Raw genomic sequence first — 288358 nt, forward strand, 5'->3', positions numbered from 1 at the left:
TGGAGAGAGGCAGATAGAGAATGGGTGTCCCAGGGCTTCCAGGCAGTGCAAACACACTCCAGATGCGTAGGCTACTTTGTACATCTGGCTCACATGGGCCCTGTGGAATCTACCCTGGGTCTTTGGCTTTGCAGGCAAGCACCTTAATGGCTAAGCCATCTCTCCAGCCCCCAAATCTCCCTTTTTTGTTTGCTTTTCTCTTTTTTTTTTTTTTTGTTTTTTCGAGGTAGGGTTTCACTCTAGCCCAGACTGACCTGGAATTCACTATGTAGTTTCAGAGTGGCCTCAAGGTCATTGAGAGCCTCCTACCTCTACCTCCCAAATGCAAGAATTAAAGGTGTACACTACCATGCCTGGCCCAAATCTTCATTTTCCTTTCTTTCTTTCTCTCTTTCTTTCCCTCTTTCTTTCTCCCTTTCTTTCTTTCTTTCTTTCTTTCTTTCTTTCTTTCTTTCTTTCTTTCTTTCTTTCTCTCTCTCTCTCTCTCTCTTTCTTTCTTTCTTTCTTTCTTTCTTTTTGTCTTTTTGAGATAGGGTCTCACTCTAGCCCAGGCTGGCCTGGAATTCACTATGGAGTCTCAGGGTGGCCTCGAACTCACAGCAATCCTCCTATCTCTGCCTCCTGAGTGTTGGGATTAAAGGCGTGTGCCACCACTCCTGGCCAAATCTTCATTTTTATCTCTGCCATGAACATGCAGATGGTCACTTTTGGAAAAAGGAAACAGAGGCTCAGAATAAAGGGATTTATTAGCATTTGTTAATAATAGTTTTGTTTTTTTTTTTTAAATCTGTGTATCCGTGGAATGAAAATGCTTATGTGGCTCAGGGGAGTGGCCACAGCAAATGTCCTCTTGCCTTTTGCTCACAGCTCACAAGCTGCTCCTAAGCCACAGGTTTTCACACCCTTCCGCATAGCCCATCAGTAAACTCATCCACTGCTCTTATAGGATTTAAGCCTTAGCCTGGTTCCCTAGGGGGTCGTTGGCAGAAATAAAAAGTGACTCATTAGACAGAATTAGGATACTGGGATTTTTTTTTTTTTGCTTCTATTTTTAATGATATCAGATCCAGAGAATTCAAGTTATTAATGACAAACTTCTGGTTTAATTAACAGTAAGAATGATACACTACAAAAATTCCCTGGAGTATCAGTTGTCCAAAAACTTGGCCAGGTCAGGAGTAAAGTGCGCACAAATGATGAGTAAGTATTGACCTAGCTGTTGCCTCCACATGAGTGACTGGTGTGGGGTGTGACAAATGTCAAGCCAATTCCATTCAAGAGGTTTTGAAGGGACATGCAATCACCACCTGTCTTTGCAGTCAAAGGACCCTTCTATCAGATAGATGAAATGGTGTCTAAAACATTGGAAGTTAAAATGTAGTGACAGCAGAATTCCTATGGATTTTTTTTGGTTGTTGTTTTGTTGTGTAAATAAAATAAAATAAAAAATAAAGGAGGGGGAATGTATTTTCTTTTTAAAAAATATTTTATATTTTTATTTATTAACAAGCGACAGAGAGAGAATGGGTGCACCAGGGCCTCTGGACACCATGAACGAACTCCACACACATGTACCACCCTGTGCAAATGGCTTACATGTGTTCTGGGGAATGGAACCTGGGTCCTTAGGCTTTGCAGGCAAGTACCTTAACCACTAAGCCATCTCTCCAGTCCGAAGGGCTAATGTATTTTCTTGAGTAAATGGGCAGTCCATTGTGGGTCAGGTGGAACAGATGGAGGAAATATGCATCAGGCTCGAGTCTCCATCTGCGGATCTCCTCACCTTTGCCGGCTCTTCAACCTTAGCTTTCTCCAGGCTCCATTATGTGTAAGGTTGCAGATGCTAACCAGAGCAGGCACCCCTCTTCCTCAAAACTGAATGATATTCAACATCCTGGCTGAAACCCTTGCCCATCCTTGATCACTCTGGAAACTAGTAAAAGGCTGTTGGCTGACAAGGCTTCCACATTCACTATTTGTAACCAAATACAATGAGTTTATATCTTGGGGAATGCCAAGCCACAATAAGCATGACCAGGAATTGAAAATGAAGAAAGGGGAACACAGAAGTTATTCCCGAAGCAATAGTCTCCCCCAAAGAAAGAAGGGGGAGGAGTACTCAGGAAACCCACACATTCTTATGGAAAAAGACTTCAAGGGTGGACACATTCCTGAGCATGCTCAGTTAAAGAATGCATTCCTGAGCATGCTCAATTTCAGGTCAAAGTTCAAATAGAAAGATAGCAAACATATTTTTGGACTTGCTTAGCTCAAGGTCACAGAGTATGTGTTTGAAAGGTTAAAATGACAGACCGAAATGGCTCTGGGCATGGTCAGCATTGATTATAAAGTTTTAGCTGAAAAAAAGAAAAATAGAAGAGTATCTGCTGGGAGGTATGTTAATATAAGGATTTGCTCCTGCTTCCTTTAATAGCTAACATTGAATGTGATTGACCCGAGAGTAAGAAACGCTGTGGCCCTGTAGAAGAAAAAAGTGCAGTATGAGTTTCAATAAATAAATAAAAAAAAATTTTTAAATTTTTTATTTATTTATTTGAGAGCGACAGACACAGAGAGAAAGACAGATAGAGGGAGAGAGAGAGAATGGGCGCGCCAGAGCTTCCAGCCTCTGCAAACGAACTCCAGATGCGTGCGCCCCCTTGTGCATCTGGCTAACGTGGGACCTGGGGAACTGAGCCTCGAACCGGGGTCCTTAGGCTTCACAGGCAAGCGCTTAACCGCTAAGCCATCTCTCCAGCCCTAAATAAAAACTTTAAAAAAATGTGATCTGGGGCTGGGGAGATGGCTGAGCGGGTAAAGGTGCTTGCTTGTAAAGCCTGCTGGCCTGGCGTCAGTTTCTCAGTACCCACATAAAGCCAGACACACACGTGACGCATGTTTCTAGAGGCCCTGGCATGCCCATTCTCTTCTCTTTCTGTCTCAAATAAATAAATAAAATTTTAAAAACTTAACTGGCGATGCTTCTTCATAGGCAAATTACTTTCCTTTTGAGGTAAGCCCAACAAACTGGCCTTTTTTTCCCTTTTAAAAAAAAAATATTTTATTATTTTTATTTTATTTATTTAACAGAAATAGAGAGAGAGAGAGAGAGAGAGAGAATGGGGCACTGGGGCCTCTAGCCACTGCAAACAAACTCCAGACACAAGTGCCACCTTATGCATCTGGCTAACATGGGTCCTGGGGAATCAAACCTGGGTCCTTTGGCTTTTCAGGCAAATGCCTTAACTGCTAAGTCATCCCTCCAGCCCTGGCCTTTTTTTTTTTTTTTTTCTCAATGTGAGAGAGTGAGAGAGAGTGAAAGAGAGAGTGTATGTACACACGAGAGAGAATTGGCATGCCAGGGCCTCCAGCCACTGCAATCAAACTTCAGATGTGCCTGTAATCACCCCGTGTGCACATGTGTGACCTTGCGCACTTGCATCACTTTGTGCGTCTGGCTTACGTGGGACCTGGAGAGTTGAACATGGGTCCTTAGGCTTCACAGGCAAGCACCTTAACCTCAAAGCCATCTCTCCAGCCCCAATTATTTATAAATGCCTGTATTGACAGTCAAAATATTATTATTAACTTTTTGGATTTTTGAGGCAGGGGCTTGCTCTAGCCTAGGCTGATCTGGAACTCACTATGTAGTCTCAGAGTGGCCTTCAACTCACAGTGATCCTCCTGCCTCTGCCTCCAAAGTGCTAGGATTAAAGGGGTGCTGCCACTATGCCCACTATATTACTATTTTTTGGGGGGGTAGGGTCTCGCTGGAGCTCAGCAGGCTGATCTGGAACTCACTATGTAGTCTCAGGCTAGCCTTGAACTCACAGTGATTCTCTTGCCTCTGTCTCCTGAGTGCTGGGATTAAAGGCATGAACCACCACGCCCAGCTTTATATTACGTTTTTATATTTTAAAATTGTACCATATGACACAGGACTTTTAAGTTTGTTGCTAAAATTCCTAGCATCATTCAAAACTTTCTGCTTATAAGGTACTTTTAATTAAATGTCAAGAAGCTTGTTGCTGTGACCAACCTAAGAGATTTGAACTCCATTAGTGTTAAATAAGCAGATAGCTCATCCGTTGTTTTCACCGCTGACTGTGAGAGTAGCCAGGAAAATGAACAGGAGGTGGGGGAGGAATTGGAGGCTCTGGAGGCAAGGAACAGTCAGTATTTCACGTTAGGCCTTTAATAAAAGGCAAAGCAAAACAAAACAAAAGGGATTCATGGAATCTGGCAGAGTTTCAGACTATAAACAAAATGCCTTCCCCAGCAGATTGTATAAAAGGCATTTCACAGATTAAACAATCCCTTAGTCGTCACGGTTGTGAAAGAGAGTAAAGACTAAAAAAGGGAACAGTCTTCCTTCTTTCCTTTCTTTCTGTACCGGTTAATACAGCAGTTCCCAGCATTGGAGCTGGAGAGATGGCTTAGTGGCTAAGGAATTTGCCTGCAAAGCCAAAAGACCCAGGTTTAATTCTCCAGGACCCACGTAAACCAGATGCACAAGGGGCACATACATCTGGAGTTTGTTTGCAGTGGCTAGAGGTCCTGGTATGACCATTCTCTCTCTGTCTGCCTCTCTTCTCTCTCTCTCTCTCTCTCTCTCTCTCTCTGTCTCTCTGCTTGCAAATAAATAAATAAAATTTTAAAAGAAAGAAAGAAGGAAATTCCCAGCATCTTGGAGAGTAAACTCTCTCTCCAGAGTACATTCTCCTGCATCCTCTCTTCCTGCCATCCCCATGCTTCTGATGCAGCATCTATTCTGATTAATTTAAAAGGAAACTTTCAAAATTTTTAAATTTATTTTAAAGAGAGAGAACATATAGGTGCACTAGGGCTTCCTGACACAGAAAATGAACTCCAGATACATGTGCCACTTTGTGCACTGCCTTTACATGGGTACTTGGGAATTGAATCCATGCCAGCAGGCTTTACAAGCAAGTGCCTTTAACCACTGAGCCATTTCTCCAGCCCAGGAACTTTATTTTGAATTCAGCTGAATGTTCTCTTTTGACTTAATTGGACTACACTGAACTCTGTTCTCATTGAAAGTGACTTCCTGTGGTTCAGTTCCTTGGGTTTGACAACTGTTAGAGAGGAACTGACTCCTGCAAGGTGGGCTTCTCCACTGCCCCTCTCTGCTGTGAAGAACTAATTTTGTTGAAGTATTATTTTCTTCTACAGACTGAAGCAGGGTGCAGTGGCCCACAGCTTTAATCCCAGCACTCAGGGGGCTGAGACAGGAGGATCATCATGAGTTTGAGGCCACCCTGAGGCTACATAGTAAATTCCAGGTCAGCTTGGGCTAGAGTGAGACCCTACCTTGAAAACCAAAACCAAACAGAAAAGCAGAGAGAGAAATACAGATTGTGTTATTTCCTCTGAATTGTATTCTACATATATAGGCCTTGATGATTACATTTTGGTTCTTGATTCTGAACAAAATATAGGTATTTAGCTATAAATGAAGCATAATCTCCTTCTACTCATAGTGACAATCATTAGAAATTTGGGTCAAAATGGAGAAAGGTGTGCCTGGTAACTGAGTGTCTGTACATGCTGGTTTGCTGAGGTCATTATTGTGTCTTTTCACCTGTAATCCAGTCCTGGCATGGATAATACAATAATTCATCCTCTTGCCTTGTTCTGCTGATTAGATTTTGCATTTAGCATGCCTTTCTATTCCTCTAGATTTGTCATGGACAGCAGTTCTTACCAACCAGAGGAGCAGAAAGAATATTGACCCCTGGGAAGGAACTCAAGTTGCAGGTGGTTCCCTTGAATACTGAGCAGCGTGGATGGACAGGGAAGAGAGAACGTGAGAAGCTACCTCTGTGGGCTCTGTTGCCAGTTTTGCCACATCGGCCAGTGGTGGGAGGCACAGTTAAAGCATTTGTGTCGTCTCCGTGAAACAGGAGCATAGAAGCCACTCATGTCAACGTAACACCAATGATCCAGTACAGTCTCCTGCCACTGCTGCCCTCCTCAGACTAGGTGGGCAACTGGAGTGCAAGGAGGAAGGTAAAACTCCTGGGGAATAGGAGACGCCTTATTTTTGGAGTCAATGAAATAAGAAAAACCCTCCTGGATACTATGGTTTAAATGTATGTAACCTTCCAAAATTCACCTTGGATCTTTTTTTAAAATTTTTTTTAACAATTTTTTTGTTCATTTTTATTTATTTATTTGAGTGTGACAGACAGAGGGGTGGGGAGAAAGAGGCAGATAGAGAGAATGGGGGAGCCAGGGCCTCCAGCCACTGCAAACGAACTCCAGACACGTGCGTCCCCTTGTGCATCGGGCTAACGTGGGTCCTGGGGAATAGAGCCTCGAACTGGGATCCTTAGGCTTCACAGGCAAGCGCTTAACTGCTAAGCCATCTCTCCAGGCCCTAATTTATATTTTTACTTAATTTTTTCTTTATTTATTTGAGAATGACAGACAGAGAGAGAAAGAGGCAGAGGGAGAGACAGAGAGAGAATGGGCGCGCCAGGGCCTCCAGCACCTGCAAACAAACTCCAGATGCATGCGCCCCCTTGTACATCTGGCTAATGTGGGTTCTGGGGAATCGAGCCTTGAACTGGGGTTCTTAGGTTTCATAGGCAAGTGCTTAACCGCTAAGCCATCTCTCCAGCCCTCACCTTGGATCTTAAACCTGAAAGTGATGCTGTTAAGAAATGGGGTCTTTGGGAGGTGATGAGAACCACCAAGCTTCACACTCAGGAATTATTTAACATGCTTATCAAAGGGGCTGAAGGATGCAGGCTACTACTTTTTTTTCTAAATTTTTATTTTTATTTATTTATTTGAGAGCGACAGACAGACAGAGAAAGAGGGAGGGAGAGAGAGAGAGAGACAATGGGATTGCAAGGGCCTCCAGCCACTGCAAACAAACTCCAGATGCATGTGCTACCTTGTGCATCTGGCTGATGTGGGTACTTTGGAGTAGAACCTGGGTCTTTAGGCTTTGCAGGCAAGTACCTTAACCACTAAGCTGTCTGTCTAGCCCTTGCTTAGCTTTTACATGGTGATGGGGATGATCTGAACGCCAATCTTCATGCTTGCATGGCATGCGCTCTACTGACTGAGCCATTTCCCTGGCCTGAAAAATGAATGTCTATTGTATATAGTTTATCAAGTCTGTGGTATTTTGCTCCAGCTACAAGTAGACTGTAACAGTAGTATTAAACATTATTAAAGCAGACCCACAAAATGTCTCCCTGACATGTCATCTCCTTTGGCCATTCAGATTCCACTAACTACTGTTATCAGTCAGGATTCTAAAGGGAGATACAGTATGTGTGTGTGTGTGTGTGTGTATGTGTAACTACAGAGACACACATATGCAGATTCATTATAGGAAATTATCTGCCAGGATTGTGGAGAAATTGGAAACCCAGGACAGAGCTCATATTTCAGTGTGAGTCTTAAGGCTGCTGGCAGACTTTCCTCTGTAGTGATCGGTCTTTTCCTAGTACAGCCTTTGACTCATTCAGTGAGGCCCACCTACATGATCTGCTTTACTCAAAAATCAACTCATTTAACTGTTACTCTCATCTTTAAAATTAAAATAAAAGCTTTCACAGAAACATCTAGAATGACATTTGAGCAAAAATCTGAGTAGTGTGGCTCAGCTAAATTGACACACAAAATTAATTGTCATAGTCACTGTGCTCAGTGTAATGTAACTGTGAGGTATTTTTTTTTGTACCCTCAAAACCCAACTGACTTGAGGACACAGAAAGTATTTGAAGTTACAAGAATCTGTTTTATAATGTATATCCAAAGAAAATGACCAAATGCAATGCTATTTGGAATTAGTACAGCACAGCAGTGCCAAAACTAGTACAAAAAAAATAAAGAAATTGGGCTGGGGAGATGGCTTAGTGGTTAAGGCACTTGTCTGCAATGCTAAAGGACCCAAGTTTGATTCTCCAGGACCCATGTAAGCCAGATGGCATATGTATCTGGAGTTCGTTTGCAGTGGCTGGAGGCCCTGGCACATCCATTTCTCTCTCTCTCTCAAATAAATAATTTTTTAAAAATAAAGAAATTAATTCCCTCGAATTAACTTACTCAAGTATGTTGTGGAAATTACTACTTTATGCCCACCCCTTGCAAGTAGCTCTTAGAATGATGAGATATAAAATAGGTAAACAATATAACAAAAATTTCACAAGCTAATTCAAACTTGCTATTTCTGAACCTACATAGGAGAATGTGCGGTTGACTTATCTCATAAAATAGTCCCTGGAATTTGGGAATGTAAAGCATTCTTTTCTTAAACTTTCCTTGAGTGGATGTGAAAATAGGTCCCGCCTCTTGCATGAACTTTCTATTTTAGTGCAAGAGTAGTTGTTTAGCGGTTAGTGGTGTTACTGTATGCCACCCAGAGGGCAGCCCGAGAGTGTGACGGCCCGCGGACAGCAACTGTCCGAGGAGGGAGCTGCAGGGGCTGGCATATCTGAACCCCAAATAGAAACTCCTGCTCTGGCATACAGCCTGCAAGGACACAGAATATTTTAAGTAGCAACTTAAAACCTACCGCCCCAGGAAACCTTCCCAGCTTCTGTTTTTCTTCCAGAGACATTTCCAGGTAGAGCAAGGTATTGAGGACATGAATGATTCTCGTGTCCATTTTACCTCCCTTTAATTGCAGGACCACATGTTCATTACAATAAATAAATAAATAAAATAAGTAAACAAATCTGGTTTTTGGAAATAAGAACAAAGTGCCATTGCGAAGAATCATTTCTATTTACACTTTATTCCTGGGGGAAAATAATTATTTCCATATTTTTTTATCTCAAGATTTCAGACTCATGAAAACTATAAAGTAGTTATTTAATGATTACTTCATCTTGCTATGTTGAAAATGTCCTCAATAAAGATTACTGTCATTCTTTTATTCCTGCAATCTATTTTGAAAACTATGTACAAGTCTGGAGAAAATGCTGGAGAGAGGGGAAGGCACAACTTCTTGAATTGTTTTGTTTTCCTTGTTGACTTGTTTTGATTTTCTAAAGTAGGGTCTCGCTCTTTAGCCTAGGCTGACCTAGAATTCACTATGTTGTCTCAGGGTGGCCTCGAACTCATGGCGATCCTCCTACCTCTGCCTCCCGAGTGCTGGGATTAAAGGCGTGCGCCACCATGTCCGGCGGAAGGCACGACTTTAACAAGTTAAGGCATTCCTGGACTGGTAGGGGAAGCAGGTAGTGCATGTATTAAATTTGTTGTCTTCTTTTAAATTTATGTGGAAGCAATATCACTGCAACAGTTTTTTAAAATATTTATTTATTTGAGACGGGGGGGGGGGGAAGGGGAGGGAGAACGGGTATGCCAGGACCTCCACCTACTGAAAATGAACCTAAATTCAGAGCTGGGCATGGTGGCACATGCCTTTAATCCTAACACTTGGGAGGCAGAGGTAGGAGGATCGCCATGAGTTCGAGGCTGCCCTGAGACTACATAGTGAATTCCAGGTCAGCCTGGGCTATGAAACCCTTGAAAAACCAAAATAAAAAAAGATATGGCGGTATTCCTTCCAGACACAGCAACAAGCCACCATCTTGAAAATGGAGAGCAGTCCTCAACAGAAACCAGTCTTTTTTTTTTTTTCTTTATGTATTTGAGAGAGAGAAATAGGTAGGGAGAGAAAGACAGAGAGAGACAAAGAATGGGCGTGTCAGGGCCACCAGCCACTGCAAACGAACTCCAGACACATGCATCCCCTTGTGCAACCTGCTTATCAGGGTCCTGGGGAATCGAACCAGGGTCCTTTGGCTTTGGAGGCAAACAAATTTCTCCAGCCCCAGAAACCAGTCTTATTGGTGCTTTTATCTTGAATGTTCCAGTCTTTGGAACTGTGAGTGAATAAATTTCTCTTTCTTGTAAGCTACTCAGTCTGTGATATTTTCTTATAACACATAACACTTGCACTGAGGTAGATGGATGAACAAGATATTTAGGTATCTGGAAAATAGGAATGAAACAGTAGAAAGATGGATTCTAAAGAGCTGCAGGTAAATGGCTACAGCTCTTTGCAAAGGCCTTTCCACAGGAAGCCACATAGCAAGTCTCTCTTATTTTAAGTTGAGTACCCCTCATCTGATTTAAGTGTTTAGATTCATGATTTTTTTCGAGTTTTAGAATATCTGCAAACATGTAATAACACGATATCCCACGTTTAAACATAGCATTCATTTCTACAGACTGAAGGTAATTGTTGTTTGTTTTTGGAGATAGGATCTTGCTGTGCAGCCCTGGAACTCACCATGTAGATCAGGCTGGCCTTAAACTTGTGACAGTCCTCCTGGCTCTGCCTCCTAAGTGCTATGATCATAGGTGTGTACTCGCAGCCTGGCCTGAGGGTAATCCTCTTGATGTGCGTACATTTTAACTGTGACCTGTTATATGAGGCAAGAGGCAGAATTGTCCACGTATGACATTATGTTGCACTTCACATGCTATTGTTTTTTCCAGTGCCTAGGAGGGAACTGGGAGAGAGGAGAACTTGATCAAGCTGTAAAGTGAGGACAAACCACACAGGGCTGTCTGACCTAAAATCAGGTCTCTTTCCACTCTGCAAACCTAGGCATGTGGCTTTGTGTTTATCTGGTAGGGAGATAAGGTGAAACAATACGGAAAATGCTAGTTTCCAAGTCCCTACATCTCCAGTAAGCACTGCCTGGGTCCAGCTTTGACACAAATTGGACAGCTAACCATCTGTACTTGAGGTTCCTGAAAAATGCCTGAAATACTGATAATATGGAAAATAAAATTCAAGTGTCTCATGTGTGAGTTAAGAGACAAAGCTGATTTTCTTTAAATACATATTAGAGTCAGATATAGACTTTCCAAAAGGAAAAGTGAATTCTGTCTTTGAACAAAGAAGGAAGCCAGATGATGCAGGCTCCACACAAGAAAGTGTCTCTCCGCAGGGCTCTTTCCCGAAAGTGACAGAACCCAATCTGGACTAACATAGAAAAAGGAAATGGACTTATTTCACAATACCTGAATAAGGGTGTACACATCTCAAGAACTGATATAGCCAGAAACCTGATATCCAACCTCTTTCTCACTTTTTCTGTCCCTCACTTGTCTCTTTGCTCTCTGCCAGCTTTTCCTCACACTGAGCCAGGCTCTCTCCTGTGGTGGAAATATGATCTCTGACAGTTCCAAAGCTTCACATCTCAATTCCATCATAGTACAAGACTATTTTACACTCTGTGGTGGTTGGATTCAGGTGTCCCCTATACACTTAGGTGTTCTGAATGCTAGGTCTAGGTCTCCAGATGATGACAAATTGAGAATTAATGCCTCCTGGAAGCAGTGTATTTTTGGGAGCGGGCTTTTGGGTGTTATAACCAGCTTCCTCTGGCCAGTGTTTGGCACACTCTTCTGTTGCTGTTGTCCATCTGATGTTGGCCAGGAGGTGATGTCCACCCTCTGTTCATGCCGTCATTTTCCCCTATCATCACAGAGCTTCCCCTTGAGTCTGTAAGCCAAAATAAACTCTTTTTTTTTTTTTTCTTACTACAAGCAGCTCTTGGTCAGGTGTTTTCTGCCAGCAATGCCAGCCTGACTGCAACAGTAAAATTGGTACTAAGTGTGGTCATTACTGCTAGAAACCTGACCATGTGGCTTTTTGTAGGAATGTGGAAGGATTTGAAACCTTGGCCTAAAAGATGCCTTACAGTGCTGTAAGAACAGCTTAATGGACTTTTCTGGTCAGAGTTGAAAGATCTGAATGCAATAAGAATTATGGACTGTGAGGTTTGGCTTGTGAGGGTGAGAAAGACCACTAGGCTAGAAGCAGTTAGTGTGAGAGGCTTGCTGCATTCTGGAAACTTGTGCAGGGTTGCATTGCAAAGAAATGGACTGGTGTGAGAAGGAGGATATGGCACAGAAAGAAATGAAATCTTTGGGCCAAAACTTCTGCCCATTCAGCTGCAACTGTGTGAGAGATTACAGCCTTTGGGATTGGGCCAGCTGGCCTGCATTGGGACAACGGGAAGAACGCAGACTCTTTTAAAGGGGCTGAAATGCTGAAGGGATGTCCTGTTCTTCAAAGTCTGCTTTATTTCTTCCTGGATTAACAGATTGGTAGTTTACCTGGTATTATGGAGTATGCAAATGCAGGAAAGAGGGTCATTGAATTTGCAACATGGTTTTGTATATTGGAAATGGCCATGGGCAGTGTAAAGCAGGTTTGTTGGATTACCTGCGTGGAGCCCAGTGGAGCCATGAGGATGAACTGTGGATTGCAAGTGGAGACCCAGTGAAGATGCCAGGACTACGAGATGGCTGCTAAGGAGAGTAGCCAACATGATGAAGTTTTCCAGGATTGTAGCCTAGGTGCAGGGGTGGAATTGGAACTCCGGAGATTTGTTGCTGGTTAGAATTATTGGGCCCAGAGACTTGTTACTGACTAGAGTTGTTGGACTTGGAGCTATAGTTTGATGTTTTCCTTGGACTTTTTTGAATCTTGTATTGATTGAGGATTTCTTTGCTATGCCCAGTGCTATCTTTTGCAATGTTAAGGTTCATTCTGTCCATTATGTTTTTTTTTGGGGGGGGTTCTTTTGGTATTGTGGCTCAGTTAAAAGACCTTAGACTATGGGCATGTTTGAATATCATTGGGATTGATAAAAACTAAGGGGACTTTTAAAGTTGGATGAATGCATTGTGTTTTTACCTCATATATGGTTATCAGTTTATGGGGGCCAGGGACAGAATGTGGTAGTTTGACTCAGGTGACCCCATAAACTTATGTGTTTTGAATGCCCTGTGCCCAGCTGATGGTGACTTAGAAACTGAAGCTTCCTACAGGCGGTATATTGTTGGGGGCAGGCTTTGGGGTGCTATAGCCAGCTTGCTCTTACCAGTGTTTGGCCCACTCTCCTGTTTTTGTCCATCTGATGTTGGCCAGGAGGTGATGTCCACCCTCTGCTCATGCCATCATTTTCCTTTGCCATCATGTCTGTAACTTAAAATAAACCCCTTTTCCCATTAGCTGCTCTTGGCCAGATGTTTTCTGCCAGAAATGTGAACCTGACTGCAACACACCCTAAGCCCTTCTCCAAGCAATAAACAAAAGGCCACAGTAATGCCTGTGGGGGCAATGGTCAGAACAACTTGGTGGGGTTACTCATCCCTACAGCACCCCACATTCCTCATAAGGACAACATGGTGGGGTTCCCCATCCTTAGAGTACTCTGCACTTCTCATAGAGCAGATTATGAATGGATGGATCAGTTTACAGAAAAATGAGTTGCTTTCTCCAGAATAAGGCTGCAAGTTGGTAGAAAAACAATAAGTATATTCCACCATACCATGTTGGCACAGCGGCTTTAAAAAGCAGACATTTGGCCTGAGAGAGGCTTAGCGGTTAAGGTGCTTGCCTGGGAAGCCTGAGCCCAGGTTTGATTCCCCAGTACCCAAATAAGCCAGATGCACATGGTGCCACATGTGTCTGGAGTTCGTTTGCAGTGACTAGTAGCCCTGGTGTGCCCATTATCTGTCTGTAATAACTAAATTAAAATAAAAATTTTTTTTTAATTATTTATTTATTTATTTGAGAGCGACAGACACAGAGAGAAAGACAGATAGAGGGAGAGAGAGAGAATGGGCGCGCCAGGGCTTCCAGCCTCTGCAAACGAACTCCAGACGCGTGCGCCCCCTTGTGCATCTGGCTAACGTGGGACCTGGGGAACCGAGCCTCGAACCAGGGTCCTTAGGCTTCACAGGCAAGCGCTTAACCGCTAAGCCATCTCTCCAGCCCAAAATAAAAATTTTTAAATTTAAAAAGGTAGATATTACCAACAATTACATTTTTCATACAATGGATTTAATATTTTATAAATTGGCAGTTGATATACTTATTTTTTAATATTTAAAAAATTTTATTTTTCATTTTTATTTATTTATTTGAGAGCAACAGACAGAGAGAGAAAGAGGCAGATAGAGAGAGAGAGAGAAGGGGTGCACCAGGTCCCCAGCCACTGCAAACGAACTCCAGATGCATACGCCTCCTTGTGCACATGGCTAACATGGGTCCTGGGCAAGCCTCTAACCAGGGTCCTTGGGCTTCACAGGCTAGTGCTTAACTGCTAAGCCATCTCTCTAGCCCTGAAATATCTATTTATTAATGTGTAATAAAAAAGACATTTAAGATTATTAAAGAAATTCCTAAGACACACTCAATAAGCTATCAATGGAAATATGATTGTTAACATAACTTATAGTATCCATAAGAATAGAAATAAATCAAATTCTAAACATAAATAAATCTATTCCTTAAAAACAAGCATCATCTGGAGTTTGTTTGCAGTGGCTGGAGGCCCTAGCATGCCCATTCTCTCTCTCTCTCTCTCTCTCTCTCTCTCTCTCTCTCTCCCTCTCTCTCTGTCAAATAAATAAAAAAGAAGAAGGCAAAATCAAGCTGGGCATGGTGGTATATGCCTTTTAATCCCAGAATTTGGGAGGCAGAGGTAGGAGAATTGCCATGAGTTCAAGGCCACTCTGAGATTATACAGTGAATTCCAGGTCAGCCTGGGCTAGAGTGAGACCCTAGCTAAAATAAGTAAGTAAGTAAGTAAGTAAGTAAGTAAGTAAATAAATAAATAAATAAATAAATAAACATGAAGGTGAAATCCAGTGAGTTCTGCAGGATGGTGCTGGATCGCATGGAGAGATCATCAGGACCAGCCTAGGGCATCACATCAAACATGATTCACATACTCTGGAAGTACTTGCTAGCTTTTATAATGTGTTCCCCATTAGCCAGTTTTGTAAGCTGCTTAGTTGGTTAGACATGGTGGGAACAAAATATGAAGGGAAGGATGAAAAATGTCTTTTTAAAATCATCCATGAACATTGTTTCCTTAGTTGAGCTTTTAATAGATACTTAGATGACCAAAAAGTCAAGAATGTACTGGCTGGCAAGTAACGAGCAATTTGTCTGTTTCCAACTAAGGAAACAATCATATGATTCTTGCAGAGAAGCTAGAACTACAAAGAATACTTTGTAAAAAAAAAAAAAAAAAGTATGGAATTAAGCCATTCTACTTCCTCTTAGAGATGAGTGACTTTCCATAGGCATAATAAGATCATCCTTAAAATACAAAGATCAAAATTCTCCAGTGTTTTCAGATAGAGAATTGGCAATAATTTCAGTTGACAAAATTATAAGGCAGTGTGTATTAATGCAAGTATCAACATAAAAATATTCCCAAAAATAGGGGCTGGAGAGATGGTTTAGTAGTTAAGGTGCTTGCCTGCAAATCCTAAGGGCTCATGTTTGACTCTCCAGATCCCACGGAATCCAAACACATGAAGCAAGGCAGGCGCAAGGTCACACATGCCCACTAGGTTGCACAAGCATGTGGAGCTCAATTTCAGTGGCTGAGGCCCTGACATGCCAATTCTGTCTCTGTCTCTGTCTCTTGCTCTCTATAAAATAAAAATAAATAAAAGTTACCAAAAAATATATGAGAACACCCAGACTTTAACTTTACCAAAAGGAGACATTTGTCAGGTGTGTATCAAGATATAAAGGTCAGTGAGTAAGGTAACATCATACACCACTTTTTTTTGTTTGTTTGTTTTTGAGGCAGGGTTTCAAACTAGCCCAGGCTGACCTGGATGGAGCTCACTCTGTAGTCCCAGACTAGCCTGCAACTCACAGTGATAATCCTACTTCTGCCTCCCAAGTGCTAGGATTAAAGGCATTGACCACCATGCCTAGCTTATTATTAATAGTAGTGTAAAGGTTGGTCATTTTGAAATAGGTAACCATGTTTTGGATAGGAAGCAATGAAAATCTGACTACTTACAAACCTCTGGAAATTAAATATCATAAAACATGAGAAAAAAAATAACATGAAAGTCTGTGAGGAGGTGGAGGCCCAGGCTGAAGAGTGTCTGAAGAATGCTTCATAAAATGTTACAAGACAGAGGCCTGAGAATACTTTCACGGGAGGGCATGTGGTTAACTATAAGCTCTATAAAGACAGGAACAATATCATTCTTACTAACTGACTTGTAGTTTTAACAGAGCTTACAACAAAATAGTTATTCAATGAGGATTTTCAAATGATTCCATCAACGCATACAATTCCCAAGGAAGCACTGTTTCCTGATGTAAAGAACATGGGACCCAGAGTCATATGAGTCCTTCTCCCCTGGTTGCATGTGAGTCCAGATAAGTCATTTTCTATCTCACAACTGCAGAAACCTCATGTGAAAAATAGAGATAAGGACAGTCTGTGAAATAAGTTGTTTGGAAGGTCAAATGTTATAATGAGTTTTTTTTTTAACTTTAAGGTGTTGTGATATTATTTTGGTCAATACCAAAAATAATGACAGATAAATATTATAGACTCTGTTACTTAATTAAAATATTAATAGTCATAATCTTCAATGACTGCAAATATCCTCCCAGATCTGATTATCAGACATTTTGGCCTCTGGCTAAAGTATACCAGTGAAGTATTTCTGCTAAAAACTGACCTTAATCTTTACCAAGCTCTAGAGCCAACTACCCATTTTCAGCACATATGGGTATGATTTAGGATGGGTAACCAGAAATCTTTAGGGTAAGGGAGACCCTGTTAAGCAAATAATCTTGTTTTTTTGTTGAATAAATTTTAAAGGATTAAAAAGGAGAAAGAAAGAAATGGGAGGCTTACAGAAGCTTTAAAGATACATCAGTCAATTGCACTATGTTTTATGTGATCTGATTTCTTCAATACACATATTTTTTTAGGAATTAAATGACAAAGCCTAGAGGCTAAAGTAAATATCATCAAAACTAAAAAAAAAACCCAAAAAACTTTTGTCCCTCAATTCATTAAGATAATGAGAAGTCTAACTATAGACTGGAAGTAAACATTTCAAAACACATCTAATAAGTGACTAACCAAAATATATGAAGAATTATCAAAACCTTATCCCAAGATAACAAACTGACTCATTAAAACTGGCAAGTCAATGGATATTTCACCAAAAAGAAAATGAACAGCATATAGGCACATGCTACAATACTTTACTATTACTCATTACCGAAGTTCAACTAGAACCAAAATGAGACAGTATTGTATAATCTACCATTTAAAGTCTTAAAAGAAAAAAGCTTGACAAGATCTAGTCCTGATGAGATAGAAGAGCTGTGGTAGGAACACAAAATGGGTATATTGTAAGCTGCTATTTTACTGTATAACCTAACCATCATATGCTTAGGCACTTCCTTAACTTCATTTAAAACATAGGTGCATCAGTAATTATTCATAAGGATTGGGGAGATGACTCAAACAAAGTGCTTACTCACAAGCATGAGGATCTGAGTTTGGGTCCACAGAACTCACATTAAAAATCCAGACACTGTGGTGGGCATCTGTAATCCCAGTGTGCTGATGGTGAGCTGAAAGGCTGAGAGACAGGTGTAGACATAGTTATAAAGTTTGAAATATTTCTTTTATTTTTTTTTAATATTATTTGAAACAAATAAAAACAAGATTACTTGAGCCGGGTGTGGCAGCACATGCCTTTAATCTCAGCACTCAGGAGGCAGATGTAGGATGTGCCATGAGTTTGAGGCCACCCTGAGACTACATAGTGAATTAGTGAATTCCACATCAACCTGGACTAGAGTGAGACCCTACCTTGAACCCCCTCCCAAATTTTATATATATATATGTATACATATGGGGTTTTTTTTGAGTGAGAGAGGGGAGAGAGAGTGTGTGTTGGTACTCTGGAACAAAGAGAGTGAGTATGGACACTTCAACATCTCTTGCCATAGCAAACAAACTCCAGATGCACAGGCTATGTTGTGCATATTGCTTTACATATGTAATGGGGAATTGAACCGAGTTCATCAGGCTTTGCAAGCGAGCCCCAAGCTATCTCTCCAGCCCTGAAATAATTTTAAATATATTGTACAAATAGAACAGCTCCTGGACAAGGGGTTTATTTCAGTGGTATAGCATTTGGCTAGCAGGTACAAAGCCTTGGGTTTGATTATTAGCATGTCAAAAAAAAATTCTAAAAATTCCAAGGGCTCTTAACTAAAAATTAGCTGTGTCTAATGACTGTGCTTATTACAAATTTCGTGACTTCTTTGAGGAAGAACTTGTTTGCCCTTGAAAGCAGCAAAGATAATAATGTCCTAGTAGGACTTTCAAGGGCAGAGGTGAGATCAGAAGGCAGAAAGTAAGGAAAGATTTCCTGGCCTATTGTGTAGTTCCCCTGCAGCCACCCTAGCACAGAGTGCCTGCAATTCCAGAAACAGTTGCCTGAGGCTGGAAGGCACAGTGAAAAGCCAGCCTTGCTCATGCCTCAGGCAATTCAGAGGACTTTCTGGACTAGATCTTCCTTCAATTGGTTCCTTGGACAACCCACCCCTCACCTTGGAATAGACACACCTTTCTAGACATCTTAGGACAACTCCAGAATCACTACATGTTGCTGTTCATATTATGCCACAGAAGGGTCTTTAAGCCACTGGCTTCCACAACAATTAGATGAGATATAATAAATCGTTATAAAGACAGCCTGAAATAATTAGATGTACTTTCAGGCTAGCTCTACCATGTACTATCTGCCGTCTGTTCCTTTTGGACGCCTTCTCTCATCTATTTCACAAATGCTTATGTTCTTTTACAAACATTATAAGCATTTAACCAAAAGTGGGAGGAAGCTGATGTTTTCCCAGTGTGGAGGCTTCAGCTCATTTGATTTCTTCAAGGAACAAAATTGTGTGACCTCACTGAGAAAGGGAAGAAACAGAGACATATGTTGTTTATAATATTTCTCTGCATAGTATACACTGAGAAGTGGGTGGGCAGCATCAGGATGTGGCCAGCTTACCCAACTCTGAGGGCCTGAGAGATGTAGGGAAATATTGTCTAAAGATCACAGGGCATTTAGATGATATAGCTGTTCCTGAGTGACTCAGGTGGGCTTGTTGTGGATCTTTCCATTTTGGGTAGAAATGAAATTATGTATTTGATAAGTGTATTGCAAACCAAATTAGAGTTAATCTAGTTTTGCTTGCAGTGTGGTTGTTTTCAATATCTTGTTAGGTAAATCACATTATGTGGGAGTCATAGGTCCTACAGTCTGTGGGTCTGGCTCAGAAATGGATTTTACAGCCCATCTTATTTGCAATATGTGTGACATGAGGAGTCGTAAAGCTTCAGGGAGCATGAAATGCCTGTGAAGCTACAACCAGGACTTCTGTGAGAGGACAGTAGGACAAGTACTTCAGTTCTTTCTTTGTGCCCAGAAACTCAATGGAACTACATGGAGAAAAATCATGTCCTGAGATGTCAAGGATATTGAGGATGATTTGCAAATGTAGACTTGCCTATGTAGGATTCATTACACCACATCTTAATGTGGGATTCACATGGGGGAAAAGCAGACATAGACTTAGAATTTGCTGGGTAGAAACTTAGTGTCTCAGCAAAGTCCATATTAGCAACAGTCAGAAGTAAACATGCAGTTAGACTTTGGAGGCCTCCACCTTTTCTTTTCGTTTTCACCGTGCTAAGGTCCTGGCATCTTCTGTGCCCCAGATTTTCTTCTGCCACCGTGGGCCACAGTTCATCTAAATGCAGCACTGCCATTTCTAACAGGAACTGTCTTTTAACAACTGATTCCAGAAGGTCTCATTAACACCAAAGGAGCAAACAGAACTCTGTGTCCCACTTAGACTGGGAAACTCAGATTTCCCACCCCTGAGGAAGAGCCAGGAAAACACATATTCACCCCAAGGCTTTGTTTTTCTGCAGGGAAAGTCAGTTCAGACAGGAATCAGGGAGCCATTTGCCAGGCACTGGCTTTAGCTTTTCAGCTGACCAGAATGGATTTTCCTGAAGAGGAAAATCAGAAAAGTGTGCACTGCCTTTCTAGGCCTTACCATTTCAACCACCAGGAGACACTGAGCTCTTCTTGTGATGTGGATATTCCCTGGAGTCCACATGCTGATTTTGAAGACTTATATGAGTCCTGCTGACATGAATGACTTGGTCTGCCTTGAATGATGACTGATATCAACCCCAAATTATTGACTTGCTTATACATCTTTCTTTTCTCCAACACTATCTTCCATATTCTGAATCAATTATATAAAGAGCAATGGATACAATCTTCTATTTTAGAACGATTCACCTGTTTATTTGTTTATTTATTTAGGTAAGGTCTCACTCTAGCCTAGGATGATTGGGAATTCACTGTTTAGTCTCAAGCTGGCCTCGAACTCACGGTGATCCTACTACCTCTGCCTCCTGAGTGCTGGGATTAAAGGTGTTTGCGACCATGCCTGCCTCGAATGACTCACCTTTGACATTCCAGTGTAGTGGAAAAGTCATCTATTGACGTGGCCCTACTCTTAGAAATGTGGCAAAGAAACTAGATGTGGGAAAGCGAGCTCCTAGACCCATGTCACTGTGTGTATAGCCTCTTTCCTGTCAAAGTGTGAGGTCAGGCAGGAGAAAGCTCTATGAAAAGTGTCCCATGAAGGAAAAATGTATGATTTTTACAACACAAACGTCACTTAGGCAACATTTAACATGAACTACGTCATATTAGGTCTTGGGGTCAGAGGGATAAATCAGATAGACAAGACACAGTGCCGGGTCCCAGGTGTGTACCGTAAGCATCCACAGCTTCAGCATTGTAATGGGAGTCTTCGTTACCTCTCAGTGGTGTACTGCACGTGCTGGTTCATCTGCTTCTGGATTTTCCCAGAGAGTTTGTTCAAAGGTGTTTAAGAGGGGCTGGAGAGATAGTTCAACAGTTAAGGTACTTCCCTGCAAAGCCTAATGACCCAGGTTCAATTCCCCAGTGCCTGTGTACAGCCAGATGAACAAAGTGACACATGCATCTGGAGTTCTTTGCAGTGGCTGGAGGTTCTGGCATGTCCATTCTCTTTCTTCTGTCTCTCTACTCTGTGTGCAAATAAATGAAAGATAAAGGAAGTGTCTAAGAACAACTCTATTGTTGACCCTTTCTCTAGCTAGTGCCTCATCTTGCAGTGTGTGGACAGGCTGCTCCTCAGCTCTGTGAGGATGGACTCCTCTGGCTTGCAATGGTGATCCTGCAGCTTTGTGGGCTCTGTGCCAAGGCTGCTACAAGGTAGTATATTAATGGGAAGTACTGCCTTCTTCCCAAGTGTCGTAACTTGTCATTCAGGCCTGAACCAATATTGCAATATGCTTCTTAGCTTTGGTCTAACACCTAAGACATCTGATGTCACCTCTAAAGTGTGAGGTAGAGCACCCAACAACTGAGCATTCACATGCGCCAAACATTGTTCTATGTACTTTACAGGAACTAACTCATTCGACCCTCAAAATAGTACAAGTTGGGAGGCAAGAGAGTACTCTTCTTTCTCATCTAGAGATTTTAAGAAAGAAAAAGCATGACAGGATGCATTACTTATTGCTCTATGTTGAATGACCACAAGCTTCACGATTTAAAACTACCAACACTGCCACATACTGTGGACCAGGGCATGTGTGAGTAGAGGGTTTAAGGGCTCTCATGAGGCTATAATTTAAGGTGTTGGCAGGGGATAGGGTCTAAACTGAAGCTCAACCAGGAAAAGATTGACATTGGATTTTGAGAAATTGAATTGAGGGAATTAATTCCTCACTGACTGCAGTCTGCTTGATGACTTCAATTTCATGCCATATGGCTCTCCTAGTGTGACAAATTGTCAGCAAGGGAGAACGCTTTCTGGCAATAGAAAGTCAGGATCTTTTGTAATCACAGGAGTGATAGCTCAAAATCTTTGACATATTCTATTGGTCAGAACATGTTATAGGCACTGTGCACATTCAAGGAGAGAAGGTTACACAAATATATGACTAGGAGATATCAGTCACTGTGGTCACCCAAGTTTGGCTGCAGAGAGAGGGGAATTTCCCTAGGAATTGACAGCTAATTAACCATTAAGTCAGGAAACCCATCGTAGAGGAAAGTGAGACTCCAATCATCTGAGAACTAGGCTATCTTTAGAAATGAGAACAAACTTTTATTTTATCATTTTTGGATGAGTCACCAAAGAGATGTTGGCTTTTTGTGGTGACTGATTCCCCCAATGGGTTTTGAAAATTTAAAAATATCATTCAGCTTCATGTAATAATCTAGATATTCAGATGTTTTTAAGATAAACTAATAGGAAGGTGCAGCACTATTTCTTCTATTCCCACGTGGAATACTGTTGAATAGAACAATCTAGTAAAGGGTGCTTGTCTGCTGCCCACAAGTCCCTTTGAGTCCACTGCTGTTCACATGACATTTGTCTTTGCAACATTTCCAACAGTGGATTCAGTAGGACTGAGACCTGAAGTGAGTCCATTTATGGTTAAAACTGGTTTTCAATTGTTTATCAAATTTCTCTGTATGAGAATTATACTTAGAAATTAAATGTTACCTCCACCAAATGCTGTTAGCTTAACAGTTACATAGGTAGTTTGTAGACAGTTGGTAAAAGCAGACGACAGCCTTCTCACCTCCATCTGGGTCTGCCTGCTTATCTGCTCACCCCCACATTGGCACTACCTCATGCTAAGCACTGAAGTGCAAAGGCAACACCTTTGTGAGATCAGCCTTTTGCAGGATCAATTATTCATTAGTTCATTTGTTGAGTCAACATAGATTCTAAGTGTAATTTCAATAACTCAAACTGTGAAGCAGAGTGTGTCCTAACAATACACTTGAGTAAGCCTGTGGTGGACAAAAACAAAACTTGGGTTTTCTATTTTCCAACATTCCAGGCTGCCTGGGTTCAGATTTCTTTGATTGTTTATATAAAACTACAAGGTTGACTTGGGGCTATAAAATTTATTCTTGGGAAGACTTTCTAAATGATGATATGATTGTGTGTGGTCAGTCTTCATACTTGAAATTATTTTGTATAGGAAATACAATTACAGCTATCAGATGCTAGATCCTGGGTACTGGGTGAATCAGTCTGGCTCCTTCTCGCTTCAGTCCTTAGGAGCATAACATAAAACACGAATGGCATTTCCCACCACAGTCCCAAAGGGTGATTCTGATGTTTCGCGATCTCACAGCTGCCAATCAGTCCCCACCCACTCCCACTTGTCTCTGACTAGGGATGCTTTCCTTAATTAGTACATGACTTAAATGTTAGTCTTCACTTTTCTGTGGCTTTGGCCATAGGCTACCCAAACACAGGCTAGTCTAACTGGGCAAGAAACCCTTCCTTCATTTCTCTGACAACTTCTCTTATGAGCTAGACTTCTGCCTGGGCTTTGTGACTGTGGTGTGATTTTAATTGTACTAGTTCTTACCCAACCCCACAGGAGCACAACTCAGCAGGATCTCCACCTCGTGTAAACCCTGTGAAGCTATCTGCAGGGTGTGATCTGAGAAGTAGGAAAGGTTCTCCTTTGTAAGGTCAGACTTGGAAGTGTCTCTGCTCCCCATTTTTGTCTTAAATTGCCAAAGCACCTGTCACTTCTAAGGTGTCCAAGCCACAGAAAAAGCTTTGCTCCACAAGCTCATGCCAAAATTCATGTACAATAGAAAACATTTGAAGAAAAGTGTGATTCCTGACCATTTTCTTTGGTTTCCACTTAAGTTTCAAACGGGAGGGCAAAGATCATGGTTTCCAGACTCCATACCTCATCATAAGGTGGGAGAGGGTCACCCCAGTGTCAGCTAGGTGACTTAGAAAAGGGGAAAGCCCCAAATTTAAGCTTTCACTATTGTGGAATCATGGGGTTTTAAAAGCTGGAGAGGGCCTTTAAATCATCTACTTCAATTCCTTTATTTATTTATTTCCCTATAAAAGCCCTTTAATATACAAACCACCACCACAACAGTACTTCCATATCAGCAAGAAACCAGGGTGTTTGAATGGGACAGATAAAGGCCTCTTTTGCCCCAGAGCACTGTGGACTGTGAGAGCATGTGGCCCAGGCGGTGCTGATGGCTCACAGAGCCAGACTCCACACAGCACACTCTCCCCTGGCTGTCTCCTCCACGGGGCAGTCTTACACAAGCCAGACTCAGCCAAGAGACAATGGGAAGGTGGCTAAGACTGATAGGCACCTGTTGTTCCTCAGTGTCCTGTGGTTCTCATCTTTGGGGAGAATTTTTCTAGCAGTGGCTGGTCTGAAAGGACCTTTATTTTATTTATTTTATTTTATAGAATATGTGAAGCAAAAAGCCTGTGACTTGATCACAACACTGAGCAGAGCAGGGGAACAGTGTCAAACACAATCTTCTTCCACTATGCCACCTGCCTTCTCTGCTGGCTCTCACTCTGGACACGAGTATATCTATGGTCAAATAAGACAGAAAATTAACAACACAAAATACCCCCTTTCAAAATTCTAATCTCCATTTAAAGAACTAATCTTTAAAAAATATTTATTTATTTGAGAGAGATAAAGAGGCAGGAGGGAGAGAGAGAGAAAGAGAGAGAGAGAGAGAGAGACCTAGAGAATGGGCACACCAAGGCCACTAGCTGCTCCAAATGAATGCGTCACCTTGTGCCTTTGCTTTACTTGGGTCCTGGGGAACTGAACGTCGGTCCTTTGGCTTTGCAAGCAAGCACCTTAAATGCTAAGCCATCTCTCCAGCCCTCATCCTTACACCATAATTAATCTAAGTTCTTAACTTAGCTTTCTTTTCGCATGTGTATACTTGCATGTGTTTGACCGCGTGTGAGTGTAGGTGGGTGTGGTAGCCAGAGGTGGATGACGAATGTCCTCAACTGCTCTCCATCTTACTGAGACAGGACCTCCGAATGAAAATGGAGCTCATCCATTCAGCTACATTAGTTAGCGCAAGCCCTAAAGATCTATCTCCTCCTTACCAGCCCTGGGATTATATGGCGCTGACTGTCACACCCAGCTCTGACATGGGTGCTGGGGATCCAAACTGCAGGTCTTCATATTGGCACAACAAGCACTTTACTCAGGGAGCCATCTCCCCAGCCCCCCTTTATTTTTATTTAAAAATAAAGTCCCCTTTATTTTTATTATTATAATTATCATTATTTATTACTGGTCTTTGAAGTGCCAAAGTCTGAGAGTTATTCTCTTCTGGATGGAGAATCCCTGAGCTATCTCCCCATCCTGTGTTACCATTATTATTCCTGTTCTTTACAATGCCGAAGTCTGAGTTAGCCCCTTCAGGATGGGGACTCAAGTGTGAGCTGGCTTTGCCACAGAACAGCCGCTGGAGCTAAAAATGTACCCAGGAGAAGGATCACAGGACAGTGTTTTCCCATCGGTGCCCTCAAGTCTCCTTGCCAGGTCACAGTCTTCTTCGAGATCGTTTTCTTGGCGTGGGAACGGGCGGGAGGCCACCGCATGGGGTGGACGCCAGGCTGGAAGACTCTCACCCCAGCACCCTGAGTCAGTGTCCCTTGACCTCAGATCACCGGCTCGGCTCGGCTGCAGTGGTGCGGGACCCCTTCTTTGACAGATCGACAGGCCTTGGCATCTGCCGAGCATCTACCTCTTCAAAGCGCCTCCGGGGCCCATTGAGGACCGAGCGTGGCGGGCTGAGCAAGAGTCTGCCAACGGACACGGGTCCCCGGCGACCCCGCCGCCACCAAGTCCCAGGACGTGGACACCCACGAGGTGACCAGCGAATACGGCCGCGTGCCCGGCATCCCTCGGGCTCCTGGGGCCCGGGTCCTCCCGTGGACGGCCAGGCCTGCTAAGGATTCCTTCCAAGAAAGGCAGGTTCTAGAACGGCGCGGGGCTGGCGAGCGCCGGACGCGGCCAAGGGCTTCCGCGGATTCGCTGCACGCGTTCACTCTTCGCTCCCGCGGCCCGAGGGGTGGGGAGGGTCCGAGCCCGACGTGCGCGCCCCCGCCCGGCTCTGCGTGCGTACGCGCGCGCGCCCGTCACCGGGAAGCCACGGCCGGGCCGGGCCGGGCCGGTGGGCGGGGCGTCGCGAGGCGGGGCGGGGCGTCGCCAGGAGGCGGGCGGCCGGCTGCCGACGAGGCCGTGGAGCAGAGAAAAGGCGGCGGCCGGCCGGGCTGAGGGCAGCGCACCGGCTCCGGGAGGCGAGGCGGAGAGCCGGCCGGCAACCGGACAGTGCGGAGTGTCCGAGGCCAGACCGTAGGCCTCACGGTTCCGGTGAGTGAGGCGCGGCCCCCCACCGGGGTGGGGAGGGAGGATGAGGCCGGGAGCCGGTTCCCCCTGCGCGGCGGCGGCGGCGGCGGCGGCGGTGTGGTGAGACCCCGAGACGGTGGCCGGGCCGGGCCCAGCGCGGTGGGGTCAGCGGCCGTGAAGGGTCGTCGGGCCCCTGGCGTGGAGTTGAATAAACCCCGGGCCTGTGCTGGCCTACGGGTCGGCCGCGGGGACACCCTGCCTGTGTCCGCCTGCGTGGCCGGCTGTCGAGATGGTCAAGCAAATGGCGACCCGAACCCCGAGGGCTCCGTGCGGCCCCCCGCTGTCCCCGCAGGCCGCGTGTGTGCGTGTCGGGGAGGCTTGCGCTTGGGAAGCCCCGAGACCGCCCTCCCCACCTCCGGTGTCTGGTCTCCACGTTCGTTCCGGTTGGCTTGTAGGAACTGGGGTTCTTTGGGGACACACGGGTTAAAGTGACTGTGCGAGGCATCACAGCTCTGCGCGCGGGGATGAGCGAAGTGGGGAGCAACTTTTCCATTCATGGAAGTGGAGAGGAGCTGAGGCTTCGCCTCGATCCCTACTCAAGGGAAAGTTCTTGATTTTTTCTTCTTCTTCTTCTTCTTTCCCCCAGCTTGGAGAGGTGCTTGCTTACTTGGGTCCTCCTTGGAAAGAGGGACACACGGGACGCATGGTAGGGTTCAAAGTCATCTGTGGATATGTTTGTTTTGTTTTACTTTACCATGACAGAGCAGTCTGTGTTTACCCTCATCCCTTCGCCCTTCCTTTTCTTTTTCTTCCTGAGCCCTGCCGTGTGAGTCCAGCATAAAAGATGCTTGGGAAGGAACTGACCTTTTCTCCCATCATTGCTTTGTTGACTGTGATCCAAGATGCTAGTTATTTATGGGCACTCTGGTATCAGTAGAGGTTAAGTTCAAACATTCAATACAGAAACCGAACTTTCTTCCTTTTGTGTGTGTGTGTGTGTGTCTTTGCTCAGATTTGTATTGCTAGCTATGTAGAGACATAATAACTTGAGTTAACGTTTCTGCTTTTGCTCCTATTAAAGTTTTGCAAAGCAAGCCAGTTGTTTTGGCAAATGGAAGAGTTAGAGTGACGTATGCCTGCAGGATTCCACCTCCCCCTCCAAGGTATAGATTTGGAGGAGCAGTTTTCGTTCACTCAGTCTTTATGCTTAGTCACTGTTTCTCACTGTAGTTTAGTTGGGGACAACATGGTGTTTGGCTAACTCTTAAATTGTCAGTTTGTTTGTACCCAGTCCTTTAGCAGCATGACATAAGCTTTTATTTTTTTTTTTTGATTCTAGAAATAGTGGGCGGAGTTTTATGAGGATTGAAGTTGACCTGTGTATCTGAAGTGACTTAAATATTTAATTTCAACTCTGCATTTCTGTGTCTAGCATTGGGATATTGAGTGTTTTGCTATTTTTTTTACATACAGAATATTTTAATATACCACAAACATCGGTACTACATAAAATATTTGTTAATATTTCATATATAGTTGAGGAGGTACTTTAGGGTCATCAAAATAGGCTTTGGTTAATGTATTTACTACTTGACATAACATGTTTCTAAAACGTGACTGTGGGGATAATGTTTTAAATGTCTTTCTAAGAGTTACTGTTTCAACAAAAGGAATTTGTAGTTCCTATGGGTTGTATGGATGGTGTCATTTCTACAATACTTTGTTAAAGTCTTGCATCAAAAAAGGCCACATAAATATTTAATTCCACATTCATTTTGATGAAACAGGGAAGATTCACATTCAACTAGTGGCCTGCACATTGTAGATAGGATTAAGGTGATAGGTGTTAAATACAAATATAACTCAGTAGGGTTGCAGAGATGGCTCAAGAGTTAAAGACGCTTGCTTGCAAAGCCTTACAGCCTGGGTTCGATTCCCCAGTACCCATGTAAAGACAGAAACACAAAGGGGCACATGTATTTGGAGTTCATTTGTAGTGGCATTAGGCCCTGACACACCCATTCTCCTTTTCTCACTGTTTCAAATAAATATTTTTAAAAAGACAAATATTAGCTCAAAAGCCAGTCTCTTATCCCCCAAGTCTTTTTCTTCTATAAAATGTAAGCACTAGGTGCATTAGTTTTTATGTAACTGCATTCAATAAGCTTTATAAATTTAAAAACATTTCAAAACAATTGTACATAAAGCTTTGTATGTAAATGTGGCTTTTGTGTAGAGCAAAGTATATCCATTTTCTGAGAGCTATGTTTATATCCTATTGGACACACAACAGATCTTTGCAGAGCTCTATGTTGTTTTCAGAGCAGAATAAGCATCTATTTAAGGTAAAAGCAGAGACTCCTTGGGAGCCCACTCCCTCTTGGCATCTTAACAGACTGGTGTTCTGCCATTTGCATGGACTGCTTTTTTTTTTTGTTGTTGTTCATATGTTTGTTTTTGAGGTAAACCCAGCAGACTGGCCACTTTTTTTTTCATGCAAGAGTGAAAGTGAGAGAGAGAGAGAGAGAGAGAATATTGATACACTAGGGCCTCCAGCTGCTGCAATCAAACTCCAGATGTGTGTGTCCCCTTGCACGCATGTGTGACCTTGCATGTTTATGTCACTGTGTGACTGGCTTATATGGGACCTGAAGAGTTGAACATAAGTCCTTAGGCTTCGCAGGCAAGTGCCTTAATCATTAAGCTATCTCTCTTCAGCCCTGGACTGTTTTTTAAGTAAATAGATTCTGGTTTGAATTTTAAATACTTACTAATATTTCAGTTTCTGCTTTGAGTCTATGATGAGTCCATTTGTTTATTTAGTGGAGAACATTGCAAGTAGCTAGAACTTACACTTTGAAATAAACTCCTTATGACCATAACCACATTTAGAAATGGAATATGTATGCTTTGATGATATATCTGGAAAGAAAAAACTTGAAAAATTCAATATTATTAGTTCATTTTTCTTATAAATAAAGTTAGAATCAAAGTTTCATAAAATAATTATGCAGTGTAACTCATTTAGCCAGTGGACAGGGCACATATGCTATGAATTGAGTTGAGAATTTAGTGGTTGTCTATTTTTATCTTGTCTACCCATCTCCACCACCACTATTTTTAAATTTTTATTTTATTTTATTTTCTAATACTGAGGATTAAATCCAAGCCCTTGCACATGATAGGGAAGTACTCAACTACTGAGCTACTATATCCACAGCCGTCACCCACCTACTCCCTTTTAAAAACTGAGGTAAAATGTCCAGCTGAGATATAAGTTTATTATCTTTAAAACTACATGAACCCGTCTGATTATCATGTTAACAACTTTTGTATTTAGTATTAGTAACTCTGATTGGACAAAAGATGAGAATTATCCTGATTGCTAAATTTGAAATGTTATTCATGGACTTTTTGGGAATAATGGTTAATTAATTGAACAGTCTTGTTTAATTCCATATCAGCATTACATTAGAACATGCTACTTTTTTTTAAGTAGAACTCTTATTTCCTCCAATACCATGATAATTGAAATACTAAGCAACAGGCTATGCTGAGTTCAGTTCCTCTTTTGAGCTGCTTTTCCTTACCTTGAACCCTGCAGAGACCAACCCTTATCTTTCTTTTTTAAATATTTGAATTATTTACTAGAGAGAGAGAAAGAGGCAGATAGAAAGAATGGGCACATCAGGATCCCTGCCCACTGCAAACAAACTCCAGATGCTGTGCCACTTTATACATCTAGCTTAAGAGCTGAATGTGTGTCCTTACGCTTGGCAGGCAAGTGCCTTAACCAGTAAGCAATCTCTCCCGCCCCTCATCTTTCTTTTTGTTTTTTAAAAAATATTTTTATTTATTTATTTGAGGCAGAGGGAGGGAGGGAGGGGGGGGAGAGAGAGAGAGGGAGGGAGGGGGAAGGGAGGGGGAGGGAGGGGGAAGGGAGGGGGGAGGGAGGGGGGAGGGAGGGGGGAGAGAGAGAGAGAAAGAAAGAAAAAAGGAAGGAAGGAAGGAAGGAAGGAAGGAAGGAAGGAAGGAAGGAAGGAAGGAAGGAAGGAAGGAATAGGAGTACCAGGGCCTCCAGCCACTGAAAACGAACTCCAAACACGTGAACGAACCATCTTGTGCATCTGGCTTACATGGATCCTGGGAAATCGAACCTTGACCTTTTGGATTTGCAGGCCTCTTCCAGTTTTTTTTTTTTTTTTTTAAGTCTAGCCTGCAGGGTTGGTAAGGGAATTAAAATAGTAGAGTATCATAAAGGTAAATACTTCCTCCTTTGCCTAATTTATTTTTTAAATATTTAAAACAATAAATGATTAGAATTCACTTTTGATTTGCTTTCATTGATTAATGTTTTAAATAAATTTGTCTTCATATATGATGTCTGACACTTATGTGTTTAGGTATTCAGTAACTGAACAATATTGACTTAATGGCTAGTACAATAAGGTAATTTTGATTCACATTGATTAGATTTATAAGTTTGAACTTTTCTTTAAAAATTTTATTTTACTATTTGATTATTTTTGGCATTTTAAACATTCATAATGTATTTTGATCTTATTCACCCTCATATCTTCTCTTGTCTCACTCCTGCTTGACCCCTTCTTCTTCCCTAATCCCACTTCATAGGTTTATTTATTTTTATGTTTTTGAAGTAGGGTACCTGGAATTCACCATTAGTCTCAGGCTGGCTTTGAATTCACAAGGATCCTCCTACCTCTGATTAAAGGCATGTGCCGCCACATCTGGCCCCATGTCTTATTTTTAGGAACTTTTCTTTCTTCTTTTCTTTTCTTTCTTTTTTGTGTTGATTGATTCTCTTGAGTTTAAATGAGGATACTTGCTTGAAAATGGGAGAATGGGTATGGTACTATTTATTAGAGTCTGTATCTTTTCATGGTGCATTTTTCATCCAGTCATGAATATCTGTTTGTGAATACATTTAATTTTGTATCATGCTTCTCTCATTCATGTACTTATTTCAGTGACTCTGTAATTGAGGCAGAGTTCTGAATGCAGGTAGTTCAGGAATGAATGAGACATGGATAGTTTCGATGTTCCTGAAGCTTACAGTTTTTCTGTGTGTCTGGTTATGAAGAAAATGTTCTACTTTGAGTTGTCACCAGTATCACCAAGAGAAATGCAGCATGCAGTGAGGTGCCCACATCTTGTCTTGGGGTCATGGAAAGTAACACTTAAGCAGAAACTAGATTTGGCATGTGGGGAGGAATGGTACGTGTGTCTGTCTTAGAAACAGGCAGACAATAAGAACAGTCCTGAGGCAGTGACCTATTTTGAGTACATAGGCTGTTTATCTTAGCATATTTTAAAATCATGTGAGCTTTTGATTCTTATGTCCTTATACATTTGGTGAATTTATGAAAGTATTTGAGGGTACTCTCTGTGTCTTAAATGCCAAGATCTCATTACATTGTATGGGAAAATGCCATGTCTTAAAACTATTTTTAAGGATTGCTTGTCAGCCACAGAGTATGAGTTGGCAAGTAACTTGTTATAGAAAATTGAAACTATTGTAAAGTATTTCATTATTTACCAAAAGTCATTACTCTAATGAAACTTGTTCCAATAAATAATATTTAGTGTAAGTTGACACAAATATGATTTGGCATGTTTAAAAAAATTCCGAGCTTAAGCTCATCTTAAACTTGATGCCACAGTTTAGCAGCTTGTTTTCTGCTAGGCCTGCTGTGTCACTGCTCAGCTGATAAATCAGGGACCGGCACTTTAAAACCTGTTTCACAGGGTTTATGAGCAATTGTGAGGGACTTATGAAAGCATCTTAAATTTTATAATAATGATCCTGATTAGAAAGAGAAGGGATGTAGGAGAGGCTTAAATTTTGAATTTAAAACTCGGCCTGTCTCTCCACAGACACTTGTATTTTATTTCCCAGTGTATTTACCTGTAAGATGGCATTGAACTAGATTCTTTCTTTGAACTAGATTCTTTCTTTGCATAGTTATGTTGAAGTTTAAGGTCGTGTTCTATATGTTCATATTTCATACACTTGTGTTCCAAAGTGTTGTGCTTTACTAATTGTAAAAAAAAAAAACCAACAACAACAGGCTTTCTTGACAACTATGATTAAGTTTTGGAATAAACTACAAAGTTGTATAATCTCTATTCCCCAAATAACATCTTCGAATTGGCTCACCATTTACTAAAGAGTTGCCTTAATTTCTTAAACATTTACTACTAAACATGTCTGTTTATACTTTGATTAAATACACATGTAAGTCCAACCTATGCCACTTAAACTATATAGATGACTTTGGGTAAACCCATTTCCTATGTGTTGTTGTGAAAATTGACATGATACATGTTAAGAAAGACAAAATAGGTATATAATTAGTGTTCCCTATTTTCTAAGCTTACTGCAGTAAAAAGTATTAAGGACTTGTTGCTATGGAAGCTTTTTTTAAAACATTCTCTTCCTCAGAAGGAGATAGTATGGAAGAGGCTACTTATTTTGAAGTTGTGGTTTTTTGGTTAACTAGTTAATTGCGGTTAATTGTAGTGGTTGCTATCTTAAATAGTTTTTAATTAAGTGGTATTTTTTAAATGGTTCTGCCTGGTGTGGTCATGTGATGGTGTATACAGTAACATAAAGTGTCATTATAAGTCCTCAAAGCAGTGGTCACTTCTGCTGAAACTGCTTGTATTTTTAGGTTTCTATCTTGGCAACAGTCAAGCTTATATCCTTTGGCACGTGAGATGAACTCAATGTGGTTATTGCAAAATAAAACTACAGCTGTTTTCACAGTGTCATAGCTCAGTAAAGGTTTGTCTTAGTTCTAACAATTTTTCTTTTGCTTCAATTACAAATACATGTCATCATTAGTATGCCATTTCTTCTATTATGGTTCTTAGAATAACTTATTTAAACTTAGAGTTCAGTACTTGCCTATGTAATTTATTTTTAAAAATTAAAAGTAACTAATTTTGTTATTTTTTTAGCACAATTTAAAAAGTTCATACAAGGGCTGGAGAGATGGCTTAGCAGTTAAACGCTTGCCTATGAAGCCTAAGGACCCCAGTTCAAGGCTCGATTCCCCAGGACCCACATTAGCCAGATGCACAAGGGGGCGCGTGCGTCTGGAGTTCGTTTGCAGTGGCTGGAAACCCTGGCTTGCCCATTCTCACTCTGTCTCTGTATCTGCGTGCCCCTCCCTCCCTCCCCCCTCTCTCTCCCTCCCCCTCTGTTGCTCTCAAATAAATAAATAAAAATGAACAAAAAAAAAATTTTAAAGTTTATACAGTTTTGATATTGTATGTGTACCCTTTTTTCCTGGCATCACTGAACATCACATTATCAACTCAGAACTTTCTACCTAATAAAGGAAAGCTCTAGTAATAAAAATTAGATTGGTTTCATTACTCTAGTTTGAGGATAATCATTGTTCAGCCAGAGAAAGAAAGAATAATTTTTGGAGTAATAGGATTTATGAAAAACTATATCAGAGAGCTAACAATCATATCAAATGAAGAAAGTAGCCTGGTGTGGTGGCACACACCTTTAATCCCAGCACTCAGGAGGCAGAGGTTGGAGAATCACCATGAGTTTGAGTCCAGCCTGAGACTACATAGTGAATTCAGGTCAGCCTGGGTTAGAGCAAGACCCTGTCTTGAAATCCAGCCCCCTCCAAAAGAAAAGAGAAAAACGAATCTGTTTCTTTGTTGGAAAATTATATGCCATAATGTAATTTAGTTTGGGAAATACTGATTTAAGTTACCTGTGCATCTGTCTGAAGTTTGGAAGAGGGTTTGTTTTCTGGGCAGCATGTGCACATGGATTTTTAGCTTATAGGTGTTAATTGAAACTTTTCAAGAACCTAAGAGCACCCCTGGCGTATGTGGGGTATGAGAAACAACATGGAACCCTGAAGAAAGGTATTTAAGAAAAGACTGAAGAATAGCCAGACAGGTAGAAAAATTGGAGAAGTGGGACAACATGAATGTTAGGAAAGATTACTGTTCAAAAGGAGCGAAGTTTAGTAATCTTGATGATAGAAGCAAAAGTGTTGGTATCTGAGGGGGGGAAAAAGTACTTTATCTTAAATATTTTTATTCACAAGGGGAGAGAGAGAAGAGAGAAGGAGATTGAAATTGCATATGAACTAAACAAATGAACATACTTGCCAGGACCACTTGCTACTGCAAATGAACTCCAGATATATGTGTCACCTTGTGCATCTGTGGGTACTGGGGAAATCAAACCTGGGCTAGAAGGCTTTGTAATCAAGTGCCTTTATCCACTGAGCCATCTTCCCAGCTCCCCAAAAGCCCTTTAGATTTATGAGAATCTCTGTAGAATAGTTTTAATGTGGCATAGCAACAATAAAGACAGATCAGAGGGTTGATAAGTATGTGGGAGATTAGAATAATTTTTTTTTTTTCTTTGGAAAGTCTGGCAAGTAAGAATTTATCAAAAGAGGTATTATTTAGGTTTCCACTGCTAAGAAACTAAGAAAGAGGTTGCAGACGATAGGATATGTGGATAAACTCAGTAATGTTAAGTCATCATATCGTGCTTGATGCTTTCTCTCTCTTTTGCTTTAAACCTTACTTAATAAAATGTTAAAATACTAGTTGTAAAGCAGGAAAGAGTGTATGTAATGCCTTCATAGTTTGTAAATACTATTTTCCTGCACTGAAGCATTCTTAGTGTCCATGACTTCGTAAAGGCTGAACCTCCTTAGGAGTAGCTTATAGCACTCAACTTGGCACAACTTTTGTTTGACCTTGTCTCTCACAGCTGCCTTGCCTTTCCAGCAGTTCCAGGAAGATTGACAGTGTTTTGTCAGTTCATACTTTTCTCCATTTGCATTGCTTTTACTGCCTAGTTTTTGAAATTTATTTATTTGCAAGCAGAGAGAGAGGGGGGAGGTTGAGGGAGAAAGAGAGGGAGAGAGGGAGAGATATTGAGATTGAATGGAGGAACCAGGGCCTCTAGCTACTGCAAATGAATTCCAGATGCATGTGCTATTTTGTACATCAGGCTTTAATGTTGGTACTGTGGAATCAAACCTGGGTCGTTAGATTTTGCAGGCAAGTGCCTTAACCACTGAGCCATCTCTCCAACCCAAATATATATGTACACATATATGTTTTTTGAGGTAGGGTCTCACTCTAGCCCAGACTGACCTGGAATTCACTATGTAGTCTTAGGTTGTCCTTGAACTCAAGCAATCATCCTACCTCTGCCTCCCCAGTGCTGGGATTAAAGTCGTGTGCCACCACGCCCAGCCCAAACAGAGAAAGAGAGGGGATTGTGGTGAAGAAAATGGGTATGCCAGACCTTCTAGCCACTGCAAACAAACTCCAGGTGCAGCACTACTTTATGCATCTGGCTTTAAGTGGGCACTTGGGGAATTGAACCCAGGTCATCAAGCTTTGCAGAAAAGTGCCTTAGCTGTTGAGCCATCTCTTCAGATCCTTGTCTATTTTTTTGTACCTTCTTTAATTCCCTTTCATACTATAATTATTTTCTCTCTGCTGCCATTGCACTTCTGTTACAATGATCACTTAATGTGATGACATTTTTACCTTCCTTGTAGCTCCTTAAGAGAAAGCACCATAACTTACTAATCTTTATATTGCCAGAGGGAACACAGTGCCCAGGACCTAGTAACTAACAATAAATATATGTTATAGCTGCAGAACTTGACATGCAACTTTATTTTCTTGTTAAAGTCTCCATATGCTTTAATCAAGCCTCTGTTAATTTGTTGTAAGATTTATTAGGAATAGGTAAAAGAGATCAATAGATAAAATTTTATATGAATTCATATGTTTAGAGGAAATGTAAATGGCCAGTAAAATTTTGATTAATTACATTACTGAAATTCAGTTTATTCTCTTGGGAATATGAAGAGGGGTTGGCAATGTGAGACAGATCAAATTAATTTAATTGAAGTAAAAAGGTAAAAAATAATAATTTATGAACTGTAGAAGTTAAAATACACATTGATTTTTTAAATTGGCATGTAGTACACAGTACTATTAATACTGAAATATTGTATTTTAAAACCTGTAATTTGCATTTGGCATATTGCCATCTATTACGTAAAAATAAAACTTCATGGCATTTTAAGGTACTGAGTTGTTAAAGTGCTAAGTTCTTTGGGTGTACTGGTCATATGTAAAATAAACCACTTAGATAGGTTTTTATGCACTTTATGTGTTTCATCCTCAAAAATAAACTAAAATCCACTAGTGATTTGACTTATTACACAGTTTTGAAAAATCAACCACTTTTTTGTCTAACTTCTTATCTTTTCCATTCTAAAAACCAGAACTGGCCTGGCCATTATGGAGGAGGAGCTGCAGCACTCACACTGTGTGAATTGTGTCAGTAGGCGATGTATGACCAGACCAGAGCCTGGGATTTCCTGTGACTTGATTGGTTGTCCATTGGTTTGTGGAGCAGTTTTCCATTCTTGTAAATCTGATGAGCATCGACTTTTATGTCCATTTGAACGAGTACCCTGCTTAAATAGTGACTTTGGATGTCCATTTACCATGGCCCGAAATAAAGTTGGTGAACATCTAGAAGTGTGTCCTGCAAGTGTTGTGTGCTGTACTATGGAATGGAACCGATGGCCAGTCAGTTATGCAGACCGGAAGTCCTATGAAAATCTAAGCAGAGATGTTGATGAAGTGGCACAGTTAGATATGGCCTTAGCCCTTCAAGACCAAAGGATGCTTTTAGAGTCTCTCAAAGTAGCCACCATGATGTCAAAAGCAACTGATAAAGTATCTGAACCTAGCGAACAGATCTCAGTGAAATCAAGTGTCCCAGAAATACCACGTGCTAATGGTTTGGTATCTGTTGATGAAGAATCTTATGGTGCACTTTATCAAGCTACTGTAGAAACAACCAGAAGTTTGGCTGCTGCTTTAGACATCCTGAATACTGCCACAAGAGACATTGGCATGTTAAATGCAGGTCTTAATGCTACTGCAGATGCAGTGAAGGAGGAGCAGAATGCCAGAGAAAGCTTACAGGAGGTAAATCTAAAAGACCAGGACCACTTATATGAGGATGAGCTTGGGGCAGTAGGTGGAATTGACACTAATGGCACAACTCAGAATGCCCAGTCTGAACAAAATGGTTCAAGTGACTTATTATGTGACTTGAATACAAGTTCTTATGACACTTCTGCTCTTTGTAATGGCTTTCCTTTGGAAACTATATGTACACAGGTCAAAGACCATGATCAGAATTTAACAAATGGAGAATGTGTGGCAGCAGATGGTACTTCAGAACCTTCCAGTTCACTTTTGGTAGCAGCACAACTTAAGGAAGTACTTCCATCCAACGCTTTGCCTAATGGCACAGTTCAGCATATCATCATGCCAGATGGTGAAGATGAAGAACTGTGTTGGAAAAAAGTAGACTTAGGGGACCTGAGGAATGTAGATGTCTTATCGATCAGTCATACTCCTTCATTCAAGTTTCTTTCTGATTCGTATTGGTCTAAACCAAAGGAAGACAAAGCAGTGGATACATCAGATTTGGAAGTAGCAGAAGATCCCATGGGCCTCCAAGGAATAGATCTGATTACAGCAGCATTACTGTTTTGTCTGGGGGATTCTCCAGGTGGGAGGGGCATATCTGATAGTCGAATGGCTGACATATATCATGTTGACTTTGGGACTCAGACTTTTTCACTTCCATCTGCGATATTAGCCACAGATACAATGGTTGGGGAAATAGCTTCAGCTTCAGCCTGTGATCATGCCAACCCTCAGCTTTCAAATCCAAGTCCTTTTCAGACACTTGGGTTGGATTTAGTTTTGGAATGTGTTGCTAGGTACCAGCCTAAGCAGCGTTCAATGTTTACCTTTGTGTGTGGACAGTTATTTAGAAGAAAAGAATTTTCTTCACATTTTAAGAATGTGCATGGTGACATTCATGCTGGACTCAATGGATGGATGGAACAGAGGTGCCCTTTAGCTTATTATGGTTGTACCTATTCTCAGCGTAGATTCTGTCCATCAACACAAGGAGCAAAGATTATACATGACCGCCACTTGAGGTCATTTGGAGTTCAGCCACGTGTATCGACAGTATTAGCAGAGCCTGCTAGAAACTGTGTGCTGGGATTACATAGTGACCATTTAAGTAGCCTTCCTTTTGAGGTGCTGCAACACATCGCAGGCTTTCTTGATGGTTTCAGTTTATGCCAGCTTTCATGTGTGTCCAGGCTAATGAGGGATGTGTGTGGCAGTCTACTTCAGTCTCGTGGAATGGTCATACTGCAGTGGGGGAAAGAGAAGTACCCAGAAGGAAATTCATCATGGCAGATAAAGGAAAAGGTCAGTTTAATCTTGACTATATCAACCATTTGCTTAGCATAAAGTAGGCACATGATATCTTCATATCATCTAGTCTCTTCTTAAAAAAATCCCCCACAAATGTAGTCTTTGTGACACATTTTAAAGGGATAATGAGGAACTAAAGTAATTAGAATTTTGTTGTAATCACAGATTTACTATTAAGAGTAGATCTAGTGTTTAAACATTGGTTTCTTCAGATGACCAGTCCTCTCTTCCTTCTAACAACTTGCTTTATATGTGTCCATGGTGCTACCTTCAAATTTGGACTGAAAGATTTTCACTATTACACAGTTTTGAAGAAGTGAGGAAAGAGTTGGTTTTCTTCTTACCTACAATTGTCTTTTTTCTTTTTAGTTTATTTGTTTTTTGAGGTAGGGTCTTGCTTATTATTTATTTATTTATTTGTGTGTTTGTTTAAGAGCGACAGACAGAGGGAGAAAGAAGGAGGGAGGGAAGGAGGGAGGGAGGGAGGGAGGGGGAGAGATAGAGAGAGAGAGAGAGAATGGGCGCGCCAGGGCCTCCAGCCACTGCAAATGAACTCCAGACGCGTGCGCCCCCTTGTGCATCTGGCTAACATGGGTCCTGGGGAATCGAGCCTCAAACAAGGGTCCTCAGGCTTCACAGGCAAGCACTTAACTGCTAAGCCATCTCTCCAGCCCCACCATCTCTATTCTTAATAGTATCTTTTTAAAGATTTCATTGTTTGAAGTAGAGCCTAAGAGATAAGAAAAACTACAATCATTCTAGTAAGTGACCAGTGATGTAGTTGTGTGGTAGCATAGATGGGAAGATGAGGCTGAGGTGAGTAGGGTAGCAGATTTGGCATTTTGGGTAGGGACTCTGCATTGACTACACTTCACTGGAGTGATACATACTAGAAATGTGGACCAGAAATTTTGGCAGACCTGAACAAATCCTTGATCCATTTCTCTTCTGTGATGCCCTACTTTTGCTTTGCTTTGACTCCAAGTACTGTCCAAGACATAACAAGATACCTGTGATTGGAAGCATTTCTCATTTTAGAATACCTATATTCTGAAACTTTGCATTTTAAAAGCTGGAAGCAATTTTGATAAAAGTTCAGATTTGGTTACATAGCATTCAGATTTCTAGTACTTTATTCTTGGTACGCTTAGGTTTTATCATTTACTCCAATTTGAAAAAAATACGCATCTTTGTTCTCTTGAGATTTTGACTAGTGACTAAACACAAAAAATGTTGTCATTGTTATTATTATTTTGGTGTCAGAAATTTTGACCCTTTGTCTAATAAGTATAGATTTTTACTTTCCACAAGACTTGGTATATAGCTGCTCTTTGGAATGAAGCCCTGTTTTTAGCAACTAGCATTTATTATGGAATGAAATATCTGAAACTTTAATTCCTACAAATATCTAGTCTTCAAGCTTGTATTTCCTGCAGTTTTGCAGGTTACACATAATAAGTTCCCATTTTCTCAGTTGAACTCAGTCCACAATGTACAAACAAATGTCTGCTGAATATCTCTGCTTGATGACTTCAAAGCTTCCTCAAACTCAAATGTCCAGCCTACTCTTTCCACCCACTTCATCTCAGGAAGGGGCATTGTCTACTAAGCTGCCTAAACTAGGGATTTAGGAGTTAGGGTTGACCGTGTTTTATTCCCTTATTCCCACCTAGGTAATCCAGGAGTTATATTGGGTCTTCCTTTCCTGTAGTCTCACATTTGTCTCTCTGTTTCACTGCTGTGTTCCTACTTCAGTCTCACCTTGATTCTTTCTTAGATTGCCTACAGCTTCCTCTCCCGTTTTTACCTCCAATTAGACTCCACTCCAGTATATTTCCTATATATGAGTAAGAATCATTTATATTGTTTTTAATACAATTCTTACAATCAAAGCAGTGCTTATAACTTCTTTAGTATTTGTTCATTGCCTCTGTGATAGAGGCTGACTTTTTCATGAAACATTAAAGACTTCATAATCTTATTCTTACTTATGTCTTTTTCCTTGTATAGTTTATATTCCAGTCACACTGTCTCTCTCAATGATTTCTTTCTTGCCCTAAAGCCTTTTGGATATGCTGTCCTACTACCCACACTTACACAACTATCCTGTTAGATAGTGTGCATTAATACTTTACTCTCATTAACTTGCTTAATCCACTTATCTCCACTAACAGATGAAGAAGACTAAGTATCTTAATTCACTGATGTGCTTATCAGTGAATTAACAAGGAAGCATATCTCTCTTGCATGTGATCTGTGTCTTGTTCTGTCCTGCTTCTAATTTGAGAGAGGTCCACAGCCATGTGTGCTGTGTTACCTCCCTCTGTACAAGCAGTCATCAAGACTTGTTGGTTGATTGTCATTTTCAGTCATTTTACTTTTGTACTAGACACTAAGTTTAAAAAATACTATGAAAGGCTGGGCGTGGTGGTGCACACCTTTAATCCCAGCGCTCGGGAGGCAGAGAGAGGTAGGAGAATCGCCATGAGTTCAAGGCCAGCCTGAGACTACATAGTGAATACTGGGTCGGCCTGGGTTAGAGTGAGATCCTACCTCGAAAAACAAAAACAAAACAAAACAACAACAAAATGCTATGAAGCACCTTTGGTACTTGCAAGTAGTAGGAGAATAAGCCACCTTAGTATCCAATATATTAAGGCATTTTAAATACACTTTGTATGGAGTATTAGGAATAATGGAAACACCCAGATAGGAAAAAGAAGGAAAACAGCATTTGTATCAACAATATCTGGATTATGGATATTTCAATACAGCAGTTGGGTGGAGTGAAAGAATAAGGTGACAATTTTTAAGAAAGTCAGGTTTGATATGATTTTAATGTTGAGTTTTACCTTTTTAAAAAAAATTTAGACAAGTCCAATAGACTGGCCTTTTTTTTTATGCGAGAGAGCAAGAGTAAGAACAAGAGAGAGAGAATTGGCATGCCAGGGCCTCTAGACGCTGTATCAAATTCTTGATGCACATTCCACCTTGTCCCCATTTATAACCTTGCATGCTTGCATCACTGTGCATCTGGCTTTTGTGGGACCTGTAGAGTCATACATGGATCCTTAGGCTTTGCAGGCAAGTGCCTTAACTGCTAAGCCATCTCTTCAGCCTGAGTTTTACCTTTTTTAGTTTTAATTACTTATTGATATAATCAGAGAAGTGAGTTTTATAAACATTCTGACAAACATTTGTATCACGATAGATTCTTTAAAATTGTGTACTTATTTGATGTTTCTCTAATAGTAGAAAAGAAACATACGCATTAGAGCAAAATGTTCATTTTGATTTTCTGTAAATTGAATTGTTTGAATCTGAAGGAGAATTTTCTTTTAGGTGTGGAGATTCAGTACTGCATTTTGTTCTGTTAATGAGTGGAAGTTTGCTGACATCCTAAGCATGGCTGACCACTTGAAGAAATGCACTTACAACGTCATAGAGAAACGGGAGGAAGCAGTTCCATTGCCATGTATGTGTGTGACTCGAGAACTCACTAAAGAAGGACGTTCGCTGCGTTCAGTGTTAAAACCTGTTCTTTAAAAACTAACTTTACTTGCACATACATGCAAGCACTTGGTATGATTTCTTTGTAATGTGTGACACTTTGTTAATGTATTAAAGACTACAACTAGCTAAATTTATTGTCACTATGTATATAATGTTTTGAAGTGACATATATTTTTATAAACTATTGTTTAGTTGGAAAAAAGTTGCCTTAATGTTTGAAATGTGTGAAAATTTTGAAACTTGCTGGACAGGGTGATCTAATTTTTAGCTTCAGAATTTTCAAAATTGCCTTTTGTAATGGTGTGCATATTTTGGTTCTGAAATTTTTGCTTTTTGGGCTAAAAAGATCCTGACCAAACAATTCCTCAAGTTTTCTGTGGGTTAAAACCCATATCATCAAAAAGCAAAACAGTTCAAATTTTCAGTATGGATTGTTTTTCAGATGAACACTTTTAGTTGTTTAAGCACTGCCATAAGACACTATACCATTTTCTAGCACTCTCCTTTTACAACTCTGGATGCACAGGTGACCTCCAGTATTTATGTTGTGCTGAAAGTCAAAATAATACTGTACCATTCTTTAGCCTTCTCCTCCTTCATCTCTCAGTGCGTAGGTGACCTCCAGTACTTACATTATATTTAAAATCAAAATAATGTTAAGTAATGCCATTCATGATTGCAAAATAATTCACTAAGATGTTTTCATTTTGTATTCTTAGAGCTTATACACAGAGAGTCATCAGAGACAGGTCTGTCTTATCAGATGCCATGTCCAGAGTTTTGGCAGTGTGACAGGTTAAACCAATAACCAGAAGACAGAAAGCAAGCCTGTGAACTTAATTTGATGTTATACATGATGTTTTATATTTGCTGGATATCTGATGTTTAAAAAATATATATATACCTCACTTTGAGTTTGAATTTGGCATATTGTGTGAATAAATTTAAAATATCTAGAATGCAAAGGGCTTAATTATTTTTTTTTGAAAAGTCTTTCAAAAATTTGGTTTTTGACATTTATAAAACTGTAAAGACATTGTTTTAATGCCTTCTTTGTAAGGTAACAATCAGGCAGAAACTTGCCGTGGTTGACAATCTCGGAAACATTTCCAAGTTTATGTTTCATGCACTTCTTTATCAGAAAGTAAGAGTTGTATCTTTTTATAAAGATAAAGTATGGTAATGAAATATTCAGACCTATTCTTGAAACATTTTATTATAGTTTTAAATTGATTTTCACAATTATTGTTGTGATATATTCACTTTGAAAAGTGAACATACACGTTGTGTCAGTATTTAGAAATTAATTGCACAGATGGAAGCAAGTACCTAAATAATTTATCCAGAAAAATTCTGGTATTGGGTAAGCTAAAGTGGTCCTGAATGTGAAAACTCAGTGTATCTTCCTTTTCTACTTTGTCTTGAGAGTGCATTGTGATAACTGGTTTGTGTTTCCTATAGGTGACAATCAGGCTGGTAGAGGCATTCCTTGGGCATTGGAAAATTCTAAACTGCTTAAGATTGCTTTTGGTTGGATCAAGTACTTATCATAGTTGAAAAGTATAGCATTAGAGACTAATCAGTTGCTTTGCCCCATTTGCCATTTCACTTAGGAGAATACTCATTTCCCAGTGCTTAACACTTGTTCAACTGTGAGATTGAATTACATAAAGGAAAAATGAACTATTTCTGTCAAAACAACAACAGAAATAAGGCTAAATAGTGTAAAATACTACTATGCCTTTTAGTTTTGCTGAAGAAGAATGTGTTCATGGTTAGGATAAACATAAGCATTAACCTTTTATTTATGGTTATGCTTTTTTAAATTCATGGCTTGTAAATTTAGATTTATTCTTTTCACACTGGATTGAATGAGATTTTTTTTCCACCTTCTATTAATTTTACACATCTTTTTCTGGCCTCCTTTTTGCTTGTTATGCCACCATACTATTTTGTTTAAATGATTTCTTTTTACATTTGTTCAAGTTCTAATAAAATTATATGGCTCACTAACTCAAAAAGAAAAACTTTGATCTAAATAAATTTTAATACATGTTCAACACATTCTGAACACAGTCATATGTTTCTGTGCTGTTGACATTCCACGTGTTCTAGGCGTTATTGATTGATAACTGCTGACTTGGGTTTTATTGGTGAGCACTGATGGTTTATGATTTGTAAAACGTTAGCTTTTTTGACTCCTTTTTTGATGTCCTCAAAGTGGTCCCACCTAGTGATAATGGAAAGTCCAAAGTTTCTGGCATGGTTATTTCTGTAAAACTTGTAATAGGACCCTCTTATGCATGCAAAAGAAAAGGTTTGTATGTTGGCTTAGTAGACTGTCATTTGAAGAACCTGTTGCATTCTTAGACTTTGGTAGGTAGCCTGATAGGGCGCTAGCATCACCAGGAGGGTAATTCATCTGTGTTTCTCTCTCCATCTCTCATTGTCTTTCTTTTTTTGACACTTGCAGATTACTTGGGGTGGGAATGAGCAGTCTGTTTTAGTAAGGTTTCCAGGTGATTGTGATGCACCATAAAATAGGTATCTTGGAGGAAAGCCTGGGCATGTCAGGGGTGTATGTGTTTGTATACATATAGGTAATCTACAATTAGAATAATGGTAACTTATTAATATTAATGGTTAAATTATATATGTTGTTTCAGTTTTATAGCCATGTGACAAAATACATTGGGTACTATGATTGTTAGATATTTTTTTCTTTAAGCAGCATTTACCAGTATTTAAACTTTCCCTAATATTTTACTGGTAATGTTTTGTTCAAGGTAAATTATAATACAAAGTTTTAGTTCATTAGCATTAGCATTTAGCCTAGTCATCTCATTCTCTTGTTTAGTGGTTGCCAAGTCCTGTGAACATACTAGATTCTTAGCATAAGTGGTAGTAGAAGTAGAGAAGAAATATTAGATTAAATCTTAGGAATCATTTCAACCAAATCAGTAAAAGACATTAAAGATGGGTTTATCAGTCATGTAGAATCTGTTTTTTTTGGGGGGGGGGGGAGGAGGCGGTCTTTGACACCGATCCTCATAACCCATCAATATTATGATATTGTCACATTTCATTTAACATGGTGTGTTGGGATCTTAATATTACTGAAGATGACTGGCTTTTCAGCAAACTGATTGGATGGAGGTTTGTGGCACCATATTGCTAAAAGATTGCAGTTGAAGAGATTTCACTGCTTTTAGGTGATTGGAATCAGAACAGATCTTTTCATGTTTTCTGTCCCAACCTATTTTAAATTTTTATTTAATTTTTAAAAATATTTCTGAGGAAAAGTTATTAAATGTGTGCTTGTTTCATGCATAACACACCACATTGAAAGATAATGTGATTAGAATTTGCAGAATTGATTGTTAAAAAGTGCCTAGTTTTTTGGACAAAACTTTTACATAATTTTTTTTCTGATTCTGTGCTTGGCTAATTATCTAAATGTTGCTGTCAGTGGCCTTACCGTACTCAGGAGGCCAATGAGGCAGAGTATGTTGAATTATGCCTCTAAAACAAATGTATTTTGTTTTGTTTTGTTTTCAAGGTAGAGTCTCACTCTTGTCTAGGCTGACCTGGAACTCACTTTGCAGCTGTCTTTGAACTCACAGCAATCCTCCTACCTCTGCCTCTCAAGTCCTGGGATTATAGGCATGTGCCATCACTCCTCTCATAAATGTACCCTTGACTAGGTCATTCCATTAAGTTTAAAATAATGTGCCAATTTGTTAATATTAATCCAAATATGATTTCCAGAAAAAACGTTTGTGTTAAGTAAGAGCTAATTCTAAATGTGGAATCTTTTTGAAATTACCTTTTACATAATTGTTTTCTCTACAAGGTTAAAGAAAGTTTTAAGGAAAGTACCTTTCAACTTCCCGTTTGCCTTATGTCTACTATTGAGGTACTAAGAAAATGTGTCCTCATATGGACTTCACAGATTCAGAAAGAGAAGGGACATTTGAATGAAAAGAAATTTCTTTGGCAAATAATGTTGCCTAAACATTTGGTTTCCTACAGTTTTGAAAAGAATTTTGGGTAGTACTAAAAGGAAACAAAGTAGAAACTAATGAAATATAATAAGTTACTCTAAATATCCAATGTATTTGCTAAATGTTTACAAGACTTATATATGATTAAAAAATGGAAATTCACGATTTAGTTATAGATGTATTTGATATATGTCATCTTTATAACTAGCCATATTGAAATTTAAAAAATATTTTCTTTATTTTTAAATTTATTTATTTGCAAGCAGAGATAGATAGAAGACTGACAGACAGAATGGATGTGCAAGGACTGAACTTTTTTTTTTTTTTTAAATTGGGATGCTTCTTGAAATGTTTTTAGTTCACCTCAAAACAACTTTTGTATCTAGGTTGATATTCTGATATGTTAGTAGAGAGATTTTTGATTATTAAACTACAAGGAAGCAGATACAGGTTATAAACATGATTTTTAAACATGCTTTGTAGCAATATAGTAATAATTTATTGATTCAAGTCCCTTTAAATAATTTTCCAATCCTTGGCATACTCACTCGAAACTTTGTCTTTTAGTGTGAGGAAAAACGTTTCAGAGGAAACTGCTAAGGGAAATAAACAAGTTCTTTTTCATTAACTTACGATATTAGGCACCCACAAACTCATTAACACATGCAGATATTATAATAGCAATGGTAACTAAACAGTGATAGTTCATTGAAAGTAATATTGTTGCATTTCTGTTGAGTTCTTGGTACCAAGTTCATCAGTCAGCAGGTCAGTGTAATCCTTTTCCATCAAAATCAAATTCATCAGGTTTAGTTATTTTCTGGTAGATATTGTTCCCTCCCCCCTCTCAGACAAGCTCTTTAGACCAACAGGCTGGTAAGTGAGCTCAGTGTTTGGCAGAGGGTCCTGCAGGTCAGACAGCATGCGTCTGCTCAGACTCAAAGGCTGAGGTTGTTACTTTGTTACTCAGTGTGGCTATGAGCTGGTGAGAAAAAATCAGTGGTAAGGAAGTGGAACAAAGTTGTTCCTGCCTATGCTGTCCTGGAATCTTTTCCCTACTGAAATCATTTTCATGGCAGTTGTCCTTGCAGCTTCAGTTTCTGAGGAGGTAATCAAGAAGCCTGGATTAATTATACAGAGTTAAAAAAGAAAAGCCTCCTTCTTTGGCTAGTTAACCTAAATTCAGTGGTTTTTAGTAATTTTAGATTTAAGCGATTTATCCAGCTTCTTTTAAAGTCTCTGGGCTCACAAGTAAAACACAAATTTGTAATTCTGAAGATTTTGAAATAGAGCACTTAGGTTTAACCACATTATTTAACAAAAATAAACTACAAAAATTGAAGCATCATTATACCTGCTTAAAATTACCAACTGTATGGTTATGTTAGCTGAATGTCTTTTACTGATGACTTAAAATGATTACCTATATTTTAATAACGTAAGGGGTTTGATAAAGGAGAGAACAGTATTGATTTCATACAATATTCCAGTAGTTTTGTAAAAGTCTTGACATGAAATTGCTTTGAGTAGTTAATGATTGGGTGAATATAAATTTTAAAGATCTTAATTTTTCATTTAAAATGTTAAAGCTGTATTGCATTGTTCACTTGAGGGGAACTGCATTCAGAAAGATAACTGTATTCATTCACTTGCCAACATATACTATGTAGATTCCAGTCAATCTTTCCCATGAATTACATTCAGAGTTGTCTTTATCTTAAAAACAAAAGGATGTACTGTTCATTGAAACAAAGTGAATGATGCTGAACACAGAAGGCCACATAATGTATAATTATATGAAATATCTAGAATAGGCAAATCCAGAAAAGTCAGACTAGTGGTTGTCAGGGGAGAAGGTAATGAGTACTTAATGAGTGTGGCATTTCCTTTTAGAGCAGTGAAACATTCTGGAGCAGGACAGTGCTGATGGTTGTACAGAATTGTGAATGTACTAATTGCCATGAGGCGCACACTTTAAGGTAGAACACGTTATGCTATATGTGTTTTGCTACAGTTTTTTTTTTTTAAAGGTTATGGTATCTGAGATTACTAGATCCAAAAAGTACAGTATTTCCAAGGTTTGTGAAATGCGCAAGCTGTGGCTTAGAGTTAAAGTAATATTAGTAATGGAACAAATTTCTTAGGTTAAGAATCTCAAGAAAATCCTTGAATCCCATCACAGAAGTACTGAGATAGCAGCAGTTGTAATTTCTTTGCAATATCCTTATGTTTAAGACAACTGTGACTGGTGATTGGCTCCTATTGATGTTTGTTTTTCATTTTTTTTTCATTTTATTATGATTCCTCGTGGCACATTGCAATCAGACTTTTACAAGACCTGTTTTTAAAATGATGCTTTGAGAAAATTGTATAATTTTTCAGGGTTATTTTTTATAGTTTTATACTTTGTGTTCCTTTTAAAGGGCTAATGCAGTTATATATTAGACAAGACTAAATAAATTGAATTCTGATGTGTCCATTTTTTACTCTTTCTTATTATCTTGTGGGAAAAAGTTACTTAAATTTTGAGAATTGGTAGTGACTTTAATGGTCATTTAATTTCTCATTTTATGTTTGGTAAAGTTGGAGTTAAAGTTGGAGTCAGTGTGTTCCTAGAGCGCTCATGCCAACACTGTAGGCTCTGAAGCTTTTTCAACCCTCAGGTTGTTCAAGTAATTTATTTCTCAATCATCACTGAATAACTATGTGAAACACACAGATAAATTCCAGAGGGCTGAAGGCTTTAGGTAGATTGATTTAAAATATTTCTCCACATAATTCTCCAGCTACCTTAAGAGGCATTATTCAGTGTCATGAAGTACACATAAGTAGTCTACTTAGTGCATGCATTTAATAATTCCATGACTTTGGAAAAGTGGTGTTTTAAGATTCAGTTTAAACCAATGACAGCTGGAGAGATGGCTTAGCTGTTGAACTTGCCTGCAAAGACTAAGGACCAAGGTTCAATTCTCCAGGACCCATGTAAGACAGATGCGCAAGGTGGCACATGCATTTGGAGTTTGTTTGCAGTGCCTGGAGACCCTGGCATGCCTATTTCCTCCCTTCCTCTCTCTCCCTCTTTCTTTCTCATAAGTAATTAAAAGAATACAAAACACAGTGAGTTTCCACAGTATTTTAGGGAGCCAGCTTTCCAAAATTGCAGAGTCAATGTTTTAAAAAAGTTAAATAGCTTTGCAAATAACTGCCTGTCATATAATTGGGGGTATTCATGCCATTGAAGAAGTATGTTCTCCAAGTAGAACAGCACTACGTGTAATTAAATGAGATGAGCAGAGCAAGGTGATACTGTGAACGAAACCCTTGCACTACAGGAGCCTTACACAGTGCAACAGAGTTCAAAACCAGAGGATGGAAGGATGCCATGTAATTGTGCAGTTCATGCTCTGATAAACTTGTGTTTTTTTCCCCACTTCATAGTTTCATGTTCCTTCCACAATAATTAGGAAATGAATTACTTAATCTAATCGTTCACCTTCTCTTACACTACATTTCTAGTACATTGTATTTCTCAGAATTCCCCCAAGATTGTATTCCCTTTTTTAAAATATTTATTTTCTGGGTGGAGGGGGGAAGACGATGAGAATGGGAACACCAGGATCTCCTGCTACTGCAAACAAACTTCAGATGCATGTGCCACTTTGTGCATCTGGCTTTACATGGGTCCCGGGGAAGTGAACCTGGACCATCTAGTTTTGCACGCAAGTGCCTTCAACCACGGAACCATCTCTCCAGCCCAAGATTGTACTTTTTTTTTGGTTTTTCAAGGTAGGGTCTCACTCTGGCTCAGGCCGACCTGGAATTAACTATGTAGTCTCAGGGTGGCCTCGAACTCACAGTGATCCTCCTACCTCTGCCTCCTGAGTGCTAGGATTAAAGGCGTGTGCCACCACGCCCGGCTAAGATTGTATATTCTTTAATGCTTAAGACTGCATTTCCTCTTTAGCCTCAGTCCTTGATGAGGATCCACTTCTGATCCCACCTTTGTCTTTGACTGCCCCAGGTAAATGAATCACCCCTTCATCTTATGTTCCCATGTTTTGCTATATTTTATTAAATTCTACTTTTTTCCCCCTAGTATTAATCACATTTTACTACCATTGTCTATTTGTTTCCATGGGTATTTGTGGGCCCCTCTAGGTAGATTTGTCTTTGGGTCCCTGTGGCCAGGTGAGGGCATTATCCAAGTAGCATTCATTAGATGCTTATTGATCTGGGAATGATGAGTTTTGTCAGTTTTTCCTGCATCATATGCTACCTTCACACCTCGGGGCTTAGCAACAATATGACCAGCCCATTGCTGAGTGGGCTAGGCCACTCCTGTTTGGCCTGACCCAGATGCTGCATGGTTGGCTCACATGTCCATGGTCAGCGGTGGCTCAGCTGAAGAGTAGTTGATCCTAAGGTCAGCTTCCTGTCTGTCCGTTGGCAGGCGATTGTTGGCTGGAGCATTGGGACAACTAAACCGCATGCCTCTCATCGTCCCATCAGGTTAGCCCAGGCTTACTTAGACAGTAGTGGCAAGAGCTCCAGTGTGCAAGCCCTTACCATATGGGCTGCCTGTCATTTATCAGTGGTCCCTTTTCCAGAGCAGTCACATGGTCAAACGAGATTCGTGGAATGATGAAATAGACTCTTGTCTCTTGATGGAAAGAGCAGTGCAGCCATGCTGCCAATGAGTGTGGCTACAGCAATGAAAAGGAAGACTAAGCACTCGGGAGACAGAGATAGGAGAATTGTTGTGAGTTCAAGACCATCCTGAGAGTACATATTGAACTCCAGGTCAGCCTGGGATAGAATGAAACCTTACCTTAAAATAAATAATAATAATTAAAAAAAGACCAGGAGCACAGCCAAAAGTATCTACCAATGTCATATTTTAGGGACATCCCATAAAAAGCTGTATAGTGCCGCAGCCATCCGCCTTTGGTCCATGCTTGCATTGGGCAGGACCACTGTAAACTAGGACCAGGTCTTCTCTTCCTTTGCCAAATGATCATAGGAAACTCACCATGAGCCTGCAGGCACAGACTCGGAAGGAATATGGGCACTTGATTCACTTCATATGACCTCTATTTCTCCCTCCAGGACCTGCTCAGTCCTGAGCACATACACACCCATGTTGGTTGGTGCCATGCTCCTGTACACACGTAACTTCATGCTGGGCCAATCAGGTAACACCCTGCTCACGGTGGGCAGCTCACGGCACATGGTAACTTGGAGACCCATGGTGATACATTCAGTTTCTACCAACGCCCACTGGCAGGCCAAGCAAGAACTGTTTCTCAAAAGGAAAGTCGTTATCTGTGGATGATGGCAGTGCCTTGCTCTAAATTCTCAAGTGATTGCCCTGCAGCTACCTTTGCGAGCCTGCCAGAGGCTCCAGACAGCCTCCTCGTCTACACCAACATGCCAGGGACCACTGGATCCTATGGTCAAAGCAATCGTAGCAAGGACTTGTCCTCATCTGGGCCTGCTCAAAACTAGGAGCTTTTTAGAGATTGATCTACCATATGACCCAGCTATAGCGCTCCTAGGCATATATCCAAAGGACTCATCTCATTTCCTTAGAAGTACATGCTCAACCATGTTTATTGCTGCTCAATTTATAATAGCTGGGAAATGGAACCAGCCTAGATGTCCCTCAACAGATGAGTGGATAATGAAGATGTGGTACATTTATACAATGGAGTTCTACTCAGCGGTAAAGAAAAATGAAGTTATGAAATTTGCAGAAAAATGGATGGACCTGGAAAGGATTATACTAAGTGAGGTAACCCAGGCCCAGAAAGCCAAGCACTACATGTTCTCTCTCATATGTGGATCCTAGCTACAGATGACTGGGCTTTTGCGTGAGAATGAAAATACTTAGTAGCAGAGGCCAGTAAGTTGAAAAGGAGACATAAAGGGTGGAGAAAGGAAGGGAGGAGGATACTTAATAGGTTGATATTGTATATATGTAATTACGATGATTGTAATGGGGAGGTTATATGATGGAGAATGGAATTTCTAATGGGAAAGTGTGGGGGTGGGGAGGGAGGGAATTACCATGGGATATATTTTATAATCATGGAAAATGTTAATATAAAAAAAAAAAAAACTAGGAGCTTTTCCAGTTACTCAGTAAACAGGCTGAGGTAAAACAACACTGTGGCTTGAATGTGTTGCCAAAGCCAGGTGTTGCTACTTTCATAGTCTTAAGAGGCATGGGCTTTAAGATGTGATTAGGCCACAAGAGCTTGTTTCTGGTAGATGAGAGGAAAACCTTTATATAAAAGAGGGTTATTCCTGGGCATGGTGGCACATGCCTTTAATCCTACCACTCTCTAGACGGAGGTAAGAGGATTGCTGTGTAGTTCCAGCTACACAGTGAGTTCCAGGCCGGCCTGGGCTAGACTTAGACCCTACCTCAGAAACAAGTCAAAACAAAACAAAAGGCTTCTCTTAGTTTTAAATCATTAAGATGGTCACAAAATGAAATAAGACCATAGAGGAAGAGAAAAATTTCCTTCTTTAGGAAATTGTTACATGATTTCTTGAGAGAAATGAAGCCAGGCTACAAGAAATAGAATTCTGGAAGGCCTTTGTGTTTTAATTCTTTGAGGCTCAAGGGAACTCTGGAAAGTAATTAGATTCTGTAATTTTTCCATGGTAGTTTGTTGGGATGCAGGAACCATGACAAGGTCCTCCCACAAAGATGCTTGGCTGAGTTGTATGGGGTAAAAATGCAAGGCACAGAGGAAAATACCAGAACTGGAGAGTGGGGGAAAGGTTAGGACGTAGCTTCTGATTGGTGGGAGAGAGCTATGTGGGTGAGAAGGTGGTTTGGAGAAATAATTGTCCTGGCTTATGATCTAAAATCTTTTGGTGTTCTCCAGGAGATATAATTGGACTTCTTGCTTCGGCTCAGGAACTACACTTTCTCAAATACAACTCCTAATAGAGACCAAGCCACACAGAAAATTATATCCAGTTTCAGGATAATAGCCCTGGGTCTGTTTAACATCAATAAGTTAGGATGTAGGGGCATGTAGTGAAGTAAAGAATTTCATGATGAAAATTCATGTATGGAGCTGAAATCTCAGCAATGCACACTAGGCTAAAGAAAGATTTGATTCCAAGCTGCCAATGCAGGGACAAATGGTGGGACAGACGAGCAGTGGCTGAAGGGATGTGCCAGGAGAAAAGTGATAGCATGAAGGAGAGAGAGGATCTTTCCTGGTTAGAAGTTGGAAGAAATTTGATGGGGCTGGACATGGGGAGGTGAGGGTATGGAAGATGACGGACTGTGTGAGACCCAGCACGGAAGGGAGGATGCTTCATGTATGTGGTGAAGAAGTTGAATACACACAACTTACCTCCCTATCTGACATTACTTTCAAGAAACAGGCCACTTGGGCCTGTGCTTACTTTGTTTCTATTAAACTTTGAATATGATACTACAAATCAACCACAAGGCTCTCTCTCTATATATATATGTATATATGTCATGGTATGAAGAAGTCCCTTTATAGTTTTCTTCACAGCTGTATTTCATTTAAATGTGTCTCAGGAGTTACTGTATTATGTGGATACTGCTCTAGTCATAGCTCTTTCATTGGGAAAGGCTTGTGATAGAAAGCAAGAGTGCGGCTCCCGGGGCAGTGGAAGCAGGGCCAGGACACAAGAGAGGGCACGCTACTGTGTGTCATCTATATGAAATTCAAGGACATAGAGAAAGCCCCGGGGACATACCCCTCCTGGGTGCAGGAGTGAGTGGATGTGGATTGTCTGTAGAGCCTCCCTCTGGCTTTCTGACAGGAGATCCCGCTTGTGCTAGCATTTTCTTTATACAAAGGTTTCTTCCTTTTTTTTTTAAAGTAAATATAGAAGGATGGATCAGTTTTAGTATATTGTGTATTTCAATTTGTCTACTTTATCCAAGATACCAAATTTGTAGGCTTTAGAGTAATACTGATTTTATATTTTTCACAATATTCCCTAATGCTTTTAATTTATCTGTAGAATCTGTTTTGTAGAGTTCATCTTTCATTGCTGATGTTAGCAATTTGTATTTTCCTTTTTTTTTTTTTCTTTTTGAGGTAGGGTCTCACTCTAGTGCAGGTTGACCTAGAATTCACTATGCAGTCTCAGGGTGGCCTTGAACTCATGGTGATCCTCCTACCTTTGTCTCCCCGAGTGTTGGAATTGAAGGTGTGTGCCACCGCACCCAGCTGTATTTTCCCTTGTTATTCATTACTTTTGACATAGGATGATAAACTTATTTATTTAAAGGAGCTGATTTGGAGCTGTGTTAATTTTCTTCTCATTCTTTTCTTTTTTTCTGTCTCTTGAGAGAGAATGAGAGAATGGGCATGCCAGGGCCTCTAGCCACTGTAAATGAGTTCCAGGCACATGTGCCAGCTTGTGCACCTGGCTTATGTGGGTATTGGGAAATTGAACCTGGGTCTTTAAGTGTGGCAGGCAAGTGCCTTAACTGTTAAGCCATCTCTCCAGTCCCCTTGACTCCCTTTACATGCCATTCACATTTGTCTCATGCCCTTATTTTTCCTTTTATTTCCAGTGTATGGTTTACTTGCCTCTTGTTTACCAGTTTCTTATTGCGAAAACTTATACCATTGATTTCAAATGTTTCTTTATTTTGTAATATAAGCTTTTTAACATTTTTTTTACTATTTCAGCAGCATCTCACAAATTTTTATGTATGTATTCCATTGTGAGTCAATTTCAATATATTTTTTTTAAATTTATTTGAGAGAGACAGACACAGAGAGAAAGACAGATAGAGGGAGAGAGAGAGAATGGGCACGCCAGGGCTTCCAGCCTCTGCAAACGAACTCCAGACGCGTGCGCCCCCTTGTGCATCTGGCTAACGTGGGACCTGGGGAACCGAGCCTCGAACCGGGGTCCTTAGGCTTCACAGGCAAGCGCTTAACCGCTAAGCCATCTCTCCAGCCCAATTTCAATATTTTTATGTTTTGTTCTATTATATATTTATTCAGAAGTACTCTGTTTCAGCAGCATCACGCAAATTCATTTATTTATTTTGTTTTCTCAAGGTAGGGTCTTGCCCAGGCTGACCTGGCATTAGTCTCACAGTGAGTGATCCTCCTGCCTCAGTTGCCTCTACTGGGATTAAAAGCATGCACCACCCACCATGCTCAGCAACAAATTTTTATATATGTATTCCATTATGAGTCAATTCCAATATTTATTTTATGCTTTATTATGTATTTATTCAGAAGTATTTTAGTAAATTTCCAAATTTGGGGATTTTATTAACAGCATTTATTATTGATTTATAATTGCATTGTGTTAAGAGAATATCATCTATATGATTTAAAACTATTGAAATTTGTCATGATTTTTGTTTTATGAGGCCAATGTTAAGGCAATAAACAAAATGAAAATGAAAATTTCACATTTACTTGGACAGAATGTGCATTCTGTAATTTTGGCAACAGCATTTAGTAAGTGCCATTCAGACATTATATAACATTTCTTTTGAACTAGCTCTATCAGTAATTGAGAAATGTTTACTTTCCAAACTATGATTGTGAAGGATTGGGGATGTAGCTTAGTACTAGAGCAATTAACTAGCATGTGCAAAGCCCTGGATTTATTTGATCCCCCCACCACCACCACACACAGTATGATTTGGGATTTAATTTTGATTTTGTTAATTTTTGCTTTCATGATTTTCATAATCCTTTTGAGTGTGTTTGTATGTGGTATATGTGTGCTTGTGGTATATACATGTATATGCACATGGGCGTGCCTGTGTTCATGCCTGTGGAGGCCAGAGGAGAACATTGGTCATCCTCCTCTATCTTTTGCCTTGTTTTCTTAAGATAGGGCCACTCATTGAATGTGGAACTCACTGTTTTCTCCCTCCCTCCCTCCCTTCTTTCCTTCCTTCCTTCCTCTCTCCCCCACACCCTTCTCTCTCTTTCTTTCTTCAGCTATATTGGCTAACTAATGAGCTCCAGTAATCTTCTTATCTCTACCATCCTCAGAGCTGGGGTTACTGGCATGTATAGCCACTCCCAGCTTTTTATATAGGCTCCCGGGATTGAACTCAGATCTTCATGCTTGCACTTCAAGTATTGTTACCTACTGAGCCATCTCCACAACCCCATTATCTTCAATCTTTTGTGTGTGCATGTGGGTGTGTGTGAGTGTGGGTATGCATGCCATGGCCCTCCTGAGGAGGTCAGGGGACAATTTCAATGTCAATCCTCACCTTTCACCTTGTTTTAGACAGGGATTTTCTTTTTTTTTTTTAATTTTTTTTATTAAAGGTCCTTCTTTCTTTTTTTTTTAATTAATTAATTTATTTATTTGAGAGTGACAGACACAGAGAGAAAGACAGGTAGAGGGAGAGAGAGAATGGGCACACCAGGGCTTCCAGCCTCTGCAAATGAACTCTAGATGCGTGCGCCCCCTTGTGCATCTGGCTAACGTGGGACCTGGGGAACCGAGCCTCGAACCGGGGTCCTTAGGCTTCACAGGCAAGCGCTTAACCGCTAAGCCATCTCTCCAGCCCTAGACAGGGATTTTCATTTCATTTTTTACTACTGTGTTCACTGCTAGCTAGCCCATGAACGTCTGGAGACTCTCCTGTCTCCACCTCTTTCTCACATGAGGCATGCACTATGTGGCTTCTTGTGGTTGCTGGATATCTAAATTCAGTTCTCCCTGTCTGTAAAACAAGCACTTTATCCACTTTATCTCCCCAGACACTGCTTGAGAGATTTTGAAACTTGTGTTAGTTGTGTACACCTTTAGGATTAAGTGTGAGAAGCTAGTCTGGTGCACATAGAGTTCCTGGCCACCCAGGCTTACAGATGGCAGCCCTGTCTCAAAAAACCTCCCCAAATGATAAAAGTACATAAAATATAAAATAAATAAAATGTTTGATACTATCTAGTAACTCAAAAGGTGCTATTTCCCCTTTAATCCCAGCATTTGGGAGGCAGAGGTAGGAGGATCGCTGTGAGTTCAAGGCCACCCTGAGACTCCATAGTGAATTTCTGGTCAGCCTGGGCTAGAGTGAGACCCTACCTCGAAAAACCAAAAAAAAAAAAAAAAAAAAAAAAAAAGGTGCTATTTCCTTTATTATGAGCATAATTTTCCTCTTTAATAGCTCTTTTTATATTTATACACACATTGATTTATATATGTGGCACTAGTTTTATAGTATTTAAAATGAATAGAAGGGAAAGGATTATAATTATAATATATTTTTTCTTTTAAAAAACACATGCTGCAGTTATATGAAGTTTGTAAGTTAAATATTAACCATAAAAAGTAAAATAAAAATAATTCTACATGGACCAATACATGAAAAAATGAAGCAGGAAGTAAGACTTCTTGCACAATTAGAATTAAAGCCATTTGTTCCTAGCATACCTGCATTAGAAATTCCTGCGGGAGTCTTTTAGCCTGAATAGAAAGAAGCTACAAAGCAAATCACAGCCACAGGAGGAGCTGAGGACTGGGAAGAGTGACAACTGAGACAAAGATTTATTTTTTATTTTTATTTTTAATTTTTTATTTATTTATTTGAGGGCAACAGACATAGAGAGAAAGACAGATAGAGGGAGAAGAGAGAATGGGCGCGCCAGGGCTTCCAGCCTCTGCAAACGAACTCCAGACGCGTGCACCCCCTTGTGCATCTGGCTAACGTGGGACCTGGGGAACCGAGCCTCGAACCGGCGTCCTTAGGCTTCACAGGCAAGCGCTTAACCGCTAAGCCATCTCTCCAGCCCCGATTTTTTTGTTTTTTAAAAATATGTGTATATAGATAGATAGATAGATAGATAGATAGATGGATGGATGGATATATTTCTTGTTTCTTTTTTGCTCTTAAAAACATGAGGTAATGATTATAATTTTGTATGGATGGGTATACCATGTATGTTTGTAATTTGTGTGACAATAACAGCATATCACAAGAGAAGAAAATGGGACTATTTATGAATACTGCTTTTGTGCTTTTTTTGTTTGTTTGTTTTTTCCAAGGTTGGGTCTCCTTCTAGCCCAGGCTAACCTGGAATTCACTGTGTAGTCTCATGCTTGCCTTGAACTCACGGCTGTCCTCCTACCTCTGTTTCCAGAGTACTAAGATTAAGGGTGTGTGCCACCACGCTTAGCTGTACTTTCTTAATATTCAGTTGGTATTAAAATTCAAGTGGAAATTCCTCTCTCATGGATCTAGATACTAGAAGTGTGAAGATGAGATATGAGGGGAGCTTTCTCTCTATGTCTGGCTCTCTCTCTCTTTCTCTTTGGAGATTCTAAGGAAGGACTTCTCTGCCTCTTCCCACCTTCTGGACATGGCTGACAATCCTTGGTGTCCCTGAGCTTATAGCTATGTTACTTGTCTCTGTCTCTCTTGTCACCTATCCTTCTTCCCTGTGTCTGTTTTTTGTTCTCTCTCCTTATTAAGGCACTAGTCATTGAATTCAGGGTCCACCTTAATCCACTGTAACCTCATCTTAGCTATCCCTGAAAAGGTCTTATTTCCAAATAAGGAAAATGTTCTAGAAAAGAACATGAAATCAATAGCCATCCATCTGAAGAAGCTCGAGGAGCAAACTAAGCTCAAACAAACAAACCAGAAAGTAAGCCAGGCGCAGTGGCGACATCTTTAATTCCAGCACTTGGAAGGCAGAGGTAGGAAGATCCCCATGAGTTCATGGCCACCCTGAGATTAAACAGTGAATTCCAAGTCAGTCTGGGTTAGAGTGAGACCCTACCTCAAACAAACAAACAAACAAATAAATAATCAAAAGCAGAGGACAAGTAATGGAATGGAGAATAGAAAAATGGAAAACCAAGTATCAGCAGAAACAAAAATCAATTCTTAGAAAGGCCACCAAAATTGACAAAACTTTAGATATATTAACCAAGTAATTCAGAGACTCAAATTACCAAAGCAAAGGGCTAAAAAGGGTAGGTACATTATTACCTAGCTTACAGAAATAAAAACAATTATATGGGGAATTCTGTAAATAATTTTACTCCAACCTGTATTATAGGCACCCTGTATCTTTTGCTAACAAATTTATATAGTCCAGTTAAAATGGACAAATTTATTGAAAAATGTAAATTAAATTCAAGAATTTGACTATTGAAGTAGACATGCCACAGGCTCACCATTCACCAGTATCAGCCCCAGCAGAGGACTGTAAACATCTTGCCAGTGCCACATACAAGTGTCAACCCACTTGCACAAGTCTGATGGTACAGGACACTCCAAGGCAAGTTAAAAGAAGGTGACTTTGTTACTGAGATAAGAGGCAGCAAGGGAGGGACAGTAGATTCATGAGCACCTGGTTGGCCCCAAACTTGAGAGGTGCAAGTATATGTGGGTTCCCACATTGTACCAAGCAGAAAGAAGCCCAGAGTACACATTGTTCTGGGCTCTATGCCTACAGACAACTGGGACTACTGGGCTATGATAGTATGGTGGATGTCCTGTTCTAAGAGGGGTGGGTACACAGTCTAGGCTGTTCTGACCAGTTCCTTATCAAAGGTGCTGTAGTCTAAGCACATTCTGTAGTTATTTTGAGAATTGCAGAAGAGGGGGAGAAGAACTGAGTCACAAGGACCACTGAAGGCTTTATATCACAGAACTATAACAAGCAATTGAGTTTATTATTTAAAACCTTCCCATTAAGAATACTTCACTCCTGGAGGACTTTTACTTGTATATCCTACTGTGTATGAGAAGAATTGACCCCTATTCTTCACGAACTCCCAGAGAATAGGACAGGAGAAAATGCCTCAAATTCATCATCTAATACTATAAAATCAGCTTAACTAGCAGTTAAGATGCTTACCTGCAAAGCCCAAAGACCCAGGTTTGATTCCCCAGTACCCACATAAGCCAGATGCACATGGTGGCATGTGTCTGGAGTTTGTTTGCAGTGGCTGGAGGCCCTGGTGCACCCAATATTCTTTAAGAATACAACATGAAAACCCTCTGCAAAGTACTGGCAAACAGACTCTAACAACGTTTAGAAAATTATAAATCATAACCTAGGATTTATCCTAGGAATGCAGAGTTGATTCAGCATAAGAAAATCTGTATGTGATGTACCATATTAATAGAATAAAGAGCAAAACCCAGGTGATTAAGTATTCATCACCATAGGAAATGCACTTGACAAAATCCAACACTATACTATAACTCAAAACATTTATCAAACTAAGAGATGTTTTCATGCTGATCACAGGAATCTATGGAAAACCTACATCTCCCATCATAGGTAATGGCAAAGACTGGAAGTTTTTCCTGGAAGTTCAGAAACAAGACAAGCATGACACTTGTCAAAAGTTCTTTATATAATAAGAAAAAAAATTAAAACATCTAAGTTGAAAGAAAAGTTTATTTGTAAATGCCATGACTCTAAGAAATACACTAAATGCTATTAAAATTAGTAAGTTCAGCAAGTTTGCATGATATATGACAAAATAAATGGTATTGCTTTTATTTAGCAGCAATCTGAAAATGAAGAAATCACTTCCATTATAGCAGCATCAAAATAATAAAATATTTTGAAATAAAGACAAAGGAGAATAATAGGTGTTACAAGGTATATAACATTGTTGAAATAAATTGAAGGTCTAAGTAAATTAAAAAAATATTCCCCTAAAGACTTAATATTGTGAAAATGGCAATACTCTTCAAATCGATCTACCGATTCAGTACAATTTCTATCAAATCTCCAAGCAGGTTCATTGCAGAAATGAACAAGTTGAACATAAAATTCTTATAGCAATGTAAGGGCTTAGTCTAAATGATCTTGAAAAATAACCAAGTTGGGTTACTAACTTTTCTCAGTTTTAAGGCTTACTACAAAACTATGGTGACCAGCCAGGCATGGCAACGCACACTTTTAATCCCATCACTAGGGAGGCCTAGGTAGGAGTTTGAGGCTACCCTGAGACTACATACTGAATTCCAGGTCAGCCAGAGTGAGATGCTACCTCGAAAAACAACAACAACAAAAACAGAAACAAAACCCCAAAATTATAGTCACCAAGACATTCTACTACTGAATCTATTAGTGGAATAAAATGAAGAGTCCAGAAATTAACCTTTATATTTTGGATTTTCAACAAAGGAGTCAAGGTAATACAGTGAAAAAAAGAACAGTCCTTCCAACAAATGATGACAGAATAATTGGGTACCCACACAGTAAAGAAGAAAGTTAGGCCCTTTCATGCACACCAATATATATAAATAAATTCATTCCAAGTAGATAACATACTGAAATGAAAGAGCAAACCTATAAATTCTTAGAAGAAATCATGTATATAAATATTTCTGACCTCAGATTAGGCAGCAGTGTCTTAAATACAATAGGTTTTAAACTCAAAATTAAAGTCAATAATTAAATAACACAATTTAAAAGTGGGCAAAGGATTTCAGTGTACATTTGAACAAGATGATATTCAGATATTAGCAAATGAAAATAAACCCAGCATCCTTAGATCTCATTAGAGAAATGAAACTCAGAATCACATGAGACTGCACTGAATAACCAGTAATATAACTGTAAAAACAAAACCAGTAAGTGCTGATGGTGTGAACAAATTGAAACGTGAAAGACAAGTGAATTTTACATTTCATAAGTGTGAAAGTCATTATAATATAAAGCATGTCTCAACTTTAAAAGTTCAATATGGAAAGCTCCGAGGTTTTAAGATCATTAACCTAGTTTCTTTTTTTTGTTTTGTTTTTGAACCTGTGCTTTGGTTTTATTTATTTATTTATTTTTTGGTTTTTCGAGGTAGGGTCTTGCTCTAGCCCAGGCTGACCTGGAATTCACTATGGAGTTTCCGAGTGGCCTCGAACTCATGGCAGTCCTCCTACATCTGCCTCCCGAGTGCTGGGATTAAAGGCGTGTGCCACCACGCCCAGCTCTGTGCTTTGTTTTGCCTGTATAGTAGTTGCTTTTATCATTGCTGTGACCAAATACCAAAGCAGAAGAAATTTAAGAAGGGCGGGCTTTATTCCATTTTGCAGTTCAAGGGGATGCAGTCCATCATGACAGGAAAGGCATGAGTCAGGAGATTCAGGGGCTGACACATGGCACCTGCAGTTCGGAAGCAAAGAACAATGAATGCTGATGCTCAGTCAGCTTTCTCCCTTTATTAAGTCTGGGGCCCAAGCCCCGGCGTGATGCAACCTACAGTTAGGGCGGATTTGCCCTCCCCAGTTAACCTATTATAGACATGACCAGAGACTTGTCTCATAGATGCATCTAGATCCAGTCCAATAAAGATTAACCATCACAACACAGTTTTAATTTGGTTATCAACAGCATTTTTGTTAGACATATGCAGAGGATTCAGTTAATTGTATATCACAAAAAAGCCTTAGCACTCAAAATTTCTTTGTCACTGCTTTCTTCTGCATTAATAATTTATCCATATGCAAAATTAAATCACAGTCAAGAATAATTAGAAAGAGGAAGAGAAAGGTTTAGTTTAAGATGACTGGAATAAAGCCATCAATGTGCCTGTTAGCCCTGATTCACTGAAGAAAGCAAAGCTTATGATCCACTGCAAAGGGAGAGGAAGAAGATGAAGAGGAGGGTGGCGAATCATAGCAGTGAAGCTTGTGAGTAGATGGGAGGAGATGAGATTTTGCAGGCATGGGGGAGTTGACCACAGAAGAACTTACTGTTAAGTGCAGAAAGAGAATTGAGGAATACAGTATGTGGTACTGGGTAGAAGTAGATGTAAGAGCTTGCCGAAGTTCTTTCTTGGTTGTTTTTACATTTCCACCAAAGTGTCTTTCAGGGGGCACTCTTTCATGTTACTGTGTAGGCTGCCATGAAAACAATTTATGTCAAAATTTGTAGTGCACTGGGCTGGGGAGATGGCTAAGCATTAAAGATGCTTGCTTGCAAAGTCTGCTGGCCTGGGTTCAGTTCCCCAGTAACTTACATAAAGCCAGATGCATGAAATGCTGCATGCATCTGGAGTTCGTTTGCAAGGGCAAGAGGCCCTGGCACACATACTCACTTCCTCTCTCTTTCTTTCTTTCTCTCTGTGTCTGCTCATACATAGAATAAATATTTTTTTAAAAATTGTAGTGCACTTAGAAAAAAAATAAAACAAGATGCTTTCATAGAGCAGCTGTTCTCAGCTTTGGGTGGTACTGTCGTGGTACATTTGGGATGTTAGATCTGGAAACATTTTGGTTTGCACAAGTACGGAAGCAGTATGGGCCTCTAGTGAGCAGAGGCTGTATGTGCTGTCAAACCACCTACAAAACACAGAACCTCCCCCACCACCCTCCCCCTGCCCCACAAAACAGGCAATCATGTGGCCCTAAATGCCTGTAGTATTGTAGTTGAGAAACCATAGTTGAGAAGCAGTGGGCAAGGTTTTCCTCATTGGGAAAGACAGCAGACATTCTCAGTTTGGAAGCTCTAACCCAACTCTTCAGGAGCAGTAAAGAATCGTGAGAAATGGACAATGTGTGAATGAATACAAATGGTGCCACCACATGGGGCTATACAACTTTTCATAAATTTTTGTACATTTAAGAAAAAAAATTGGTGACACGCGTCCTTAATCTCAACACTCGGGAGACAGAGGTAGGAGGATCACTATGAGTTTGAGGCCACCCTGAGACTACATAGTGAATTCCAGGTTAGCATGGGCTAAAGTGAGACTCTACCTAAAAAACAAAAAAAGGGGCTAGAGAGATTGCTTAGTGGTTAGGGCACTTGCTGGTGAAGCCTAAGGACCCAGGTTTGATTCCCCAGGTCCCACATAAGCCAGATACACATGGTGGTGCATGTGTCTGGAGTTTATTTGCAAGGGGCTGGAGGCCCTGTTGTGCCCATTCTCTCCCTCTCTTTCTCTCCCTCTTTCTTTCTCTCTCTCAAATAAATCAAAATAAAAATATTTTTAAAAACTTTTTAAAATTGATTTACTTGCTGGGGGTAGGGGAAGGCTGGATGGCATGCCAGGGCCTCCTGCCACTGCAAATGAGCTCCAGACACATGCTTGTGCATATGGCTTTCTATCTGATTACCTTTACTGGGAACGGAGCCCAGGCTGGCTGTCAGGCTTTGCAATCAAAAGGACTTAGCCACTGCACTGTATAGAGTTATATGTATATTGTATATTATTTTATTTTATATTTTTTATTATTTTATATTTATTATTTATTTTATATTTTATTATTTATTTATTTGAGAGAGAGACAGAAAGAAAGAGGCAATTAGAGAATGGTTGCTCCAGGACCTCCAGCCACTGCAAATGAACTCCAGATGTATGTACTATCTTGTGCATCTGGCTTTTGTGGGTCCTGGGGAATCAAACCTGGGGCCTTTGGCTTTGCAGCCAAGTGCCTTAAACATTAACTCATCTCTCCAACACTCTCTCACTCTCTATCTATCTATATATGTATGTATGTATAATTTTAGAGAGAGAGAAAGAATTGGTGCGCCAGGTTCTCAGCCACTGGCATTGTACTCCACATGCTTGTGCCACCTAGTGGGCATGTGTAACCTTGAATTTGCCTCACTTTTGTGCATCTGGCTTATGTGGGATTTGGAGAGTCAAACATGGGTCATTAGGCTTTGCAGGCAAGTGCTTTAGCTGCTAAGCCATCTCTCCAGGATCCCAAAATATATTTTTATATTTTTGTTATTTGCAAGGAGAAAGAGGGAAGGGAAGAAAGAGAGAGAGAGAGAGAGAGAGAAATGGAATATACCAGGGCCCCTTGCCATTGCAAATGAACTTCAGACATATGTGCCACTTTGTACATCTGCCTTTATATGGGCACTAGCGAATGGAAGTGGGCTACCAGGCTTTGTAAGCAAGTACTTTTAACAGCTGAGCAATGTCTACAGCCCCATGTATATTTTATTTTATTTTTTTAAATTTTCAAACAGAAAGGGAGGGGGGAGAGAGAATATGGGCAGACCCACTGCAAACAAACTCCAGATGCATGTGCTACTTTGTACATCAGGCTTTATGTGTGTACTGGAGGATCGATCTGTGGCCACAAGGTTTGGCAGGCCAAGTACCTTAACCACTGAGCAATCTCTCCAGCCTGGGTATTTTGATTGTTTTTTTTTTTTTTTTGAGGTAAGGTCTCATTCTGGCCCAGGCTGACATGGAATTCACTATGTAGTCTCAGGGTGGCCTCAAACCCACAGTGATCCTCCTACCTCTGCCTCCCAGTGCTGGGATTAAAGGTGTGCACCACCAAGCCCTGCTGTTTTGATTTTTTTTTGAAGATACTCCCAAATCCTTATTTTAACTTATTTTAATTATTATTTTTTAAGATTTGTTTTATTTATTTACTTATTAGAGACAGAGAGAGGTAGAGAAAGAGATAGAAAGTGGGTGAGTATTGGCGTACCAGGACCTCTAGCCACTGCAAATGAACTCCAGATGCATGTACATCTGGCTTACACAGGACCTGGAGAATTGAACCTGGATCCTTAGGCTTTGCAGGCATGTGCCTTAACTGATAAGCCATCTCTCCAGCCCTCATTTTAATTATTGTTTCTGTACTATCACATCTTCATGTTGGCACTCTATTAAGTATCTCAATTAATTTAACTATTATTAATTAATTAGCTATAACATTGTTTATAAATCATTAAACAAAACTGTCAGAATATTTTATTGAGAGTATAAAGTTTTTTGAAATCAGTCTTGAGTTCATGCAACAACACAGCTACTTAATAACTTGGAAAAGAGTAAGAATTTATGTAACTGTTTATGCTTATTTTACTGAATAAAACTAGCCAGTCATTTTCTAGTTCCCTCATTTGTTAAGGAAGTTCTATTTATTTATTTATTCTTTTTTTTTTTGAGTTAAGCCCAAAAGACTGCTTTTTTTTTATGAGAGAGAGAAGGAGAGAGAGAGAGAGAGATAGGAGAGAGAGAGAGAATATTGGCACACCAGGGCCTCTAGCCACTGCAGTCAAACTCCAGATATTTGCTCCTCCTTGGGCACATGTGCAACCTTGCACGCTTGTGTCAGTGTGCATCTGACTTATGTGGGACCTGGGGTGTTGAATCTGAGTCCTTAGGCTTCGCAGGCAAGTGCCTTAACCACTAAGCCATCTCTCTAGCCCTATTCTCTTTTTGTTGTTGGTTTTGGGATTTTTGTTTGTTTGTTTGTTTGTTTTTCAAGATAGGGTCTCACTTTAGCCCAGGCTGCCATGGAATTCACTCTTTATTCTCAGGGTGGCCTCGAACTCACGGCAATCTTCCTACCTCTGCCTCCTAAGTGCTGCGATTAAAGGCATGTGCCACCACACCTGGCTCTTTCTTGACTTTTTGAGGTAGGGTCTTGAACTAGCCCAGGCTGACTTGGAATTCACTATGCAGTCTCAGACTGGCCTTGTACTCATGGTGATTCTCCTACCTCTGCCACCATACCTGGCAGAAGGTTTTATAAATATAATCAAAGTGTGAATCTCAGTTGCCTTCCTTACTCCCAAGCTACTTCCAAAAGAATATCTAAGTATTTCTGAGGCCATTAGGCTTTTTCCCAAACATTTTCTCTTTTATTCAGATGTCTCACTTATCTAAGCGATGAGATCCATGATAGACAGCTCTATAAAAACAAATACTAACCCTGTGAAATTTCTTTGTGCCTAAAATAGTTTTGTTTTCGCATATTTCTGTTTGCTGAAAAATGTCACACTTACAATTTTCTAAGTACAGATTGTGGAACAAGTCTTACGTAAAAGTCTTTTCTGAAGTCTGCAGCCAGGAGGGAAGTCAGTGTTCTGCTTTCTTTCCCACAGTTACGTAGCAACCAGCTAATACTTTTGAAAAAGTCCATTGAATACTGAATCACCATTCAGACTTGTGTTTACCACTAAATTAAGGACTGAATGTGTGCTCACCAGTTCCCTCAAAACATAACTGAAGTCTAGGTAGTATTACCTCAGGAGATCTGCATTTACCATTCCTCTTCACTATCATTACCCATAGAAAAGTCCCTGGAGTTGAGATTCCAAATAACAGTATGTCACATGATCAGCCACCCTTTTTAAAAAAATATTTACTTGAGAGAGAGAGAGAAAGAAGCAGATATAAGTATATACATATGGAGAGAGAGAGAGAGAGAGAGAGAGAGAGAGAGGGAATGGGACATGCCAAGGCCTCTAGCCACTGCAAATGAACTCCAGACTGAATGTGCCACATTGTGCATCTGGCTTACATGGGTACTGGGGAATCAAACCTGGGTCGTTTGGCTTTATAGGCAAGTGCCTTAACTGCTAAGCCATCTCTCCAGCTCCTCTTTTTCAATATTTAATGTGAGCCAGTCTTCCATAATCATTCATTATTTACTTTGAGGAAATATATCTAGAGTGTGACATGAACAAGATGACAGTATATCTCGTTTGGCTGGGATGGATCTGGTTTGTATCTGCTATCTACTAGATAAAATGAGTACTAAGTAGCACTAATTTTCTTTCTCAAAGCTTACATATTTTAGACAACAATATATGTGATTATTCTAGAGCTGAAGAATGAAAGCCATTTATGAGAACAATGGCAATAATTAGTGGCATTGGAGACTGCCTCTGAGGAAAAAAAAATGACTCAAGGAACTGGGCTTGCTTTTTGAAGAAAAGAGATGATGGAGGTTACATTCTTCAAGGAGCAAATATGGAGGCAGGTGCTTGAAAAGAATTGAAGCCATCTGCCTTCTTTCTTACCATGGACTGGAGTCTGATGCGATCAGTCTGATCTGATGTGATCAGAGTTCACCCACTGGAAATGTACTCGTAAAAATTGGAGATCAGACTGGGCTTCTGTGTGAGAATGAAAATACTTAGTGGCAGAGGCCAGTAAGTTGAAAAGGAGACATAAAGGGTGGAGAAAGGAAGGGAGGAGGATACTTAATAGGTTGATATTGTATATATGTAATTACAATGATTGTAATGGGGAGGTAATATGATGGAGAATGGAATTTCAAATGGGAAAGTGTGGGGGTGGGGAGGGAGGGAATTACCATGGGATATATTTTATAATCATGGAAAATGTTAATAAAAATTAAAAAAAAATTGGAGATCAGGAGGACCTCGTACACACTGTATCACATCCCCTGGAAAATTATTTTAAAATATTTTATTTATTTGAGTAAAATAAGGAGGAAGAGAGTGTGAGAAAGAGGGAGAGAGAGAAAGAAGGGGGGGGGGAGAAAACAGGTGTGCCAGGGCCTCTAGCCACTGCAAAGGAACTCCATATGCACGTGTCACTCTGTGCATCTGGCTTACATAGGCACTGGGGAATCAAACCTGGGTCCTTAGGCTTTGTAAGCAAGTGCTTTAACTGCTAAGCCATCTCTCCAGCCCAAGACATTTTGTTGTTGTTTGAAATAATATGTAAGGAACAGATAGGATGTGAACATCCCCTACATTTACATACATGCTTGAGGAAATGTGCAAATGTGTGAGGTATACCTACCAAGGTTTATTAGCTTCCCTTGTTGTAGTAGATGCATAGTAAAATAGTAACTCATCTCCCCACTAAGGGCACATTTTAAAAAGAATTGATTATTCAAGCAATGGAATAGGTCATATATAAATAAAGATGGTTGAGTTATGGCTATATAGTATAATACATATGAACTTTGAAAAAAGTTGAATCAAAATCATAAGCTACCAAAAACAACTTTTGCAGTATGATTTAGTTCCACAAAACTCAAAAAATAAGTGAAACAATTTCTTAGCATGTGTGCTTTCATAAGCAAAGTCTCAGTAGAAGTATCAAGTTCAACTGTTAAGTTGAAACCTAGGAAACTGTATTTATAAGCATATTTGGCTTATGAAAAATATGCTTTTCAAAAAAATTTACTTTATTTGAAAGAGAGACAGAGAGAAATGAAGGCAGATAGAGAGAGCGAATGGGTGCACCAGGGCCTTCAGCTGCTGTAAATGAACTCCAGACGCATGTGCCACCTTGCACGTCTGGATTACATGGAATCTGGGGAATCAAACCAGGGTCTTGGCTTTGCAGGCAAGAGTCTTAACTGCTAAGCCATCTCTCAAGCCCAAAGAATATGCTTTAATCAAGCACTTTATTTAGTAGAGGAAGAAAAATTTCACCATGATAAAACAAACAAGAAAGTAAACAGAAAATTCACTGTGTGTTTTGAATTTAGTTAGCTCTCACTCTATCTAGATCACAATTTCCTTAGGGAAACTCTAGGGAGCTAATGAAAACTCAGAATCAGAACAAGTTTATTTTAGGGGCAAAGAACTTGAGACATTTCGACACAATTTCATATTAATTTTTGTTGGAGTGTTGCTGGAGTTTTGTGGACACTCAACCCAGCACCTCTATCTACCTTTGACATCTCAAGCATGTTGAGATTAGTTGGTGTTGCAATTAACTTTGAGTTGCTGGCAGAAGACACCCAACCAAGAGCAGCTTGTGGGAGAAAATTGTTTATTTTGGCTTACAGACTTGAGGGGATGCTCCATGATGGCAGGGGAAAACGATGGTGTGAGCAGACTGGTCATCAACTCCTGGCCAACATCAGGTAGACAACCTCAGCAGGAGAGTTTGCGAAACACTGGCAGAAGAAGCTATCTATAAGCCTATCTATAAGCTGTATATAAGCTATCTATAAGCCTGACCCCAAGAATGCACTGTCCCCAGCAGGATTCAATTCCCAAACTGCCACCAGCTGGGGACCAGCATTCAGATCACATAGTTCATTTGGGTGAGAGGACAACTGAATTAAGCCACCATATTCTGGCCCTGGCCCCCATAAACTGATAACCATCCATGATGTAAAATGCAATGCAGTTAGGAGGCTTCAATTCCCAAGCTACCATCAGCTGAGGATCTAGCATTTAGAACACAAGTTTATGGTGGGGGGGCACGTGAATAAAACCACCATAGTTGGGGAACATGTCCCCAAACATACTGCTGCTGAAATCTCAGGCTTAACTGCTGTGTAGCCATTTGTTGTTTGGGGCCCAGCTATAATTCACAACTTTCCAAGTTATCCACTGAGTGCTTTAGGCAATACTTTTAGCCTACTAATGTTTGTGTTCCTAACCCCATCCCATCTTTTATTTTTATTTTTTCCAAGATAATGTCTCCTCTAGCTCAGGAAGACCTTGAATTCGTCTTAGGCTGGCCTAGAACTCACAGGGATCCTCCTACCTTGGCCTTGGTGGGATTAAAGGCATGCTCCACCAGCTGGGCAGGGGGAGAAAGAGAGAGAATGGGCACATCAGGCCTCCAGCTGCTGCAAATGAATTCTAGATACATGCATCACCATGTATCTGGCTTTAGGTAGGTACTGGGGAATCGAACTCTGGTCATTAGGCTTATGGGCAAGCACCTTAAATGCTGAGCCATCTCTTCAGCCCCTGGTTGTGCCTTTTTAAAAGCAAATGCCTTCCAACTGTTGCTCCAATTCCACAGCCCTTGTGCCTCTTCTTGGATCCTTTCGACAGTACTGTGCTTGAGGTCAGGATACCCACTGGGGTTCTAGAAAGAACACAGTATACTCTATCATCCTCTGTCACGATTGGAAAGGCTTTGGCAAGGGCCACATTGATGAATTCAATGGAGTCATGGTGTCGCTGCATCTCTTTCAGTAGTATAGGAGACACTGGTCTCTACCATTCCATCCAGAATGAGGGACTGTCTTCTAACTTACTACTTATTGTCTGGTATGTTGCATGAGGAGTTTTAAGGACTTTCATATTTTTCTATTACCTTTTTAAAAAATATTTTTTGTTTTAATTTTTTTGTTTATTTTTATTTATTTATTTGAGAGCAGCAGACACAGAGAGAAAGAGGCAGGTAGATAGATAGATAGATAGATAGATAGATAGATAGATAGATAGATAGATAGATAGATAGAGAGAGAGACAGAGAATGGGCACGCCAGGGCCTTCAGCCACTGCAAATGAACTCCAGATGCGTGCGCCCTCTTGTGCATCTGGTTAACGTGGGTCCTGGAGAGTGGGGGGCGGGGAGGGAGAGAGAGAATGGGTGCACCAGGGCCTCCAGTCACTGCAAATGAACTCCAGATGCCTGCGCCATCTTGTGCATCTGGTTAACGTGGGTCCTGGAGAGTGGGGGGCGGGGAGGGAGAGAGAGAATGGGTGAACCAGGGCCTCCAGTCACTGCAAAGGAACTCCAGATGCGTGTTCTACCTTGTGTATCTGGCTTACATGGGTCCTGGGGAATCGAGCCTGGAACCGGGGTCCTTAGATTTCACAGGCAAGTGCTTAACTGCTAAGCCATCTCTCCAGCCCTTATTTTATTTTTTTAATGTGTTTTATTTTTATTATTTTACAGAGAGAAAGAGGGAGAGAGAGAAGAATGGGCAACTAGGGCCTCCAGCCATTGCAAACGAACTCCAGATATGTGTGCCACCTTGTGCATCTGGCTTATACAGGTCCTGGGGAATTGACCTGGGTCCTTTGGCTTTGCAAGCAAGCGTGTTCACTTCTAAGTCATCTCTCTAGCCCTCTATTACCTTTTGTATAATTAAAATTTTACTCTTCAAGTGAAGGAACCAATTTGAGTTTTGTACTAGCTATTAATCACAATCATTTTGATCAAGCTCAAGAACTGGGGAGATCGCTGTGGTGCTTCTGCAGATTCATGACCACTGTGAACTAGATTATGGCCAGGAATCAATTTGTTAACTGACCCCTGAGTGCCTTTTCTTGGTTATTTATGAGATTTTGCTTTCCTAATAACTGAAATATGGTCCTTCAAACATCTTCATCTTCAAATATGTGAGGATTCTTATTGCTGCAGCATAAAGTTACTCATGTATTTCCTTTGGATGGAAGGATTGGAGAATTTCTATGGAAGTACTCTCTGTGCCACTGAAAAATACTCCTAGAGGAGCAAGGTGTTTTGAGAGAGAGAGAGAGAGAGAGAGAGAGAGAGAGAGAGAGAGAGAGAGAGAGGGAAAGGGAAAGGGGGAGGGAGGGAGGGGGAAGGAGGGAAGGAGGAAGGGAGGGAGGAAGGGAGAGAGAGGAGAGAGGGAGAATTGGCATGCCAGGGCCTCCTGTGGGCTCTCTCAAGGGACATGGTCAGCTGGTAGCTTCTCAGGCCCTGTGTTCTGAGCACATTTTAACTTGAGAATACCCATGTTGGATGCCTCTAATGTGCTACCAAATCTGGCTTGTATCTACAGGGAGGAAGTGTGAGGACATGTCTGAAATTGAGAGGATGGAATATAAGAAGAATATAGTGAGCCTCTGTTTCACATAAGCTGCACATTTGGCATCCTTTGGAGTTCAAATGCTTTCACGATGAGATCTTGTGTGGGATTGTCAGTAGTGTACTCTGTAGCCACACGCAGGGAGGGAGGGTATCTTTCAAGCCTTTTGGAATAATCTTCTGTCTTCTACATCCTGTAGTGGGTTGAATCATGTCCCTAAAAAGATATGTTCAACTCCTAATCACTTGTGTCTGTGAATGTGACCTTATTTGGAATTAGAGAGTTTTTGCAGATGTGATCAAGTTAAGATGTAGTAATCCTGGATTAGATTGGGCTACCCATCCAGTGACTAGCATGTTTATGAGAAAGGAGAGGATGATTGGGACATAGAGAAAGAGATGCAGAGGGGACAATGCCATGTTCCAAGGATTGCTGGCACATGCCCCGTCCCCAACTTAGGAAGCAGATAAGGAAGGACTCTCCCCTAGAGCTTTCTGTGGGAGCATGGTTCTCTGCCAACAACTTGATGGATAACTTCTAGCTTCCAGAACTGTGAGATAATATATTTCTAGTGTTTTAAAATATTTTAGTGTGCATTAATTAAGCCTTAGGAAATTAATCCAAATAGTGTCATCAAAACCATATCTAGGCAGAGGTAGGAGGATCACCACAAGTTCGAGGCCACCCTGAGGCTACATAGTGAATTCCAGGTCAGCCTGAGCTACAGTGAGACCCTAGCTCGAAAAACAAAACGAACAAACAAAAAAACCTCATATCTAACTATGGTATTCTGTATCCTCTCTATTTAGGATTGATCATTTCTGGCTCCTGTGGTTTACAACGTTCCCCTTAGAATTCACTTTTTTTGTGTCTTTATTCTACTCATTTGTTGGACATTTCATCTCCATAAATTTCACTAATCAAATTTGAAAAAAAAAAAAAGACTTGTATGGTACTGGAGATTGAGCCTAGGGCCTCACTCATGCTAGGCACGTGCTTTACCACTGAACTATATCCTCAGACCACAAACAAATTTTTTATTTATGAGAGAGAGAGAGAGAATGGGCATGAGGAAGAGAGATAGAGATAGAGAGAAAGAGAGAAATGGCCTGCCAGGGGCCTCTAGCTACTGCAAACAAACTCCAGACACATGTACCACCTTACGTGCACGTGCTGCCTTGTGCACATGCATCACCTTGGGCATCTGGCTTGTGTGAGTCCTGGCGAGTCAAACCAGGATCCTTAGGTTTCACAGGCAAGTGCCTTAACCGCTAAGCCATCTCTCTATACCTTAAACAATTTTTTGAGATAGGCTCTAACTAAGTTGCCTGGCCTGGCCTTGAACTCCCTTCATAGCCTAGGCTGACCTTGAACTTAAAATATTCCTGCTTCAACCTCAAGAGTAGTTCAGAGTACAGGTCTTTTTGCCAACAGACCTAGTTTATAATTTTTAAAATTTTAATTTATTTATTAGAGCCAGGAGAGAGACAGAAAGAGAAAGAGAGAGAGAGAGAGAGGAGAGAATGGTGTACCAGGGCCTCCAGCCACTGCAAACAAACTCCATAAGCACATGCCACCTTGTGCATCTGGCTTACATGGGACCTGGAGAATCAAATCTTGGTCCTTAGGCTTCACAGGTAAGCACCTTTATCATTAAGCCATTTCTTCAGCCATGTAATTTTTGAACAAGTTTTATTTATATAGTTATCCTGCCAGATTCTCTCTCTTCCTTCTAAAGCTCAATTACACATAATTTGAGCCCTGTGTTTACTGTGACCTTGACTCCTCCCCTCTTTGGAGCATCCTTATACATAGCTCATGGTATATTTTTATTTCCTTATTTAAAAATTTTTCAAACAATTTTAAACTTAGAAGTTGAAAGAAGACCTCAGTTAACTTTGGTGCAATACAAGCTAGGAGTACTGACTCATTTATTCTTTATTTTTATTTATTTATTTGAGAGAGGTAAAGAGGAGGAATGAGAGTGAGAGTGAGAGAGAGACAGAGAGAGAAAATGGGTGCACCAGGGCTTCCAGCCAATGCAAATAAGCTCCAGATGCATGCTCCACCTTGTGCATCTGGCTTTCGTGGGCACTGGGGAATCAAACCTGGGTTGTTAGGCTTTGCAGGCAAGTGCCTTAACAACTAAGCCATCTCTCCAGCCCGACTCTCATTTTTGTCATGACTTTCTGTCATCTTTAAGCTGGAGGACTTCCTTGACTTTTACTTGTGTTTCTTGGAATTGCAATTTTGAGAGGTATAGATTAATTCAACGTTTGTGAATTTCTCGTTAAAAATTGAAACAATCAACTTGATGGTAAAATAGCATGAAGAATGAATGTTATACTTTATTCTTAAATTTGTTTATTGTTCTATCTTCCTTTTATCCATATTCATCCACTTACCTGTGGCTCTCTGTCCACCTAAATATCCATACATCTTTCTGGACATTAGTCTACAAACCATGTTTCGATGAACTTACCTGTAGCAAATCTAAGAGTGGTGACTAAATGCTGTCCTTAGGAAGCAGGAAGCCTTCCAGTGGACACCTGCACATGCATACTCAGGTCTCTTCTTCAGAAAGGCAATTTTCATACACCCCAAGCAGCGCTCATACCCTTAGACCACTCAGAAGAAGGCTCATTCTCCTCTAAAACTGTCTCCCAGTGTTTCTGGTTCCCTGCTGAGGATGAACTAATGATTCACAAATCTTTGCTGTTCCTTTCTGAAAGTGCTTTATATGACCCCGGGTCACTTAATGGTGATCTGGCAATGTGCCTTGCTTTGGCCAATAAAATATGAGAGGAATTGTCTTGCATCACTTCAAAACAAACTCTTTATGGTCCAGTTTTCTCTTTCCCTTTGACAAAAATTTCCACAAATTCCAAAGAGAAGTTTCTATTTATGTGGGCTTTGCCATGATTCTGGTATAGGGAAAATAATGAGATGGGAATGCAATTTGAATGAGACTTAAAATTATTCTGACGGTAAGTCTTGGCTATTTTGGAGACTTATTTTGTTACTGAAGTGTTACCTAATTTTTTAAAATATTTTTTGTTTATTTTTATTTATTTATTTGAAAGTGACAGACAGAGAGAGAAAGAGGCAGATATATAGAGAGACTGGGCGTGCCAGGGCCTTCTGGCCACTGCAAACGAATTCCCCTTGTGCATATGGCTAACGTGGGTCCTGGAGAATCGAGCCTTGAACTGGATTCATTAGGCTTCCCAGGCAAGTGCTTAACTGCTAAGCCATCTCTCCAGTCCAGTGTTACCTAATTTTGACCGGTACATTCAGTGTTTTTAGCCTATCAAAAGGCTAGCTGAGTGAAAGAGAATAGGCACATGGAACACAGTGAAGATTATTTTGCTGTTGGGAAGTTGGGTGGAGATATTCCTTCCCAGTGGAGGGGTGTGTGCTGTTGGCTGGGCCCTGACTTTCAAAGTCAATAAATACAATGGAGTTCTATACAGTTATCAAAAACGAAATTATGAAATTTTCTGGAAAATGGATGAAAGTGTAAAATGTTATATAAAGCTAACTAACGAAGGTACAAATAAAGGGAACCGTGCTCTCATTCACAGGCAAGTCCAAGCTTAGAGTCTTTATGTGTGTGTGTTATTGTATTGAGAGAGGATATAGATGGCAAGAAGGAATCTGTAGGAGGCAGGCAGATAAAGAGGCATCAAGGGAGAAGGGTAGGGAAGGCAGCAGGTCTGAAATGATAATCAACGTCAATGTGGGAATGCTGGGAATTGCAGGGAAGGGCAATGGTCAGGGAGATGGGGGTGTGGAGGAGGAAAGGGACGGCTAACCAAAGCTAAGTGTGTGTATTAATAAAGAATCATAAAGCAAATCCACCCCCACAGGGGCTAGTAGGTCTTTGTAAAGGCGGCTGCACATCTGCAAGGTAAAGCAGCACCTAGTGAGGAATCACACTGCTGAGCACATGGTTTCCTCTGCCTCGAAAAAGTGCTCAAGAGTGAGGTGGAGTAAAAAGTCAGTAGCAGAGGCCAGTAAGATAGAAAAGGGCTAAAAGGGAGGGAGGAGAGGGGAGGACTTAAGGGGATGACATTGTATATATGTAAGTAGATGGACAGATTACTGGGGGTGGAATGGCCTAAGTGAGGTCAGGGGAAGAGATTGAGTAAAAGAAGGGTCAGGGGCAGGGTTAATCAAAATTGAAGATATTGTGAATAAGTCATATAAAAACCTACTTTTTTTTTGCGGGGGGGATAATGACACACCCAGAAGCCATAGACTGCTACGAGAAAAACTTTAGTGCCAGGAATGGGATACCTTCCAATTAGTTGTTGACCAGTGAGGTTCCTGATGCCCCCAAAACATTACAGGCCATTGCCAAGGTTCTTGGTTTCCCATCAGAAATACATGGTAAGATCCTAATGCTGAAGACTCCATATTTCTAGGCTGCAAGGTCACTGAGAAATCAAGCTGGGGCTGAGCTGAAAACCTCCTCCCTGTAGTCCAGCTGACTGAAAGCTGGAAAACGCTGTAATGCTTGCAGCCCTATGAGAAACAGAAGTTACCAGTGGTGAAAACAGTGGACCCCGAAAGCCTCAAGTTTGGCCAGCCAGGCCAAATGACCGAATAGGTGTGATGGTGGCACGTCTGTTTTGGGGAAAACCAACTGCTCTCTAACTGGACTGGAGGCCTGCTCTACAGGAGGGAATACATGCCTGGTACTGAAAAACTAATCAACAGCCTATGGCAGAGGAGGCCATGAGCCCTAGGAATGCAACACCCGCTTTTGTCTGGCTAAAGGCATATATTATGCTCACCAAACTGCCCTGTAAGCACTTTTCTTAACATTCATACCCATATATTAATGCTACTCTCACTTTTGGTTGGAGAAGCTTCTCTTTTCAGATGGCGGTGACCACTGGGATGACTCAAAAGGCATCACAGTGCTGAGAAGTGATAGAGGAGTGCTTAGCACTGAAACATCTCCTTTACACCCTCCAAGGCTCAGGGTCCATTAAGGAAGAGGTGGCAGAATGTAAGAGCCAAAGGAAGGGTAAGACTGCTTACAATGAAATTGTTCAGACAGAAATTGGTCTCACTATCCATGACCTCACAGTGCCTAGCATTATCTTCACAAGACCCTCATAATAGGATGACAAGGTGATGACATCAAAATTAAAGAGAGACTAATGGAAAGAGGGAGGGGATAAGATGGAGTGTGGATTTGCGAAGGGGAAAGTGGAGGAGGGAAGGGAATTATCACGGTTTATTGTCTGTAAGCATGGAAGTTGTCAATAAAAAAGTGCTCAAAATATTCTTCCTGTTTTAAGTTTTTTGTTTTATTTTATTTATTTATTTGAGAGTGACAGAAAGTGAGTGAGTGAGAGAAAGAGAGAGAGAGAGAGAAAGAGAAAGAGAGAATGGGGTGCCAGAGCCTCCAGCCACTGAAAATGAAAATGTGTGCCCCTTTGTGCACCCGGCTTACGTGGGTCCTGGGGAATCGAGCCTCGAATCAGGGTCCTTAGGCTTCATAGGCAAGCACTTAACTGCTAAGCCATCTCTCCAGCCCTTCTTCCTGTTTTAGATGGATGCCATTGGGAAGAAGGTAGCATAATGAATGTCTCTAGCCTCAAAATTTACCAATGTATCCAAGACCTTTACAATATTACTTCTTGAAATATTATGAGGAGAGTCAGGTATAAAATGCTAGTTAAATATAGAACCATTGCCTTTAAATAGTGCTAGAAGATTCTCTGAACACAGCCAAAAAATCTCTATGGCTATTGACCCCCAGAACTAAAATATCACTATTTTAAACAAAAAGAAAAGAAAACAAACAAACAAAAAACAAAACAAAACAAAAAACCCAGAATCTCATGTAGTCTACTATCCTAGGCTGGCTTCAACTCATAGTATAGCTGAGTATGATCTTGAACTTCTGATCTTTTAGCTCCTACTTCCAGAGTTCTGGGATTACAGGTGTGGACCACCATGTCTAATTTATGTAGTGCTGGGAATCAAACCCAGGGCTTAATGCATACTAGGCAAACACCCTAATAACTGAGTCACATCCCCAGCTGAATTTATTTTCTTGAAGCAAATTTATTCTTCTCAGGAATAGACTGTGTTTCAGTAGTTGTGTTTTGAATACAATATTATCACCTAGTCTTTCAAGGAAAGAAGTTACTGAAGAAAATCATAGTGCTATGGGACCATTTCTCTGATAATGTTGTAACTTTCAGGAACCTCAATTTGCAGACAAAAACAATAACTAATAATCTTCTATAAGAGTCTCTATTTACTAATGTGTTATTCAAAACAGGCTGGAACACAGAGATCTGCCTCTAAAATTTTTTTGTTTATTTTCATTTATTTATTTAAGAGCAACAGACAGAGAGAAAGAGAGAGAGAGGGAGAGGGAGAGGGAGAGAGAGAGAGAGAATGGTGCACCAGGGCTTCCAGCCACTGCAAATGAACTCCAGACATGTGCACCCCCTTGTGTATCTGGCTGACGTGGGTCCTGGGGAAATGACTCCAGACACATGCGCCCCCTTGTGCATCTGGCTGACGTGGGTCTTAGGGAATCGAGCCTTGAACCGGGGTCCTTAGGCTTCACAGGCAAGCGCTTAACTGCTAAGTCACCTCTCCAGCCCAGGTCAGCCTCTTTAAAAATCTGTACTTCTAAGCATAATGTTTCTTTCTTTGAATTTTGTAGCCTAGATAAATGCGATACAACTTAACTATATAAAATTGGGACTTTACTCCCTTCTGCTTTCTCATGGAGCTCTTCATACTTGCTCCCTTTCCTCCTCTTAATTTAATAGTCTCTTTTAACCTTTAAAAAAAGAAAGAGGAGAGTGAGAGGAAGAAGGGAGAAGGAAGAAGAAAGGAAAAATTAAGGGGATTGACTCATGCAAATCAAGAAGATATTATTGTGCTTTTATCATTGTAATGACTAAATTTTCCTCAGAAAATTTTCAAATTTTTAATTTTAATTTATTTATTTGAGAAAGGAGAGAGAGAGGGAAAGGGAGAGGGAGAGAGAGAGAATGTGCATGCTAGGGTCTCTAGCCACTTGTGCATCTGGCTTTACATGGGTACTGGAGAATGGAACCTGGGTCCTTAGGCTTCACAGGCAAATGCCTTAACTGCTAAGCCATCTCTCCAGCCATCATTTCATCTAATCAAAATGTTAAAAAAAAGAAAAAAATGCAAGTTAAGTTAGGAGAATAAGTAAAAGTTGGTTTCTAAAGGAGAAAGTACAAAAAGAAAAAAAATGAATAAATAATGAATACATTGTTCCATTGAAGTAAACTGTGTTTTCATTCATCGTATGGAAGCATGTCTAAATTGCATCATGGAATTGATTCCCACTCCACCTGAGGCATGCAAAGTTAATTAAACTGCAGACTTTTTTTTTTTTTTTTTTTTTTTTCAGGTGAGTTGAGTGGCCCTGCAGTGACTGTCAGAACAAACCACTGAAAATTAAAGATTCTGGAAAATCCATCCTTTCCTCAAAGTAAGAATACATCACACTTTCTAAAAAGGAATGATATTTAATTACAAAGATATTTATGTATGAAAATAAATCTCATCTACCTAACCTAACATGTTAAAAAGTATGAAAACAATGGTGATGTTTACCTAGTATAGCAGACAGCTTTAGGTTCACTGAGATGAGCTTCCAAACCAGGCATGGTTATAGAGGAAGGGATATTTATTGAAGCTTACAGATCCAGGGGAAGTTCCATAAATGGCAGAAGAAGCTGGCCTGCCTTCACAGGTCCAAGCAGAAAGACACAGAGAGAAGCACAAGCCAAAAGCCAAAAGCCACGCAGCACACTTTAGGAACTCCAGCTAGGCACATTTTGCATATCTTTAGATTGAAATGTGAAACCCACCACCACATTATGATCCACCCAGTGACACTGCCTCCAGCCAGTGGATCTACAACAATGTACAATCAATCTACAAACAAATAAACAACTGAATATATTGGGGGCCATCTATTCAAACCACCACACCTGGTAAGCTTGTGGGTACATGAACTCACATAGTAAACACCAAGGGTAAGGCATGACAGTTCACACTGCTGATTTCTGCTGTGTGCAGTAGCATAATGGAACTCATGCCTTTTATTACAGCGAGGTGCATCAAGGCCTTAATCTCTGGATTCCAGTAAGTTTCACAGTCTCCTTTTTCACATTGAACACCTAGTAGTTTCAATATTTTTCTATTTTCTTCCGTATAGAACTACCATGTTTGTCTTCTTATCCATTAATTGCATTGAAAGTTGCAAATTGTGAAACATAAAGCTAAAGTGCATGATTAGTTTAAAATATAATTGGGAGAGGCAATAGATGTTTACCATAAACTTATCTTAGTACAAAAATTTCTGGGATAGTTAATTTGTGACTCTAAAAGTTCATGCTTTGAGATTTTTCTGCCACTCTGCTTTTGTTGACACAGGTTCCCTGCTCTGAAGCCAGCTTCCTCCTCGGTGTTCTACATCATTCTCTCATTTGCAAGATACTCCACGTGCTGGTTGCTAGTCCTTTTACATCCTGTCGAGGTCCTTTGAGCTTCAGTCCTCTTCTGATCTTTAGCAGTAGGGTTTAGGCTAGTTATTACTCCATGACAAGCAATTTAACATTGCTTAAATGAATAAATAAAATGTATCTGTGCAGTCATTCATATCTTTTCATATGCTTTTAAAATTTCATATATATATATATATATATATATATATATATATATATATATATAAATTTTATTAATTAGGAACATTATTGTATGGGCAAATCATGTGTTTGTCCATTCTTCTCATGTTATCTTCTCTTAGCCCTTTTCCCCCATTTTCATTCCACTGAGGACCCTCCTAAGTGAGGTCACTGGAATTCATTTATTGCATGTTTATATTTCAAACCACTACACAGAACTCTTGAGTTTCATACCTTTTTTGAATATTCTAAATCACTTAACCCAGCACATATTCTCCATCAACATTTGTAAATATGAGAAATAGATACATGTTGGGGGTAAGTTTGAAAAAAATAAATGTTATTGTTTTCATCACCACTGCAAGTTAATACCCTATTGTAGGTTAAAGGAAGCAAATTTTCCTTTTCTAAATTCTTGGATATCAGGTCTATGGTCCTTCTCCATTGCAGGTTGAGTTTCAAGGGCTGGACATGGTGGTGCATGCCTGTAATTCCAGTACCTTTAAAGTTGAGGCAGGAGTTACTATGAATTCTATACTAGCATGGACTATATAATGAGCTCAAGGTCAGTCTAGACTACATAAAATATACTTTCTCAAAAACAAAAGACAAGGGTTCAAAACTCAAAGGGGCCACAACAGGCTGGCACAGTATAGTTGACATCCCATATCAGTCATCCATCCTAAGTATGCAACTCAATGAATTTTTAGTATATTTATAATAAGTGCAACCATCATTCCAATTAATTTAAAACTATTTCCATCACTTCCCTCCCCCAAACCCTCTGTTCTTTAGTAGTTACTCCTTATTTTTCTCCAGTCCCATCTCCATCTCACATTCAGTCATAGGTAAACATACCACTTGCTTCCTGCTACTACAGATGTGCTTATTCTAGATATTTTGCATAAATATAGTCATGCGACATATGGTCTTTTGTGTCTGGATTAGTTATTTTACATTCTGTTTTCAGGTACAACTGTGTTATGGCATGCATCAATACCTCATTCTCTTTATACCTTTCCATCATGTGGACATTTATGCTTCTCTCTTGTGTGAACATCTGGGTTGTTCCCAGTTGGAGTTATTTATGAATGAAGTTGTTATACACATTCATAAAAAAAGTTTTAGTGAAATTATTTCATTGCTGGTAGACCAGAGGGATTGATAGTTTTTTGTATGATTCAGGTGGCCCCCTTAAACGTAAGTGTTCTGAATGCTAGGTTCCCAGCTGGAGATTTGGGAACTAACAACTTCTGGAGGCAGTGTATTACTGGGGGTGGACTTATGGGTGTTATTATAGCCAGTGTCCCCTTGCCAGTGTTTGGCATGCTCTCCTGTTGCTATTGTCCACCTTATGTTGGCCGGTTTTCCCTGCCATCATGGAGCTTCCCTGCGAGTCTATAATCCAAAATAAACTCTTTTCTCCCACCCCCAAACCTGCTCTTGGTTGGCTGATTTCTGCCAGCAATGTGAACCTGATTGCAACAGATGGATTGTGTTGTAAGTGTTTAACTCTTTGAGGAACATATCAAGTTAACTGCACTGTTATACTTATGAACAATTCTTTTTTTTTAATTTTTAAAATTTTTATTAGCATTTTCCATGATTATAAGAAAAATCCCATGGTAATTCCCTCCCTCCCCGCCCCCCACACTTTACCCTTTGAAATTCCATTCTCCATCATATTAACTCCCCATCACAATCATTGTACCTACATATATACAATATCAACCTATTAAGTACCCTCCTCCCTTCCTTTCTCTTCCCTTTATGTCTCCTTTTTAACTTACTGGCCTCTGCTACTAAGTATTTTCATTCTCACGCAGAAGCCCAGTCATCTGTAGCTAGTATCTACATATGAGAGAGAACATGTGGCACTTGGCTTTCTGGGCCTGGGTAATCTCACTTACTATAATCCTTTCCAGGTCCATCCATTTTTCTGCAAATTTCATAACTTCATTTTTCTTTACCGCTGAGTAGAACTCCATTGTATAAATGTGCCACATCTTCATTATCCACTCATCAGTTGAGGGACATTTAGACTGGTTCCATTTCCCAGCTATTATAAATTGATCAGCAATAAACATGGTTGAGCACGTATTTCTAAGGAAATGAGATGAGTCCTTTGGATATATGCCTAGGAGTGCTATAGCTGGGTCATATGGTAGATCAATCTTTAGCTGTTTTAGGAACCTCCACACTGATTTCCACAATGGCTGGATCAGATTGCATTCCCACCAGCAATGTAGAAGGGTTCCTCTTTTTCCACATCCCCGCCAACATTTATGATCATTTGTTTTCATGATGGTGGCCAATCTGACAGGAGTGAGATGGAATCTCAATGTAGTTTTAATCTGCATTTCCCTGATGGCTAGTGACGTGGAACATTTTTTTAGATGCTTATATGCCATTAGTATTTCTTCCTTTGAGAATGCTCTATTTAGCTCCATAGCCCTTTTTTTTTTTTGGTTTTTCGAGGTAGGGTCTCACTCTGGCTCAGGCTGACCTGGAATTCACTATGTAGTCTCAGGGTGGCCTCGAACTCTCAGCGATCCTCCTACCTCTGCCTCCCCAGTGCTGGGATTAAAGGCGTGTGCCACCACGCCCAGCTTCCATAGCCCATTTTTTGATTGGCTTGTTTGATTCCTTATTATTTAACTTTTTGAGTTCTTTGTATATCCTAGATATTAATCCTCTATCAGATATATAGCTGGCGAAGATTTTTTCCCATTCTGTAGGTTGCCTCTTTGCTTTTTTCACTGTGTCCTTTGCAGAGCAAATTCTTTGTAATTTCATGAGGTCCCAGTGATTAATCTGTGGTTTTATTGCCTGAGCAATTGGGGTTGTATTCAGAAAGTCTTTGCCAAGACCAACATGTTGAAGGGTTTTCCCTACTTTTTCCTCTAGCATGAACAATTCTTATGAACAATAAATGAGCTTTGAAATTTCAGCACCCATACTACTTTTTAAAATCCTCTCACTATGGGTGGTGGCAGGGGAGGAAGGTGAAACAAAACTCATCAAGGTGAAGGATAACTAGCAGACTGGATCATTTTGTGGGAGACAATTTGAGTGATACTTTGAGATTATGGTGTCAGGCAATCGAGTTCACCAAAGCTGTAGCCCATATGTGTTGAGGATTGCGGTCTTTTTTTTGCCATTTTTGTCAAGTTAGACACAAATGCAGACATTTATATAAAATTCTCCATTTTTTAAGATTTATGCTTTTTTGGTGTGCATATGTGTGTGGGTGGTATGTGTGTACATATGGTGTATGTACATGTGTATAGATGTGTGTGCCCCATGTATTCTATTTTATTTTTTATTTCTAAAGAATCAGTGAGTTGCTGGAAGGAAGCTCAGGGTCAATACTGCCTTTGGTATTGGAGGGCATCACGGAGAGTTGCCGGAAGTAAGTTCAGAATCAATACTTCCCTTGGTATTGGAGGCATCAAGGAGATTTTCTGGAGGGAAGCTCAGAGTCAGTACTTCTCTTGGTATTGGAGGGCATCAGGGAGAGTTGCCAGAAGGAAGCTCAGAGTCAGTACTTCTCTTGGTATCGGAGGGCATCAGGGAGAGTTGCCGGAAGGAAGCTTAGAGTCAGTACTTCCTTTGGTATTGGAGGGTGTCACGGATGACTCTTCATGTCCACTTACCACGAACACTTACCTTCCTCTCTGGGCTCTCTTCTTCCACCAGCTACTTAAGAAGTAAAACAATGTCTTCAAACTCACCTTCTGTATGTACCCAAACAGATTCCTGTTTCAAACTGTTGACTTCTCATGTTAATCCACACAAAATGTTGAGAAAAAATAAGCTAACGGTGAGTTTCAGAAAATTCAAGTTCCTTAAACTTATTTGTCAGGTTTTCCTCCATCCCTGGCCTCTATTACATAAGTGAAAGATCTGCTTGTAGCTCCCTTCATTCTTTTTTTCTTTTCTTCAAACTCTTTGCAAATTGCTTGGAGGACATCACAGCTACCGCTGTTTTATTTTAATTTGTTTTCAATTTTTAATTATTTATTTGCAAAAGGAGAGAGAGAGAAAGAGAGAGAGAGAGAACACAAGGGCCTGTAGCCACTCCAAATGAACTCCTCATATAAGGGCCTCTATGTGGGTACTGGGGAATCAAACCTGGGTTGTTAGACTCTGGAGGCAAGTACCTTAACCACTGGACTATCTTTGTTCCAGAACTTGAATGAATTATCAAGTGATCTCTCTCTCTTTCTCTCTCTCTCTCCATATAAAGGAAGGTATTAAGTAGCCTATTATTCAAATTACCCCAGACCTAAGAGCATCTTTTTATACTGCACGCTGCTTTGAACTGAAGTCCAACCACCTGGCTTGACCCTCGCTGTTCTAGTCAGTCATTTAAGATTGTCGCTTGTCGGAATGCCTTGTTGAGCAGGGATTCTCAGCTAAGATGTGACCGGGGGAGATGTGGCTTTACAGTAGTAAAGGTGGGATGGCGTATGCAGGGAAAAGGCAGGTCAGCGTCTTCTCGCAAGGCATGTGCTCCGTTGCAATTTCATACTGGAGATAGCTTTTGAATTAATATCATGTAGTATAAATGATAGTATAAATATAAATAAACAAAATCATATAAGAAAGAAAAATCATGGTAATCAGGTGATGTGCTGACAAGACAGGATTTATGATGGGATGTGTGAGGAATGGGAATAACAGAATCTTACAGGTCCATTTAAAAAGTATTTTCTCTTATTTATTAGAGAGAGAGAAAGAAAGATAGAGAGAGAGAGAATAGGCATGCCAGGTCCTCTAGCCACTGTAAACAAACTCCAGATGCATGCACCACCTTGTGTATCTGGCTTACCTGGATCCTGGGGAATCAAACCTAGGTCCTTAGGCCTCACAGGCAAGTGCCTTAACTTCTAAGCCACCTCTCCAGCCCAGAGGTAGATTTTTATATGTATCTAAAAGAGACCTTAATTTAAGATAATTGAGACATGCTCTAGAATGTTTAGGCAAAGCCTTGGTATGTCTACTTTCCATCTATTATTCTACATTTCCAAAGGAGTTTTAAGTAGGCTAACCAAGAATTTTCCACCCTTCAAAGCAATGAGCTATGATTAACCAGTGCACACATTTCTAAGCTATCTCAGAATGTCTCAGAAGGTATACTTGAAGGTACAAAATTGGAACAGCATCTGACATGTTAACTTTTAGGTATATTCTGTTGAGTAATCTGAGCTATAATCTCTGAAGGTATTTGTGCACATGTGCACATGCATGTGTGTGTGTGTGTGTGTGCGCGCATGCATGCACGTGTGTGTGTGTTGATGCACATTAGTATGCAGATGTACATGTCCCATACTTACACCTATAGAGACCAGAGGAAGATGTTGGAGGTCCTCTTCTATCAACCTATGCCCGCCCCTCCCCCCCCATCTGCCGGACGTAGCCTCTCACTGAACCTGGAGTTCACTGTTTGTTGACAGGGAGCCCCAGCAGTGCTCCTGTTTATGCACCCCCCTACACTGGGGTTACAGGCACGCAGCGCCATGACCAACTTCTTACGTGAGTGTGTGGGTGCTGGAATTAAGCTCAGGTCCTCATGCTTGTACAGCAGGCCCTCTTACCCACTGAGTCATCTCCACAGCCCTGAAGGTATTTTTTTAAGGTACAAAGTTGGAAAAAGTCTATGACACATTTAGCTTTTAGATATGTTCTGTCGAGTAATAAGTGAATACTTTGGGTTGCTCCTCCACTACGGATGAGATGTGACCTACATCAGTGACCGTGGATCTACATATATTACATGGAAAGATTTCCAGCTCACTGACTAGTTAGATTGTTTCTGAAAACATCAATCATTACAAAACCAAGTAATAGCTTTCCCCAAGGGGACTCTGAAAGAATGCGCATTTGAATTGGGTCCTACAACATTAAGTCTGAATTTATTACCCATTCACCAAGAAATATTGTAGTGATGTATAAGCTGGCATTGTAGGAATGGAATTCAATGACAACAAATTGGTTTGGTCTTTCAAGAATTATTACAAGAGTTCTGTTACTTTCTGGAGCCCCTGTTTGCTCTAACTTCAGCTCATCCCTATGGCATTAGGAATCTGACCTCAAATGGATTTCATAAACAATCCCTTTAAATAAATGCAAAGATTCTTTGGAATGCAAGAGGAAATCTCACATAGGAATACTCAGGAAAGAACAAGGTCTGGGAATAATAGATTAACCACTGGTTGAGCACCACACTATGACTTCTTAAACGTGCGTTTCTCTTACCCCCCAAAAATAGGTATACCATCCAGGTTTGGTGGCTAATGCCTGCAATCCCAAAACTGTGGAGGCTGAGGTAGGAGGGTCAGGATTAGCCTGAGCTACATGAATCTTTTTCTCAAAAACACCACCACCATCACTACCACCACCAATCAAAAAATAAAAATAAATAAATAAATAAATAAAAAACCCAGAGAAAATATACATGTACAAAGGTATACAAATTTTAATTTCAAGCTGGGTGTGGTGACACATGCCTTTAATCCCAGCACTTGGGAGGCAGAGGTAGGAGGATTACCGTGAGTTTGAGGCCACCATGAGACTCCATAGTGAATGCTAGGTCAGCCTGAGCTAGATTGAGACCCTACCTCAAAAAAAACACAAAAAACAAAAAACAAAAAACAAAAAACAAAAAAAAACTTTCCTGTGACCTAACATCAAATCCTCCTCTCTAGTTATCAAAATATTTATGTCTTTTAGCTTAATCAGTTTAGACTTGTATTGGTTATTTGTCTGTTCTGTCCTTAAAGAGGAAATTAGTTATAGAAAATAATGACATGAAGTTCACTTTTACTTAAAGCTGAAAGAGAATAACATTTAAATATGTTGGATTTAAATGTACTCTACAGACAATTTTTATATGAAAGTATATATGTATTGGTATAAATTTAAATTTAAGGGCCTGGAGAGATGGCTTACGGGTTAAGACGTTTGCTTAAAAAGCCAAAGGACCTCGGATTGATTTCCCAAGACCCACATAAGCCAGATGCACAAGGCGGCACATCTGGAGTTCGTTTGCAGTGGCTGCAGGCCCTGCCGTTTTCTCTGTCTCTTTCTCTATCTGCCTCTTTCTCTCAAATAAATAAAATTCAATTTAAATTTAAGCAGAATAGATGCCTTTGGTACCTGATTGAGCCCTTGCTCACTGTGGACTTTGTACTATTCCATGCTGCATCTGTTTCTTCACATCTGAAAATGGGGATATAGTTGCTGGTTGCATAGTTATTTCCTCTAAACTGAAACATTCTCACCTAGGGGGAAAAAGCGAGCCTCAATATCAGGAAACTAATGACATTTATAAACCTCTGGGAACTCATAAAACTTACATGGCTCTGGAAGTTCAGCAAGTTTTTTTTTTTTTTTTTTAGTTTTCGAGGTAGGGTCTCACTCTAGCCCAGGCTGACCTTGAATTCACTATGGAGTCTCAGGGTGGCCTCAAACTCATAGCAATCCTCCTACCTCTGCCTCCCAAGTGCTGGGATTAAAGGCATGCGCCACCACGCCCGGCTCAGCAAGTTTTTACTCACAAGGTCATGCCCCCCCATCTCCAAAAAGTTATTAAAGGTGTTAACAGTTGGTGGGGAGACTCTTCAGTGGAACTGCCTGCAAGTTGGGCAGGGAGTTCCAAAGATGCATCTTTTGTGAGTCCTCACTGAAAATGGGGGTGAGCCTTTTACTAATGTAGCTGCCTTTGAGTCACCCATGCTCCTGCAAGTAATCCTGATACACTCACTGGTTCCCCAGGTTGGATGTGAGTGGAATCATTTCTTTGGTCTGTTCTCCAGGGAAAGTCCCACATTACCTCATAGGACTGCTGAATTAAGTTAGGTAATGCAACTATGAAAACCATGACACGCAGAAAGGTCTCAAAGGCCACACTAATGTTGACATAGCCAAACAATTAACAGTCAAAATACAAGTGAAGCCTTAAAACACATCATTTAACCCATATTTTGGTATCTGCCTCCTTTCCAGGTGCACTTTGGTACATGATCTAACCACTAAATTTGCACCATAGTTTCAGTTCACACCATAGTATAAGCTCTTACATGTTTTGTTTAGGGGCTGAAAAGGTTATTTTTACCAACAGTTAAAATTGTTGCACTTTAAGATGAGAAAAAGACAAGGAAGTGGTGTCTGTTGAACATAGTTTTTCTTTCTCCATCATTGTTTCTCCCGAGGTGGTCAGGGCTCTGGAGGGAATTAGGCCACGTGGAAAGGACCCAGTGCAGGTAGCACCATGCAGACAGTAAGGATCTCAGCGTCACATGGGCCCCTCCCTGAAGATTCACTGGAGTCTGAATTCCTTTGTAGACAAACAGTCCTCCTTGCATAGCCAAATGAACACTATTTTCCTAAAAATTACCCTAGGAATATTTGGTAACTGGGACTTGAATAAACTGACTCACATGCCACTGTGAGTTCATGTCTGTTTGGTTCCTGAATCCATTGTGTTTGGCCAGCCTTGCTGTCTTCACATTTTTCTTCATGTTTATCCCTAAGCTTAGCAACCAGCTAAACTCTGAGTGGACTAGCAATGCTTAAGAGTGGCACGTATTGATTTACTCATTATTCTACAGTTGGGGCTGTGAACGTTACCTTTTTGGTTCCTTTGTTTTAGACATTTTCTGCTTGCATAAAACATTGGGGTTTCCCCCTTATACAGATATGCATCTTTTGTGTGTGTGTGTGTCACTATTAACTGAAGAGATGTGTAATAGGTGAAACGCTGGTGAACATACAAAGGGAAGAATTATTAGAATGTTATAACAAATGTAAACAGGACATGCATTTGTCTGTGGCAATTCCATGTTGCAGTGCCCACTCTTCCCTCACAACAGGTAACTTTTTTTCTTTTGGCCAAGTAACTCTGAAAACCCTACTATGCTTTAACGTTAAAAAAAATATTGGGGCTGGAGAGATGGCTCAGCAGTTAAGGCACTTGCCTGCGAAGCCTAAGGAAGGGTCCAGGTTTAACTCCCCAGAACCCACATAAGCCAGATGTACAAGGTGGTGCATGTGTTTGGAGTTAAGTTTGCAGTGGCTGGAGGCTTTGGTGTGCCCATTTTCTCTCTCTAGTAAATAAACATAAAAAAGAGGGTTAGAGAGTTGGTTTAGCAGTTAAGGCACTTGGCTGTGAAGCCTAAGGATCCCTGTTTGATTCTCCAGATCCCCTGTAAGCCAGGCGCACAAAGATGAGACAAGCGCAAGGTTGCTCATGCCCACTAGGTGGCGCAAGTGCCTGGCATTTGATTTCAGCGCCGAGGCCCTGGTGTGCCAATTCTCTTCCTCTAAAATAAACAAATAAATAGACCACGGCATACTGTATATACATATGGAAGCTGTCAATAAAAAGTTAATACAGCGAGGCATGGTGGCACATGCTTTTAATCCCAGCATGCAGAAGGCTGAGGTAGGAGGATCCATGAGTTCAAGGCCAGCCTGAGACCACACACTGAATTCCAATTCGGCCTGGACTGGAGTGAGACCCTATCTTGAAAAACAACAACAACATCAAAAAAGTTAAAATAGGGCTGGAGAGATGGCTTAGCGGTTAAGCGCTTGCCTGTGAAGCCTAAGGACCCCGGTTCGAGGCTCGGTTCCCCAGGTCCCACGTTAGCCAGATGCACAAGGGGGCGCACGCGTCTGGAGTTCGTTTGCAGAGGCTGGAAGCCCTGGCGCGCCCATTCTCTCTCTCTCCCTCTATCTGTCTTTCTCTCTGTGTCTGTCGCTCTCAAACAAATAAATTAAAAAAAAATTAAAAAAAAAAAGTTAAAATAAAACGAATCGGTGCAACGAATTACTTAAAGCAAATTTTAAATACCAGGTTTGAACTTTTTATGCCATTAACAATTACGGAAGTATCTGGGTTACCCACACCAGGGCGACAGAGGCAGGACTGCAGCAAGTTAGCCCCAGGCCACTCAGGATACCCAACGAGACCCTGTCTCTAATAAACGCAACTAAGAAAGCCATACGTCTGTCACCACAGAATTAATTTTGTCTTGCGTGACCTTGCGAAGAACTAAAGTACTTGCTCCAAACCCATTTTCCACGTACTTGAAAACTGGATTTTTATTGTTGTTTTTCCTGCTAGTGACAAAGCAGGCAGAGGAAAAGTACTGAGTGTTTTTACTCGGCTGTGGGTCCAGAGTCACAGCGCCTCTCCCACAGTCACAGATCCATCAGAGCCCTGGGGTCTATTTACAGACAGCCCCGGAAGCTAAAGGGATGGCTCGGTAGCTAAAGGCACTTGGTTGCAAAAGGCCTGCTGCACGGGGTCTAATTCCCAAGTACCGATGCACAAAGTGGTGTGTGTATCTGGAACTCCTTTGCTACAGCAAGAGGCCCTGGCAAGCCCGTACTCAGTCTAATGCATAGATAAATAATAAATCAAAACAGCCCAAGGCCAGGAGAGACCAAGTGATCTGCAGCTTGGCTGGATCTTCTCCCACTCTCCCCGTTTGGAGGCACAACCTAGATGCCGTGTCTTGCTTGACGACCATCACAGGAATAGTTTCAGAACTCTTGCTAGGATGCAGAAGTTCTAGGGCTCTCGCCCGGTTCTCGTCCACCTGCAGGGGGGCGGGAGGGAGGGATCCAGGCCCGCTGCCCCAAGCCACAGCTCAGGAGGGCACGGGTCCCGGCTCTTCCGCCGCGTGACCCGGTCGGAGCAGGGCGCCTTGGGCACGTGTCCCCGCCGGTGCCCGGGGCCTCGCGCCGCCCAATCGCCGGGCTGGGATCCGGGGCAGCCGCCGGGCAGGAGCCGCCATGCGGGTGCGCTTCGGGGTGGTGGTGCCGCCCGCGGTGGCCGGCGCGAGCCCCGAGCTGCTGGTCGTGGGGTCGCGGCCCGAGCTGGGGCGCTGGGAGCCGCAGGGCGCCGTGCGTCTCCGGCCGGCGGGCTCGGCGGCAGGCCCCGGGTCGCTGGCGCTGCAGGAGCCCGGCCTGTGGCTCGGGGAGGTGGAGCTGGAGGAGGAGGAGGCGGCGGCGGCGGCGCAGGACGGGGCGGAGCCGGGCCGCGTGGACACGTTCTGGTACAAGTTCCTGCAGCGCGAGCCCGGAGGAGAGCTGCGCTGGGAAGGTACCGCGCCCCCGCCGCTCCCCGCGCGCCCTTCCCCGCGCGCCCGCGCTGCTGCCCGGCGCCCGCCGCGCTCCTGGCTTCGACCCTGACCTTCACCCTGACCTTCATCCCACACGCACTTCCCGGCCAGGACTCCTTTCCCCCAGACTCGTGTCGCCCCCACCCCATGCCCTCCCTCAGTGCAAGTACTTAATGCCTGGCCCAACCACTCCACCAAGTTCCTAAGGAGCCTTTTTGTTTTCCCAAGGAGTCCAGGACTACATACAGCCTGTCACTCACTGTATGGAATATTCCCCTAAATGCTTAGATCCAACCAGTGGGAAAACACCGTTTCCCTTTTGTAATTACCATAGCAACTCGTCCCTCCCTCCCCCCAATCCCAGAAACAAGACAATTGATGCGTGACCTGGTTCGTTAAAATATATAAATAATAATAATAATAATAATCTTTGTAAATAATAATAACTAATATAAACAAGATTAATTTTTTAAAGCTGGGTACGGAGGCCCAAGTCTGTAATTCCAGCACTAGGGAGGCAGAGGCAAGAGGATTGCTGGCAGTTCAGTTCGAGTTCAGTGGGTTTGAGGCCATGGTTATGTAGTCAGAGACCCCATCTCAAAAGAGAAAAAAAAAAGATATACAGTATGAATAATAATATCTCCACACAACAGCATAAGCACATTGCCACATGGGCGATGTGTGTATCGTTTTAAACAAAAAAAAAATGTAGAATACATAATTTTGAATCTTGATTTTTCCACCAGGTTATTCATACCTTGCAATCTTATTACATACAGATGTGTTTTATGTTTTAAACTGTCAAAAAAAAAAAAACACAAAACAACCCACGGCATCTGCCTCTGAAATTACAGCTATTTTCTGTTAGCAACCATTGTTTGCATTGGAATTCAAGTGCGGAGTCATCTGAGCATTTGGTCATGTATCTGTAGGGTGGACGCAGAGACATGAATTCGATGGATCAAAATGTAGCCATATTTAAAATTTCTTAAAGAATATATTTTATTTTACTTTTATGGCTTTTTTTTTTTTTTTTTTTTTGAGGTAGGGTCTCCCTCTAGCTGAGGCTGACCTGGAATTCATTACTACGGGTAGTCTCAGGGTGGCCTGGAATTCACTAGCGTGCTTCCTACCTCTGTCTCCCAAATGCTGGGATTAAAGGTGTCAGAAACCATGACGGGCCATATTTTATATTTTTAACAAGGACCACCAAATTTTATTCTGAGCACATCATTTGGCCAGTGAGTACTCCCAAAAGATGGGGAGACTGAGGCAATCCCCTTTTTAAGGAAATGTGAGGGTGGAAACATTTGTGGTGGTTTGAAGCCAATCAAATGAATATCTCTTGAGAACTTTGTACAGAAAGAAAATGGGTTGTTAATCCTATAACGGTGTAGAAAAAGAATCCAAAGAGTTGATGAGTTTGCTGGCTTATGTTTACACATTATCTTTCTCCTCTTTTGGTATCCTCCTGTGTTTGATGATTGGCTGGCATTTCTTGTCATTTTATCACGCCACAATGGAGAGGCAGCTTCCTCTGACTATCCATCCTTTACAGCATACTTTTATGAATCATAGGAGTAGTGACTTTTCACAATGAACACCTGCTCATTTTAATAAAAATATAAGATTTGTAAAACAAAGGTCTTCCCTCCACCTCTCCTTTTCTTTTATTAGCTTTTCTGATATTCTTCCCAAAGCTCTGAATAACTTGCCTGCATTGTTATTTCTTCATGCATTTACTTAAACCTACCTGTTTTTAGCTTTTCTGATAGTTATCACATGTATCATGTATAATTTTTTAAATTAGGCAGTATTATTAGCATTTGCTATATTTCCATAATTTTAACCATCCCATGAACTATAAAATATGATGAATTGCGTTCATTATCTTTCTTTCCTGCTGACTTTTATATTGTTATCTTAAATTATATAAACACACTTGCTTTCCATTATGTAGGAAGTTCATACTATAAAGAAAATTACTCTTAAAAGGATTTAAAAAAAAATAAAGTGGAGAGTAGGGTTTGGTGGTGCAAGCCTTTAATCCCAGTACTTGGGAGGCAGAGGAAGGAGATTTCAGTAAGTTCAAGGCCAGCCTCAGGCTACATAGTGAATTTCATGTCAGCTGGGCTAGAGCCAGACCCCAAGGTGAAAAAAAATAAGACTGGGGAGACGACTCAGTAAGTAAAGTTCTTTCCATAGGAGCACAAGGACCTGAGTTCAAAGCCCCAGAACTCCCATAGAATGCCCAGTGTGCATAGGAGCACAAGGACCTGAGTTCAAAGCCCCAGAACTCCCATAGAATGCCCAGTACGGTGGCACATGCCTATAATCCCGGCAGTGGGGAGGTGGGGGCAAGCAATCTCTGGGGTCGAATTGGTGAACTGTAGGTGAGTGAGAGACCCTGTTTCAGAGGATAAGATGGGAAGTGATTGAGGAAGTCCCCCTAACGTTGGTTTCTGGCCTCCGCATGAACGTGTACACATGTGAACATACTGAAACACAGCATGCGTGCACACACACCCCTCTCCCTTTTCTCACTCATCACTTCTGTCCACACTGTTGTTTTATGTTTATTGTTCTCTTTTCTCATTGTTACGTGTACCTTGTTTCAGGTGGTGATGGGTTGTTTCTAAGGACTGGAAATCAGCGAAGAGCATAGGGGCCCCGTGTTCTAAGAATACATTGTCTAGGCTCACAGGGCAGCCCCACTTCGCCTCAGGAGCTGTCGCTGGAAGGATTCCACTGCTGAGCAAGGGCACTCTGCTTCTTAGGTTAGGACACAGAGTGATAGAAGAGAGCACATGTTAACTGCTAATAGAGTTTGTTGACTGCTATTATTATTGCTATTATTTTGGCCTTTTGAGACTGTTGCAGTCCGGTTCGCATTGCTGGTAGAAATCACCCAACCAAGAGCAGCTTCTGGTAAAAAGAGATTTATTTTGGCTTACAGGCTCAAGGGGAAGCTCCACGATGGCAGGGAAAAACGATGGCATGAGCAGAGGGTGGACATCACCCCCTGGCCAACTTAAGGTGGAACACAGCAACAGGAGGGTGTGCCAAACACTGGCATGGGGAAACTGGCTATAAAGCCCTTAAGCCCGCCCCCAACAATACAGTCCCTCCAGGAGGCATTAATTCCCAAATCTCCATCAGCTGGGAACCTAGCATTCAGAATACCTAAGTTTATGGGGGACACCTGAATCAAACCACCACAGAGACAGTTTCTCAAAAAAGAGTCACCACAGGCTGACTCGAAACTCAAGGCAAGCCTTCCTCTCCACCACCTCCCAATAGCCATGATAACCATGAGCTACCACACTTGTCATTTTTACTATTCTTCTTTTTTTAAAAAAAGTTTTACTTATGAGAGAGAGAGAGAGAGAGAGAGAGAGAGAGAGAGAGAGAGAACCCTTGTGGCACCCTGAGAAATTTGGCAGATTTTGTGGAGAGTGGGTGACTTGAGGGCCAGAAGGCTGCTTACCATTTTTTTATTATGGATATTTTTAGTACGGGTACATCCTGTGTTGGTACCACCCTTCCCCTCATCCCTGCCCCTATTCTGCTGGGGCCCTCCCTCGGTGGGCTTACTGGTACTACCCATGGGATTGTGGGTTATGCATTGGGAGAGCAGCAGTTATTGGGGGGAGGCAATGCCGCTGGGCATGATGTCCCCACCCCTGGCTCTTATAGTCTTTCTGTGCCCTCTTCTGCAAAATTCTCTGAGCCATGGTGGGTGTGTTTTGAGTCTACTTCAGTGATGAGCTCTTAGGAGCCTCTGGATCTCTGCTTTGGTAGGTGTTGCGTATCCTCAGGTTCTGTCTCCTTCACCCTGGCGCTGATTGTCAGGCTCACCATGGAAGCAGCTGGGCCTTGGCTGAATGACAAAGAGTAATTTATCTCCTGGGGTCTTGCTATCTTCTGAAAAAGAAAAGCAGATTGTCCAACAGAGAATGAAGTCAGTATAGGTTAAATGGGATAAGCATTATTAATTTAGGGAGAATTTGATGGATGTAACCCCTCTTTTAGCCAAAGACTAGTGGGAGCTTGACACTGGAGATCATAATCTTTGTGTACATTGGATTTAGACCTGATGGCAATTCCAGGTGTGAATTTCTTTCCATTGAGCGGATCTCTTAGCCAATCAGAAAGCTATTGGTTACCCACCAAGGCTGTGTGCCACTATTGCACTGGTGTGTACTTCTTGTCAGGGTGTTTGCTTAGACTGTTGTTGGCCACTTTCCTCCAGTAGCTCATGGACAGCTTTCTAGCACTAGATGGGCTGTCTGGGGACTGGCTCTCATCTGGATTCCAGCCAGGTCTCTCCAGGCTCTGTGCTGGAAGCATATGGTATCTTCAGCCTTTTACCTTAGGCTCATGGTCAAGTGCTTCGACAGGAGCAGCCTGTCTTGTTTTGGGGACCTTGTAGGTCTCTCTGATCCACACCCCAGGGGCTATGTTGGGAGCTGGGGTACTATGTGCTCTGTTACTCAGTGGGGTTTTTGCTTTTCTTCCTTTTCCCTTTTCTTGCATGTGTATGTGTATGTATGTGTGGTATACATGCCTGTGTATAAGCACACTTGTACATCTATGTGTACCCATGTACATGCATGTTTGTGGAGACCAGGGGTCAGCTATATTTCTCAATTGCTTTCCACCATAATTTTTGAGATGGAGTCTCTCACTGAACTCGGAGCATACCAAGTTGGCTAGATGAGCTAGCAGACAAACCCCGGCATTTCTTTTGTCTCCACCTCTCCAGCATTGGGAGTACTGGGTATACCCAACATTTTATAAGGATCATGGGTACTGAGGATTTGAACTCAGGTCCTCTTGCTTATATGCAAGCATTCTACTCACTGAGCAATCTGTCTGGCCCTCTTGTGGCTTTTTAGACCTCCCTAGCCACCTTTTCATTTTTTTTCACACCAACTGTTGGTTTTTCTCACACCTCTCACTGCTGTTAAAAAATCACATTGGTTATATTGAATTTGGGCTGTTTAGTTGCAAGCAATGGAAACTCAATGTGAACCAGCCTAAAAAAAAAATGTTAATTTATATAACCAAACTGAAAGAAATTTAGAGCACACTCTTACCTCAGCTTTCTCACTGTTTCCCTTAGGTGCACTTTCATCAGACACTGGCTTCATTTTATGAACTGATTTCCTCTAGCCAGGCTTCCCCACATGGAGCTCACATTTATATGCCTAAATTCAGAGAAAACCAAAGTTGAATGTCAAAGGCTATGGGTGGATTTTCTTGGCTTTCCCTTGTGGCAGCAAGATGGCCGCTGATCTAATTGTCACAGCTACTTTCACTGTTTTAGAGTGCAAGAAGTGAGGGAAAGCCAGCCTTTCAACCCTTCTTTATCTGGAAGTTACCATGGTATCTCCTCTGTATCCCCACTTCCTTTCTGCTCAGAATTGGCCATCACTGTTGTGTGTGATTAGACTACAGAATTTAGCTGAACACATTGCTACCCTGAAGAAAATCTTTGATTATCAAGAATAGTAAAGGGAATAATCTTTTTTGTTTTTTGATGTAGGGCCTCACTGTAGGCCAGGCTGACCTGAATTCACTATGTAGTCTCAGGGTGGCCTCAAACTCATGGCGATTCTCTTATCTCTGCCTCCCAAGTGCTGGGATTAAAGGCATGCTTCACCATGCCCGGCTAAGGGAGTAGATTTTAAGATATTCTCATTAAATTTAAAAGGAAGAGAGAGAGAATGGGCACACCAAGGCCTCTTGACTCTGTAAATGAACTCCAGACACATGGGCTACTTTGTGGCTCTGGCTTTATATGAGTACTGGGGAATCGAACCCAGGATGCCAGGTTTTGCAGGCAAGTGTCTTAACCTCTAAACCATGTCTCCAGCCCCAGGAATAAATTTTAGGTAGGTAATTAAAACAATGCCTGCTACATTTAAATACAAAAGATATCAAGTATATTTATTTTTGTATCAGTGTATGTGATGCATGCCTTCCAACCAGACTGAATTTTGTGAAAGTAGGGACTATATGTTTTTTTTTTGTTTTTGTATCTTGCAGTTATAATTGGTTCATAGTAGTTGCCCAGTCAACATTAGTTGAGTAAGTGAATGGAGCAGAGCTGAAAGATAGGAAGTTTTTTTGTTTTTTCAAGGTGGGGGTCTCACTGTAGCCAAGGCTGACCTGGAATTCAATATGTAGTCTCAGGGTGGCCTTGAACTGATGCTGATCCACCTATCTCTGCCTCCTGAGTGCTGGGATTAAAGGCGTGTGCCACCATGCCCAGCTAGATGGGGAGTTTTTAGGAAGGGTCTGGCAGGCAGTAAGTACTTGTGTGAATTCAACTAAATTACCTTCCATCCTCAGAACATCAGATTCTCCACTAAGGGAATTAGAAGGTTGAGACTTCCTGCACGTTTGTGACTGTTAGTCATACCCACTGAAATTTTCTCTCCAGGCACCAACCATATTGTCATCTATGGAAGTTTCACTCAATACTTTTCTATCTTTCTTTTTTCTTTATAACTCATGCTTTTATTCACATTCTTGGCATTGTTGCACACGTAGCTAGAGATGCAGTCTTCTGTTTCCATTATATCCGTCCCATTTAGGTCCAGTTTTAATTAATTAATCCCTGTGTGAGTTCATGAATGCCATGGCCATGTCCTGTCCAGAAGACAGTGTCCCACAGCCTTCTTCCTCTGGCCCTCATATTCTTCCCTCATGCTTCCTGAGCCTTGGAGAGGGGTGATATAGATGTCGCATGTTCTCCACACTTTGGCCAGTGATGAGTATGCATTAACCTTGTCCACTGTAAAAACAAGATTCTCTGACCAAACTTGAGAGTAATGCTACTTTATAGGCATAAACATAAATGTTTAGAAGGCACTTTGCCTGATACCACATATCCATTCAGCAAAGCAGTAGTAGCTTCTCCACAAAGGCCTGTAATCTCCCAGGATATAAGCTTTTATAGTGTCTGATTTATAGTACCAGATATGAATGCCTTCATGTGGAGTGGGTCTCAAATCCAATTAGCGGTTGGTTTACCCCCACAATGGTCATGCCACTATTGTGCTGGTGGGCTCACCTTGCCTGGCGGGTCATCTACAAATGTGTTGGGCCACATTCATAGCTATCCTGGGACTCACACAGCTTACAGGCCACAAGTTGAATATGCCTGTATATCAGTAAGATATGTACATAGGTTTTATTTTCCTTTGTAGATGTCCAATTATTGTAGCATTATTTGTTGAAATTATTATTTTTTTAAAGTTTTCTTTGTCAAAATACAGTTGGTTGTATTCACATGGACCTGCTTCTATCTTCAATGGTTCACTGACCTCTCTTTCTGTTTGTTGAGCATAGCAGACTGTATTGATGACTGTAGATTTCTCTAATCTTGGAACAGCACAGTGTGGGTCTTCTAAATTTGTTCTTGGGCATTGGGCTTGTTACTTTTAGCTTTTTATCTTTATAAATATATTTTAGAATACTTGTATTGGTATCCATAATAGCTTGCTATGGTTTGTGTTCAACCATAGTTGGTAGCTCAAATTTAGAATATTCAAGAATGAATATGGAATTTTTATCAGTATTTTTAAAAAATGATTTAGAGCTAACTATTTTTTAGTACTACTCTATGTGGTATGTATTTTTTCTTAATTTAGATTTTATTTGTTTATCAGTCTATAGGAAGGAAATGGACTTCTATCTAATGGTTATTGTTAGGTACTAGATATTGTGATTTACACTGTTTCAAAAAGTTTAGAAAGGGCTGGAGAGATGGCTTAGTGGTTAAGCGCTTGCCTGTGAAGCCTAAGGACCCCGGTTCGAGGCTCGGTTCCCCAGGACCCATGTTAGCCAGATGCAGAAGGGGGCGCACGCGTCTGGAGTTCGTTTGCAGTGGCTGGAAGCCCTGGCGTGCCCATTCTCTCTCTCTCCCTCTATCTGTCTTTCTCTCTCAAATAAATAAATAAATAATTAAAAAAAAAGTTTAGAAACTTTTCTAGGCATTTGAGGGTTTTTTTTTTTTTTTGTTGTTGTTGTTTTGGGATAGGGTCTCACTCTAGCTCAGGCTGACCTGGAATTCATTATGTAGTCTCAAGGTGGCTTTGAGCTCACAATGATCCTCTTACCTCTGCGTCCTGAGTGCTGGGATTAAAGGTGTGTGCCACCCCTTGAGGTTTTTTTTTTTTTTTTCCGAAGGCAAGAATGACAAGATTTTATTTATTCAAAGGTTCATTTCCAAGTGCAAGAAGATACAAATTAATATTGTTTAAAAAATCAAATATCTACCAACCAATTGTCACCTTTAAGGAAAATCACTAACAGCAAGGAACATCCAGAGCTGACTTTCTGCTCACTTTCTTCACTGGACAGTCTGGACACAGTGGACAGCAGGTCACTACTGTTGAAGCGATGGGCTATCAAGAGTCGGAGGCGCACTGGACGCGGTGAGGCACGTAGATGAGGAAACGGTAGAAGTGATCTCCCCAGCTATACAGCAGTGGCTTGGAAGCCATCCTCCACACTGAGGCCCAATAGCCTTAGGTCGTTGTCTGCCCTCTCTTCCCCACCCTTCTCTCCTTCAGCTTTCTTACAAAGGCAACAGTTCTGAGCTCTCGAGAAATGGGATCTTATATACGCCTGGAGGTTGAGTGGCATAAAACAGCAGTTTTGAAATTTTTTTCCTTCTTGGGCCACTGATTCGATTTCAGGTCTGATTTTCTCTCCCTCCATCCATCGCCTCTACCGCCACACAGACATAAGGGCACCAGACAGCTCTAGCCTTTGATCTGCAGCGGGATTCTCCAGCAGAAGATAATTTTTTGCTGGTCATCTAGAAGTTTCCACTCCACCAACAGCTTTATAGGAGGGTGTATGCTCTTGACCGGCAGCTTGTTCAGGTAGCTGCAGGTCTTGTCTTTCTGGATGGGGCAGCTGATGCCACTCTTACAACCATCAGACTCAGGAATGTGAAAGGGGATTTCAGCGCCTATCAGGATGCCATATACCGCTGCTGTGCTGCTGTGAGATTCGGTATTGCTGGTGGAAGTGACATTGACAGGGTAGGGTTGTCCTTTGTGAAGTTCACAGCGCTGTGAGGGGCAGGGGCTCACATTCACCTCCTTCACAACTCCAACTGCAGAACCACAGTCCTTCCCTGATGGGAACATCTTCCTGTGTAAAGATAATGCTCATGTGTTTGGAATGTAAGGGCACGTGGGAATTCTATTCAATGACCTGTGTTTGCAGAAAGGCAGTGAACGGAGAGCTCACTGAAATGAGAAGTCTAACGAGATTTCTGTGGAAGAGACAGGTGAGGCTGGCAGCCCAGGCCTCACTGTGGTGTGAGTGGTAGCTTCATATCTTGGGAAGAATCTGGGTGCCAGGATTTATGTCTTGTGAAGCAAACTTGAGTGTTTCATCACAGTCACCAATTTGTACTTCATTATCTGGTCTGGTGCTGTGGTCTGGGTCATGTGCTACCAGAAGGTAGACATGACTTTTCAGTTTCATAACCATAATGTTTTTGTTTGTTTTTGGTGCTGAGGACCGAGCCCAGCACCTTGTGCTTGCTAGGCAAGTGCTCTTCCACTGAGCTAAATCCCCAACCCTAACCTTCATGTTTTAAATGGTAAACCTCAGTGTCCCATTTATAGAATTTTGTCATTTTTTTTGGAGATAAGCCCAACAGACTGGCTTTTTTTTTTTTTTTTTTTTTTTTTTTAATGAGAAAGCAAGAGTGAAAGCGAGAGAGAATGAGAGAGAGAGAATTGGTGTGCCAGTCCCTTTAGCCACTGTAATCAAATTCCAGATGTGTGCCTCACCTTGTGCACATGTGTAGCCATGCATATGCATCACTTTGTGCATCTGGCTTATGTGAGATATGGGGAGTCAAACATGGACCCTTAGGCTTTGCAGGCAAGCAACTTAGCCACTAAGCCATTTCTCCAGCCCTTGTCTTTGTTTTTATTTATTTATTTGAAAGTGACAGACAGAGAGAGAAAGAGGCAGATAGAGAGAATGGGTGTGCCAGGGCCTCCAGCCACTGCAAACAAACTCCAGACTTGTATGCCCCCTTGTGCATCTGGCTAACGTGGGTCCTGGGGAATCGAGCCTCAAACTGGGGTTCTTAGGCTTCACAGGCAAGCGCTTAACCATTAAGCCATCTCTCCAGCCCCTTGTCATGATTTTTAGCTAACCAAAACCCCAGAGACTAGGGAGACAGATTCCTGTGAAATTTTTTCCTTTTGTCATTTAGTCATACTGTTTCTGTGAGAAAAGAGAGTTATCCAGTTATTTATTCTAGTATAGTCAAAGTGTCCTAGATGATATATCTAAAGATTTTTCTAAACTATTTGTACCTTTGGCGGGAGAGGGAAACATTGAACTTTACATCTTTCATCATAATATATGTTATCCTCTGCATTGACTGAAATCTGTTTAATGAGTACGACATCGTCACCCAGCATGGTTCTGGAACTGAAGTTGTTAGTGTCACTGGGATGTTATCCTTGGCCTCCCGTCTGTTCCCAAGTCCTTGTGATCTCTGTCTAAAGACTCCAGATGAGACACACAGAGAGCTAGTATAGAAGATAGAGTTTATTACAGAGTAAAATGGGGCACTATAAAAGTGGGAGTGGGTAATGCCCAAACAGACTATTGTGGAGGAAAATACTCTCATATGGGCAGGGTGGACCATGGCCAAATAGACCATTGTGCAATCCTACATGTTTAGGAATGCTGTTTACATTTTCTAAAGTCTCTAGAATAGATAGCTTTCTTGAGGGTGTGTATTCCTACTCAGGTGATTGACAGGTCCATCTGGAGTAACTTTGAAGGGAGGGGACTATGGTGTGCTTCTGTTCTTTACCAGAAAGTCTCCTGCTAGATCTTCATCTTATGGTCTTTTGGGCAGTTTAAAATGTTATGTCTCCATCTAGGGCCACAGATATGACTCAGTTCCTGTTATTTTAACCAGTAATTAAAGTCTTGCAGCTTCAGGTCCTGGTTTTATAGGCCGCTTGGGAGGAAGACCTCTGTCTTTATTGGCCTTCAAGTCTGTTAATATCTGTCTGAGTAGTAGACTTTGTGTGGCTTCTCTCTTTCTCTCAGCAAGCTAGACTGTTAGTTTCATTACCGTTGACTTAGAAGTATTCTAAATATCACCCATTGAATTCTAAGATAAAGGTAATTCTGACTGTTGTGCAAAAAGCAGTTGTTTTAGTAATTGCTAGTTCAGAGCGATTCTGAGGAAAAATTACATGTTCTTTATCAATATAAGTAAATATATTTTCTATCAAAGTGTTGATTGTACACTTAGTTGCTGGATTATTTATGGCTTTTTATGAGGCAAGCCCAATAGACTGGCCTGTTTTTTATGAGAGAGGGAGAAAAAGAGAGAGAGAGAGAGAGAGAGAGAGAGAGAGAGGGGTGGGGGGCTCAAGAATTGGCTTGCCAGGGCCTCCAGCCACTGCAGTTGAACTCTAGACACATATGCCACCTTGTGTGCAGCCTTGCATGTTTGAGTCGCTTTGTACATCCGGCTTACATGGGACCTAGAGAGTCAAACATGGGTCCTTAGGCCTCACAGTCAAGTTCCTTTAACTGCCAAGCCATTTCTCCAGCCCATATTTATGGCTGTTAGTCTCAACCTTTTTCTTTTAATGTGTTAACACATACTGTATGATTTCATCTCTCTGAACTATGCAGAATGGGCACTAGAGAGAAAAAAAATGCAATAGTGTTTGTTATAGAATAAGGGGGATAGGGACTGATCAGTAATGGACACATAATTTATTGTTGTCATGCCAAAAATAAGGTAATGGACTAGTCTATTTGGCTTGCTGTAATAAAAATACCCTAGATGAGGTCATTTATAAAATTTTGGAAAGTTATCTCCCACAATCCTGGAGGCTAGCGAGCCCAAGATCAAGCTGGCAGGAGATTTGGTGGCTTGATAAGGGGTTTCTCTCTACTTTTGAGATGATGCTCCATGATTCTGTGTCTTCCCATAGAAGAGAGATGGTGGCCAGAGGGGATAATGGGTGGTGGTGGTTTGAATGGGGACTGTCCCCCGCAGCCTCATGTGTTTGATTAAGCCTCATACTTGGCTGTCAGCTGATGGAGTTTCTGGAGGATGGAGTCTTGCTGGAGGAGGTGTGTCTCTGGGGATACGCTTTGGGGTGTTATAGCCCAGCCCCAAATGCCACACATAACTTACTCTCACTACTTCCTCCCTGTTGCTATGGAGATGTGATATCTGGCTGTCTGCTCCTGCCATGATGAAAAGCCCTCTTGAATCTTGTAAGCCAGATATAAACCTGTCCTTTCATAAGCTGCTTTGGGTTCAGTGTTTTGTCCTAGCAATGAAAAAGGAAATCAAAATTTTTGCAATTTTTTCAAACTTTTGTTTATCTTCTCTTCCACTAGGTGGCAGCATTTCCCTTATGCTGTAATGTTTGCAGTTTATTAGAAAAGAATTTAAACACTATTTTAAACGAATACCTCATTCTTCCTCAATCTACTTTTTCCTTTCTTATCCCTCCTACCCAGCCCCTTCCATGAAATTCCAAGAAGCCAGTTTAATTCATTTAAAGAGGTCGTGAAGTAAATTTGAGGGCAAACTTCTTAAATTTTAATATATCTTTTCGCACTACATGTAGGAAAAGTATTAGTTTTATTCTGTGCAGATATAAGCAAATTACTTTGATTTTTAATTTAATTAAAATCAGTGAAAACTCGGCTACAGAAATCTTGTTCTCTCTTTAAGGATGCCTTAAAGGTCATTTTTTAAAGGTCACTTAAAATACTTTCATCGATTTATTTACAAGGATAGATAGATAGAGAGATTGAGAGAGGGAATGGGCACATCAGGGCCTCTTGTCACTGCAAACAAACTCCAGATGTATGCACCACCTTGTGTATCTGCTTTATGTGGGGACTGGGGAATTGAACCTGCGTCTTTTGGCTTATCAGGCAGGCGCCTTAACCGATAAGCCATCTCTCTAGCTCCTAAAAGATGTTCTTCGAGGAATATGAATTGTAACTTTGTTCTGATTTGCAAAGGAAGACAGAAGCCATAGAAAGTGAAGAAAAATCTCTGATATGTCATTTCATGTTTCTGATGTGCTTTTAAAAATTGATTTTGCAGTTTTTTTCTGATCAAATATCAATTGCCATTTGTAGTAGGAAATATGTTCTTTACAACTGTGAGGAATAGCACATTTTAGTTTTAGCAGAGGACTTTTGAAAAGCTTACAATTTCTTTGTGTGCAATTAGAAAATGAAACTGGCTGGCTAATGGGTTAAGTAGAGTCACCACAAGGTGAATAAGGGAATGTCTACAGAGATGTAATTAGGGCTGGAGAGATGGCTTAGTGGTTAAGGCACAGGCCTGCAAAGCCTAAGGATCCAGGTTCGATTCTCCACGTCCCATGTAAGCCAGATGCACATGCATCTGGAGTTTGTTTGCAGTGACTAAAGGCCCTGGCATGCCTATTCTCATTCTCTATCTCTCTCCCTCTGTCTCTAATAAATATTTAAATAAAAATAAAATATTAAAAAGAGAAGTGCCAGGCATGGTGGTGCATGTCTTTAATCTCAGCACTCAGGAGGCAGAGGTAGGAGGATCGCCATGAGTTCGAGGCCACCCTGAGACTACATAGTTAATTCCAGGTCAGCCTGGACCAGAGTGAGAGCCTTCCTTATGCAATTAATGCAAGAGTGGACACAGGTTGGAGTGAGTAGCCCTCTGTCCAGCTCCTTCCTGCTTATCTTTTTATCAGGATGCATGGTTGCTAAGAGAAAATTGGGAGAGAGAGGGAGTAAGAGCTGGTATTTTCTTTGAGGGAAGTAGTGTTTAAAATATGATGTCTCCAGTCTGAACAAAGCTGTTGGCAAAATCATTTGAACATGTCTAGTAGTATTGCAGATATCTTCTTGTTGCTGGGATGGAAACCTCCAGCCAAAAGTAGCTGATGGGAGGAAAGAATTTCTTTCAGCTCCCGTATCAAGGGGAAGTTCGTCATGGTGGGGCAGAGCCAGGAGTGGACATCCCGTCTTGTCCCGTCAGCTGCTGGGGAGCAGCAAAGCTGAGGACACCCAGTAGGGTTGAACTCATACACTCCCGGGACACATCTTTCTTTCAGCACTGCTCCAACTCCCAAATTACCATCAGCTGGGGACGAAGCGTTCAAACACATGAGGCTTTTGGGGGAGTACTTCACATTCTGACCACCACAGCCAGCGAGCCTGTTCCACATGTCAGTACTGAGTCTCACAGAGTGCAGGGCTGGGAGATGCAAGGCCAGTGAAAGTTAGGAGCTGTTACTGGGTTTTTAATGGGACGCAGTGGTGCTAGTTCCTGTGTTAAATCTGTATTGATTTTCTTTTGTTTTTGTTATTTAATTATTTGAGAGAGACAGAGAGAATGAGTGCACCAGGGCCTCCAGCCACTGCAAACAAAATCCAGATGCATGCACCCTGCTGTGCATCTGGCTTACATGGGTCCTAGGGAATCGAACCAGTGTCCTTAGGCTTTGCAGGCAAACACCTCAACCACTAAGCCACTTCCCAGCCCCTAATTGATTTTCATATGAGAAATCTCTGAGGTAGTCAGTACTAGTTGTTCGTTTATTATTTTTTTTCCCCATAGGTTTTCCTCCATGATTTTCTGTTTACTATATACTAACAGTGAACGATATAGTCAGCCTTCTGTATTTTTACATTTCACAGCTGTGTAGTCATCCAACCATGGATCAAAAAAAATTTTTTTTTAAAAAAAAGTACAATCGTACCAAACATGTATAGATTATTTTATTGTCATCAGTTCCTAAATGATATAGTGTAATTACTATTTATGTAGCCTTTCTACCATATCAGGCCGCATAAGTCATCAAGAAGGATGTGTGTAGGTCATGTGTAAATACTCTGCCATTTTATGCAAGGACATGAGCATCCATGGTTTCTGGTATCAAAGGGTGATACTGGAGCAAACCCTATGATGCAGAGGGATGGCTGTGAACATTCGAGTGGATACTGAGTGTAAATCCTGAGGTCACTCACTTCAATACTGCACTACGCTGCCTCTCAGTGATGTGGAGCCCTGTAGGACAGCTTCAGTAGAGGGCGCTCATTGTCATTAAATGCTATTGGCAGATTAAAAATGTGAGAAATTGCTGTCTCAGTAAAATAAAATAAAGACAAATGGGTCTGGGGCTATGGCTCAATGGTTGAATACTGGTCTAAGATGTGTGCAGTCCTAGGTTCAATCCCCATTATCGGAAAAAAAAAAAGCAAAAATCATGGTGGCAAGGTAATGAGGACACTGGAGGAGGAGGAACTTGGGGGAGGTTTAAAGCTTGGGCTCGAGGAGATTCGGTGTTGCTGTACAGAAGCTGAGGAAGTGAACGCAGTCAACAAATAGACAAGTAACTTGCTTCTTCATCTCTGTACTTTTTTTCTGAAATTTTTGCTTAAAAGTAGATTAAAATGTTTCTTCATTGTTTATTTACCTAACTAGACATCACATACAATTAAATAATTAATACATTGTAAACATTTTAGTTTTATTTATTTGACAAAGAAAGAGGGAGAGACAATGGGCACTCCAGGGCCTCCAGTCACTGCAGACAAACTCCAGATGCATGCAACCCCTCGTGTATGGGGGTCCTGGGGAATCAAACCTGGGTCCCTTGGCTTTGCAGGCAAATGCCTTAACCACTAAGCCATCCCTCCAGCCCCATTGTAAACTTTTGAATTAAGTCAGGTGGGCATATGTGACTCCTCAAGGAAACACGATTTGTTTTACAAAATTAGTTGCTGGAGAAAAATGATGTGTGCCAACCCATCTCTGACACTGATCTCACACACATTTAATTCCTTCCTAACACCCGTTTGTTTCCTCTACATCTTCCTTAGTTAGTGGAATGCCTACTTGTCTGGCCAAAGGTGAGATAAGTTACCATTGCTTGGCCAGTGGCAGTTATGTAATGCTCCTTGCCTAGCCACATATTCTCAGATGTCCGTGCCAGTCGTAGTGGGTGTTGAGATGAGTAAAATTTTTGGGGTGAGGCTCCCACTATGTCTTCTACTGGTCTCATTAAAAGGGATGTTGGCTTAGTTGGCATGTACCATTGCCCTTCCTCACAGCCAGGACTCCAGATGAGATGCCCAGAATTCATGCTCCGAAGGGGAGGTGATCAGCATGACATGATGTCCATGGAGAGGATGGCGGAATGGACCTTTACAGAGAACTCAGTATTGCTGACTTGGCTGTCTGGCTCTCATCCCTGACTCTATGAGACAGACATATTCGTTCAAGTCACCATTAGAATATTTTTTCATACATAGTCCAAAGAGAAATCCTTCTTCAGCTTTTTCCTACACATATGTGGTTTGTGATCATGGAGAGTCATGGCACAGTCATTTTTGCTCATCTATGGAGACATAGTCTGAGAAGTGTGTGGTTAGGCAATGTCATCATTGTACATCACAGCTGTTCTCAACAGAAACTGGGATGACTGTAACAGCGCTAGTTCATCTTTGGCTGAAATATTGACATGACTCTATTTTCCTAGTTACTAAATCTTAAGCCCTCTTTAATTTCCATATTATATAATTCCTCATTAAACAGCTTAGCTTCTCAATTCCCAAAGCAACTTATAATTTAAAGGTTGCATTTGGGCTGGAGAGATGGCTTAGCCATTAAGGCTCTTGCCTGCGAAGCCTAAGGACTCATGTTCCACTCTCCAGGTCCCGTGTAAGCCAGACACACAAGGTGACAAAAGCGCCCGAGGTCGCACATGCTCACAAGGTGGCACACGTGTCTGGAGTCTGATAACAGTGGCTGGAGGCCCTGGCATGGCAATTCTCTCTCACACACTCTCTGTCTCTCAAGTGTGTGTGTGTGTATGCATGTGAGCGTGTGTGTGTGGATAGGCCTCAAAAAAAGGTTGTGTTTGACCATTTTGTTGTTCAGTACCTTTGCTTTGCATTTCTTGTTCCTTTCTGGTAACTCGATCAGTGCTCCTGCGATCCTTGCCGCTGCAGCTGCATGTTCACCACGCTCGTAAAATGTTGTGGCATCTATGAAACAAGCACGAAGCTGAGATGGTTTTACAGCAGAAACGGCCCCATTTCAGACAGAGTTCTGTCAAAGTACTTGATGTGCATTGTAGGAAGTCTTAGTTGAAGAGGTAATTCATGACCAAAGTGTGAACTATGAAATTGCTCAAAGGCATGTTTGCTGGGCTGGCTGTGTTTGGATGGAGTTAAGAGTGAGATAAAGCCAGGACTTTCTGAGGAATTCCCAAGATGAAGATGGTTCTTCTAGGTTCTTTGAACCCAAGTTTCACATACATTGAGGTATGGGTACTAAGGAGGGTACCGTCCTTTGGCCTCAATGCTATTTGGGTACCTAAGTACACAAGGAGGCAACGTGGAAACTTAAAAAAAACAAAGTAACAAAACACAGGCTTGCTCTGCTCTCTGGACCAACCTATGTGTGTGTGACTCTCTCCTCTTTGCTCAGGCCACAGAAACACATAGAAGAGAAGAGAAGAGAAGAGAAGAGAAGAGAAGAGAAGAGAAGAGAAGAGAAGAGAAGAGAAGAGAAGAGAAGAGAAGAGGAGAAGAGGAGAGGAGAGAAAGGGAGAGGAGGGGAGAGGAGAGGAGAGGGACAGGGAATGAGTACACGAGGGTCTTCAGCTACTGCAAATGAACTGCAGATGCAGGTGCCACTTTGTGCATCAGGCTCTGTGTGGGCTTTGCAGGCAGTCACATTAACTGCTGAGCCATCTCTCTCTCTCTTTCTCTCTCTCTTTCTCTCTCTTTAGCCTTTTTTAGATGCAGTAATTATAGAAGAAAATATATTGATATATCTTAGAGGAAAAATGATTAGATGTGTGTCATGTGAAATGTCAGCAAAAACATGTGTATCATTAATAGAATAGTTTTCTGTTACAAATAGTAAATGATAGAAATACTTTACAGACGGTAATTTTGTGGAATCTTAATTCACAGAACTTGTACCCATGGGAAAAATAATTGAAAAAAAAATATCCAAAAGAAATGAAATTTAGTAGTTCCAAGCTTTGGAGAATGTCAATACCATTTTGTACGAGTGTGTGTGTGTATGTAATGTGGTATAGTGTGTGTGGTGTTATGCACGTGTATGTGCCCATACGGTGCCCGGCACACTCACCTGTGGTGAGGTGTGCTTATCTTAGGTGGCCAGAGGGGAAGATGGGATGTCCCACTTCATCACTTCTCCACCTACTTTTGGAATCTTTCACTGATCCTGGAGCTTGAGAATTCTCTCGAATCTCTACTCCCCTATGAAACTGTGTACCAGGTTACAGGTGTGCATGGCCATGCTCAACTGTGGGTGGGTCTTGGGGGTTGAGTTCAAGCACTCTCTCAGTCCTCCTCAGACCCTCATGCAGGCATAGGAAGCACTCTAAACTGCTTAGTCATCTTTCGAGTCCAGCAACAATTTTTAATTTAGTAGACCAATCATATATTTGGTATTTTTAAAAAATCTGGAATATTCCATATTTTAATTTGAACCTACCACATTTTTATTTTGTAGCTTGATGGTTTTAAAGTATTTTATGTCTTTGTTGAATGAATGTCCTTAATATTACATTGGTGATTAAAATACAGGAGTGGTGTGACCACTGTTATTCTTTAGGTAATACAAAACCCACAAAAGTAATTGGCTTTAGGCTTCACAGTTTCCCCCCTAAATTCTTGCTAAACCATCTCACATTCTTATAGTTAATACATTTTCAGTAATAATTTTTTAATAAATTCTGTTCTCTTAAAAAAGCCTTCCAGATATGTTAAATTAAAATAGCAAACTCTAGCTAGGAGGATTTGCTTTACATAGTGAGACTAATGTTAATATAAATGTATTCATTTTTTTGACTTGGATTTGTGTTCATATAATATAACACAATGACATTTGCTTTTCAATTCTGGGAATGCTATGGAGATTGAAAAACAACAACAAAAATAATGATCTTCCAACCTGACAATAATAGCAAGAGTCTAGACACTTCTACAAAATCTGTTTTAATGGTAGCAGAAAAATTAGCATTAAAATGCATTAGAAAAATTAGGTCAAAATTTATTAAACTCAGGCTAGAGTGATGGCTTAGTGGTCAAGCACTTGTCTGTGCAGCCTAATGACCCTGGTTTGAGGCTCTATTTCCCAGGACTCACGTTAGCCAGATGCACAAGGAGGCGCACACGTCTGGAGTTCATTTGCAGTGGCTGGAGGCCCTGGTGCGCCCATTCTCTCTCTCTCTCTGTCTCTTTCTCTCTCTGTCTGTTGCTCTCAAATAAATAAATAAAAATTAAAAAAATTATTGAACTCATGAATTAACATCTCTTCATGTGACAAATACAGTATTATTCAAATATCTCTAATTTTTCAGAGATAGAGCATTTTAATATGCTGATATTTTTGTCTCATTTCTTGAGCCACAGTATAATGAGCTAACCAAAAGATCTGATCCTTTTGAACCAGGTGATCTACCCATTTTACCTCTCTTTAGGCTATTTTCCATTGAATGAAGCATTAATTACATTTTGGTGCTTTGAGTAAAGAAGTTTAAAATTTTCTAAAGAGCGCTGGGCATGGTAGTACACGCCTTTAATCCCAGCACCCAGGAGGCAGAGGTAGGAGGATTTCTGTGAGTTTGAGGCCACCCTGAAACTACATAGTCAATTCGAGGTCAGCCTGGGCTAGAGGAAGCCCTGCCTCGAAAAACCAAAAAAAAAAAAAAAAAAAAGGTTTCTAAAGGAATTCTAATGGCGGGCTTGGTTGTCATAGTTCGTTGACTAGTGATGACATTTGGGACTTAGGGGGAGATTTCATCATTCTTGAGGTATATTCCAATGTGAAGTGTGTATATTGCCATGTATACCAATTACATTTCTTGGATTTAAAAGCATGATGCTGAATGTCCCCCTTACCTGCTTGTGTCCTCGCCTTCATCCCTAGGTGGCACTGCTGGGGTGTGCTTATAGACCTTCAGGAGGTGGGTCCTTACGGGAGGTCCTTGGGTTGTTGGGGGCATGTTCTAAAAATGGATAATAGGATCCCCGTCTCTTCCTGTACTTACTGCTGCTTGTCATTGTTTCTGCCACATAACCCCACCATGGCCATATTGCACACACATTAGAGGCCCAAAGCAATGAATGGATGCACCCAGTCTCAGACTGGAACTCCAGAGTCATGTAAGAAAATCAATGTTTTGTCTTTGTAAGTTAAGTACCCGAGGAATTTCATTAGAGAATACCACATGTACCTTCTTAATTCAAGGTTAAAGAATTGTATAGTTCTTTTCTTTCCTTTTTAAATCGTGGATTCTAATTGTTTAAGAATGTTTGCTTTATAGCTTGATGCATTAATGACTTCTCTTGTCAAGGTAGTGTTATGCCTGACAAAAGCCACTTAAGGAAGGTTTGTTTTTGACCTACAGTTTGAGAGCATTATAGCTCATCATATCGGGGACGGCATGGTGGCAGGATTGTGAGGCAGCTGGTCACATTGCTTCCACAGTCAGGAAGCAGAGTGATGAACGTTCATGCTCAGCTTGCTCTCTCCATTTTACTCAGTCTAGGAGTCCAACCTATGGAATGGTGTTGCCCACAATTAGGGTGGATCTTTCCCACATCAGTTAACCTAAGTTAGAAACTTCCTCACAGACACACCCAGAAACTTGAATAGGTGATTCTAGATCTGACTGAATTGACAATTGAGTTTAACCATCAGAGTTGGTAAGAAATGTGGACATTGCAGATCAATATGTTGTCATTCTCCCTACTGAAGTTAGTCGTTACCAGTTTCTTGATTTGAATCATACTCATTCATTCATGCTTTGTTGTATGAGTGTGTATGACACATGCTTACATATTAAGATCTATCCTTCTATCATAAATGCTTTTCAGATATGTTAGCTCTCACTGAGGCATTCCTTTTCCACTGTGTTCCATTTCCAGTCTCTTTCACCCATGAAAGACCATCTTTCTCAGTGTCCAGCTGTTCCTAAGAATACGTCTTGACATAGCATTTCAAGCACCAGATGTTGAAAATGGCATTTTAGACAAAGCCTATCTGCAGCCTGTTAATGTTCTATTCATGGATCATTTATATATATATATATATAATGAGAGAGAATGAAAAGATGAGAATGGGTGCATCAGGGCTTCCTATCACTGCAGACAAACTCCAGATATATGCCACTTTGTGCATCTAGCTTTATTTGGGTACTAGGGAATTAAATGTGGTCCTTAGCTCTTTGCAAGTAACCTAACATCTCTCCGGCCCTCATTTATGTGGTTTTAAAATTATTTCTATCGTTTAGTTTTGTTTCATTTATTAGTTTCCTCATGTAACTATTGTCTAATCAGCAAAGGTCTATTCACCGTGGGAGTCATGTTTTAAACTTCATGGGTTACTTCAGCCCAGTACAGGGCTGGACCCAAAGAAAACTTTCAATAATTCTTTGTTATTAATTGGACTAAATGCTGGGGTGTTCTGTGTAAATGAATGTATTGTGCTGGAGCTGCAGCGAGCAAATAACACAGCCCAGGGCACTTCCATAGCATTATTTTCTCACAGTTCTGATGAGTCGGAGTCCTGGGTTGAGAAGTTTCAGATTGGAGTTTTGGGAAAGCCATCCCTCCTGGCTTAAAAATGGCTACATTCTCATTATTTGTGGAACACGAGGTGGGGAGGGAGAGGGGAGAGGGAAAAAGAAAGAAAAGGGAAAGAGAGTCTGTCTCATAGAGAATCTAGACCATCTTATTTTACCATCATTGTCTTCATAAAAGGTGCCACCCCCGAAAATGGGCTTCTTGGGTGCCATGGATTTAGCATACGGATTTTGGAAGGTCATTATTTAGTTCATTGAAATGAACTAATTTCAGGAAAGAACTATTGAATTTTGCTTCCTTTCATGTTTTTCTTCAGATTAGCTTGCTGAATCAGCCCCATTGTACGTATATCCTTCTCCCATCATAGATATTTTCCCTTCTGATATATATATATTTTTCTGATCTGTCTGGTTTGGCAGGTGTTGAAAATTAAGCATTTCCTTAAAATTCTGAACTGGGCATGATCAAGGCACTTCAGGGAGTCTTCTTTTAAAGATGCCCTCTGGGCATGAGGTACCGAGTGAACCCAAGGCTGAGCCTTAGTAATCATACCCCTGTTTATCTTTCCTGCACATCTCAGGATTACTGGAGGGAGGTTACTAAACACCTGTCTCAAGGACTTCAGTTATTTTCCTTCTAGAATTTGAAGCAGAGCTGATATCTCCAACCAGATTATTAATGAGATCAAATGAAGCCAGACCCAGCTAATTCTATCAAGTAATTGCCATAGGCTGAGTGGCTCACATATGACTGAGAGGAATATAAAGGTTTTCATGGACAGATGCACAGAAAGGCGGATGACTTAGTGTAGCCTACATTCCAGTATATTGTTCTCCATTACAACAGTAGTCATAAAACACACACACACACACACACACACACAAAATTGCATGATCAGCCTACCATGTTTATCTTCTGGTCTTCCAAATTGTTGTCTTACTCACAAATGATATTTTCATCCTTATGGCAGAAAAAAAAAACCTCTGTAAATCTAATGGCTATTCTGATTGTGGTTGAGTGGGCTACCTGTTTTTCTTCATATTATTATTTTAAATTAACAAGTGCTAACTATACACATTTTGTGTAGTACTGTGTGATATGCAATAAAGAAAGTATAAATCAAGCTAAATAAGGAGTCTTTATGTTTATGGAGAAGCATTTGAAATGTAATCTTAGTTATTTTGGAATCCAAAACACATTATTGACTACTGTCAGCCTTCTGTACAGTATAACTTAAGGATTTATTACTTCTATCTGGATGAAACTTTATGCAATTTGAACAAAATATCACCATTCCCCCATACCACATGTCCCTCTTGCAACCCCTGCAAACCTCTTTCTTTTTATGATTTCAGTGGTTTTAGATTCCACATACAAGAACAATCATGAATTGTCTTTTGGTGCCTAGCTGATTCCACTTAGCATAAAGTATTCTAGATTTATTCATGTCATTGTAACTGGTGGCATTTTCTTTTTATAGTTATGTAGCATTTCACGATACAACTCAAGTTGGTCCCATATCTTGGTTATTATAAATAATGCTATAGTTAATGTGAGAATGCAGCTATTTATTTCCATAACTTTGTATTCATATGCGTTTTATATACATAATATCTGTATATGAGATTGCCAGACCTTATGAGAGTTCTGTGTTTTGGCTTAAAAAAAATATTTTTTTGTTATTTTTATTTATTTGAGAGCAACAGACAGAGAAAGAGGCAGAGAGAGAGAGAGAGAGAGAGAGAGAGAGAGAAAGAACAGGCATGCCAGGGCTTCCAGCCACTGCAGACAAACTCCTGATGCGTGTGCCCCCTTGTGCATCTGGCTAACGTGGGTCCTGGGGAATCAAGCCTTGAACTGGGATCCTTAGGCTTCACAGGCAAGTGCTTAACCGCTAAGCCGTCTCTCCAGCCCTGTTTTGGCTTTTTGAGGTAACTTGGTACCATTTCTCAGCAGGACTGCGCTAATGTGCACTCCTGCCGTTGCTATCTCAGGATTGCCTTTGCTCTATATCCTCAGCAGTGCTTATCTTTCAGCTTTTTAAAATAGACTTCCTAAGGTGTGGAGGAGACCATCTCATTGCCATTTTAAGTTTCATTTCAAAAGTGATTCCTAATATCGAGCATTTTTTTCTTGAACTTTTTGGTCATTTGTAAGTCTTTTTTTTTTTTTTTTTTTTTTTTAAGAAGATGTGTTTGCCCATTTTGCAAACTAATTTCAAGTTTAGTATACAAAGTAAAGGGTTCCATGGTGACATCTTCATTCATATGTATAATTATAGATTTTTTTATTCATTCTCTTCTTCTGATGTCCTTTCCCATGTCCTCTCCCTTCAGCTGGTTCCCTTTCCTTCCCTCACTTGTCCCCCATTGGCCTTTCCTATTTCATGTATTTTATATTCCATCACAGTCTTTATATCCTACCTCCCTTCAGAACTCTTCCTTTCCTCTCATGAGTCCCTTTCCAGTTTCATGACCTGCAAGTGCATGTGGCATTGGTCTCTCTGAGTCTGGCTTATTGTGCTAACATCATGATTTCTGATTGCCATGATGAACTCTGTGCCCTGAAACTGTAAGCCAAGATAATTCCTTTGTTAACTTGCTTTTATCAGGTTTTGGGGTACAGTAATCAGACAATTAGTTAATACACAAGGAAAGGGGAGAAGAAGATGAGAAGTAAGTTTAAATAAATGAAAAGAGAAAGAAGGGAACTGGAGAATATTCTGCAGCAGAAGAAAACAATAAAAGATTAAAGAAACCAACCTGAAAAACAATAAGAAGAGATTTCCTGAGTGAATGAGTTTAAAACAAAGTTAGATAAATGTAAAAAGAGGGAGTAAAAAATAAAAACATAAGAATGTTTTAAAATAAGTCAGTTAGGCAAAGTAAAAATCCTAATAAATGGAGAGAGCTTGGTGGAGAAGGAGGAAACACAGAGGACAAAAAAAAAAAAAAAACTCAAGGAAAAGAAAAAAAAAAACCTTTTCCCCAAATTAAAAAAAAATGTTTGAACAAAATCAGATAAATTTATGAAGGGGAAAAACAAATAAAAACAACCAAAAAATTAAAAATAGCAAAAAGGAAAAAATATCTTGCCAAATATATAGAAGAAAAAAAAAATCCCAAGAGAAAAAGGAAAGACCAGGTGTCAGTTGGAGCATCTTTTCTCTGGGCTGTTGAAAATTGGAAAGTGCCCCGTATATGTTCCGGGGAGGATCAGCTCACCTGTGGGCGTGGCCTTTCCTTTGGTTTACATGGTAGCGGAGTTTGTAGCAGAGAAGTCTCTGATGGTGAGTCGACCTCTCTCCATGGGGGAAGGTTTTCTTCTTTGTACAGGGAGGACCTCTGCTTGCCCACACTTCGCTTTGCGTTCTGTGGGCTGGCTAAATTCTTTCCCCTCCAGCTAGAATCCTCTGGAGTGGCTCATATTTTAGTCAGGGAGTACCTCCCAAGTGTGTGGCAGTGTGGGAAGCAGTCCCCAACACTGAAGTCCATAGGGACAGAGGACTCATCTTTGTACTTTTAAGGGCTCCTCAGCATTAGTCATCCCCAGGAATCCTCTGTGGGCATCCTGGATACATGCGGATGTTCAAAATTCTCAGGCTCAACAGCAGTGAATTACAGGTAGGTGGCTTGAGAATTTGATCCACCTTCTGGCCTCAGGGCCAGTGCTTTCAATCTCAGGGGTTATTTTCAGGGTTATGGGTGGGCTCTGTTTCTAGACACTGACTATCTCTCCCTCTGCATGCCTCTGCCTGAGCCAGCCACAGCTTTTGGGATTCCTATTCCCTACAACTACCTCCTGGAGCCTTCTCTTACCTAGAATAAGTGGCAAAATTCCTTTGTCTCTTCCAGTGTCTTTAAACATTTTCTGTGTGTTTTTTTCCCAAGTAGTTTCATATTACTTTTTGCATCTTATCCATTTTGAGTTGATTTTTGTATATGGTATGAGTCAATTTCATTCTTTAACATGAAAATATCCTGAATTTTCAACACCATTTATTGATAAAATTGAGACTGTCTTTTCCCTATCTTGTGTTCTGGTCACTTTTGTTGAAGTCAGTTGAGTGTGTTCTTTCAGCCTTTGTTCTGGTCTTGGTTCTCTTTAACAATGTTAACCTCCCACTATCTCAGTGCAGATTTGTCGGTCATAAGTCAACCAGCCATTTTTTACATCCTTACATGAGTTATAGTAGAACTTTCTTCATAACCCTAAGTAGTCTTGGGCTTGCTAATTTTCATGTCCATTTGATTTTTTTCATTAACAGGAAACTTACATCTTGCATTTGATTTGTGCATCCAACTGATTGAATAAATAGATAAAAAATTTGTAAATAAAATACTCTATATATAAAGTCTTATTTATAATTTTCCTGTTAGACATAATTGTTTTATGACATAGAACTTAAAAAAAACTGTGTGTGTGTGTGCATGCAAGGCACATGACAGGGCTTTTTTTTTTTTTTTATAAGAAGTTGGACCACTCTTTTTTTTTTTAATTTTTTATTTATTTGAGAGCGACAGACACAGAGAGAAAGACAGATAGAGGGAGAGAGAGAATGGGCGCGCCAGGGCTTCCAGCCTCTGCAAACGAACTCCAGACTCGTGCGCCCCCTTGTGCATCTGGCTAACGTGGGACCTGGGGAACCGAGCCTCGAACCGGGGTCCTTAGGCTTCACAGGCAAGTGCTTAACCGCTAAGCCATCTCTCCAGCCCATGACAGGGCTTTTTGCCACTGCAAATGAGCACATAGGTTCACACCACATTTTTTTTGTGTGTGGCTTCTGTGGGTGGTTTGAGAGTTGAACCTGGGCTGGCAGGCTTTGCAAGCAAGGGCCTATGGCACTTTATTCTATTTTGTGTCCACAGATCTCGAAAGCTTGTAAAGGATTTCATAAAAGGTTTCAGGGGTGTGTGTTTGTGTGTGTGTGTGTGTGTGTGTGCGTGTGTGTGTGTGTGTCCAGTCTTTAATCCTACAGATATATAGATTTAGGAAGGATGGAAATACTGGATTTTGCTGTAGCAGGAAGTGTTCTATCCTCATGGTCACTGTTGATGTTATTTCCCAATTCTGGTAAGCTTATCAGATGTGTCTTATTGATCTTCTGCCCGTGTGATCTAGTTCAATAGCAAGCAAGCAAGGAATTCAGCTCTTAAATATGTTTGCATCAGTGGACCATGTACTCTCTTTCTCTTCACACGTAGAATTAGAGGGTAAAACTAATGGGTTGTACTGAATGTTGGGGAAGAGTGGATAATTATGCAATTGCAGCCAACATCCAATTAGCTATTAAAATGCTTGCCTTTAGCTGCTCTTTGGTGGTTTCTGAGCCAGCGTGTCTGACTGTCCTCTCCACCTTCTGCAGTTTGCTCGCTGGAGTTTGTTTTTCATTCTGTGTTTTATATTTTCTACCCCTCTTCAGTATCCATGTTCCCTTTCTTATCCTCTCCTCGCGTGGTGGTGTCTTCGACTTCTATCTCATTGTTCAGGGCAGCGTAGCTTTCTCCATCTCACTGCAGCTACACTCAGCTATTTCCCACCATCACGTTTTATATTTATCAAAGCACCGTGCTGGACAGAAGCCGCACATTCAAAGAGGCGGCTGGGGTGGGATGCGGGTAGATTGCCGAGTGGCTGCAGGTGCTTGATTGCAACATCTCTTGTCCCAAGTTCAATTCCCAAGCCACCCACCTGGCTGGACACAAAAGGTGGCATGATTGTCTAGTGTTTGTTTGCAGTGGCAAGAGGCTGTGGCATGCCCCCTCCATTTTTTTTTTTAAAAAGAAGCAGCTTGCATAGCTTTAATACATATTTTATTTTTGCCATTGCAATGGAATATGAAAATGCCAGTGGGATTGTAATAACTATTCCATGTTTATGCCTCTTTATTCTCAGATAGCTTCTGGAGTTGTGACAGATGGACAGCAATAGAAGGATCAGACTTGGGTGAACTGATAGCCAAAATTAGAGAGGGTTGTGTTAGGTTCAAAATGTATGTTCATATGCTAGAAGTAAAAACTGTGAAGTAATTAAATTCTAAAGAGGATGTACTCAAATAAAATAACACGAATAATAAACAGACATTTTATGTTGCTTTAGGAGTCTACACTTATCCAATATCTGCTGCTTATCCAATATAATTTTAATTTATGTATGAACTTTTTAAACTTCAACATCAGACTTATAAAACTAATTGAAATAATGTGTTACCTCAGACTTTTTACCATTCTGAGGTTTATATTTTTTACTTGTGTGGCTGTAATTGGAGTCCCAGAAAGAAAGCTCTGTGTCCCTTCCTAGGTTTTTACTTTTTTTTAGGCAAGATTAACAGACTGGCCTTTTTTTTTGTTCATGAGAGAGGGTGGGGGAGGGAGAGAATTGGTGCGTCCGGGCCTCCAGGCACTGTGTGCCCCCTTGTGCACATGTGTGACACTGCGTGCTTGCATTACTGTGCATCTGGCTTACTTAGGATCTGGAGAGCTGAACATGAGTCCTTAGGCTTTGTAGGCAAGCGCCTTAACCGCTAAACCATCTCTCTAGCCATTTACTTTGTTTTAGCTCACCTAAGTTGTCAATGAACAACAATATGGGTGATCAAATATGCTAAGCAAAAATAGGTTGCTGCATTTAATGTCTCATTGCTGGGACAAACACCCAGTCAAAAGTAGCTGATGGGAGGAAAGTCTTTGTTTTAGCAGATGACTCGAGGGCAAGCTTCATGACGGCAGGGGAAAGTGTGGCGTGAGCAGAGGCTGAATACCAACTCTGCCACAGCAGGGAGAAAACATCAGTAGGAGAATGAACCCAGCTCTGGCAAGGGGGGGCTGGCTATTATACCCTTAAGTGCACCCACAACAACACACCTCCTCCAGCAAGGCTTTATCTCCCAAAAAGCAACCACCTGGGGACCAAGCATTCTGACCCATGAGTTCATGGGGGGGCATCTAATTCAAATCCTTTTTGTTTGTTCAGTCAGTCCGTCTTTGCTTTTCAGCCATAATACAAATTGATTTATCCCAACTTAGTGAGCTATTTGCATATGTATTTAAATAAATATTAATGGGCAGTGGTTAGGCCCAATATAGACACATAATTCATTCCCTGATAAAATTTTATTCATTTAATTTTTCTCACAATATGTCCTTTGTAAGATAGTGAGTTTTTAGGCATAAATGATCCCTGTGATAGTAAATGTGGCCCCATAGGCCAGCCTAGTCCTTCTGGGTCAGAAATGGATTAGAAACCTAAGCATTTTCCAGTCTATTTTGGTGGATAAAGTTCATTTTTTGCTGCTCTTTTGTGTAATGTAAGTGTGTGTATTTGTCTATGGTGTTGCATGTGGTGTGTGTGTGCATGCATGTGTGTGTGTGTGGTCATGTGCATGCCATTGCACCTGTGTGGAGGTCTGAGGACAGCATCAGGGTGTTCTATACTTTTATTCTACACTGCTTGAGACCCCCTGGTTAACCCCCCCAATGGGCTTCCAGAGTCTTTTGGCCCCACCTCCCCTGACATTGGCGCATTAGGATTATAGACCTGTGTATATACTTTGGGTGCCAGGGAACCAAACTGTGGCAACCAAGCTTTCTAGAAAGCTTTTTTTTACCACTGAGACTTTCCCCCTGGCCTTACTACTTTTTTATTTTTATTTTTACTTTTTTATTGACAACTTCTGTACTTATAGACAATAAACCATGATTTTACCTCCACCCCCCCCCACTTTCCCCTTCATAACTCTGCTCACCGTCGTATCCCCTCCCTCTCTCCATCAGACTCTCTTTTAATTTGATGTCATCATCTTTTTCTCCTATTATGAGGGTGTTGTGTAGGTATTGCTAGGCACTGCGAGGTCATGGATATCGAAGCCAGTTTCTGTCTGCACAGTTGCATCACAAGGAGTCGTACCCTTGCTTTGGCTCTTACATTCTTTTCCTCCTCCTCTTCCACAATGGATCCTGAGCCTTGGAGGGTGTGATTACTGCCACCTGCTGTGGCAGAGTTGGGGTCCAGCCTCTGCTCATGCCACGCTTTCCCCTGCCATCATGAAGCTTGCCCTCGAGACTGTACGCTAAAACAAAGACTTTCCTCCCATGAGCTGCTTTTGACTGGGTGTTTGTCCCAGCAATGAGACGTTAAATGCAGCAACCTATTTCCTCTTAGCATATTTGGAGGAGGGTGGACGCTCCTCCGTCCCTTCTCCTCAGCACTATGTTGCCTTTTGGGTCATCCCAGTGGTCATGGCCATCTGAAAAGAGAAGCTTCTCTAACCAGAGGTGAGAGTAGCATTAATACATGAATGTGAACATTAAGTGTAGTGCTTTCAGGGAAGTTTGATGAGAATAATATATACATAGACAAGAGCAGTCTTTATACCCCTAAGACTCTCCAAGCCTTCTCCCCTGACCTTACTACTTCTCTCTCTTTTAAAAATTTTCACTAATTAAAAATTCACGTGGAGTTAGTTGTAGGAAATCACACGATGGCTAGATGTAACTCACTTATTAAAGTGTTACTCTTGCGAGCATGAGGACGTGAGTTTAGCTATCAGGACCCACATAAAATAAGCTAGACTTTGTGGCATGTGATTGTAATGCCAGAGCTGTGGATGTAGAGGCAGGCTAGTTGGTGAACTGCAGGCCAAAGATGGTGGTTCGTGCCTTAGCAGCACCATTCAGGGTTTTTCTCTGACCTGCATGTGCGTGTGCGTGTACATGCCCACACATGCACGTCCACCCAACATGTGCCCTGCACATAAACACTCACACCTGATTGTGAGTGTGTGCACACACACGCATGCGTGCATACACACACACAGATGCACACAAACAAAATTAAATGAAAAGATGCCGAGTCCCTTTTAACCTCTTTTTGCCAATGGTAATATCTTGAGAAAGCATGGCACAACATTGCATGTGTTTTCTTCATGTTACCCTGTTGTAATGATGCTCATTTCACTTTTCCCTTTCTTTCAGCCTTTGGCAATCACTAATCTGTCCTCCATATTCTAATTGTGTTGTTTTCAGTTATATAAATGGAATCATATTGTTTGTAATATTTGGGGGTCAGCATGTTTTTAAATTTCTATAATTTTCTGGAGATTTATGCAGATTATTTTACATATTAGTAGTTTATTGCTTTTGTGGCCTAATGATACTCCATGATATAGATGCGCCTGTATTTTTCTGCTCACCACCAACTGAAGGTTTATCTGGGTTTTTCCTCCCCAAAGTTTTAGCTGTCATGAATAATCGTATTATAAATATTCATGTACAGGCTCCGTGTGTGTGTGTGTGTGTGTGTGTGTGTGTGTGTGTGTGTATTTCATTTCTCTATGATAGATGCCAGGAGTAGAATTGAGTTGTATGGTATTGCAATTTCTGATTTTCTTTTCAAGAACAGAACAGATATTTTTCCAGAATACCCAGATCGTTTTACATTCCCATCAGCTAAGTGTGAGTGAACAGCTTTGTTTACTCCTCAAATGCAGCACCTCAGAGAGTGGTGCCACTCTGTTCTTACTGGAGCCATTCTCATAGGTGTACAGAATATGTCACTGCAGTTTTAAAATTTTATTTATTTTTTATTTTAGAGAGAAAGGGGGGAGCTGAGAGAGAGAGAGAGAGAGAGAGAGAGAGAGAGAGAGAGAGAGAGAGAGAGAATTGGTATGCCAGGGCCTCAGCCACTTAAATATAACTCCAGACGTTTTTGCCACCTAGTGGGCATGTGTGATCTTGCACCTGCCTCAGCTTTGCTCATCTGGCTTACATGGGGTCTGGAGAGTCAGACATGGGTCCTTGGGCTTTGCAGGCAAGCATCTTAACAATTAAGCCATCTCTCCAGCCCTGTCATTGCAGTTTTCACTTGTGTTTCCTAAGGATTAAGGTTACTTATGTTTTCATGTGTAGGTCTTCCCTCCGTATTCTAAGTATGTTGTTTTCTTTCTGCTGAGATTTGAGAATCCTTTATGTATTTAAGATTCTAGACACAAATATTTATCCTAGTGTCTAGCCTCCCTTTTTCTTTCTGAGCAGGCAACAGTATAAGTTTAGAGCATAATTTTGTGACAAAAGTTAATGCATAATATTTCTTTTTGTGGATTATATTCTTATTGTTAAGTCTAAGAACTCTAACAAGCCCTAAATGCTGAAGGCTTCTTCTTCTTCTTTTTTTTTTCTACAAGTTTTATAGTTTTATCTTTTTCATTTAAGCCCATTGTGTATTTTTGAGTTAATTTTTGCTACAAATTTTTGTTAACTTTTGTACAAGATATGGAGGGCAAATAATTTAATTGATAAACAATATATGTCTCTACAATTATTTAGATATTTTCATTTCATTACATTTTATAGTTTTTTATTTTTATTTTTATTTATTTATTTATTTTTTTTTTTTAAATTTTATTTATTTATTTGAGAGCGACAGACACAGAGGGAAAGACAGGTAGAGGGAGAGAGAGAGAATGGGCGCGCCAGGGCTTCCAGCCTCTGCAAACGAACTCCAGACGCATGTGCCCCCTTGTGCATCTGGCTAACGTGGGACCTGGGGAACCGAGCCTCGAACCGGGGTCCTTAGGCTTCACAGGCAAGCGCTTAACCGCTACGCCATCTCTCCAGCCCTTATTTTTATTTTTTATTATTTATTTATTTGAGAGTGACAGACAGAGAAAGAGAGAGAGAGAGAATGGGCGCGCCAGGGCTTCCAGCCACTGCAAATGAACTGACGCGTGCGCCCCCTTGTGTGTCTGGCTAACGTGGGACCTGGGGATCCGAGCCTCGAACCGGGGTCCTTAGGCTTCACAGGCAAGCGCTTAACCGCTACGCCATCTCTCCAGCCCTTATTTTTATTTTTTATTATTTATTTATTTGAGAGTGACAGACAGAGAAAGACAGAGAGAGAGAATGGGCGCGCCAGGGCTTCCAGCCACTGCAAATGAACTGACGCGTGCGCCCCCTTGTGTGTCTGGCTGATGTGGGTCCTGGGGAATCGAGCCTTGAACCGGGGTCCTTAGGCTTCACAGGCAACCAATTAACCGCTAAGCCATATCTCCAGTCCACATTTTATAGTTTTAAGCATCTAGTTGAAAACATATATTTAAATAAATATATATAAGTAAATATATAAATTATATATTTTGTTAGGTTATGCATATAACATTGCATTTAATTTTATTCGTGAACATATTTATTGCTGCTATAAAGAAATACAGTTTTTTATTTTATTTTATTTTTTTGAGGTAGGGACTTGCTTTAGCACAACAGACCTGGAATTCACTATGTAGCCTCAGGGTGGCCTTAAAATCATTGTGATTCTCCTACCTCTGCCTCTCGAGTGCTGGGATTAAAGGCAGTTTATTTTATATGTTTTTCTTATATCTTGTGAATGAATTTACTGAACTCACCTATGAGTTCTGTAAGGTTTTTTTTTTTTTTTTTTCCCAGTATATAGATTCTTTGATATCATCTGCAAAAGCAGCGTTTCCTATATCCTTGCCTTTTACCTCTATGCCTATGCACTGTGTGGAAGTGATGATATAGATATGTTCTTTGCATATTTTTATAATAGTTTCATGAACTCATGTGTCTCTGTTGAAGGACACTCAGAAACCAAGTTAGAACTGAGCTGGGTACTGAGGCAGAAGCTATGCAGCCTGTGCTGAAGAAAAGTCATCACCAATTTTAGCCAGTAGTTGACTGTGTGAGCTGTGCAATTGGCCAGCCAGGAAAGATGTGCCCACTGGTGCAATAGTGGCCTATCTGTTTTGGGGGTTGCTCACTGTTCTCTGGTTGGATTTGAGGCTCACTCTGTATGAGGGCATTCATGCCTGGTACTGAAAACCGAGTCACTAAGCCTGTATGGCCGAGGAAGCTGTAGACCCTGGAGGGAAACTACTACCACTGTTTGACTACATGGATATATTATGTCCATCAAATTGCCCTCTATGCCAGTGTATTAGTTCTGCTCTCATTGCTGGCTAGAGAAGTTTTCTTCCCAGATGGTGGTGACTGCTGTGGAGACACAAACCTTGTCCCAAGTGCTAAGAAGTGGCAGTTGAGTTTTTAGCATTAAATGCGATATCTCTTTAACCACTGAGCTATCTCGCTCCAGTCCCTTAAATGAGACAGCTCTGATACCCCCTCCAATGGCTCGGGTGCTGCAGCAGAAAAGGTGGTGGAAAGAACGTAAGAGCCAAACGATGGTGAGGAGTAGTGTTTTGGAACACTGTGTTCCAGACACAAAGTGATCGTTGCCTTCGTGACCTCCAGGGAGTGCTGTGTACAAGACTTGCATCATACTGGGCTCCTGAGCACTTTATGTACTAAGTCATCTCCCCAGTGTCCAAAGATTCATTTTCTCTTAGACATCTTTATTTTTTTATTGCATTATTTACTTAACAGAGGAAGAGGGAGAGATAGAGAGAGAGAGACTGAGAATGGGTGTGCCAGGGCCTCCAGCCACTGCAAATAAACTCCAGACACATGTGCCCTCTTGTGCAGCTGGCTAACATGGGTCCTGGGGAATCGAACCTGGGTCCTTTGGCTCTGAAGGCAAGTGCCTTAACTGCTAAGCCATCCCTCTAGCCCGCAAAATTCTGAAATGAATCTCCTCCACATTTCCACTGAGTGAATGGTTTCACTGTTTATAGTTTTGTACATGAAAATTTTAGGACTAATTACAGAGCCCCTGGCTACTTCTCTTCCCATACCTGGCCATTCACCAAGACCTATGATGTTCCCTTCTGAATCTACCTAATCTTTTTCATTGTTAAAATAATCTTTCCTCATCACATACTTGAGATAGTATAGTAATTCCTTCAGTGGACTCTCTACTTCCATCTCACTGTTCTTGAATTAATGTTTTACCCTGTAACCAGAGAGGTACTATCAGGATAAAAGTGTGGCCATGCCACATATTTGTTTAAAATAGTACAGAATTAGTTAATTGCTCTTAGGGTATATAACCAAATCCTTAATATAACTTAGCACACCTCAATAAAATTTATGGAAGAATAAACAAATGGATAATTATAATATTTGCTATTAAAATATTGTTGATGCATACATATATGTTGGTAGGTATCATTATGCTTAGTAGTATTTCTTTGGGATATACTTACAGAAGTTGGATTGCTAGTATATTTTGGATATTACATATTAAATATCAAGGTTAATGGATTTGTGGTGTAGTGCCATTTAGCCATCAGTGGAAAAGAGAGGAGTCTTGTCTAGGAAGTTTAGTGATGATTTGTTAAGGGAGTTATCATATTCCTCTGAACTGATGGAAAGAGTCATATTCCAGAGAATTACCCAAATAGTTCAATAGTTTAAAGGCTAATTGTTTATTTGAGAGAAGAAACCAGGGCTTCCAGTCACTGCAGACAAATTCCATACCCATGTGACACCTTGTTCATCTGGCTTATACAGGTACTGGGGAATCAAACCTGGGTCCCTAGGCTTTGCAGGCAAGTACCTTAACCACCAAGCCATCTCTCCAGACCCTCAACATATGAATTTTGTTGATTATACAAAAATTAAGACCATAACAGCTATAGTTGTTGATACTGGGAAAATATTGTAAAGTTGGCAAATGATCTTTTAGAGGTGTGTTCTGTCTCTGCTTCCTTTCTGTGTTGCTGTGGAAAGGAAGATAGTACTACTTTCATGCATGTGATGTAGGCAGAGAGTAGCTTGATATCAGGTGCCTGAAAGGGAGGGGACTAAGGGAGTTAGGTTACTAATCGCTCTGGGCTTAGTAGTTCCCTGACTTTAGGCAAGCTAATTACCCTCTTGTGTTACTTAGCCGCCTCATCTATAAGTAACAGTGACCCACGTTTTACGGGAAAAGAAGATTAGATGTGAGCACTTGTCTTATTATTTAGTAATGTATTTTTTATTTATGCATTTATTATTTGAGCTGGTACTAAGATACCTTATTATTGAGTTGAGCTATAATTTGCATATCAGAAAAATAACATCATGTAACACAGGGACTAATGATTTTTAACCCCCTGCGTTTTTTTAAACTGGTTATTGGGAATCATAATGGGCTGCCAGGGTACTGAGAGATTCCATGACCTGAGAGTTCTGAGACCTTTTTGTTAAAACTCAAGTACGGAGGGAACACAGAGAGAGCCCCGTGATTTTCATAAGCAATCCTTGACGAAGTCCACCGCTCTCTCACTCAGTCTATTTTGTGTTATTGAATGAGCAGCTGGATGTTTATTTTCACCTGAGTGTTAATTTTGTTCTAGAGGCTTTGAGGAGGTTTAAGCACAAAATTGATGTAGTTGCCTTGTCACTTCTGTTTCTAGGCAGTGGGCCTCACCACGACCGTTGCTGTGCGTATGACGAAAACAACTTGGTGGACGGTGTTTATTGTCTCCCAATTGGACACTGGATTGAGGCCACTGGGCACACCAACGAAATGAAGCACACGACAGACTTCTATTTTAATATTGCAGGCCACCACGCCATGCATTATTCAAGGTAAAAATAGTGCCATGTTTATAAGCTTGAAAGTAGGACAGGAGGTAGCGCTGGGACAATGAGGATGTTTACTATGTTCAGAGCTGCAGTGCTGTCCTGCGAAGGGATCTGGAAACCTGCAGCGCTTTGAACAGATGAAGTACACAGAATTAGTGTGAAATCTCCTCTGGTGGAAGATTCTTATTATAGAATGATTTTATCAGATGCACATGCAGGTATCATGCATGTTTTGACAGGCTGATAGCCAGTCTGTACTCATATGATAAATTAAAAGTAAACACTTTACTATCCCAGACCACCCTTTTATGTCCTTTATGCCATTGACTAATATAATTTGGGGTATCCTTATAAAATCTTATTATGACGGTGTAAAAAATTAAGACATAAAACTACATTGGATGCAATCATTTACTTTGTCATTCTTTTTTTTTTTTTTTTTTTGGTTTTTCGAGGTAGGGTCTCACTCTGGTCCAGGCTGACCTGGAATTAACTCTGTCATCTCAGGGTGGCCTTGAACTCATGGCAATCCTCCTACCTCTGCCTCCCAAGTGCTGGGATTAAAGGCGTGCGCCACCACGCCCGGCCTTGCTTTGTCATTCTTTAACATTGTTCTGTGTTTGTTTATTTAATTATTGCAATTAAATTAAATTAGCCATAATAAAAGCACAAACACCAAAAAGGACACTATGAAAAGTCTCTCATTCCTACTAATTGGAAATGACTATTGTCAACCTCTCTATGGCTAGTTTTGTTTAATTTTGAATGTCATATATATAATTTATTTGTTAATGTAGTTATGTAAAAAGTGTCTATTGCTGGGTGTGGTGTAGTGACGCACACCTTTAATCCCAGCACTCGGGAGGCAGAGGTAGGAGGATCGCTGTGAGTTCAAGGCCACCCCGAGCCTCCATAGTGAATTCCAGGTCAGCCTGGACTGCAATGAGACCCTACTTCGACAAACCAAAACAAAAAAGAGTGTCTATTGATTCTCTTGGATTACAGGTAAGAAATTTCCCCTCCCTGTTTTCTCTCCCGATTCTGATCTCCACCACACATAATTAAAAAAAACAAACAACTACTGTTACTCATCTTCATAAAAATTCTCTTCTATAGTCCACCAATTTGTGACCCTGTTTTGATAAGTGCTGATATTTTTCAGCCCCTGCATTTTTCTAAATCTACTTTCATCCTACTAACCCTTATTTTTCATTACTTTTACATTTCAAGGTGAATTAATTTGTATTTAATTTAATAAAAAGTCATGTTCTTACGTTTTAAAATTTAAAAATAAAGCTGGGCTTGGTGGCACATGCCTGTAATCTGAACACTTGGGAAGCAGAGGTGGGAGGATTGCTGTGAGTTCAAGGCCAGCCTGACACTCCATAGTCATACATAGGTCAGCCTGGGCTAGAGTGAGACCCTACCTCAACCACCCCCCCTAAAAAAAATTAAATTAAATTAAATAATTTGAAACAAGTCTCCAGCATCTTAGATACTATGTTTTTCTCTTATGGAGCATGCAATGCTTGTACCACACATAGGCAAAAAGATGCTTTCTCGAGTGATTTTAGAGAGTATTGATTTGGATGAGAGCTACAATTAATAACAGCCTCTGAGAGGTAGTTGAGAGAGGAAAAAAAATTGCAACTTCTTCAAAGTATTAGGGAATTAGTATTCTTCTTGAACACACTTTCTTACAAATTCATGTTTGATGTTGGCCTTGCTGGATTGAAAGCATCCTAAGAGAAAGACAAGAGTTAAACATGATTTGCCATTTTTATGATCTGAGTAACAAAATTTGTAGTTTGATCCCATTGTGGTCAGATAGAATGCAAGGAATTATTTCAACTTTCCTGTATTTGTTGATTTGCTTTGTGTCCTAATATATGGTCTATTTTAGAGAATGTTCCATGTGCTGCTGAAAAGAATGTATACTCTGCAGCATTTGGATGAAATGTCCTGTAGATATCTGTTAGGTCCATTCCTTCTATGGCCTCATTTAGTCCAGATGCCTCTTTGTTTATTTTTTCCTGGGATGACCTGTCAATTGATGGGAGTGGGGTGTTGAAGTCACCCACTACCACTGTATTTGGTGTTATCTCTGACCTTAGTTCTAATAGCATTTGTTTGATGAATTTGGGTGCCCCCATGTTAGGTGCATATATGTTTAGGATTTTAATGTCCTCCTGTTGGAGGGTGTCTTTAATCAATATATAGTGGCCTTCCTTATCTTTCTTTTTTTTTTTTGTTTTTTTTTTTTTGTTTTTTTGAGGTAGGGTCTCACTCTGGTCCAGGCTGACCTGGAATTAACTCTGTAGTCTCAGGGTGGCCTTGAACTCATGGTGATCTTCCTACCTCTGCCTCCCGAGTGCTGGGATTAAAGGCGTGCGCCACCACACCCGGCTCCCCTTATCTTTCTTAAGTAATGTTGGACTGAAGTCTACCTTGTCAGTTACTAGGATAGCCACCCCTGCTTGTTTTCTAGGTCCATTTGCTTGAAACACTATTTTACACCCTAAGATAGTGTCCATCCTTTGTAGAAAGGTGGGTTTCTTGGAGGCAACAAATTGAAGGATCCTGCTTTTTAACCCAGTCTGCAAACCTATATCTTTTGGTTGGGGCATTGAGGCCATTGATATTAAGAGATATTATTGAAAGGTATCTATTCATTTTTGCCATTTTTTTTGTAGTTCTTCTGGTTTTACCTTTGCTCACTTGTGTTAACTAGCATTTGAGTATTGTTTGTTTTTTCCCAGTTCCTTATATGTGTGCTTTTCTTTTTCTTTAACATGGAGGATTCTTTCAAGTATTTTCTGTAGAACTGGTTTTGTCTTCAAATAGTCCTTTAGCCTGCTTTTGTCGTGGAATGTCCTTATTTCTCCGTCTATTTGAATAGATAGCTTCACAGGATAAAGTAACCTTGGTTGACAGTTGTTATCTTTCAGAACTTGGAATATATCACTCTACGCCCTTCTGGCTTTTAAAGTTTGTGTTGAGTCATCTGCTGTAACCCTGACAGGCTTGTCTTCATAGGTAACTTGATTTTTCTCTCTGACTGCTTTCAATATTTTTTCTTTGGTTTGTATGTTTGGTAGTTTGATTATAATATGGCGAGGAGAGGTTCTTTCCATGTTTTGTCTGGCTGGTGTTCTAAAGGATTCATGTATCTACATTGGCACCTCTTTCACAATTGGAGGAAGTTTTCTACAATTTTGTAGAAGACACAAACTATGCCTTTGGAGTGAAATTCTTCTCCTTCTACTATGCCCAGAATTCTTATGTTTGATCTTTTCATAGTGTCCCGAATATCTTGGAATTTCCACTCATACTTTTCTACAAGTTTGTCTTTCTTTTTGTTGGACTGTATTAGATCTGCCACCTGGTCTTCTAGCTTAAATATTCTGTCCTCTCCTTCATCCATTCTACTGGTGAGATTTTCTACAGTTTTTTTTACTTCATTAAGTGTGTCCTTTATTGCTAGTAATTCTAACTGGTTTTTCTTTATTATTTCTATTTCCTTATTTATGTCTAGTATTGACCTCTTTATTTCATTAAATTGACGTCCTGTGTCTTCTTTGCTTACTTTGAATTCTTCTTTGAGTTCTTTGAGCATATTTATAATCATTCTTTTGAAATATTTCTCAGGCATTTCCTCTAACTCGTTCACACTAGAGGTCATTTCTTTTTTTTTTAATTTTTATTAACATTTTCCATTATTATAAAAAAATATCCCATGGTAATTCCCTCCCTCCCCACCCCCACACTTTCCCCTTTGAAATTCCATTCTCCATCATATTACCTCCCCATTACAATCATTGTACTTACATATATACAATATCAACCTATTAAGTATCCTCTAGAGATCATTTCTGATGCATTAATAATTTTTGGTGGATTTATATTGTCTTGATTTTTGGTGTTTCTTGTGTTATAATGTATATATTTTTGCATCTTGGATTATTTAATGATTGGATTTTCCAGTTAGCTGGGTATTATGAGATGTATCTATCAATCTGTTGTTATATATTTTCAGGGGAGGAGCTTAAGGTGCTAGGTGTGGCTCTGAAGACTCTCAGTGTATGTACAAAAGTGACTCTAGGTGTTGGGTGTGCCTGGTATGAGAGTATTCAAGTAGGCTAAGAGGAACAAAATACAGGCAGATTCTAAAATTTAACTAAACAATGTACACTATCAAGGAAAGACAGCTCAGAGTATTTATCCAAGAGTAGGTATTATGACAACCAGTTCCTCTGTCTGTCCCTTAGACTGTGTGGTGCCTCACCCACTCCCTTAATCTTGACAACAAGACAGTTAAGATTTCTGGTCTGTAGAGGGTTCCAAGTAAGCTTGTGACCAGGTGAGACCCTTCCCTAATGTATAAGAGAAGGGTAAACAAAGCCACTAAAATTCAAGAAGCAACAAATAACAAGCCCAAAATACAGCTTATTTAAGAATGGCAAATTTGACCATCCATCCAATTTAACATATAATTTATCCTTATATGGAAGGTGCAATTAGCACTTCTGGTTCAGGCATATATACCAGGTTTATTAGGCAGGTAGACCTGGTGTAATCCTAGCTACCTTTTGGGATGATTTTGGTCTCAGCTGCACTCTTGATTGGGTCTCTCTTTGGTGCTCTGTCAGTTCAGTAGGTGTGGCTGGGTCCCTGGACCACTGCTCTGTTCCTGAGGGCTGGGCACTGGTGGTGGGTAAGGGGAGGGAGCTGATGCTGCTCAGTTTGCCCGGTGTTCCACGTGTTCTTCTACCTTGTGATCTGCTCCTCCATTGTTCCCTGTGGTTTTCCACATATCTTGAGTTTGTGGAGAGCCCCGGAGTGAGTGGAAAATCCCCTCACCTGGCTTTTCCTGTGGCTCAAGCCGAACCTGCTGCAGTCTGGCGCATGGACCCGCCCCATGGAGGCGCTTCTGCCGGCCGTGCGGGCTCTGGAGCTCTCCTACGTCTCCGCTGCTGTTTCAATTTCTTATACACCTCCTTTTTAGCAAAAATGTGTATTTTGCTGGGGTTTTATTTTTTTTGGCTTTTCCCCCCTACGCTGCTTTGGCTTGGTACCTATGCCGCCATCTTAATTGGAAGTCAAGCCAGTGATTCTTAATTGTTCATAGTAATTTTATGAAAGTCTAGGTTTCTTATCACATGTGGCCAATATGAGTTTCCTTTATGATTATCGGCTTCTATGTCTCAAGAGCATCAGTCACATGATTAGCATGAGTAGTTATGACTCCTTCCTTCCCACTTTATTTTAAAATATTTTTATTTTATTCATTTTATGAGAGAGAGCGTGAGAGAGGGACAAACAGGCAGACTGAGTGGGAGGGAGGGAGAGAATGGGCATGCCAGGTTCACCAGCCACTGCAAATGAACTCCAGATGCATGTGCCACCATGTGCATCTGGCTTATGTGGGTTCTGGGGAATTGAACCTGTGTCCTTAGGCTTTGTAGGTAATCTCCTTAGTCGCTAAGCAATCTCTCCAGCCCTACACCCCACTTTAAATGAAAAGATGAGGATCTATTGTAAGATGCACCTCTTACTCTGAGTGACTTTGCTCATCTGAGTAGATATTTCCATTTCTAAAGAAGATATTTCTTAGCTTCACATGCAGTGTCAAAGTTGTACCTAATGTGAGCAGATGTAATAGTTCATATACTCGACTATATATGGAAGGTCGAACTTTTTTACTTCCCTTAAGGAAAGTTTTGATTTTACATCCAATTCTATCCAACTCAATTCTCAGTGAATTCAACCTCCCATTGTGTATCATAACATGTAATCATCTAAAACATACAACACACTAGATATAACAGATAATGAGTAGGTAGAGAGCCATCCATGTATGTGTGATCTGCATTTGTGGATTCAGCTAACTGGATTTTTGATTGACCTTACTGTATAGACAATTTCCTGCCATCATTCCCTAAATAATATAGTATGTCAACTGTTTGCATAGCATTTATGTTCTGTGAGGTAGTATAAGCACATAGACTTAAAGTTCCCAGCAGGATGTGCATAGGTTATATGCTAATATTATATATATAATGTTATATATAATATTATAATATATAATATATTAATATAATTAATATGTACTATATTATACATAGCATATACATATAATATGCTAATATTATAATATTATAGAATTATATTCATATGAGGAACTCAAGCCTCTGTGGACTTTGGAATCTGATGGGCAACCTGAAATAAGTCACCCACAGAAACAGATGGGTCACCGTATTTGTATTTATACCTGGGGTATGATATATATGGAATGTACAATGTATGTGTATGCACATGTATATCAATATACACATAAGAATGGTATAAGATGTCTGACTCATTGGCTTTAGACTTTATAAATCTTTGTTTTTGTTTTGGAAATGGGTTAAGAAATATTTTTTTCCTATGGCCCGAGTGTCCTATTTTTCCTTTAGAGAAGTCCCATTTTATCTATTGTTTGTTCCTCATGGCTAAGTATCCAAACCACGTATTTGAAAATATATTGGATGGGGGCTGGAGAGATGGCTTAGCGGTTAAGCGCTTGCCTGTGAAGCCTAAGGATCCTGGTTTGAGGCTCAGTTCCCCAGGACCCATGTTATCCAGATGCACAAGGGGGCGCATGCGTCTGGAGTTTGTTCACAGTGGCTGGAGGCCCTGGTGCGCCCATTTTCTCTTTCTCTCTCTCCCTCTTTCTCTCTCTGCTACTCTCAAATAAATAAATTAAAATAATTAAAAAAAGAAAATATATTGGGTGGTATGATTTTTAAAAATATTGCCTAGCAGTTAAGGTGCTTGCTTGAAAAGCCAAAGGACCAATGTTTGAGTTCCCAGGACCCACATAAGCCAGATGTACAAGGTGGCACATGCATTTGGAGTTTGTTTGCAGTGGCTGGATGTCCTGATGCACCCTCTCTCTCTCAAATAAAAAATAAAAGTAAAATATTAAAAAAAAAATTGAGCCAGGCGTGATGGCACATGCCTTTAATCCCAGCACTTGGGAGGCAGAGGTAGAAGGATCACCATGAGTTCGAAGCCACCCTGAGACTACATAGTAAATTCCAGGTCAGCCTGAGCTAGCGTGAAACCCTACCTCATAAAGCCAAACCACACAAAATATTGACTTGTAGGCTCACTAGGTTTTGAGGATTTTAGATTTTCAGCATCTTCATAATATTATTATGTATGTGGTGTGTTAGAACTGCTTTGACTACTTAATAAAGACACAGGTTAAAATGAAGAGGGCATGTTTTGAGTGCCTTCAGGTATTTTAGTCTTAACTCACCCTAGATATTCTAGCCATAATGCACCATTACTTGATACTGAACAAGCTACAAATATGCACATAGTTTAAATGAAAAGAGTTGAAAAGATAAATATTTCACTATTAATTTGAAAGCACCTATTTGCTATCTACTTACCTTGTTCATGTGAGTATAATGTGTAAAATTTTTTAGCTGCGGAAATATATGTACACATGATAGGTTATATGTTTGAACATATATGCTAATAGAGGTATTTAAACTCATTTAAGACTATCTGTACACAAACTATCACCATTTAAATTGAGTGTGGAGAAAGAATTATGCCTGAAGTTCCTGATCTGTTTGGGTAAATGATACTGAACTTGAAATGTCACGTCCTTCAAGATTGGAAGCCTTCCAAGAATACAAACATACAATTCAGTTATATGTAATAGGGCACAAGGAAAAATTCATTCATTCATTCAGATTTGGGTGGATTATTCTGTGCAGACTGTGTTGAGTGCTGGACTGTCAAAGGCCCTTGCTCTCCAGGGACTCCTGCTCTAGTGGAAGGCAGTGAGATGATTGTTGAAGTGAACTATATGTAGTGTGATGAATTATATATACATAGTGTAACAGGAGACAGAAGTCTTTCCTTCAGGGAAATCATCATGGGGAAGTGGAACTGGAGCAGAAATATGAGGAACTGTTTTTCTCCCCAGGACATCTGAGAAAGAAGAGAATCACAGATTCAGTGGACAAAGGTGTGTGAGAGCAATAGTCAGGTGGCTGGACAGTTGTGTCCACCGGGTTACTTTTGAGGGTGAAGAGGCACATTTGGTACTTAGCATGGAAAATAGGTATAAAATTGGACTGTTCTAGGAAAATCCGGAAACAGGGCAGCCAGAGAATATTTTATTTAGAAAAGAACATTCTGCTACCTCTCAATATTCAGATGAGATGTTAAACAATCAACACATTATACTTCCATCTCTAGGCTATACATAGTACAAAACTACACCTCCTTCATCAATAGAATATTTTTCATGCAAAAGAATAAATTTGCATTAAAGACAACTAGTTTAATGAGACATTAGTGGTAAAGAACTATAATTTCTTTTTCTTGAAAAGGTTTATTGCCAATTGAACACACTTTAAGAGACATAAATTAGATTTAATGAACATCACACTTAGGCTCTTTTAAGAATGTCACAACTTATAAAATGATTTGTAAAAGCATGCTTGTATTTTACAGCCCCTTTGGTTTATAAAAATGATGTACGGTAATTTCCAAATTATAAATTATTTTAACCAGCATAACAAAATAACCTAAGTATCATTGTATCTGGCATGTTTTGCAAAATGACGAATGAATTACTTGGTAGAGAAGTAAGGACCAACTTGAGTTCTAGACCTAGACTTCTTATTTTCTTCTGTGTAATCTTGGAAAAGTCTTGTCATTGTTGTGGAAGTTTTGGTTTCCCAGTATGTAAAGTGAGCTGATTGAGCTGGATAAAGTGCTGAAGGCTGTTCTGGAAATGATTGAAAGTTAATTCTAATTTCAAAAGCCAAGACTTACATGGCATTTTGCCAACATGTTATGTTGACCTCAACGTGACTACACTTCATATCAGCTTCTCTGGCTTCGGGTCTGGCAAAGCCTGCCAGCCAGGGTTTGATTCCCTGGTACACACATAAATCAGACACACAAACAGGCACGTGCATCTGGAGTTGGTTTTCAGTGGCAAGAGGCTGTAGGATCCTCCCCCTCCAGCACACACACCCTCTTTCTCAAATAACTGATATATATATATATATAAATATATATATGTATATATATATTTTTTTAAATGAAGGCATTATTGGCCAAATAGAAAACTAAATTTTGAGCCGGGTGTGGTGGTGCACGCCTTTAATCCCAGCTCTCGGGAGGCAGAGGTAGGAGGATCGCCGTGAATTCAAGGCCACCCTGAGATGACAGAGTTAATTCCAGGTCAGCCTGGACCAGAGTGAGACCCTACCTCGAAACCCCCCCCCCCAAAAAAAAAGAAGAAGAAAACTAAATTTGTTTACTACATATATCTAGCTGAATAATTTGAGATACTTTTAAGCCTTAAAATGGGAATTACAATTATCCCTACTTGGAGGAAAGGAAACAACAGCATGCTATTTCCTCTTGTGTTCTGATTGGCAATGATGTCTATTGAGTTAGCTGGGTGTGTGAGATTCCCATAAGAGTTCCTTTTTACTGTCTAAACTATGTTGTCCATGTTTGAGGTCAATCACTGACAGATGTCCTTTTCTTACTTAGATGTGAAACTATATGTAAAAAGCATTTAAATATTTAAGTAAAATATTTTATGTTATACATGTAATTAGATTTCTTTTCTTTTCATCATATCATAAGGAAAAAATATTGGTGATAACTATTAGAACCCTTATAATAATATGCTCTAATGCAAAGTCTTTTTTTTGGGGGGGGGGTTGAGGTAGAGTTTTACTCTAGTCCAGGCTGACCTGGAATTCACTCTGTACTCTCAGGGTGGGCTTGAACTCATAATGGTTCTTCTGCCTCTGCCACCTGAGTGCTGGGATTAAAGGTGAGCACCTCCATGCCCGACTGTAAGCAGTCTTTTAATAAATTTCTTTCTTTATAAAAATGTATTTATTTGAGAGAGAGAGAGAGAATAGATGCACCAGGGCTTCTAGCCACTGCAAAGAAACTGCAGACTCATGCACCACTTTGTGCATGTGGCTTACATGGGTTCTGGGGAATTGAACCTGGGTCCTCAGGCTTCACAGGCAAGCACCTTAACCACCAAACCATCTCTTCAGCCCTCTTTCTTTTCTTTTCTGAAACAGGTCTCCTGTAGTCTAGGCTGGCCTTAAACTGGCCATGCAATTCAGGATGTCATTGAGCTCTTGACCCTCCTTCCTCCCCCTCCTGAGTATAGGGAGTCACCAGGCCTGCAGGCACACCTAATTATTACTTCTCTTGTGGCCATTTCAAATCTACTATGTAAGTGTGTGAAGATGTACATTCTTGCAGATAGTGCTGTCGTGGAACCACTCATAAAGGAAGCAGCTGGATTCAAGGATGTCTGGTCTATTATCAATGGCACTGACATTTAAATTTTGATTTTATATCATCTTTAAATGCCTTGATCACTGGTAAATGAAAGGGACATCAAAAGAAAAGCATGCAATTGTCAAATGGTCAAATCTAAGATTGTCTATAGGAATGACAGTGAGAGTGGGGCTACTTAAATGTATAAATTGAAATTAGAATCATGAGGCTTTGTGTGGTTAAAATGTGGCAATGTTACTCTAAAGCATGGATTTAACTTGCAAAGAGCAGAGAGATAACGAAAAAAATAAAGTGATAACTATTGCATAATATTTTCATGCTAATAAAACGATCCTGTTGTATGGGAGAAAAATAATGATTAAGAGGGAAAAGGGAAGGAGGAATAGATGCAAAAAATTTTGTTAATAGGAAAGTACAGAATCCAGGCTATCAAATGGCTCATCCATGAACATGGGAGGAAGGCAGAGAATTTGGGCTTGAATGCAGTCAATCAGCATGGTAGAGAGAAAATATGGAAGTTCAGAGTTTGACTGCACTTATCTTCTCAGTGAGATGGGAATCAAGGTCTTAAGATGGGAATGAGAAGAGAGTTTTGGGGTTGAATGAGATATATAGGCCGAGTGACTAATGAAATGTAAATATATTGACTCATGAATTTTAATTTTTACAAGACTCTCCCAATTCCAATATCACAGTAGCTGTGACAGCCAGGGAAGAGTTATTCTCTCCTATTAAATTGAATGCAGAAGGCAGACCGAACATTTTTCACAATTTAAGACAGCTTTTTTTCTTGAGTCCTCTGTATAATTCTAGTTAGATCGTAAAGAACTGTAAGTAGCAGGCTAGCATGGAGTCTTGGGTGGTCAGAATTTTGTATCACATGGGTTACGGCTACGGTGACATGCGTTGATTATGGCAGGTCCACCTTGGGAAGCTCTGTCTATGTGCTTATATTAGAAGAACTCACCCAGAAATGTTTCTATCTGATCTTTAGAGGTTGGTCTAATTAAGTCACTCTGACAATTATTGAAAGTAACCATTTACATTGGCATATAACCATTAGATTCTTAGATCATAGCCTCCTCTGGTTGAGCAGAGTGTAAGGATTTAGTGGGGAAGATCAATTAAACTAGTAAGTATGCACATGCCACTTCCTTCATTTCAGAATTATTTCCCCCTTTGTTACTTCTGTGTCATAAAGGACTTATGACTTGTATGATTGGAGACCAGTTTTTTGAAAAGTGAGATTTTTTTTTTTTGCGGTTTTAATTTTTTTGTGTGTTGTACTAAATTAAAAAGTAGCTTTTCCACCCTGAAGTCTTTTAAATTTTTCTCTTTGAATGTCAACATAGACTTTTTTCTTGATCAATGAATCAATAGTGATGAAAATAGCTTAATTGATTAACATATATAAGTCTCACTTTGAAATATTGGGCTTATCAATATGCCGGTACACACACACTGAAAGCATCTACTTGTATAGATTCTCCAGTGCGTAAGGACAGCATTTCTTCTGCATAAAGGCCACATGCGTATGCCAGCGAGCGAGTTGGGGCGGGACCTGGGACACAGAATAATGAAAGCAGAAAGTCAATCTTGTATAAGGATTACCCTGTGCAAGTCAAATGATGGTTAATATTTTATAATCCTTGACTCAGAAACAAGCATCCTACACAGTGGCCCTGAAGTTGGAGATGGACAGAACGGGAGCCAGAGCTGCTCTGAGGTCCAAAGAGTTTCTCAGCAGTGCAGCTGCTCTTCCCGGACACGCCCTCTCCTTCCTCCAGAGTCTTTATCCTCAAGAGATGCATATCCTCAGGGCTCACACTGGTACCAGAGCAACCCACCATTAAGTTACGATCAGGACCCTTTACGTAACTGACACAGAAATATGACTCACTAGTCAAAATTCACAGCAATAGCAATGAGCTTTTAAGTTTCAGGTTTTCCAAGGAAACAAGACCAGGGACACAGTGTGTGAAAGCATTCTGACTAGAGCAGCCATCGCATGCATTGACTGGCAGTCTTCTGCACTATGGTGGCTCCTTACACTTGTACTGTCCAGAGTCTCCTTTAACTCAACATAGTCAAATAACGTATCACTAATTAAATGAAGAGGGAGTAAAAGGGAGGGTGCAAATGGCATCATAAACCTGAAAACCCTACATTTAATTGGTTGGTGAAGTAGACTTGGATATCAGAGCATCAAGTTTCAAAATGACTGTTGTGTTTGTTTTATACTATGGCCCACTTGAAAAAGTTGAAAAGCTGGATTTAGAAGTATCATTTTGATTACATTTCATGGATCGCAGGGCATTGTAAGATGGGATAGTTTAATGATTGAGCAGTATTACATTGTAACCAAAGGTACCTTTCACTTTGTGAAAGGATTCTCCTACATTAGACAGTAATGGACCCTCAGTGGATACTCTCAGGACAGAGCCAGGTGGCAGGATCTCATACCACTTAAATGAAATGAGTGATATCTGAATGATTTTTTGGGGGGTGGGGTGGGGTCTGGCCACTGTTGCTATGACTAGCAAAACAAAACAAAAGCAAAAAACAAAAAAACAAAACAAAGAAAAAACCCCTCCAAACTGCAATTATCCAGTTAGTTCACATTTCAACAATGAACAAGTAGTGAGATATTTAAACAGCTAGTGAACTGCTTTGAACTGATTGAAGTGGGTATTTATAAATCTTCACATAGGGAGGCACTGCCGTCCCTTCCCACTTTCTATATGTTCTATGTCACCTTTCTTTTCTACTTCTCTGTCATTTTCTGTCCCGCTCACCCTCCTGCCTCTCTGGCTCTCGCTGTACTTTTTTGTTTTACCTCCCTCTGTAGATGTCAGCGCTCCACCTCTCTTGTTCCTTTCTTTCTTTATAAAATAGTTGATTACTTATTTATTTCTGTGCTCGTGTGCGTGTGTATGTACAGGTGTGCCAGGGTCTCCTCCTGCTGCAAACTCCACATGCGTGTGCCCGGCTTTGTGCGTGCTGAGAAACCATGTCCGTGCCACCAGGCTCTGTAAGCAAGCACCTTTCACCATTGAGCATTCCGCCAGGCCCTTGGCTTTTCTGCTGGAAGCTCCCCTCTCCTCAAAGGTCTTCTTGATACCTCATTAACTGAAGGCAGCATAAGACGAGTGAAGTCCATAGTAAATACGTCTTCAGAACTTTGTGCTTCCTCATGTGCACATGATAATTAGGTGACTTGAGCCTGCTTGTTTGCATTTCTCCGTTCATTTTTTTTTTTTTTTTGAGTACTCACTTCTTGCCAGGAGCTAGAAATCAGAGGCTTCGATCCACTCAGAGGAGCTAATCGTCTTGTGGTAGAGACACATAAACTATACATCACTATGGAAATCTTTAAAAAAATATTTTATTTATTTGAGAGAGAGAAAGAGGCAGATGGGGAGGGGTGGAGAATGGGTGTGCGAGAGTCTAGCCACTGCAAACTCCAGAGGCATATGCCATTTTGTGCATCTGGGATTACATGGGTACTGGGGAATTGAACATGGGTCTTTAGGCTTTGCAGGCAAGCTCCTTCACCTCTAAGCCATCTCTCCAGCCCACTATGGAAAACTTAATGCAGTGTGCAATTCTTCTGCTTGAGTTCCTTTAAGTGGCCTCCACTGAATCAAAGGGGTGACTTCCTGTTTAAATCTCACTACATTTACAATGTGACTTTGCTCTCAAAAAATTCAGTTAATATTTAATGACAAAGAATAACTTTTTTAAAAAAAATGGAGGTATCATGATAATTAAAATTTTATGAGACAAGGAAGTTCATAAAAGTTTTATTTACCTCACATTCTTATATTTTCATCCTAATAAAATCTTTTCAGGAATTATAATATTAAAGTTCAGAAAAGGGCTCCAAGGTAAATATGATGCTGTTGAAATTATGCTTTAGGTTTTTATTAAAAAATAAAATTTCATGGATTGGTGAGTGTAGGCCTTGTAAATATTGGAAAGTAGGATTCTTGCAGTAGTTTATGTGAATTCTCCCACAGCATCTATCTTTGTGCACTGCGAAGCCTGCCTTGCTGTATGTGCTAAGACTGGTCGGATAGTTATTTTAGACACTGTAAAGAAATCCAACTGATAAGTCCTAAGATTAAAAAAATTATGTTTATTTATTTATTTGAGAGAGATAGAGAGGCAGTTAGATAGAGAATGAGCATGCTGGCGCCTCTAGCTGCTAGAAATGAACTCCAGATGCATGTGACCCTTTGGGCATCTGGCTTATGTGGGTCCTAGGGTCTTTTGACTTTTCAGGAAAGCACCTTAAGTGCTAAGCCATCTCTCCTGCCCAGCTCCTAGCATTTTAAAAGACTTTTATAGTGTATCTTTTTGGTTCAAGACAGAGTAGTGGCTTGTATGAAATTACCTGTGTTGATCTAGTGTCTGAGTTAGTTATGATCCCTTCTGTTATTCTGTGTTCAAGCATATCTAAATTCAAAGTCTGAAAAAATATTTTGGGAGTTTGTATAGGGAAATCTGTGTGAGCCTCTTACCAAGTATTTCTAAAAACAATAGGAAAATCAAGTCTAAAACATCATGTGGAGGCTTCTGGCAAGATCAGCAGGTGGTGCTGTGCTTTTCAGGGGTGCAGTGCGGTAGGGTACAGTGGTTCTGGGGCTGTGAGTTTGAGCCTTACTTTAAGCATATCTTCTCACACTGAAACATTATGCGACCACAAAAACGATGTCTTGTAATTTGCAGCAAAACAGATAGAACTGAGTGGCCTCCCATTCAATATTATGTTAAGTGAAATAATTCAGCTGTAAAAAGAGAAGTTGCGTGTGATGAACATCCCTGCCCCTGCCAAACCGCAGCCAGCGCTCAGGTGAAACCACAGGGAATTGGAGACATGAGCAGGAGCGTTGCGTCTATGGTGACCCGACAGCCTGTACCAGTGTTGCAGTCAGGTTTGCTTTGCTGGCAGAAATCACTTGACCAAGAACAGCTTGTGAGTTAAAAGTTTTTTTTTTTTTGCTTAAAGACTCAAGGGGAAGTTCCATGATGGCAGGAAGAAACTATAGCATGAGCAGAGGGTGGACATCACCTCCTGGCCAACATGAGGTGGACAATTGCAACAGGAGTGTGTGTCAAACACTGGCAAGGGGACACAGGCTATAATACCCATAAGCCCACCCTCAATAATACATTGCCTCCAGGAGGTGTTAATTCCCAAATCTCCATCAGCTGGGAACCTAGCATTCAAAACACCTTTTTGGGCGACACTTGAATCAAACCACCATATTCTGCCCTGGCTCCCATAAACTGATATCCATACATGATATAAAATCCCATGCCTTCAGTCTAATTTTAAAAGTCCCCATCATTTTTATCAATCCTAATGATGTTCAAACATCCCCATAATCCCAGGTCTTTTAACCAAGCCATAACACCAAAAAATTACCAGAAAAACCATAACAGCACAGAATAAACATGCACACTGCAAAAGATGGCATTGGGCATAGCAAAGAAATATTCAACCAATATAAGATTTAAACAGGGAAAACATCAAACTCTGTAGCTCCAAGTCCAACAACTCTAGTCAATGACAAGTCTCCAAGTCTGATAATTCTAACCAGCAACAAATCTCTGGTATTCCAATTCCGCCCCTCCATGTAGGCTACTCACCATTCTGGAAAACCTCATTAAGGCCAGTAGTTCTCCTTAGCAGCTATCTCATGGTCCTGGCATCTCCATTGTGTCTCCACTGCAACCCACGATCCATTCTCATGGCTCCATCGGGTCTCCATGCAGGCATCCAGAAAACCTGTTTCACAATGCCCGTGGCCATTTCCAAAACAAAACCACATTGCAAATTCAATGATCTTCTCTCTCCTGCATTTCTTATACTCCATAATACAAGGTGGTGTGCCAATTTATTAATCCCGTGGGGAATAAAGCACACTTTGAAGAACAGGACACTCCTTGAGCATTCAGACCCCTTCAAAAGAGTCTACATTCTTTCTGTTGTTCCAATGCAGGTCCTGGCCCAATCTCAACGGTTGTAATCTTTCATACACTTGCAGCTGAATGGACAACAGTTTTTGCTCAAAGATTTCATTTTTTTCTGTGCCCTATCCCTCTGATTACACCAGTCCATTTCTATGCAAAGCAACCCTGCACAAGTTCTCAGGACATGGGCATAACAGAAAGCCTTTCACACAAACTGCTTTTAGCCCAGTCCAGGCAAAGCTCTTTCTCATCCTCATAAGCTAAATCTCACATTCCTTAGTTTTTACTGTATTCAGGTCTTTCAGCTCTGACCAGAACAGTCCACCAAGTTGTACTTACAGCACCGCAATACGTCTCTTAGTAGAGGTTGCAAATTCTTCCACATTCCTCTTGAAAATCAGCTCCAAAAGGCCAAAGCCACACAGTCAGGTGTCTAGCAGAAAATGACATCATTCCTCAGTACTAACATTACTGTTGCAGTCAAATTATTGCTGGCAGAAATAACCTGACCAAGAGCAGCTTGTGGGACAAAAGGTTTATTTTGGCTTACAGACTCAAGGGGAAGCTCCATGATGGCAGGGGAAAATGATGGTATGAGCAGAGGGTAGATATCACCTCCTGGCCAACATCAGGTAGACAACCACAACAGGAGAGTGTGCCAAACACTGGCAAGGGGACACTAGCTATAATATTCATAATCCTGCCCCCCAAAATAGACGACCTCCAGGAGGCATTAATTTCTGAATCTCCATCAGCTAGGAACCTAGCATTCAGAACACCGAAGTCTATGGGGGACACCTGAATCAAACTACCACAACCAGGATGATGGAGACAGACTCTGAAGATACTCAAAACATACCAAAGTAGAATACAGAAGCTGCAGAGCTCAACATTAAAATAAACTTAAAACACATCCACCACAGCTCAGGGAATTTTGTGGAAGGCGGGGTGCAAAGGCTGTAAGAGTAATAGGCAGGGAGGGCATACCCAGAGGCATTGTCCCCCTTGCCACATTGACAGGCTGCTGCTTTCACAACTTACAACCCACAATGCCATGGTGAATACCAGCAGTTCTATTGAGGAGGATCAATGGGGGCAGAGAGAAGGGAACTGATGGCATCAACACATGATGTGTCAACACAAAGTTTCTACTTAATAAAAAAAATGTAATTGAGAAATTTTCTATAGTTATTGAGTGATAAAAATCAAATGTAATTGTACATATATGCACCCGAGTGAACTAGGGCAGAAAAAACATATCAATTAGAGTATACAATAGAAATTACTAGCAGCTGGAATGCGTAGAGAAGTTAGATAACAAGTATTACACACAGTGTTGGGGATGGGAAGATGGAGCTGTGGTTAAAGATGGTTGCTTGGAAATCCTGCTGCTCCATATTCAGTTTCCCAGTACCCGCATAAAGGCAGATGCACAAAGTAGTGCCTACATCTGGATGCATTTTAAGTGGTGCATTTAATTGGTACAGTGGCAGGAGGCCCGAGTATGCCTCTTCCTCTGGAAAAAAAGTATATATAATTAGAGAAATAAGTAAGTATAGGTTAGAGAAGTAAGTTCTACTATTCCGCAGGAAGTGGGGATCACAGTTCTCAGCAACCTACTCCCTATTTTATGAATAACTAGAGGGAGGCATTAAAAGACTCCAGATGCAAAATAATGAGATAGAAATGTTAATTACTATGACTTTATTAGTGTATGTTACATACATACATTGAAATATCACATTACCATAAATATGTATATTCGTATGTTGTTCTTAAAATTAAAAAATATAAGGACATAGAAATATTAACTACTCCAGTTTTGTCATTACACACTGTAAACATGTTTGAAATAATCAGACTGTACATAAATTTGTACAGTTAAAATTTAAAAGCCCAGTTGACATTAATTCAATTAAACATCAGAACTACTTTTGTATTTTAAAATTAAAAGACAGTTATGGCTTTGCACTCTTTAACGAGTAAAGGGAAAAATAGAATTTTCCTACATAGTTAGCTTGCAAAATAGCCCAATAAGGAATGTATCATCTTGGAGTAGATTCTTTAATTGCTTAATTATGAATTGCATTTTAATGGAAATAGCATAATATTCATCTGAAAGTCAATGAACTATGCCATTACACAATAGTATTAGGATAAGATTTTTGGTTGTGTTTTAAATGAAAAGATTAGGGAAGACATCTTCTGGGGCTCTTGCTTTTGGAAATAAAAGTAAGAACAACTAACTTGCTCCCTGGAAATGTCTCAGTGCTGTAGTTCTAGTAATGAGAAGGAGAAATGATGGGTTTTGGACCCAAAGTCATCTGTTGTGTTGTACACGGTGACTCCAAACTAGAGATCCTCATTAAAAAGAAGAAGCCCATAAATTTAAAAAATGCTACAGAGTGCAGAAGAGGTCAGTCATTTAATGGAACATATCTATAATTAAAATGCAAAATAGAGGGTAAAATATGATTGCATGCTCGGAGAGTTGCAAACAGGAGTAACTGCCCAACTTTGGCTTATGCTGGTTTGCCTCATTGACTGAAACAATTTCTTTAACCTTTAAGATATTTGTCTTGGGTTTCTTTCTTCTCAATGCAAATGGCTTATTATATTTTCAAAATTATAAATGTAGGTACTGTAGCAGTAGCTAGTTGAATGGGAAACATTCAAAATGCAATTTTATTCCAGACACTCAGGAAAGCAAGTAGTGATAAGCTGTTGGGAATTCAGTCATCATTTTAGGACAAGGTTGAAGGTCAGTCCAGAGACGTGCATCACCTGACTGCCCACTATGTCTGAGTATGGCAGACACTGGGGACAAAGACTGTAAATCTTCTACCATTTTAAGGGCAAAATGACAGTCTTTTGATTAGAGCATGAAATGAGTCCTTAAAATGAACTTGAAAATTTTAACCAAAGCCTTTACTGTGTTCCTAAAGTTCAGATACAAATCTGCCCTGTGACAGCCTCAGACCCCAGCTGCCCCAAACAGACTGCTACAGAAACGTCACTTACAGGGAAAGCAGATCCACGATTATGGATGAAGTCATTAGAGAGATTAGACTAGAAAAAGAACAAATGAGAGGCTAGAAGTAGAGAATAATATTGATGAATAGAGGCAAAGGCCAGAAAGGAAAACTAAGTGAATCCTAATTGTGGGAATAAATCATGTCTACAAGGTAGGAGATTAGCTTTCATAAAATACCTCAAATGCTTGCCTGGAAAAATAATCTAGAGGATCAAATTTCTCAATAAAAGGAAAATGATGGTCATATTGTTTTATTGTATTCTCACTTAAAATTTTATTATTGATTCTGAGCTTATCACTGAAATTCTTTCAAATGAGCCCTGCCTTATTTTTATGAATGGGACTGGTAAAAGATCTAGTTGTTTTTTTTTTTTTTTCTGGAAACAGAAGCTAATAAATATAAGAGCCACACAAATATTTCACCTTCAACAGCATAATGTTGAATTCTGTCCATTTTTATTTATAATATTAGGTAAATTCCATGCTGCTATGCCATCCAAAGAGATTCAGAGTTTTATAGATTAGAGACTTTTCTGAGACTTCAAGTACAGTGCATGGCTTCTGATAATAAAACACATTGGGAAATGAGCCCATCCAGCTGCATGTGGTCCCTTTGACATTAGCATGGTAACATATCACCTGTCTTTTCCATAAGGTTAACATCATGTCATTATGATGTTGCCATACCCTATCACTGGCCAGTTCCTGCTGTGGTAGTCAGGGTAGAGAGCATGTCTTCCTCATTCATAGTTGTATTTCCCAGTTCAGTGCTTTCATATTGCTTATCTGACGTAAAAGGTATTCACTGATACCCTTCAGCTTTCCTGTGAGAAGACTACGCACTGCTTCATGGGGGGTGTATGTCTGGATGGAGCTTCTTCTCCAGTCATGGCTTTTTTTTTTTTTTATTGTTGTTGTTGTTGGTTTTTCAAGGTGGGGTCTCACTCTAGCCTAGGCTGACCTGGAAGTCACTATTTAGTCTCAGGGTGGCCTTGAGCTCATCATGATCCTCCTACTTCTGCCTCCAAAGTGCTGGGATTAAAGGCATGCATCACCACCCCTAGCTTCCAGTCATGGCTTTTAATGTGCCCCTATATTATTTTTAAACTTTTTCTATCTATTGACAATTTTTATATACGTATAACACACATATGCATGTGTATGTGTGTGCATATATATATATATATATGTATGTATGTATATATATATATATATATATATATATATATATATATATATATATATATATATCCCCTGTGCGTGCATACACACACACACACACACACACATCCCATAATTCCAGTACTCAAGAGACTGAAGCAGAAAGATTTGAATTCAAGGCCAGCCTGGGATACATTGTGTTGCAGTCAGGTTCACATTGCTGGCAGAAATCACCTAACATCAGCTTGTGGGGAAAAAGGGGGTTATTTTGGCTTACAGTCTCAAGAAGAAGTTCCACAATGGCAGGGAAACTGATGGCATGAGCAGAGGGTGGACATCACACCCTGGCCAACATAAGGTGGACAATAGCAACAGTGAGTGTGACAAACACTGGCAAGGGGAAACTGGCTCTAACACCATAAGCCCGCCCCCAACAATACACTCCCTCCAGGAGGTGTTAATTTCCAAATCTCCATCAGCTGGGAACATAGCATTCAGAACACTTAAGTTTATGGGAGACACCTGAATCAAGCCACCACATTCCACCCCTGCTTCCCATAAACTGATAACCATCCATGATATAAAATGTAATGCATTCAGTCCAACTTTAAATGTCCCCATAGTTTTTATCAATCCCAATGATGTTCAAATATTCCCATAGTCCAAGATCTTTTAACTGAGCCATTATAACCCCCCAAGCCCCCAAACCATAATGGCACAGAATGTCACACTACAAAAGATGGCATTGGGCATAGCAAGATTTAAAACAACCAGGGCAAACATCAAGCTCTGTAGCTCCAAGTCCAACAACTCTAGTCAATGAAAAGTCTTTGAGTCTGATAATTCTAACCAGCAGCAAGTCTTTGGAGTTCTAATTCCACCCGTCCAGCTAGGCTACTCACTGTGCTAGAAAACTTCATCTGACTGGCACCTCTTGTTAGCAGGCATCTCATGGTCCCAGCATCTCCATTGGGTCTTCACTGCAACCCATGGTTCATTCTTATGGCTCTGTTTAGTCTCCCTGAAGGCATCCAGCAATCCTGCTTCATACTGCCCATAGCCATTTCCAAAACACAAGACCCCATTGCAAATTCAATGACCCTCTCTTTCCTGCATTTCTTATACTCCATAATACCAGATGGGCACCAATTTGTTAACCCGGTAGGGGGGTGGGGTGGTGGATAAAACAGACTCTGAAGAATAGGACACTCCTTGAGCACCCAGGCCCCTTCAAAAGAGTGTATATTCTTCCTTTTGCCCCAGTGCTGGTCAGCTGTCCCATTCTCAAAGGCTGTAATCTCTCAATTGCAGCTGAATGGGCAGCAGTTTCGGCCCAAAGATTTCATTTCTATGCTATACCCCTCTGCTCACACCAGTCCATTTCTGTGCAATGTAACCCTGCACAGTTTCTCAGGACAGGGGCATAATAGCAAGCCTCTCACACAAAACTACTTCTATCCCAGTCTAAGCCAAGCTCTTTCTCACCCTCATAAGCCAAACCTCACAGTCTGTGGTGGTTTGATTCAGGTATCCTCCATAAATTTAGGTGTTCTGAATGCTAGGTTCCCAGCTGATAGAGATTTAGGAATTAATGCCTCTTGGAGGCAGTGTGTTGCTGGGGGCGGGCTTATGGGTGTTATAGCCAGTGTCCCCATGCCAGTGTTTGGCACATTCTCCTGTTGCAGTTGTCCACCTGGTGTTGGCTGGGGGGGTGATATCCACCCTTTGCTCATGCCATCATTTTCTATGCCATTGTAGAGCATCCCCTTGAATCTGTGAGCCAAAATAAACCCTTCTCACCTCCAAAAGCTGCTCTTGGTTGGGTGATTTCTGCACATGCCTTTAATTCCAGAACTCAGGAGGCAGAGACAGGAGGATCACTGTGAGTTCAAGGCCACCCTGAGATTATATAGTAAATTCCAGGTCAGCCTGAGCTAGAGTGAAACCTTATCTCAATAAAAACCAAAAAGAGAGAGAGAGATAACCTTTAATAGAACAAGAAATAATTTGTAGACCTACTCTATATGCCTTCCAATTTATCAGACATGATCATATATTTAAAAAGGAAAAAGAGGAATTACTTATGAAACATAAAAATGGGAATCTTGAAGTTAGATGGTATAAGTAAGACTGAACATTTTATACCACTGTCAAGAGGCTAAATATACCCTTCTTCCCAAGATTTAACAGACAAAAAAGCTCTGGCAGCAAAGAAAAGCCTTTGAATATAAAATGCGTAATAAAAAGAAAGTCATAACCAGGCATGGTGGCACACGCCTTTAATGTGAGCACTCAGGAAGCAGAGGTTGGAGGATCTCTATGAGTTCAAGGCCACCCTGAATTATAATGAATTGCAGGTCAGCCTGGACTATAATGAAACTCTACCTTGAAGCTCCCCCCTCAAAAAAAAAGAAAAAGTCATTTAGAAATGTATTAAAGAAATGGATAAAAGTGTTATCATCTTATAAGCTACAGATATTAAATTGCTATTTATAAATATAAATTTAAGGCTTAAAATAAATAAAGGTTTAAAATTTTGTTTGTTTATGACAGGGTTTTACCATATGTGGAGGTTATCTCTTAAATATTAACATACTGTTGTTTCAAAAGCCAAAGATATCACCACACAAACAACTCCACCCCTCTGGCAACAGTCTCAGTTTTTCTTATTATTAGTAGGGATTTTCTCTGCTCCTTATAATTACGTATTTTTATTTTTATACTACATGTAGTTTTACTTTGATGACACATTGTTTTGTCATTTTAATGAATTATTTAAACCTAATGATTTACTAAATAAGTTGCTTGCTAATTGTGTGTCATTTTGGAGGATGATGGCACTATCTATCTTGACCTCTTTTTATTTTTAGAGTTAATGTTGGGTAAACTAAATTGACTAAGTAGAATTCTTCCAAAAGCATTTAAAAAGACAATTTTTCTACACATTTAACATGCTTTCATATGGTGTATATACAGCATAGCAGTTATTTTCTCATTGCCTGGGATAGAACACCCAACCAAAATTAGCATATGGAAGCAAAGGGCTTATTTTGGCTTATGATCTCAAGAGGAAGTTTCATCTTGGTAGAGAAAGCATGGAATAGCAGAGCCTAGACATCATATCTAGTCACATCAACTGGAAACTATCAACCTGAGTAAACAGACCCTGAACACCCAGTGGGCTGGACTAATAACCCTCAAGATCTACCCACAAGTACACCCCATCTCCAGCAAAGCTCCACCCCTAACAGCAGGGAATCAAGAAGCATGAGGGTTCATCACAAACACATGAGGGTCTTGGGGTGGGGGTGGGGGCTCCACATTCAAAGTACCACATAGAGTTGTTGAAGCTTCTTTAATGACTGTGTTAGCTGTTATCTTTTGATCTCTTTATTAAATTGCTAGTATGGAAAGTTTTGAGGCCAGGTGATTTTTTATTTTTTGGCATGTAACTTTTCTAGGCTATGCTTCCATTTTGATGATCATTATTAATACCCCACCTGTGATTCCTACATATCCTAACTCTGACTGACCAAAGGGAGGGAGAGCTTTCAGTAAGGATTGTTAACAGGATTTAGTGCAACTGCCTCCATGCCTGTGGAATAGATACCTTTTCAGGAGCAGAAGTAATGTGCCGACTCTTGATTTGGTTCATGTGATTTTATACTTTGACCATTTCTTGTTGTAGCTCTAGTCACGTGATCACGATTGTTTCAGCTTGATGTCTTTTTGGTTTGGGGAGCATTTGGGGAGCAAAGTTTTTTTTTTTCTTTTTTTTTAGGAAGAGGAGGAGGAGGAGGAGGAGAGAGAGAGAAAGAGAGAGAGAGAGAGAGAGAGAGAGAGAGAACGGGTGCACCAGGGCCCCCAGCTACTGCAAACGAACTCCAGACACATGCACCCCCTTGTGCATCTGGCTAACGTGGGTCCTGGAGAATCGAGCCTCAAACCAGGGTCCTTACGCTTCACAGGCAAGTGCTGAACCGCTAAGCCACCTCTCCAGCCCAGGCTTTTTAGCCTGTGTCTGTATTTCCATTTTTCCTAGAAGTGTACTTTAAGTTGCTGAAAATTATTATTTTAGGGCAGGAGAGATGGCCCAGTGGTTAATAAGGTGCTTGTCTGAAAAGCCTAACAACCCAGGTTTAATTCCCAAGTATCTGCGTAAAGCCAGATGCACAAAGTGGCACATGCTTCTGGAGTTGTTTTGCAGTGGCTGGGAGCTCTGGTGTACCTATTCTCTTTCTGTCTGCCTGTCCGTCTTCTTGCTATCTCTCCCTGCTTGCAAAAAAATAAATAAAACACAAAAAATTTAAATTATTCTACATTAAAAAATACAAGATGTTGATTTTTAGTTAGTTCTTGAATACTCACATATTTTTCTTAGTTGATAATGAGAAAACACTTGAAAATAGTAGAAAACACCCACATTATTAGTAAGAGAGGAAATTACATTTTATTGACTGCCTGCTAACTGGTAGGTAGGGAGCTAGGTAATTACTTGCATGAGTTCTTTTAATTCTTTCAGCATTTAGTGCCCCCATTTTAATGACGAGGAGGAAACTCATCATTAGCAAGTGGAATCCATTAGCCATACTTTTGTGACTGTTAGTTTGCAGGATTGGGATTCAAGCCCAGGAAGGTTTGATTTTAAGGATGTTTATTCATGTATCATACTGTCCCCTAAAAGGTATAATAAAAATACACACTGATTTTCAGAAATGAAAACGAGGGGCAGAGAAGAACAGTCTTATATTTACTGAATACAGAGATTCTCCCCCCCCCCCACCAGGGGAATTATTGAATTCTCTGTGGCTTCATTCATTATCATTATTACAGACTTTGGAAAACTAACCTTTTTACTGTGTGTATAAGTGTGTGCGTAGGGGGATGTATGCACGTGTATGTGCCCTCACAGTGCCCTGTGGACTCACTTTCAGAAAGGCTGGCTTGCCTGTGGTGGCTGGAGCAGAATGTTGAGTGTCCCACTTCATTGATCTTCCATATTTTCTTATTTGAGCCACAGTCTCTTACTGATCCCATCACTAGCTATATTTAAAAAAAATATTTTATTTTTATTCATTTATTTGAGAGAGAGAGAGAGAATGGGCACGCCAGGGTCTCCAGACACTGCAAATGAACTCTGGACACATGTGCCACCTTATGCATCTGGCTCACATGGCTACTGGGGAATTGAACCTGGGACCTTTGGCTTTGCAGGCAAGCGCTTTAACTGCTAACCCATCTCTCCAACCTACTTGCTAGTTTGTTTTTAAAATTATTTTTATTTATTTATTTATTTGACAGAGAAAGATAATGGGTGCTCCAGGGCCTCCAGCCACTATAAATGAACTCCAGATGCATGTGCCCCCTTATGCATCTGGCTAATGTGGGTCCTGGGGAATCAAACCTGGGTCCTTTGGCTTAGTAGGCAAGTGCCTTAACCTCTAAGCCATCCCTCCAGCCCATACTCGCTATTTTTTCATGATCGCTGGCAATTCTGAGACCTCTGCCGACCTGCATGGCCAGGCCTTGCTGGCTATGTGGGTCCCAAGGATCAGACTTGAGCAGTCTCGCTGTCTTCCTCATGCCCTCTTGATTGCACAGGAAGTATCCTTTAGTCATTGAGCAATCTCTTCATCCCAAAACTCAACTTTTAATTTACCTTCTCTACGCTTTGACATGTTACTAGATGTCTGGATTCACTCTAGATTTAAATTGCCATGTTAAATGTTAAATCATGTAGTAAACATGGAATTTCGCTCAAGCTCTGACTATATTTTGTAGCAAACATATAAAAATATTCAATAAAAGCATCTCTTAAAAGGACATGTGAAACACTAACAACTAAGTTTGTTTTCTGCTTTATATATCAGTCTAAGGTTAATGCCATAAGTCTTTATACCCGCACACTAACTTGGAAATAACTTTTGAATTAGTAAATACTAATGTTTTCCCTCTTGATCTTTTTATCAGTCCATCTTCTGGTCTCATGAAGACCATTTTAATAAAACAGTCAAGCAAGAAGTTTTTTAGATAATCTCTAAAGATATTGTCTTTAAAAAACTTTTAGGAAGTCTAAAACCTAAGAAGCAACATTCTCATCATAAAACATGTTTTTCATTAATTTGAGTCATTTGAGTATTTAGTTATTATTGTTTTTAAAAGATTTTATTTATTTATTTATTTGAGAGAGTGAGAGAGAAAGAGATAGATAGAGAGAGAGAGAGAGAGAGAGGGAGAGAATGTGCATGCCAGGGCCTCCAGCCACTGCAAACAAATTCCAGATGTATGTGCCACCTTGTGCATCTGGCTTACATGAGTCCTGGGGAATTGAACCAAGGTCCTTTGGCTTTGCAGCCAAATACCTTAACTGCTAAGCCATCTCTCTAGCCAAAATATCTTATTTTTATTTATTTATTAAGAGAGATTGAGGGAGAGAGAGAGAGAGAGAGAGTTGCACCAGAGAGTTTAGCCACTGCAAGTGAACTCCAGATGCATGCACCACCATCATGTGCATCTGGCTTACCTGGGACCTGGAGAATTGAACCTGAGTCCTTAGGCTTCACATCTAAGTCATCTCTCCAGCCCCAAATTATTATTGTTTTTAAGTCATTTTGTTTTGTAAATTTAAAAATATACTGTGACTTCTGTCTCTTAAACATTATTTTAGAGTGTACATATATTAGTGTTCTTATAAAATTTTATTCATTTTTATATATGTCGGTGTGTGTGAGTGTGTGAGCATGTCTCACAGTGTATGAGTGGAGGTCAGAGGACAACTTTCAAGCAAGCCCTCACCTTTCACTTTGCTTGAGGCCGGGTCTCCTGTTGCTGCCTGTTCCGTTGGCAAACTTGTGGGAAGTTCCCCTGCCTCCTCCTCATTTCTCGCCATGGGTGGACTGGGATCACAGAGCCCACCAAAGCTTTGACATGAGGCCTACCCTGGGACTATCTCACTAGCCCCACTGGTGTGCTTTCTCATGTGAGAAACCATGTCTGACTTTTCTTTGAATCTTTGCAGAGAACATGCTCGAGGATCACTAGACAGTTCTTCGCCATTTTCCCCTTTGTCACAGAAGCTTCCCACGCGTAAACTGTGCACGCGCCATAGTGAGCTTGCAGAGAACCCCCGTTGCACACTGATGTTTAGTTACCTAACAGATCCTGACGACCATCGGCAAAGCCAATTCTGCTTTTGCTTTACAGTAAAATATTGCTGTTTGGGATACTCGGTTTCTAGAACTTCCAAAAGTCTGGGTTTGCTCCCTTGTTAGTACACTTTGGTATGCGTTTGCTTGTGCATATGCTTGTGGAAATGCAGGGGTACACAAATGCACACACACATTCCCTCAAGCCATATCATACAATCTTGGGAATGAAAACAATTCATGATTAGAAAGAATGTTCCGCGTCTTTAATCCCAGCATTCGGAGGCAGAGGTAGGAGGATGACCGTAAATTTGAGGCCACTCTGAGATTACACAGTGAATTCCAGGTCATGTCTATTCCAGGCCTGGGATAGAGACAGACCCTACCTTGAAACCCACCCCCCAAAAACAACGACAACAACAAAACCTCCCCTCTGAAGATGCTGACAGTTACAACAGGAAATATGTGTATGCACAGATACCTTCCTTCACTAGTGGCAAAAGTCCAGTTTTCTTTTTTACAAGAAACCCAAGGACTCTGGAAGCATAAGTGAAAGCATCAAGATCCTTATAAAGCAACTGCATTGGAATTTAAGACTCAACTTGAGCCTAAATTAGTTTTAAGTTCACATTAGCAACTTAATAGCCCATCATTAAAATTACCTGTACAAGCCAACTGTTGTGCTTTACTTTACATACCCAGGAAGTGACGACCGTGAGTAGATTACTTGTGCTATTCTTGCTGTAGAAAGTAGAAGTGAGTTAGGATTTAGGTCAGGTGTGGTAAGTTTAAAAGACTTGCAAAGCTCTGTAGGCAACTGGGAATTTCTGTTGCACTCTGAGTATAGCAGATCAAAACCTTAAAAAAATTTTTTTTTAGTTATTTACTTACTTGAGAGAGAGAAAAAGAGGGAGAGAGAGAGAGAGAGAGAGGGAGAGAATGGGAGTGCCAGGGCCTCCAGCCACTGCCAATGAACTCCAGACACATGCACCCCCTTGTACATCTGGTTTACGTGGGTCCTGGGTAATCGAACTGGGGTCCTTTAGCTTTGCAGGCAAATACCTTACCCACTAAGATATCTCTCCAGCCCTCAACCCCCCTTTTGTGTATCACCTAAAGTTAAGAAAAATTTCAGCATCATAGAAGGGTTTTTTTTTTGTTTTGTTTTTTGAATGCTGCTTCTGGATCCTGCAGTATCAGGATAATGTGAATATTCTGTGCAGAAAATGACAAAACTTACACTTTGAGGGGGCATCACTATATTGACAAACATAATGAGTTCCGAGACTAGTGCAGTCAAGGATAAAGGAAGTTCAGGAAAATCTGATTATCTTAGCAGTTACACTGCATTACTGCTCATTTTAGCAGCAATATATAAATTAAGTAAGTCAAGAAGAGGTCAGAAAAACCTCTAAGAGAAAGCATCTAATACGTACCTGTGGTGGTTAATTTTGTGTTAGTTTGGCTAAGCCGTGATGTCCAGGTATCTGGCCACATATTCAGATATTTCTGTGAAGGTATTTGAGTCAACTTTTCACCACCATCATGAGATATCTGACACTGACAAACTTTATAAAGGGGGGGGGGGAAAGTAAGTATGCACTTATTTTTTCCTCACAGTTTTAGAGGCTAAAAGTCCAAGTAGTGTAGAGCAGGCTTGGATGAGGGTCTTCATCTGATTGGGCTCTTGGCAGTGGATAGCAGAGGTAGGAGTGTGTGGGAAGAGGGGGTCACATCTCAGTGCAGGAAGCCAAAGAGGGTTTCATAACCACTCTCTTGAAAGAACTACTAAAGGGTTCCCTCCCAAAGCCAACACCCCCAGTGACCTAAGGACCTCCCACGAAGCCCTTCCTCAAGTTTCATCAGTTTCCACATTGCACACCCAGCAGGAGAGCAAGCCATCCACACACCTGTGGGAGAGCAAACTTCATGAGAGCCTTAGGAGTATTCTTTAGATAAGATTGGGATTTAAATCAGCCTGGACCCTAAGAGAAAAGACTGACCTCCCTGGAAGAAGTGAGAATCGACCATCTCCTTCCCATGCCTTTAGTCTCCTGACTTGCTTTTTACTTAGGTGGGGATTTGTCAGTCTCTGAAAATCATTTGAGCCAATTCTTTGAAACACATCTATGCCATATTTATATCTTTTTCTCTGGAGACGCCTGACTAACACCTACCACCACACCAACTGCAGTTGAGTGCTCTGGCCTAAACTGGGGCAAGTAGCTGAAGGCCTGACTGTGCAGTCTCTTCTGTCTCCCTTCCCCTTCCTGCGTGTAATCTTCCTTCCTAAATGGGGAGCGGCTAGAGGTCAGTGGGAGAAAAGACCAAAGACCTGGGATAGATGAAGAAGCTGAGGGAGAATCTCTTTAAACCTTTGGTTTAAAGCAGTCGGATATTACTTTCTTGTGCAAAAGAGGTCGGCTGTCACATGCATGGATTTCTCTCTCCACTGGTTATTACCAAGGCTCTTAGAGGCCACAGGCAGTCCTGTGGAAGCACATTAGATGAAAAGTCTAGACTGCTCCTCTGGAGTTGCATGAGATTATCCCTATTACCCCATGTCCCCATTTGCTTGCTTCTGCTTGTAGATAAAGCCAGGAAATAGAAGTTCATGAACCCATGAAAATAAGCAAAGCTAATGTGTGCTTTTGCATATCAGGGTAGCTATCACCCTTTTCATAGTTAGAAATGAGTGTGAGAGGAATCTTCCTGAGGCTGCTAAATGACTATATCCAGTTTTTAAAAAAATAATGATTGGGTACTTTTTATGTATATTACCTTTCAATCAAAAGGTAAAAAACAAAAAGGTCTTAAAGTGCACATGCTCAGGGCTGGAGAGATGGCTTAGCGGTTAAGCGCTTGCCTGTGAAGCCTAAGGACCCCGGTTCGAGGCTCGGTTCCCCAGGTCCCACGTTAGCCAGATGCGCAAGGGGGTGCACGCGTCTGGAGTTCGTTTGCAGAGGCTGGAAGCCCTGGCATGCCCATTCTCTCTCTCTCCCTCTATCTGTCTTTCTCTCTGTGTCTGTCACTCTCAAATAAAAATAAATTTAAAAAAATTAAAAAAAAAAGTGCACATGCTCAGCCTCGTAACTGCTTTAAAATTGATAGGATGCAAACATCCTGTTGTATCATAAGGAAAAATAACCAAAACAATTTGCTGCAACATTTTCCTTCAGCACTTTCCATCAGAAAATTGGATTCCCATTAATGACACACACACACACAAAAGTGGCAGACGAAAGTAAAGTTCTTTTCAATTCCTTAATTGATTTTCAATAGATCTATTGGATTCATGGTTTAGATCTTTGGCGCTGTACTTACTTTTGTTAATCTCAAGGATGCACTGAGGCCAAATGGTTTTGTTTGTGAAAGTGCTTTCTGATATTAGAATATGCTGGAGAGCCAGGCAGTGAAGGCACTGCCTTTATATAGGTGTGAAAGGAACAAGTAGTCTTTGAAAAGTTGAGGCTTTTCAAATCCTGGTCAGGAAATGGAATCATTTAGTGTTTGAATGAAGCCTTGGGATCATCCTCATTTTATGAGCCACAAGAATCAATTGTGGACTTTATACACCAGTGAAAAGAGAGTGGGTGGAATTTTGATAGCACACAAATGTGTTTTGGAGCCAGTGAAATCTATACTCCCCCCCTGATATTCTTTGACCCACTTCATAAAATAACCCAGCAGGTTTTACAAGGTTTTGTTAGAAAAGCAACTAAGTAGTCAATGGGCATTGTTTGTTTATTTACTTATTTTGGTTTCTACTTCTCCTACAGTCACCTCCCAAGTCGCTGGTAGTGTTGGGTGTGTGTCACGAGGCAAGGGCCATTATTATTGACGGTGTGTTGGTCAATAGGCTCACTATATTTCCGTATTTTCTCTTTTGGCTATTTCATATTCCTGACCATTCTTTTTTCTTCTTCACTTATGTAACTCAGTCTACCAGCTTCCTGGTTTCTTTTAAAGGAAGTTTCTGGCCAGAGAATGCATTGCATTAATTCATCCCTCAGTGCTTCACTTTGTCTGTGTTAACAGACAAACGGGCCTCAGGACCAGCCTCCCTACAGTGACTGAAGCAGGTGTGCTCTGATAGTCATCACGGCAGCTCCTTCTGAGCATCTCGGATAAGTGGTCCAAATTACATCTAAGAGGCAAACTCGCCCAAGCATAATTACTTTTCATCAGGGTGCCACGAATAATGAAAGGAAAGGAATGCTGCAAGTTTATTGTAGTCTACTTAATCACCATCATTTAAAAAAAGCTGATGTAGAATTCCATACTTCAAGACAAATTGTATAGCTTTGGTGGCAAATTAGGCATATTTTCTAAACACTAAATTATATTTCTTCTAATTTACATTTGGCAAAGGAAAGCCGAGTAGCAACGGAATACAAGAGATAAGGTTTGCAGCTGCTAGTTTCACACAGCGCAGTTTTGTCTTTTCTTCAAATAGCTTCCTGTGTTTCTATTCATACTGAACGCATCCCCGACTTTATCTTTCCTGGGGGGATGAATTTCATGGGAGTTGCTATCGCACAGGATGCTGGCTGACTCCTTCTTTTACCTTGCATCTCCATTCTACTCCCTAACCCCCCAAGAGTTAAACTTGCTGAGAGCAGTAGATTATTTTCATGGTTAGAAAGTGTGACACTCTGCCCTGTGACAAGCTATTGTCTAGTACAATGCCTGGAAAATCCTGGCCATCAGACCCTCCTGTGACATTTCTCTGTCTTGGAGAGTATAACAGCCTTTCTAGAACCGAATACTTTCATTTGAGGCCCAATGGAAGATCTGAGTCTCACAAAATGAAATCTGACAACTTTAAACTTGGATCAGGTATAGAGAACTTGCTTAGGTATGCAGGCTTTGGTGTACTCATCTTTAACATGAGACTAGGAACGGCTACACTTCAAGAATCAAATAGCTTAACAAACCATTGTTTCTAGCATTGTGCTAGATTAATAGTAGAGGTTATAAAGAAATAAAGTATTTTTGAGACAGTAAGAGTGGACCATTGGGTATGAAAATATCCATCATATAGAATGCTCATTAACCAAGGTTGGGACCTTTATCCACCTTCTCTCAAAAATATTTTATTTATTTATTTATTGAGAGAGGGAGAGAGAGAGGGAGAATGGGCAAGCTAAGGCCTCTAGCCACTGCAAACGAACTCCCAATGCATGGGCCACCTTGTACATCTGGTATACATGGGTACCGGGGAATGGAACCTAGGTCCTTAGGCTTCACAGGCAAGCACCTTAACTGCTATACCATCTCTGCAGCCCTCACCTTCGTTTTATTAACTGCTTCTTCTTTCATCCCCAGCTGAGGCTCTTCTGTGATCCTCACTGTGTCTCGGCATCCCACATCCACACCCTTCTCTGTCTTTGCCATCCTCCATTTAATGACTGTTTCTTTCCTCTTTATAACCAGCTTGGTAGATGAAACAAAAATTCCCATTTCTGAAATAAAATTGGCCTTGATGGCTAAGTTACTAAGGGGCAGAAATGGGTTACCAATTCATTATAGCTCTAAGGTGGAGATCAACAATTTTCCTTTTCTGCAAAGGGGTAGACAAGATGTACTTTTAGGGGCTGGAGAGATGGCTTAGCGGTTAAGCACTTGCCTATGAAGCCTAAGGACCCCGGTTCGAGGCTTGATTCCCCAGGTCCCATGTTAGCCGGATGCACAGGGGGGCGCATGCGTCTGGGGTTCGTTTGCAGTGACTGGAAGCCCTGGTGCGCCCATTCTCTCTCTCTCTGCCTCTTTCTCTCTGTGTCTGTCGCTCTCAAATAAGTAAATAAAAATAAACCAAAAAAAAAAAAAAGATGTATTTTAGGCTTTGTAGGCCATGTGGATTCTTTCTCAACTACTCAAATCTGTAGTGGTCTTAGAAAATTTAGTATAGACAATATGCATATAAATGACTATATTCCAATAAGACTTTATTTTCATTAACGATGGCAGACTGGATTTTACCTACATGGTAGTGGGTTTTCCAGTCCCTGAAGACACAGAGATGAATCATATTAAACACGGAGTATAAAGAAGGCAGAGTAGTTATGTAGTCCAGCTGTCCCCAGAACAACTTCCACTGAGTGCTGTCATCAGATGGTCACTAACTAACTAAGAGGTTAACCAAATGCAAACACACAAGAGTCCTGAGCATCTTCTGGGGCTATACCAACAATAGGACGGAAGTTCATACCTGCATCATGCTGGCTAGATGCTCAGTACTAAATACTTTTATCTGTATTCTCTAATCCGACATCGTAACCGTATTAAGCAGTCAGTGCTGACAATCTTTGTTCACATCTGGTGGAACTGAGGCACTGTGAAGTTAAATAACCTGCTCAGGATGACAGTCTGTGGGGCCAGGGTTCGAATTCAGACAGTCTTACTGTGAGTCTGCTCTCGGCTGTCCTCCCACTTCTGTGAGCCGCCTCGGCACTTGGGCGTGATACCAGGCGAGCGAGCTTTGAGCTTCTGTCAGCCCTGTTCTCTCCATTCCTACTGTAGAAACGTGAAACCTAGCGAGATGCAAGTGACTTTGCAAAGGTCACATGCATCGTTACTAACTGAGACAAATAAGGTCTGTAAATCAATTAAGTCGCTACCTGGGAGTGCCTGGTATTTGAAGAAATGCTTATGTGCATCCTTCACAAAGACATAAAATCCTTTGCAAAATGATTAACTATTTCATATTCTTTTCCTTTTATTTGTTTATTTACTTTTGACTTTTTTTTGAGGTAGGTTCTCACTCTAGCTCAGGCTGACCTGAAATTCACTATGTAGTCTCAGGATGGCCTTGAACTCATGGCGATCCTCCTACCTCTTCCTCCTGAGTGCTGAAATTAAAGGAGTGCACCTCCATGCCCAGCTCCCTTCTTACTATATGTATGTGTTGATAATGAAAAAAAAAAAACAACATAGCTTTCATCTCAAGAATAAATAATAGTTTATTCTGGAGCCAAATATGAGTAACCATGGCCCAGGAGCACAGATTTAGGTTACTCAAGTTGCATGTTTCTGCCTGCTAAGATTAGTTGTAGGACAAATGAAGATCTTCAACCAAGGAACTCTTAAAAGACATTATTGGAAATGCCCAGATTGGTGGGCTGCAGCAACTTGGGGATATCTCTGCTGTAGGCTCCAGATCTATCAGATGCCAGCTTCGATTTCTGGTGGGTGGAGCTGCAGGATCTCTTGTCCTTTCCAAAGGGACTTACCTAGTATCCCCCGGTTGTGGCTGATAAAAGGATCAAGGTGGGCCCAGGTAATTTGCCTATAGCAACATTCCTCCCCAGCTCCACACTCACTGGCATTCTAACCAGTCACCCTTGTGGGATGTTCCATGTGGGTGCAGCTGTTCCTGAGGACTTTATTCACAGACTTCACAGTGTGTGTGGGTGCGTGCAGGTGTACACACATATATGTATGCGTGTACAGGCCAGGAGTTGTTCCTCAGGCACATGGTCTGCCTTTTGGGGCAGGGCTTCTTTTAGACTAGATGGGATGGCTACTGAGTGCCAGGGATCTAGCTGTCTCCTCTTCCCCAGTGCTGGGATCACGAAATGCTACCAGACCCAGCTTTTGTTTTTAACCTGAGTTCTGGGAATTGAACTCAGGCCCTGCTTGTTCCACAAACACTTTACCAACTCAGCTATCTCGGTAGCCTCTATTTTCCCTCTTTTGTTCAGATTCTAGTAACAAGTTTCATTTCTATTCAGTAAACACACAGTTTCAGTTTAAAAAGGTGTCATTATTTTTATTTTTAACCTTCTAGAAGATAACCCCCTATCAGAGGGAAAGTGACTAATCTTACCTCCATCTCTGGCTTCTCCTCAGATTCCACATTGGTGACTTCTAAGCCCCAGTGTACATCAAAATCCCCAGGGTTGAATAGAATAAATAAATAGACTAGAATAAATAAATAGTAGGCTGCTACTGCACCACTTCAGAGACTGATTTCATCGAGAGTCCAGCAGTATTTCAACAGAAGCTTCAAGAGATTCTAGAATGTAGCCCTGACATGCCCATTCTCTCTCTCTCTTTCTCTTTCTCTCTATCTGCCTCTTTCTCTCTCTGCTTGTCACTTTTTATTTGAAATAAAATAAAATATACAAGAGATTCTAGAATGTAGCTGGGAAGGACTCCTCATGAATCGTCGTTGATTTGACCACTGAAGGATCCACCTGCATTAGCAGCCACCATTTAAAATTCCACATGGCATGAATTAAAAGGCATGTTTATTGCCCATGGGTTGTAACTGATAAAAACGTGACCGCATTCCAATCATGGATGGAACTTCATAACTGTAGATGAACTGTATGTTCTGTAAGATTCAGTCCGTGTTAACTTGAGTGAAACCTTTGCATTGGTACACTTAGCTACTGAATGAAACTTGCCCAGGCTCAACTATTCTGACAGGTTGCTGTGAATCCACGTGGCTCAATTATAGAGGTTGCTTTCTGTCTTTTATGTGGCCGTTGTACTGGGAGGGACTTAAGGTGGAAAAAAGCAACTATTTTTGAGAATTAGATTTTTGCCATTATTTTCCACCTACTTACAAATATGTAATTGTTTATAATAGAAGTCTTTAGAAGATCTATCATGTATAGTAGAAAAGCCTGGGTTAGAAATGGGCCGTCTAGGAGAACAAATAGTATAACAATTACCAGGGACGTGAGACAGTCTAATTGCTACTATTGAACTTGAAATTTAAGTTTTCTGGCTGTGAAAGCAAAAACGGAAACTCATTGAGTTATATCTCCTTTATATTTTGACTAAAAACAGCTTTCACATTTGTCTGCAGAGAAAGTTGTTATTTTTGAACAAAACAACCAATAATTTAACAAATATGTCCTTGGGATAACACAGTTGAAGATTTTATCACCACAGTTTTGCAAAAGTTCCAAAAATGCCGCAGCGTCAGTGTTGGTTGAATCAATCAGCTACAGATGGTCATTCATTCATTGTTTGATTCCTTCACTGCCTATTGATTTTAAGGTGGGTAACAGAAATACATTGTTAGGCTCTGAGGACATGGGGATCAATAAGATATTTCCTGTACTCAAGGAGTTTGCCACACAAAAGAGGGAATGCTTAAGAAAACCAATACTTATTCACAGTTGAGAGGCAGGAGGCTGGATTAAAGATGTGTGATTATTTGTACTTACCTTTAACAGAGGTGTGTATGAGGCATTGGGGGGGGGGCATAAGCTCGGAGAGCCTCTGGGTGGGTGGTGTTCCTGGAAGATTGAGATCAGTTTTCTAAAAGCCATGTAAAAGAAGCCCACCTTGTACTGTACTTTTTAAACTAGTCACTGCAGAACCTCAGGCAAAAGACTGGAGCCAAAAGGGCTTCGCCAGGGGTGTGCCACCTAGGAGGTGCTCAGGTAAGGGACCTGTGTGAAGCAGGTAGGTGGACTTCACCTCCAGAAGCACTGGTAGGTACAGAATTCTGAGCCTCAGGACGAATGATCAAACAGTCTGTTAAACGGCTTTGAGTGTAGCTCATATGTTGATATTTAAAAGACCCTGGTGGATTCAAATAGGTGTATTTGGAGCCTAAATGTCAGACCTCTCTTAGTTTTCTTTTAAAGTAATTTTATTTATTTATTTATTTGAGAGAAAGAGAGGCAGAGAGAGAAAGAGAGAGGGGGGGGGGAGAATGGGCATACCAGGACAGGACCTACAGACACTGCAAATGAGCTCCAGGTGCATGCACCCCCTTGTGCAGCTGGCTTACGTGGGTCCTGGGGAATCAAGCCTGGGTCCTTTGGCTTTGCAGGCAAATGCCTTAACTGCTAAGCCATCTCTCCAGCCCAACCTTTCTTAGTTTGCTTAGCAGCCTAGGGGCTGGGGACACCTTTATGGTGTACAGTGCCATCAGCAATGAGTTTTTTTTTTTTTTTTTTTTGAGGATATATTCCTGGCCCCTGACCTTGTCTTGCAGAACCTTCCCTCCTGTGTCTATGTATTGTCTTCCCTAAGCATCTATAACCAGATATTTTCTTCTTATAAGACCACTGATTAACTGGATTAAATTCCCCATGGGTGACTAAAATTACTTTAGTCAGCTCCTTTTTTTTTTTTTTTTTTTTTTTGGTTAGTTATGTGCACAGTGTGTATACAGCCATTTGGGTACCATAGTTAGCCTCCTCTCTGTCTTCCCTCTTTTAAAATATATATTATAAAGGTATTATTTATTTATTTGAGAGAGAGAGAAGCAGATAGAGAGAAAGAGAGAATGGGTGTGCCAGGGCCTCCAGCCACTGCAAATGAACTCCAGATGCATGTGCATCCTTGTGCATCTGGCTGATGTGGGTCCTGGGGAATTGAACCATGGTCCTTAAGCTTCACAAGCAAACACCTTAACCACTAAGCCATTTCCCCATCCCTGTCCTTCTTTTAAATAAATGACCATAGCATGTATTTACTTAATTATTTGTGTGTGTGTGTGTGTGTGTGTGTGTGTGAGAGAGAGAGAGAGAGAGAGAGAGAGAGAGAGAGAGAGGGATTGAGAGAGAAAATGGGCATGGTAAGACCTCTTGCTTCTGCAAATGAGCTGCAGATGCACGTACCACTTTGTATATCTGGCTTTATGTGGTTGTGGGTATGAGTACTGGGGAATCAAACCTGGACCATCAGGCTTTGCAAGCAAGCACCTTTAATCACTGAACCATAACCCCTGCCCCCAACTCAATTACTTCTGAGGAGACCCCCTTTCTCCAAGTAAAGTCGCATTCTGAGGGGCTGAGATTTGGCACTTCAATCTATGAGTTTTGGGGATCCATATCAGCAAACCCATAATTGGCCTCTGTGGTTGATTTAATCTTACGGTATTTGTGTGCTATTTACATGGTAGTCCGTGACCCCCAGCAAGCTATACTAAAACTATGTTCAAACGAGGAAGCTCATTAGTACCCTTCTCCAAAGTGCAGTCTGTCTTCAAGCAGTTATTCTGCCTTAACTGGCACCTGTTCGGAGAACCGTGAACCATTTGGGGGTAGCAGTTTAACATTGCTAGAGGACAAATTCTCTATGTGGTGATGAATCTGGGAGCTTAGGAGAGGCTGGCTTTAATGTTTCTCTTGCTTTTGGACTAACGAAGTCTAAATTGTAGGATTGAGAGACTTTTCCCTCCTGACTCATTTAAAGCCAGGCTACATTTTAATTTCCTACTGGATCACCTACGAAATATTAGATAAATTGAATGTAGGACAATTATTCAACCTGGGAAATTGGCTGTTTACTTTTCCTCCCAAATTCTGTGCTGGGTTTTGAATGGAACCTCAACAAAATCTGTTTTCTGGATGTGGAATGGATGTGTTGGTACAGTGAAGTTGGGGAGAGGGGCACTCCAGTTCCATAGTTGTGTTTCTTTGGGTGTGATAAGTAACCAAAAGTTTGTGGTCATGCATCAGTTCATTCCTGCGGTTTCTCAATTGGTTTTTCTTCTGTGTACACAAAATAATGTTAATTTTCACCTTTAGGAAAAGGTTATTCTGCCATTTCTCGTGGCCATTAGTGATGCCAACTCTGATGTGGCATCCGTATAATAGACTTGTTGCCAGGTATCTCTAGTCTATGCTGTCTCCTCCTGTCAATATCCTGTGTTTTTTTTGGGGGGGGGGGAAGTGCATGGATGCTCCTTTTGCCTAATGTCCTCATTAAGGAGGCTGGCTTTGACTGACAGCTCAGGTGGAGCAAGCAGCTCTGGTTCTTCTGCTCCAGTGGCTCTTGTACCACAGGCCTGGCCTGTCAAGAGAATAAACAGTGAAGTATTGTGACATGGCTATCTGGAACCACAAGTCCACATTCACTCACAGGAATTAGATTGATTTTGACTTGCACTATGAAAGAAAGGTTGCAGGATGCCAACCGCCTCTTTCTCATGGCCTGTAGTTAAGTTGTAATATTACTAGGGTGGATTTTATTTAAATTGAGTTTGGTTGATTCATAGAAGGAATAGTAAAAGTCCAAGTTCATAATGTTTTTTTCAGTGAACTTCCGTTATTCATGCACAAAACCATGTCAAGTACTTGCTTGACTTTAGAAAACAGTGTCTGTCAAACATGGGGCCCCACATGGTTTTTTCTCTATTCTTCATAGCAGCCTCCAGTGCCTCACTCTGTTAAGGAAATCTTTTGCATTCTGGAGGCTGTTTTCGGGAAAGGTGCAGTTAGATTTATGTGAGCATGTGTGCAGCCTGAGTCACTTCATGTCCCCTTAGCTTGAAGTATTTACTGCCTTCGAATGGTACTGAGCCCTACCTATTTATACATGCTTACTAGCACCTAGTAGGCTAGTGGGATTGAAATCTCAATGTATAGATAATGAAGTTAATTTACAATAATACAAAAATGACAGCTGATCTTCTGAATCTCAAGGCTTACTCCAGAGGCCCTTTAAAAATATCTTTTGGATGAGTCCTGATTAATAGATGCTTACCTAAAAGAAACCACTCTGTGTGACCTGAATGCAAAGTCAGATGTGGGGGCTTTGTTAGAGCTGACTGTCAGTGTTCGTTTGGTGTGGTGGTTTCTTTCTGACCTTTCTAAATTACCTCTAGTACAGCAGCCACAAATCCCTGATACAATTTAGAATCTATGGTAAATTATTCATAAGTGAATTTTCTGGGGTCCTTCAATATAATTTACAACATAACTGCAAACTGTAACATTTATTCCTTAATTAGATTTTTAACTTGTCATGTGTCTTACATTAAAACTACCTAGATAGGATCCTTATATTTGCTAAATCACATATTTCAACAAGCATTTTTTACCTTAAAAGTCCTCATATTAAAAACTCTTTAAACTACCACTGTCACTAAAGATGAGATGAATAAAAATGGATTCCGTAAATGAATTTTTAATTGTGTTAAAATATTCTTTTGAGTGAATAAGTAAATGTTTAATTACTGTCTAGAAAGTGCCAAGTGCATCTTGTTACCCCAGGGTAGCATGGAACCAGAAATGTATCCCCTGCTGAGTGGCATAGTGCTGAGCATAACTACCTTTCAAGCAGCTGACCTAGGTTCAATTCCCAGTCAATGCACCATTATGTAACAGGAGTTTTGGGGTTCCTTGTTAATATACCAATATGTTCTATATTAGTCAGAATTCTCTAGAGGAACAGAACCAATAGAAAGAGTTGTATTAAAAAGAAGGAATTTATTGGGTTATCTTACAGCAGCTCAACAATAGAAGTCTGTAGGCCTGAGAGTCAAGGAACCCAGTAGCTGCCCAGTCCACATAGCTGGATGTCTCAGCACGCCCAATCCAGCATCGAACAGCTGAAGGCTTTCTGGAGAGTCGCTGTTCTTCAGTCCACTGTGGAAGGCTGAGTAAACTTAGTTCCAGTGCTGATGAAGGACAGTGGGACAGGACAGATGCACGTGCAAGTGGAAGGACTACTCACCAACAAGCAGCACCAGCAGCCAGGCAGGAGGAAGGGATTTGGTTCAGGCTTACAGATCCAGGGGAAGTTCCATCAATGGTGGAAGAAGCTGCTTCCTTCCGTATATCCGCTCACAAAGAAACCCACTGCAGCAAGCAAAATACCAACACCAGCACATGCAATGCCTGAGTCAGTGGGGGGCATACACATTTGTACTACCGCATACACCAATGCACAACAAATTTGGGGTATGCATGGATCCTTGTCTTATGAATTAAAAGAATGAAAATTCATCGACCAGAGGGTAAGACTTAGACAGACTTTATTAGATGAAGAGAAGGAAAGAGAAGGAAGTACAAAGAGCTCCTTGGCACATGGAAGGCAGGAGAATGTAGAGTCCATGTGGAAATAGCAGACTCTTCTCTCCAGTGCTCCAGCCCAGTCAGGCTGGTACTATGGGGCCTTACCAGAGAGGGACCTGGAGGTTCAGGAGAGGAGAACAGCCAAAAAGAGGCCATGCCCAACTGGAAAGCATCTATTTATAATCTTATTGTGGTGGGCCTTTCCCTCAGGCTCAGGTGAGTCTGAGAGAGAGAGAAAGAGAGAGAGAGGGAAAGAGAGAGAGAGAGAGAGAGAACATTGATGGGTCTGTGCTGGGGGCTGGCTTAGGAAGAGGTCAGCACATCTGGGTGGAGGGCAAGACAGAACTGATTGGATGAGACTGGATCAGCTGCTGAGCTCTGGTCAGGAAAGCAGTGTGACATCTCTTTTTGGTCCCCTCCTTCGACCTCTGTCTACTCTGAAAATAAAGCTACCTGACTAGTTCCCCCTCATTCGTTACACTACCGCAAGAGAGCGTCCTGGTGTAGTGTTCATGGAAGGGGCACTTCCATGGTCTGGTTAAACTGAATGACCTGATGTGTATGTTTCCAGTAGGCCTACCATTTATCCTCTGGTCCTATGCAATAGCCCAGCCTTTATCCCCACACCTTGAATAATGATTCAGGGTGATTTCCTTTACAAGGCACTCTTTGCCTTCAGTACAATGGTTGTCTCCTGGGTAAACAGCATCTCGTGTAAAAGAATCAGGAATCATTTTTGTACTCATCTCTTAAAGTGTGAATTGTGACTCATAGTATATTTGGACAAAGAGCCAAATATATGAAGAAAGTATCTAATATATAAATTGGGGTTTATTTGTGATGAAGATGTGTGGTTGTATATTTTAAGGGCTTATTTCTATAAAAAAATGTAATGTGGGACTTACATATGTTCAAAGGTCAACAGAGGGACTGGGGAGATAGCTTGCTTGCTAAAGTGCTTATTGCACAAACATGAGGATAAGCATTCAGATCTCCAGCAGCCACATAAAAGCTGGGTGTGGTATCAGTGCACACCTGTGACCCCAGTGCTGGAGTGGTGGAGACAGGAAGATCATTGGGACTCGATGGCTAGATTTTTATAGCTGGCTTGCTGAGCTCCAGATTCAATGAGAGAAACTATCTAAAAATTTGAGTTGGAGAGCGAGTGAGGAAGACACAGTGCATGTGTACCCACACATATGAACATGCATACTCCCATACATATGTACCTCATGAATGTATACAGGCTAAAAAAGATCAAAGATCAAATTCAGACATGTTTAGCTTTTTTATATCTTTATTGAGAATCTTCCTGCATGAACATACGATAATTTGATTGCACTCCCCTCATGTTTCCCTCTCATAGCCCCCCTCCACTGAGAAGCCTCCTCTTTCCAAGAAGTCCTTCTTCTATTTTTATGTCTTATTCTTTTTGTCCTCCTACACAAAATGCTGATGGACTCAGAACTGTTCAGGTCTTGTGGGGGTAACAACAGCATTGAGAAGCCGTGAATGCACCAGTCAGTTCATACCCAGAGAGGACAGTGCCTCAAAGTACGCCTTTCCTGAGGTAACCCAGGCCAGAAAGCCAAACGCCACATGTTCTCTCTCATATGTGGATCCTAGCTACAGATGACTGGGCTTCTGCGTGAGAATGAAAACACTTAGTAGCAGAGGCCAGTAAATTATAAAGGAGACATAAAGGGAAGAGAAAGGAAGGGAGGAGGATACTTAATAGGTTGATATTGTATATATGTAAGTACAGTGATTGTTATGGGGAGGTAATATGATGGAGAATGGAATTTCAAATGGGAAAGTGGGGGGGGGAGGGAGGGAATTAACACGGGATTTTTTTATAATCATGGAAAATGCTAAAATAAATAACTTATTAAAAAAAAAGTATGCCTTTCCACCCGGTAGCTCTAATACTTCTTCTGCCCCCACCCCTGCCCCACTTCCACGATGTTCCCTGAGCCTTGGAGGATGTGACAGAGTTGAGCTATCAACTGCCTCTTCGTATCAGCCTTGGTAAGCTTTGAGTCTGCTTACAGTCTGCCGCCATCTCCATGGAGAAGCTTCTCTGGCTAACAGTATTTGTGTTCTTGCCACCACGTCCTGTGCAATGTCCCCTGAGCCCTCGTGGGGGAGGGGTATGATAAAGATGACTTGTTTAGTGCTAAGCACTGGGATTTCCCTTCCTCTGGTCATCTTGATGATTCTTGGGTTTTCTCAGTATTCCCTGCTGTTGCTGAGTTTCCGTATCATTTATAAAACAGGTCAAGACTAGAGTTGAAAGATGACAGAATGATACCTTGTTTGGCAACAACATGCCAGTCCATATACTGACTTTGGCTGGGGATTATGTTTTTATTTATTTATTAAATTTTTTTTTACAGGCTTACAAGTTCCAGTTTATCCTCCATATATCTGAACAATTCTTTAGCTTTTAGGCAAATCTTATGTGCTGTTTTTGACTAGCTAGTTATTAATTCTACCCATTCAAAGGGTACAATACTCAAGAGAATTCAGAATAGCATTTGAAATTTACCTTGCTTGTCTAGAATACTCATTCTAATATTTTTAATCAGTCAATTAAACTCTTCCCCCCACCCCAGAAAAACATTCATTACTATTTAACAGGTTATATTACTTGGATATGTCACTGAGGAGCTTGTTTCCCTTTCTCCCAGCATATGGGTCTTCCATGTGCTCAGTTCAATCTTTTTTTAAAGATATCTTTTTATTCTCATTTATTTATTCAAGTGAGAAACAGGGAGAGAGAGGGAGAGAAAGAGGGAGAGGGAGAATGAGCCCTCAAGAGCCTTCAGCCACCACAGATGAACTTCAGACACATGCACCATCTTGTGCATTTGGCTTATGTGGGTCCTGGGGAATCGAACTGGGGTCCTTTGGTTTTTTCAGGCAAGCACCTTAACCACTAAGCCATCTCTCCAGCTCCCAGTGCAATCTTGAAGCATACACGAGGCAGTACTAAACCACCACACCACTGGTAATGCACAATATTATGGAGGCAGACTCCCTAGGGAGTGACACAAGGAAAGATGCATGTCTAGTCAGAAGCAGGCCTTGCTTCCATCCCAAAGCCAGAGGGAAAAGACAGTCATCCTGTGTGTGTGAGGTTTCTTCTTGTGTGAAGATTAACTTCTCTGCCAGTCACAGCTCTGGGCATGCTGCAAGTGGACTGGCTTGTGACCTTTCCCTTGATCCAAGTATCTCACCATTCTCTGGGATCAGAAATAAAACAAAATGCTTTTGGGTTACACATGTCCCTGTTTTCAACACCATGATTAGGTTTCTAACTTTTATTTCCTTGTTTTTCCATAATAATCCTCAGTAAGGATTTCAACAAGGACATTTATTTTATTTTTATTCTTATTATTTTTTTAAAAAAATTATTTATTTTTATTTGAGATGTGAAGAGAGGGAGAGAGAGAAGGGGGAGGGAGGGAGGAGAGAAAGAGAGAGAGAGAGAGAGAGAGAGAGAGAGAGGGAGAGAGGGAGAGAGAGAGGTGAGAATGGCCACGCCAAGGTCTGTAGCCACTGTAAACAAACTCCAGACATATGCACCACCTTGTGCATCTGGCTTATATGGGGCCTGGGGAGTCAAACATGGCATTTCTAAAAATCCTTGAGACAAGAACCTAACTAGGAAAAGAACTCCAATCTTAGAAAGGTGGTTAGATCTTGTGAGATGTTTTTACTGAGGATGAGTCATACCCATATCTGAGGTTCGTTGTTTTCATGTTCCATTGACAATAATAACAAGAACTAAAAGGAGAGTAAAAATGAATGAAAGAAAGAAGGAAAGAAAAAAATAAATGTTAAATTAGATTTTTTTTGGCCAAAAGTAGGTTTATGCACCTTGTAGCATTTAAATGAAGAATAAAGAGAACAATGAGCAATACACTTTAGTCAGTATTATATAATACAAATCACCAAAAAAGGAACTTATTATAGCTTGACATAAAATGTACTTGGATTTCTTGCTTGTTCACTAGTGCTAGTCTTGTTCAGATATGAGAATTGCTTTTATTTCTAACAAAACTTTTGTGATTTAGTTATTTTATACCCATCCCAAAGATGTACACATCAAAAGATTAATGATAGTACGTGACTTCAATGTCATAAAATTATTAGCAAGTACCGGGTTTGGAATTTTAAGTTTTTTTTTTTCTGATTGCATATGCCCTTTCTATTACAGCACAATAAAAATATTGAATGCTTTTCAGTTACCTGAGATTCAGCTTGTGTTTCACTCTAGATCTTCCACACACATGCACACATACACATATCAACACATACGTACATACATATTTTAAATTAAAACGTGATGTTCTCTATCACATTGTTAGCACAGCATAACTGATGAGCCCCAAATTCTTTCATCAGATATATTCATCTTGCCCCTGTTCTGCCTTCCCTTCCTCTGTCCTCAGGGTAATGGTTTCTAGGCTAATTCTATCCTTTTCAATCAAGACTTCCTCCTCTTAGCAACATTTAAATTAGAAAGTTCTTTGCCCTCTGCCTTGTAGAATACTCAGCAACATCCCTAGTCTGAATCCACTAGATGCATGTACCATGTGACTATCCAAAATATCTCCATGGTTATTGCCAAATATCTATAGAGCAAAACTGACTTAGTTGAAAAGCACTTCTCTGTAGTCACCTTGAGCTGAAAGTGTAATTTCTCTGTTCGGCTTCTTTTTTTGCTTATTAGGAATTTCAAGCAATTAATAATTTGTGCATCATTTTAGCTAGAACAAGTCAGATGCATGCTGTGGTAACAAACAAGACTCAAACTGGGTGAGCAGAGCCAGCCATTTGCTCTCCAGGGCACATGTCCTCTTGACAGTAGCTTAGCATTCCAAGTCGCTCCTGTGTCCCAGCAGCTCACTCTCCACATCCACTTCCACATTCACTGTAGCAGAAAAAGAGAGCACGGAGAATCATGCACGTGGTTTCAGGTATGCCTCATGGATAGTGGCACATATCACAGCAGCTCCAGTTTACTGACAATAGCCAGTCACATGAGCATGTCTCAGAGGCATAGTCCTCCACTGTTGGAAGACATCAGCTAAATTCTAGATGATCTAGTTCAAGTAAAATTTGAAATATAGCATCTCCCCACTGGATCTGGAGAGATGTATGCATGTGAAATAATTGTTGAACAATGTGATGTAAATTACAAGCAATAAATCATAATAAATTTATTGAGCATATTAATTTGTAAAATTTTTACAGTTTTGGTACTATTTATATCTTTCATGTAAAATTTTTCAATAAAAGTGTAGTGGGTTTCTATTTTTGTTATTTTTTAATAAACTTATAGTTCTTTTTGGTTAAATATGTTCCTAGATGTTTTTCAATCTGTTCTTGTTTTTGAAAGAGGTTATTTTTTCTCCCTCTACTTCCTTTCTTCCTGTTTCAAGCACAAAGTAAAGCTACCTCATTTTCATACATTTTGCTCTACTCAGATATCTTTTTCTAAAAAAAATGACTGCATTTTATTAAGTCATATTTGACACTATCACTGCTAAGATGACGATAACGTAAAATGATCAATACATAAGAAAATCTACATCGCATGAAAATTTGAATTAAATGATATGTCCTAATGAAACTGACCTAATTTATTATTCTTGTTAGACTATGTGCTATTATTACATTTTTTTATTAAGTAGAAATTTTGTGTGGACAAATCATGTGTTGATACCATTATCCTCCTCCTTGCCTTCATTCCACCGAGGGCTGTCCTCAGTGGGGATGCTGGAATTCACCATGGGGTTGTGGACTATGAGTTGTGAAAGCAACAGCCGATCACTGGGGTTGGGGGAGGCGATGCCTCTGGTTACTCCTTCCCATCCTGTTGTTCTTACAATTTTTCTGTCCCTCTCTTCTGCAAAATTGTTCTCAGGAATCTTAATCTGAATAATTTAAATGCTTCATGTAACCTTTGTAACTGAATCACTAGGGCAGTGCTTTTCCAGGCTTAGTCCCTGAACCAACAGTAAAGTAACACTTGTCAGAAATCCAAAGTGTTGGGCTCTTTACTCAGACCTAACAAATCAGAAACTGAGTGTGAGGTTCAGCCTTTGGGAATTTCAGATGTAGAATACCTGATGTTACAGTGCTACATTGAATTATTATTAATAATTATTATTATTTTGTGGTAGGGTCTCACTCTAGCCCAGGCTGACCTGGAAACCTGGAATTTACTATGTATTGTTAGGCTGACCTCAAACTCACAGTGATCCTCCTACCTCTGGTACTTTTTTTTTTGGATTAAAATTTTTTTTTTTTTCGTTAGAGCAATAATAATAATTGGATGGTCCATATGTTCTCATTAGAATCCTACCAAATATCTGGCTGGGTAGCTGTCCTCGCCAACTGGAGCATGTGACCATTAAACTGAAGCATGAATTGGGAATTACAGCTGTCATGAATTTCCAGACTGAATGGGATATCATCCAGAATTCTTCAGGCTGTAACCGCTACCCAGAGCCCATGACTCCAGACACTATGATGAAATTGTACAAGGAAGAAGGCTTGGTCTACATCTGGATGCCCACACCAGACATGAGCACCGAGGGTAAGGACTGGACAAAGCCCTCTGGCTCCTCACTGAAATCCTTTTCAAAGAGACCCACATTTTTGTCCGTCATTTATAAGTGAAGGTCTTAAATATGAAGAATAGACATAGAATAAACATTAGACTTTAGATTTAATATGTTTATGTATATTTATCTTTTGACACCTTGGCTAAAATTTTAACATATTTAAACATATTAACTTGTTTATTTACTAAATATATATTTATTGTGTGCCAACTGCATGCATGGCATTATATTGGTGGCTTGGGAACATGATGATAAAAAAAGATTTGCACAATTCTTGTCCTCATGAAGTCCTCAAGGGATGGCATGTGTCAGTAGAATGAGCCAAAATGGTGTTAAAAACGATGAGCTTTATTGTTACAAAGATACACAGATATTGCTGACAACACATATAAATAATCTCAGAAGGCTTGGGAGGGAAGTACTGTTTGAGATAAGATCTGAGCAGGGACTGGGCATTGAGCGATAGGGGAGAGAATGTCATGGGCAGGGGGAGCCTTTGAAGAAGGCCTGTGGCAGGAGAGGATGTGGAGCACTGTAGAAACCTCAAAACCAAAGTGTGGCTGTAGATCAGAGGATGGGAGACCTGCTCCAGGCCTTGGGCTACAGAAGGCGTCACACTGCTCTGCAGTGGCTATAGCAAGCTCAAGGATGAGAAGACGGAAAACACAGTTTATTTACTTAGCATCACCACCAAAGGTCCCTACTTTGTAGTGTGGATGGGTTGAAGGTGGGCCTGGGAGGCCAGTGACGTGAGTGCAGTAAGGTGACAGGTGACATGAAAGACACGGCAGCTGGGCGTGGGGTGGGAGACAGTGCTAGTCAGTCTTCATTGGCTGAGCAAGTACTTGAGAGTAGGTCTTCCGGGACAGGGAGTCACTGCAGGGCTCGGCTAGGGAAGCAGAGGTAATTAAGGTGTACGCTTGATCCAGTTAGCTAAGAGGCAGCAAGACAAGTTCAAACCCAGTTGTGGGAGCAGAATGGATGTAAGATGAATGAGTAATGTGCTCAAGAGTTTATAGTTTTCACGTAGCACATTCTGAGGAGGGACACATGGAGGCTATGTGAATGTCATGGCACTTCAGTAGGCCTGGCTCAAATAGGAAGATGCAGGAAGAAGGACATGGTGCATAGAAGGAGAAAAGGGGCACATCTATCATCTATGTGTTATCTATTATCTATCTGCCTATCAATCATTTATCTCTCATCTATCTGTCTATCATCTATCTATCTATCTATCTATCTATCTATCTATCTATCTATCTATTATCTATCTATCATCTATCTATCTATCTATCTATCTATCTATCTATCTATCTATCTATCTATCTATCTATCTATCATCTATCTATCTATCATCATCATCATCATCATCATCATCATCATCATCATCTATAGATATATGACAACTATATACATATGTACATGGAATTGCTGAAAAGTAGTGGTGAACCATATTCCACTGATAGTATCAACAGCGTGTCAGCAGGGGGCAGCAGAGAGCTATGGATATCACAAGCCCAGGGAGTTTGGTGACTTGCTATTCTGGGGAAAGGATAGGCAGTCAGGGCTGGTCAGAAAAGCCAGGAACTGTTTCCACCCTCAGACTTCTTCCCCACAATGTACACTGTGGATTCAACACTCTTCTCGTGAGGAATTTACAAATTCATCTAGTGCTCAGAAGATTCTAAGAAGACATGGCATTCATCTCCATTTCATAGAGGAAGAAACTGAGGCACCAAAAGGTCATGTAACTTGACCAGGTCATAAAACTAGAAAGAGATACAGCCAGGACCTCCAGGGCTGACTCACAATGCCACTCCAGAAACCAAACTATGAAGGTCTCCTACATTTTCCTACACAGCCCTTGGGAGTCTTCATGCCTAGCTGGAGGTACACAAAGCCATGGCAATGTTTATATCCCCAACATAGTTTCTGTCTTCGACCATCAATGGGCTTCAAGACGGAAGTCCTTGAGGACCACAGGAAACCTGTGTTCCTGGCCACCTTGATTCTCCATGGACCTCAGGTGGTCTTCCTGGCCCTAACTACCATTGAGGTTAGGGAATAATTTATGTGCCTAAAGATGGGTCCAATAATTGACTGTTTATTTCTCTCGGTAATTTGATCTGAAGAAGCGTGGCTTGGTCCCAATGGCTGTGCTCCTTCTCGAGGATGAAAAGAAAATCAAAGCAAAACTTTGCCCAGAAGAGCAGCTATCGGAGGAGGCTCCTATGTGTCTTGCTTAGACGGTTTCTCTGGATTTAAACTGGTTAAGAAACAAATAACACTATTAGTATCCTATGACTGCAGCTTCCAGGGAGCATCTGATTTAGCTTCTTTGATTCTGCGTTGATAGCACCGTGCGCAGTGGAGCAACAAGGAAAGGAGACAGGCTGGGAGAAGTTGGACGACTGGTTGGCCTGCTTCCTACTCAGGCTATGCTCAGCTGACTGGCGGGGGGGTGGGGGGGGGTGGGAGGCTGCTGACTAATAGGCATTTGTTGATAATTTGGGATTCGTAGATGCCTGAGGGAGAACTGTCCTCTGGAGCCTATGATCACTGTATTCAAGTCATTTTAGGGAGGGGGGGTCACTGGGTTAGTGTGGCTGTAGCCACACTTCCATGTAGAGGCATCACTGCAATACTGGTGACAGTGACATGAAAGGTGCCATGTGCAATGGGTCAAATGTTGATGCTAAATAAAGGATTCCTCCGGTTCAGCCCACCCTGGAGGAGTAATCAAAGAGTTAACTATCCCTGCGTGACAGGGTGTTTTTACCAACAGATTAATCTATGTGGCTCACAATCCTAGCCAAATGAATATACAGAATAATCCAGCTGAGTATTTTTAGAACTCTACAGAGAGAGAGAGAGAGAGAGAGACAGAGAGAGAGAACCCTTCCATTTGGAAGCATTTTGCACCACTGCATAAAGCTGTCAGATTAAGTCTGTGAGAGGACAGTCTATTAGGCTCAACTGCCAGCCCTGGTTATCACAGACCCATTATAGTCCATCGTACTATTGATCCTTCCTCTTGTATACTTTGTCGCATGTGGAGGGCTGATTTACATTTCTTCTTTCTCATTCCTTTTTTTTTAAAGGGTGGTTTGACTCTTTCACCTTTTAAATCCAGCACTCACCTCAACAAAGCAAACCCAATCTGCTCATTCAAACACCCTTCATGTGAAAGGACTCCAGAGTCTGACCTCTGTTCAAGCAGGGCTCTACCCCTGACCTGCCAAATGAGCTCCATGCCTCCTGGAGTCCTAGGTACCCATATGTCCGCACAGCCTCAGTCACTTCCTCTCACTCGCCAGATTGAATGCAGCTCTGCCATTGTGCAAAGATGCAGACTGTGGAGCCAGAGAGCTGGGTGGGTTCCAGCCGTCTAGTCCGTGAGTGGCTATGTGGTCGTGCCAGGCTGGTTTTTACACTGGACAGATGAAAAAGTTATCTCTGCCTTATTTGAGGTGAACAAAAGAACAAGACAATTCCTAAGAAATGGCTTTGAAAAAAAAAATCACAAAGGTGGCACTATGAGATTAGACTCAAATTTTTTAGTTTTTACCAAAGGATGTTATAGATAAAATGAACCTGTATCTATATTATATTTCAAAGATGGAAATCAAAATATGCCCAAGTAAAATCACAATGTATTCAGCTATGTATCTGCCCCCAAAGTAAGAAAGCAAAGATTTTGTGTGTGTGTATGTGTGTGTGTGTGTGTGTGTGTGTGTGTGTGTGTGTGTGTGTGATGGACTATTTCTTCAAGGTCAGCTTTAGATAAGGCATCCCCTTAGGGACACTTGACTGCCGCAAGCCCTAATGTGTCAAGTACTGAACTTCCTCATCTCTTCCCCTTCCCATAACTCTGACTGGCTGAACATACGCTTCCTTTTCCAGAAGCTTTTAAGTATCCCAGAGTTGGATTAGCCTGGAACAGTTGTGGAGCACAATGTAGGAAAGAGGTGTCTAATAGTGTCTGAGATCAGATACATTGTATTGTCTCCTTGTTGTTTGTTTGGTTTTATTCAAGTACTTAATGAGTGTTTATTGAGAATCTATTGAGACTCAAAGCTTGTTTTAAATTCTAAAGAGAGAAACACAGATGGTAGAGTGTTTTGTTTGACCTACATAGAGTTTGCAATTTTTAAAAACTTAGTTGCCAACATTTAAGCTCTAGAATATTTTACATAAAAGATGATGTGGATCTTGAAGTATTCCTGTTTTTATAAAACTGGAAACTTTTGAGCAAATTAAGCTCTGCATGGAGTCTATTTTTATATATAGGAAACCTGCACTTTAGGGGCTCTGATTAACATTGCCTCGAGGGTTCAGGGAGCCCTGATCCTTAAGACCCTCTTTCTATTTGTTGATAGTTTAGGTGCCCTGCAACAGATTTTCCAGCAGGAGGTGGGACGCTTAGGCACAGAGAGCTTGTAGGGTTTGGAAGAGGTCTTGAGTATAAGGAAGATGTTGCTCTCACATAAGGTCAGAGCAATCCAGAGTTCCTGGGTGAGAATTCTGGCTAGCAAGATCAGGAATGGAAGGTGCCAGTAACCGGGTAGATTAGGGAAGGACCAGAGTGCGGTGGTTAGGGTCAGAGACTTGGGAGTCTCACTGCCTATGTTTGAGCACCTCTTAGGGAGTAATCAAGTGTTTCTTCATGCAAACACTGAGGATAACAGTAGTACCATCCTGCTGCTTCATTCAGGGTATGTAAAACAGCACCAGGCAGGGAGAAGGGCTCAGTACATGCTGTTTATCATCAGTCAAAGGAGAAGGGCTCAGTACATGCTGTTTATCATCAGTCAAAGGAGAATGTAATACACAAAGGCTACAGCTGAGTCCAGACTGGATGGGCATCTGCACTGGCCATTCTAGTTATTTATTTAGATTTTCTTTATATGATATATGGGTGGTGGCCATGCCCCTGTTGATGAAAGCTGAGTGAAGCTGGGAGCCTTTGGAATGTCCATACAGCAGCCTTCTTCAGAAGGAAGCCTCTGGGGGTGTAGCTCAGTGGTAGAGCGTTTGACTGCGGCAGGATGCCTCTGACATCAGAGAACTGCATGCTCACACAAACGCACTTTTAGCTCCTAAGCCACGTGCCTGCCTCTTGAATTATCACAGACAAAAAGGCAAGTGAACGGTATTGCATCATCTGACTTTTGGAGCAGACCTGTTCTTGGCGAAATTCTGTCCAGAAAGCAGAGCTTGATTGGTTCTGTAGAAGACGCAGTGTGGCAGGCTGGCCACATGGACACTGTGAAAGCTAAGCACTTGGTACTGAGACTCTGAATCCTACTGCAAATGGCCACTGTGGTCTGATCATAGACTGGGCATTTGACACAACCTGTATTTAAAACATCCTGCTTATCGCCTGCCAAGGAATCCACAGCAGGGAACTTGCTCAGTGATACTAGTCTAGTGGTGGTGGTTTGACTCAGGTGTCCCCCATACACTCAGGTGTTCTGAATGCTAGGGTCCCAGCTGATGGAGCTTTGGGAATTAACGCCTCCTGGAGGTAGAGTATTGTTTGTTGGAGATGGGTTTATGGATGTTATAGCCGGTGTTTGGTACACTCCCCTATTGCTATTGTCCACCTGATGTTGGCCAGGGGGTGATGTCTACCCTCTGCTGATGCCATCGTTTTCCCCTGACATCACGGAACTTCCCCCACAAGACTGTAAGCCAAAATAAACCTCTTTTATACCACGAGCTGCTCTTGGTTGGGTGATTTCTACCAGCAATGCGAACCGGACTGTAACACCAGCGGTAGCACAAGCAGGGAGAACCCGTGCATCCTGCAAGTGTTGCAGAGATTCTCATCCAACCAGAATGTGTACAGCAAACCTTTCCCACAGTCCAGCGAGATGAACCCTAGCTCCAATTCAAATTCCTGTCAACAAAATGCTCCAACATATCCTAGAGGATTGCCTCCTCTGATCTCTTGAGATGAATGGTGAATCTGCCACATAGTACATCCCCTGAGGTTACCAGGAGGAACCAGTTGACAGATCTGATTCTTTTGATAACCTGTTGCATCTCTAGGATAGCTAGTGCTTTTGAGAGGTCTCCCTGAGTAACTAATTTTGTGGCGGGCCATTCTGGTCAGAGCACACTGAAACTGGGCATGAAGATTTAGTGAAATTAAAATTGGCATCTCAGTTCGGACACGGGGGCTCAAGCTACTCATGAGAATTGGTGATGCTTTCACTGAGTAATAACAGGCATAAGAGACCCTTCTCCCCCCAACAGAGTTTGCAAGGTTGCCTAGTGTGTCTGTCTAAACACATTCCCCTGAAAACATTTCTAAACTACTGGGTGGTGCCTTGTAGCGTCAGACATCTTCACGAAAGGCAGACAGACCACAGGCAGTAAGACTAGAATATCATCCTGGCTTCTCTGCACACTTGCTCCTATATCTGTGCATGGTGAGCCTGAGATAGGGTAGACAGGCAACTGAGAGGGTCTTGGGCTCTTATGAAAACTGCATCCTTCTAAGGGGCTCCTCACCCCAAGTTTATGCATTGGCCCCTTTGGGGCACTGGAACTTCCAAAGAAGACACCTGAGAGGAAAAAAATAGGCATAGTTGCGAGGCTCTAGTGGGAGCATTCTAAGCTTCAGTGAGGCATTCTTTGAGGGAAGGGCTTTTCCCACCTCCCAAGTCATTGTGGGAACTGCACCATGACGACAGGAGGGGCTTGTGTGGTAGTCTTTGGAGGGTCCTTCTGGAGCTATTGTGTCCCCCTGAGAATGACAGAAATGCTAGAGAATGCCAAGGAGTAAATGCATGGTTGCAACCCAAGACTCTGTAGTGCCCATGATTGTGCAGTACTCTGTAAAGCTCATCTCTCACCAAGGGGCTAAGCAAATGCTCACTAGGTATCTCTGTACTGGGAACCTGTGAGCAGAGGAAAGGGTGCTGCCATTCAAGAGCTCAAAGGCAAGTTGTGGGGTGTTCCTCTATCCAACATGACAGAAGGGAAGGCGGGAGGCACAGAGCCCCCAAGGCTCCACAGGAATACAGCGATCCTCTCTCGGAATGAGAGAACATTTGATAATCTAACAATCAAAACGGCCATCATAAAATCGTGACAGCTATATTTCAACTTGCCGATAACAAAGAAAGAAATTTAATCAGTGTGAGCATTTACCATATCATGATGGAATAAATGATCATTTTTCACATATATCAGCTATCAGTAAGATAGCCTTTGCATTACACAAATGAGAACCAACATATTAAATTCTGTTTTATTGTCTCCTGTAATCAGTAAGATTGAGCAGTTGTCCAATAAAGGTAAGTTTTACATCTGTCTGGAGAAACACTGGATTAAGCAGAGGGGATAGAATTCCACAAGTCGTCTTTGAAGTTCTCTAAAATCAAACCATTCAAAAGGTTATAAAAACCGATTCTTCTGAAAGACAGGAGGCAGTTAGCTTTTTCTTGGGAGGGAAACTTAGTCGCTCAAAGGAGGAGTCGTGCCCTTGGAGGGTTCAAGGTCCCGTTCAAAGCTGAGTGTCGCTTTTGGGGTTTGTCTTTCCACCTGATCATTCTCAGGCCTCAAATTTCTCACTTCTTCCTCTAAAACAAACAAGCAAACAGACGCACAAACAGACAAGGCATGCTGTCACCTCCCTGCCTCCCGTCCTCCTGACGGCTCTCTCTCTTGCCTGTGCCCAGAGCTGCACTGGGATTGGGGGGGTTCACCACTCACGTGCATGCCGTGTTTTCTCCATCCCAGGCCGAGTGCAGATGCTGCCCCAGGCTGTGTGTCTCCTGCACGCGCTTCTGGAGAACGGACACACGGTGTACGTGCACTGCAACGCGGGCGTGGGCCGCTCCACGGCCGCCGTGTGCGGATGGCTCCACTACGTGATGGGCTGGAATCTGCGGAAGGTGCAGTATTTCCTCGTGGCCAAGAGGCCGGCCGTGTACATTGATGAAGATGCCCTGGCCAGGGCACAAGAGGACTTCTTCCAGAAATTCGGGAAGGTTCGTTCTTCCATGTGCAACTTCCCAGCCTGCCTCCCTTCCTCCCAACTGCCTTAAGGAGCTTTAGGGTGAAGTTAGTGTTTGTGATGTGGAGACAGAGACTAGCCCCCCTTCCCCCCAACTGAACTCAAGGCCCATGTTTCTGCTGTGGATGGCTTGCTATTATGCTTTGGTTGGACTGGGTCCTGGAAAGGTTTTACCAAAGAACCAGTGAGTATCACATGAGGAAAAAGTCACAGGTGCATGGTGAAGTGACCTTCTAGAGTCAGGCAGAGCAGACAAGGTGTGAGGTGCGGTGGCCGACAGGGGAGAGCCTTTGCCTACAGATGCTGCACGGGGCGACGGATGGATTTATGGAAGCACGTCCCTGTCCCATAGTGACTCTGGCTTGTACAAGAAGAGAGTGGCCTGGCTCTGTGGGTTTCATCAGTAGAATGAGTGTATGAGGGCACGCACACACACACACACACACACACACACACACACACACAGTGCTTTTTAGAACTGAAATGATGTTCATTTGCCAAAGGAAGGAAAGAATGTAGAATCCTGAACTATGACACAGGAAGAGAGCCCAGCACGGACAAACAAACAAAACCAGTGGCTTTCTATAATTATGTTTTTTCCCCCATCCTGTTTCATAAGTGCAAAAGCCTCCTCTTACTCTCCTGGTACACCAGCCTCTCCATGTCCCTCCCCATGTCAGCGCTCTATGTTTTCTTTGTCAACACCTCTTCTCCTCTCTCCTGCCCTTCTCTCCATTCCTTTCCAAGACGAGGTCTTACTCTGTAGGCCTGCCAGCCTGGGTCTCGTGGCATGCCTCCTGCCTCAGGCTCCTGAGCGCTAGGATTTTAGGCCTGGGCCATTATGCCCAGCAGCTCTGTTTATTTATTTATTTATTTTTCATGGAATCATGACGTGTGTATTTCCTCAGTGCTGATCCCAATGCAGTTTGTTGTTTTCCAGCAGAGCATCATGGGTACAGTTTAGTCCCCCCCCCTGCACAAGGTCAGCACTGTAGCCACTTCTGTGAAAAATGGAACAGTGTTCCTTGGTCAGTGGCCAGAGAATTTAAGAAAGCAGTTCTATTTTGTACGGCCCAATTTAAAACCATGGTGGGGAGCTCAAGGTCAGTGTGGCCTGCAGCGTAGCTCATGAGAGGAAGTTGTTGCAGAGGAATCCAGGACGCCCGCATCCCCTGACCACTGTGGTCTGATGCTGGCTGCACCTTCAGTTTCATATAGTGCACAGTTTTATTCCTCCTGAATATGCACTTCACTCCATTAGTTCCATCGGAGAGACAAAGATGAGCTAGAGTTTGCCTCCCGAGTACACAGCATAGGAACAGCCCTTGTGTTCAACCCTCTGCAATGCAGGACTGGGCAGTGACTGACCTCTTAGGACCCAGCAAGGGGAGGAATCTTTTGTGGAGTGTCTCTTTGTGCCGGGTGCCTCGCCACCTCCACTTCTGTCTTCACGGCACCCTGCGGTGAAGGGAAGTTGAAACTCAGAGGGGTTCCAAGTGCCCAGTGTCATCGTCAGGGGCTGAGTCCGTGAAATGATATGCAAAGCTCGACTTGCCTCTCTCTCTCTCTCTCTCTCTCAAAGCCCGTGCTTTAAAAAGCTAAGTTACGGGGGCTGGGGAGATGGCTTAGCAGTCAAGGTGGTTGCCTGCAAACCCCTAAGGACCCAAGTTCGACTCTCCAGATCCAGCCAGACACATGAGATGACGCAAGTGCAAGGTCACACATGTGCACAAGGCGGCACACACTTCTGGAGTTTGATTGCAGTGGCTAGAGGTCCTGCTGCACCAATTCTCTCTCTGTGTGTCTCTCTCTCACTCTCTCATTAACAAAAACATGAAAAAGCTAAACTGTGGTACATACTTTCTGTTCCTTCCGTGGACATGGGGAGCTGGTGACGTGTTTAGGAGGCAGCGGGGAGAAGGACACATGTCTGTTCCAGTGGTCCTCAAGGGGAGGAGCGCTGTCTCAAAGTGGTGACACTTAGGGGAGATGGCAGTTATCTTGGCAGAGCAGGCGAGATAAGAAAAATTTCTAGAATTTTACAAAGTTAAACTTGTCAGCCAGCACTGAGTAATGTGAGGTCAAGCTCTCCTGCTAAAAATTGCCGCACATAGCAATTGTAGTCAAGAACCAATTTATAGTTATAATGTTCCCCGTAAAATTTAACTTTAAAATGGAATATTTTAAACTAATGTAACTAAGAATGTGTGTGTTTGAGTGAGTGTGAGTTTTCTTAATGTCTAAGAAGCTCAGCTCTATAATTTTCATTTTAGAATGGCTTTTTTCCAGTTGGATTTTTCCCTTTTGACTCTGATAAACAAAATCACTTTAGGGCTATTAAGAAATGTTTCCAAATAACCTCTTTTGTCCTCAGTGAATGGGATGTCTAATGTGTTTCAAAATCACCTGGAATTTTTGTGCTAAATAAAAGCATTAAAAAGACCTTTGTGCCCAGGATTGTTTTAATGTTATCAACTTATGCTGAAATCTAGAAGAAATGATTTTCTTTATTTTATTAGTTAAAGGGGTGGTCAGATCAGCTAAATTGTTCTTACTTTCTTTTTTTCTTTTTCTTTTTCTTTTTCTCTTTCTTTCTTTCTTTCTTTCTTTTTTTTTTTTTTTTTTGGTATTGTTTTCCAGGGTAAGGTCTCACTCTATCCTAGGCTGATCTGGAATTCACTATGTAGTCTCAAGGTGGCCTTGAACACTAGGTGATCCTCCTACCTCTACCTCCTGAGTTCTGGGATTAAAGGAGTATGCCACCACACCCGGCCTTTTAAATTGTTCTTTCTTTTTTTTAATTTTTTTTATTATTTATTTATTTATTTATTTATTTGAGAGCGACAGACACAGAGAGAAAGACAGATAGAGGGAGAGAGAGAATGGGCGCGTCAGGGCTTCCAGCCTCTGCAAATGAACTCCAGACGCGTGCGCCCCCTTGTGCATCTGGCTAACGTGGGACCTGGGGAACCGAGCCTCGAACCGGGGTCCTTAGGCTTCACAGGCAAGCGCTTAACTGCTAAGCCATCTCTCCAGCCCTAAATTGTTCTTTCTTTATCACCCTCTCTCATTAGTCTACTAAACTATGCAAGTGACAAAGGAAATCCAAGGTAAGGGCACCACAGAAAAGTGAAAGTGAAAACTCAAGAAGGCTTGAGAAAAATCAAAGCAGATGTTGTGTTATAAATTGCTTATCATGAGCACTTACAAAACCTTTTTGGGGTGCTATTGCTGGAACTCAGGGCCTCACACAAGCTACGCATGCACTCTACCGCCGAGCTTCTCTACCACCCCACCCCATATTTCACTCTCAGGACTCTCACAGAAACTTACAAGAACACTTCACCTGGGGTAAACAAATGCCCAGATAAGGTTGATTTTTTTTTTAATTTTTAAAATATTTTATCTATTTGAGGTGTGTGTGTGGGGGGAGATAGAGTTGAGAGAGAATGGGCATGCCAGAGCCTCTAGATATTGCCAAAGAACTCCAGATGCATGCGCCACCTTTTGCATGTAGCTTACGTGAGTACTAGGGAATTGAACCTGGGTCCTTAGGCTTCACAGGCAAGCACCTTAACTGCTAAACAATCTCTGTACCCCAAGGTTGCTTTCTTTTAGACTTCAAATACTGTCTTTTTTTGTGTGTGTGACAAAATTAAAAAAACAAAATCTAATCAATACATGCATTCTTTTTTTTACTTGGTTTGGCCAAAATATGATTAAAAAACATGGTTGAGTATTTTTGAATTAGGAAATGAGAAGAATGTAATGAAAGACTTGAAAGCAAGTTAAACAGAAAATGAAAGCTCACCACACACTCCTTCTAAATAGCAAGACAGCTTGATCAGGGGTTAACACTGAAATGATATTTAAGGGTAATCTGATGTAATTCCTTTATCTTACAAAACCAGAAACATCACCTGACATGTTCACATAGCAAAGTATTGCTACTGAGGATCACAAAAAAATGATTAAGTCAGGAATTAAGGTCAAGAGATTTCTTGTGTTAAGGAATGTAGGAGACTATGGATGAGATGAGAGAATATTGTTAGTGGGGAAGATGTTGATGAAAGGATTAATGAAAGTTGGATTAAGTAGAAGAAAAATGACTAAAATGAGAAAAATCAAAGAAAAGTGACATTCCTACAAAAGGAAAATGTGTGATTTCTGTAGGAATCAAGAGAGATGTAGAAGGGGAGGAGAAGAGTTAAGGGTGCCCATGACAGATACGTAAGCATACACCTGCTTCTCTGAGGAACCAGACCACATTTATTTATGTGTTATTTTTATGCGTGTGTGTGCACATGTGTATACTTGTGTATGGGTGCCATTCTCAGGAACCCTGTCCCTTTCTTCTGAGACAAGTACCTTAGTTGGGTGGAGCTCACTAATTAGGTTAGACTGGCTGACAGGTCCCAAGGATTCTCCTGTCTCTTCTTCCCCAGTGCTGGGATAACAGGTGCATGCCTGAATGTCCAGCATTTTACAAGTGTTCTGGGATTGAACTCAGCTCCTCCTGCTCAAAAGGCAAACACTTTATCAAGTGTGCTATCTCCCTAGCCTTACGAGATTACATTTAGAAGAAATTTTATATATATATATTTATATATATAAATAATATATAATATATAAATATAAATAATATATATTATAATATATTATATATAATAATATATTTATATTTATATATATAAAATTTCTGATTGAACTGTGAGAATAATGTTCTAGTAGGTAATCCTACTAGAAAAAAAGCAAAGAAAATCTGAGATGATGGGGCTAAAAATAAAGAAGAAAAAAATTTATGCAGTTACTTCTAATTATAATAAAAATAACAATAAATAAAGGGAATAGTAAGAGTAATAGCAGAAATGACTATTCTTTCCTTCCCAAACCCATTATTCCAAAAGTTTTCCCCAATTCACAGAGATATACTTTCACTTGCTTCCAAGTTCCACCTTGGTCTGTCTTCTGTTACTGTAACAGAGTATCTGAGACCACATTGAGCAATGAATAAAGAAGAAAGGTCTGTTTTGTGTTATGGTTATGGGGTGGAAATCGAATAACATGGTGCCAAGATCTTCATGGCTTCTGAGGAAGGAAGGATTCATGCTACTCCAAGTCGTGACAGGAAACAGAAGGGAAAGCAGGCACACACGGGAGGAGAAAATGAAACCAAGATGGCTAACCCATTCCTAGAGGCAGGGTATTAATCTGTCCTTGGGGCCTCTGTCTTTATGACCTAAACTCCTCCCACTAGAGCCTACTTCCCACCCCTGATACATAGATGGATTAAGGTTCAAGTATAAGAACTTCCAGGGGACACAGTCGACAGGTTTTAGAGCTCAGAGTCATGCCTGATTCCTTCCTCTCAGACCCCACCTTGGATCCATCAGGAACATCTCGTCATGTCACTCTCTGCTCTGCCACCTTCACCAAATAACTCTGGTCCAAGCCAGTGTGGCCACGGCACTGGCTTCCAGAAATAGACTTCTACCTGCTATTTATGTCTCCTTCTCCCTTTCCTGGCCCAACCCCTGTCCAATCTCCCACACAGTGGCCAGTGTGGTAACATGAAAATATACTTCACTTTGTATCACCCCTGTGCCCAGGATCTCCAGTTGACTTTCCATGTCAAAGCTGTCCCAGACCTGTACCATCTACTCCTCTGATACCCTTCTGCCTTTATCTGCCACCTTCCGTGATGCTCATGTTGCTCCAGCCACTCTAGCATCTTACTGTTCTTGGGCCATTGCAGCCTTGCTTCAACCTCAGGACACTTCAACTTGCTGTTATCTCTACCTGTTATCTCTATCTGTTGCGAGGCTGTGGTCTTTCTCCCAGAGGCTCACGTGTTAGAAGCCTAGTGCCCTGTGTGGCAATATGGAAGGTAGTGAAGCTTTTAAAATATCTTTACTTATTTGTTTGTAAGGAGAGAGGGAGAGAGACAGAACATGAATGAATGAGAATGGGCGCTCCAGGGCTTCTTGCTGCTACAAATGAAGTCTGGATGCATATGGTGCCACTTTGTGCATTTGGCTTTACATTGGTACTGGGGAGTGCAAATCAGCAAGCGCCTTAACTGCGGAGCCATCCCTCTAGCCAGAAACTTTTAAGAAGTAAGAACTGCTGGCAGGGAATTAGGGAGTTTGGGGCACTGGTGCAATTCTTATGGTCTTCTGGCTAGTTTTCATGAAGTGTCTGGTAAAGCAAGGCCACCCCATTCCCTGGCCTCATGGTCACACTTCCACTTCCCTTCCCTCTCTCCCACTATGTGATGACATAGTCAAAGGCATCTTTACCAGAGGCTGAACTCTCTGGTCTGAAACTTTTAGCTCCCCAAACTGAGACAAGTAAACCTCTTTTATTTATCAAGTACCCAGCTTCTGGTATTGTAATTCCCACAGAAAATATACTAATGCAACCTAGCATGTTCCTTCCCCACATATGTGACTTATTCTAGCTTACCCTCCTGCGATCAGTCATGTTAAACATTTCTGGATTCTTTGCTTGGCCTCTCCTATACATAGTTAGTTGCTTTACTTTTCTTCAGAGACCTTATGATGGACTAAAATAGTCCATAATTTACCCACTCATTTTACTATTTGCATCCTCTCACTACAATGTGAGCTTTAAAGAGTCAGAAATTTATATCTGCTTTATTTGATGAGGTCACCCGAGACTATGGTATGCAATTCAACAGAAGGATGACAATCATTAGCTATTGCAAGAATTTAATTGTTACACGTATTACTCTGTGATTTCCATATCAACACAAATATGTGAACACATGTATTTCTAATATTTTATTTATTTATGAGAGAGAAAGAGAGAGAGAGAGAGAGAGAGAGAGAGAGAGAGAGAGAGAGAGAGAGAGAAGGAGAGATAGAGGATGGGCACATAAGGGCCTCTACCCACTGCAAACAAACTCTAGATGCATGCTCCATCATGTGTATCTGGCTTACGTGGGATCTGGATAATCAAACCTGGATCTTTAGGCTTCACAGGCAAGTGACTTAACTGCTAAGCCATTCCTCCAGCCCCTGAATACATTTATTTCAACTTGTCAGCAGTACTGTGAGATACTGTGATGGTTTATATGGATGGTCCACATGGAAGGACCTAGAGTCCCCTGTGAGGGAGTCCTTAGACTGTTAGCCTCTGGGCACATCTGGGATTATCTTGGTCATGTTCGCTGAGGGGGAAAGACCCACCGTAACTATGGGCGGCATCATTCTATAAGCCACAGGTCCTGGATGGTCTTAAAAAGGAGAGCTCTTGGGCTGGAGAGATGGCTCAGTGGTTAAGGCGCTTGCCTGCAAAGCCTAAGGACCCGAGTTGATTCCCCGGTACCCCTGTAAAGGCAGATGCACGAGGTAGCACATGCATTTGGAATTCATTTGCAGTGGCTGGAGGCCCTGGCATACCCATTCTCTCTTTCTCACACATATACTCTCTCTCTCTCTGCATCTTTCAAACTCTCTTAAATAAGTAAATAAAATATTTGAAAAAAATTAAAAAGAAAAAGGAGAGCTCTGGATGAACACCAGCATTGATTGCTCTCTGCCTCCTGACGGTGGCCCGACTGCGACCAGCTACTTAGTGTCCTTGCTGCCATGCCTTTCCAACCATGATGGACTATAACGTAATAGAAAGCTGAAATAAACCCTTCCTCCCTGAAACAGATTTTTTGTCAGGTATTTGGTTCCAGCAACAAGAAAGTATGTGATACAGATACCATAAGATACCTTATTTTACACGTAAGAAAACCAGAGGTACAGAGAGATCGTGAACTTGTTTGTGGACAGGAAAGGTGGTTTCACTCCTGGTTACATGGAGCAAGCCCCTAGTTAATCCTTTCTTGTCAACTCTAGGCACATGACATGTATTAGTTTGTCAGGACAACTGTAACAGTGTACCATTGCAGCTTATTCAGCAGAAACCTGTTCCCTCCTGGTGCTAGAATCTGGAGTCCAAGAGCCAGGTGTAGGCAGAGTTGGTCTCTTGTGAGGATGCATAGAATCTCTCCCATGCCTCTTTCCTTTCAAGCCATCTTTGGAATTTTTTGGCTTCTGGAAGCATTGCCTTGTTTTCTCTTCTTGTCATGTGTGGGAGTCTGTGCCCAAATTTCCTGTTTTAACGACACCAGTTACAATGGAGTAGACCCTCTTCCATTATGACCTCGTTAATTGCGTCAGTAATGACTTTTATTTCTCATAAATCTGAAGTAGTGGGAATTGGGACGTCAACATGAATTTTGAATTCAACACTGCGGGAAGTTGCCTAAAGACAGGATGAAGATTTAAAAAGAAAATTGGAAGGGGATAGAAGTTCAAAAGAGGGGATGACAATGTGTAGTTTCCCATTTTCACAGATTTTTTTAGTGTCAAAGAACTGCTGAAAGCATAGTCAAAAGCAGAAGAAAATGGGAGCCATCCAGACCCAAGTCAGGGGAGATCCCTTTAGTGAAGTAAATCAGGTAACATACCAATATTATTGGCTAAGAAGAGCAGGTATACACATCACAAAATTTCTCAAATCACCATGTTTATCCCCTTTAATCCAAGCTGTTCTCACTTTTAGTTGGAGAATCTGATTTATTTTACAGAAGGAAGAGAATACAGGGGCAATCCAGGACCCAACAATATGACAAGAAAAGATAGTCAACTACCTCCCACGAGAAGGGTCAACCTCTACCACATTCACTTTCAAAGTATAATGACATGCTTCCAAAAACATTCTATCATTCTAAAAATCATTTATCTGCTGGTGATTTCTTCGTAGCTGCCTTTTCATTGTAGCTGGTGGATTTCTGTCTTCAGATTTGATATTATAATTTCTGATCAGATGTCAGGAAGGATAGTGTTTGCCAACTGAAACCAGAATTCTCTCTGTATCAGTGATACCCAGATCTCAATCCTCATTCTAAAGCCCCTTTTCTGAGTGTCAGGTTCATATATCAAAATTTCTCTGTGCATCCCTTAGGATAGCTCCTAGCCCAACATTTCACAAACAAAATTTTCCTCCCTTTGATCAAACCTTGTGCACTTTTTCTATTAAGCAGACAGAGGTAACAAACTCCAGTGTTAGTGTTTTTTTTTTTTTTTTACCATATCCTTCACATGTCACACTAACTACTGAACATGTCTGTTCAGCTATACCTCTTAAGTATCCCTTAACTCTGTCTCTTTTTAGCAGCTCTGACCCACCTCACTAGAAAATCCTGGCTTTTCTAACTGTTGCTGTTCTTTCCCTTCTCCAGACCATTCTTACTACTGCCCCCAGAAAAACCTGAAACTTCAAAAATGGTACTGTCTCTTCCGTTTTTCAAATACTCCTCGATGGCTCTTCCCTGTCCTCAACAAAAAGTGCTTGATGTGACATATAAACCCTTTTATGATCTGGACTGTGTCTTTCTTCTCAGCCTCCCTTGTTGGTTCCTGTCAAGTACAACCTGCAGGTAAACTCTGGCCACTGAGAATGACTTCAAGGTTCCTTTTGACCCTTGTCTATTTGAGAATACTTTTACTAAAAATCTTCTTTCCTCCTGCGTATACTTGACTGGTCTTGACTCATCCTTTGGAGGCAAGTGCCTTAACCACTAGGCCATCTCTCCAGCCCTTGACTCATCCTTTGGGTTTTCAAGATTGCCCTCCCTGAGATATCTCATGAGTCTCCAAGGGGCCCCTCCCAGGCATTTCGAGTGGGCTCATCTTAACATGTTCTGCTGCTGCATCATGGGGTGGGTATTATGCTTAGCAAACAGATGTGTCCCATTCTCTGATATGTATACGTTGTCTTCTGTGCCCAGGTCTAACATATATTTTATTTTATTTATTTTTTGATTTTCAAGGTAGGGTCTGGCTCTAAGGCTGACCTGGAATTCACTGTGTTGTCTGAGGCTGGCCTTGAACTCACAGTGATCCTCTTACCTCTGCCTTCCAAGTGCTGGTATTAAAGGCATGTGCCATCATCCTGGCTCTAATGTATATTTTAATCTAAGAGCAATGTGAGAAAAATCTTTGCAGGAAAACTTTCTCTTATGTTAATGACTGGTGTAATTTAGTCAATTCAAGAAGTGTCAGAAGTTTCCTTTTTGTTCCCCATTTTAAACATTTGAAAAAGCCATTTCTATATCTTCCACTAGTATTTAACAATATTGTTACAACAGCTGTTGCATCCCAGTATCAACTACGACCCTGTGAAATGTTTTATTGCATTCCATTCTCAACTTGTCCTTTTGCTAAAATTGCATCTGTTTTTGCTTATGTTCATTGGGTAATGCTGATGGCCTTCAAAACAGAAGGGCCTATGCCATGTATAGAGGCATGTGGTTGACTGTGTTACGTCACCCGCGTTCTCTCGGTGGCACCTCACAGGATTCTGGCCAAGGAATAAAGCACAGTCCTTGTTCCTGGGCAAAAAAAGTACTTTGGGCAAACAGCACATCAATATGCGAGAAGAAATGGAAAGGAAGAGGGGCTAATGGAGGGGTTGGAGAAGGTGGGGCCCAGGGAGGGGGATTATGTACATGTCAATTGTCAAAAATATTATTTTTCTTTGCTTATTTGAGAGAGAGAGAGACAGAGAAAGAGAGGGGGGTGGAGAGAGAGAGAGAGAGGGAGAATGTGCACACCAGGGCCTCCAGGCACTGCAAACGAATTCCAGATGCATGTGTGGCCTTGTGCATCTAGCTTATGTGGGTCCTGGGCATTGAACCTGAGTCCTTTTGCTTTGCAGGCAAGTGTCTTAACCACTAAGCCATTTCTCTAGCCCTTATTACAAATTTTATCTGTTTCTCCATATTATTTTATTTCCTCCAAAGGCAATATGCATCTACTGATCTGTTAACTAAAATATTCCAACTCTGTATATGTAGGAAAAATTTATTTTGATAAATAAATTAAATTGAAATGGAAGTGATACTTTTGGTATTGGATCATTATATATGTGAACACACATGTTAGGTGAAGGAGCCTTGCATGTAATCACTGCCAAGTGTGGAGAAAATTTGTTTATTATTTAAGTATTTAGATCTGATTCTACAGGAAGAATAATAACAGTTATAAAACAAAATGTCTGTGTCACAGTTTCAAAGTGTCATTAAGACAGCATCTTCATTTAATGTAAAGTATTTGCCAAAATTATTTGTCTAGAAATTACTTGCAAAGAAATATTTGTTGTCAGCCTAGGATACATTTTATATCTCAGAGGCCTATTTATTCATGTCCAAGAGAATTTACAATTATGTAATTTTAATTACTATTTTAATGTTATGAATGAGAATACATAAACTAAATCTACATTTTAGTTCGGAGGTGGGCTCCCCAGAGCTCATGATAGCAATGTTATCATATCAGATATTTTGCAAAGATAAAAATGAACAAGTGTGTTTTAGTAGCAGTGGAAATGCAGACAATCTAAGGGTATTCAAGGGAGCCAGCTGCTGTCGTCCCTGCTGAGAAGGCTGACTGGAGGATGAGCTCATTTGCTACATATAAAGAGATGCAAATAAGGCTCCTGCGGTCTGCATCTCAAACAGTATAGCACAAGAGTTGTGTTCTGAGCACTATGCAACCAAAGGATGTGTGCAACTCAGCTCACCAAGTGTGAAGAGAATACTGACATTTACCAATTGGTCAGTGTGCAAAGAGAATTTGTGACTTCTTCCCTAGTAAAAGTGGAGTACGTGAGAATCAGAGTGTTGTTTTTTTTTAACTGTATTTTATTTATATATTTATTTTGGTTAGTAGATGGAGTTTTAAGACTCTATAGCATTTTTCAACTACAACTTTTTCTTTTTTAATTTATTTATTTTTGGTTTTCTGAGGTAGGGTCTCACACTAGTCCACGCTGACCTGGAATTCACTCTGTCGTCTCAGGGTGGCCTTGAACTCACGGCGATCCTCTGACCTCTGCCTCCCGAGTGCTGGGATTAAAGGCGTGCGCCACCACACCCGGCTTACAACTTGTTTTAGTTGAATTTCCTCCCTCCTCGTCTCCCTTGTCTCTGTGCTCTCCGTGGCATCCTACCCACTCTGTGAATATAGCCTTTTGCCCAACTCTCCCTAATCCTTCTCTGTCACCTCTTATTACCAGCTCTTGGACACCAGTCTAGCTTTCTGGGGTGTTTCAAGGTTTAACTCCTCTATATACACAGTAGATTTCATAAGCTAGGATCTGCATGTGAGAGACAGCCTGTGGTTTTGGGCATTCTGAGTTTGGGCTACTTTGCTTAACATAACTATTCCCAGATATATCCATTTACGTGAAAATATAATAGCTACATTTTTCTTTGGTGCTGAGTAAAATTCCACTGTGTATATGTAGCACATGTTCAGTACCCATTTTTCTGTTAATGGACTGGTTCCATTTCCTAGCTATTGTGAATAGAGCAGCAATGAACACTGGATGTGCAAGGATCTCTGTAGTAAGAATGTGGAGTCCTGAAGATATATGTGCAGGAGTGGTCTTGCCAGGGCCATATGGCAGTTCTCTTTGTAAGTTTTTGAGAAGCATCCATCCTGATTTCTAGGATGGTTTGACTCCTACCCAACCAGCAATGAATAAGCACTCCTTTCCCCCCACAACCTAATTGGGATTTATCAGTTTTCTTGATGATAGCTATTCTGACTGTGGTGAGATTAGTAACACAAAGTGGTTTTAATTTTGTATTTTTCTGATGTCTAGGAATGTTGAACACTTCAAAAAATGCTTATTGCCCATTTGCATTTCTTTTTGTGAACACTTTGTTCATTTCATTAGCCCATTTGGTGGTTGGTAGATTTTTTTTTTTTTTTGGTGCTTAATTTTTTCAGGTCTTGAAAAATTCTGGATATTAGGCCTACTCTCTGAAGTATGGGTGGAAAAGATTTTCTCCTATTCTGGAAGCTGTCTGTCCACATTGCTGTGCAGAAACAGTTTAATTTCACGTAGTTTCATTGTTAATTATTGGAGCTATTTCCTATGCTATTGAAATCCTGTTCAAGAAGTTCTTGCTTATGTCTATATCTTGAAACCTTAGACTTTTCATTAGTAATGCTAAAATCCAGAAATGAATAGAATGATGTATTCCAAGCACTGGAAATAAATTGCTGCCAGCTGAGAAGGCCAACCCTGGCAAAATTACCTTTCAAACACTGCTGGAGAAATAAGACTATCTCAAGATAAATGCAAGTAAGGGAAATTCATATGAAACAAACCAGTGCTATAGAAAATTCAGGAGAGCTGCATCCATGAGCACACATGACAATATACTTTGTGAAAGAAACGGGTGAATAAAAAAGGACTAAGAAAAAGTGAATCATGCCTAACACAAGAAATCAGCAAGGTCTCAAAGTAAAAGGAAAAGAAATACCAGTAATTCAGCCAATGGGAACATCACATGCAAAATATTATGAGATGTAACCTCTTTCAATTATAACCTCCAGGGTAACACACCAATGAAAAGGTGCAGACTAAATGAGTGTATTAAAAAACAGTGGGTGCTGCAGATATGGCTCAGTGGTTAAGAATGCTTGCTTATAAAGCCAGCTAGCCTGGGTTCAATTCCCCATTATCCACATAAAGCCAGATGCACAAAGTGGCACATGTGTCAGGATTTCATTTACAGTGACAGGAAGCTCTAACATGCTCATACTCTCGAACTCTCTCTGATAAGTAAATAAAAATGTTTTAAAAACAGCAACAACAAAACCAAGTCCAGCTATCTACTGACTCAAAGAAACACACCTAGACAGCAAAGATGTCAAAAAAACGGCATCAAAGAATGGAAATCCATTTCTGCCTAAGCAGTCAAGCAGGCCAAGTGTTCCGTTTTTGTGCCTTCTCTATCTGGCTACCTGAAAATAAGGCTACCTGACCAATTCCCCCTCATTCTATGGGCCTGCTTATACTAAATATATTGGCTAGTCCAGTCTCACTCTTTTATTCATTTTTAATTTTAACTCTGAGCTAAGCTTGGACAGAACCAGTGAACTGGCCTACATACAACAAGTATTTAGACATGCTAGGACTTCACTAATTATCTAGCCTTCCAACTACATATCACTCCTTTGCTCCCATTGGAAGAACTTGCTGTCTTTTACTCTCAAAGGACAAGAGCAGTTTACCGAAACTATGTCTTAGCCACACACATTAAAGAGAAGCACAAGCTGGAGAGATTAATCAGTGGCTAAAAGTGCTCGTTTGCAAAGCCCTACTACCTAGGGATGTATTCCCCAGTACCCAGATAATGCCAGAAACACAACATGGTGCATATCTCTGGAATTTGCAGTGACAGGAGACCCTGGTGATCCCATACTTATTCTCTCTTGGTTTGCCTCTTTCTCTCTGTCGCCCATCTCAAATAAATAAATAAACATTAAAAAAAAAAGAATAGAAGAACTAAAAAGATCATGTAACTATGATTTCATCTATAGAATAATCTATTGGGAGTTTCTTCCTATCTCTCCTCCTCTTTAATTTCTTCCCTTTAACATAATTTACTGTTTGGTTATGGCAATTGGACACATGTGTTAATTAGATATCTCTTTTCTATCCAGAACTTGAGGTACTTAGCTCATGCTAGAAGCTGCTTCTTACAGGCTCGCTCTGAAGGTAATTCCCCCCCCCACTTTTCTCTGTGACTGAACCTACCTCTCTATCTCTTCAGCATTGTTACTGACTCTAAAAGTACACAAAACTTAAATGAACCCACAAAGAAGCACTTCTTTAAAGTATCTGTTTCTAGAAAGGTTCTGATTGTGCTGAGATGACTAGCTAAGCAGGGAATTGGACCATTTCCCCTTATTTATCAAGACTTTGAAGTGTTTATGCTCTAAAGAAACAAAAAACATAAGGGGCATAAGAAATTTCCCATATGATTAAGGGTAGACTGCACAAGACATTTTCCGAAAGAAAATAACAAACAGCAGAACATTCATCAGCATTTAGAACTTAATGTGTATGTGTTGACAGCTGAGTGAGCTTAAACATCAAACTGTCTTTGAAGCTTGGGCAGGAGTTCCTTCTGTACTTAGACACCACAGCCCAAGTGTCTAACCCCTAGACAAACAGTGGTGTCAACACATTACTGACAAAAGGCAGGTGACACAGGGCTGAGATAGTAAGTGTTGGCCTCTTGTGGCAGGAAGAGCTTTGAAATACAAACTTCTCCCAGTTGGTTTACACTACCTTTTTAATAAAACTGGCTGGAATGCTGGCCTTAGGACATCTGAAGATTCAAGGGTAAAACAGGATGTGACTTCCCTCCATGTCCTCTGTCAGGCAGAAAGCTGGCTCACCCCACTGTCATTTCAAGCCACAGTCAAATATCATTTTCACCACCTCTGCCTTCTTTATTCTGTATGTTCACTTTGTTCTAAATTAAACCCCACTTTTTTTTTTTTTTTGCTATCTTTCCTCTTCATCTCTCTCTCAACTTTTCGAGTCTCTTTGCCCACCTGCTCTACACTTATACTGCCAACGTTGTGTTCTATGTTATTTACTTCACCCATCCCTTGGCCCTTAAAGTTCTTCCTTGTCTGCACTCACGGCTTTGATGGAGTTCTCTAGACTTTGCAGAGTCACGTCTTGCACACATCAGAATCCAAGGGAACAAGCCTTGAATGGAGTGTGCTTGCTTCTGTTCTTTAGCTTAGGACTTTCAGTTAGGTTAGACGGCCCGGTCCAACCCCATCACTGTAGTTTTAAAATTTTTTTTATTTTTTAATTTTTTTATTAACAACTTCCATGATTATAAAAAATACCCCATAGTGATACCCTCACTCCCCCCACTTACCCCTTTGAAACTCCACTCTCCATCATACCTCCTCCCCATCTCAGTCAGTCTCTCTTTTACTTTTGATCTCTGGATCTTTTCCTCCTCTTATGATGGTCTTATGCAGGTAGTGTCAGGCACTGTGGGGTCATGGATATCCAGGCTATTTTGTGTCTGGAGGGAGCACGTTGTATGGAGTCCTGCCCTTCCTTTGGCTCTTACATTCTTCCTGCCACCTCTTCTGCATTAGACCCTGAGCCTTGGAAGGTGTGATACAGATATTGCAGTACTGAGCACTGCAGTCATTTCTTTCCATCACCATGATACCTTCTGAGTCATCCCAAGGTCACTGCCATCTGAAAAGAGAAGATTCTCAACCAAAAGTGAGAGTAGCATTAATATAAAGGTGTGAACATTAACAGAAGTGTTTATTGGGCAGTTTGATAAGCATAGTATATATATTTGGCCAGACAACAGCAGTCCTTACACCCCTAGGGCTCATGACTACCCCTGTTTTAAGTTTTTAGTATCTGGGATGTATTCCCTTCCATGGAGCAGGCTTCTAGTCCAATTAGAGGGCAGTTGATTTTCCCCATAACAGATATGCCACTATTGCACCCGTTGGCTCATTTGGCCTGGCTGGCCAATCATAAGGCTTGCAGTGTCCACTGAGGATTATCTTCACCGATGATTTCTCATTCTCCCATTGAACTGCATGCAGAATGGCTTCTTCCAGCTTTCTGGTCTACATGGAGGAGGGTATCAGCTCAGTTCCAGCAGGATTTCTCAGTGCCCTTGCAGCCCAAGTATGTGGAGTCTTTAGCAATAGGGTCTTACCATCTATTCCTGGTAGGAAGCCAAGGGCCTCAGCAATGGCCTATAATGTTTTGGGGGCATCAGGGATCTCCCTGGCCAACAACTCACTGGAAGATATCACATCCCTGGCACTGAAAATTTTCTAGCAACAATCTATGGCTCCTGAGTGTTCCATTGTCCAAAAAATAGGAGTACATATGTTTTATTTATATCCTCTTAGATTTTGATTAGCTGTCCCTCCACTTTTCCTTTATTCAGTCTCATCTCCAGACCTCATTTTGGGCCTTTTTACCCCCATTAATGTATTCTACTTATATATATACAATACCATCCTATTAAGTAACCCCTGCCCTTCCTTTCTCTTCCCTTTCTATCTCTTTTCTAGCTTACTGGCCTCTGCTACTGAGTTTTTTCCTTCTCACACAGAAGCCCAGTCATCTGTAGCTAGGTTCCACATATGAGAGAGAACATTGGCTTTCCGGCGTCTGGGTTACCTCACTTAGTATAATCCTTTCCAGGTCCATCCATTTTTCTGAAAATTTCATAATTTCATTTCTCTTTACCGCTGAGTAGAACTCCATTGTATAAATGTGCCATATCTTCAGTTAGGTTAGATAGCCCAGTCCAACACTGTCACAGTAGTTTTTGTTTTGTTTTTAACCTCATAAGCTTTGACTAGATTTCTATCTTTTGAAGTGTAAAGACCATAAATTGAGACACAGTATGAATGTTAGGAATTCATCTGAGCTGACGGTGACTCATGATTCATGTAGCTCTGTACTAGAAACAAGCTCTAGGGCTCCCGGGAGGTGAGGCAGGGACAAGGACCCTATAGGATGAATTACAGGTTAAGCAAAGAAAGTACTTGGTTACATTTACATAGCTGCATTGTTCCTCTAGGCTGCTAGAGCATCGCCAATTATGCAAATGTATGCTAATTGATGGTGGTTGGCTGGCCTTAAGCTTCATTTTTCTTTGATGTAGGCATTTTCAAGAAATAGCTCAAGTGAAGTTTCACTTCTGTTTGCAAGTCTACCAGCTGTGATCACCCATGAGGCCTAACTGGCTTTCTGCTTAGGGATTCTCTAGGCCTGGTCTTCAATTTTCAGATAATCAATCAAAACACCATGTCTTTCTTGTCACTAAAATGTTACAGAATTTCCGCTTCTTCAGGAAGCCTCTTTAGGTTAACCGGAGGTGACCTGAACTTTCTCCAGTGGGAAGCATGTGGTTATTAAAGACACCCAGTGGTCCCATCAACACTGCCTAACTCTGACACTGTGAAGTGAAGTTTCCTGACAAAGCCACATCTTGGTTGAAGACATGGCAGACTGGCTGACCTGAGCTTGGTGGATTTGGATAGGCGCAGTGTTGCCGATGGAGAGCCAAAATTACCTTGGGACGTCTTTAGTCCTCTTGCCAGCCATTTATCTCCCACATCTGTATCTGTGCCTCCATGGTTTTAAGTGTCAGAAAAAAACCTGTGCAGTGTATTAACAGACCTCTAGTTTCTGGCGACTTTAAAGGATCATCAGGTAGCATCTGACACCTTCAGCTTTGCTGTAACCTTTTGTCCTATGGTTATAAAATTTCTTGTGATGTTTTCCACAGTGGAGCAGCACTAATTTGAATCTGTGTTCCTGGGCCATGGTCATTCATATCTAGGAGAATAAGCTCTCTTGTGCCCTATGGAGCAAGAGCTGTGTACTGCCTTGGTGATGGTGTGTTATGTTCTTAGGTGGGAATTGCAATTCTGGGTAGGCCTCTCTGTTGAAGGACGTGTGTATGCATATATGTATGTATGGTTGTGTGTGTGTGTGTGTGTGTGTGTAGGAGAGAGACAGGCAGAGAGAGAGAATTCAGATTGTTAGAGAACGCATTAGTGGGTTCATTCACACAGTGCCCACGACAATACTATGTTCAAGAGCCTGTGACAGTGGGTGCTCAGCTGTAATCCTAGTGCCCAAGAGGCTGAGGCAGGAGTGTTGAGTTTGAAGTCAGCCTGCGTGCGTTGCATAGTGAGACAGGTCACGAGCCAAAACAAATAGAAAAACGAAAGCCACAGAGTCCCTAAACCTCCACTTCCAGTGTGTCAATAAGCTCACAGTTGATGCTGAGGTGGTGGGGAAAGCAGACTAAGCTGCCACTCTTACTGACACTCCTCGTCACAGCAATAATTTAAAATGAATTAGGTCCTGGGAAAATATTTGGGATAGGTACTGTTATTGTTCTCATTTTCTAATGAGGAATACTGATACAGAATTGTTAATATCTTCCCTTCCCTTATGGTTTGCAGGTGTTGGACACAGAATGAAAACCAAGCCCTTGGATATGATAAACCCACTCTTACCCACTTTGTCATGCTGCCATTTCAGCAGATTAGTGTTTTAAACATGTATAATTTAAATTTTAATGTGTATAAGGCCTATTTATATTTTTTAATTAGAAAAATCATACTAAAGATTTTTTAAAAAACCATAAAGCAAATATTTGTGCTTTATCATAGTTTAAATGGATTCTAATGAACAAGTTGGAAATATTTTCCAGGTAAAAGTCTAAGATATGTAAATATTTAAATATAGAAAATCATGTAAAATTAAAGTCTATGCTTCAAAGTCATAAAATTTAAATTTATCCTGAGGCTAAGTGTTATGTTGCCAATATGCTAAGCAATATATGTGAAGGAAAGGGATGACTAAATAAATAAAAATAAATTAATAAAACTATACAGTTAAGAAATTCTGGGCACTGGAGAGATGGCTCAGCAGTTAAGGTGCTTTTCTGCAAAGCCAAAGTATCCAGGTTTGATTCCCCAGGACCCACATAAGCCAGATGTACAAAGTGGTGCATGTGTCTAGAGTTCGTTTGCAGTGGCTGGAGGCCCTGGAACACCCATTCTCTCTCTCTCTCTCTCTCTCTCTCTCTCTCTCTCTTGCAAAATAAATATTTTTAAAACCAGGCCAGTGCCCTCACTGATCAGAGTGGGATTCCTTCTGTTCCTAAAGGTAAGTAGCAGGAGAAGATCCTTTAAGTACTCAATCGAGAGTATGCTGAGACACAGGGTACTCTACTTACCCAGTCTAAACCTGGTTACTCATGATTTAGCTGTTGAATTATATTGTGGAATAGGCATAAGTGTTATTGGACATTCTGAGTAGTCTCTCAGAGGAAAAGTTAAGCCACCTTCTGACTAACAAGAGTAATGTTCTGAAATAAGTAGACCATAAAGTTAAAAAAAAATCTGTCAAAAGTAAAATCAAAAACTAAGATTTTGCCATCATACTCGCTGTCCAATAAAGCAGCTGTCCTCCTACCCTTCTCCACTTCTTCCTGTTCTCTCCCCCACAAAGATGCCCACCAGTCACAACACAAATGAATGCAAAGGGTTCCTGCCCTCTGCTCCCCGGCCCGTCCCCGGACGTCCCAGGCCTGCCCACCCACTTACAGGCTCATCTTTCTTCCTCATCTCTCTGATGCTGCTTGGTGTCCCCACTTACTTGTGACTCATTTTCATGTCTGGACAATGGGCACATTCTGAGTTCTAGACGCATAATTGTTTGCTGTATCAGAACTTCTTCAGAAATTAGACACCAAACAGTGATCTCCCTTCCACACTGGGAAACTCTCCAGAGAATGAATTTCAAGTGGTGAAGCAGCCAGGCCTCTGGCAGGCTGCCTGAGTCGGTCGTAGAGGCCCATGTTAGTGTTTCTCCAAGTTAGGTCATTTGAGCACAGCATCTCCACAGTTACGATGAAGGACAGCCCAGATAATGTGATTGATGACCCAGGAAGTACTGCAGGTGATATGCTTTTGTTTAGTTTTCCAAAAGGGAGTGATTATCGTTGCCCTGTTGGTGTAGTTATCTTCTCGTTGCAGGGACAAAACACCCAACCCAAAGCAGGTGATGGAAGGACAGGGTTTATTTTGGCTTACAGTCTCAAGGGAAAGCTTCATGATGGCAGGAAAAAGATGGTTCTAGAGTGGAAGGCTGGACATCACTCCTTGTCACAGCAGGTGGAAGATCACAAGAGAGTGAGCCAAACTCTGGCAATTGTGACTTGAGTGTAACACACCAAAGGCTGCCCCCAGAAACTTGCCTCCTCTAGGAAGGCCCCATCTCCCAAGTTGCCAGTTGTTAGGGACAAAGTATTCAGAGCACTTAAGCTTATGTGGGACATCTGATTCAAAGCACCATACCTGCTAATTTTAATAACACAGAGGTTCTCTCCTTTCATCATTCTTGATTATGAGTTTGTTCAGGAATAAGCAGAAACATTGCAAGATGTATTTGTGCTATGACACACGAAGGGCTTAGCCGAGAAGGCGGGGGAAATTGGAAACTTTTAAAGGAGTGAAAGAGAAATAACTATAATTTTTCTGAAGCACAGAGAACCCTAGTTTCGGGGGCTCGTGTAGGAGTTGATATCAATTCATTAGCGGAAACAGTATCAAGAGTGTTCTTAAATTTCTGGTTTTCTGTCCTTGGTATTCCTGTGGCAAGCTGCACTATGAAAAGTTTGTTAAAAGTTTTGTTTTGAGGCCTGTGTGCACAAAAGACCTTGCAAATAGTTTTTTTTCCCCCTAGAATCATAGGCCTATGTATATAAGAGTCCTATCTTCTTAGTCCCTTGGCTTGGTTTGTTTATTTTCTTTGTTAAGTTTTGACACAGGTGAATCACTTTTGATCCTGTTAAGTTTAGTTTTAACGTGTGTGTGTGTGTGTGTGTGTGTGTGTGTGTGTGTACACAAAGAAATAGGGCGTCTACTCTAATTTATCTATTCTTCTCAAATTATCTTTTCTATTCTGTTACTTTGAAAAGAATCCTTATAAATTATGTGACTTATGAAAATTCTCATTCTCTGGAGCAAGTGTCACTAAATACTGTATAATTTTCAGTAAATTATGTTCACTTATTATTTAATTCAAAATTTATACTAGGACTGAACAGATGGCTTAGCAGTTGAGGATCCCCAGGTCCCATGGCACATGCGCCTGGAGTTTGATTACTTGGCTGTAGGCCCTGATGTGCCAACTTTTTCTGTCTCTCTCTTCTGCTCATTCTCTCTCTCTGATAAAAAAGTTACACTAATACTTAGTGAGAAGAATCTTTTTCAAGGGATAAAACATTATTTTATATTGGCATAGATCTTTTTTCTGTGTCTGGAGTAGATTTTCTGGTAATTTAATTTGGATATTAAGTATAAAATTTAGACTCATTGAGCCAGGTGAAAGCCAAACAGAATCATTCAAATACATATAATTTATATCATATTTGTTCTTCACTGGATGTCAAATTTGAGTTATTCTAAATGGTACAGTGTGCCCAAATGTCTGAAGTGTATGACAGTGAATTCCCACAGGAAGCCATCAAATCTTTGTGTATGGTAACATTATCCAGCAGGTAGATAATGCTGTCAAGTTACCAAGAAGAGAAAACCATTCTATTTCCTACAACAATGAGTTTGAAAAATGCACAGATGCATTTTGAGAAAATTATTTTGGCCTCAAAAGAGCAGAAGCTTTGATGGTTCCTCAATATGGTTTCTATGAATAAACTTCTCATGGTTTATAACCCTTTTGGGTAAAAATTAAATAATCAACACATTTCTATGCTATGAAATTTCTTTCCACAAGATCGAATTTACCCTGAAGGCCTTTTATTCCCATTTATATTGTTTGAGATACTGTTAGTGGTTTGTGGTAGGAGAATGTGTTCTGAATGCAGACTCACAGAATTTTCGACTGGAAAATATCCTATGAGACCATCTCTAGAATAACTTCTTCATTTTATACATTTAAAATATGAAATCTCACAAAAGCCAAGTCAACTAAAGAAATAGCAATTCCCAAGTCATGATACAGATAAGTTCAACAAACATTTATTGAACACTTACTGGAGTTTTTATAATAATTGAGATATAGTGTCAGCTCTTTTCAGCCTTCTAAGGAGCTTAAACTCTAATAGGGCATGCAGATGCAAAATCAGAAAGTTTCCATGAAGTGTGTTAAATATAGTTCAGGGTGAAAGAGAAAGATCCTCAACTGAGATTTCAGATAAACCCTATGCCAGCTGTATGCAACGATGCCCTAAGTCCTACAACCTCACAGCGGAGATAGAGTGTGTAGAGTGTAAGGCCAAGGGACTAAGAGCACCTGCCAAAGGATGGGCATCTCTTAGCCAGCCGTGGGAAGGTTTTATCCGTGTTGGGGCGCGAACTTTCAGTGTAGCGGCTGTGTGGTCTGCACACTCCTACGAGTCACCCCTACCCCATGCTCTGTGAGAATAACACACTGATTTGCCAAGGTAAACGCTGGTGGAATTGGCTGTTAGTTCGTCAGGGGTGCCTTGCCCAGGGAGAGCAAGCACTCTGTTGGCTTCTCCCCAGAATGGTGTTCATGTCAGAACCTACTACATGTCACGTGGTGAGGACTGGTAACTAAAATACACATCGTTCCCGCACTTAGAATTGGTAGTCTTTGGAGGATAGATGTGAGTTTCTTGAGACACGATAGGAGCTAGACAGCTTCCTCGGCTGGTCATATAGGGAAAGAGGGCCCTTGGTATGTGGCTATCCTCTAGAGTCATCTAAGATGGTCACCTAAGGGCTGGAGTGATGGCTTAGCATTTAAGGCGCATGCCTGCAAAGCCTAAGGACTCAGGTTCGATTCTCCAGGTCCCAAGTAAGCCAGATGCACATGGTGGTGCATGCATGTGGAGTTCCTTTGCAGTGGCCAGAGGCCCCGGCGTGCCCATTCTCTCTCACTCCCCCGACTCTATCTTTGATAAATAAATAAACAAATAAAAATACATCTTTTTAAAAATAGAAAGATGGCCACCTAAGATGGTAAAGAAGGAGATCCACTTCCTACTTCTTCCTGGCCTAAGTAAATGTTTCCCTGGACAGGCTCTCCTGTTGGGCGTGAACATTCCTGAACGCATCTCAGACCAACCAATCCAGGACAGGCTGCCCTCGCTGGATAGCAGTTCGGCTTCCACTGGGGACAGTGAATTTTCCAGCTCTGAGATCCCCTCCTTCACGAGATGCCTGTGTTCTCTCTGCGTTCTTTACCTTTTCACTGAAACTGTTCTTTTGAGCCCTTTCCCGCCCTTTAATTTCTTCATTGCCAGAGGCACCAAGCCCACAAACCCGTAGATTAGGTCTCCTGATTATGTGTAAATGTTGAACAGAGGCTGAAGTAAGTGCCTTGGTGATCGCAGGCTTCTTGTCCAACCACTTGGACAAACCATGGGTGGAGGGCTGAACGCCACTGTCTTTGATGAGTTGGTGTTTGCCTTGTCATGTATCCTATTGCTGAGGGCAAGGGCTTCCTTTGAACCCCAGGCTGGCTTCACACTCACAATCCTCCTGCCTCAAACCTCCTGAAAGGTGAGATTACAGGAATGTGCCAGAGCACACAGCTTTTTGAAAAACTTAACAGAAGCTGCAGATTCTCTAGGTCGCCTAGTTTGAGCAGAAAAAGGAATTTTATAGCTTTGGGTTGTCACAGCCAGAAATAAGGCCCGCGTTGCACCACCGAATGTTGTCATTTCCGCTGTGAGATGACACGGAGAGCCCTGCGGGCATGGGGGTATGGAGGCATGGGCGTTGGCCCCTCTCTCTGGACTCAGATGTCTCTGCTGCCCCACCGAGACGGGTTTGCAGAAAAGGACGCCTCACCCAGCTGTCTTTGCAAAATGAAACTTAAAAGAGCAGTTGACGACAAGCCACATAGGAGCTCAGTGCTTAATGCCTTCCAAAACGCTGGCAATTGTCCTGGGTTTTTATTTTATTAATGGTTTTTGTAAAACTTAGAAAGATAAGATATGTCAGTGCACACGTTCCGATGGAGTTGCGGCTTTACCGGGCTCCTGCCTTCTCCCAGGCGGGAGCTCTCTGTGCCCTTGCCTCTTTCTCTTCAGCACTTTAGGTTCCAATCTATAGTCTAATAAAATCCCTCCAACCCTTATATAACAGATAATTGTTTTGTTTTGATTTGTATTTTTCCTTCTGTTTTCCACCTTTATACATTTTTTAAAATTTTTAAAAATTAATTTCTTTAAAGAGAGAGCGAGTGAGCGTGAGAGAGGGAGAGAGAGAGAGAGGGAAAGAGAGAGACAGAATTGGCACACCAGGGCCTAAGCCACTGCCATTGAACTCCAGATGCTTGTGCCACCTAGTGGGCATGTGCAACCTTGCCTTTGCCTCCCCTTTGTGCATCTGGCTTATGTGGTTATCTGGAGAGTCAAACATGTGTCCTTAGCCTTTGCAGGAAAGCGCCTTAACTGCTAATCCATCTCTCCAGCCCTGTACATTTTTTTTAAGTGGCCCCAGGAATTCTTGGGATCAACAAAAGAGAAAATGAAGGGACATTTGTTTAGAATGGCATATATAGTATTCAGGCACTTTGGGCAGAGTTGAACAGTTGCTTAGTATGAGAATGATGTGGTGGTTTGAATGTAAGATGTGTCTCATAGCTTCAAATGTTTGTCATTAAGCCTTTTACTTAGTCTCCAGATGGTGGAGCCTTTGGAGGTGGAGCCTTGTGGAGTAGGTGTGCTGCAGAGGGCAGACTTAAGGCATATGAGTCCAGCCCAGTGGGTGTTCAGGGCTGGCTCCCTCTGGTTGTTTCCTTTGCAAGTTGTGATGCTCTGGTAGCCTCCTCTGCTACACGTTTTCCACCATGATGAAACTGTAAAAAGATAACTGACACAAATAATTTCTAGCCATACATTGTTCCCTGTGCTGTCTCATCTTGACATCATGCAGCAAAGATACAGGGCCAGAGTCATTTCAAAACACCAATGTGTGCACAGTGGCAGTCCTCTATGTGAGCAGTGCAGGGGACACAGGTCTGAACTGTGCAGTCAGAGGCTAAGTCCTCCCCACAACAAGTCTGTCAGTGAGTGGTTTGGTTTTCACTGATGGGAAGTCCGAAGGAAGTTCCTCCTTTCCTTGGTGTATAATTGATAATGTGGCACATGGGATCAATGTACCAAATATCTTTTCCTTTTTTTGGAGAAGGGGTGGGAATTTTTAAACTAGAATTTACTAAGATCATTGGAAGGCACTCGCTTATGCTAGTCATGTAAACAGCAAGCACATTTGGGTGTGAAGCTATCATGTATGTATCCTCAGCACCAATCAATGATGAATATCGATCACTTCTACCAGCGGAAAGACAGACATCCTTTTATTTTTTTAATAAAAATAATAAAATGAGTTCACATGAAGAAACAAATAAAATTTCACATGTGGTAAAGAAACAGTTATGTGTGTGTGTGACAGTTATTGAATTTAAATTGTAAGTTATTTAAATGTATGCATTTAGCTTTTATGATATTGATAGCTTGTCAATTTTTCCAAATTTCTAACTGTGATATAATTTCTCATTCTCAAAAACTTTCTATGTTGTCATTTTTATTTATAGTGTTGTATTCTTTTCCCTAAAATGCATGCTCACATGGTATAAACCTTACCTCCATGAAACCTGTACCCATCCTTCTCATGATAGTACATGTGATTGGCAGAGTGTAGGTGACATGCTAACTCTTTACCTCTACAGAAGCTGAAAAACCCAGCATCAGCTTCTTTTTTCAAGAAGTGTTTAAAGTCCACATAGGGTAGAGATCTTATTTAATATTTTGTGAGGTACCTAGGCATGCCTATAATCCTAGCACTCAGGAGTCTAAGCAGGGAGATCACCATGAGTTTGAGGCCAGCCTGGAGTCAGGGTGATACCCTATCTCAAAAACAAATAAATAAACCAAAAGCTCACAATATGCAGTACTGTAACTGGTCTTTGCTATCAAGTTGAAATCAGGTATTGAGGATTATATACTAATTAGGGCTAGAGGAACAAGAAGCATTTAGAAATATTTACTTTGGAAGCATATATACACAAAAAACCCCCAAAGGCTATTTAGCCATCCTTAAGGACAAAATATCAAATTTTCCATAACAATAGATTCCTAGTATTCCTAGTATGTTTCTTTTGTAAAAAAAAAAAAAAACACATATTTTTATTTATTTACTTGCAAAAGAAAGAGAGAGGCAAAAGAGAGAGAGATGATAAAAAGAGAAAGAGAGGGAATGAGCACACCAGGACCTCTTTTTATACTTATTTATTTATGGGAGAGGAGAGAATGGGCACACTAGGGCCTCCAGCTGCTGCAAACAAACTTCAGACACATGCACTACCTTGTGCATCTGGCTTACATGTCTCTTGAGGAATTGAACTCGGGATCTTTGGCTTTGCAGGGAAGCACCTTAACCACTAGGCCATCTCTCTAGCGCCCACCAGGGCCTCTTGCCACTGCAAATAAACTCCAGATGCATGTACCATGTGGTACATCTGGCATTACATGGGTGCTGAAGAATTGAACCTGGGCCATCAGGCAGGGTAAGTGCCTTTTATTTTTATTTTTTAAGAGATTTATCTAATTTATTTATTAGAGATAGAGAGAGGGGGAGAGAGAGAGTGAGAATGGGTGTGGCAGGGCCTCTAGTCTTTACAGATGAACTCCAGATACATGTACCACCATGTGCATCTGGCTTATGTAGGACCTGGAGAATGGAACCAGGGTCCTTAGGCTTTTCAGGGATGTGCCTTAACTACTAAGCCATCTCTCCAGCCCTGGGCAAGTGCCTTTAACCACTGAGCAATCTCTCCAGCCTGTAGTATAGTTTTTTTTTTTCTTTTTAAAAAATATTTTATTTTTATTTATTGGAGAGAGAGAGAGACAAAGATATACAAAAATAGGCAGGGAAAACTAAGAAAGAGAATGGGCATGCCAGGGTCTCCAGCCATGGCAAACAAATTCCAGATGTGAGCACTCCCTGGTGCATTTGACTTACATGGGTCCTGGGGAATGGAACCTGGGTCCTTTGGCTTTTCAGGCAAGCACCTTAACTGCTAATCCATCTCTCCAGCCCTGCAGCATTGTTTCCTGACTAAATTCACTCAGTTCTGTTGGATACTAATGTCCTGCTGCTCCACCACTCACGGCAATCACCTCCTTATCTTGCTATTCAGAAAATATCTGAGTGTACACCTGCCTGTTCGTATGTATGTCTGGAGGCCCCTATAATAATACAGGTACTGCCATTGCTCATGGTTGCCCACCAGAACTAGAAGGTAAGACCCTAATGCTGAAGACACCATATACTTTAATTGCAGGACACAGAATAATCAAGCTGGAACTGAACTGGAAGCTTTCATAGTGTTTAAAAGCCACTGAGGGGGGGAAAAAAAAGTCACAAATACTCTTATCTAGTAGTGGACCCCGTGAGCTCTACAACCAACCAGCCAGGCCAGATATGCCCACTGATGAAATAGTGATATGATTTCTGTAGGAGTGAGCAACTCCTTTCTGATTGGACCTGAGGCCCATTCCACAGGAGAGAATTCATTCCCAGTACGGTAAACTTTGTCAAAAGCCTGGGGCTGTGGAGGTCATAGGCCCCAGGAAGAAAGCTACTACTGCTATTTGGCTTGATGCATATATTGTGCCCATGAAACTTCCTTCTAAATATCTTATCTTTATGCCCATAGATTAATGCTGCTCTCAGCTTTGGTCAGACAAGTTTCTTCTCCTTCTCCTCTTCCTTCTCCTCCTCCCCCTCCTTCTTCTTTTGCAGCAGGTAGCAATTACTGGGGACTCACAACTCATCAGAGTGCTAAGAATAAGTGACTATTGAATACTTGGCTCTAAATTGGCCATCTATTTCATTCCCTCCAAGGCTCAGGGCAAATTGAGGAGGGAGCCAAACGAAGAGAGCAAAATGAATGTGAGAGCCAGAGGATGGGGAAGAGTGCCCCATGGGGAGGAAGGCTGTCTTCTGGATGTGATATAGCTGTTGGATTCACGGGCTCATCCAGCTGTGGTTACCTGCCTGAGATCTTTGAAAGACGGGCCCTGCACCATACCATCCAGAGGGTCCACAACTACGTCTCCTGGAGCAGTACTGGCAGTTAATGTGTGCTGAGTGACAAAGAGACAATTTCTTCAGTGGTGTAGCCAGAGGTAAAATTACTCATGGTCCAGTAAATAAACCCCTGCCCAGGTTCATAAAGCAGCCCTAATTAAGTGTGCATGCAAATGTGTGTGTGTGTGTGTGTGTGTGTGTGTGTGTGTGTGTGTATGTGTGCACGTGGATGAACACGCCCCCCCCTCCACACACAAAGATTTCAAACTCGAGTTCAGACTTGTTTGGGGAAAATAAAAGATTCAGTGGGGGGCTGGAGAGATGGCTTAGCGGTTAAGTGCTTGCCTGTGAAGCCTAAGGACCCCGGTTCGAGGCTCGGTTCCCCAGGTCCCACGTTAGCCAGATGCACAAGGGGGCGCACGCGTCTGGAGTTCATTTGCAGAGGCTGGAAGCCCTGGTGCGCCCATTCTCTCTCTCTCCTATCTGTCTTTCTCTCTGTGTCTGTCGCTCTCAAATAAATAAATAAAAAATTAAAAAAAATTATTTATAAAAAGATTCAGTGGAAATGGGAGGGGAACAAGGCAGGGCAGTGGGGTGAATGTGATCAAAATAAATTATCCACACGTACATAATTATCAACAAATAAATTTCAAAACAGCGAAAAAGAGTAAAAAACATTCTGATTGTAATTTGATCACCTATTAAAACAGTAAAGAATGCTGTGAGGATACAGGATAGGGCTGAAGCCAAGTATCCAGGGAAGAAAGAAACAAACCTGGATGAGCTCATCGTCCCCATCCACTACTGGTGATGAGATTCATACTGGAGACCCTGCTGGTGAGGACACAGCCATAATACTTGGATGGTGGAGACCTTGTTGAGGTGCGGTTTGGAAGTCCCCTCTGGGGAGCAGGGGAAACCAGCTATGAAATGATTCTCAGGGGCTGGAGAGATGACTTAGCCATCAAGGTGCTTGCCTGCAAAGCCTAAGGACTGTGATTCGATTCTTCAGTATCTATGTAAAGCCAGATGCACAAGGTGGCACATGCATCTGGAATTCATTTGTGGTGGCTACAGGCCTTGATATGTCCATCGTCTCTCTCCCTCCCTTTCTCTGTCTCTCTTCTTTCTGTATCCCTTTCCTTACAAATAAATAAACAAAATATTTTTTAAAAAGAAGCAGATGTGAATTTTGTTTTGTTTTTCTTTAAATATTTTATTTATTTATTTGACAGAGAAAGAGGCAGAGCAAGAGAGCGAAAGAGAGAGAATGGGCACTCCAGGGCCTCCAGCCACTGCAAACGAACTCCAGATGCGAGCACCCCCTTGTGCATCTGGCTTACGTGGGTCTTGGGGAATCAAACCTGGGTCCTTTGGCTTTGCAGGCAAATGACTTAACTGCTAAGCCATGCCTCCAACCCAGCAAAAATATTTTTTAAAAAAGATACTCTGTTTATTCCTGGAAAAGTAGCTTCTGGGGTATTGCCATTTGTTGCACGCCAGGTTGTTAGGAAAAAGTGCCTAAAAGGTGCTCTTTCTATGTTGCAGCCTGTTGGAATACAAACCAAGAAGAGAAATTGTTCAGAGTCCTTCTAGTACCTTCCTCTGTCAAAGATGAACATCAAACCAACTGGCAAGGGGGAATGTTCCAGTGCAAAGAGGCTATGAAGTGTGCATTTGGAACTGAGACACAAGCTAGTAACTGGCACACACCTCAGCGTCTGTCACTACCAGTGATGTGCAAATGAGGCCAAAGTTCGAGAAAGAATTGACAATAAAGAGAACAATGGGCTAGTATGCTTTGAGAGGAAATCACTGTGGGGAGGAGTAAGAGTGGGGCAGGAAAGTTGGGGGTTGGGCTGGGAGGTGAGCGGCAAAAACTCTATCATTTCCCATAAGGGCCATGAGTTTGCTTTGGTTGGGAGTAACTGCAAGCTACACTGGAAGCTGTGCTGGAAAATGTGGTGCAGAGAGTAAGTCAGCCTTGAAATAATGCACGGGAGGAGAAAACTGCTGTGCAAATAATGTAATAAGAGAAATGAGGGAGGCTTAAAAATAAAGAAATAGCATTGCTGCTAGCCTCAGATGATATGATTGCCCACAAAAAGAATAGTATACAGAATTTCAGAACAATTAACAACTTTGCCAACTAGATCAACCAATTTTTACAAACAAATTAAAAATCCAATTTAAAATAAAAATACTATTTTTCATAACATAAAGGAAAAACTCTTCTTTCAATAGAAATTAATGTACTACAGGAATATGCCTATAATGTTTGAAGAAAATGATGTAACACATTGTTGAATTTTGTTGTTGAAGAAAGATAAAAGGTAATCTGTGTAAACAGAGATTTTTACTGTGCTTACAAATGACAGTTTGTTTTGAATACTTACATGGTCCATTAAAGAGACAGTCACCCAATTGTTCTAGAATAAAATCCATTCTCAGAGAATTCAAATTATATATGTAGAGCATAGTCTAATGTGGTTTTTAGTGTTTCCCTCTTTAGTATGTAACAAAAGCTAATGATAAATATACTTAGAAGAAAACTAATATGTAAGAATAAATCAAAGTATGTGACGTTAGAATTGTAATTCATAGTTTTCAGAAATAAGACAAATTTTGGCACCTCTGAGAAAAGAGTATGCTAGAACCAGATGTCAATCAGAAAATTGTTGAAAGATCTCAGGAAAATTAAAGGAATGACAGATGAAAATTAAAATTCAATAATGGGTTTGAAAGATGAGCTAAAGAAATCTCTAAATAAGAACAAAGAAGTTGAAAAATGGACAATACGAGAAAGGAGAAAACAAGAGCCTTACTCCAAGGAGTATAGTGTCTCCCTGGTAGAAGGAAGAGAACATTGGCATAGTATCTAACTATAGAAGTTGCAGAAACAGAGCACTGGGGAAGAAATTAACGAGGACATAGTAAAGGAAAATTCTACCAAATTAAGAGACACAAATTTCCAGATATGAAAAAAACATTGAGAGGACAGCATGATTAGAAAAAGAGCCATTTTAGTACTTAGTAATGATATTTAAATATGTAGATATTTTAGGAGTGTTTAAAACCTACCAGAATGAAAAAGAAAAAAAAAACTGATTACATATAAAGAGCCTAAAATAAGAATAGGACCTCAAAATCAGTATTCGTATTTGGAAAACAATGGGATAGCCATATGTTTGGAAAATAATTCTGTCTCTCCACAGTAGCAATCCTGGTTAGTGTGGAATAAGACATTTTCAGACTCATAACGTTTCTAAACTTTGCCTCCTGAGCAGCATGTCTTGAGAAGTTGGTGAAGAATGTGCTCCCATGAAAAACAAGTGATTAATCCAAGAATGAGGAAGGCACAAGGTCTCAGAGGCCAAGGGCATAGCACAGAAGATTCAGAGAGCCAACTCCTTGGTTCACAGTGAGCTGAAGGCTTTGTAATCCAGTCCGATGTAGCAAGTTACATAGTTCTAGAAGGGCTGTGAGTATGCACCCCAAACTCAGAAGCAGAATTAATAAATCTTGGTTTAACAGTTTAACAATTGTGTTGAGAGGTGTTTTTACAAAACTATGTTGAATATGGAGTTGCCCATAGATTGAAAGTGGAGAAAGCAGGTGAAATAGGGCAAGGACACTTAATAGAATTAGGAAGACCCAAAAGATGGACTAGAAGAGAAATTAAATAGGAATACACTGCAGAGTAAAAGATACTTACATAGTCATAAAAAAAATACAATATGCAGGCTGGAGAGATGGCTTAGCGGTTAAGGCACTTGCCTGCAAAGCCAAAGGAACTCAGTTCAATTCCCCAGGACCCATGTAAGCCCAATGCACAAAGTGACACATACATCTGGAGTTTGTTTGCAGTGGCTGGAGGCCCTGATGTGTACATTCTCTCTCTCTTTCTGTCTCTCTATCTCTCTCTCAAATAACTAAATAAAAATAAAGGTATTTTTTAGATGCAATATGCATATTATGAAATTTGTGTTATCACAATAACACTTGGGGAATAGGAAGAAGGAATGTAAGATGCTTTCATCTAAGGAAATAATTGGTAGAAACTTGAACACAGTTAACATGCTTTAAATGTCTATTGTTTAGATAAATAGAGAAAAATTCTAAAGACACTTGCAAAAACAGTAGAGAGAGGTTGTTTCTGGATAGTGGGGAGGGATGAGGATGTGAGAAGATGTTTGTAATGGACATTGTACCCTGTGTATTTCTCTGTTGCCCAACAAGGTCATTTGTGGCATCTGGGGTTGCAGTGCCTCTGGTCATTGTGACAAACGGAAATACCCCTATGCAACTCCTCAAGCTCTCTGAAGAAAAGGAAATTCCCCCAAACTAACAGCTATCTTGTTTTCCTTTAGTAAAAATAAAACAAATGATGAAAACAAACAGAGCATATAGAATGCAGAAGGAAAAAAAAAACTTTTGAAATTGAGAATGCAGAGATAGAATCAGTAAGAAGATGTATATTTAAATCTGTTTTCTACATTGCAATGCCACTTAAAATAAATCAATTTTCAGGAGAGCTTGATTAAATGATTTTATATTTAATCAAAAAATGAAGACATATGAATAGCTGTAAAAATTAAAGAAAACTTAAGAGATACATAATTTCCTTAACTAAAGCATGCTGGATTGGGTGTTTGGGGGAGCAGATGGGCTTATCAAATGATGTGTAGGGCTGGAGAGATGGCTCAGTGGTGAGGAAAATTTCCTGCACTAGTATGAGGACCTGAGGAGGCCCGAGAGATGGGGCTCAACTTTCATCCCCATGACCCCCATAAACACTGGGCATGGCCACGAGCCTCTATAATCCCATAGCTATAGGGGAATACAGACCAGCTGGGGCCAGTAAGACACTCCAGCCCGAATAAGAATGGGTGGAAGAGTAGTGGAGCAGGACGCCAGTGATTTGCTCTGGCCACCACAGTGCCCCACTGCAAATGCCCGACCCTGGCACTTACACATGCATGTGCCATACACACCACGTACACAAAACAAATGAATCAGAAGGAAATAGGAAATATTTTCAAAATCATAGTTAGCACCAAAGTTAAAAATTAAAGTCAGGGGGTGAGAAAACCACTGATATGAATTCTGAGATAACAAGTGACTTTTTGAAACAACAATTCATCTTGTACGAGATGAATTTCAGATGGAAGGAAAAGTACCAGGAGAAAATGTTCTTAAATTCTCATAAAATCTTATGTGATTGTTTTCTTTAAAGTGTAGCCCAAGGGCTGATACTATGAATTAAACATTTAGATTGTGAATCACTTAAATATTTAAAAATAATTTAAACAACTTACTATGGCAACATCCCCCAAGAATCAAGAAGCAAATATCACAACAGGAAAATCAGTACCAGAATATGTGAAGTCTTTATAAATATCTAATATATAACTCATTACAGAAATAAAACCTAATGGGAAACAACAACAAAACAGTAATTTGACTAGACCAGAGACTATATGAAAAGGATCAAATATCTGTTTTAAATTTTTGTGTTGAAAAGAAAAATGAGGTCAGCTATCTTATAAGTAATCTTAACAGTGTTCATTAATATTCTCTGGATATTATACTTTTTTAATTTAGCAGTTCTAAGAATTGATCCCGCAGGAATCACTGAACAGCTACAAAATATATGTGTAAATAAAGATGCTTATCCAACACAGATGGCGTATAGGATTCTTCTGACATCTTATTGGACTTGCTAATATTTGGATGGTTTTTCATGTTCATTCGTGAAAGGTGCTGACTTGACATTTCATTTCTTGTGTTTATCTGGATTTGGTATAAAGGTAATGCTCATAGAGCTTTTGTGATGATTCCGTTTTCTCCTGATGTTGGAGTCTTCTTTATGCTCGACAAACGGTCTACAGTCGCTAGGGGGCGCTTCATGATGTCAGGGGAAAGCATGCTATGAGCAGAGGCTGGGCGTTCCCCCGCTACAGCAGGTGGAAAATGGCGAGAGAGTGAGCTGATCTCTGGCAAGGGGGTGCTGGCTATGACACCCCAAAGCCCAACCCCAACAGAACACCTCCTCCAGTAAGGCTCCACCTCCCAGATTGCCATGAGCAGCAGACCAAGTATTCAGAACCTGTGAGTTTGTGAGGGACATCTGATTCACAGCACTGGCTCCCATAGACCATCTCAAGGGTATATGAATGATGTTTCTTTCTTTTTTAAAAAAACACCTTTTTGTGCATATATCTTGCCCTCATCCTCTCCCGTTGTTATACTCCGAGTCCTGTCTGATGTGGTATGAGCTGTTCTAGTTGTTCTCCTCCCTGCTGGGATGGACTGAAGTGTGTGAAACTGTTTTCATTTTAAGTCACTTATACCAGGCATTCTGTCACCGCAAGAATAAACTGACTAGCAAAGCAGGTTTTAAGGTTGGTTTGAAATATGAACAGTTTAATAAATGCTTTTTTTTTTTTCTGAGGTAGGGTCTCACTCTGGTCCAGGCTGACTTGTAATTATGGAGTCTCAGGTTAGCCTCGAACTCACAGTAATCCTCCTACCTCTGCCTCCTGCGTGCTGGGATTAAAGGCGTGTGCCACCATGCCCAGCTCATAGATGACATTTTTTATTACTTGTGATGAAGCAGCATAAATCTGGTTTGAAGGACTAAGGTATAATTATCAGTATAAAATAGATAAATTATATATATACATACATATATATATATGTATATATATATATATATATGTATATGTGTGTGTATGTATGTATGTGTGTGTATATATATATATATATATATATATATATATATATATATATATATATATGTCAGAGGTAAGGATAAAGAGTTTTCAGCCTATTTGAATTTGTATTTATTTCGAAATTAAAACTGAAAATAAAAAATTTCCAGTATTAATGAACATGTGGCTATGAGCAACTGTCCTCTTATAAACTGTCAGTGAGACTTAAGTTGGCACAATTACTTTTAGCTAGATTAGATAGCTAGAATATAAATATCTTAAAATATGTATGCTGTAACCATAAGTTCCATACAGAGAAAGTAATCCTCACATGATTATGGTAAGTGTGTTATGTATTTGTAAATATATATGCTATCTTAGTGTTGCTTATAGTATCAAGATTGTAAACATTTAAAAGAAGTGGAAAAATTTATATAGGACGTAATGTACTATCTCAAATAATGTTTTGAAAAAAATGAGTAAAGTACATTTTACTTTGTACTTTTACAAAAGAGTTTTGGGCAGTTGCCATGGAATTTGAAATATGCATTTTGAGTTTAAGTAAGTCCATCTTTATAAAAACATAGGCCACTTGCAGTGTAGTATACATTATAACAGCATCTCAAACCCTTATGCCTGTATCTTAGGATAGTCATTTCCCTTTTCCTTCCTTATATATTCTATTCACCTTGCACTGCTACTACATAAAAAACTTTAACTTTCAAATACATGAAATGGCATTAAAATTTTATTTATTTTTAATATATTCCTTTTATCCTCTTAAATATTCAAATGTCTGATCTACATCACTTTCATTTTCTCTGATGAACTTCATCTAATGTTTCTTGCAGGGTAGATCATTGCTGATTAAGTCTCAATTCTTGGTTGTGTGAAAGAGTGTCTCATTTTCTTGTGTGTATGTGTGTGTGTGTGTGTGTGTGTGTGTGTGTGTGTGTGTTGGATGAAGAGTTCTAAGAGAGTGAGTTTCATTTTCAACTTTTTATACTTATGCCATATTAATTTATTTATCTACAGATTGTACTTTTTTGTTCCCTCTCCCTTTTTCCATGGGGTCATGGGACTCACTGTGGGGTCATGATAGCCTCAGTCAGTCCCAATGGGATAGTGGGAAATAGGTTCCTCAGGATATTTCCACCCACTCTGCCGCTCTTACAGTCTTTCCATCCCAATTTCCACCATGTTCCTTGAGCCACAACAGCCCTCTTGGCAGCATGATTAAGTGCTGACATCTTTGTAGCTTCTGGATTTCTGCTTTGTTAGGTTTGGCTTGGTCACCATTTCTGGCACCGTTACCCTGGAGCTGGTTGTCAGGTTAGCAGTGAGAGCAGTGTTCATGGTGTGACTTCCACTGTAAGTTCTCTTGGGCCCTGGAAGATGTGGAAGAGGCAACAGGTCTCAGGGTGGGCAGTCAGTTATCTTCTTATCAGTGGATCTTGACTCTCCTCCATTTTCTCTGCCACAGTGGCGTGATGCCCAGCCTTGCTCCCAACTTCTCTTGTGCTGGCTTTGCTCCCCCTGGCAGCTGCCCAGGGATGGCTGTTCCCTTGGGGTATGACCTTGGAGCTCAGGCCAGTCTCACATGTGTGCATCATGCCCCTGCTCCAAGCCTCTCTTTTGCTGGCCTTCACACTTTTTTTTTTCCTTACACAGTTTGTGATGAAAAGTGATGTGTAATTCATGTTTCTCCATCTGAAAATTTTTGGTAGCTTCTCATCATCTTTGGTTTCTGAAGTTTGAAAATGGCATGTCAATATATTGGTATTTTAATAAATGTAGTAGTATACTGTTGTTTAATGGTTATGACATGCTCCTGGATCTGTAGTTTGATGGGCTGGAGTCTATTAATTTTAGAAAGCTTTAAGCCCTTTCTACTTCCAGTATTTTTTTTTTTTTTTGCTCCTTTCTTTCTTATATTCCAAATTCAAGCATATTTCCCCTTTTAAGGTTGTTGTAGTTATCTCCTCGTTGCTGGCACAAAAAGCACCCATCCTAAAGCAGCTGGTGGGAAGAAAGGGTTTATTTTGGCTCACAACCTTGAGCAGAAGCTCCGTGGAAGGCAGGAGAAAATATGGCATCATCAGAGGCTGTGCGTCGTTTTGCCTCAGCAAGTAGAAACAGCAGTAGGAGAGTGAGCCTGGTTATGACAAGGGGACGTTTGGCTATGCCACCCCTAAACCTGCCCTCCAAGAACTCATGTCCTCCAGTAAGGTTTCACCTCCCAAATTACCATTAGCTTGGAACCAAACATTGAAAACACATGTATGTAAGGGGGACACATAATTCAAACTACTACAATGGTTTACTACTGATTTTGCATAACCTTTTTTATTTGTTTACTTATTTATTAGTGAAATGTGAGAGAGAGATGTGTGTGTGTGTGTGTGTGTGTGTGAGAGAGAGAGAGAGAGAGAGAGAGAGAGAGAGAGAGAGAGAGAGAGGGAGAGAATGGGCACACCAGGGCCTCCTGCCACTGCAAATGAACTCCAGATACATGTGCCACTTTGTGCATCAGGATTTACATGGGTACTGGGGAATCGAACCTAGGCAGCCAGGCTTTGTAAGCAAGTACTTTTGACCACTGAGCAATCTCTCCACCCTAGCCTCTTTTTTAAACCATTCTTTTCATTTTGCATGTGTGTGTGTGTGTGTGTGTGTGTGTGTATGGGCAAGTGTAGCCAAGGTGCATGTCTGTGGCTGTGGGTGCAAGTGTGTGTGTGTGCTTGTGTGTTTGTGTAGGCCAGAGAATAACCTCAAGTGTTGTTCCTAAGGAATATCATTCATTAACTTTATGATGGAGTCTCTCATTAGCCTGGAGCTTACCAAGTAGGCTAGACTGGCTGACTGTCATGTTCCTTAGTGATTTCAGCTGTCTGTTCTTCTCCATCATGGGGGGTGCAATTGCATATGACTGTGTTCAGTTTATTTTTAAATGAGTTGGGGGGATCAAACTGAGGCCCTCATGCTTGTCTAGCAAACACTTCACTGAATGAGAGATCTTCCCAGCCCCCCATTTTATTCTTTCGTAAAATCCCAGCTCTCCAATTATATCATTGACTTTTCTTTGCCTGTCTTCAGCTTCCCCATTAGATTCTTTTCAGCATGCTGATCATCAATGTTTCAAATCCTCTGTCTGATATTACAATATATGTTTTAACCTTTTACAATGTTTTCATTCAGTATGATTCACGGTTGTATTCTGAAGCTGCACATGAGTCACTGGGTAATATGAAGTATAGTAAATGGGACTTTGGTGTGAGCACTCATCTTAATCTGGTAAGGATTTGGCATGTGCCCAGGGTTTGTGGTAGATGCCGATGGCCTCAGATTTTCCCAGTGTTGCCTTTGTGATTCTCATAGAACTTCTTAGGCAGAGCCTGGGTCTTGTCTCACTGTTATTGTATTGAAGCCATATTGACATGGTAGTTAGGTGTGGGGAGGGAGGAGCAATCTATCATCTCATAGTTAATCTTAGTCTTCTAGTGGGGACGTGGGCCTGTATCCTTGGTCTTGAACTCCACTAATGTTTCTTAGATATTTCCTTCCACGTAGGTGAGACAAGAAAGCTAGAAGCAGCTAGAGGAGGGTAAGTACTTTTCCTTCTGCAAGGTTGCAGATTTATATAAAGCTCTGGGGAAATCTTTGCCCCTTTTTGTGGAGAGCAGTTTGGGTATATTTAAAATGGTTATTCTTTTCATTCTTTTCCAGAGTTACAAGAGAATCTCTTTGGGTTCTTGTCCATAAGTAGATAGCAAGATTCATGGAAAAAACACCATGAGAGTGTGAGGGTTTCCCTAAGGCCTTGGGCTTTGAGGGTTCCTCATTCTCATACCAGTCCATTCTCAGCCCCCAGCTGTTTGTCAAGATTGCTACTGAAGTCTCCTTAAGCTTTATAGCTCCAGCCATGTCTGCTTCAGATAAACAGAATTTAAATGTATTTTCTGTATCTGTCTATTCAGACTTCAGACTGATGACCTCAATTTTCTGATAGAGGTTGTTGAATTTAAGGATTTTTTTTTGTTTGTTTTTGCCTTATACTAAAGATGGGAGTGACTACTTCTAAATTTTCATATGACTGACTAAAACTGTGAGTTGGAATATCTTCTCATAAAGTTTTATTCTACTTTTGTCCTATTTTTTTCTTTGAAATTTTGAATTGCACAGTGATAATGTATTGGTTGAATAACACACACAGAGATTAGTGATTTTTGCATAAATATAGAATGGTCCTCTCTAGCCCAACATCAATCATTAGGCAAGACTCAAACACTTTACTAGTTTTCACAAGAAATTCAATTTCACTCGCAGCATCTTTCTTTCTTTCTTTTTTTTCCGGTATCATATTCCCTCTTATATGTATCAAACTCATACTTAACAATGAGCTCTGGGTTGCAAAGGAGGATTTATTTCTGTACCTGTCTTTAAGACTTTGTCCATCAATTCAACAAAGGCGCGTACAAGTGCTATTTTCTTCTTTCTATAGTCTTAAGTGTACAGAAGCTTTGGAAAAGATGGCAGTGAAATATCATGTTTCTGGATAAATCCTCATTAAACACCCTGTTGTAGTTGGAATCTGAAATGCCCCTGTGGTTGTTTGAATGAAACGTCCCTATATGCTCATGTGCTTTCAGTATTTTGCCCCAGTTAGTGGCACTGTGGAGTGTTAGTGGAGTGGGGGGGGGGGTGTACCTTGGAGCTGACTAGTCCAGCACTGTTGGGTGTTAGCTGATCAGCTCTTGTTGCTCCTGCCCTGCTGCTGATACGTGACAACACTTGATGTCCAGCTGTCTGTCATGATTTGCCTGCCTTGAGACTACACGTGGCAATACACTCCTCCCTCCCATCAACATTTTGGATGAGTTCTAGCAGTGAGAAGTAATGACACACAACGTTTGTAATATTCTCTTGTCCATTTGATACTTCAGGCGATGTGTACTGTCCTCAGCACACACTACACACCCTCCACGGCAATGATGCCCAGCTTCCATCTCTCTCATAGACGTTGAATCTGTAGACAATGGACTCGTTGTTTAATGAAGGAGACCACATGCAATGCTTTTTTCATTGGCCTCTAGACCACATCCCCCTCATGAGCAGTAACCTCTAAGGAGCTCTTACCCATTTTCATGCTCCAGCAATGACAGACTGTTTCTATATTAAAGATAAAGTTAACATAAATACACTTTTGCACATCTACTTTTTTTTTTTTAAAAAATTATGTTTTATTGCATGAGAGAGAGGCTTTGCCAGAGTCTTTAATCCCTGAGTGAAACCCCAGGCTCACTTTTGCACATCTTAATGATTACCTTTATGATTCTAGACTTATGTGGCAGTCTGGACCAGAGATGATTCAACACTCCCTGCTCCACCCACACATGCTGGTTATACTTAGAGCCATAGGAAAGGAAGTAGCACATAGAAAACTGAGGCATGAGGTTCAGAAACAACCTAGCTGGTTGCAGCTTGGCATGACCCATTTCAACACTATTGAATATTTGACTTACTGTGATTGGCTAAGATGTCACTATTTGGTAGAGATTAGGTAAGATCCTATTTATATATCGAGTTAGATTACAGTTTACTACCTGTGACAAAACCTTTAAATCAGATTAAAATACACATAAAAATTAAATTATATCCAGTGACCCAGAGGTCCCCAACACCTCATCACTGAATCAGACCAAAAATGAACCCAACATGGCTCAGGGAAATTTTGCGGAAGAGGGGGCAGAAAGAATGTCAGAGCCACATGTTGGGTCATGATATGCAGAGACATTGCTCCTACCCATAACTGTGAGCTAACTCCACAATGCATGACCCATGGGCCAGGGGGAGGGGGTAGGACATGGATGAGCCTAACAATGGTACCAACTTGACTGTATTCAGTAAGTACAAAACTAATTAATAAAAAAATTAATTAACTAAAAAAAGAAGTGAAAAAAATTAAATTACATTTTATTACATATGGCAAAATCTTTAAATGAAACTAAATCTGTATCTAGGCAGCATTGTGTCAAACAACAATATGGAACAATATAGTCCCTTCTGCTGGGATGAGAGTTTTGTCAACAACAGACCTTATATTCCTGTCATAGATGGAATTCTCTAGTAGTCATTAGATCTCTTCCTTTGTACTGTTATTCATTCAGCCTGGGAGTGTGAGATTCTGTTTAGTTTTTTCTACCTACCTCTGGACCTGTTAGAATCATCCACATCTTCTAGCAGTTAATGACAGCACTTAAGAAAATTTCCCTGCAAAAATAACAGCTGATACCTGTATCCTGCTGCGTGGACCATTTGTCACTGTAGATTTCTATTCAGTTCTCATGAACCTGTTTCCTTTTTATTTTAGAAGTTAAAGTTTATGGAATGGAGAGATGGCTCAGTGTTTAAGGCGCTTGCCTGAGAAGCCTGAGGACTGAAGTTCAGTTCCCCAGTACCCACATAAGCCAGATGCACAAGGTGGAGTGCGTGTCGAGTTCATTTGCAGTGGCTGGAGGCCCTGGTGTGCCCAATCTCTCTCTCTCCCTATTTGCTTCTCTCAATGAAATACATCTTTAAAAAACTTACAAAAGAAATTCAAGTTTCTATTCAATAACATGTATGTACTAGACTATATTTTAGTCATCATTTAATCTTTAACATCTTCCACAGTTCATGCTCAATGATAGGTGATCAAATATACTTGGAATGATTAAATAATGGTGATGAGATTTTTTTTTGACAAAAGAAGTGTTTGTATGTATGTATAAAGCAAAAGAAAAACTAACATACAACAATGAATGCCAATTAATGAGATTTCCCCTAAATTTTTTTAAATTTTTATTAACATTTTCCATGATTATAAAATATATCCCATGGTAATTCCCTCCCTCCCCACCGCCACACTTTCCCATTTGAAATTCCATTCTCCATCATATTATCTCCCCATTACAATCATTGTAATTACATATATACAATATCAACCTATTAAGTATCCTCCTCCCTTCCTTTCTGTTCCCTTTATGTCTTCTTTTTAACTTACTGGCCTCTGCTACTAAGTACTAAATTTTGATACTTTAAATTTTGTGTAACATGTCCAATATTTCCATCATTTTAGGATTAACTTTGGAATTAGTACAAAAGTCTCCATTCTCCAAGTTAAACATGTTCCACATGAAGAATTTTAATTCTGTTCTCCAAGGTATTAAGCCATGAATTGCACACAATTCTTAAGTAAAGACTAAATAAACCTCCAAGGTAAAACTAATTTACTTCCTTACAGTACTCATGGCTTCTTTTAGGTTCCTTTCAATATTAAAGCACATTAAACTGCCAGATTATATTTTTTGCAGAAGAGAAACATTTCAATACTACACTCAGTGAGGCCTACAAAGTTCTGTGTTTGGCAAAGAAAGCACATTATTACAACATTCCAGTCATGTGTATAATTTATTGTGGCTCACTAGTTAACTTATCCTGTGGTTTTTGGTGTCCATTGTTAGCAACTAATAGTCATACCCTTAATGAATTTTGCAACAGAATCAGTAACTTGTGGTTTCCCAAGCTGACTTGAGTGCATGTATAGAATGTTAATTGAGAAATTTTGATTGTGAGACTTTACCAACATTAAGGTTTAATTTATAAACCGAGTCCTAGACGTTAGGGCAGACTTATTTAAGAAAAAGTGGCATGCACTTCAAGGCTTTAGATATTTTATTATAATTATTTCTCACCATAAAAAGTATTTTAAACCCAAATTCTCAGTTGTGTTGCCCTCTTAGCAATGATAGAAGGGACAGATTAAGTGAGAATTCTGTTCAGTAATGACAAGTAGAATAGATGAATTCGATAACAAATTTGTGTGATATTTTGAAAGGAATTATAAATCATGTTCTGGCCATAGTTTTACCTGTTTGAAATAAAAAGTCCCCTCTCTGTCCCACTTGCTGTACTGAGAGAATTCTTCAAACATCAAGGAACAGCTGTTTACTAATGGGTCACAGCAGGAGAATAAACACGGCCGTCTGTCTGGGCAGGAGGTATTTTTTACTCTTGTGCAATGTGTTTCTCAATATTTTGTCTTCTGTGGTGGACTATAAAGTGTGTATGTGAGAGTAAACATCAGGCAATCACTTTTCCTCTCCCTGCATGAGTTATAGCACTTCAAGACATATTAGTAATTCATATATTCTGAGCCCTGTACAACACAATTTTTTATTGAATAAAATGAGCCCAAAGTGGAAACATGATTTGGGTTTACTTTTCTCATTAATCATAACAACAACATATTAAGATGGGAATATTTCTTCCAAATGAGTCATTTGATTTGCCTATGTCTATGCTCTTCTGTCAAAGGGAATCACCAATGGTTGCATGCCTCCCACAATTACATAATAATAATAACATGGGTGATAGAAGAACCACACGAACAATGACTGGAACATGATTTCAAGAATATGAGTTTTCAAGGGTTTCTCATACTCTAGAGAAGTCATATAACGGGAAACAAACAAACAAGAAAGCCAATGACAGTTATTAGATGTGGTAATAGATGGTTTGTGGTAACATTGCTATTAGTTTGGAGCCATATTGGAAGAAATATGTCTTGGTTATCAATTATTCTTTAACAATCTTTAACTTTTTAAAAAGTATTTATTTATTTGAGATAGACAGAGGAAGAATGGGCACGTCAGGGTCTCTAGCCACTGTAAACAAACTCCAGACACATGTACCACCTTGTGCATCTGGCTTATGTGGGTCCTGGGGAACTGAATCTTAGTCCTTTGGCTTTGCAGGAAAGCACCTTAACTGCTAAGCCATCTCTCCAGCCCTATCAATTATTATTTAAAGAATATTATTACTATAATAAACCTTTAGCATTTATTTGAGTTTTGTTTTGGGTAGAATTAGCAGTAACTGGAATAGTACCCATTGTGTTAATCTTCAAAAGTAATCTGTACAGAGGTTATGTTAGGGTTGTAGAGGATAATTCCAAATAATGACTACTAACTGAGTTAGAAAGATCATTTTGGGTATCACATGGTTGTCCCCATGGTCTATAAAGAGCTAAATAAGACATATAACCTTTTAAGTATGCATCTTATGAATTATTATGTTATTTTACAAATGTTAATGAAATCTACTTCTCCTGTGTTTCATCTTGAAAAATATGCTCAAAAAAATAGATACCTGAACTATAATAGGCTCAGTGACACAGAGAGCTAACATGCAATTTCAAATCATAAGTGGCTCCAAGAGGATATTCTGATATTGAAAGCGCCCTGCTGTTACACCTGCATACTGCTTACTTGTTTCTTCCCAGAGGATACGGCTACATGCTGTGCACTCAAACTTATCTCAGACAAACAGAAAGGAAAGGGTTTCCAAAGTAATAACAATAACATTTAAAATCTTTTTAAATCTTGAAGATGGTATAACAAAAAAAGACTTTCCATAATGCACCAGAAAAGCAAAAACCTAGACAAAAATCTATGAAAAAATGTTTTTAAAAGTTTGTATTGGGAACTTTATGAACATTCTGTCTATAAGTTTGTCATATCCCCACTATGTTACCCTCTTTTGTCCCCTTTCCTCCACCCTAATCCCTCTCTCCTCAACTTTCAATGTAGTCCTTCCTCTGTTATGTTGTCTTATTTCTTTTCTCCTCTGTACTTTATGTCAAAAGGATTTTTAGCTCATAACAGTGAAGGTATTATGGGTGTATTGGTAATTGTTGTGGGGTCATTAAGGTACCAGTTGTGAAAAAAACATATTTTTAAGACTGTGTTAATTGAGCACTGAAAGGCAATGGTGCCTGAGTGAGGAAACATAAATGATCTGAGACCAGATGGGTCTTCTTAAGAGAGTTTCCATGCTGTGGACCAGTGAAGCAGAACCCAGGTGTAGCAGTTTCCTTCTCAGTGCTAGGACAAAACACCTGGCCAGTAGCCTCCCATGGGAGAAAAGAATTCACTTCAGGCTTGTCGTTTTGAAGTTACATTTCATCATGTCAGGCTTCTGGGTATCATATCTTGTCACATCATCTGGGAGGAAGCAGCAAGAGTGAACTTTCTCTGACCACCCAGTCAGCTGGACTAAGAGACCTCGATGTCCTCCAGCAAGACTTCACCTCCCCAAACCTCTACCAGCTAGGATTAAATATGAGGATTGATCACAAATACATGAGGCTATTGGGACATTGCATATTTGACTCACTACAGTAGAGGAGTACATTGACACTCCCTGAGTTGGGGAGATGGAGCTGAAATTACAGGGCACGGTACAGGAGAGGTGACAGTTCCATGGAGAGATAAAACTAGATGTGACAATTCCCAGTCACAGGACTGGGACTAGTGCACATTCCTACTAAACTAGAGCCCTTGTATCATCAGTCAGGCAAAATTAGCTTTAGACTAAAGGCTTCTCTAAACTTGTTTAACATGTCTTGAACCCAGCACACTGACAGGATAAACTATTTCTAAATCACTTAATTATGCAGCAAACAAGAATCAAAAACTGTTTAGGCAAAATGTTAGTTAATAGTGAAGAATTGTATATAAAAGCAGGAAGATACAACTGATAATGAATAGAAAAAATTAATCAAAAAGATCCATAAATGTGACATTTATTTAGGAGACAAAGAGACTGAAAGGTTTGTTACAAATACATTTTACATATGCAAAGAAGTAGAGAGAATAAGGGTATAAAGACACAAGTTTAACTTCCAGAGATGAAATTATAATGTGTAAGATCAGATAGATAATGAATGAGACTATATGTTGGAGGAAACAAATAAATAAACAAAAAGCTAGTGAGTTTAACCATATGACAGTAGAGGATTCTAAAATGAAACCCAGAGAGGAAAGAGGAAAGCTCTTCAGTGTGCCATGAGGTAAATCAAGCAGTTTAATAGTTGCTTCATGGATTCCCTTAAGGGGATTAGGAAAATTCTTTTGAACAAATAATGACAGCTTTCCCCCTCCCTCCATTTATGACAACTATTAGCTTTAGACCCAAGAATCTTATCAACCAACTCAATGCAAAATAAACACAAGACAATCACACCAAAGCAAAGTCTGTTCTTTTTGTAGTGAAAGGACAATCTAGAGGAAGCAGTAATAAGAAGAAGCAATGGCACAATGTCTTGATAGGATTCAGTAAACAAATGTGTTTTATTTAGAGGTTGTAAAGTTTAAAGAGCTAGGCATGGTAGAATAAGCTTTAATCTCAGCACTCACGAAGCCCAGGTACGAGGATTGCTGGGAGTTTGAAGCCAGCCTGAGACAATATAGTGAATATTCCTGGTCAGTCTGGCCTAGAGAGATACCCTACTTAAAAAAAAATCCCAAAACCCAAAGCAAAACAAAAAACCCAATGCCCCCCCCCAAAAAAAAATCCAAAAAAAAAGTTTAAAAATGGAAAAAAAAATTCATCAGCTACATAACTGAAAAGATAATGGGATGATGTTTTTCGTCTTCTGGAAAAAAAATAATGATTCAGTGACAAGATAGTCACAATACAACCGGGTGTGTCTGTAAGTATACTTCTGGAAGAGACTGGCATTTGAATTCAGAGAGATATTTTCACACACAGAAAATTTCAAAGAAATTATTCCTGGCAAGCTTACACGACATGAAATATTGAAGAAAGTCCTTCAGGCAGGAGGTCAGAAAACTACCTGGAGGAAAATCAAATGCGTGTTCCTAAGTGGAAGGTGTCAGCCTGAAAATGCTACATGCAGTACAACTCCAGTCTATGATATCCTGAGAAAGGCAAAACATCAGAGATCAGTGGTTGCTGAGGAATGAGGGGAGGGAATAAGTGGAGCACAGAGGACTTTTAAGGCAGTGAAAAAACTCTTTATGACACAAAATGGTGGACATGTGACACTTTACATTCATACAGACTCAATCTCAGGATGAAGTCTCATGCAAAGTGTGGGCTTTGGGTGATTATGCTGTCAATGTATGTCCATGGATTAAAAGAAAATGAGCACATGGTGGGGAGTGTTGACAGTGGGGGAGGGGATGGATGTGTGGGGTGGGAGGTGTTTAGGATACCACCTTTTTCTCAATTGCACTGTCAACCTAAAACAGCTCTAAAAAAGAATCTAATAATGAAAAAAAAAATGGAAGGAAGAAAGCTAGTTTAAGTAAGTGTGTTTCTATAAAAAAAAAAAAGGTACATTTCTGAGCTAGGAATGTCACCTGATGTAAACAAGTTATTTCATAATGATAAAGATGTAAATCAATGAAGGAGATGTTACAACTTTAAGTGTTCATGGATATAAAAATAGTTTCAAATTGCATTCAGAGAAAGCTAATAGGACTGCAAGCAGAAATAGGTATATCCAAAATTATAGTAAGACATTTAAATACTCCCCTTCTCTCAATAACTGATAGAACAAACAGTAAGAAAATCATCAAGAATATAGAAAACACAAACATCCCCAGCAATCAATGCAGGAAATAGACATTTGTAGATCATTCACCCCAACAATTAGAAAGTCATATATTCTTTCTATGGGTATATCACAGTCTCAAGTTTTTTTTAAATTAAAATTAGATTATTAAAATTATGTTCTCTGATCATGAAAGAAATGATAGGAAGGGAAGTTTTCAAATTAGTAACTTCAGCTTACATCTTAATAAAAAAGAAAAAAATCTATCTTTGACTCATTCTGAAGTTGGGGAGCTCAATAACCCACAGGTCTCTGCTTCCCCGTGGAAGTGGGATTACAGGTGTGAGTGGACATGCCCAGCTGTTTACATGGGTTCTAGAGATTTGAATTTAGGAAATCTCAGGTACCCTCTTGGTCCTCACGCTTGAACATGAAGTGCACCTAACCACTGAGCAATCTCTCCAGTACTGTAATTATACTTTTGTTTGTTGAAATTGATCATGTGATTCTAAAATTCAAATGGAAATGCAAATGACCTAGCATAGCCAAAACCATTTTGAAAACCAAGAGCAAAGGTGGAAGATGTAGCTTACTTGATGTGAATGTTCAGTAAAGGGTACAGTTACCAAGTCAATGCCACGCTGGCACATAGAGGGACAGGACCAGACTCATGAGCACAGAAATAGACAATGGACCTAGATACATAGGATAGCTGATTTTCAACGAAGTACAAAGGCTCTGTTGAGGAAGTATAGAGGACAGTAACTATAAATGGGTAACAGACCAAAGAAGGAATCCTGATGATATAAGACTTCCAGGAGACAATATTGGAGAAAATCGTTGCTGTGCTGCTGGAGAAAGATTGCTCTGAAAGGACACCAAACACATGATCCATAAATAAATAAGATAAATTAGACTTTATCAAAATTTAAAACTTATACTCTTTATCAAAGTTTAAAATTTATACTCTTTAAAAGACAGTATTGAGAGAATGAAAAAGCAAGCCACAGAATGGATGAAGAAAGTATTTTCAAATGATATATGTGAGAAAACTCTGCCTGGACTATATAAAGAACTCTCACCATTCAGTAATAAGAAAATAAACTACCCACTGAAACATGTGGGCAAAAGCTTTGAACATCTGTTTTATCAAACTAGGTATAAGAATGGAAACTCATCCTGTAAAGATATTTGGTCTCATTTCCCATTAAGTAAATGTAGCTTGAAGCTGCAATAGGATACTGCTCTATGGCTATTGGAATAGCTAACCTGGAAAACATTGGCCATACACAATGTTGGATAAGGTATAAAAGAACTAGATCATTTAAATATTGTTGCCAGAAACAAAAAATTATAGACACTTTAGAGCTGGAGGGGTGGCTTATTGCTTAAGGCATTTGTCTGCAAAGATAAAGGACCCACATTTGAATCTCCAGAGCTCACGTTAGCCAGACGCACAAGGTGGCACATGCGTCTGGAGTTTGTTTGCAGTGGCTGGAGGTCCTGGCACACCCATTTTCTCTCTCTCCCTCTTTGTTAAATAAAAAAATAAAATACTTTAGAAGGCAGTTTGTTATTTCCTTAAAATTTTATAGATAGGTCTGCCATATGACCCAGTCATTGCAGCCCTAGACATTTATCTAAGTGAAATGACAGCATATCGACATTACAAAGATTATATGTGCATATGTATAGCAGCTTCATTTCTAATAACTCTAAGTGATAAATGACCCGGATGTTAATTAACAAGTGAACAAATAAATTATGGTATATAAGGGACTAATACTGGACAATAGAAAGAGTGAAGCACATGGAATGTCTTAGAATAGCTCTGCTCAGTGAATGAAGCAAGGCCCTCCAAATTGCATGACGTCTGACTTTATATTATACTCAAGAAAATGTAAATGGGGAACCTTTTAGATCCTTTTTTTTTTTTTAAATTTATTTATTTGAGAGCAACAGACACAGAGAGAAAGACAGATAGAGGAAGAGAGAGAGAATGGGCACGCCAGGGCTTCCAGCCTCTGCAAACGAACTCCAGACGCGTGCGCCCCCTTGTGCATCTGGCTAACGTGGGACCTGGGGAACTGAGCCTTGAACCGGGGTCCTTAGGCTTCACAGGCAAGCACTTAACCGCTAAGCCATCTCTCCAGCCCCTTTTAGATCCTTTTAAATGAGTGATTGCTTGGAACTGGGAAAAAGAAACCAAAGGGAGAGGCACAAGGGGAGCTGTGGGGATCGATGACAAGGGTGCTTGCTGTCGTGGAGTTTGCTGATATCAAGACATGTGCCTGATGGGGGCTGGAGGGATGTCTCGGTGGTTAAAAGCACTTGCTTGCAAAGCCTGTCAACTTGGGTTTGAGTCCCCAGCACCCACGTAAAGCCAGTTGCACAAAGTGGCACATGTGTCTGGAGTTCATTTGCAGTGGGCAAGAGGCCCTGGTGTGCCCCTTCTCTCCCTCCCCCCCCCCCACTCGCCCTCTCTGCTTGCCAAAAAAAAAAAAAAAAAAAATTGCCTGGCACTTCCAATGTGCCCTTTTACTCTGTTTGTTGACCTCAACAAAGTTATACTATCACTGATCATAAGTTCTTCAACCCAAACTTTACTTTGTAACATTATATAAATTAGAGCAAACTGTTCCCAGCTTCCATGATTTCTCACTGAGGGAATTCTGTGCTTCTGAAATACAACTTCCAGAAGAGTCTCCACTGAGCCCACCAAGTGGATAATGAAAAAAGAAAGGAGGCAAAGATCAGCAGAGGAGGGCATTTCCCAGAGGTCCTTGACTACCAGAGGCAACCTCTTTCATTCCGTCTTGTCCTTCCTGATCCAAAAGGTAGTTTGGCCCTTTCATTTCTTTTTTCTGTGCATATTAATTATAAAAATAATGAGCAACATTGTGGTGTTCTCATGCATGTATTGAATATATTTTAATCATACCCAAATTCTTTTCCCCCTCCTTTTCCCTACTTCCCTTAGAACCCCCCTTCTCCTACCCAATAATCAATGTTCTACTTACATTACCCTCTCCACCAAATTCTGCAGATGAGAGAAAATATGATAATTTCCTTTCTGGGTTTGCAGGGACCAAACTGACACCATGACTGGCTTCAGTAAGGTGCCACCATAACTAGGCTTAAGTTTCAGTTTCTGGGAGAGGTAGGCAAGACTTCTGGGAAAAAAAAACACACACACACACACACACACACAAAGGGCAGCTGTTAATTAACAGTGACCCTGACATGTGTCCAGGGAGGATAGCTGCCATTTTGGGCTCTGGGGGCTGAGTCAGCTCCTGGAGACATGTCCAAACATGTCCTTTTCAAGCGCTTTTGCCCCAACCAATCAGAGACGGACAAAGGTAACTGCTGCTTGCCTAGCCAATGGTGTCAGAAGATTACCTACCCCGCCTGGAATCCCCTTAGTTGTGCTTAAAAGGAGCCTGCATGCTCCTCTGTGGTCACTATTTTGTAAGAATGGTAGACCCCTGCATGCAGAATAAATGCTCTTTGTTTTTACATACTATTTGAGTCTGAGGTCTTTCTTCTGCGATCTTCAGACACTTATAGGTTTGGTTTATTTTTCTTTACCCAATAACTTTCAGTTCCATCTACTTTTCTGCAAATGGTTTGACTTTTTTTTTAAATTTTTTTTGTTCATTTTTATTTATTTATTTGAGAGTGACAGAGAGAGAGAGAGAGAGAGAGAGAGAGAGAGAGAGAGAGGCAAATAGACAAGAGAGAGAGAATGGGCGCACCAGGGCCTCCAGCCACTGCAAACGAACTCCAGAATCGTGCGCCCCCTTATGCATCTGGCTAACGTGGGTCCTGGGGAATCGAGCCTTGAACCAGGGTCCTCAGGCTTCACACGCAAGTGCTTAACCGCTAAGCCATCTCTCCAGCCCTGGTTTGACTTTTTATGTTTGAGTAACACTCCATTGTGTGTATACACCTTACTTTCTTGATCTACTTATCAGTGGATGGGCACCTTCATCTGACCAAAGATTAATATCCATAAATAACCAATAATTGATTTACCAAAAAGGGAAATTAACCAATAGATGGGAAATAAGCAGGACAGTAGTTTTAAGCAGCTGGGGAGATCATCTTCCTGAAGAGGAAGTATGGTGTGAAAGAGATAAGGCAGGGGAGAAAGCAGAGTTATATTATAATCTTTAGAAGGTGGGATGGTGTACATAGTTTTATAAAAAAGTGTATCTATGTCCCACTTTAAATTTCTAATGACTTTAAAAAATAACATTGAATTTCATGATGGCAGGGGCAAGCATGGTATGGTGGTTTGATTCAGGTGTCACCCATAATCTTAGGTGTTCTGAATGCTAGGTTCCCAGCTGATAGGGATTTGGGAACTAATACTTCATCGAGGCAGAGTCTTCTTGGGAGTGCGCTTATGGGTATTATAGCCAGTTTCCCCTTGCTAGTGTTTGGCACTCTCTCTTGTTGCTATTGTCCACCTTATGTGGGCCAGGAGGTGATGTCTACCCTCTGTTCATGCCATTATGTTCCCCTGCCATCATGGAGCTTCCCCTCTAATCTATAAACCAAAATAAAGCCTTTTCCCCACAAGCTGCTCTTGGTAGGGTAATTTCTGTCAGCCATGCAAATTTGACTGCAGCACATGGCATGAGCAGAGGCTGGACATCACTACTTCTGTAAGACCCCCAAAACGAGGACCCCACACTCTGCCCGGATATGGCGGCACCCCAAATCACTCACGAGAAGCGGTCTTGATGCAAACTGCAAGAGGATTTTATTCCAAGCGTGCTGGGGCCCACAGTCGTACACCACACAGGGGTAGAGGACTGCAGAGCCCCGAATGCAAGAACGGGACAGTTTTTATAGGGTTTCTAACAAAGCCTGTGCATTAGACCAATCATTTTTTTAATATCAGGAGCCCATGGGGTGTGAGCCAGTCAGTTTGTGCCACTCCATAGTTTCTAAGCCAATTAGTTCAATTTGTTCAAGCCCCTTGTGGACCAATCAGTCTCTTATGACCTTGGTGGTCAGCATTTGTGCAGGTCCTTGGGTGGGAGTAGCAGAGTGTGGTATCAGTCTCCTATGACCTTGGAGGTCAGCATTTGCGCAGATCCTTGGGTGGGGGTAGCAGAGTGTGGTATCAGCCTCCTATGACCTTGGTGGTCTGAGGCAGGCTGCTACAGCTTATGGTTCAGGCTACTAAGGCTTACAGTGTGGGCTATTAAGGCTTATGGTGCAGGCTATTTACAGAAACCAAATAAGTGGTTCACTTTATTACTCATTTCCCATCCTTGAGGGCTATCTCATGCCCTTTTTACCTAGTTTTATATTAGGAGCAGGCTCTGATATAATGAGAAGAGGGATTCTTTACTTGCTTTTAACAGAGAGTAAAGCCTGGAGTTTGAGGTATGCAGGGGCCCGCTTAAGCTCCCTTTGGAGTGTGATAGTATTTCTGGGCTTCTGAATTCTTGGGCCTTTCACTACCACAGTATGTGGAAACCAGCAGCAGGAGAGTGAGCTGAGCTCTGGCAAGGGGAAGCTGCCTATTATACCCATAAACTTTCCCCAACAGCACACTTCCTTCGGCAAGGCTCCACCTCCCACACTGCCATCAACTGGGAACCAAGCATTCAAAACACACGAGTTTATGGAGAATGTCATATTCAAACCACCACACTACTCAACACCATGTAGGATTAAAAACTGGACTGGAGAGATGGCTCAGCGGTTAAGGCTCTTAGGTGAAAAGCCAAAGGGCCCAGGTTTGATTGAAAGCCAGGTGCACAAGGAGGAGTTCATTTGCAGTGGCTAGATGCCCTGGAACACCCAGTCTCTCTCTCTTTCTCTCTTGCAATAGTTCCTGCTCTCAAATAAATAAATAAAAATATTAAAAGAAAAAACTGGAGAGTTGAACAATAGCCAGTTTGGGACCTGTCTACACTAAACTCCAGCTGCATAGCACAAACAAAGTCTCTATGAAACTTAAACAATTATTGCCCTATAAGAGGACAGGACCATGGAAAGCAAAGGGGCCTTTTGAATAGTCCTTATGGTTACTGTATCTGTGCATTGGAACAAGTGAAAATGATTTTCCTTCCAGAATGACCCAGAAGCCAGGTGGGAGTCTAAGACTCGTGGATTTCCCACATCCCAGTTTTTTTATTTTTTAAATGAGATGGCTGATGCTGCCGCAGGATGCCACGCTGGGAGGCTATGAGGTTCCTTGAAAGTACCATCATGTGTGGACTGCTTCAGTGAGGGCACCCCAAACATCAGGGACTAGATGCTAGGACAGTGGAAGCAGAAAAACTCATCTGCAAACTTCACAGCTCAACAAAGGCTCCTCGAAAAGCGTAAATTAGGCTGTTAGTCCAGAAGTGTGCATGGCCACTCCCCGCGTCAGGACTCGGGACAGGCTGTCTGCCACAGTGCCTGCAGTGCGGCTCTTTTTGACTTTTTCTTTCTCTGAGCGTACAGCTTTCAAAGAGGCGTGTATATTTTCCCAAACAGCACTTCGGCAATCCCGAGATCATTGGGTTTGGAAATCTATGTGTCTGTGGCTGCCTCCTTGTCTCTTTGATTCCACGGTGGCTGGTGGCTGGCTCACTGTGACAGTTCCAGGGCAGACGTGCTTCTGAGTGGCGGCAGGAAGCAATTACTCCATCAGAGGCCTCTTACTGTCCTCACAGGTAGCGCTGCTCATTTCCGCGTGATTTAAGCATGCAGTTATTGCTACTGAGAGTCGCCCGAAGCTGACACCAGAGGGGCTGTTGTCAGGGTGGTCTGGCTGGCTGTCACCTCCTAGCCTGCAGCTAGGCTGCCATTCTGACATTTAAGAAGAGACCATGGAGGAGAGGGGGAGGCAGTTCTGGGCATGCCCTCAAGACAAGCCCTCTGCCCTGGGTTAACACTCACCGGTCTTGTGTTCCTATTCTGTCTTTGTCATTTACAGGTCATAGGCACAAAGATAACTCAGTCAATCTGTCTGCGTCTCAATTTCCCCATGTGAAATTCAAATGACAAGACAGGAATGTCAGCCTGCTGGAGACATCTGATATTGTTTTCTAGAGATTATTTCTTGTTTGGTTCCCTAGGTCTGAAACGCACAGCACATATGCTTATTGTAGAGCTTTACCAACGTTCAGTTGACAGTTTTAATTGACATAATTGACATGAGTTATGTGGCATCCTTCCTTGATGATGTCAGACGCCTGATCTCTCAGTCTCAGGGCACAAAGATGACAAGCTTCTAGTCCACAAGAATAGACGTCTGGGCTTTCTACAACAAGACCTTCCAAAAACCCAGGCTGTACTGATGCGAGAAATGCGGAGCACCGGGAGGCACGGGGTGGGCACTTCAAAGGGAAGGCACAGAGCCAGGTGGCAGACCTGGCATTGCTGGGCTCCCTCTGCGTCATCAGAGAAAATTCCTCTACTCTTTGGCATGACCAGGCTCCAGGACACAAGGTCACACTGAAGTTCTTGCATCATACCCTTAATTACTGTGCTGGCTCAGGGCAGAACCAATGGAGTTAGTTAGTATCCACTAAATTCCAGGCATCTTCATGTAGCTCCCAGGTGACCCTGAAGTTCAGTTGAGGCTCTGGCTGGTTCAGGCTGATGGGCCAGAAGCTGAATGCACTGAGGCAATAAGAAACAGTTGGCACCACTGTCCCTTCACTGAGGGCACCCCGCACCATCATGGGCTGCCCAGATGCTGGCACAGTATAAGAGTAAAACAACGTTTGCAAAATTCACAGCATAACAAAGCCTTCTCCTGAAGCACAAGGGCTGTTTGTACAGAAGTGGGCATGACCGCTCCCCCTGGCAGGATTCAGCGTAGGGGCTGTGTCCCAATGCTTACAGTGGGGCTCTTTTGACTTTTTCTTTCTCTGAGTGTACAGCTTTTAAAGAGGTGTGTATATTTCCCCAAACAGCATTTCAGCAATCCCTGTTTCACTTGGTTTGAAAAGCTCCATGCCTGGGGCTGCCTCCTTCCCCCTCAACACCATTGTGTCCTTCCACTGATGAGCACATAATGAAAAGCTCATTATCTATTCACAGTGGATTGTGACACATAGAAACCATGACATTGGCAGAAAAGTGGATAGCGCTTTACGATCACTGGATGAAGCAAACTAAACCAAGCCCAGAAAGAAAATTATCATATTTTCTCTCATCTGTAGAATATGGGGGAGAGGGGGGAGTAGGGTAACATGTAAGTAGAAAATGACTCTTAGGTAAGAGGAAGGGGGTCAAAGGAGGTGGGACAAAGGAGGGGAATGATTAGCTGGACTTGACCAAACTTCTTCCATGGAGCCAATATCACAGGTTCCCGATGTTTGCAGCTCCCAGATGGCCCTGGCTGCCCAACCTGTGCTGGACTTCACTTTAGCAAGATATAATCCTTGTTGTTCACGTTACCCAGAGTTTGTGATAACTCCGTTGCAACGGGGGTAATGCTGAATGTCCTCGCTAATATAGGGTGACATATATAGAAGAGTGTTGAAAGCTATTGTAGCAGACAGCTTCAGGTGCTCTGAGATGAACTTCCAGACCAGGCACAGTTATGGAGGAAGGGATATTTATTGAAGTTTACAGATCCAAGGGAAGTTCCCTAATGGCAGAAGAAGCTGGCCTGCTTTCACAGGATCATACACACACACAGAGAAGGACAAGCCTAAAACCAAAAACCCACATAGCTCGGCACACTTCAGGAACTCCAGCTAGGCACACCTTGCATATCTTTCGATTGAAATCTCAAACCCACCACCACACCTTAAGATACACCCAGTGACACCAACTCCAGCCAGGTGGCTGCAGATGCAAACTACAAACTAACAAAACAGTGAATATATTGGGGGCCATCTATTCAACTCACCACAGCTATCTAGAGAGAATTCATTTTTTTTTTAAATTTTTTATTTATTTATTTGAGAGCGACAGACACAGAGAGAAAGACAGATAGAGGGGGAGCGAGAGAATGGGCGTGCCAGGGCTTCCAGCCTCTGCAAATGAACTCCAGATGCGTGCGCCCCCTTGTGCATCTGGCTAACGTGGGACCTGGGGAACCGAGCCTCGAACCGGGGTCCTTAGGCCTCACAGGCAAGCACTTAACCGCTAAGCCATCTCTCCAGCCCTCATTTTGGTTTTTGACGCAAGGTCTTGCTCTAGCCCAGGCTGACCAGGAACTCACTCTGTAGCCTCAGGCTGGCCTCAAACTCCCAGCAATCCTCCTACCTCAGCCTCCGAGTGCTGGGATTCAAGGCTTGTGCCACCATACCTGGCTCAAATTCATTTCTTAAGGAAGACCTTGCTAGCCAAACTTGTACAAAACCTACTGGCCAAAACGAAGTATTGATCCATCCAACTAAGACAGTAGCTCGGAGCTGGACGTTGTGGCTCACGCCTTTATTCCCAGCACTTGGGAGGCTGAGGTAAGAGGACTGCTGTGAGTTCCAGGCCAACCTGGGACTATAGAGTGAGTGCCACGTTAGCTTGGACTAGAGTGATATCCTACCTCAAAAAATCAAAACAAAACGAAACAAGAGTATCTCTCTGTCTGGGTCACCACCGTGTGTGAACACACACATGAGTGTGGCACTAGAAAGCAGCTCCTGAGTGTCTTTGTCTTGGCGCCACTTCCTTTGCTTGTTGGGATATTCAATAGGATGATGCAAGAGGTTCCAGGAACATGTGACGCTGTCAACTCACAGCTGATGGTGTAAGGGTGAGCGGATGGAGCAGGCTTCTCCTTTCCCCAAGTCAACTTCCTTGTTTTGTGTTTTCCAAGAAAGAAAATATTCAATGTATTGGATTTTCACTGTCCTTTTATAGGACTACTAAACAAGAGTGACTTTGACACAGGCACCAGGGAATTTTCTTTCCTAATTTACTCAATGTCTTCAGGCCTTGGGCCACTCTTGCCCTAGGGCTGTTGCCGGGCAACGGCTTAACTCCATTGGTCTGAGATACCCCAGAGTAGCCCATCTTTTGAGAAAGTTGAAACACTTCAGTAGTTCAATTTTGACCCCCTCCCATAAAAACAAAGACTTACTAGCACCTTGAAAGGTGGTCTTAAGCACTTTCCAGATGTCCTCTGTTCTTTAGGATATTGGCAATTGGTCTCTCTCTTTCTCTCTCTCTCTCTTAAATCTTTTGCCACATAAAACAACTCACTTCCAATAACCTCCAATGGTTGTGAAAGAATTGACGCCATGATAGGCTTCAGCAAAACACCTCCCAGGCTAGGCCTAAAATTAGAACAAAAGGCTATTAATCAGTGACTGTCCTGGCCATAGAAAAGCTGAGTCACTTCCTGGAAATTCAAAGTCTCTCTGTCCAATGAAAGATGTATAGATAAACCTGGCGTAGTGGCTCTGGAGGCAGATGTAAGAGGATCACCATGAGTTCGAGGCCACCCTGAGACTCCATAGTGAATTCCAGGTCAGCCTGGGCTAGAGTGAGACCCTACCTCGAAAAACAAAAAAAAAAAAAACAAAAAAAAAAAAAAAAAAAAAAAAGATGAGTAGATATAACTGTAGACTAATCAAATGCAACCCTTGTTCAAATTAGCCAGTCAAACTGTAGAACTAATTGCCCATCAGAACCTTCCTTTGTTATGCTTAAAGGAGCCCAGGAGCTCCTCTTGGGGTGGCCATTTTCATATGAATGGTTGACGTGCTGGCTGACTGTGCAGAATAAATGCTCTTTGCTTTTACATACTATTTGAGTCTGGGGTCTTTCTTCAGGGATTCTCGGGCCCTTACAATTGGTGCTTAGGAATGGAGTCAGCATATGAGTCAGTGTGATTGACACTCTGTAGACAATGGAGACTCCTGCGTTCACCTTGAGGGCCACTATGCTAAGCATGAGAGACTTGGCATAAGCACCGGTGGTCTGAGCTCTGACCACATTGCTGACGTGTGTTTTCACAGAAATAGCGATTATGCTGCCTTCTTTACTTCAGAGGTGATTCATCTCATCTGTTTTCTTTCTTCTTCACAAACCCTCTGGGGCAAGGAAGATGGAATGTCCACCAAGGACCACTCAATAAGTGACAGCTCTTCTGACACTTTGTGAATCTTAGAAGACCAAACACATCCCAGGGCGAGGTCTTTCTCATTCTTACCTGGATCCATAGCTTCTATCTGTCTCAGAAAACATCTGAAGTACTCTGAAGCCTCTCGGTATAGACCTATTCTCTGCCCTGCCTGGGCACAGCACTGGCAGATGGACGGTGGGACAGGAGGAGAGGGTATGTGTTTTAAGATCATGGTTTTCTAGAGTCTCAATATGAATCTGAAGTTGAGTTTGAGGGCCTGGAGAGATGGCTCAGAGGTTATGTGCTTGCCTACAAAGCCGAACTACCTGGGTTCGATTCCCCAGTACCCTTGTAAAGCCAGATATGCAAAGTGATGCATATGTCTGGGGTTCCTTTGCAATGGCTAGAAGCTCTGGCGTGCCCAGGCTCTCTGTCTGTCTCTCTTCTTTCTCTTTTTCTCTGCTTGCAAATGAATAAATAAAGTCATTTTAAAATTGAGTTTGTGAAGTTTTCCCTTTACCTATGGGTTGTCTTCCTGCTGCTTCACAAATAGCCACTTCATCTGGGAGAGCAGATGGGACAACAGCTGCTTGGGTGCCCTGCTGTGATCTCTCATTTGCACCTGGACACTGCACGAAGCCATGCCATGCCATGAGTGGCAGCTGTTAGTCCCATGTGCTGGAAATGTGACACTTCAGAGGCAGTTGAACAGCAGGTGGATTATAAAAGCTTACACCTTGGGTATTACTTTTTGCTATCATAAAATGAGCATTCCGCACAAAGATGCCCAGTCTGAGAGTGGCAAGGTATGTGTGTGTGCATGTGTGTGTGCATGTGTGCATGTGTAAGGCAGAAAGAGAGAGACAGAGAAAGAGAGAAAAGGTGGGAGAAAAATCAGTGAAGCATGCATAAGGCTGAAGTAATTTCAGAGCAGACCAAGGAGAGGAGGGATGAAATCACCCGGAAGCTGGCCAGGTGTGTTATGACGCTGTCTTCACACAGAGGACTCTTCAGGCAGAGCCTCATAGGATCTATAGTTTAGGAACTGAAATAAGCTTCAAACAAATATAAATGGGCTATAGTGTAGGTGAGTCACCTTGCCTGTGGATCTCAGCCCCAGCTCTGATGGCTGATGATGATGCATATGGTGTCCACTACAAAACTTTTCAGCTCCCTTCTACATCATTCCATCCCTTTCTTTCTCACAACACACACACACACACACACACACACACACACACACACGAGAAATCAGTGAGTGAATGAGAGAGCCAGGAACAGAGAGTGCTCTCGCTCGTGTGGTTACTTGCACCTATGTGGTGTACATTGTATAAACATAAGGCTGTCTCTATCCTTACAACTTTCTGTTCCTTTATCACAAACTATGACTTAGCTTTGTATGCAAATCTGAAATCTAACTTAGCACTGTGTTTATTTATTGTAACAAAACCCCTGTTACATTCAATCATAACCAGCCAAACTTCAGCTAATCATAGGTGGCCCATTGGTCAGATCCTGTGCAAACAAGCCAGATGTCTTCTCACACACCATGCCCAAATAAAATAAACACCCAACTCTAAAGCCAGTCAGATAAATTCTCTACTTTGCTTCTGGGTTCAGCAAGTAAGTTTGACCCTCAATATTCTGAATGGAGTCCTGTGAAACTCACTTCTCAGTGCTGCCCAGTTCATGATGAAAAAATGTTTTGTTTTAAAGCTTTTCTTTTCAAGTGTGGGTACAAAGACACATAGACATATACTCACACACATTGCATATATGAATATGTGTATATTTATACATTATATATAAGTATAAACAAAATATTCTTAGTATACTTCCCAAATACACACACACACACACACACACACACACACGGTTGGAAGATAGATTGAACATAGATAGCAGACAGGTTGACAGATAAATAACAGGCTTAAGTCATCATGTCACTGAAATATGGAACAACCACCTCAGATTGTTATAAAAGTAGTTTCTAAAAGGTTTGTTCAGAATCATCCCCAAAGCAATCTTTCTCACACCTGATCTCACTATATAGCCCAGGACAGCCTTATACTCAAAATCTCTTGATTCAGCTGCAAGTTCTGGGATTTCATATGGGATTAAAACAAAATTTTAATGTATCCTGAAGTTCGTATTTTGATAAGTGGGCATATGAACTTACTGGAGAGCGAAAACAGTAACAACAGACAACGACATCACTGTTACAGTTCCTCTGCACAAATTCAGTGCAGTGGCACCTTCATGCCCTTGCCTCCTCCCTTGGTTTGTTCCCTACTACCACCCTGCCTTACCCACTGTGACTTATCTACCGCAGGCTGTGCCCCAGACAGAGCCACAAATCCTTTCGAAAGTTCTCTCTTCCTCCCATTTAATGTGTTCAGTGACCTCTTTTAACAAAACAAAACAAAACACCTTTTAGTAGATTTGGTTCCAATCTGATAAGTAAGTTCCATTTTCTTGTTACTCTTAACTAACTACGCCACATCACTTAGAGAAATATTTGCATATTCCAAAGATTCTCTGAGTTTACCCTTAGCAAGATTGAGAAGAGGATGAGGATGAGGCAGGTGTGATGCCCAGGGGGCAAGCTTTACTGTGACAGGGAGTGACTCTCCAAATGTTGTGTCTTAATTGCTTCCCCAGCCTCACTCTCGTTCAGGAGCTGAAACTAGACAGTGGAAATACAAGCCATTGTGATGACAAAGGAGAGGGGCTTTGTGCACTGCCGACATGACAGGCCATCGGTATGTGCTTGCTTTAAGTATTAAGCATGGGACATCGCAGGTCTTACCTTTATTTGCTAAGTCAACTATAAAACATCACACCAGGCATATCAATTTCACACCCAGATCCTTTCTGTTGCACAATTTTGAAGCAGCTGAAAAGGGATCCTGGGAATAACAACAGAAGGGGTTTGGGCACAACACATCAGACATACATACCCTTATTTTAGAAGAAGAGAAACTGTGAAGTGGCATGATACAAAGGCTAAATTTAAAAGGCAGGGTTAGATATTATCAGAAAAAAATTAAGGTCATAAACAATTCACAAGTATATTTTCCCCAGTGGTAAAGTGCCTCCAGATGCAAAAGTTCTGAGAATTTTGAGTACAGGTATATTATACCATCAAAGTAAAATTTACTTTGCAGGATGTGTGACGTCACATGTCACCTCTTTCTCAAGGCATTCTGGATAGCTTGAATGTCTGCCTTGCTGTCTTCAAAAAGCCTCATTATGGGGCTGGAGAGATGGCTTAGTGGTTAAGGTGCATGCCTGTGAAGCCCAAAGGCCCCAGTTCGATTCTCCAGGTCCCGTGTCAGCCAGATGCTCATGGTGGCACGTGCATCTGGAGTTCGTTTGCAGGGGCTAGAGGTCCTGGTGCACCCATTCTCTCTTCCTTTCTCTCTACCTGCCACTCTCTCTCTCTCTTTCTCTCAAATAAATAAATGAAATGTATATATATTTTAAAGATTTTATTTTTATTTATTTATTAGAAACAGAGAAGGAGAGAGAGAAAGAGTGAGAATGGACATGCCAGGGCCTCTAGCCACAGCAAAGAACAGCTAAGCCATGTCTCCAGGCCCAATAAGATATTTTTAAAAGCCTCATTATGTGAGTAACAAGCTTGTTTGTATCTGTTAATAAATGTCGCTATATCGTCAGCATCCACACTGAAACCCATGGTGAGAAGAAAGTTCAGCCTCATCTTGCATGGTGCCAACCCAACATACTCTCCCTCAGAAAGCCTTTCTCTGGCAGTCATTCTAGGGTATCTTTGCCTCTTCCTCTACTTCATCCCCTGTTTCCTATGTCGTTTTCTTCATCGTTCTCTGTTTTCTTCAAAACAAGGAAAGTAGTGTTATGCTGGCATCTGATGCCTTCCACAGACTATGCCGTCTGAGCGTGTCTCAGGCTTTTGGCTGCTCTTAGCAGCCCGGAGTATGATGCGGCTTTATCAGTGATCCCCTTTCGCATTGTACTTTCAGCCACTGGAAGAGCCCGTCTCTTCTCTCTAGCTCAAGACTCTTCTCCTCTACTTGTCCATGGCCGGCCCGCCCTTCAAATCTTGAGTTTAAGGTTCCTCCACGAACTGCGTGCAGAGAGATGCACTTGCCCAGAGCGCACGTGCGTGAGGAGACCAGAGGACATAGGGTGTAAGTGCCTAGAGTTACTCTGCACTGCTTCCTTGAGACGGGGTTTTTCACTGACCTTGGGGCTACCTGGTGCTTGGTCAGCCTGGCTGATTAGTGAGCCCGGGGATGCTCCTGTCTCTGCCCAGCTCAGGGCTGCCATTATTAGTAAGCTTGGCTTTTTATGCTGGGGACCAAACTTCAGTCCTTGTGCTTACATGGCTTTCATGACAAACATTTTTATCTGCCCAGCCCCATTACAGTCTTTTCTAAACCCTTACACAAATAATTCTCCCTATACGTCCTGCTTTCCTCAGCCTGACTGTCAGGACTTTTGTCAAAAGACAGAGTAGGAAGTCCTAAATCCACTTCTATTCCTTTTTTTTTTTTTTAATTAATTCACTGAGATAAGTATGTCAGGACCTTGAAGCAGTGGGAAGGGGGAGGAAGGAATTTTGCAGTGGAATGGAGAGCGGGGAGGTTCACTGCATGACAGTCCAGGGCCTTGCCTCAGGGGTGGGGACAAGGCTGATGAGAGAGTGGCAGGGCCAGGCAAAGCCAACCCTCTGTCTCTCCAGAGGCCAGCCTTAAGCAGGCCACGGAGATGCAGAGTCCTTGTGCCTGGCAGGGTCATGCATCAGGCACTGTAATGTATCAAATAAGATGGTATGAATGGGAGGAGCTGATCCTGAATCAGCTTTGGGAGAAAGACTTCTGCATGCCTCGGGCTGAGTTTTCTTTCAATCTGGGTCCTAATTGGGTGGATTTGGATAACAAGGCAAATGCAGTTTCTCACACATCTGAGTTTAGGTGCTAATATTGCATGGTTACTACTCCAATGAATTCTTTTGTCTCACTAAGATAGTATGATATTTGATGCTGCTTATCATTTTTATTGTATATATTTATTATCTCACCTCAGCTACACAAAAAGAAAGCCATATAACTTCAGACATTATCAGAACTTGTTATGTGGTAAGGAACAACCAGCTTTTTTAAAGGGGGAAGAGGGCCTCAAACCCTCAAACCGAACTTTTTTTTTTTTTAAGGAACAACCAGTTTTCTGCAGAGAGAAAACCTAGTTTGTCAAGCATTGAGACTTTCGTTCATCTTGGGCTCATCACTGGTCTCACAGGTGGACTCCGCACTGGGGAGCAGTGTACGCACGTTCAGGACTCCAGCAGTAACCATCCCCACCTGCTGTTTCACAAAGTTAACTCCTCTGTGTTTGCTTGCAGGTATTACATTTGTGGGCTATGAAATCCCTTTACAAACTCCAAGATGACAAGATTGGGGGCTTGGCTTTAAATAAGTATTAGACAATACCCTGCTATCAAGCTAGGGCAGATATGTGAGTCAGGCAGTGGGGAAAAATAATGCACCAGGTATCTGACTCACGGCTATTTTTTATAATAATAGCTACCATTTGTGGTCCTTAGCAAAAAACTAGGCTGAAATCTCTTTTGCCTTGTTACAGAGCTATGTGTTCATAAGATTAGAAATGTCATTTCAAAATTTAATGTATAAAGTACTCATTAATAAAATGTGGCAGGAGCACAATTGAATATAGACTATTCCAATAATTTTGTTTCTATATTCACATATACAAGCATTTAGAAAACACACACATAAAATATTGGCTTCATGTAATTGGTTGCATATCAACCAACATCCGTATCTAAATTTTAACTCTGGTTATTTCTAGATAGAAATTTCTGATGGTTTTTATTATTTCCTTCCTTTAAAAAAACTTGTTCAAATTGCCTCAAAAGCATGTATTTTTCACTTATTTACATAGAGAGAATGAGAGTCTGCATTCATTTCATGGCACACTCAGGGGACAATTTCTGGGTCAGTGCTTTCCTTCTGCCTTGTATGGGGGCTGGGGTCCCTCATTATTTTTTACTGCTCCTTTCCTGAGCTTCTGAGAGATACTCCTGACTCTGCCCAGCTTCTCCCTATAGAGACATTGGGATGACCGAAGTCTGCGATGGCTCCCGGCTTTTACTCACAGTCTGTGAATACAAACTCAAGTGCTCAGAGCTGTGGGGCACGTGTTGATCCACTGAGCCATCTCCCCACCTTTTAATAATCAGAAATAATGTGGTCAAATTTTTAAAATGATGAATGAGTAGATGTCAGACTAATTATTGTTGAATATGAATAGTTCTTTGTCTATAACAATGAAGTCACACAGTAGTTTTCTACTTGATAAAGACCAAGGAAAAGAACACACACAACCATTGTCCATGAACAATTACTGTGATTTTGAGACAGGACTTATTCTGGGGGTTCAAACCCAAACCCCAAACCCGAGCTCGTGTCTGTTTTACTTAAAGACTTGCAATAAAAGAAGGCTGAGAGGGATTAGTTTTGTGAATTATTATATTTATTCATAAACCAGGAGGGGTGAGAGAGTGTCAGTGGTCCAAAGAAGGAGCAATGACAAGGGGAGTTTAGCCCAAGAACCAAAGGATGGGGTGTGGAAACATCCACCTGACCCAAGCCGGTTAGTGAAAACGTCTGCTACTGAGAGATGAGTAGCCTCGGAGCCAGAAAAGAGGTAAAAGCCCACCAAAAGCCTCTTGAGAAGCCAGCCTTTTTATTTTGGGCCCAGGGCTGAAGCCCAAAGTTGGAACACCTGGGTGCAGCAATCCCAGCTCTGCAGCAGCAGCTGAACAGAGCAGGGTGAATATGCGAGTTAACTTCCCTCTCATTTTCATGACCAATTCAGAAAAATGCTTTTATTGAATTGCATCACTAAAATCAATATATATTTGCTTATAGCTCCATAACTCACATAGGAAGGAAAAACCATCAAACTGGTTGTTTTTGATTAAAAAAAAAAAAAAAAACTACAGGGATCAGAAAATATAGATATATATTTTTTGGTTTTTTTTTTTTTTTTTTGAGGTAGGGTCTCACTCTGGTCCAGTCTGACCTGGAATTAACTCTGTAGTCTCAGGGTGGCCTCGAACTCACGGCGATCCTCCTACCTCTGCCTCCCGAGTGCTGGGATTAAAGGCGTGCGCCACCATGCCTGGCCAGAAAATATTTCATAAATTGTTTTTTGAATGTTTGGTTTTGTAACTAAGCAAGCATCTATGGCACCCATGATACAGATACTCAGTATCTTTTGCTCCCTGAATCTGGCCAGTCCTCCTTCAATCTTCATGCCCTTGAGAGGGAAGAGGATCAACAGCTCTAAAGGGCAGGCAGAAGCCTTCAAGAGAATCCTTCCTGAATGCCCAAGTGTGGCAGAATGTGACATGGACAAGAACCACAGTGATGTGATTGGCCAAGTGTTTTGTTTATTCAAAAACATCGTCATTTACATATCAAATGCAATCAGGAGGTTTTTACATAAAACTCTAGATTTCTACTTTGTTTTAAATTCCTAAACTTTGGAAAACTGCCCCAGCGCATGCATAGCCTCACCTGTCCTGCTTGCTGTGTTTTACAAAATTATTTGTGTTTTCCTGTTGGCATTTAAATGTTCAGTTTATGACAACCTTCTAAATCCAAGGTGACAAAGTGTGGGACTTAGTTTTAGAATAATTATTTGCAATCTCCTACCATCAATTTTCTTCTTCTTTTTTTTTGTTTTTTTGAGGGAGTCTCTAGCCCAGGCTGACCTGGAATTCACTCTCTATTCTCAGGGTGGCCTGAAACACACAGTAATTCTCCTACCTCTGCCTCTCATGTGCTAGGATTAAAGGTGTGTGCCACCATGCCTGGCTAGTTTTCTTCTTCTTTTTATTTATTTATTTGAAGAGAGAGGAAGAAGAGAGAGAGGGAGAAAGAAAGAGAGAGAGACACAGAGAGAGAGTCAGACAGAGAGAGAGAGAGAGAGAGAGAAAGAGACAGAGAATGAGCAAACCATGGCCTCCAGCTACTGCAAACGAACACCAAGGACATGTGCCACTCTGTGCGTCTGGCTTATGTGGGTCCTGGGAAATGAACCTGGGTCCTTTGGTTTTTCAGGCAAGTGCATTAACCACTAAGCCATCTCTCAAAGCAGCCCATACCATCAGTTTTCTTAAAAAACCCTTATCTCCAAATATAAACATCTAGATGCTCAGAAAATGAAGTTTTTTTTTTTTCTCTCAGATCTCCCTTGGTAGCTAAACTTGAGCCGAGCTCATATTAAGCTTATAGCAGGTATCAAATGTTTACTCATGGGATGCCTTGTGCTCTAAAATTATAGAGGTTGGCTCCTGATTTATATTTATCCTTAGTTGTCATATTAGAAATGGAAACTGGAAGTCATAGTATATTTACTTACAAGTTTACTTGAACCTAACAAAAGCTCTGGCATGGTGGCTTATGCCTATTATCTCAGCACTAGGGTTTCACAATGAAATTTCCATAAGAATATCATTGTACCTGGATTGACTTCTCTCTCTGTCTCTCTCTCTGTGCCTGTCTCACCTTCCCTTCCTCTCTTTTTCCCCTCCCTTCCTCTTCCTCCCTTCTGCCCATCTCCCCATACTGGTGATTAAACCCAGGGCCTTGTGCAAGCAAAGCACATACTCTAGCAATGAGCTACATCTCCAGTCCTCATAATTTTTTAATTATTTCTTTGCTTCTTTATTGTTAGGTAGGATCTCATGTAGCCTAGGCTAGCCTCAACCTTGCTATATAGCAGAGGGTAGACTTGAACTCTTATTCCTCCTCTGTCCGCCTTCCAAGTGCTGGGGTACAAGTATGTGCCAGCATGCCTGGATTAAATTTTTTTGTGTGTGTGTGAGACAGGATGTACTATGTAACCCAGGCTGGCCTTTTCCACTCAGTTACCTAGATTGAAGTCATGTGTCACCACATGGCTGATTGATCTCTTTTTACTAAACTATTGCCTGGATTCAGGTTATAAAAATGAAGACTACATTCATGCCCTTAGGGAGTTCTTGACTCACAAACATATACATTGAATAGATCATGACCATATGTTCTCTCTCCTCCAAGGCAAAGTGGTTTTCTCAGTAATAGAGTTGTAATGATGGGATCTTGGGCATCAGCCCAGGAAGTGTGGCTGAGGGAAAGAAAGAAGGGTCTAGAGAGACCAGGACCTGCCCTAGCTAGCCTCTTCTTCTCCACAAGCATGATCTGGTCAGAAAACTATCCAGTTTAGACTATTGCCATGTTCACAAGGCTAGCACCTAGGAATTTTGTGCAGTTTTTGTAAATTTTCTCTACATCTTTCTGCAACCATGCAGTGGTATAGTTCAGCCAAGTCATCTATAAAACTTCAGTCAGAAAATGGACAGAGGTTGCTCTCTAAATATAAAAAAAACAAACTGGTGCAACTAAATACGGAATGAAATACTATTGCATAGAATTGAAGTTTGCATATTTGTGCTGTGGGAAAATATGTACTGGTAATCTGCCAAAATTGCTTTTACTTTGCTTTCATTTTCATTTGTTAAATAATTTAGTTTTTGTTACTTATGTATATTCCATGTACAAAATCATGGTTTGAATAAGACTTTTTCAAACATGTTCCTCATGTGCTTTGACAATGCCCAGCCCCACACTTACCATCTCCCCCCCCCCCCCGCCTTATGCTGGTACCTTCCTTGGGTCAAACGGTCTCCCTGCTATTTTGGGGATTAATTTCTAATGTTTTAAAATATTTTTATTGGGCTGGAGAGATGGCTTCATGGCTAACACTCTTGCCTGTGAAGCCTAAGAACTCATGTTTGAATCTCCAGGTCCCATGTAAACCAGACACACAGTGACACAGATGTGCAATGTTGCACATGCTCACAAGGGGTCACACACATTTGGAGGTTGTTTTCAGTAGCTGAAGACCCTGGCATACCCATCCTCTCCCTCCCTCTCAAATAAATTAAAAAAAATTATTTATTTGTTGGGGAGAAAGAAGAGAGAGAGGGAGAGAGAAAGAGAGGCAGGCAGAAGGAGACAGCCAGAGAGTGAGTATGGGTGTGCCAGGGCCTCCTGGCACTGAAAAAAAAAATCTCCAGACACATGTGCCACTTCAAGCATCTGGCTTTACATGGGTACTGGGGAATTGCACCCAGGTTATCAGGCTTTGTAAGCAAGTGCCTTTAACTGTTGTACCATCTCTCCTCTTTTTATTTTTTACTTTTATTTTATTTACTGATTTGAGAGAGAAAGAATGGATGTGCCAGGGCCTCTAGCAACTGTAAATGAACTAGCGAGGCATATGCCTCTTTGTGCGTCTGGCTTTACGTGGGTACTGAGGAATTGAACTTGGGTCCTTAGGCTTCATAGGCAAGTTTCTTAGCTGCTGAGCCATCTCTCTGACACTCTATTTTTATGTTTATGCATTTTTCATTGGAGATAGAATGGATAACATGTCTTGCTTTTTTTTCACTTATATATGTGTATTCATGGGTATACTCACCACAGCATGTGTGGAGGTCAGAGGACCACCCCAGGGTGTCTGTCCTCTTCTTCGTTCTTTTTGAGGCAGGGTCTCTCTCGTTGCTTTTGCTGCTGTGAGCGTACCAATCTACCTGTCCCGTGAATATCCGGACTCTTTTGGCTTTTCCTCTCATTGCCATAGGCACGTTGGGATCACAGGAGCATGCACCTTTGCATCTGGCTTTACGTGGGTGCTGGGGAATTGAGCTCAGGCCAGCAGACTTAGCTGCTGAGCCATCTCCCCAGGCCCCTTGTATCTCACTCTGAGCAAATTATCTTCAGCTTCACTTTGTTAAGTGTGACTGCTACCGTTGAAGCATCACTGATGGCTGCCAACGAATAAAACCATAAACATAATAGGACGCAGCACAAATGCCCTGTACAAATGGTCACTCCAAGAAGTGTGCAACCTGACAAGATGAGCTTCAAGGTGGCCTGCTTCCCAGGACGCTGAAAAAAGGACGCTGTCACACAGCAGGATGCCAAAGGTTATCCTCGCCACTGATGGGATGGCTCTCGCTTACTGTACGGTATCAATTGCTTTCTGTGTATATGTGCTTCCACGTGTTTCCTTGTTGCCTGTCTTCAGAGCTCCCATGCTTTCTGGCTTCTGAACACGTCCTTATTAACCTTCAAGCCCTGGGGAGGCCAGCAGGCAGTTTAGAAGGGCTCTTCATTGTCTGAGCTCAGAAAATTCTATCACATCAGGGTCAAGTAATGTTTGCAAGATCTCAGCTCATCAGAAACAAATTGGAACCTGCTGGCTTTGCACAAAGAAATGAGGAAAAACTAAGATCCATCAGTAGTTTTCACTCTCTGACCAAGAGCAAGAAAAGAGTGTTCTTTTTGTTTCCCTGTGTCCCCTTGCCCCCCCCCCCCCCGCCAGAAGAGTGTTCTTCAAATTGTCAGTTGAAGGTATCTCCATAGGTACGCAGTTTGAAGAATTAAGGAATCTTGGTCTGCTTTTTTATTAAATCACATTTCTATCCATGGCAAGCATTGTTTGTTGAAAATATGACCCTGAGACAAAAACCTAAAGTGTAAAATTTTGTCTTTTCCATTTGTTTTCATTTAATAGGCTGGCTATAATGACACAACAAGAAATGAATCATATAAAAAATGTAATAAAAGCTAGATGTGATGTCTCAAGTCTATAACCCTAGCCCTCTGGAGGCTGAAGCAAGAGGATCACTGAAAGTTCAAGGGTAGCTTGGACTACAGAGTGACTTTTAGGACAGTTTGGACTACAAAACGAGACCTTGTTTCAAAAACCAAACCAAGTAAAAAATAGAATCCAGAAATACATTATGCATGTATCAGATATTATGGACCAAAACGCTTAATATAGGACTTAATTTTCTCCATTACAGATCCCTCATCTCCATCAGGCTGTGGCTCTGTTGCGTGAATACAAGTGGGAGTAGAGTCAGACACGTTAGATAGCTACTTATGAGAAAACAAAATACGCCATCCAAAAAGTCAGAGGAAAGGAAAAGGAAAGATAAGCCGGCTGTACCAAGCCTGAGACAGCAGGACAAACTGGGCTTCTGGCTTTGTTTCATGAGATACACAGATGTACGGAACTCTCCACACTGGTATCCCTAAATGTGTGTGCGTGCGTGCCTGTGTGTGTGTGTGTGTGTGTGTGTGTGTGTGTGCGTGTGCATGTGTTGAGAGACAGAAAGGAAGGAGTTTCAAAGATTTAATTTGCAGATTACTAATTTAATCTCCCGATTTGCTTTCAATTATTTTTGGATTTTGGCCTGAGATTTCTTTTTTAATCCATACTCACAGAGCTCAAAGTTACTCAGTTTTATTAAAGAGAAGTGTTTTAATTTGGAGATTTTTGAAAGTCAAGGATAGTCAAATATTGCCAAGTTTTTCCTGGGTCAGCCTGGTGTATGGGCCGTATTAGATTTGGACTTAGCTAGGTCATGTACTAGGAATAGTTTAGGGGTCATGGACAGAGCAAGCCTGATTAGCCATAGCTTGGAGGAGGAGAAAGTCAGGCAGGTGGGGGCCTTGCCTGGGAGCTGGTGCGGGCCTGACTCTCAGAGAAGCTGACATCTGTGATACTAACAGGGCAATAGCTAGCATGTGCTTCTTTCCAGACGCTGTACGAAGTACTGATAGACCAGACCCTGCTATCAAAGCCCAGGGAGCAGGGGCTCCTTTTCTTTCCATTTTAGTGATGGTAAAATGAGCCTATGCTGATTAATTTTATTTCTAACCTTTGCTTGGCTACAATGCTAAATTGAATGGGTTGATTAAATTATGAATAAAACAGGTCACCCTCCTTAGTGTGAGTGTGGGTCACATTCATTTATTTGTTCAGTTGAAGACCTTAAAAAAAGACTGAGAACCTGAGACAAGGAAGGAATTCTGCTTCCAGAATGCATAAGGACTGAAGACTGCAGCATCATCCCCTGCTAAAACTTTAATTTCAGGGTTTCTAGCACCCACAATAACATGAGCCAGTCCTTTAAAATAAATCTATCTGACTACCCATCCATGTGACTATCTATATTCTATCTCTCTCTTTCTCTCTCTCTCATCTATCCTATATTTCGTCTATCATTTATTTTATTACTCATCTATCAATCTATTATCTATCTAGGTATCTATCCACCCATTCATTCATGATCTATCTATCATCTATCTACCTTTCTATCATATCTATATATACATTATCTATCATCTAGCATTCCCTTTTTTTTGAGGCAAGCTCAGCAGACTGGTCTTTTTATTTATTTATTTATTTGAAAGAGGGAGAGAGATGCAGATAGAGAGAGACAGAGAGAGAGAAAGAGAGAGAGAGAGAGAATGGGCATGCCAGGGCCTCCAGCCATTGCTAAGGTACTCCAGATGCATGTGCCACCCTGTGCATCTGGCTTATGTGGGTCCTGGAGAATCAAACCTGGGTCCCATGGTCCTTTGGCTTTGTAGGCAAGCACTTTAACTGCTAAGCCATTTCTCCAGCTCAGAGTGGTCTTTTTTTTTATGCAAGAGACTGAGAGTGAGAGTGAGAGAAAATTGGTGTGCCAGGGTCTTCAGCCACTGCAATCAAACTCCAGACATGTGTATCATCTTGTGTACATGTGCAACCTTAAACTTGCATTACCTCATGTGTCTGGCTTATGTGGGACCTGGAGAGTCAAACATGGTTCTTCTGTAGGCTTTGCAGGCAAGTGCCTTAAGTGCTAAGCCATCTCTCCAGCCTTTTTATTTTTCATCTATCTATCTCCTTATCTATCACTTACACATCCATCCATTCATCTATTTATTGTCTATCTATCCCTATCTTTCTATCACCTATTTATCTCCATCATGTATCAATCCTCTCTCTATCCATCAATCTATCAACTATCTTCTTTTTATCTGTCTGTCATGTAGCTACCATTCATCCTACTAGTTCTCTTCCTTTTGATAACCCTATGAGCATAGAGCCCAGAGGTCAAGTATTATTAAAATGCAGTACACAGACTGTAAGTAAATAGCTTGGCTTTTGCTCATCCCAAATACTTTAGTCCACATCATATTATCCCCATTTCTTGCTAATGAAAGAGCCATTCTGTGGTTCTATTATTTGTATATGTGATTGTTTTTCCCTTCTGAACTGTAAACTCAGGAGGTCAACTTTTGTATCCCAATAGTCTAACACAGGGTCTATATCATGTATCATTGCTATACACATATCGGAACAAAAGGTTATGGTGAGATGGTTGCATGTCTATAAAGCACTACATAATGTGAGTCGTGAATGTTATACAAAAACATTGATCAGTTACGGAATATTTAAAAGAAAATATAGAGCATATTTATTTAAAAGCCACTGCCTATGCCTAACCCTTTCTGAACTCCTAGGTCAGTATTACCACCTGTTTTAACTCTTCACCCTTTGCTGGGGCTAAGGGGGGAAATACTAGTTCCATAACAGAAAATAAGATGGTGTTTCTCTAAGAACTAAAGAAAGAAGTAACCATCACAGACCATCTTCTGAGAACAGTAAGTTTGAAGCTTTTCAGCTGGGAAAGGCAGCGAAGTTTGATGTAGTAGCTCTGACTGACTGACTGACTGATGACTGTGTGGAACACTTGGGGATTCTGAGATGACCACGAGCCTTGTAACAACCAGTGCAATGCAATAAGCAATGTCCACTCTGGGAAGAAGACTAGAAAGGACATGTCATGCATAACATTCTGTCCCCTGCCCCAATTTAAAAAATATTGTGCTGGCCCCCTCCGTGTGTGTGTGTGTGTGTGTGTGTGTGTGTGTGTGTGTGTGTGTGTGTAAAACAACTAATCTTGCTCATGAGAAGGATACTAGAAACAGGTTCAACATGAAAGGAAGCAGAAGGACTTTCTTTCCTCACATGTAGAGCATTCTAAGTGTTTAGGGGAAGATGAGTTCCCAAATACCATCTTTGATCTACTCAACAGCCTACCAATTATCTTCCTTTAATCACCAACTGGACAAATAGAATGAACCAGTGTTTATGCAGACATGTTTGCAGGCCTAGAAATATCAACTGTCAAGGTCCATGTACAAAGCTTACACCAAGGTAGAGAATATACTATTTTTGCACAGGATTTTAGCATCGGCCTATATGTCAGCATAGGTTAGACTTCAGTTTCATAGTTGAACAAAGTCAGCAGCAGTTTGTTTTCACCCATGTGTTTATTACATTTTTCCTTTTGGGGTGTCAAAACTTTCCATGTGAAAACACTTTCCTTCTGCTCAACGTAGGTGTTGTCTTCAAAGCTTCCCTTTATGGAGATCTTTGGATGTAAAGTCTTGGCTCTGTTTTGTCTGACATTGTTTTTCTTTCCTATGGGTTCTTGCAAGGAAGCTTTGCTTGGAATAAAAATTGAGGCAGACAGGGATTTTTCTGTCATTTTCTGGTTTTCTTTCATTCTGATGTAAAGCTAGCAATCACTCTGATTCCCATTCCTATGAAGGTGATCTGTCTTTTCTTAGAAGCTTTAAAAAATATGTTTGGTATTTCTTTGTCATTTTTCAGTCTTATTACTGTACCTAAAATTGAATTCATTTTTATTTATTCTCCTTGAGATATATTGGGCTTCCTCTGTTTGGAGGCATTTCAGTTCTTTGAAGTCCTTGCCTTGAAAAAAAAAAACTGCAGATATTGTCTATTCCAGTTTTTTTTTTTTTTAACAATGTCTTTTACTGAGTCTCTATTTAGGCATTATAATAGTCTCTGTCACTATCTCCTTGCTCCAGTTTAATGTTTATATTTTATATCTAATTTATTTAGAGTTATATTGCAACTTTCTGTTTTCAATTCACATGCCTCCAAGCTTATGCTTAATCTCTTAAAAGTTTAGTGATCAAATTTTTATTTATTGTTTTTTCCTAAATATAGCATATCTGTGTTTTCATCAAATCTAATCATTCATTATCTTGACACACTTCTTGTTCACACTTTTCCAAGCTTTGCCATTTGTAAGTTGGTTTAAGTGTATTACTTGTGACTTTTATGATGTTATATGATAATTCCAAATATATGACACTTATTTTTAATCTGTTTGCTTTTTATAATCCTTCAGGCTTTGTATTATACATTTCAGGGCTACATTTATGTGAAATTTTTGGGAACAGTTGAAGCTGAGAATTCTAGATTTACATTTATTCATGCATTTAAATTTAGTTTTTTAAAAATAAATTCTATTATTTAACTTAAGAGCTAGAACATAATATTATGGGATAAGATACGTGCAGTAAATATATTGCCATGGTGAAGTCACTGACTTTCCCTTTGTCATGGTTTGGATACAAACTGTCCCCATAGGCTAGTGCATGGAGGCTTTGTCTCAAGACAGAAGCACTTTGTGAAGGTGTTAATGTCATCAGTGGAAATCTGTTAATGAGTTTGTAGCTGCATGAGCCCTTAGGAGGCGTTAGGAGGCGAGGCCTGGATGGTGAGGAAGTGGGTCACAAGAGTATGCCTTTGAAGGGCAGATCTTGTCCTCAGCTCACCACTCTGTCCAGCTGCCATGAGGAGGACAGCTTTGCTCCCTCTGTGCCTCTGGAACTGTGGTGATCTGCTCCTGCCCCAGGCAAAGCAATCCAGCCAGGTGACTGTGGATCGCAAACTCTGAAAATGAGAAGCAAAGCAAATCCTTCCACTTCGATGTCATCTTTCTCAGGAATTATGTCCTAGTGATGACGAAATGTGACTAAATCACCTTGCTTCAACTCACATAAGTTTACTTTATTTTATTTTTTGTGTGTGGCAAAAGCAGATAAAATCCTCTATTAAGCATAAATTCATTATACAGTCCAATTTGATTACCTGAAGTGGTCAGGTTGCACATTCAATCGTGTTCATCCCATGTTTCTGCTCCTTTGGACCCTCTGACCTATGTTGTCCCATTTCTTTTCCCTTGAACATTATTTGTAACCATGTTATTGTCTATTTTGGTGTTATTAGTATTATTTTTTATTTAGATTCCACATATAAGTAAAATCATACCAGATTCTCCTTTCTGTTTCTGGCTTATCATATACTCTAAATTTATCTATTGTGTCTCAAATGAGAAGATCTATTTTAGGGCTAAAATTCTATCATGTGTATTTCTTTTTTACATACTTAAAAAATTCAATATTTGTATTTATTTAATTGCAAGCAGGGAGAGATAGAAGAGAAGCAGAGAAAATGGGTACACCAGGGCCTCCAGCCACTGCTAATGAACTACTGTGAACTACTGGGCATCTTGATTTACATGGGTACTGGGGAATCGAACCCCAGGTGTTAGACTTTGTGGGCAAATATGTATTAACTGCTGAGCCATCTCTCCAGCTCCCGTATGTATATTTCTTTATCCCCTTGCTGATCAGTGGGCACTTCAATTGAATTTAATTTGTCTCTAAGCTTGGCTATTGTGAATTGTACTGTAATGAGCATGGGAATTGTACTGTAATGAACACAGTAATACAGATGCCAGTGAATCTGGGGCAAACCTACCAGAAGGCATGTTAGGTCCCAAACTGAAAAGGTAGTTTATTTTTTCTCCCACCCAGTGTCAGAATCAATGTAGGCAAACTCCTTTGTTTCTCCTTTGGTAATGTTAGGGTCTTCCCGTTACTTAGGGGTCTCCTCTTAGCCCTTCCATCTCCAGCAGGTCTTTGGATTTTCTTTTGTTTTAAGTCGGTATGATTAGAAGTTCTGTTTCACTATAGTTTAACGGAAATCCTTAGGGAAAACCACTGTTGGTAATTGTGCCCTTCCAGAGTTACCATTTCCTCTTGTTATAAATTAAAAAATTATTTATTTGACAGATAAAAGAAAGAAGGGGGGAGAGAAAGAGAGATAATGGGTGTTCCAGGGCCTCTAGCCTCTGCAAACGTACTTCAGAAGCATGTGCCACCTTGTACATCTGGCTTACGTGGGTACTACTGGGGAATCAAACCTGGGCCCTTCACAAGCAAGCACTTGAACTGCTAAGCCATCTCTCCAGCCCTCCCCTCATTTTTAGGATTTGGGGTGGTATATTAATTTTGCGTGTGTGCCAGTTCAACAGTGCTTTAGCACGACTCCAAGTAATTGATTTTATCTCTCTTAATCGGAAAAGTTGTTCAAGGTATAATAGCTTGCCATATTGTTGAACGTAGAAGTCAAAATCAAATTGTATGGTGCTATTTTTGCAGACTCCTAGAGACATTTGACTTGAGGACATGAAATAAACTGCTACCATATACAGAAAGAGAATTTATTGAGTATATTTAGGGCCCTCCCCGACTTAGAGTTTGAAAGATGAAAAGGCACATGCCAGCAATGTGTGAATAAAGTGGCATTCATAGTGAGTAAAGTCAAAGGGCTTCTGGGGCGTTTCTGCCCCATGGGCTCTTATTCAGGTGTAATAGGTCATGTCAGGAAAGGCAGTAGAGAACATTGACATAGGTGCTGCATGGCACAGCGGTTGAATGACTGCAAGACATCATATACTCTCCCTTTTTGGGACTGGAGATCTGTGACCAACAGGTTTGAAGAAAAGCAGTCAGCTCATTTTGAGAACTGCTGGGACAGCTTGCCCAGATGCAATGCCCCTTAGTCATTTTCCTATACTCTGTTCTATTACCATCATGACTAGGTTTATCTCATCTGTTCCTTGGGAATATTTTGAATAACAGTGTTCAAAGCGTTAGCACTTTCGTTTGGCAAGAGATGATGAAGTGTGACAATTTATCATCAGTGCATTTGGGAAGCAAAACACGTCCTTGTTCTGTCTGCGCCATTAGCTCATGAAAAGTCTGTTCCAGTTATTTGAGTCTGGAGCCGATTCTACGGAACTTTCTTGCAACATGGCATTATCCCACTGCAAGTAAAGTACTTGATTTAAATCATAAAAATAATTTTTTAATTCTCTAAAACAGCTTCATGTTGCTTTAGATTATTTTGCAAGGATATAAAAGCTTGTAGATTTTAAACTAAAAATGAAGATGTCATTTGAAATAACACTGCTTTTTGTCTTGTTTAAAAGACTAGAAGGGTGGGGCGATCCTCCTGTCTGTCATTCATAGCTCATGAACTTTCAGTGTTGCCTGGAACATGGTCTCTTACTGGATATTTTTACCTTGAAGATTCTTATATTAACTTTGAGGAACTTTCCTGAACAATATAAAGTGATAATTAAAGCAACACTTAGGCAAGATGTTGCTCTTCCTCACGTAGCTTATACAGAAGATATTGTTTATGTAAAATTTGCACAGGACCCACTACACAGGGGCCCAGAGGAGAGAGATTCTGGCCATTGACCTGCATCTGTTAGAGCATCCGGAAGGACATGACATTGAAATTGATCTTTGAAGGATGAACATTTGTATGAGATATTTTTTTGTTATTTACTCTGAGTGGAATATTTCCTTTCACATTTTGTTAGATGGGTCACTAATAATGCTCTTTGGGAGAGAGCCCATCAAAGGACAGGCTTATATGTGGGGCTTTCGATTTACTGAATAAAGCAAGCATAATGAATGTGACAGCATAATTTGCTTAGGAAAACAAAGAGTTTTAAAGGCAGCAGAGGGCAACAAGAATGGCCAAGAGAAAGGCTTTTTTCTTTTTTCTTTTCTTTTTTTTTGAGGAGAAGGAGGAATTAATGGCAATCACATCATGGTTGGGTGGGAGTTGCTACCATTTAGACTTTCTTTCCTGTCTTTCTATGACATCTTTGGCAAAATATGCATTTATTTTTATTTATTTATTTGGAAGCAGAAAGAGATAGAGAGAAGAGAAACAGAAAGAATGGTCACAACAGGGCTTCCAGCCACTGCAAACAAACTCCAGATGCATGCCCCACATTATGCATTTGGCTTTATATGGGTGCTGGGAACTGAATCCCAGTAATTAGGTTTTGTAGGCAAGAGCCTTAGTCATTGAGCCAGTTCTCTGTCCCCAGAGTAATATTCCTTTCCTTTTGTTTTTGTTTTTGTTTTTCGAGGTAGGGTCTCACTGTTGCCAAGGCTGCTTTGGAATTCACTATGTGTCTCAGGTTAGTCTGACATCACAGTGATCCTCCTACCTAGGCCTTTCTAGTGCTGGGACTAAAGGCCTGCAGCACCGTACCCGACAAGTGTCAAATGTGCATTTTTATTAGAGCAACAGATGTCAATAAATTACAGTATTATAGCATGAAATTAAAGTTAATAAACTATGAAGTCTGATCTACCCAATGTCCTGCTTCCAAGTCATTATGAGTTAAATCAGAGATTACTCCCCGGGATTGTGCTATGGTTCCTGCTGGATAGGACTATGAGGTGTAGAAATCACAAAATGCTCTGTGCAGCGGCAGGAGTTGTGACAATTCCTACTGAAGAACCTGTAGGGAAGTAAAGGACAATGTTTTCTTATTCCTGCTTCATAGACATTAGAGAATAGGTGCTTGGAGTTAAGTTTTCTCTTACAATAAGCTTCTTGATTGTAAGCTCAGTAAACAGCCATATGAGAGAGCAAGGTTGCTAGGGTCTTCAGCATGACTAAGAAGTCTGGGGGAGGGGCCAAAGGACCGCAGGAGCCTGAGTGGGAATGGATTCCTGAATTTGAACCTGAAATTGCTGAAAAGTTGACAAAAATGTGACTTTTAAAATATTTATTTATTTATGAAAGGGAAAGTAGCCAGGGCCTCCTGATGCTACAAAGAAACTCCAGGTACATGTGCTACTTTGTGCATCTGACCTTATGTGGTGGCTGTGGAATTGAACCTGGGCATTCAAGCTTTACAAACAAGTACCTTTAACTACTGATCCATGTCTCTAGCCTCTAGCTTTTGAATTTTTATTTATTAGTTTTTTTTTTTTTCGAGGTAAGGCTTCACTCTAGTCCAGGCTGACCTGGAATTCGCTATGTCAGCATAGCCTTGAACTCACAGCGATCCTCCTATCTCTGCCTTCTGAGGGCTGGGATTAAAGGCATGTGCCACCACACCTGGCTGGCTTTTGAGTTTTAATGAAAAAAAAAAAAAAGGTAATTGGTTTGAATTATGTATAGCTGGCAGCAAATCCTAGGGAAATGTCTAATAGATGTAGGATTATTCATGCCTAGTAGCTGGACTATAGAGCAAGAACAGAGAAGGGAACAAGGATTTGAGTACTTGTTTGTACATATTTTATTTAAATCTCCAAATCCTGTAAAGTGGGAAATAGTGTTTTGAGTATGGATACAAGCATAGAAAGATTAAAGTATCAACCCAAACACCTGGTAAGTGGCAGAGTTGTGATTTAAACACAGAGCTTCTGTTTTACTGTACAAAGAATTGTTGGAAGGGGGCAATGAACAGGGAAGGTCATAAAAGAGAAGAGCATTCAGCTTCATTTATGGGAGCATTGCAATCCACATTTAATAATTTTTATTTATTTATTTGTTTGAGAGTGACAGACACAGAGAGAAAGACAGATAGAAGGAGAGAGAGAATGGGCGCGCCAGGGCTTCCAGCCTCTGCAAACGAACTCCAGACGCGTGCGCCCCCTTGTGCATCTGGCTAACGTGGGACTTGGGGAACCGAGCCTCGAACCGGGGTCCTTAGGCTTCACAGGCAAGCGCTTAACCGCTAAGCCATCTCTCCAGCCCACAATCCACATTTATATGCACACATCTACATTTCTGTTATTTTACTACAATGTTATTTTACTGCCTTAATTCATCCATGTGTATATGTTCTGAGCGATTGTGGTGATAGAACACTGGAAATACCAAAATAGCATACTCCCGACAATTAACACTGTTTCTACATCTGTGAAACTCACATACTAGCAAAGAGGAAAATCCTTTTACTCAAAGCATAAAATTACTACATTTGCAAGATGATATATGATGGTGACTTTCACGTTTCAAGCTGGCTGCTTACTTAAGGGCGGCTCGGATACAGTATTGTTTCTAGGTATGCCTGTGAAGCTGCTTTCAGAAGAAACTGGCCTACAGAGCAGTAACGGAGATCCATCTCCTCTCATTGTAGCAGGGACAGAACCACTGGCTGACAGCCTGATTTCTAGGTCCTTCCCTTTTGTTTTGGAATTGGAGTACTGTTTTTGTTTTAGTCCATTTCATGTTGCTGAATAGACTACCACAGTCTGAGTGAGTATTTAAAAAATCTATTTTTAAAAATTTATTTTGAGAGAGAAAGAGAGAGAAAATTAACACACCAGGGCCTCTAGCACTGAACACAAGCTCCAGATGTGTCTGCATCACTTTGTATGTCTGGCTGACAGGTTCTGGTGAGCTGAACCTGGGTCCTTAGACTTTTCAGGCAAGCACCTTAACCACTAAGCAATTTCTCTAGCCCCATTCTGAGTATTTTAATGGACAGACACACTTCATGGATCACCTTTATGGAAGCTAGGAATTCCAAGATTTCAGGTCTGCATCGGCTGATAGCCTTCTTGTCGTTTCGCCTCATGCCAGAAGTGGAAGGAGTCAGAAAGAATGAGAGAGAGAGCTGAAGGGGTGCATTCATCTTTTTACAAGAAACCAACTCTTGTGATAATGACATTAATCCATTCATGAGGATGATGTCCCAAAGACCCAAAACACAGCTCATTCAAACCACTTCATTATTGTACAACAGAGATTACATTTCCATCGATGAAACTTTGGGAGATAGGTTCAAACCAGAGTGAATTCATTTCTTCTTTTTCTCTTGGACATAAGAATTGTCTATGGGGCTGGAGCGTTGGCTTAGCAGTTAAGGTGCTTGCCTGCCAAGCTCTAAGGGTTCAGGTTTGATTTCCCAGTACCTATGTAAGGCAGATGCACAAGGTAGTACATGCTTCTAGAGTTCCTTTGCAGTGGCTGAAGGCCCTGGGGTGCTCATTCTCTGTATCTGCTTTCTCTCTGTCTGATAAATAAATAAATAAATAAATAACAAATAAATAAATAAAATATTTTAAAAAAATTTAAGAATTGTCCAATCTTGCATCAGCAGTTTCTGGTTTATCAGGGCTTCACACTGACCGTCACACCACTGGCTTCCCTAGTTCTGAGACTTCTGAAATTGGACTGAACCATGATACTGGCATTCCTGGTTCTGTTACTTGCAAATATACTATCCTGGCATTTATTAGTCTTCATAATTCCATGAGCCAACTTTATTAATCAGGGTTCTCTCGAGGAAAAGAACCGATAGAATGAATTGTATTACAAGGGAATTTCTTGGATTAGTTTGCAACTAGTCCAACAACAGCAGATTACAGGCCTGAGAGTCAAGAAACCTGGTAGCTGCTCAGTCCATGAGGCTGGATGCCTCAGCAGTCCCAATCTGGCACTGAAGGCCTGGAGGTGTCCTGGACAGCCGCTGGTCTTCAGTCCACCATGGAAATCAGCAAGCAGCCAGGTGGGAAGGGAGGAGAATACCTTTTTTCCCAGAGCTTCTTTTGATAAAGCCTTCCCTCTGAGAGGGGGCACCCACTCTGGGGGAAGGGCTCACCCTGGGGGAAGGATTCCTCCTTTAGCTAATCCTCCTTGGAAGTAACCTCAGAGATCCACTTAGGAGGAATATCTGTGGATTCCTAAACAGATCAAGTTGACACAAACTTAGCCATCACACTAACTCCTCTAATAAATCTACTGCCACGCATATATCTACCAGTATCATTTTGGTTCCATCTATCTGGAAACCACTGGCCAATGCATTGATAAGAGCATTTAACCTAGTCTTGTTGACTATGAATTCCCCCCCACCCCCGAGAAAGAGAAATCCTTCGGCCTTAGGTTTAAATAAAAAAAAAAAGATGGGAAAGAAAGTAATTCTAGGCTGAGAGAATATTGTGAGAAAATACCTAACTTTGGAAAGAATCTGTTATAACAAAAGTCTAGGATGGCCAGAGCATGGCAAAGGAGGAGGAGGAAGAGGATGGTAAGAGATGAGGCCAGAACAGCAGACAGGGTCTGTTCCCTGCAGGGCACATTTGGTACAACACTAATGGAGCCACTAAAGAGCACTGGGATGGTGTGACATGCTTACTGAGAAAATATCTCTAGGTGTTGACAGTGGCCTTTGGTTTCTCATTCCACACATCCTGCACAGTTAGAGAGTAATTGGTCTTTAAATTTGCAACTTTTCATCCTCTTCCAACAATAGGCAGTTGGAGGTGGGGCAGGGATACCATTCCTCATAGACTTAATGTTAGGCTTGGTCATGTGACTTGTTGGCAAATGGAACATGGCTGTGTGTACCAAAGACCCTGAAAGACAGCGACACCTACTTCAAACATCCTATGAGGCACATTGATAGAAATGTGACTATAGGAATAATTTTGCAGATGCAGAGCCAAATTATCTTGGGTTATCTTTAGTCCCTTTTACAGCCACTTACTGTCCACCTCTGTGTTTGACTTAATATCCTTGTGACCATCAGGTAAATGTCATCAGGTAGCATCTAAAGCCTATGACAGATTTCCCTGCTTTACAATAAGTACCTACCCGATGATTCTACAAATGCATTTGCAAAGTTCTTTGGTTTATGACTTTCTATTGTTCTGCAACTACAAAAACTTCATGAAATTGTGAATGTGCTTGAAAGATGGAATTTGGAGTCACCTAAACCTGTGTTCCTGGATCATGGTCCCTCGTTTTTGGCTCTAGAATAAACTATGTCTTATTCCCTTGGAGGGTCTGACCAGAGCAATGGTGGACTATAGAAAGAAGGGAAGAGAGGAGGAAACGGCGCTCCTTAAACTCCTCAAGATAATGGGCTATATCCAAAACTTCCAAGTGATGTAGATAATTTTTTCTGTAACTATCAGGTTAATTATTTTGTTTAAAACTTAATCAGGCTCCATTCTCCTGAGAGCTATTGCAGGAGGAAGCATGCTACAGGCCTTTACTATTCCTTGGTATGAATTCAGTACCATCCCAAGCTTCAGATGACCTAGTGTCCTGAGCTGCCTAGAGCAACGCCTTTCCTCTTGACAGCAAGGGACCATGTTATGTCCTCTTGAACCTTTGAGACTGCCACAGGCATGACAGTTTCCCCTGTCAAGATGTGCCAACCTGTCACTTCCACAAAGCAACAACGGTAGCCATCTGACAACAAATGATACACAGTGCAGGATGGCTGTCAGGTTCTTGGCCTCAGGTTCTCCGAGTGCCTCGACTTTACAGGCTGCCTTTTCTCCACACGCTCCCCTGACTGGGTAATTCTTAAGGCTGATCATTTTTGTGCTCATATCACAAAGCAATGAACTATGTTCTGCCCAATGTTAGTGGGCTGTAAGCGGCAGGGATTTCAGTAACTTGCTGAGCAAATAATCGTTTGCAGCCCATTTGAGAAAAGGGGCTGAGCACCGCAGGAAAGTCAGGCACCCAGGTGAAGGCTGACTCGTGCTGCCACTGATGTTCACCTCCAGCAGTGCGGTGGCTCGGTGATCTGTGAGCCGTGGGCCTGCTGTGGCCTTTCTGATGGGATTTAGTGACTCAGACTTGTGACTCATTCAATCAGGCAATTTAGCCTGTTGGGGTTCATTTTCTGGATTCTGACTGCTGGACTATCTGTGTTAGAAAAACTCCAGCTTAACATTTGTCTGTTTTCTTTTTCCAGTAGAGTTCAGTCCTCATGGCACTCACAAATGTCATCACTCTGACATAAAAATCAAGACTACTGGACTGAGGAGGTAGCTCAGTAGGTAGAGTGCTTGTCTAGCATACATGAAGTCCTGGGTTCCATCCCCAGCATTACACATACCCAGGCAGGTGGTGCAAGCCTATAATCTCAGAACTTTGAAGGCGGAGTCAGAGCTTCAAAAGTAGGTCATCCTTGGTTACACAGTGAGTTCAAGGCTAGTCTGCATGAGACCCTGTCTCAAAAAAAGGAAGAAAGCAGCTGGAGAGATGGCCTAGCAGTTAAAGCATTTTCCTGTAAAGCCAAAGGATCCTGGTTCGACTCTCCAGGACCCATGTAAGCCAGATGCACGAGGGGGTGCATACATCTGGAGTTTGCTTGCATGGCTGGAGGCCCTGGCATGCCCATTCTCTCTCTCTCTCTCTCTCTCTCTCTTTGCATTTTTCTCTCAAATAAATAAATAAAATATATAAATAAAAAAGAAATCAGAATGACTAACAACTCCTATTAAGTAAATTTCCTTGTAAATTTGTGAAGTTCAGAAACAAGTATCTTATTTTGGTTTCCTATAGTCAATGTTCCTTTAAGACTTCCATTGCAAGAGTTAGTAAGTCCCAACAAGTACTGATGTTTATTTCTGTCCTTTTCATTTCATAGTTCTTGGGAAATGTAGGGGAAATATGTCCCAGGATGAGGGAAGGATATAATAAAGACCAAAGTGGCATAGAAAAATCTATAAATTGTATTGTCAATATAATGAGCATGTTAGTGTTCAGGAAACACATGGAATATGTTCTTAGTATCCTTCTCCCTCCTATGTTCTGAATAAACCCCGTTGCTGCTGTAAATGCGAGTATGAAAAAGATATTTCCCTCTAAATTCAGTAAAGAGACAGTTTTGATGGCAAGGGCAAGAGATTTGGAATCAGTGCATTTTGTGTTTTTGTTTTCCTAGTTCTTGTCCTAAATGACCAACACATGCCCGGACGTGGGCATGTCAGTTAGCGATTTTGAGCTGCCAACCCTCCGTCTAGAGAATGAGCAGGCTTTCTTGGCTGCTTTTATCCCGGTCTGTGTTGACAAGGAGTTCTGCTGACCATTCTGTGGTTCACAAGCTGGCGTAATCCTGGACCTATTATTTCCCTACTTTTTTCTGCTTCTGGAGATCTCTGTTACAATTCACTAATCATTCTTTGATTGCCTAGTCATTTATTTTGACTATATTGATTACTTTAAGTGCCATTCATTATTCATGATTAAGAAGAAGGATCATCCATTGCCTCCATTCTGTTTATCTTTCTGAGGCTATATTTCTTGCCCTTCTAATCACATAAATTTAATATAGCAATAAAAATTGCTGAGAAATACAGATACAAACAAAACAAAACTATGCAAAGAATGAAGCAGCAAAAAGTCAAGCCAGTGAAAATTAAAGTGAAATGTCAAAGAATAGAACATTCAAAGCAAAATGTAATTGTCTGGAAGGTCCATGGAAAAACTCTGCTTTGAAACACCCACAAAACGGCATCAGATGAAGATGATGTGATTAGCCTTGTGAAAAGTGTTTCATTTCCTGGCTATTTTGGGCTGTCAGTGCAATCTCTTTATCTCAGCAGTAGACTTTGTTATTTCAACATCTTCATATAATGCTTTCATCTGCATAGGTTTCTTGAGCTGCCCTTTAGCTGGGCATCTTGAAGGACATTTCAGACAGAAATCTCTGAAGGTCACTTTGGAGCAGCCCACAGTCCAGGACACAAAACTATTTGCTCATCTCAGAGATCCACTTGTCCATTGGGAGGTGCCTGCTGCCAGCAAGCTTGAAATTCAGTTCCTTTGAAGGAGGAAGAAATGAAGCTTTCAAATTGCACTGCCTATGGGGATTCAGGAAGGAGGAAATAGTGCAATCCATGATCACAAATGGAACTTGGCAGAGAAACAAAGTGGCCTTCAGATCTTCAGTAATGCTTCATGATTTTAAAATGATCAGAGCATGTATTACATCCTTGTACAGACATAGCAGTTAGACTTTCTGATTCACCATTTTCCTTTCAGTTGCATGTGTATGATTATAGTTGTTCTTAATTCCTTTGAGAGATATTTTTAATTATTTAAAAAGCTTCAGACTTATTTAATGCCACCTCAGATAAAAAGTGGAATTTGGACTGGAGAGATGGCTCAGCAGTTAAAGGTGCTTGCTTTGAAAGCCTGATAGCCTGCATTCAATTCCCCGGTCCTCACATGTAAAGGCAAATTTTCAATGTTGCACATGCATCTGGAGTTTGTTTGCAGGGGCAAGAGGCCCTGATATGCCCATGATCATTCTCTGGATGTCTCTCTCAAACAAGTAAAAGTATTTTCCAAAGCTGAATTTTTAAAGTACAATATTTTGCTATGTAACCAACCCAAATTCTACATAGTTGGGGTGGATATTGGATACAAGAATCTTCCCTGTGTTCCTTTGTATAATATGTGCCTACAGAGGACCTTTAGCATTAACAGTGTGGCATTGCTGGGACAAAATATGCAACCAGAGGAAGCTCATGAGAAGAAAGGGTCCATTTCAGCTCACAGTGTTGAGGGGAAGTTTCACCAGGGCATGGCAGAGCAGTAGCTGGGCATCACGTCTTGCCACAACAGCTAGCTAGAAGCAGCAAAAGAGTGAGCTCGCTCTTGCACAGGGAGCAGTCTATAAAATCACAAAGTCTGCCCAAACGACACATCTTCTCTAGCAAGACTCCATTTTCCAAATTGCCACTAGTTGAGCATTGGATATGAGACTTAATCACAAATACATGAGGCACTGGGGGACATTCCACATGAAAACTACCACAAATCATCATTATTAGCACTGCATATTTTTTTTTATTCATGAATTTACTGAAAACACTGCCAGTGCTGAGATTACAAATGAAAATTGATGAGTGTTTTCTTGACTCATGATGACACCTATAACTGGCGCACATGGAAGTGGGCATCGAACATTACATCAAGAACCCACAGAATGGTTCATTTTTACTAATTTTTGTTTTGAGAGAAGGTCTTTGTAGGACAGGTTGCCCTAGAACTCTTTTTGCTTTTCTTTATTTATTTGAGGGAGAGATAGAACAAAAGGCAGGGGGAAAGAGGGAAAAAGAGAGAGAGAGAGAAAGAGAGTATGGGACTGCCAGGGTCTCTATCTGCTATAAATAAACTGCAGATGTGTGTGCCCTCTTGTTCATCTGGTTTATGTGGGTCCTGGGGAATTGAACCTGGGTACTTTGGCTTTGCAGGCAAGTGCCTCAACCACTAACTCATCTCTCTAGCCCATTGGTCTCTGCTATTTCCAGGTACTTGGAGTCTTATTAAAAGAATTGATAAAGCACACAAAAACAGCAAGAAATTTTATTAAGGTGTAAACCCAAACTGGGAAAGTAAGTAAGAAGTCATGTGCATGGAAGCAGGGAGCTCCTTAAGCAAGATTGTCCAAGAGCTGTGGGTGACTGTTTAGGAGGTCAAGAAGGAAGAGCTTGTTACTAGGGAGTGTAGTTTGGGTAGCTCTCTGTTTTGACTGACAGACTTGAGTTATATAAGCTTTTCTGTGCTGCTCATCTCCCTTCCCATGATACACCTGATTCTAATCATGTGTACATGCACTTACACAAAGCCATAAGATGGTAAATAAGGGATTATCCCTAAAAAGTTTACTCAGAGAACAATGGTTTTCTTATGACATGTATTCAAAACTAGTCTAGGCCAAAGCAGCCTCCCACCCCATCAACCAATCTGGATATATTTGGCTACGTATTGGAATAGAAACATGGTAGTGCCAAGAAGTACACAGTAGAAAACAAAAAAGCATTTATATAACATAAACCTGTCAATCAAAAGAGAACCACCCAAGCTACGCTCTGGATTAAACAGCTCCACCTTCTCCTGGAACCTAGGAAAAGAAGTCACAAAAAGCAACATACTCTTTTGGGGCCGTTGGATAACAATGATGTAACCCAGGCTGGCCTTAAGCTGAGTGATTCTCTTGTGTTACTTCTTAGCCTTATATGCATGAACCGTGATACCTGACATCTCCCCAAGAACCTGTAGTTTATTTTAAGTTTGAATAACATACATTGTTTCTATGAAAATCTGGTCACAGAGAACTTTGGCTTGCTGAATGAAACTAAAGCAAAATATTTTCATTTATTTGGGTAGGTTACTCGTAAGTAATGGATCAGTAAATAACAACAAATGTCCGTAAATATATATTTATCATATATAAACTATTGGCATACACTTAATTCTCTTGTCACATGGCATTAATGCATACCTTAAAATTAGAAAAAATTAACTTTTCACTTACATGTATTTGCATCCATATGTAATTAATGAGTATTGTATCCCTATAGGCAACTGAAGCGGCTTCCAGTCTCGCTAGTTATCAGCCACACTTTGTATTTGCTTGGTTATTTTTATTGTAAACCAAAGATAACAATAAATTTAGCATAATTGCAGTTATTCTAAATTTTATTGCATCCTTTCAAATGAAGTTAGAGATAATTTCTGACATCTACAAGTACTGTTTGTTACTCAAATTTCTAAATGATTTAGAACTCTGGATTTATCATACCCATGATTTTAAATCTTGTTTCTTTCATTTTTTAAAGCTTAGAGGTATGTATAACAATGATTTATAGCAGTTTAAATGAGCTATATTTTTCCATTTTATAAAATGCTTTGAGGTGTGCATAAAGGAATTCATAACAGATAAAAACTTGCTTAGAGGTTAAGAAATGTTATGAGAAGATGAATGTTTTCATGCAGTCTTTTAATAGTTCTTATCATACATAAAATTTGTCATATATAGTGTGTCTTTGTTACTAAAAATACAAATCATTGTATCTTTTAATTATCACTCAGTTCAAATCAATCTTGAATAAGGAAAAGAAGTGAAGATTTGTGCTTTAGTTCAGAGCTGAAATCATGTATCATTAAAATTTGTTTTTACTGCTGATGTTCTTCAACTTCTGATGGCATCAACTCACCCATGCATGATGAAAATAACATGAAGTAGCAAATGCATTTAATCTACCGTACCATACCTAATCTAATTTTACCTTATCTAACCTAATATAACCTCACCTCACCTTATCTTCCTAACCTAACCCTAATATAACCTTACCTTATATTATCTAACCTAACCTAACTTTACCTAATCTAATCTGACCTTGCTTTAATGAACCTACCGTCACCTCACCTCACCTCACCTCACCTCACCTCACCTCACCTCACCACACCTACTATAACCTTACCTTACCTTATCATACCTCACTGAACTTAACTCACCTTACCTTACCTAACATAACCTGACTACCTATCCTAATCTAGCCTTACCATACCATACTTTACCTAACACAACTCAACTTTACTGAACGTATTATAGCCTAACCTTACCCTACCTTACCTTACCTTACCTTATCTTACCTCCCCTCATCTCACCAAACCTAACCAACCTATCCTTACTTAAGCTACCCCTAACTGAGCCCAACCTACAGGGCATAATAACTTAACCATATGGTACACTGTGGAGTGTCAGTGGTTTCCCTCTGTGTATAAGGAGCTGTTTCTCTCAGCTCTTACCCAGAATCTTGAGAGAGGATCATATGTCATAGCACTAGCCTGGGGAGAGATCCAACTTAAAGTATAATTTCTAAGACACGTGTGTCACCTTGCACCTTTCTAAGGTTAAGCAATCCTTAGCGGAACCATCATCAGTTAGGGCCCAGCTGTGTGTCAGTATCATGTATACATGAGAATCTCTGATGCTATGAGGGAAATAATAGGAGTTGTCTTATCAGATTGATGATTCGTATCAGGAAGAAATATAGTGGAGATGGGTACTATGAAGGGTGATGCAGAAGGGTGATGCAGAGGGTGATCCTTCTGAACCACGTGTGGGATCTTCCTGCTCCCTGGAGGGTGAAGTAAGTTTGGCTCAGCCCCAGGTCTTATACCTGAGAATTCAAACCACTTTAAACAAATGTCTATAATGTCCAACGTCTTTTCCCCTTGGTTTTCTTTGGACCATTTCCACTAGTATTTCCAGATTATGTTAATATGAAATTTGAGGTATAGAAAGGCCATTGATTCACAGTATGACTACCAATGAGAAGACAGCATGTTATACTTTCTAAGAGGATGGGTATGGCATCTGTGTGTGTGTGTGTGTGTGTGTGTGTGTGTGTGTGTGTGTGTGTGTGTCTGCGCATGCGCACAGGAAGGGGGAACCGTGTAGCCAAAGCTTTAGTGAGGATTCTGCAGGGAGGAGCAGATGAGGACCCGGATCTAACTCAATGGACTGCAGAGCATGGTGGCTTTTGCTAGCTGTCTAGTTCTCAGTCCTGGGATGATTAGAAGCAAGTAGATAGTGCCCCAGAGTGTGAGAGCCCCATCATAGAGGGGTTTAGAGACATGGACTCTGGATTAGTTGGTTTGCTTTTGGAAAACACACTAATGGGTGAGACTGAGAGGAATAATCCATCTATATTCAGCAAGACCTCAGAGATCAATGCCTCAGAATACAGAAAATAAAATGATATTATTGTTCATATGTCCTGTATCTTCCCCTTACATACCTGGATGAAAAAATATAGCTATTTCATTGTTTTATTCTATTTTTTTTTTTTTTTTTTTGGTTTTTTGACGTAGGATCTCACTCTGGCTCAGGCTGACCTGGAATTCACTATGTAGTCTCAGGGTGGCCTCGAACTCACACGATCCTCCTACCTCTGCCTCCCGAGTGCTGGGATTAAAGGCGTGCACCACCACGCCCAGCTTATTTCATTATTTTTAACAAAAGTTCCAGTTGCATCAGGAATTTAGTTTAGTTTTGAAGTTTTAGTTTTGGAATCTAGGGAATTCTCTTGGGTGATGATGATAATGATGATGATGATGATTTTTGTCTGGAGCCTTTTCCTCCCTTGCAATACAAACAAAAAGTTCCCCTGTATGAAGAGCAAATGCTTGTGTGGAGGCTCACTGAAGTCTTAACTTCCACTACAAAAGGGGTTCAACTACCTTTTTTAAAAATTTTTTAGCATAAGTGGATCACACCTCTGTATGATGAATAGCATTGTCACTTGCTAAGGAAACAAAATCCTACATCGCTATATATATGCACATATTGATAAAATGTCTGGTGGAGAACCTAAGATAACACAATCAAAATGGGATTTCAAATTGACCACAGTTTAACGCAATGTGGAGAATGCAGCAATGTTGAATCCTGAGTGACAGTTATAGCCGCAGCATTGATAAACATGCCTTGTCATTGTTCCCAGAGCCAGGGTACAGTCTGTACGTCAGTATAGCAGGAGTTCATTGTGTGTCTTTGTGTTATAATAATTCAGTGTGTATCACCAGTTAGAAGGAGTAGGGGAACAATAGAAACTTTTCCAGGCAGTATAAAAAGGGTTCTGCCTGAGCCACACCCTGCTTGGCCTATGTGTGATGTACAGGCCTGTAATTCTATGCTGTGTGCCCTTCATGAAGGACTCTTGGTTCAGGGAATAAAAGCTATGCAATGCATTTGCTGCATACCCTTGAGTCTTTCTGGGGTTTGGTCTTTTACCTAAGAAACAGGATTAACTTCTACACCATGTGATTCTGTGATTAATGAAGATTGTATCTAAAAGTATTTTGTGTGAGTTTAGTAGTGCATGTGGCTTCCATTTACTCAATCTACCCCAGGTATAACTATCACCTACACCTTGGCAGAACAGACACTTGGTCCCAAGCTGAATGAGCAATAGAGCACTTGTCACAACATTCAGACATCCCAAAAGCAAAACAAACAAACAAAAGGAACAGTTTATTTTGATTATTTTTATTTACTTATTTGCAAGCAGAGGGAGACAGAGAGGAGAGAGAGGGAGAGAGAGAGAGAGAGAGAGAGAGAGGGGGAGAAAGAGAGAGACAGAGAGAGAAAGAAAGCAAAAATGGATGCACCAGGGCCTCCGGCCGCAGCAAAGAAACTCCACATTGTGAATCTGGCTTTATGTGGGTACTGGGGAATTGAACCAGGATCATTAGTAGGCTTTGTAGGCAAGCACTTTAACCACTGAGCCATCTCTCCAGCCTTTGACATTTTATATTTAAGATGCATGCTGTATAGAAGAATGAACAAGTCACAGAGTCTGCTACCCATAGGATTAGTGCTGCTAAGCGAGACAGAGGGGGAGGGAAAGAGAAAGAGAATGAAAATTCGGAGTGGGGCGATAAAGAGTTCTCAATGAACAGCTTCCCGAGTTCCCTCCGTTTTTGCATTCAACAAAATGCAGGAATCTACTTGCTCAGGCATCTTGAGTACTACAACTGCCTCTTACTTCTATGTGATCACATTTTAAGTTCCCAGAGTGCTGGAGCAGAGAGCAGAAAATGATTTTTAGGACAGCATCTGCTTTCAGGTTCTCTTTTTTTTCATATTTGAAATTGAGAACTTGAAAATATGAACATATTGCCTGTTGGTCACACTACCATCGGGTTATACACGGATGTTCCTTCACCCCACCCCCGTTCCACGCCTCAGTGAGGTTGTAGGCTTTCATTCTGTTTTCTGTGGGAGGTGACAACGCTTCCCATCCTGTAGCTCTTACGTTTTTTACCATCCCCTCTCTTTTGCGGTATTCTCTGAGGAACATTAGAGGGAGCGTTTTAAGTCTCCTTTACTGCTGAGCCCTCAGCAGCCTCTGATTTTCTGCTTTGTTGAATTTTGAGTCTCCTCAGTGTTTGTGCCATCTCCCTGGAGGAGGCTAGCTATGAGAACAGCATTCATATTTAATGCATTACTTTCTCTGTAATGTTTTTCAGGTTCTTTTAAAAAATTTTTTTAATCCAGAGTTTATGGTTACCCAGACTAATGTAAGTGAAATAGGAGCTGAAGTGATATTTCTGGGCCTTTCTGCATTATAAAACAGGTTAATTAATGAATAGAGTTATCAGATTAAACGTAATCTGTGATCAGTGTGGTCAGAATATAGAACCCGTACTCTAATGGTTTGAGGCTAACTGGGCCCGTGGACAATGGCTGGAGCACCTAAAAACAGAGCTTTGACCCACAGCAATCTTCCCAGGAAACCAGCTCTTAACTACATTAAACAATCCAGGACGCCAACCTACTATAAACGAGACTTGCAGGACCTTAGTCTGTCATCATTAGCAACAATCCAGAAAGCCACAGTGACAATTGGTTTCAAATGGCCAGGATTTGATTAATAACTACTGTGCCCCTAATTTCTGCCTGCACTTTCAATTTAGCACCAGAGAAAACCAGCTAAGCACCCCTTAGCCAATCCCACAGCCAAAAGCCTCTAACCAGGACACACCTGTAGCTCCACTGGTAGGCTGGGTCCTCTCACCTCAATTTATCTAATCTAGAAAATATCTTACAGACATGACCCCAGGTTTGTTTCCATGGTGGTTCTACATCCTGTCCAGTGGGCAACCATAGAGTAGCTGTCACAGGTGGGGTAAGCAATGAGAGGTGGCGGAGCCAGTCACAACCACTTCTTTAGTACTCCGAGAGGATGACCCTGGACAGCCAGTTGCTTGCAAAGAGCCACAAGATGGGAGCTGAGTAATAGTTAAACTCCTCATTGCCCTGCTCTGAGAGCTCCAAACACTACTGACCTTAGCATTTTTATTTTAATGTTTTTGGTTTTTCAAGGTAGGCTCTCACTCCTGTCCAGGCTGACCTGGAATTAACTATGTAAGTCTCAGGGTGGCCTCGAACTCATGGCAATCCTCCTACCTCTGCCTCCCGAGTGCTGGGATTAAAGGCGTGTGAGACCATGCCCAGAGCTGACTTTAGCATTTTTAATAACATTATATTTCTAGCTTTTAAACTGCTTTTGACGTAGCCTTGGAATTCATTTAAAAGCATTTCCCCCTCTCTTCAATACATCAAAGCAGGCCTCTGGGCAGAAGAATGACACAGGGAGCTGCATTCCCATGAAAGTGGATTTGGAAAAGGTAAAATGTACAAAGCATGGTTACCAAAAGCATCATGAAAAGAAAACCAATAGGTGATTGTGTTTTCGCTCTGTTTAACTTACAGCGGTAACTGTGGTCACGCCACAATTGTGATTAAGACCTTTTAGCTGCAGAGTGAATCTTCTGTGCCTCACGGATTTTCAGAGAATGGAGCTGTTTCTTCTCTGCTTGTTTACTTTATTGTGTATTTTTTTTTTTTTTTCGAGGTAGGGTCTCACTTTAGCTGAGGATGACCTGGAATTCTCTAGTATCAGGGTGGCTTCAAACTCATGGTGATCCTCCTACCTCTACCTCCTGAGTGCTGGGATTAAAGGTGTGTACCACTACGCCCGGTTTATTGTGTATTTCTTTGTAAATTCTTAGCTACAAGAGTCACCACTGTCAAGCTGGGGGTGGGGGGTCTGTACTTGTGGAAGCTTAAGGCTCCCACTCACTCACCAAGGGCAGTGGTTTTCAACCATAGCAGCTCATTAGAACATTCTGGGGAGCTTTATAAAAATACCCTTCATCAGATCCCTCCTCAAACCAATTAAATCATAACCTCTCAGTGTTATTTTTAAAAATAGCTCCCCAGGTGATTCTAATGTGCATAGGGTGTTAAAAAGTCCTCTTCTGCAAGCATGATTTTCTTGACAGTGTCACCTTGAATTATACTCACTTTGTTTGAGGGTTGTCAGAATTTAATAATGCAACTTTTACCTTGTCCATCTTAAAGCGATGGTAAAATGGGTATTGTAAATGGACTCTGGAGCCTTGCCTGGCTGGTTCAGTGCCACCTATCTTGTTCAGTGTTGCCTGTCTCGGGATCCTGGTGTGTATATGTGGTGGGGCGAAAGTCTATCCTTCGCAGTAAAGGGTCAATAGAAGGCAGATGAATCTGCCCCTTCTCTGTTGCTTGAATTTTGAATGTGAAAGTCATAAATTATATGGAAAGGAGGCAACCACAGGAAGAGTTTATCACAGGTCGAGCCGTGTATGTGAGCTAGCCCATAATGTCACACTACATTAAACAATCCAGGACACTATGTTAGTGCAGCCTCCTTTCAAAGAGAGGACCCAAAGCCTAGAGATGAGGTGACATTTCACGCTGATGACTTTAGAGGGAGCGTTAGTGTTCCGGTTCCTTGCTTGTTGCTGTGATAAAGCACCCAACCAAAAGCAGCTGGAGGGAGAAAAGGGCACGTGTTGGCTTACAGTCTCAAGAAGCAGCTTCATGATGTCAGGAGAGAGCGTGGCATGAGCAGAGGCTGGACATCACCTCTGCCACAGCAGCTGGAAGATGGCAGCGAGGGTAATGCTAGGCTAAGGAACCTTAGGTCCACCCTCAGTGACACACTTTCTCCTCCAGCAAGGCTCCGCCTTCCAAGTTGCTATCCACTTGGGAGGGAGCTTTCAAAACATGTGAGTTTATGGGTGACACAGTGTCATCATTACAGTTAGGTGGCTTGATTTGGTGGCATGGGTTTGCTGCACTCATGGGGCCTTTGGTATCAGAGGTGTGGCGATGTCACTAATTAACTCTTTATAAGGGTCAGAGTTTCCTAGTGTTCAAGAGAACATATATAAGGTAGAATAGAGCAAACCAGGACCCCATGACTAGCCTGTTAAACACTCTTGATTTTTCTTTTTCTTTTTCTTGACAACTTCTGTGATTATAAACAGTATCTGTGGTAATTCCCTACTTCCCCCCACTTTCCCATCTCAACTCTCAATCATATCCCCTCCACCTCTCAATCAGTCTCTCTTTTGTTTTGATGTCATAATCTTTTCCTCCTATTACGATGATCTTATGCAGGTAGTGTCAGGCACTGTGAGGTGATGGATATCCAGGCCATTTTGTGTCTGGAGGAGCATGTTGTAAGGAGTCCTACCCTTTCTTTGGCTCTTACATTCTTTCTGCCACCTCTTCCGCATTAGACCCTGAGCCTTGGAAGGTGTGATAAAGATCTTTCATTATTGAGCCCTCCTCTGTCACTTCTTCTCAGCACTATGGTGCCTTCTGAGTCATCCCATGCCATTTGAAATGCACTCTTAGTAACTGGGCACTTAGGGGAGGAAATCTAGCACGGCCGTGGCCTTAGAAAAGGCAAACGAATCCTTAGCAGCAAAGGGGTGTCCCTGGCCTGCAATGACTGGAACTTTCTGGTAGATGCATATAGCTGTGGCATCTGTAGTCTCCTGAGAGGCGCCCAACTTAGAACGAGCTGTTTTCCTGGTTTACTTTGCATTATATCTTGGTGGGCAAATGTCTGCAGTGGGCTATGTCTCAATTGTCACTCACCCCTTTACAAAGGTAGAGTGTCATCCCTTTCATGCTCGGAGAGACACAAACCCTTCTCATTATCAATGGCCTTGTCATCGGCGTAGCAGAATTTCAGAAGAAGACCTGCTCTCACTCTCCCTCAAGGCAGGTCAGTGCCTCCACATACCGTTCTGTGCCGGATCCCGTTCCCAGCGAGTGAAGTGCCCTGGCGGTCTCAACTGCCCGTTCTTACTCTTACCTGACGACTGACAAGAGCACAAAGGTTGTGAGCAGCGTTGATCCAACGTCACCACTGCTTTCACCAAAGAGCAGATCCTCAGTTATATTTGCACAGATAAGTCAAACCAAAAAGAACGAAAGCACTCCACTTACCAAATGCTTCCAGAACTATGTTCCTGCCTTTCTTTGTTCATTGACTGAGCAGCCCGTGAGTGTTCATTAAATGGCGTTCAGCCACCATCAAACCATCCAAAGATGTAAGCTCTTCAGAGCCAACTTCTAGAGGAAAGAGGGAGAAATGAAACAGACTATGTGTCACGAAGTTGAAAAAAAAAATGAGGGACAGGATTGAAAGTGATTGGTGGAATTTTGATGTCCACAATTCCATGGTGAATACCAGCAATCCCACGAAGGAGAGCCTTCAGTGGGGTGAGGGCAGGGAGGAGGGAAATGATGGCATCAGCATATGATGTGCCCATACAAAGTTTCTACTTAATAAAATAAATAAATAAATAAATTAATTAAAAAAAGAAAGCGATGGGTGGAAGGAAGGGGGAGGGTTCTCCTGCTGAGGAAGGTCTTGAGCAAACCTTAGAAGCATGAGAGATAGGAGATAGACCCAGTCAGTGAGGAGGACTGGGGGTAAAGTATTATAATTCAGCAAAGAAAAATTCAACCTTCTGTGGAACAAGAATTAGAAGGTGCATTTGAGACATAAAGAGGCATTTTTTCTGCTGGCGGTGTGGGATATGGAGTAGGGAGGCGAGCATACTGATTTGTAGGTCTTGCTAAAACATTCATTCTCTAATTGAAAAGAGATCTTGTAGGGTCTGACGCAGGGGAGGAGTGGAGTATGATTTGCATTTTCTGAGCATTGCTCTAAGTCTTGTGGAGATTAGAGAGTAAGGAGGCAAAATCAGCACTGTAAGAGGACCACCAGGCTGTTGCAGGGGTCTGGGTGAGAGAAATTCATAACCTGGGGAACAGGAGTGAGTGGTGGGGAAACATGGAGGGCAATGAATAAGGGGGTAGAGACACTAGAACTTACTGAAATAGGAAATGATTTTTGGGCGTGGTGGCACACACCTTTAATCCCAGCATTCAGGAGGCAGAGGTAGGAGGATCACCATGAGTTCAAGGCCACCCTAAGACTACCTAATGAATTCTAGGTCAGCCTGGGCTAGAGAAACACCCTACCTTGAAACAACTAAGAATAAATAAAGAAAGAAATAGGAGATGAAAGAAAATAGAGAAACCATAGTGATTGCTTATCATCATTTACAAGGCAGAGAAGAAAGCTGCTTTCTCAGTGAACCTGACATCAACACAAGGGTTAAGGAGATACACTGAGGATACTCAACTCCTACCAAACCAGAGATCCAGAGGCTCCTAAGAGCCCATCACTGAACATGGCTCAGGGAATTTCACAGAAGAGGAGGAAGAAAGATTGTGACAGCCACAAGTTGGAACATCATGCATGGAGACATTGCCTCTTCCCCATAACTGATGGCTGCCCCACAGTACTTGACCCACAGTCCCCATGGAGATGACTGGCATCCCCAAGGAGGAAGGCACCTTTGGAGAGGGGCCAGGGATGAGGGAAAGGATGATATCAACATGTGCTATTTATGTACTGAGTATGTCCATAACTAACAAAATGATGAAAAAAAAAGAAAGAAATGAGATAACACTTTCTCTTCTTCCTTTCTTTCCATCCCCTGTCTCCTTATCTCCTCTGTCTTTATTTCTTTGTATTTCTTACTGTTTTCTTTCTCTCTCTTCTTTACCTCTTACTGCCTCCTTTCTTTCTTTTTGCCTCCCCTCTCTTCCCCTCTGCTTCTCTCCTCTCCTCTCCTCTTCCCTTTCTTCTTTTCAGGACTGAGCCCAGGGCTTTGTGTGTGGAAGCATGGGCTATACAACTGAGGAGTTGTTTTTGCTGTATTTGTTTCATTGAGAAATTTGGAGTGATCATTAGTTGTGTTACAGCTGTTGACTTTGGGAAGCTTGTAAGATGAAAAGCCATCAGATGCTCAGTATAACTTTGGTGCTTAAAGGGGAGTTTAAGGTTGAAAGCATATATCTGAGAGTCTTAATGAAAAAAAAAATGTGTTTGAGTCAAAGGGATTGATGAGATTATGAAAAGGGGAAATTTAGGAGAGAAAAGGAGAGAGCCTGGTGTAGATGTTTACTGAAGAGCAGCCTGCAACGTGGCCAATGAGGAACCAGATACCGAAGTGAAAGGAGTGAATTTTTCAAAAAAATGCAAAAAGTTTTCATACTCTTCTGTGAATGGGAGAAAGAAGCAAACAATTAGTTGGAGAGATCATGGGACAAAGGGAATATTTATTTATTTACATTTTACAGTGGCATTACCCAAACATGATTGTTGTCTGATGGTTACAACTGTGAATAGAGGAAAGTCAGTGTCAAACAGCAAAATCTAGAGGTTTCTCTGAAAAATATTCCCCACCATCTTCTCCTAATAGGATTAATTATCCCCTTGTTTTAAGTCCCATGGGGTTTGTTTAATTATATTTATAACATTTTGTTATGGTTAATTATGCAAATCTCTTTCTCCTAAGTGGATTGTAAACTCCTTTGGAGAGTTGGTATTCTTCCTTGATTGACAGTGATGTCAAGCCCATTAATAGAAGTATTACATATGTGATCTCAGTTACTCTTCACAACAGCTTTTTATGGGAAGCATGAGCTTTATTTTACATAACAAGGGAACTCAGACTCAAGAGGGCTCCATAACTGGCCCAATAATATAGTTGGTGAATGAACAAGACCCAGCTTCTAAATTTCCAGGACTCCCTTACCACTCTTGTTTGGCAAAGACTTCTGTTATGTATCTCCAGTGCCTTATTAGTATATTTCAGTAACAGGCAGTAATAGGGACTAAAACTACAGTAATAAACCATAAAAGGCAGAAATTCAATTACTCTCTCACCCATCTGTTTTTAATAATTCATTTCATTTTTTTGGATAGAGTAGGAATATCACAGATTTCCCCAACCCATCTGGTCCTTCCACTGGAATCGGGGAGCACTTCTTGATCAAGAGAAAGGCAGAAACAGGGAGCCCATTCTGGAGGTCAGTGAGATGATGTCATCAACTACTGTTGCCCCATGTTAGAATTGGCTGGGCAGGAGAAGGAGTCTTAGAACCTGAGGACCTTTGGCTAAATTCAGGAAGGTAGTTTGATATAACTAGATAATCCCCAGAGTTAGAGACTTCAATTCGTTAATATTTTTAACTTCAACAGGGGAATAATTTTCTTTGTTCAGTGGTTCTCATTCTTAAGAGTCTTTTGCCAAACTTATAACATAAGGATATAACCTCATGGAATTTGCAAAACAAAAATGATAGAAAATTTCATTTAAGAGCTTTATCACTTATCTCAGTTATCAAAGGCAGCTATTCCTTTGTTCTATATAAATTTAATTAGAAAGTAATTTTCTCCAGTTAAAGAAAGTTACTGAGTCTGGATTTATTGTGAATCAATGAAGCCTGGTGTCCATCTATGCTCAGTGACGGTCTGTTCTAGTAGGTCTGAGCCGTTGGCTGGCGTGAGTGGGTGCCGACCCATGCTGTCAAGTGCTGTTCAGTGTCATTCAAGTCTGGCTCTCTCCCCAGCATTTTGTATATTCTTTGAGAACTACGAAAGCACTGTTGTGCTGAAAAAAAAAAATTCATGTACTCAGGACACCATGATGTGCACATATAACAAAGCCATTATAATGATAGAATTCAATTAAGTGCCAATCATTTAATAAGAAGCCTGTATTGATTTCCTATTATGTACTTAGAAAGTGTGTTAAGAACTATGGGAAGTTCAAACAGAAACACACAATTATGTCCACATAAATTCACAGTTCGGAGGAGAGGAATACGCCTAAAGGTATTAGTTGTATGTTTAGGTGCATGTCTCTAAAAAAATGGCTAATTTTTATGTGGAAAAAATATCTCAATATAGATAGCAACAGGGTGATTGGGAGAAAGATGGGTGAAAACTTGATGTTCACCAAGGACTCCTAAGCAGACTTTTGGAAAGAGGTTGTGATTGGATTGACTGGAGCATGAGCAATAGTTAGTGAGAGAGTGGGGGTGGGGGTAAGAATTGCTGTAAAGAGTTGTGAGAAGGGAGAGTGTCTTGCAGGAACTGACTATAGTCCAAAATGGCTGTTGCAATAGATGCGTGTGCCACGTGGGAGATAAATGCCAGCTTCAGAGAATTTTTGAGATCAAGTCAGCAGAACTTGCTAGTGCTTTTCATGTTCCTAGTAATGGAAAGGAAAGAACTGCAAGTCTATATTTCAGCCTTAGATGGGCTAGATGGTTGGTACCAGTCTTTGGGCTGACAGTGAAAGGGTAAGATATTAAAATAACCCTGTCAGGTCTCAGTCATGCTTGAGTGATAAATACTTGAGATAAACAATTTAAAAGTAAGAAGGGTTGATTTTGGCTTATGGTTTCAGAGGTGTTAGTCCATGGTCTGTGGTGCCATGGCTTTGGGAGTGAGGTGAGGTAGAACATCATGCTGATAGGGCATGATGAAGAGCTCCATCTTGGTCATCTCTTGGCAGCTGGGAAGAGGAGAGGAGAGAGAGAGAAAGAAAGAAAGAGAGAAGGGGCTGGATGGGAACAAGGCATATATTTCCAAGATATGCCCTCACTGACCTACTTCCTCAAATAGGCTCCATCTCCTGAAGTTTCCACCACTTTCTAAAGTAGTTCAGCCAGCGAAAACCAAACCTTCATTCAATACATAAGCCTGCAGGGCATACTTCATATACAGAACAGGCTGTATTTGAAGTATTTGTTTCACATTCATGTGTGGGTAGGTGGCAAACAGGTAATGCTTACTTGAAGTGAATGCATAGATAGGATCATCTATCTATCTATTGTCTATCTATCTAATCTATCTATTATCTATCTATCTATCTATCTATCTATCATCTATCTATCTACCTATCATCATCACTATCTATCTATTTAATTTTATTAAATTGCATTCCTTATACTTAGGACTGGATTTCATAAAGATAATTTGCTTCAGGTATAATCATGTTCTTTGACCATATTCATGCAATAGCCTTCCCCTTTTCCTCTCTCCTCTTTCTAACAGAGAAAACATGTGATTTTTTTTTTGTCTTTCCAATTCTTGTTTATCTTGCTTACTATGAAGATTGCAACTTGCATCCATTTTTTCATCAAACAGCACGGTTTCATTTTTTCTGTAGGGCCCAGTGATACTCCAGTTGTATGTATAGGCCACATTTCCATTATTGACTCATCCTCACCATTTCACAGTCTCCAAGTCCAAGTGGCTTCCCTCACCTCTCACCCATCTCTGTACCATTCACTTTCTGGAGTCAAATGTCTATTGGACATCATTCACAGAGATGTTCCCTCTTCTTGGCTCTCTAGAAGTCATGAGTGGAACTTTCCCCCTTAGCCACTTCTCAAGATATTGCTACAGAGGAAAGTAATTCTTCTGAGAGGAACTCAGAAGGCAACTGTTTAAATAATAAAAACATTTTCTTCCGCTTATGGCATTTATAACATACGTGGGTTAGCAGGTCTATCTGTTGTTACTGAAAGGAAAGTGAGTGTTGAGCTTTCTTTTTTTTAATCCTAGACTGGGCTCTGGAGGTTTGGAATACTTCTTATTTCCATTTTTAGCAAATTCTGTGATTCAATCCAGCACTACAGATCTTTCTGCCTTACCAGCTGCCAAGTCAGTCTCTATGCAGTTCTCATGCCACACTTATGTTTCAGAGGCATGGGCTGCCATGCTATGTCAGAGTTCTGGGGTATCATTTTAGGGTCCTAATCTGGGCTACCCTTGCAATTGATGGCAGAGGGCAAAATGAGAAAAGAAACAATTAATTACTCTTACCTTAGGATAAATACATGACATTCTTGATCTTTTACACTCAAAGGTAGCTGTTGGCCAATTCCATCACACAAAGCAATTAATAGACTTACCATGTCATAACCTTTACTTTGTGACTTTCACACAATCTGGAGCTGACACCTGGGTAAATGCTGTTCTGATTCCATCAAGGTTAAATCTCAGACAGTTTGGGCAAAGCAAGAGCTCAAAGTAATTACGGAGAAGGGTAAGCATCTGCTCCTCTGGAGTGTCCATCTTGTTGCTGAAGCCCAAGCGGATTAATCCTTCCTCCAGAACTGGCCAGGCAGCTTGAATGGTAGGAAGCTATTAAGTGACAATATGAGTCCACTGTGAAATGGAAGCTGAAAATTAAGGTGCTCCAAATAAATCACCCCAACAACAAAGCGCATTTCTCTACTTCTCTGGAATCAGCTAAAATTCTCTTGCTGATAAGGCAAAAAGGTGACCTTTGTCTTAACCAAAAAAGTTTTAATGCAAGTAACTGAAGTATTGAAAAAGTGATGTATGGTTCATTGTTTGAGGAAGTATAGGTCATACTCCAGAAGCAAATTTTCAAAGCAGTTCCCAAAACTCCTTCAAGCCAGTGTAGAAAGGTTGAACTGGTGTTATGGATTAAGGGTTTCACATATACATGGTGATGATAAAAGTAAAAATATCTAATAGGTTTATCAGTTGAAGTGGCCCTAGGGAACTCCCCACTGAAGTAATGTTATAGTGTCATTATTTTTTTCTACAAGTTAACTATTGAGTTATGAATTTTTTATTGTATTATATGAACTTCTTTTGAGGAGACATGTACAAACATCAACTCTCCTTAGATAATGCACAAAGGTTAGAAACATAGAAATAATTCTGTCCAAGATTAGATAGTGAGCCAGAGTTTTACTGAGGTTCCTTAGGCAAGTTATAGACAACTATACCACCGAAGAAAGTGTTTCTCTTTTCTCCTAGAAACTTTAAAAAATATTTTATTTATTTGCAAGCAAAGGGGGGGGGGGAGAGAGAGAGAGAGAGAGAGAGAGAGAGAGAGAGAGAGAGAGAGAGAGAGAGAGGAGAGAGAGAATGGGAACACTAGGGCCTGTAGCCACTGAACATGAACTCCAGCTACATGTGTCACTTTCTACATCTGGCTTTATGTGGATACTGAGGAATCAAACCCAGGTTGTTACTCTTGCAGGCAGGCCCCTTAACCAGTGAACCATCTCTCCAGCCCCTCCAAGCAAGTTTTTTTTTTTTTTTTTTTTTTTGGTTTTTCGAGGTAGGGTCTCACTGTAGCCCAGGCTGATCTGGAATTCACTATGGAGTCTCAGGGTGGCCTCGAACTCATGGCAATCCT

The 288358-nt window shown here is 41.0% G+C and overlaps 3 protein-coding genes and 1 non-coding gene across 10 annotated transcripts; 2 read left to right on the forward strand and 2 right to left on the reverse strand.

Moving 5' to 3' along the window:
• Nucleotides 1-26007: 26007 nt before the first annotated feature.
• Fbxo30 (F-box protein 30) lies at nucleotides 26008-44048 on the forward strand. 2 transcript variants are annotated; one of them, XM_045157935.1, is made up of 4 exons: nucleotides 26068-26144; nucleotides 26767-26826; nucleotides 36440-38465; nucleotides 41814-44048. In XM_045157935.1, exons 3-4 carry the CDS (start codon nucleotides 36456-36458, stop codon nucleotides 42015-42017), a joined length of 2214 nt encoding a protein of 737 aa, XP_045013870.1. In that variant the 5' UTR covers nucleotides 26068-26144; nucleotides 26767-26826; nucleotides 36440-36455; the 3' UTR covers nucleotides 42018-44048. The 2 variants fall into 2 exon arrangements, with proteins under 2 accessions (XP_045013871.1, XP_045013870.1); XM_045157936.1 differs by lacking the exon at nucleotides 26767-26826 and having other exon boundaries at nucleotides 26008-26144.
• Nucleotides 26121-186037, forward strand: Epm2a (EPM2A glucan phosphatase, laforin). Of its 6 annotated transcripts, XM_045157939.1 has the most exons (7): nucleotides 26121-26144; nucleotides 26767-26826; nucleotides 79642-79722; nucleotides 80673-80775; nucleotides 128033-128207; nucleotides 176014-176255; nucleotides 184036-186037. In XM_045157939.1, the coding sequence occupies exons 5-7, from the start codon at nucleotides 128146-128148 to the stop codon at nucleotides 184341-184343; spliced, it is 612 nt and encodes a 203-aa protein (XP_045013874.1). In that variant the 5' UTR covers nucleotides 26121-26144; nucleotides 26767-26826; nucleotides 79642-79722; nucleotides 80673-80775; nucleotides 128033-128145; the 3' UTR covers nucleotides 184344-186037. The 6 variants fall into 6 exon arrangements, with proteins under 6 accessions (XP_045013874.1, XP_045013875.1, XP_045013878.1 ...); XM_045157940.1 differs by lacking the exon at nucleotides 80673-80775; XM_045157942.1 differs by lacking the exons at nucleotides 26121-26144; nucleotides 26767-26826 and adding an exon at nucleotides 80348-80381 and having other exon boundaries at nucleotides 79652-79722.
• LOC101618053 (NPC intracellular cholesterol transporter 2-like) lies at nucleotides 100836-102514 on the reverse strand. The gene is made up of 2 exons (XM_045158366.1): nucleotides 102420-102514; nucleotides 100836-101232 (listed from the first exon to the last, which is right to left on the reverse strand). The coding sequence occupies exons 1-2, from the start codon at nucleotides 102512-102514 to the stop codon at nucleotides 100836-100838; spliced, it is 492 nt and encodes a 163-aa protein (XP_045014301.1).
• A 37847-nt stretch (nucleotides 186038-223884) lies between the features above and the next one.
• LOC123463879 lies at nucleotides 223885-224010 on the reverse strand. The gene has a single exon (XR_006639249.1). It is a non-coding gene; the product is annotated as a small nucleolar RNA SNORA40 (small nucleolar RNA).
• Between the last annotated feature and the right edge of the window lie 64348 nt (nucleotides 224011-288358).

The sequence above is a fragment of the Jaculus jaculus genome, chromosome 9, assembly GCF_020740685.1.
Source record: "Jaculus jaculus isolate mJacJac1 chromosome 9, mJacJac1.mat.Y.cur, whole genome shotgun sequence".
NCBI lineage: Eukaryota > Metazoa > Chordata > Mammalia > Rodentia > Dipodidae > Jaculus > Jaculus jaculus.

Excerpts from the sequence above, each read along its gene's own strand:
- Epm2a (XM_045157937.1), top strand. The coding sequence starts at position 91,730 with ATGCGGGTGCGCTTCGGGGTGGTGGTGCCGCCCGCGGTGGCCGGCGCG. Across the intron at positions 128,208-176,013 it reads CACGCCATGCATTATTCAAG|AATCCTACCAAATATCTGGC; the intron begins GTAAAAATAGTG and ends TGTTCTCATTAG. Across the intron at positions 176,256-184,035 it reads ACCAGACATGAGCACCGAGG|GCCGAGTGCAGATGCTGCCC; the intron begins GTAAGGACTGGA and ends TCTCCATCCCAG.
- Fbxo30 (XM_045157936.1), top strand. The coding sequence starts at position 36,456 with ATGGAGGAGGAGCTGCAGCACTCACACTGTGTGAATTGTGTCAGTAGG. Across the intron at positions 38,466-41,813 it reads CATGGCAGATAAAGGAAAAG|GTGTGGAGATTCAGTACTGC; the intron begins GTCAGTTTAATC and ends ATTTTCTTTTAG.
- LOC101618053 (XM_045158366.1), bottom strand. The coding sequence starts at position 102,514 with ATGTCGTACTCATTAAACAGATTTCAGTCAATGCAGAGGATAACATAT. Across the intron at positions 101,233-102,419 it reads GTTTCCCTCTCCCGCCAAAG|GAAGATGTTCCCATCAGGGA; the intron begins GTACAAATAGTT and ends ATCTTTACACAG.